Source organism: Hypoxylon trugodes (genome assembly GCF_022578975.1).
Source record: "Hypoxylon trugodes strain CBS 135444 unplaced genomic scaffold F4822scaffold_2, whole genome shotgun sequence".
NCBI lineage: Eukaryota > Fungi > Ascomycota > Sordariomycetes > Xylariales > Hypoxylaceae > Hypoxylon > Hypoxylon trugodes.
In genome coordinates, this window is record NW_026250017.1 from 1,691,287 (window position 1) to 1,960,445 (window position 269,159).

Below are 269,159 nucleotides of genomic sequence, written 5' to 3' on the forward strand. Positions count from 1 at the left end.
AAGAAATGGAATATGAAGTAGAAGAAAAAATAATATTTTTTATATAAATTAATAATTAAAATATTTTTATGATATTATTATAAGATGAAAATATTATTTTAATATATTTTAATAAAATATAAATATATTAATAAATGATATAAAATTAGTGGGATTTCAATGATGAAGGAAAATAAAATTGGATTTATGAAATAAAACTGACATATCATATATGATTAATTGAATGAATGGATTATTATTGGTATTCTTTTAGTAATCTGGAAGATAATAAATATAATTCCAAATTAATTTAATATTAAATTTGAAAATATAAAAGATAAAATTAAGGAAAAGTTTATAGAATTATTATCAGAATATTTAAAAAAAAGGAATATTAATATCATTTATTATATAAATATTTAAAAAATTTAATTATAAAGGAATAATTAAAAGGGACGGAATTGAAGATTCTTATGTCATTATTATAAGAATATGAATAAAATTATTTATATATTATTTTATAAGGAAAAATAAGGAAAAGTTATCTTAATTAAATATATTTAAAGATATTTAAAATAGGTTATCCAATATTTAAATATTATAATAAATAAATATTATAAATAAATATTATAAATAAATATTATAAATAAATATTATAAATAAATATTATAAATAAATATTATTATAATATAAAAAAATTGATTAATTTTAAATAAAGATATAATATTTAGAAAATAAAATAATAATTTTTTAAAAAAGAATAAAATAATTAACTAATTTATTATAAGGGATAATAAATAAAATTAATAAATAATGAAATATAATAAAAAGGTTATTAAGAATATTATAAATATTATTAAATGATGAAAATAAGGTAATATATTTAGTAAAAATAATTAAAAAAATCTTAATTAATTATAAAATTAATATAAAAAGAATATAGGTTTAATTTAAAATTAATTAATAAATATAAAATATCATATTAAATAAAAAAGATATCTTATTAAGTTAATCATATAGGTATATAATTAATTTTATTAAAATAAATTAAAAAAATTTAGTTTTTAAATATTAGAAAAAAAGTTCATTTAAATAAATTAAAATAGTAATTAAAGGAATTATAAATAGATAATATTACAAAAAAAATATTCTATATTTTTATATCTTATAATATAATAAATAAATATAAAAAGAATTAAATAATTGAAAATAAATTGAAATTAAAAATATATATATATATAAAATGTTTTATAAATTATTCTAGGATAATTTAAATATGAATATAAATATATTAGAATATAATTAATATAATTATAGGATTATATTAAAAAAAAGAAAATATTTAAGATTATATTAGATTTATTAATTAAATTAAAATAAATTAGAAATCTCATATATTATATTTTAAGATAGAAAAATAAAAAGGTTTATATAAAAATTGAAATTATTAATAAGATATTGAATCTTTTTAATATTTAAAAAGAATAAGGATAAAATATTTAAATTAAATAAAAAAGGAACAATAATATAAAAGAATATTTATCATTACCAATATTTAAATAAAATTATAATTAAAGATAAATATTTTTTATTATATATTAAAAACCTAAAAAAATAATAATAATAAATAATTTATGTTATTAGATCTAAAATTTATTTTTAATTTTATATAAATTATTAAAAAACATGAATAGAAAATAATTATTAAAATATTATATAATTATTTTAAATATTTAATAATATTATTTAAATTTATAAATACATTGATTATTTTTTGATAAATAATTTAAAATATTTTATGATACTTTTTTAAAAAAGTATTTTTATATATTTAAATAATATTTTAATTTATTTAAAAATTAGAAAATAATATAAAAAATATTTATATAAAATATTTAAAGCGTTAGAAAAAATTAAGTTTTTTATGAATTTAAATAAGAATCATTTTTTTTATTTAAAAATTTAATTATGTTAAATATATAATTTGTCTAAGAAAAATTAAAATATTTATGATTAAAAAATTATTAATTTTAAAAATTATTAATAAAATATAAATCTTTTATAATTTTTATAATTATAATAAAATCTTAATTAAGAATTTTTTAAAAAAATTATAAAATTAATAATTATAATATATATTAAAAATTTAAGAGATTTTAAATAAATATAAAAAATAAAAAATATTATAATAAAAGATTTAATAATAAGATTATTGTCACAAACCAGCCACGAAGGACCCTTGTTGAGACCACGAAGGGTGGAGCATGGGCAACCTATCACGGCTAAACTCCGGTTTGATGTGCTAAGATGCAACACATCGCAACACATCGCGATAACCTCAGGATGAGAGAGGAGGGAGGAACAACTATATAACCACGGACATTTCCTATGTATCTAGTCACTCTTTCCATAGCACTTTAGTTGACAATCTAAGATTATTCTTTTGAATATAGTCAGAGGACTCCAAGCCTCTTTGACGAACAGAACGTACTTAACCACTTGACCTACTATTGATACTGTTACCTTCAAATCAAGACACCCCGGATTAGCCAATCCAGCAACGACTATACCTCTCTGAGGCATAGGTTCGTCACAATTATTTAATCTAAATAAAAATAAATAATTATATATTAAATATTTTAAATAAAATAATAAGAATAATATTAGAATAATTAAAAAATAATAAAAAATGTTGTTTCATTATTTATTTTTTTAAAATATTTAAAGAATTAGAATTAAAATATAAGATATAAAATTAAAATTTTATAATAATTTATTATATATTAAAAAATAAAAATTATAAATATCAAAAATTATTAAATATTTGAAAATCTATTTAAATCATTATAATTTTAAATCTTTTATAATTATTAAGATTTTTAATAATAAATAATTATATTAAATAAATAATTTTATATATTTTAATTTTAAAATCTATTATATTAAAAAAAAGAATATTTAAACAAATATTTTTAATAAATTAAAAAACCTTGATATTAAAAAAGTTAAAAAAAATAATATTCTAAAAAATATCTAGTAAATGCCTAATATTATTAGTACTTTATATAATTAAGTTATAATATAAATGGGGATAAAAGATTTAAAAAAAAGTTTTATAAATTAAAGATATTTTATTAATATAGAATTTCATTATTAAATATATAATATTATATAATAAGAAAATTTGTATATCATTAATATTATAAAAAAATTTATATAAAAAATATATAAATATCTTTCATAAAAACATTTAAGAATCTTTAAGATTATTATATAATTATAAGAAAAATATAATATTTTCAAAGAATTAAAAGAATAATTAAAGACATTATTTTAAATTATAATATTTATAATAAAATTAAAAAAGTTAAATATAAACTATATAAATTCCTATAATTAATTAAAGTTTCAAATAAATTATGAAATATTATAATATGGGATTTTATTATTAAATTATTTAAATTATAATATCTAATAATTAAAGAAAAATATAATAATATATAAATTATTATTGATAAATTTATAAAATATGGATATTTTATATTATTCAAGGAAATCTATATAATAATTTTTTTAATAAATATCAATTATTAAGGAAAATTATTTTAAATAAAGATAAGTTTTTTATTTTAAAATTCTAGATTAGTTTAATAAAAAGATTAAGAATTAAATAAAAATTTTTTATAATGATTTATCCTTAAATTAATTGGTAAATAAAGTAAATGAATCAAATATTAAAATAATATTTATAAAATTATATTAATTATAAACAAAATAATTAAATAAAATTTTATTATTTATTATATTTTTATATAATATTTTAATAAATAATATTATTAAAATATTATCATAAGAAATATTATATAAATGATAGGTAAATATAGAATATAAACCTTTAAAAAATATAATGACCTTAGAATTAAAAGTAATATTATCTTAAATAAAAACATTTATTATTATAATTTTAATATTATAAACCAAATTTAAATAATATCTTAAATTTTTATAAAAATAAATAATAATATATTATAATAAAAAAAGAATTAAAAGATTAATTTTATAAAAAAAAATTATTTTTTACAAAATAAATAATATTTAGTATTAAAAATACTATAGATTTAAATTAAAAGATTAAATAAGAAATTAAATTTTAAAAAGTTAAAACCTTTCTTAATTAAAAATTTTTTTTAAGATTAAATTATTATCTATAATTATTAATAAATATAAAACTAAGAATTAATATATTTTATATTATTATATTTAAATTAATATCTAAGAATATTAAATTTGAAGAAAATATCAAATTAAAAGAAGATCTAGAAGAATATAATACTAAAGATATTTAGGATTTTAAGATTATTAATAATTAAATTAAATACTTTATTAAATAATTTAATTATTCAAAGAAGAATAATATTTAAAAACCATAAAAATATCTTATAAATAAAAAGGTTTAGAAATTAATTAAGGATTTTTATTAATAAAATCTTAATTGATTAAGTTAATTAAGGTTAATGAAAATAATTAATTAAAATGAAACCTGGATTAACTGAAGATATAAGAAATTTTAGAAATGTTATTAATAGAGAAGGTGATTATTACCTATTATGCCTTTTTTATATATTTAGTTTTTTTTACTTCCTTAATATTGGTAAATGCTTTTTAATTTATTTTCAAATCTTTTTTATATAAAAGATGACACATTTTTTATAGGTGATAAAACCTTGTCATTAATTTTTTCTGTTGTTCTAATATGTCTTAAAGATAAAGTTTTTTAACTTTTTCCTTTAGTTTTAAATAATAATTTTTTTTTCTGATCTATGTTAAGGAATCAATGGGAACCTTTTTATTGTTATAAGATATACATCTAAAACAATAAAAAGTAATCTCAAAAATATAGAAAATAGAATCATAAGAAAGCCTACAAAACCATCATTAAAAGAATATTTAAAGAATAAAGAATATTAATATCATTTATCATAAAAACATTTGAAGATTTAGATTATAAAAGGGTAATTAGAAAAAAATAAAACTAAAAATTTATATAATAGTATTATAAGAACATATATAAGGTTACTTACATATTACTTTACCGGGAAAGGCAAAACATAATCACCCTAATTAAATATATCTGGGGATATCTAAAACAAATTATTTAATATTTGAATACTATTCTGAATAAACATTACAAATAAACATTACTACAATATAAAAAAAAGATTGATTAATCTCAAAAAGAAATACTATATTTGGAAAGTAAGATTATAACTTTCTAAGAAAGAACTAAATAATTAATCGATTTATCATAAAAGATAATAAATACAATCAATAGATAATAAAATATAATAGAAAAATTATTAGGAATCTTATAAACAATATCAAACAAAGTCAAACCAACATATTTAATAAGAACAGTTAAAGAACCCTACTTAATTATAAAAATAATATAAAAAAGATATAAATTTAATATCTTAATTAATTCAAGATATATAATTAATTTAATCCACCTAAGATTAATTAACATATATAGAATATTATATTAGAAGAAAAAAATGCCTTATTAAGTTAGTAATATCGACGAAAGTTTCATTATCTATAATAAAAAAAAAATCAAAAGAGAAACTACAGTTTTCTCTATCTTAATCTAGGGATACTAGGAATTGATATCTTTTAATCTTATTAACACAAACTATAAGCTAATTTTAAAAAGGATATAATTCAGAACTAACAACCCAAAAATCAATTAAATACATAATTAATTTTATTAGAACAAGCCAGAAAACGATTTAATCCCTAAAGATTGAAAAAAGGCTGACTTAAACAAATTAAAATAGTAATTATAAGAATTATAAATAGATAACCTTATAAAGGGATATTTTATATCTCTATGCCTAATGATATAATATATAAATATTAAAGAACCAAATAACCAAAAACAAATCAAAATTAAAGAAAAATATATAAAAATATTTCTTAAATTATTTTAGGATAATCTAAATATGGATATAGATGTATTAGAATATAGCCAATATAACTACAAAATAATATTAAAAAAAAATACCCAAAATTATATCAAATTTATAAATTAAATTAAAATAAATCCAAAACCCTACATATTATATTCCAAAATAAAAAAGTAAAAGGGTTTATATAAAAATCAAAATCATTAATAAGATATTTAATTTTCTTAATACTTAAAAAGAATAAGGATAGGATATCTAAACTAAACAAAAAAAAAAGAAATAATATAGAAGGACATCTATAATTACCAATAATTAAATAAGATTATAGTTAAAGATAAACATCCTTTACCATATATTAAAAACCTAAAAGAAGAAATAAATAATAATAAATAATTTATATTATTAGATTTGAAATTTATCTTTAATCTTATATAAATTATTAAAAAAAATAAATGGAAAATAATTATTAAAACATTATATAATTATTTTAAATATTTAATAATATCATTTAAATTTACAAATATATCAGCTATCTTTTAACAAATAATCCAAGATATTTTATAATAATTTCTTGGAAAAAAAATCTTTATATATTTGGATAATATTTTAATCTATTTAAAAACCAAAAAACAACATAAAAAAAATGTATATAAAATATTTAAGGCCCTAGGAAAAACTAAGTTTTTTATAGACCTAAATAAAAGTAATTTTTTTGTCTAAAAATTTGATTATCTGGGATATATAATCTTTTTAAGAAGAATTAAGATCTAGAAATCTAAGATATTTATAATCAAAAAATAGTTAATCCCAGAAACCATTATAGAAATTTATATAAGTCTTTTATAATTTCTATAATTATAATAAAGCCTTAATTAAAGATTTTAAGAAAATTATAGAATTAATAATGGTTATAATATATATTAAAAATCTAAAAGATTTTAAATAGATATAAGAAATAAAAAAGACATTCTAAGAAATGAAGAAAATTATAATAAAAAATCTAATAATAAGATTGTCCAACCTAAATAAAAAGAAATAATTATATATTGATATTTTGAATGGAATAATTAAAAGATAATAGAAAACAATATTTAATTACCTATTTTTTTAAGATCTTTAAAAGATTAAAGTTAAAATATAAAATATATGATCAGGAATTTATGGCCATTTACCAAATATTAAAGGAATGGAGATCATAAATATCAAGAATTATTAAACCTTTGGAAATTTATTTAGATTATTATAATCTTAAATTCCTTATAATTATTAAGGTTTTTAATAATAAATAATCATAATGGATAGATGATCTTATATATTTTAATTTTAAAATTTATTATATTAAAAAAAAGGGAGAATATTCAGATGGATATTTTTAACAGATTAGAAGGTCTTAATACTAAAGAAGTTAAAGAAGAAAGGGTAATATTCCAAGAAACATCCAACAATACCTTAATATTGTTGGCGGTATATTTGACCAGGCCATAACATGAATAAGAATAAAGGATTAAGGAGGAAACCTTATAAATCAAAGATACTTTACCGGTACAGGACTTTACTATTAAAGATATGATATTATATAATGGGAAAACCTATATATCAGTAATATTATAGGAAGAATTTATATAAGAGATATATAAACATCCCTTATATAGATATTTGGGAATTTTTAAGATTATTATATAACTATAGGAAGTATATGACTTCCTAGGAATTAAGGGAATAATAAAAAAGGTTATCTTAGACTATAACATTTATAACAAGATTAAAAAAATTAAATATAAATTATATAAACTTTTATAACCTATTAAAGTTCCAAACAAACCATAAGATACTATTATATAAGACTTTATTACCAAGCTATCTAAATCATAATATCTAATAATTAAGGAAGAATATAATAACATATAGGTTATTACTAATAAACTTATAAAATATAGATATTTTATACCGTTTAAAAAAACTTATATAGCTAAAAATTTGGTTTTTAAATTTATTAAAAAGGTTTTTAATAAATATAGGTTACTAAAGAAAATTATTTTAAATAAAGATAAACTCTTTATCTCAAAATTTTAAATTGATTTAATAAAAAGGTTGGAAATCAAATAGAAATTCTTTATAATGGCTTATTCTTAAACCAATGGGTAAATAAAATAATTAAATTAGATATTAGAATAATATTTATAAAATTATGTTAATTATAAATAAGATAACTAAATGGAATTCCTACCATTTATAATATCCTCATATAATATTTCAATAAGTGATATTACTGGAATATTATTATAAGAAATATTATATGGATAATAAATAAATATAAAATATAAATTATTGATAAATAAGGTTACCTTAGAATTAAAAATAATATCATCTTAAATAAAGATGTTTATTATTAAAATTCGAATATTGTAAACTAAATTTAAATAATATCTCAAATTCTTATAGTAACAAATGACAACATATTATAATAAGAAAAGAATTAAAGAACCAATTCTATAAAAAAGAGATAAGATTTATCTCTTATAAAATAAATAATATTTGATATTAAAAACATTATAAATTCAGATTAAAAAACCAAATAAAAAGTTGAAATTTTAAGAAGTTAGGATCCTTCTTAATTAAAGAAGTCCTTTCGAAAATAAATTATTACCTATAATTATTAATAAATATGAAATTAAAAATTAATATATTTTATATTATTATATTTGAATTAATATCCAAGAATACCAAACTTGAAAAAAATGTTGAATTAAAAGAGGACCTAAAAGAATATAATGTTGAAACCATTCGGGATTCTAGGATTATTAACGGTTAAGTTAAATATTTCATTAAGTAATTTGATTATTTAAAAGAAAATAATATCTGGGAATCATAAGAATATCTTATAAATAAGAAGATCCAGAAGTTAACTAAAGATTTTCATTACTAGAACCTAGATTAATCAATGATAGTAAATTAAAATTTATATTTTTAAGGGAAAAGTTAGAGAAGGAGTTAATTATGGAGGCTATATTAATTTATGTTTTGATACTGTGTTGTTGCTCCCCTACCAAATGTTACTCCTTTTTTAATTGTTCTTGTTCTTTTAGCTTTTTTAAATTTTAGAGATCATACTGAAATATTTTCAGACCTTTTTCTTTTAATAATTCCTTTTACTACCTAAGCTGTTTAATATAAACCAAGGCTTTAGCCATTTCCATATGAAGATGCTTAAAGGCCTTTTTAATTTGACATTTTTAAAGAGATAATTATTCCTCCTTATTTTAAACTAAGAGAAGGAACCAATAAGGATGCCTGTTCCATTATATTAACAATGATACAGAATATATTCACTATATTTTTTTAAATATCTTAATTATCATTATACATTTAAAATTATAATTAAAATAATATAAATAGGATATAATATCTATATTAAAGCCAATTCTGTTAATTCACTCTGAAAATTTTATATACTCCTATCCTTAATTAATATATTTATACTTTGCAGATAGACTGATAAATATGATAAGGATTATATTGGAGGAATCTATTAGGAAAGAAAATCTTTAAAGACAAAGAAACTGAAGAAGGAAGAAATAATGTCATAAACCATATATACTTATAGAGGTATAAGATTTTAAAGGAAATCTTTTTCTTTATTAAGGTGGGGTAATGGTAGTGGGAATATATAATATGTGACATGGATGAGTATAGATAAAGGTATTTAATCTCATCCAAGGAATGTAACATAGATAAATATAAATAAAGATATCTAATCTCATCTAAGAAATATAATATAAATAAATATAAATAAGGATATCCAATTTTATTTAAGGAATATAATAAAGATAAATATAAATAAAGATATTTAACCTTATTTATAAAGAAAATAATAATAAGGAATATCTATATAATTATTATATTTTCCCATATATCTAATCATTTTTTTAATAACTCTTTAATTGTCAATCTAAGATTATTTTTTTAAATATAATGAAAGGACTCTAGGCCTCTCTAATAAATAAAATATATTTAATTACTTGACCTATTATTAATATTATTATTTTTAAATTAAGACACCCTGGGTTAACCAATCCAGCAACAACTATACCTCTTTAAGGCATAGGTTCGTCACATTATTATTATTTAATAATTTAAAAAATACTAAAAATTAAAGGAAAATTAATTACTAAGGGATTCTTTCAAAGACCTTTCCCTATTTAACTTCCTTTAACTCCAATTCCTTTTCAAATTTCTTAACTTATTTATAAATAATAATAACCTTTATTTATTAATTAAATCAAACTTTTTCTTCCCTTTAATCATCTTTCTTTATCTTAACCCTAATCTCCCCTTAAATCTTTAATTTTAAAACTTATAAATATATTTTAAAAAATATTAATTTATTAATAAATTAAAATATTTCCTCTATAAATAATAAATCTTAAATAATGTAAATAAATATAAATATTTTAAATAATAATAAATTAGACTATTATAAATTACCTAGGTCCATATTTTAAAATTCTTCCTTATTTAATTTTTTTTACTAAATTAATTAATCTAAAATATCTTAATTTAAAAGTAATAATATTAATAATAAATTAGATAATTAAATAAATTCTATTTATTAAAAAAGTTTAAAATCCTTTCATTATATTTAAGAGAATAGTCTTAAATTAATAATTAAAAAATTATAAAAAAATAATTAAATATATAAAAAATTCTAATAATTTATATAAATATCTTTCTTTTCCTTTTTTATATTAGATGTATTAAATATATTACTAATTGATATATCTAAATATTCGAGGTTATGTTGTTATTGGTTATCTTAGGCCCTATTCATCTTTTAAAAGTAGGCATAGGATTCCTGGTTTGTGATAATATATTTAAAAATAATAAAAATTATATTATTTAAATAAATTTAAATTAATTTATTTTATAAAATAAATTATATTTTTTTTAATTATATTTAATTTATATTATATATATTATTTATATATATAATAAAAATTAATAAAATCATAAATAAATATTTATTATATTTATTTTAAAAGTTAAAGAATGGCTGGGTATTTATTAAAACTTAATGATATTCTATTTTAAATAATTAGAAAAATAAAAGTTCATGAAAATAAAAAATATAAGAAATTGGATTATTTTATAATAAAAAAATAAAAAAATATAAATAGGAGTTTTATTTTAAAAAAATCATAATTTTAATAAGGAACTTAATAATATTAAAAGTATTAAAAAATATTTTAATATTAATATAATAAGATTATATTAATCCTTATTTATTTAATAAATAAGTTAAATATTTTTTAATAAAATATAAAAAAATAATTTATAAAAAGGCCTTAAATATGTAATTAAAAAAGGAAATAAAAAAATAAAATGGATAAATATAATTTATTATATTTAATAAATAATTAATATAATATAATATAAAATTATTTTAAAAAATAATATTATATATTTATAAAAAATATGTTATAAGTTATTAAATTAAATATATTAAAGGCTTAACATTTTAATTAATTAAAGGTAAATTATAGACAATCCATAATTATTTTAATTATTTTAATTATCATAATTATAATAATTTTAAATTTAGGAATAAAAAGGGAACAGAATTATATAATTATAATATTTATATAATTAATTATTAATTAAAGATTATTTTTTTGAAATTAAAAAATATAATAAAAAGATTTTAAACCTTTTTAATAAATAAAATTTATTTAAATATTTAATTTATTATTAATATTATTATTTTTAAATTAAGATATATTAGATTAATTAATTTAATAATAGATATATCTTATTAAAATATATATGACAATATATTAAAAGGTCAGATGCATTATATGGTAATGAATCTTTAAATTAAAAGGACTAAAAAACAAATATTAATCTGAGTCCTTAAAGGAATCTTTAAAGCCATATATTCTTTTATAATACTAGCTTACTTAAGGTTATATCTTAAGCTTTTAGCCTCATTAGGCTATAAATCCTTATAATTAGGCCTTTTTTATAAAAAAAAAATTTTTTTATCTCCTAATCATGGTTGCTTGTTTTTGTTAACATATTCATCCTAAACAAAGATATTTTATATATGTTCCATTGGCTTCCATATGGGATCTTCCTATCTTATCCACTTAATTTTAGCCAATCTTTAGACTTTTTTATCTATAGTTATATTTATTATTAATTCAATAAGATATTTACCTTTTATAACTTCAGGGTTGCCATAACATTCTGCCTTTATAACTAATCCAAATTCTTCCTTTAATAATTCTTATAAAGGTAATGGATTTGTTAATGCCCAATATAAGAAACTTACGTGGAAGATTAGGTATATTCTTCTTAATACATTTAATTAAACTATATAACTATCCACTTATTCCAAGACTTTATAAGATTTAATTAATTAATTTAACTTTCTTAAAGATCTTCCAATTTGAAGATTCTTTATCTATAAATAAACCATATTTTCTTCTTTAAAATCTTCTATAGGTTATTTTCTTTTATTAGCTATCCTTTTTTAATTTTTATTAGTTAATATTAAAAAGGCCCTGGCAAATCCTATGGTTTCTTTTAGTTTCTTAAATCACTTCTAAATATCAAATATTAATAACTTTAAAAAAGTTCTTATAATTTTTTTAAAAGATATTATTATATCTTTATAATATCCATGGTTAAGGAAAAATAATGATATTCCAGTGTTTCCCATAGTTCTTCTGTTCAAGATTAATTAAACCTATGGTAATAATTAAGCCTAATTATCTTATACATAAAAATAAAAATTTCTAATATATACTTTAACTTTAATATAAATTCTTTTTTAGGTTTTATTAGTTTTTAAATAATAAATAATTAAGAGATATCATTTAATATTAAATCTTTAATAAACCTCTTCCTAATAGAATTATATAAATTATGGTTCCTTATTTAAAATTATTACCATTAATAATTTGTAATATATAAATATATATATTAATAATTTTTTAATTATTAATGATATAATAAGATCTCCTATTAGGATTAATATTTATATCTTTATCAATTAATTAATAATAGTTAATATATAGTTAAAATTTCTTAATAATGGGAGAAATCTGATGAAATTTATTACAAATTTTATCCATAATCTTTAAGATATTAGCAATGGTTTTAGCAATCCCTTTTTTATTTTTTTCTAAATTTTACCTTTATTATAAATAGGGTAGTTTATTATGAACTTCTTGACATCCTTAATAAATCCAGGTTAGATATAGTTTCTTAAAATTAGGTCCCTGATAATAATTCATCCTAAATATTCTATAAGTTTAGAATTATAAATTCTTTAGATAAATTTAATTTATAAGGGTTTATATTGAAGAATTTATAATTGGTTATGCCAAAGAAATCTTTTTTAATTATTTATAGAATATTCTGAGATTTACTATAGAAAGCCTTAATTATTAAGGAATAAACAAGTTTTTTTAATAATTAGTTTCTTAATTAAATACTAATAATTATTGTTTTTTAAGGTTTGGTCTTATAATAAACTTAATTTGTTATCCTTAAATAATAAAGATAGTTCCTTGGTTGCCATGGTTTTATCCTTTAGGTTATCTTAGTTAAGGTTAGTTTGTTATGTTTCCTTTATAATTATATATATGATTAATGATCCTAATTCTTTATTTAACTTTAGGAAATCTAGGGATATTCCTAAGGTTATTAAAAGGTCCTTTTTTTATAAGAATAGAGTCTTTCTTATTTTATATGTTAGATATTTATCTAAGATAGTAGTAAACATATCTTGACTTTTTTAAAAGAGAGTATCTATTATTATTATTTAAGTTCCTAATTTATATATGATTAAAAATTGATATTTTTTAAGATCTTAAAACTAATTTGTTTGTTTTTAAGAAAGTTTTTGCTTTTTTTGAAAGTATATAAGATTCTAATAATTTAATTAAATTATAAAAAAATATTTTTCTAAGGAAATATCCCCATTTCTTAATTGCCCAGTAAATGATTAACATCTCTTTATTATAGATTGGATAATTAATTTTTTCTTTAAAAAACTTCCTTAATTAAAAGGCCATTAAATGTTATAATCTATTTAATTTCTTTTATGAATATTCTATTTCTAAGGTATAGCTAAAGGAATTATATAATAGTATTATTTTTGTCTTTAGATTAAAGGATGCCAGGGTTAGCAGGTTAACGAAGACTTCTTTGAATTTATTAAAGACTGTTTACACGTTGGTATCCTAAATGAAAAAAACATCTTTCTTTGTTAATACCATTAAGGATATCATTATATTAAAATACCCATTCATAAAGTCCCTATAAAAATTAATAAATCTTAAAAACCTTTATAAATTATATAGATTTATTAAAACCTATTAATTAAAGATGGTTTATATCTTTTTTAGGTTTATCTCTATTTTAATTCTTAGCCCTATTATAAAACCCAGGAATTTAATTTTATTAATTATGAATTAACACTTCTTAAATTCACATTAAAACTTAACATTATTTAAAATCCTTAATACCTTTAATATTAAGGCTTAATGTTCTTTAAGAATATTCCCCTTATAGATCTTAATATTGTTTATATAAATTAATATTTCTTATTTAATTTATTTCTTTAGGGTTTGATTAATATATCTTTAAAATATTATAGGGGTATTAATTAAATTGAATGATATTATAATATATTTAAATATTTTTAATAATTCTGAACCTAATATTAATCTAATCTTATAAAAAATTATAATAATATCTATTTTAAATATATATCTAATTTTTAAGATTCTAATTAAGGCATCTTTAATTAAGGATAGAAGATAAGTATCTCTTTCCATATATTTATTTAATTCCTTATAATTTATATAAAAGTGAAACCTCTTTCTAGGCTTTTTAATAAATAAGATTGGTGATCCTATATCTAATTTGATATCTTAGATGTAACCAATATCTATTAAATTTTTTAATATTTTCTGAAAAATCAATAATTCTCTTTTACTTATATTATAGATTAATTTTATTAATGATTTCTATTTGTTTTTAAATTTTATTTCTAAGTTTATACTTGGTTGATAAGGAGGTAATTCCATGGCTTTCTTAAAGTTAAATATATTAGCTACTAGGCTTAGCTAATTAGGTATTTCTAGGATAACCTTAATCTTCTTTCCTAAGGTTATGATAATATCCTTAAATGTTATTATAAAAACTAAGATTTCTTTATTAAGATCTGTTTAAAAGGTTTTAAAACTTATTTCCTTAAATTTTAAAATAATTTTTTATCTATTAACTTTCTTTAAGGATATATTATGATTGATTAACTACTTCTTTCCAAATATAAGGTTATCATTTTATCTTAAAATTATATAAATCTATGATTTTTCTTTAAATTTTCTATAAATAATGTTAAATTTAATTATTTTATTTATTATAATAAATTTCATTTATTTTATAATTTATTTTAAAAACTTAAAGGTAATGTCTAATATTTAAATAACTAATGTTTTTATATATAAAAAGATTATAACAATGATTAAACATCCTAAATTAACAAAAGCTTGGATTATAATATTCTTTATTAATATTTTTATATATTATCCTTTATTATTCATCTTCTTCCATATAATTTAATTATCCTTTAGTCCCCCTTTACCAAGTCGCAGTTTTCTCCGGCTTATAGAAAACCCTATTTTTCTTAATCTGATTCTTTTATTGGTAATCTGATAGGTTATTAGTTAAGTTAGGTTTTAACAGCCTTAAGTTTAGTTAGTTAGGTTTTAAATAATTTAATTTTATTAATTTATTCTGGCTTTACCTGTTTGATAGTTATATCATTTTATTGGCCACTACAGTCTTTTATTATGTATTCAATTTTGTAATAATAAAAGTAGGCTCTTATATTATATAATTTTTCTCTTTCCTTATTAGTTAACTCAGGTAATCTAACCCTTTAAATAGTTAATATTAACTCTTATTTTATTAAATTTATATTTATTAATTAAATAATGATTAAGGTTATATTTTAGTTTTTATTACAAGTTTTTTATTTATAATAGAATCTTTTAATTATTAAATTAATTATATATAAGTTTCAAATAAAATAGATTAAATTTATTTTATATTAATAATAAATGATAACTCTAGTTAATTCTTTATTAATAACTTTCTTAAAGATTTTGATAATTATTCTTTTATTTATAAATTCCATATCTATATATAAATGTTTAAATTTAGGAATAAATATGGCAAATAATTTTTCTTATCCTTAATAAAAGTCCTATAGTTTTGATAAGGCTTTTTTTATTATATTTAGGTTAATAAATAACCTATTTAGATATTCTATAAATTAATTAGGTATTAAGGTATTATTTTATCTCATATATTAATTAGTAATCATTTATTAAATAATAATTCCTAATTTTCTAAATAAATGGGTGGAAGTTTTATTATTGGATTTTAAAACATCTTTATTTACTTAGATCTTTTCTTTAATTATTAGTCTCTAAATGGGATAATCTATTTATTTCTTATTAAATAATTAGAATTCTATTTTGGAATAAAATCAAGATTTCTCTGGTTATTTTAATATATGTAATTTAATTATAATTAATATCATAATTTTTTATTATTCTATTAATTTTTTAAGTTTAGTTATTTCTTCTTTGCTTATCATATTAACTTTGGTGCTGGTAGATTTAAATATAGCTAATTTTTTCAAAAAAAGATGTTCTAAAAGCTTCTAAGCTTGAGATTCATTTAGTTATCGTGGCGTTCAGGGATCAAAATGGCTTATGATTTGGCTATTAATGATTACATATCCTAAATTATAATGGAATTATTTTCTAAGGGCCTAGATGGATGTTCTTCTTAGAAAGGGGCCAAGTTCGTGGGCCGTCTCAGTTCGGGCAGATTTTTTAAGAAGAGAAAGGTAATATTATCCCTTTTTGACCTATGGTTATTCTTATTGGAGTAATTAAGTGGCTTTTTTGTTAATGGTCTTGGTTATTACCTTAAGGTAATCTATGTTAACCTGGAGGTGATTTATAAATAAATTTTTTATTATAAAGAATGGTTAATGTATATCTGATAATATTTATAACATTTATTTTATATTAATATTTTAGTATAATATTAATAATATATTAGTTTAATAATATTCTTAATAAAAGTCCTAGGTTTACCTATGTTTTTATAAATGATCTTAATCCATTATGTTATAATATTATAAAAATTAATAATATAGATTAAGAATATTGTTAAAGATAACCAAATAAGTTTAAATATAATTATTGGTATTTTTCTTTATATTAATTAAATCTTAATAATGAATATTAGGGTCTTAATAATAATTTTAGTTAATTAATAAAGTTCCTGAATCTTATTATGGTTATAAAATCCTTTTAAAATTATAATAATATACTAGAAGGTTAGATATATTATATAATAATAAATCTTTAAATTAAAAGGATTAAAAAACAAATATTAATTTGAGTCTTTGAGGGAATCCTTGAAGTTATATATTCTTTTATAATGTTAGTTCATTTAAGGCTGTGTCTTGAGCTTTTAGCCTCATTAGGCCACAAGCCCTTACAATATAGGTTTATTATATTTTAATAATCTTTTAATTAACATTAATATTAAGTTTAAAAATGGTATAAATTATTTATAAAATATTCCATTATTATTATTAATTAAATCTTCTTTTATTTTATTAATATTTAAGAATAAAATAAAAAAAAGGAAATTAAAATATTTAATAAAGAAAAATTAAGGATATTTTTAATTAATAAACAAAAACCATAAAAATAAAAAAATACATTTAAGGATTCAAAAAGGAATTAATATAAATAAAAAAAATAATGATCTTAAGATTTTTTAAATTATTTTAATTATTAGATAATAATAAAGATAATAATAAAAAAATGAAGGTAGTAAATTTTAATTCATAAAGGAATAAATAATTATCTTTTTTTATTTATTAAAAGATGTAAATTAATTAATTAATTAATTAATAATAAAATTATAAATATAAAAGATTAATATATATATATATATAAATTTATTATAAAAAGGATAATAAATATTTATTATTATTTAATTTTTAAATAAAATAATTTTAATATAATTTTAATTTATTTTAAAAAATTATTTCAGTATTATGAAACAAGAATTAAAGTAAATTTTAATATATTTTTAAATTATATAAATAATATTTAAAAAATTATTTAAAAAAGATAAAAATCTAAAATCCTATTTAATATTTTAAATAAAAGAAATAGGTTTTACAATTATTAAAAATTAAAAAAAAGAAAAAAAAAATTTAAAACCTTAATGTTATTAATAATAGTAAAAAAATTAAAAAAGATTTAAGTAAAATTAAATATTATAATTATTAAAAGATAGAATATTATAAAAATAATTATAAATTTTGGAAAAAAATTTGATTAATATAATAATAATAATGTTAATATTATTAAAAAAGAATTGAAAATTTCATTATTTGATTATAATAAAATTATTAAATAAATAAAAGAAAAAAGGTATAAAAATTATTTGAATTAATTAAAATAGGGTATAATAAATATAAAAAGATCTAATTCTATTTTAAAAAATAATTTTTAAAAAGAATTAAAAAAAGAAATAAATATTTAATTTATTAAAAAAATAAATTAAGAATAGAAAAATGATGTAAAAAAAATAATATTTTTAATATAAATTAATAATTAAAATTTTAAATCAAAACTAATATATTATACATAGTTAAATAAATAAATAAATAATTATTAATATAATTTTAATAAATAAAATATAATATTAAATAAGATAAATTCATAGTAAAATAAAAAATAAAAAAATTATAAAATTATTATTAAGATATTTATTATAGACCAACCTATGGATAATCTTTATTAAGATTATAAAAATGGAATGTTAATAATCTATCATGGTTAAATTCTAGATTAATATATTATAATAATCTTAAATAAAAGGAGGAAAGAAGGATATTTATATACTTATAATTTTTTTTTATATTTAATTATTTTTTATAGTTTTTTAATTATTAATTTAAAATTATTTTTTAATAAATAAAATTTATTTAAATATTCAACGTAATATTAGAATAATTAAAAGATATATGACAAACCTATGTCTTAAAGAGGTATAATCGTTGTTGGATTGGCTAATCCAGATGTCTTAATTTGAAAGTAATAATATTAATAGTAAATTAAGTAACTAAATAAATTCTGTTTGCTAAAAAGACTTAAAGTTTTTTTATTATATTTAAAAAAATAATTTTAAATTAATAATTAAAAAGTTGTAAAAAAAATGATTAAATACATAGGAGATTCTGGTAGTTTATATAAATATCCTTCCTTATTATTCTTTCTATTAGATATATTAGATATATTCTTTCTACTGGATGTATTGGATATATTCTTTATATTAAATGTATTAGATATATTTTTCATATTAGATATCTTGAATATGTTTTTTATATTGGATATATTATTAATTAATATATTTAAATATCCGGGGTTATATTATTATTAATTGTTTTAGGCCTTATTTATCTTTTAGAAATGGACATAAAATTCCTGGTTTATAACATTATTCCTTTTTTTTTAAAAATCTTTGTCCGAAAAATTCCTTTTTTTTGTAGGTTCTTCCCATTTTCCCTTTTATTTAATTAATATATCTTTTTTTTATTTTGAAATTAATTATGTATTTTTGTTTAAATTAACGTAATAAATGTGAAGTTTATGTCAATTATATAGCAAAATATGGACTTTCCATTCTATTATATAATAATTATGTTAATTATAAAAAAGATAATTATTTTTTTATATTTGATAATATGTATTATAATCATTATATTTATTATTAATATAAATAATATAATATTATTAAAATAAACTCCTTTAAATAAGTTTCTATAACCCAAAAATGTTTAAAAAGGGAATATCAGGATACTAAACATAACCTAGTTTATCTTTAAGAAAAGCTTTATTTGAAAATTTTAGTAAAAATAAATAAATTATGATGGTTATATCGATAAGAAAATCTTTTTAAATATTATAATCCTTAATTATTATAACAAAATATAAAATTAAATAATATCAAAAAAAGGATTATTTGGTAAAAGAGTAAAGATTAATGAAGGAATAGTAACATATTATTGAAATATAAATTAGTATTACTTCCATAAATAACCCCTCTTATGATTTTTCCTTTGAGAATTTAAATTTCAATATATTATTAATAATTGAATTAGATTCTAACAATAAAAATCCTTAATTAATTTTTAAACCTTTTTATTTATAAAATATTTTTATAATTCTTAAATATTATCTTTTTTTAAATAATTAAATTATTTAATAAAATATTTGATTTAACTATTAATAATCTTTGAATCTCAAATAATTTCAATATTGTATTTTTCTAGATCTTTTTTTAATTTAATATTTCTTTTAAGTTTGGCATTTTTAAACATTAATTTGAATATAATAATATAAAATATATTGATTTTTAATTTTATATTTATTAATAATTATAAATAATAGTTTATTTTTAAAAAGATTTTTTTAATTAAAAAAGATCTTAATTTTTTTAAAATTGAACTTTTTATTTAATCTCTTAATTTAAATTTATTATATCTTCAAAATTAAATATTAGTTATCTTATAAAAAATAGATTTTATTTCTTTTTTATAAAATTAATCTTTTAATTCTTTTTTTATTATAATATATTATCATTTATTTCTATAAAAATTTAAAACATTATTTAAATATAATTTATAATTTATATTTATTTATTATCTATATAATATTTTTATAACAGTATTATTTATTAAAATATTATATAAAAATATAATAAATAATAAAAATTTTATTTAATTATTTTATTTATAATTAATATAACTTTATAAATATTATTTTATTTATTCATTAATTGAAAAGTAAACCATTATAAAAAGTTTCTATTTAATTCCTAATCTTTTTATTAGGCTAATCTAGAATTTCAACATAAAAAACTTATCTTTATCTGAAATAATCTTCTTTGGTAATCCATACCTATTAAAAACCTTTTCGACAAGTTTAAAAATCAGATCCTTAATTATATAAATTTCCTTAAATAACATAAAATATCTATATTTTATAAATTTATTAATAATAATCTATATATTATTATATTTTTCTTCAATTATTAAATATTATAATTTAAATAATTTAATAATAAAATCCTGTACAATAATATTTCATAATTTATTTAAAATTTAAATTAATTATAAAAACCTATATAATTTATATCTAATTCCTTTAATCTTATTATAGATATTACAATCTAAAATGACTTTCTTAATTATTCCTTTTATTCCCAGAAAATTATATTTCTTCCATAATTATATAATAGTCTTAAAGATTCTCAAATATTTATAATATATAAATTTTCCCATTATATAATATTATATTCTTAATAATAAAATCCTATATTAATAAAATATCTTTAATTTATAAGGCTTTTTCCTTAATCCTTTATTTCCATTTATATTATAATTTAATTAAATAAATTATCAATAATATTACAGATTTATTAGATATTTTTGAGAATATTATCTTTTTTTTTCTAACCTCTTTAATACTAAAATCTTTTAATCTATTAAAAATATCTATTTAAATATTATCTTTTTTTTAATATAATAAATCTTAAAGTTAAAATATATAAGCTTATTTATCTATTATAATTATTCATTATTAAAAACCGTGATAATTATAAAGAATTTAAGATTCTAATAATCTAAATAAATTTCTAAAAGTTTAATATTTTTTAATATTTAAAATCTTTATTTCTTTAATATCTAATAAATTATTATGAGTTTTTAGTTATATATCTTATATTTCAATTTTAATCTTTTAACTATTTTGAAAAAATAGGTAATTAAATATCATTTTCTATCATCTTCCAGTTATTCCAATATTATTTCCATTGTTCCATTCGAGGCATTAATATATAATTATTTTTTATATTTATTTAAAATCCTTTAGATTTTTATTATATATTATAATTATTATTAATTCCATAATTTTTTTAAAATCCTTAATTAAAACTTTATTATAATTATAAAAACTATAAAAAACTTATATTTTTATAATAATTTCTAAAGTTAATCATTTTTTAATTATAAATATTTTAGATTTCTATATCTTAATTCTTTTTTAAAAAAAATTATATATCTAAAATAATTAAATTTTTTAAAAAAAAATTTATTTTTATTTAGGTTTATAAAAAATTTAACTTTTCTTAAAACCTTAAATATTTTGTATATATATTTTTTTATATTATTTTTTAATTCCTGAATAAATTAAAATATTATTTAAATATATAAAAATATTCTTTTTAAAGAATTATTATAAAATATCCTAAATTATTTATTAAAAAATAATTGATATATTTATAAATTTAAATAATATTACCAAATATTTAAAATAATTATGTAATATTTTAATAATCATTTTCTATTTTTTTTAATAATTTATATAAGATTAGAAATAAATTTTAAATTTAATAATGTAAATCATTTATTATTACTTATTTTTTCTTTTAAATTCTTAATATATAATAATAGATATTTATTTTTAACTATAATCTTATTTAATTATTAATAATTATAAATATTTTTTTATATTATTTTTTTTATTTAGTTTAAATGTCCCATCTTTATTCTTTTTGAATATTAAAAAGATTAAATATTTAATTAATAATTTTATTTTTATATAAATTTTTTTATTTTTTTATTTTAAAATATAATATGTAAAGTTTTTAATTTATCCTAATTTAATTGGTAAATTTAATGCAATCTTAAATATTTTCTTTTTTTTAATATAATATTATAATTATAATAATTATATTCTAATATCTTTATATCTTTATTTAAATTATCTTAAAATAATTTAAGAAATCTTTTTATATTTTTTTTTTAATTTTAATTTATTTTTAATTATTTGATTCTTTTATATCAATTTATTATATTATAAAATATAAAAATATGGAATATTTTTTTATAATATTGTTTATTTATAACTTTTATAATTGTTATTTTAATTTGTTTAAATTAACTTTTTTCCAATATTTAGAAGCTGAATTTTCTTATAACTTATCCTAATAAAATTAATTATATATTTAATTAATTTTTAGATTATTAATTTTAAATCATATTTTTTTCAGAATTATATTATAATTTATGTTAATAATATTGAAAAATTTCTTTTCTTTATATCTTTGAATTGAAATAAAAAAAGCTGTAATTTTTTTTCTAAATTTTTTTTATTATAAATAATAAAATTTCCATCCATATTATTAATTTAGTAAAATATCTTTTTTATTTAATATAATATTTTATATTTGTTAATTAATTTTAGATTAATTAAATTTATTACATGTCCTAAATTGATTAATATATTAAATCTATAATTAATTAAGATTCTTTAATTATCCCCATTAAATATATTACCTTTTCCTTATTATTTAATAAAATTTATACTATTTTTAATAATTTTTTTATTATATTTTATTATTTGTTAATTATATTTATCATTCTTTATGACAAGTTCATTAATTATTCTATTTTTTCTTAAAAAGTTATAATTTTATTTTCTAAATATAATATTTTCTTTTAAAAATAATTAACCTTTTTTAATATTATAATAACATTTATTTATAATATTTATTTGAAATAATATTTAAGTATTAAATAACTTATTTCAAATATCCCCAAACATATTTAATTAAGGTAATTATATCTTATTTTTCTTTATAAAATAATATATAAATAATTCTATTTATTTCTTTATAATAATGTTATATAAATCTTCGATTCTATCCCTTTCTGATCACTCCCTTGCAATCTAGATCCTTAAATATCTTTATAATAAATAATATTAATATTTTTTAAATAGTTTTTTAATGATGGTTTTGCAGACTCATCTTTAATTTTATCTTTTATATTTCTAAATCTATTACTAATTATTTTTAAACATATATCTAAGGTCCCATAAATCATATAAATAATAATAATAATAATTCATTTATTTAATTAACTATATATAATATATCAATTTTGATTTAGAAATCTAATTCTATCTTTTTTTATTATTGAAATTTTGTCGGTTTCATATCACCCATTAATATACCTATATATCATTAAAATATATTAAAATAACATTTTCATCCTATAATAATATAATAAAAATATTTTAATTATTAATCTATACTAAGAATATCATTTTTCCTTCCACTTCACCTTCTAAATCCCAATCTATATCTTATAATAATTCTTATATTTCTAAAAAAAAAATTAAATTCTTTAAAAAAAGTATTTATTTCTTTTTTCTTAAAGTCTCTTATATTTATTATACCAAAATCTTATAACTAATTTATTTAATTTATAAAACTTTCTATTTTTATTTATTAAATAACTTTATTATAATTAAATAATAAATATTATTAGAATTAATAATCCTAATAATATAATTATTATATTAATTAATTTTCTTTTTAAAATTTATAACTATTTCTTAGGTTTTTTATATTAGTTTTTATAGTATTTTATTTCTTAATAATTATATTATTTAATCTTATTTAATTTTTTTTTAGATTTTTTATTGTTATTAATTATATTAAGGTTCTAAATCTTGATAAGTTTTTTTTTTTTAATTCCTTATTACCTTAAAATCTTTTTTTTTATTATATTTTTATATGATCTATTATTATAAAGGAATACTTTAATCATATATTTATTAATAATAATAGATTATTTTTCTTTAAAAATTCATTTTTTATCCAGGTAATTATTCTTTTATAAAGATAATTAAATTACATATTCTTAAATAATTATTTTATAATAATAAATCATTTAAATTTTATTACATAACAGATAACTTTTTTTCTATTAGAAATATTAAATAATCTTCTATATTTTTTCCTTCTTAAATAACTTATTAAATATTATTTTTATTTTATTTTTAAAACATTTATATAATTTAAAAATATATTAAGATTCTTTTAAATTTTTTTTGATAATATTAAAATGATTTTTGAAAATAGATTAAAATTATATAAGGATAATTTTATTTAAAAATTAAATAATAATAAATATTTATTATTCTTTTTATAATATATTTTTCTTATAAAAAATAAATAAAATTTTATATATATAAATTAATCCTTAACATTTAAAATTTTAATATAAATTAATAAATTAATTAATTTATATTTTTTAATAAATAAAAAAAAGATTATTATTTTTTCCTTTCTTAGTTAAAATCTTTTATCTTTTTTTTCTTTCTTATTTTCATTATTCTTATCGTTATTATCGTCCAATGGTTTAAAAGATGCTAAAAATTAAAAGGATATTAATTATTAAAAGATTCTTAATAAAGGCCTTTCAGGAATTTTTCCCTATCTAATCTTCGTCAATATTAATTTCTTTTCAAATTTTTTAACTTCTATAAAGATGATTATAGTCTTTATTTATCAATTAAAAGTTTTTTTTTATTATTTTTTTATCTTAATTTTAATTTCTTTTTAAGTTTTTAATTTTAAAATTTGTAAATATATTTTAAAGGATATTATTTTATTAATAAATTGGAATATTTCCTTTATAAATAACAAATCTTAAATAATATAAATAAATATAGGTATTCTAGATAATGATAGGTTAGGTTATTATAAATTATTTAGGTCTTTATTTTAAAATTCTTTTTTGTTTACTTTTTCTCTGTTTTCTAGGTTAAGATTTATTAGTTTATTCTATATCTAATTACAATATTCTTTAAAAAATAACTTTTAAAAAATATAAAAAAAATTTATTTTATTTTTAAAGATTAATAAAATAAGAAAAGGTTTAATTAATAATAATAATAGAATATTTTATAAATAATTTATGTCATTTTTTAACCTAATATTAATATTAATTAAAAAGTTATTAAAATGTAATAAACCTATATTTTAAAGAGGTATAATTGTTGTTAGATTAATTAATCTAGATGTTTTCATTTAAAGATAATAATATTAATAATAGATTCAATAATTAAATAAATTTTGTTTATTAAAAAGGTTTAAAATCTTTTTATTATATTTAAAAGAATAATTTTAAATTAATTATTAAAAAATTATAAAAAGAATGAATAAATATATAAAAGATTTTAATAATTTATATAGATATTTTTCTTTTTTTTTATGTTAAATATATCTAAATATCCAAGGTTATGCTGTTATTAGTTGTTTTAGGCCCTACTTATCCTTTAGAAGCAGGCGTGGGGTTCCTGGTTTATGACAAATTCCTTAGAAAAAATATTTTTATATATTTAAATAATATCTTAATTTATTTAAAAATTAAAAAATAATATAAAAAATGTATATTAAAATATTTAAAATATTAAAAAAATTAAATTCTTTATAAATTTAAATAAAAATAACTTTTTTATTTAAAATTTAATTATTTTGAATATATAATCTTTAAGAAAAATTAAGATATAAAAATCTAAAATATTTATAATTAAGGAATAATTAATTTTAAAAACTATTATAAGAATATAAATCTTTTATAATTTTTATAATTATAATAAAAGATCTAATAATAAGGTTACCTAATTTAAATAAAAAGAAATAATTATACATTAATATTTTAAATAAAATAATAAAAATAATTAAAAAATAATAGAAAATGATATTTAATTATTTATTTTTTTAAAATATTTAAAAAATTACAATTATAAATATCAAAAATTATTAAACCTTTAAAAATCTATTTAAATTATTAAGATTTTTAATAATAAATAATTTTATATATTTCAACTTTAAGATTTATTATATTAAAAAAAAAGAAAATATTTAGATAAATATTTTTAATAAATTAAAAAATTTTAATATTAAAAAGGTTAAAAAAAAGAAAATAATATTCTAAAAAATATCTAATAAATCTGTAATATTATTAATAATCTATTTAATTAAACCATAATATAAATAAAAATAAAGAATTAAAAAAAAACCTTATAAACCAAAAATCTTTTATTAATATAAAATTTTATTATTAAAAATATAATATTATATAATAACAAAATTTATATAAAAAATATATAAATATCTAAAAATCTTTAAGATTATTATATAATTATAAAAAAAATATAATTTCTTAGAAATTAAAGGAATAATTAAAGAAATTATTTTAAATGATAATATTTATAATAAAATTGAAAAAATTAAATATAAACAATATAGGTTCTTATAATTAATCAAAATCTTAAATAAATTATAAAATATTATTATATAAGATTTTATTATTAAATTATCTAAATCATAATATTTAATAATTAAAGGAAAGAATAATAATATATAGATTATTATTAATAAACTTATAAAATATGGATATTTTATATTATTTAAAGAAATTTATATAGTTAAAAATTTAATTTTTAAATTTATTAAAAAGATTTTTAATAAATATAGATTATTAAAAAAAATCATTTTGAATAAAGATAAGTTTTTTTTACCTTAAAATTCTAAATTAAATTAATAAAAAAATTAAAAATTAAGCAAAAATTCTTTATAATAACTTATTTTTAAATTAATAGATAAATAAAATAATTAAATTAAATATTAGAATAATATTTATAAAATTATATTAATTATAAATAAGATAATTAAATAAAATTCCTATTATTTATCATATCTTTATATAATATTTTAATAAATAATATCATTAAAGTGTCATTATAAAAAACATTATATAAATAATAAATAAATATAATATATAAACTTTTAAGGAATTTAATGGTTTTAAAATTAAAAATAATATTATTTAAAATGGAAATATTTACTATTAGAATCTTAATATTATAAATAGAACTTAAATAATACCTTAAATTTTTATAGAAATAAATAATAAAATATTATAATAAAAAAATTATAAGATTAACTAAGAAATTAAATTTTAAAAAATTAAAACCTTTTTAAATTAAAAAAATCTTTTTAAAAATAAATTATTATCCATAATTATTAATAAATATAAAATTAAGAATTAATATATTTTATTTTATTATATTTAAACCAATATTTAAAAATATTAAACTTAAAGGAAATATTAAATTAAAAAAGGATTTAAAAGAGTATAATATTAAAATTATTTAGGATTTTAAGATTATTAATAATCACATTAAATATTTTATTAAATAACTTAATTATTTAAAAAAAAATAATACTTGGGAACCATAAGAATACCTTATAAATAAAAAAATCTAAAAATTAATTAAAGATTTTTATTATTAAGATCCAGATTAATCATTAATAATATATTAAAATTTAGACTTCTAAAAAAAGTTATAAAAAAGGTTATCTATAGAAACAATATGGATTTATATCTTAATAATATGTTACTATTCTTTTATTAATTTTTATTTTTTTATTAAATGATCATTTTTTTTAACATTATCTAATTTTATATTTTATTATAATAATTAAAGATCATAATATTTAAAGAAATCTTTTTATGAATATAATTATTATAATTTATTTATTTTTATTAAAATCTTCACATAAAGCTTTTCTTAAAAACAAACTAAATCATTTTTAATATCCTAATACTCCTTTTTTAAACATTTTTAAATTATAAAGATCTACTTAAGGGAATTTATTTTAATAATATTATATTATTTATATTGATAATAAATATAATAATTATAATATATGTTATTAAATATAAGAAAATAATTATCTTTTTTTATAATCAATATAATTATTATATAATAAAATAGGAAGTTTATATTTTTTTATATAATTAATATAAATTTTATATTTATTATATTAATTTAGATAAGAATATATAATTAATTTCAAAATAAAAGAGGATAGATTAATTAAAATAAAGAAAAAAAAGAACGTATTAAAAAAAGAAATCTTTAAAACAAAGATTTTAGAAAAAAAAATAATATTATAACCTAGAAACCCTATATCTTTTTTTATAAGATAAGTAAGACTTAAGATAATTAATAATGATATAACCTTAAATATTTAAATATATTAATCATTAATATATCTAATATAAAAAATATAAAAAAGGAAAAGATATTTATATAAATTATTAAAATCTTTTATATATTTAGTTTTTTTTTTATAATTCTTTAATTATTAATTTAAGATTATTTTTTTAAATATAATAAAAAGATTTTAAGCTTTTTTAACAAATAAAATTTATTTAATTATTTAACTTATTTATTAATATTATTATTTTCAAATTAAGACATCCTGGATTAGTTAATTCAATAACAATTATACTTCTTTAAGGCATAAGTTCGTCACATAAATTCTTTTTATAAAAAAATTAATAAAATTTTATATATATAAATTAATAAATTTATTAATTTATATCCTCTAATAAATAAAAAAAGAATTATTTTTTATTTCTTTTTTTTCTTATTTTTCCTATTTTTATTATTATTATCATTTAGTAATTTAAAGCAATTAAAGATTTAAAAAAAATTAATTATTGAAATTTTTTCTTAAAACCCTTTTTTTATTTGGTTTTTTAAATATTAATTCTTTTTTAAATTTTTTAATTTATATATAAATAATAATAATCTTTATTTATTAATTAAGAAAAACTTCTTTTTCTTTTTAAAATTTATAAATATGTTTTAAAAGATATTATTTTATTAATAAATTGGAATATTTTCTTTATAAATAATAAATCTTAAATAATATAAATAAATATAAATATTTTAAATAATATAAATAATGTCACAACCCAATAACTTATGGTTATATCCTTCTAATCAGGTAGGGCATCAGGCACTTAATCATAAAGAAATTATGGTAAGCCAGTTTACTTTATTAGCTAACAGAACATAATGTTTTATCCTATTTTAGAACAGAATAGAGTAAAGGAGGTATTACTCTATTTTATTCTAGAATAGAAAAGAATAAAAAAGATGTTACTCTGTTTTATTCTAGAGTAAAAGAGAGTAAAACAGGATGGAAAGAAAGATATTAAATTATATAATTATAAGTATTTCTTTTATATTTAGTTATTTTTTCTATAATTTTTTAATTATTAATCTAAGATTATTTTTTTAAATATAATAAGAAGATTTTAAGCCTTTTTAATAAATAAAATATATTTAATTATTTAATTTATTATTAATATTATTATCTTTAAATTAAGAAAACCTTAGATTAATTAATTTAGTAATAATTATATCTCTTTAAGACATAGGTTTATCATATTTTGATAATTCTTTAATTAATATTAGTATTAGATTAAGAAATGATATGAACCATCTATAAAATATTCCTTTACCATTATTAATCAAATCTTTTTTTATTTTATTAATTTTTAAAAATAAAATAGAAAACCTCTATATCTTTTAAGAATTATCTTTTAAAGGATATCATAATTAAATATAGGATAAATTAATGGATCCTAATCTGAAAAATAAAGAAGAATTAAATAAAAAAGAATTTCAAAATAAAGATTTAAATGATTTATAATAATCTAATCTATTACTACCTAGAATACTTATATTTATTTATATTATTCAGGATTTATTATTAATAAAAAAGATATTTTAATTCATTGATAAAATGGTGCCTCTTAAGACATACTTATAAGTCCTAAAATCAGAAATATAAAAAGAAATTAATATCAGAACAGAAAGGGATAATTAAGAGGAGGAAAAGGCCCCTAATTAACAAATCAAAATGATAATTGCCCTTAAAAAGATTAAAAGGCTTGAAAAGGAATTGGTTTTAAAAGAAGCTAAATTAAAAAAGGCTTTTAAAAGATCCCCATTAAGAACTTTTTAATAATTAACATCCCCTAAACCTCCAGATAATAATAATAATAATAATAAAAAAGATAAAAAAGAAAAGGGAAATAAAAATCCTTAATCAAGGAAAGAAAGAATAATAATCCTTTTTTTATTTATTAAAAGATATAAATTAATAGATTTATTAATTTATAATAAAATTTTAAATATAAAAGATTAACTTATATATATAAAACTTTATTTATTTTTTTATAAAGAAAATCTATTATAAAAGAAATAATAAATATTTATTATTACCTAATTCTTAAATAGAACTATATTTATATAATTTTAATTTATTCTAGAAAATTATTTTAATATTATTAAAAAAGAATCAAAAAAATCTTAATATATTTTTAAATTATATGAATATTTTGAAAATAAAATATAAATAATATTTGATAAATCATTTAAGAAAGAAGAAACATAGAAAACCATCTATTATCTTAGATAAAAGAGATAAACTATATTTTATATAATAAAATTTAAATAATTTATAATTATAAGGTAATTATCCAAAAATACATAATTTAATTATTTTTATAAAGAAATAATTATCTAAATAAAAGATAAATTTTCTAAAGAAGAACAATTTACTACCATTAATGAATATATAACTAAGATAATTCTTTATAATAATAGGTTATATAAAAGATATAATAAAAAAAAAAAAAACTCCAAAATAACAAAGAATCAGGGAAAAAGGGAACCAATCAAGACTTAAAACCTAAACATAATCAATAATAATAAAAAATCCAAAAAGGATTTAAATAAAATTAAATATTATAATTATTAAGAAATGGGATACTATAAGAATCAATATAAGAAATCTAAGAAATAATTATAAATCCTAGAAAGAAAATTAGTTAATATAATAATAACAACATTGGGATCTTTAATCTTAAGAATACTCAATATTGTCAAAAAAGAAGAAAAATAGGAAAACCCATCACCAGATTATAATAAAATCACCTAATAAATAGAAATAAAGAATTTTATAAATCAAATAAATTAATTATAGAATCTTAGTACGATAGGTATAAGGGATTCCAAAAAGGAAAAAACAAGTATCTTTTCAGAGGAATCCAATTCTTTTTTAGATAAATAAAGGCCATTATAGAATATAGATTGGAATATAGAAAAAGAAATAAAAAGAAAAGTAATATTTTTAATATAGATTAATAATCAAAACATCTTTATCATATTATTATTAAATGAAAGTATTATTCTAATATATTTCAATGGAATATAACTATATTAATAAGTAATATAGGACTAATGGGATTCTAATAATAAAAGAAGATAGAATTAAACCCCTAAACCAGAATTGATATATCATATATGGCTAATTAAATAAATAAATTATTATTATTATAATTTTAATAATCTAATAAACCTAAGATATATATCTAAAAATGATAAAATATGGATCTAAAAATGTAGGAAATGGAATTATAAAAGAGTCCATAAAAATATTATTAAAAGAATATTTAAAAGATAAGGAATATTAGAATTATTTATCCTAAATATACTTAAAGATTTAGATTATAAAAGGATAATCAAAAATAGATGGAACCAAGAATTTATATAATGATATTATAGAAATATATATAAGATTTCCTATGTAATATTCTATAAAGAAAAACAAAGCAAAATTACCTTAATTAAGCCTATTTATAAATATTTAAAATAAATGATCTAATATTTAAATACTATCCTGGATAGATATTATGAATAGATATTACTATAATATAAAGAAATAATCAACCAGTCTTAAAAAGAAATACAACATTTAGAAAGCAAAATTATGATTTTCTAAAGAAGAACCAAATAATTAATAAACCTATTATAAAAAATAATCAATATAATTAATAAATAATAAGATATGATAGAAAATTAACTAAAAATCTTATAAATAATATTAAATAAAGTTAAACCAATATATTCAATAAGAATAACCAAGGGATCCTATTTAATCATAAAGATAATATAAAAAGAATATAAATTTAATGCCCTGATTAATTTAAGATATATAATTAATTTAATCCATCTAAGATTAATTAATACATATGGAATACCATATTAAAAAAAGAAGATACCTTATTAAGTTAATAACATTAATAAAAGCTTTATTGCTTATAATAGAGGAAAAGTTAAGAGAGAAATTATAGTTTTCTTTATTTTAATCTAAGGATATTAAGAGTTAATATCTTTTGATCTTATTAATATAAATTATAAATTAGTTTTAGGAAAGATATGGCTTAAAATTAGTAACCTAAAAATTAATTAGGTATAAGATTGATTTTATTAGGATAAATTAAAAAAAGATTTAATCCTTAAATATTAGAAAAAAGCTAATTTAAATAAATTAAAATAATAATTATAATAAATATAAATAAATAACCTTATAAAGGAATATTTTATACCTCTATATCTTATAATATAACATATAAATACCAAAAAATCAAATAATTAAAAATAAATCAAAATTAAAAAAAAATATATAAAAATGTTTCTAAAATTATTCTAGGATAATCTAGATATAAATATAGATATATTAGAATATAATTAATATAACCATAAAATTATATTAAAGGAAAGAGAATATCCAAAATTATATCAAGTTTATAGATTAAGTTAGAACAAATCCAAAACCTTATATATTATACTTCAAGATAAGGAAATAAAAGGGTTTATATAAAAATCAAAATTATTAATAGGATATTTAATTTTTTTAATATTTAAAAAGAATAAAGATGGAATATTTAAATTAAATAAGAAAGGAGAAATAATATAGAGGAATGTTTATGATTATTGATAATTAAATGAGATTATGGTTAAAGATGGATATCCTTTATTATATATTAAAAGTTTAAAAGAAAAAATAGATAATAATAAATGGTTTATATTATTAAATCTGAAATTTATTTTCAACTTTATATAAATTATTAAAAAAGATAAGTAGAAGATAGTTATTAGAATATTATATAGTTATTTCAAATATTTGGTGATATTATTTAGATTTATAAATACATTAGCCACCTTTTAATAAATAATCTAGGATATTCTATAATAATTCTTTGGAAAGAATATTTTTATATATTTAGATGATATTTTAATCTATTTAAAAATTAGAAAATAATATAAAAAAGATATATATAAAATATTTAAGGCCCTAAGAGAAGCTAAGTTTTTTATGGATTTAGATAAAAATAACTTTTTTATTTAAAAATTTGATTATTTTGGATATATAATTTTTCTAAAAAAAATTAAAATTTAGAAATCTAAAATATCTATAATAAGGAAATAATTAACTTTAGAAACCATTATGGAAATATAAATCTTCTATAATTTTTATAATTATAATAAAGTTTTAATTAAGGATTTTAAGAAAATTATAGAACTAATAATAATTATAATATATATCAAAAATCTAAAAGATTTTAAATGGATATAAAAGGTAGAAAAAGTATTCTAAAAAATGAAAAAGATTATAATAAAAGATCTAGTAATAAGGTTACCTAATTTAAATAAAAGAAAATAATTATATATTAATATTTTAAATGGAATAATAAGGGTAATATTAGAGTAATTAAAAGATAATAGAAATTAATATTTAATCATTTATTTTTTTAAAATCTTTAAAAGATTAGAAATAAAATATAAAATATATAATTAAGAATTTATAATTATTTATTAAATATTAAAAGAATGGAAATCATAGGTATTAAGAATTATTGAACCTTTAGAGATCTATTTAGATCATTATAATCTTAAGTTTCTTATAATTATTAAGGTTTTTAATAGTAGATAATCATAATAGATAAATAATCTTACATATTTTAATTTTAAAATCCATTATATTAAGGGAAAAGAAAATATTTAGGTAAATATTTTTAATAGATTAAAGGATCTTAATATTAAAAAAATTAAAGAAAAAAGGATAATATTCTAGGAAATATTTAATAATATCCTAATATTATTAATAATATATTTAATTAAATTATAATATAAATAAGAATAAAAGATCAAGGAAAAAACCTTATAAATTAAAGATATTTTATTAATATAAGATTTTATTATTAAGGATATAATATTATATAATAGGAAAATTTATATATTATTAATATTATAAGAAGAATTTATATAAGAGGTATATGAATATTCTTTATATGGATATTTGGGAATCTTTAAGATAATTATATAATTATAGGAGATATATGATTTTTTAGGAATTAAGGGAATAATTAGAAAGATTATCTTAAATTATAATATCTATAATAAGGTTAAGAAAGCCAAACATAAATCATATAGATTTTTATAATTTATTGAAATTCTAGATAAACCATGGGATATTATTATATAGGATTTTATTATTAAATTATCCAAATTATAATATCTAGTAATCAAAAAAAAATATAATAACATATAGGTTATCATTAATAAACTTATAAAATATAGGTATTTTATGTTATTTAAAGAAACTTATATAGTTAAAGATTTGGTTTTCAAATTTATTAAAAAAGTTTTTAATAGATATGGATTATTAAAGAAAATTATTTTAGATAAAGATAAATTCTTTACTTTAAAATTTTGGATTAACCTAATAAAAAGGCTAAGGGTTAAACAGAAACTTTTTATAATAACTTATTTTTAAATTAATAACCAAATAAAGTAATTAAATTAAATATTAGAGTAATACCTATAAAATTATATTAATTATGAACAAAATAACTAGGTAGAATTCCTATTATTTACTATATCCTTATATAATATTTTAATAAATAATATCATTAAGATATTATTATAAGAAATATTATATGGATAATAAATAAATATAGAATATAAACCATTAATAAATAAAATTACCCTAGAATTAAAAACAATACTACTTAGAATAAAAATATTTGTTATTAAAACCTTAATATTATAAATTAAATTTAGACAACATCTTAAATTTCTATAATATAAAATAATAATATATTATAATAAAAAAAGAATTAAAAAACCAATTTTATAAAGGGGAGATAAGGTTTATTTCTTATAAGATAAATAATACTTTATATTAAAAATATCTTAGATTTAAATTAAAAAACCAAATAAAAAACTAGATTTTAGGAAGCTAAGATCTTTTTTAATTAAAGAAATCTTTTTAAAAATAAATTATTAATTATAATTATTAATAAATATAAAATTAAGAATTAATATATTTTATATTATTATATTTGAACTAGTACCTAAAGATACTAAAATTAAAGGAAATGTTAAATTAGAAGAAGATCTAGAAGAATATAATATTAAAGCTATTTATAATTCTAGAATTATTAATGATTAAATTAAGTATTTTATTAAATAATTTAATTATTCTAAAGAAAATAATATCTGAGAATTATAAAAATATCTTATAAATAATAGGATTTAGAAATTAATTAAAGATTTCTATTATCAGAACCTTAATCAACCAAGGTTAGAAAGGCCTTAATCAATAATAATATTAGGTTAAGACCAAGATTTACCTCAAATTAGTTAAAGGTAGGAAAAATCTCAGAAGTTTTGATAAAGGGAATAGTAATTGTTTATTAAATTACCTCTATATATTTAATATTTTCTAATTCCTCAATATTAATAAACTTCTTCTGAATCATCTTTATACCCTTTTTATTTAATAAATAATATATTTTTTGGAAATGCTGTAGATAAGATAATGATTCTTAAAGATAAAGTTCTTTAGCTTCTTCTTCTAATTCTAAATGACATTTTTCTTTCCTAATCTAAATTATGGAGTTTATAGGAATCTTTTTTCTATTATATAGGATGTTGATAATCTGATATTTATAATATCTATGGATATTGGAAATGCTTTTATAGATTAAATCTTTATTAAAATAATAAAAATATAATATTATTTTAAAACTAGTCTTCTTAATTTTAAGGATTAGGTATTTATGGTAATCAATAAAGGAAAATTTGGGAGAACTATTATGTTTTTTTTTATTAATAGATGACATCTTGATAAAGTAATAAAGGGAAGAATTTATCAGAGAACTTTTAGGATAAAAGGTTTAGGAAGGAAAGGAATAATATTATAATCTAATAACTTATAATTGCATCTTTTTAATTGGATAAGGTATTAGGTATCTAATCATGGAGAAATTATGGTAAGCCAGTCTATTCTATTAGCTAACAAAATATAATGCTTTATTTTATTCTAGAATAGAATAGAGTAAAAGAGATGTTATTCTATTTTATTCCAAAGTAAAAAAGAGTAAAGAAAGTATTACTTTGCCTTATTTTAGAATAGAAAAGAGCAAAACAGGATGGAAAGAAGGATATTAAATTATATAATCATAAGTATTTCTTTTATATCTAATTATTTTTTTTATAATTCTTTAATTATTAATTTAAGATTATTTTTTTAAATATAATAAGAAGATTTTAAGCTTCTTTAATAAATAGAATATACTTAATTACTTAACTTATTATTGATATTGTTATTTTTAAATTAAGAAAACCCTGGATTAGCCAATCCAGCAATAATTATACCTCTCTGAGGCATAGGTTCATCACAAATAAATATAAATATTTTAAATAATAATAAATTAAGTTATTATAAATTATTTAGATTTTTATTTTAAAATTCCTTTTTATTTAATTCTTTTTTGTTTTTTAAGTTAAGGTTTATTAATTTATTTTACATCTAATTTTAATATTTTTTAAATAATAATTTTTAAAAAATATAAAACTTTTTTATTTTATTTTTAAAAATTAATAAAATAAGAAAAGATTTAATTAATAATAATAATAAAATATTTTTTAATTTAATATTAATATTAATTTAAAAAATTATTAATATATAATAAATTTATATGTTAAAAAGATATAATTATTATTAAATTAATTAATTTAAGGTATCTTAATTTAAAAATCATAATATTAACAATAGGTTAAATAATTAAATAAATTTTATTTATTAAAGAAACTTAAAATTCTTTTATTATATTTAAAAAAATAATTTTAAATTAATAATTAAAAAATTATAAAAAAATCATTAAATATGTAAAAGATTTTAATAATTTATATAAATTTTTTTTCTTTTATATTAAATATATTAGATATATTTTTTATTTTAAATATATTATTAATTAATATATTTAAATATTTAAGGTTATATTATTATTAATTATTTTAAATTTTATTCGTCTTTTAAAAGCAGGCATAAGTTCCTAGGTTATGATAATTATTTTCTTTACTTTATTTTTACCTTATTTTTTTTAAAAATGAATAATATCCCGAAAGGTTATACCCTTATGAAAAGGTTTAATATATATTATAAAATTATCTTTTTAAAAATAAAATATATTTAATTATTTAATTTATTATTAATATTATTATTTTTAAATTAATTAATTTAATAATTATTATATTTATTTAAAATATAAATACTATAATATTTATTTATCATTTAAATTAAATATAAACCTTTTATAAACATAATTTAATTTAAAACCATATATTTTTCATATCTTTATTAGGTTTACGCTAGTTCGCGATTTGTTCTTTCCGCGTATCTTTCTTCCAGGACCATGTTGTTCTTGATTGTCAACTCCGACCTACGTCGCCACGCCACCAGTTGTGCTGATGATGTACCCACCAATGGGGATATCCGACGTCGGCATTCTTGAGCTCCTCGATTCTGATCCTCGCCCGTCCTTTGTCGTTTCTCTCGCCTCGACCCAAATTCCTCCGTCCATATATGCGAACCCCGCCCTCCGGCAAGACGTCGTCCTATGTAACCGAATCGTTGACCTATTGCAGTCGAGCCATGGTCCCGTATGGGATTGGATCAATGGTTTATGCGTACCTGGTCCTTCGACCTCGATCGATACCTCCGTCTTTGAGAACACTTGTTGGACAAGGTCCGTAGTACGGAATGAGTGGGTTATCATTAGCAGCAACCGGCAGTTACTCTCCGGAGACTCCCTACGCGCACCATCCTCTCATCGTCGGGTCAATAGTAATACCTTTCTGCATGAGCCTGTCGCGTCTAGAACTTCGACCGATGGCGATCACCATTGGTTACCCCCCGACTTCATGCCCGATCAGGGGTCTTTTGTCCATGTAATCAATAATGTCGATTGGGCGGCCACACCTCTTGGCCAATTACATCATTGGCCAGCCCTTCTCCAACAAACCTTCAACCAGGTTCTCGCTGACTCGAGACCCATTGTTATATATTGGGGCGAGCAGTTGACAACTCTTTACAACGAAGCCTTCAGTAAGCTGTGTGGTTCGAAGCACCCTGCTCTATTAGGGAAATCAGTGGAAAATGCCTGGCCCGATTTCTGTGAGAAGATTAAATTGGCGATGTCAACTGCCAACTCGAAGCACCGCGCGAGTGATGAGGAGGAATGGCGTTTCTTCGTTGAAAAGGCTGATGGGAGCCCTGAAGAGAAGTATCTAAAGTGGTCCATGATCCCCATAACAGAGAGGAACAGGTGCCTTGGCTTTATCCAACCCATCCAGGATACTACTTCCATGCGCCTTTGGGAGAGGCGCACCAAGATGCTCATCGATCTAGGTGACATGTTAGTGACCGCGCGTGATGTCAGGTCGTATTGGGCTTTGCTTATTCAAGAACTTGACGCGTGTCAACCGACGTACGATATCCCACTCGCAATTCTATACTCGGTCGAGGAAGACCTTCAAACTTCGGCGGCCGGAAAAGCTTGTCGTCTTGAGGGTTGCTTGGGTGTCCCTGATGGCCACCTAATCGCTCCATCAGAGCTGAGACTCCACGGGAATGACCAAGGTTTGTCCTCGTCCTTCAGGGAAGCGCTCGAGTCCCAAAATCCCCTGCTCCTCCAAATTAAAGATGGGACACTGCCCGAATCGCTGCTCGATGGTCTCGACTGGCGCGGCTTCAAGGATCCTTGTCGAGAAGCTGTTATCTGTCCCATACGCCCAACGAAGGATGAGAACGTACTAGGATTGCTATTGTTGGGCCTTAATCCACGTCGGCCTTATGATAACGACTACAGACAGTACATCTCCTTACTTGGACAGAAACTGACTACGACCTTGGCCTCAACCGTTCTTCTCGAAGAAGAAGCAAGAAGGGGCCGCAACATTGCTGAGCAGGCCGCTTATGATCAGGCGATGTTGAAAGAAAAACTCGCAATGCAGACAAGAGAAGCCACAGAATCCGTACAAAAGTTCCAGCAGATTGCTGAATTCATCCCAGTCGGCATGTGTTTTGGTAATCATCGCGGAAATGTCACATTTGCAAACGATGCCTGGCACCGCATTACGGGCGCCCCCCATACACAGGATACAATTGACAACCTTAATAAGGTAAACCCTCTTACCTCGGAGGGATTTCTATCCTGCGTCATCGAAGAGGATAAGCCGAATGTACGGCGTGCCTACGAGGAGCTCGAGAGGGTGCTTACTGTTACTATTGAGTTCCGGGTTCGACGGCCACCGGAGGATACCTATCACCTTCAGTATCCAATTGGGAGTTCTCCTAGTTTCGAGAAAGCTGGGCTAGACTTAGATGCGGATGATGGAGGTGTGCGACACGTGTTGGCCTCCCTGAAGGCTGAGCGGGGACCAGATGGTGGCATCAACCAAGTTCTGGCATGCTTAACGGACGTGACTCTGCATAAAAAGGCTGCCGAGGAGGCAATCCGGAAAGCCCAGCAAGCGGAGAACCTCAAACGGTACGTCGAGTAGCTTGTGGCCCTTATTTCCTTTCAGGAATCTAACGGGGATATTCATGGTGAGCCCGGTGAATCGGGCAAGAAACGCAGACTAACTTGAAGCATTGCAGGATGGCGGAGCTTGCGACGGTGGGTATGTACGATATGACTCTGGACGGCCGTTTACTCGGCGCCAACAACGTGTTCTACGAAATGTGTGGCTTAGAGAGGGCGGATCTCTCCCAGGTTGCGGTCAAGCCTTTCGAGTTCTGCGTTGTCGACGAGGATCTACCGGTTCTAAAGAAGACGTTGTCTACACTGGTCAAAGAAGGCAAATCCCAAACTGCGGAACTCCGACTGAAAACTCAGTGGACCGAAACGGATACTACCGGAGAGCAAATCGTTGCGCCCCGCTGGGTTCTTGCTACCTTCATGCCTGTAAATAATTCCGAAGGGACCATCCAGACCTTCACAGGTTGCCTCAGCGATGTCTCGCTACAAAAGTGGCAGTTCGAAAAGGAACGACAACGGAAAGATGAGGCTATCGAATCCAAGCGCCAGCAAGAAAATTTTATCGATATGACTTCTCACGAAATGCGAAATCCTCTAAGTGCTATTATCCAATGCGCCGATGCGGTTATTGGATGCCTCACTAAAGCGCAAGAATTGGTGGATGGGCAGTTCGCGGGACCTAGCAGCAACGGCCTTTCAAGTTCCCCAACTGCTGATACTGCGAGGACGTTCTACCAGGAAGCTGTCCAGCTTTGTAAAGACAGCATAGACAACGCGGAGACGATTATAGCATGTGCTCAGCACCAAAAGCGTATTGTTGACGACATCTTGACAATGTCTAAATTGGATTCTAGTCTCCTATCTATCACCCCGATTACGGTCAATCCTATTCATATCGCACAAGAGGCGTTTAAGATGTTCGAAGTGGAAGCTCGCAGAGTTGATATCGATCTAACCATGGTGGTCGATCGATCTTACACTGAACTGAATATCGAGTTCCTCGATTTGGATCCCTCGCGGCTGAAACAAGTCCTTATCAACCTCTTAACCAACGCCTTGAAGTTCACAAAGAATGGGCCTACAAGGAATGTGTCAATTACCATGAGCGCTTCGAAAACTCGCCCCGAAGATCATATTTCTCCTGTTCAGTTTATCCCACGATCTACTGACCTAGTGTGGCAAGGCGATAGACCATCTCTGCCGGTACCTGAAGAGAATAGGATCTACCTCATGTTTGAAGTAAAAGACACGGGCCAAGGCCTCACCGAGGAGGAAAAGTCATCTCTTTTCCAACGCTTTGTTCAAGCTAATTCCAAAACCCATGTGAAATACGGGGGATCGGGTCTCGGGCTGTTCATCAGCCGCAGGTTGACAGAAATGCAGAATGGCGCCATTGGAGTAGCGTCCAGCCCCGGCCAGGGCTCGACTTTTGCATTCTACATCGAGGCGGGGGTGCCGAGCGAGGAGGCGTTTCAGGAGGCTCGTGCGGCTGCCGAGGCCGTCGGCCATATCCTGAAAACACCGAGCAAGGCCAGCAGAGGCTCTTTTACCATGGTGAAGCCCACTAATAAGATACTCGGGCCGCATATTGAAGGGGTACTCCTAGTCGAAGATAATCTGATCAACCAGCAGATCACGCGCCGTGATCTGCTTACCAGTGGCTGCGCCGTCGAGGTAGCCAATCATGGATTGGAAGCACTAGAAAAGCTTCAGCATACCAATCGCGCCGGTGGGCAATTCCCACTCAGTTTAATTCTGATGGATATTGAGATGCCAGTACAGGATGGCCTCACTTGTACGCGCAAGATTAGGGAGTTGGAACAGTCTGGCCATTTCAAGGGGCCGCGAATACCAATTATCGCGGTCAGCGCTAACGCGCGCATGGAGCAGATCATGGAAGCCAAGTCTGCGGGCTGTGACGACGTACTAGTGAAGCCATTTAGGATTCCCGAGTTGATCGAGAAGATGATGACTGTCACAAAATTACTCGAGAGAGTTGGGTGACAGCAAACAAGACATAGTACGTTGATGTTGCTTCCATGTCCCTTTCCTCAAACATACCTCCCTTTCTTCGTTCTTCCCGGAGTTACGAATGTTTCTTCCTTCCCTTATACTGTTTTGTGTTGATTTGTTTGCATTTGCCATTGTACGGGTAGCGTTAGCATGATACCACAGGAGTAATAGCGATTTTTGAAAAGGGCATAGGTTCGGAGTTATTTTTAGAGCTACTTTGTCCAAGGGCATATAGTATTTGCGGCTACTAGTTATCCTGTACTATAGATAATTGCTGCTCATCGTATATTGTTCGATTTATTCCAAACAACCCTGATTTCCAGCCCGGAACTGTTGTGACGGCTCGTGGACAGTGCAGCGGTAGGCAATGGTGGCCCTGAGTGACGAGCTCTTCATTCCATAGTAGAGAATAATGTACACCAGGCGCCACATTAGCATGATTAAGTCGTTGTCCTCACACTTGTGAAATAACCCACGTCAAACCACCATAGAAGAGCTATTATATATATACCCAAGTAACGCAGCCACCACCCATCCATTATATGCTGTATATACGTGTGTACTGTGCAATATATTGACTCTTCGTGTGCATTTAACGTAGCTAGTCGTCGCGTTATGCAGGATAACACAATCATTCACATCAAATTTAACACTTTTACCACCCTTTCAAATTGTATCGACGTCGGAATCTAGGCAGGATTAAACGTAGAGAAGATAATTAGTAAAGTAGAGAAGCATAAAACCATTGCCCATGTATAGCTATAGGGCCCGACTTTGCCTTCCCAGATGTGAAGCTCATTCTTCACACTGCGCCGCGATACGGTGATGCAACATGGTTCCAATGGCATGACTAAAAGAAAAAGATTACATGAGCTCATTATCTGGAAACAGTTCAAGCTGCAACAGCCCAAACTACGCTGTCATAAGACAAGATCCGTACCCACACATTAAGAGTTTACATTATCATGGGTGGTTGACTAACCTTAGCTCCGTGTCGCTCTGCCCATCAATCCCCAGGACTTCCTTGGTCTGCTGGACAGTGGACATCGCGGGTGGGCGTCGCTGGTAGGTGAATGCGCTGGCGATGAGACCAGCAGCCGCGATGCCAATCATGACGTTGACATCATATGTGAATGCCGACGCATACCTGAGACGCCTAAAGGTTAGCCATGGCGGGGCATAAAGGACGATATTCGAGGAATATTTACTTACACCGATCTAACAAGGGATTTGATATCCTCTGGAAGCCAGGGAGCAATTGTAGGACTATGGTGCAGAGCTGCCAGGTCGGCAGGATCCATTTTGCTTCCCAGTTCGGTGGTCACCTTTCTGTTAAATATTATGCTGCAAACTGCTATCCCGATAGCACCACCGAATACCCGAGCTTGTGCGATTGTGCCTTGAGCCACAGCTAAGTCTTGGCTATACGATTGCACCGAAGCCATGATTGTCCCCGCACCAAGAGACAGTCCGAACCCGAGGCCGAGAAGTGCCTGGAACCCATATTGCGCTTTAGTCTCGGCAGTGGCCTCTCGAAGCATAGACATAAGGCCAATGCCTAGGAGTTGAAAGGCATGAGCTATCATCATTGTCCATGATGTGTTGTTTCGTTTGCGTGAGATAGCTCCGGCTGAGAAAGCCCCGAAAGAAGTTGCTCCTAACATTGGTAACAGGTGGATTCCTGCGTAAAGAGCGGTTTCGCCGTTGACTATTTGGAAGCGCTCGGGCAAAATGATTAAAATCGATAGGTAGACATATCCTGTGCAAAACGTACATCTATGATCCAAGAGTCAGCTCCATTTTCACGGACGAGGTCGCGGAGCCCGCTTACATCACACAGCTGGTATATACCCGTCGGAGGAAGAGTCTCAAAGGTAGGATCGGTTCTATGTGCGTGGCACGTTTAAACCCCAGATAGATCTCCCAGGTAAAGAATATTATCCAGCTTAAAGAGGCAATAGACAGTGATACGACAACGACAGGATTATCCCAGGCGTACGTGTACGCACCGGCCTCCTGGAGGGCAAATACCAACAATGTACATGCAGATATGACTGAAACATTCCCTACGAAATCAATCTTTCGAATCGAAGCCCAGCCTCTCTGGCGAGTCACAGTTTCAGGCGGCGATGCCAAGAGTATAGCAAGGACGACGATAAAACCAGCCGGGACACTGTCGCACATTTCAGTAAGAATTACAGTTTTCGAGGTTGATATATACTCACTTGATCCAAAATATTATGGGCCATTTGGTGGTAGACGAGATGACAGCACCTAGAATTGGCCCAAGGACATATGAAACGGCAAGTGTAACGCCAACTAGACCACCCATCAGGCTTGGCCTACTCTTGGGTCCTGCTTCGAAAAGTACGATTTGGCTTAAGCTATATAGACCAGCACCGCCCATGCCCTGGAACACTCGGCAGACAATTCTATCTTCGATGTCAACGAACATCCGGGGACATACGAGGCTTACGGTTAGGTCCCGGGGGGGGTTTAGAATCATGCCACGGCGAAATATAACTTACAACTGGGCCATGGTCGTGGCACAGGCGCATCCGATCGAAAAACCAACGAAGAGTACCCATGAGCAGCATACCATGTCGCGTCTGCCGTAGATATCGCTTAATTTGGCAAAACCTATAGCGAATCCAAAGTAGGCCAAAAGGTAAGCGAGAACGACCCATGGGGCATCGAGAAAATCTTGAAGGCTGATAGATATGGTAACGAGTGAAGTCGAGACGATGGACGCGTCAATAGCCGAGAAAAGAAGGCCAACTAGTTGGCTGCCAAATGTGTTAGCTTTTCTCATGAGGGACAAACCTGTCTTATGAGCAGTAACTTCTTACGTTGTGATTAATGTCGTCTGGCGCCAGCCGTGAACAGGATTTCGGTATGGCATTGTTATGATGGAGAGGGAACCGGTTTATAGTACCGAATCTGGACTGGGTAAATTGAGCTTTGGGCTAAGAGGGCGGATGATGGAATCTTGAAAATCTGGGTTTATGTTGTACCCTAAGGTAGAAAGGGGGGGGGGATAGTGTAGGAGTTGGAGATGGCACCTCTCTTGACACGGCTTTACCTCCCCTCTCCTTTTGTCGTGGTGTCGTTGCGTTGTATTTGAAGTACTTAGGTAGTAGAGGTAATAACGTACATACAATATGTATGCAGATGATAGGGTTGGCGTCGAAGATGGTAGGCGAAGCAGACGGACGGCGGATTCAAGGTTTTCTGCGAGGGGGGAAGGAAGGCGGAATGTGGAAAGCAGAGAGCATTTATCCAATTATTTCGTGGAGGGCGTAAGGGGCCCAGTAGCAAGTACTATGAACCTTTAGTAGTGAAAAGCTTATAATGTATGTATTTAAAATAGGTATAGAAGGCACACATGTACCTAGGTAGCTGTGAAAATACGTGACTACTTTACCTACATGTAGGTAGATAGCTTCATATAACTTCGGCCTCTCCATAGATCTCTAAAGGACATGCATGTGTCAATACGGTCCAATATATACCTACATACACATATGAGAGTGCATGCTGCACGCCTGATTTAAGCCAGCAGCTAGCCCCTCTCCACACGGGTAACGACTTGTCCTTTTTTACCCTTCATAATCCTCCACTTATATCAGCACGCTCGTCCATTTGCTACATCACTGTGTGACTTGGTGTCCCAAGGAGACTGAGATCGAGAGACAAGATACAACATCGGTAAGACTCAAGTAAGGTGTGACATTAATAAACCAATAGCATTGTCCCAGATCGGCACGACGACGCACTGTCGCATCGTTGGATGGAGCTCAACCGAACTAGCTTAACGTGTAGCTACTACATAGGCGAGTAGATACTTATGGGACTTCACAACTGTCAATATTACTATAGCTCAATGCCTTCTGGGGAAGATGGTGGATGACGAATAGTGGATAGCGGGTGATGGGTAATAAACTGGTATTGTGCAACTGTGGGACAGAAAAAAAGGGGGGGTACGGCTGCAACATATACCGTACCCCAGCATCTCCCCTTTAAAATTATAATGTTACCACTTATCTACTAAGAAACCCGGGGTATCCTCGGATGCTACCCGTCAGCTCCATGGCTATTAACCATCTTACCCATGGGTCCATGAATGAGACATTATAATCAGCGTCATAAACTCATCATCTCAAGTTTGCTTCTTGTGTCAGGTGTATTTCCTTCCACGTAGTACTTAGCATGTTTGACTCTACTATTTAGGACCATATACTAATACACTTCATCCTACATGCGTAGGAACGTGGGAGGCCCAGGTTATCTAACTGACTACCTAGTGTTGGCAGATGAGATTGTAGGGCTTCTTGTTGACCGAATGTACGAAAGGGGACAGAGTATCTTGCCTTGTGGTTATGGTTAATAAAAAGATATTGGGAAACGAAAAGATACAAACATCCCTCGGTGTGGACCGGTTATCTACCTAGGTACCTAGGTAGGTAGGTAGGTCGTCCATCTATTGACAATATATGTCAAGTCCCGCTTGTGCAACTGCTCCACATTTGTGCGTACCGGCGCGTCTAGCCACCAGAAACATTGAAACGGAGGTCCCACGGGAGGGGAAGGGGGTGCTATGGATATTCCTGTCCTGCTTGCGTTAACATTTCAATGATAAAGACAAGGATGGCTGCCTTTTCTGCTTGGACGGATGTACGAAGACCGAATAGTCTTGAAGGCGCTTAAAGAGGCTTACAAGAGTGTAGTATTATCCATAAAAACCGCTCTATCATGGAAACTTCTAGTAGCCTTTAGAGCATCTGAGTCTAGATAAATGCCCTTGTTCTCTCACGTACAGATAGGGAATATAACAACAGAAGTGCTATTTTCGGGGGGGGATTAATTAGAATCTACCTATCTGGGTAGGTATAGAGCCTGGGAATAAGAGGTATACTAATGCCATACTCAGGCACCTTGGACTACTACTGGGTAGCCAATTATATTGGATCTATACCCGAGTTTACGATGGTTCAAAATAGGCGACTAGGTCAATTACTAAATCAAGCAAGTTGCTCAAATGAACTCGGGCTCTTTTGGCAACCTGAAAGGATACACTACCATTTTAAATGTTCCCCAGGGCTTTGTTCTGATTCTGCTTCAGGGGTTGGCAATATTTTATGGGTAGGTGATTTATAAAGCTTCCACCAAAACGTATACTCCCATATGTAGCAACCGCATACCTCGGCTCGGTGGGTAAGGCTCTAAACCACGCGGGATTATTGGCTGGTACATCTTTGAAAGAAGATAAAGGATGTCAAGTATAGCGTTAGAGTTACCTATGTGTACACATAATGATAATTTGAGGCTCAGGGTACAATCACATTATATATAGATATATTTGAGCTGACCGAGGCCCCGCAGTACACATGCGTGGAGATCTGGGCACACTTGCCTTGGTAAACCCAATGGAATATCTCACAATTTGCTGTATCTCTGCCGCCTAGTTCAAGTGCGGCTTTGTTTGCCTGTTTGCCGCATGTCAACATTAGGTGCCTCGGCCTTACGGAGATTCATACGTATAGGTAAGCAACTAAATGTCCATGGCTCCAGGGCTGTTTCATATCTGTGTTGGGAGTTCATATCGCGTAGTATAGCCTAGAGGCATGTTGTTTATTGTTTACGAAGATTCGGTGTATATTCCATCAGACTGGCGTTCGAATTGTCGAGGCGTTCCCTAGACATGCCTGGAATTTATGTCTATGTGATGAACTCTTACTATCCTAATCGTTATTCCAGTGGCTTTCCTACTACGCACATAGGTAGCCTTGTGGGGTTGCTTTCCGAATTAGGAATGCTTCTACATATTCGAGTGGCTCATAGTGCATGTGGCCCAAGGCTTGGTCCTATCCTAAACTAACTACCTAGGTACTTAACCACGAAAATGGTAGCTTCGGGATCTGGATTGAGAGCCCCCGGTTACTACGGGGGCCCCTGTATTATGAGAGGCAGATATGGAGCATAAAGCACCGATGTCATGAATTCGGGATTAGCCCAAGACCAACAGCAAACACAAATCGGAGCGGCCTTCACGGTTTTCCAAGGGTGGAATACCTCCAAAATGGAAAAAGTAAAATTTACACTCGCACCTAGACGTTCCATTGCGATTATTTAAGCTGTAATCCATCGCACAATGATTCCCCTAAGCCATGGACTCCTTATACACAAATAAACAACGAGGCTTCGATGAAAAGGGGTTGGTAAAAACACACTGACCTTACACAGCTGGGACAAAGAATCTTGCGTGTAGTGTAAGGTAGGTAAAGGGACAACGCAGATCCGTGCCGGGGCCATTATCTAACATCATCCATGGATGCTTCATCATTCCCCGGATCACCACTAAGGTAGTGGATATTATACAGGAATAAGGGTTAGCTTGGTATCTTGAAGCTATGGATACCCTGGGTACCTAGGTAGGTAATGGTACTTTAAAGATAAGGGTACTACGATTGCGATGTAAGTCATCTTGGTAACCTTCTCTCCTCTCTTAAGCTACCTTGGCAGAATGATTATATAGAGAGGAAGAAGCGTGGCCTACAATCGCTTAGCCCTGTCATCACCTGACGTTTAATTCGCCTTTTGGGGCAGTTGGTAATTTGTGGCTTCTGATGAAAGTTAATCGGTTGTCGCTGTTGCTTGCTAGTTTTATCTCATGGCGAGAGGCAATAACCTTAGGAAGCACCTACCTGTGTAGGCAGATAAGCAGGTGGTTAACTTACTGTACGACCACTTATTTTGAGCAAGTTTTTAGCGCGTACCTAGGTATGCTTTACTTGAAGAAGGAAAAGGAGAAAACTGAGGGAAGGAGCTCTGCGTACTTAGCTGGGCAAGAGATATATACCCTGGTAACGCGCGCAGTTGCCTTACTTGCCTCCCCAGGCAACATCGCAACTCTAAAGTTCGGATTGAAAATGTTCGAAAATTCCCTACCGTGGCAACAACGCGCGACCTGAGTCACTTCCGTCACCGACCCGGCCAAATCAGACCCTCTTTTTACTGTCTACTTAATTCAGTAAACGCTCTTGGCCCAAACCGACAAAATATCACTGCCTTCTCTACATCCTTTCAGAGGCCGAACCTATCGACGTCTATCTTTATCGCCTCTTTATCCTTTTGTTCGTCCTCTTGCGAAGATATTTCAATAATAATACCTCGATATCTTCTCCTTTTCGTATAAAATCCGTTATATTCACACGGGCCAGTGCCCATCTCCGTCGACACGTGCTGTGGCACTTCCCCTTGTTGACTACCTAGGTACCATTCCTCTGTTGGTCGGGGACCTGGGTGCCTATCATGGATAACCCAATCCCCGATGCAGTGGAACCCATTGCTGTCGTCGGGATGGGCTGTCGGTTCCCCGGCAGCGGCACCTCGCCTTCAGAACTATGGCGAATGCTCTGTCGTGGCGAGAGCGCCTGGTCTGAGATTCCTCAGAGTCGCATGAATGTTTCGAGCTATTTCCACCCGAGCGGAAATCGCCAGGGCACCGTATGTATCTTTCTTAAATCCTATTCTTGAGTGATAATTGACGATTTGGACTAGGTCCCCTTCCAGGCCGCTCATTTTCTGAATGAAGATATCGCTGCATTTGACAGCTCGGTGAGTTCTGATTGACGTTATCCAAAGAAGCGCGTTGCTAATAACCTGCGCAGTTCTTCTCTATCCCGGCTGACGAAGCCAGAGCTATAGATCCGCAGCAGCGTATTCTCCTCGAGGTTGCAGTGGAAGCTCTCGACAGCGGTAAGACCTTGCCCACCATTCACTCGGTACGATGGCGAACTGACCTGTGTGCTTAGCTGGCATTGACCGCGAAGCTATCAAAAAGAGCGATACGGGTGTTTGGATTGGCTCCTTCGTAAAGGGTATGCAAGATTTGTCTCAGTTCATTTCACCGGCTAACAAGTTGAAGACTATGAGCAGATTGTCTTGCGAGACCCTGATGACTCGCCCAAGTATGGAGCGACAGGGAATGGGATTGCAATCTTGTCGAATCGTATCTCGTTCTTCTTGGACATTAGTGGCCCAAGTATGACAATCGACACTGGATGCAGCGCCAGTCTGGTTTGCGTGCACAATGCTTGCCAAAGCCTACGTAACCGCGAAATTGATATGGTAGGTTAACGTGACTATTGAATGTCTACGGGTATCCTCTGCGTGTGATGAAGGTTTGAATACTAAGTGGACCAGGGCCTTGCTGGCGGTGTAGGATTAATCCTGACGCCCAACACTATGATGCCAATGACCGCTCTCAACTTCTTGAGTCCAGATGGCAAATGTTACACGTTTGATGCGCGTGCTAATGGCTATGGCCGTGGCGAAGGGATCGGCGTTGTGGTCCTGAAACGTCTCCAAGATGCTATTCGAGATAACGATTGTATTCGTGCAGTGATTCGTGGCTCAAGCGTGAACCAAGACGGCCGTACGCCTGGTAGGTATCTCATTCAGAATGTTAGCGAGGATATCTCTAATTTTGTTTTAAGGTATTACTCTACCTAGTGCGGAGGCTCAGCTTCGCAATATCCGGTCCGTGTACAAGCGCGCTGGCCTCCCTGTGAGCGACACCGCCTACGTTGAATGCCACGGCACCGGAACACAGGCAGGTGACTGGAGAGAGTTGAAGGCAGTTTCGGATGCATTCTGCGCAGAAAATGTCCCCGATCACCCGATTTACGTTGGATCAATTAAAACCAACATTGGCCACCTTGAAGGGTGTGCTGGAATCGCTGGACTAATCAAGGGAGTTCTGACCATCGAAAATGGTATGATTCCGAAGCACCTTAACTTCGAACCGCCTGGCAATCCTGCTATTGATTTTGATAGTTGGAAGATTAAGGTGAGGACATCGTGCATATGACGACTGTTGAATTCTCTGTTAACGATACTTTTTGATAGATCCCAATCGCAAATACCCCTTGGCCGGTTGAGGGACTCAGGCGCGCGAGTGTCAACTGCTTCGGTTTTGGCGGAACGTAAGTACCCTTGAAACCACGGTTTACAATCCACCCTGTCCTGGAATTTCTGATTTAGTACTATGGGCCTACTTGTGTTTCATAGAAATATTACTCATCCATTTCCCTGAGCGTTGATATCTGAAATAACTCGGGTGATGTACTGACTTATGCATTTCTATAGCAATGCCCACGTTATTATGGACGATGCCGCTTCTTATTTGGCTCGGAGAGGACTTCCGGCATATCACAATACCACAATCCTGGAGAATGCTCCAGACTCTTCGGCGCTACAGTCGTCTAAGGATATGCCTCTCTTTAACAGTGCGCTGCATCGGCTTACAGAGGCAGACAAGAAGATAAAAAGTGGATCGCGGACTCATCTGTTCGTCTTCTCTGCACATGAGCAGAAGGTGTTGTCTAGGATGCTCAAGGGTTACGCGTCCTATATTGGGGAAAAAGTCGACCATATGCCTCTGAATTTTATGGAGGATCTTGCGTACACGCTCGGTTGCCGTCGCACAAAACTGCAATGGAGGACCTCAATCGTTGCACGGTCTCCCGAGGAGCTAGTTATGAAGCTGGGCGATATGCAGCCTAGAGATTTCACTAGAGCATCCAAAGATGAAACTATCAAAGTGGCACTCATATTTGGTGGCCAAGGAGCACAGTGGTTTGCTATGGGAAGGGAGCTGTTGGGTTTCGGGATATTCTTCCAATCGATCGCTGACGCCACTTCATATCTCAAAAACGATATGAAGTGTTCTTTTGATATTCTCGAAGAACTCATCAGGGATGAGGAGTCCTCTCGAGTTAATCGACCTGATATATCCCAACCAGCAACCACAGCGATACAGGTAGCACTCGTTGACCTACTCACTTCATATTTTGGGGTCAGTCCAAGCTCTGTCTGCGGCCATTCATCTGGCGAAATTGCTGCTGCATACGCGCTGGGGGCGCTCTCGCGAGAAGATGCCTGGGAGTTGGCCTTTCACAGGGGGCGATGCGCTGAAGCCTTGCAGCATTCAAAAGATGAAAATATCATGGAGGGTAGCATGCTTGCTGTTGGCCTCTCGGCTTCCGAGGTGCAGGCTTATATGCATGTTGATGACAACCGGAGAGTTGTAGTGGCATGTATCAACAGCCCGAATTCGGTGACGCTGTCTGGTGATAAGGATATAATCCTTCAAGTTCAGGCAAATCTCCAAGCCGCCGGTATTTTCAACCGAATACTCCTCGTAGGGGTCGCATATCACTCACACCATATGAAGTACTGCGAGGATAGCTACCTTGGGTCCATTGCGCATATTAAGCCGGAGCGCCCAGGTCGCAGGGTAGTCCGATATCCTCACAGCCAATATGGAATGGCTAGAACCAATGGACTCCATCAAGGAGCAGAACTAAAAGATTCGTCTTCTGAAAGTCTGCCACCTACTATGTACTCGTCTGTGACAGGGCACGCCATTAGTTGGGAGCAGCTCCACCCGGAGTATTGGGTGAGAAATATGGTCTCCCCGGTTCGCTTTTCAGACGCCATGCATCAAATGGTGAGCGCAGAAGGTGATGGGAAGCCGAACATAATTATTGAATGCAGTCCACATTCTTCACTCCAGGGTCCGATCAGACAGATTCTTGACGCCGAGGAGAAGCTTACACAGCAGCCATCTTACTCATCCGCGCTTCACAGGGGTAAAGATGCTGCTGTATCCGTGCTCGAAATGGCTGGAAAGCTCTGGAGTCTTGGCTGTGATGTAGCCATGCCCTGGGTAGTTATGAGGGATATACGACCATCGTTACCTAGACTGCTCATAGATCTCCCCAAGTACCCTTGGAACCACGACAATACATATTGGTACGAGTCTCATCTATCACGAGCTAATCGTTTCCAAGTTCATGGGAGATATGACCTGATTGGCCGGCCGACGATGGATTCGATTCCTTCCCATCCTCGATGGCGTGGCTTCTTCCGCATCTCGGAGAACCCCTGGATTCAAGATCATCAAGTACAAAAGACGATTATCTATCCCGCCGGCGGTATGATAACCATGGTGCTTGAAGCAGCTAAGCAGGTGGCCTCAGAAAATGTATCCGGCATTGAGATCACGCAGTTTAGCATACAGAAAGCCATGATTATTCCTGGGACTCTACATGGGTTAGAGTATGTCCTAAATCTGAATAAGCGCGCCGATCAAACTGCCGTAACTTCTGCCTGGAGTGCTGGATCCTCGCTTGCGCCCGTTACGCCTGCGACTTTCGAGTTTTCTATATGCTCGAAACAGCTGGACGGACCGTGGGAGGAACATGGCAAGGGGTTTGTCACGATCCACTACCGCCAACCCGCCGGAGGAGCAAGAGTTGAGCACCAGAACCTTCGAGATAGACTTCTCCAAACTGATCGTTATTACCAAGCATACCTTGACGCTAAGAATAATTGCGACGAGTTAGTCGCCCCAAGGCAATTATACGAGACCCTCGATGTCATTGGAATGAACTATGGCCCGCTATTTCGGAATATCAGTTCTCTTTTCAGGAGGGAGAACTTCTGCGTTAGCACTATTCGTATCCCAGACACTAAGTCCGTCATGCCTGCGAACTTCGAGTATCCTCACATAATTCACCCGGCGACTCTCGATGCCATTTTCCAGACGGCTTTCGCCATTGACAGCGAGCCCATGGTCCCTTCCTTAGTCGGCAGTTTGTATATATCGGCTGAATCCCATGCCCTCTCGGAGATTGGCAAGGATCTCGTTGTCCATACTCAGGCTGTCCGCCAGGGGCTACGTGGTGCATCTGCGTCACTCACTGTATCAGACAGTTCATGGTCGGACGAATTCGCGCCAAGGAGCCCTCCACTCATCATAATTAAAGACCTGAATTTCACAGCGTTGATCCCCAACCCCGCGAGTATTGAAAATGTCTTTCTTTCGAACCATCGCAATCTTTGTTCTGAGATTGCATGGGAGACACTAGATCCCTTATTAGACTCAGAAAGAATAAACGACCTTGTTGAAGATGACAAATGGCTTACTGAGTATAAGAACAGTATCCTTGTCCTGGTTCCTGAGATTACCGGACACGGAATTGAGGAGCTCTGCACACGACTTGCGTTGGAATTGAACTGTGATTTACGAACATTAACCAGCATCAAAGAGGGTGAAGCCTTGCCAGAATTCTGCATCTCTCTCGTGGAGGCTGATGGCCACTCGTTGATTTGGAGTTGGGAAGAACGGGACTTCCTCGCATTTCACAGAGTCGTTACTGCTACAAAAGGGATACTTTGGGTCACTCGTGCATCACAATTAGAGGCCGAGAACCCTCAATCCTGCCTCGTTCAGGCCTTGGGCCGAACCATACAATCGGAATACCCTAGGAAAAAACTAGTCTCGTTTGATATCGAAGCTAGCATGAATATCTTCCACGGGTCGGTATCTTCATCGTTGTCTCGGACGATCATCAATTTGTTCAAGAGATCCTTCATTAAGCCACAGTTAACAAGGCCAATGGAGACAGAATATATCGAGCGAAAGGGGCAGATCATGGTGCCGAGGCTAGTTCCGGTGAGCTCCCTCAATTCGATGATCGAGCGTGGCGCTGCACCGGCTGCACCGGCCCTGCAACTCATGCCTGCCCCGCACGTAAGACCCATGAAGCTTGAGATTGGAGAAATAGGTGACGTGGGAAGCTTATACTGGTGTGACGACCCCGATGCCCACCTTCCCGTCGGTTTCGACGAAGTAAGGGTCAGAGTCATATCAACTATGCTCAGTGACCTGGATAATGATATATTGCGGGGGCGGGCGCGTAATCGGCCTCTGGGAACTGACGTGCGAGGTGTGGTTGAAGAAGTCGGTAGTGATGTTAAATCCGTCGCGCCCGGCGACCACGTCTTAGGAATTGCCCGTGGATCTTTGCGAGATTACATCAAGTGTCATCATCGACTCGTGCATAAAATACCAGACGACGAATCCCAGCCTGGCTGTCCCTATTTGCCAACATGCTTTTCTGTTGCTAGATACGCGCTTGGTAAACTCAAGACTGGGGATACTGTCCTGATCCATGCTGGTGCGGGACTGTTAGGCCAAGCTGCGATCCAGGTCGCCAAGGCTGCTGCGGCGGTGATATTTGCTACTGCAGAAACTAATTATCAGCGTGGCATACTCAACCATTTTTGCGAACTTCCAGAGGATCACATCCTCGAGGCGAAAGCGGACGCCCTAGTGGACGTTATATTGCACCTAACGGATAATGAGGGTGTGGATTTCGTCTATGATCCAGTCGCACGCAGTCGAGATTCGAATCTCGTATGTATCAAAGAAGGTAAGCGGCTTTAGATTGGGAGTAGTGAATATGGCTATAAGCTGATGTATCGTTAAGGGGGGCAGGTTTTCGGTTTTGCCCATAAGCCTGATAGAAAGGACCTGGCGATAAGTCAACCGGAGGTCAACGGTAAAACGTTCAGCTGCACTGTGCTGAACATACCACATCTTGTGGAGAACGAACCGCATCGGCTTGGTGAAGCATTAGAATTTGCTTGCCGGAAACTCTTATCTGGACACTTTCAGATCTGGGATCCCCATCCTCAACGCGCATACGACTACTCCAGCCTGACGGATGCGTTCATGATTTTGGACTCGGACGAAAATGGCGCCCAGATATGTTGCCGGCGAGCTACATCGAAGCCCGTTCCAATTCTGGTTCGGTCGCCTCGTCCTACGAGCGATTATCTACACGGAGATGCCACTTATATCCTCTCTGGTGGCCTCGGTGGCCTCGGTGTCGAGATTGCTAAGCTGCTAGCAATTAATGGAGTAAAATATGTTGCTTTCTTGTCACGGTCTGGCGCGACAGGTGATTTGGCCAAGTCTTGCCTCGACTTCCTTCGTAATAGAGGGGTTAAGGCCCAAGCTTACAAAGTGGACATTTGTGATAGCGAAGCTCTCAAGGAGACATATGACAAGATCCAGCAGTCTATGCCCCCTGTGAAAGGAATCTTTCAATGCGCTGCTGTCCTACGCGACTCGGTCTTTGACAATATGACGTATGAAGACTGGCAGACAGCTACGAGACCCAAGACGCTTGGCTCCTGGAACATTTATCAAATCTTCGGTAATGGCTTGGATTTCTTCGTCTTCCTATCCAGTTCAGCAGGCGTCATTGGGAACCGTGGCCAAGCCAACTACGCCGCGGGCAATGCATTCCAGGACTCGTTGGCCAGACACATAAATACGAGAAGCGATGGCAAGATGCATTCCGTGTCTATTGATCTGGGTCCGGTCCTCGAAGCGGGTATGCTTGCTGACGACCCCCGAACATTGGACATACTCAAGGCCAGTGGCTTCTTCGGAATAAGGCTTCAGGACTTCAAGCGTATAGTTGAGTGCGCAATTAGGGGCCGCATGGAAGATGGCAAGGAAATGCCCGCGCAGGTGGTCACGGGGGTAGGAACTGGCGGCTTGACGAGACAAAATAAACCGGCAGACCCATATTGGACGCGAACAGCTCTGTTCACTCATCTCAACCAGGTAGACATGCCGGTAGGTTCGGATCCAGATTCGGTGGAGGCAGACTTGCAAGAGACGATGCGTAGACGGCTGGCGCAGGCGGTGGACGTGGAGCAGGCGAAAGAAATCGTTAGCAAAGGGCTAAGAGTGATGCTCTCAAAGAGCATGAACATGGATTCGTCGGACGTGGATGAATCAAAGCCGCCTAGTACGTATGGTGTGGACTCGCTGGTGGCGGTGGGGGTACGCAACTGGGTTTCTAGGGAGTGCGAGGCGGATGTGAGCATCTTCGAGGTGCTCAGTGAGACGAGCATCAGAGAGCTCAGCGCTATGATAGTGGAGAGAAGAGGAGAGGCGTAGTGGTTCATATTGGCGGATTTTCATGATACCATCCATCGCACAGGAAATGTTTCGTACTAAGGCCGCTTGCTGATGCGATATTTAGAGCATAAGGAAGGAGAATGATCTGTGCACTGAAGCTACTATTGTAGAATGCGAGATATTACGTTGCTTTAAATAAAATTGATAAAAACCATTGTTTTATTTGTATCGAATTGTTAAAACTGTTTTAGAGATGATAAATGGAGTTTTTCGGGGTTCAGTTCCTTCATTTGAGTGGTTGTGGGTTTGGTACAGAATGGCGGCCAGTTTTGCCTTGGGCGTGCCGTACCAACAACTTCCCCCTTCCCTTTCCCTTTCCCTTTTTCCTTTTCCTTTCTCTTTGTTCTTTTCTTTTTCTTTCGTATACTTCTCTTTAAGTTACTTGCATATGTACCTAGGTATGTATTTAATCTAAGACATTTGATAGTAGTAGTAGAGTACAACAGCAAGCAATTATAAGACAAGATGAGATATCTAACTTAATAGGGGAATAGGAGGGGTACTGATAATGATGATGATGATGATGACGATGACGACGACGACAGTTAGCACGATGATGATTGATAATGATGATGGGAAGTGGCTTGCTGGGGGAGGTTGGCTTATAGATTTGATAGGATGTAAGCACCAATACATATATGATATATGTAGGGTTTGAGGAGATGACGAAGTGGGCTTCTGACGCTAATACGTAATCGGACTAGGATACGCCAAGACACGTAATCTCCCCTTAGTTTGCAGCACCTACCTGTTTTGGGATATTGTGATACGTGCCTAGGCCTATTTCTATTGAATACCTAGGTACGTATTGTATGTATACATGGGATATTGAATTATGAATTGTGAAAACGTACATATTATCATCTATCATCTATCATCCCGGAATTGTGCCCCTTCCCAACTTGGCAACCCCTGACGCGCAAGTCCTTGACATTTAATCAATTTAATCAATATTGATGCTATTGATGCTATTTGATGCTATACTGCCACCACAGCCGAATAACATGCAACCGTGTATATCTCAATTGGCCCAGACAAAATATTGTAATTGGTGCTGGTGCTGATACTTTCTTCAAAGCTGAAGATTTGTATTCTTCCTGAGTCCTTGGCCCAGCGTTTGTTGGATGTTGGTGAGCGAAGGTTGACAAGAAGAGTCGCGCGCGCGAGCGAGAGAGGTAACATGGCAACATGCACCCTTGATACCCTGGCGCGGCTTTATCCGTATGAGGCTGTCGTCTATCATCTATTATGGTATAGTACCTATAGGTATGTACATCCCGCTTGATGGATGGGTGATGATAACCCCTGGAAATCTTTCAAATACATACCTATAGGTATATACGCGTATGTATAGTCATGTATAGTCATGTAGGTACTGGAGGTACGCAACATATACCTGTACCGGCGTATCGGACATCCAAATCCCCCCCTCCTCTTTGACCTATCTGATCGAGCCTCTATTTGCTCATCTGTTGCAGCCAATCGACCATATCTTGCACTTGTGGCGACGAGTTATAAAATTAGTCGGATTTAGTTCCTGGGCGAACGTCTAGGACCGCGCCTAAGGACTAAGGGCCAAGGACCCAAGGCAAGCAATTTTCCCCGGCCTTGCCTACCTAGTCCGCCCGTCCGCCCGTCCGCCTACCTGCCTGCCTACCTGGGATAATACTTGAACCCGTCTCCCCAGCTCTGGGTATTCACGATCCTCTCTTGTTACTCGAACCACCGCGCTTCCTCTTGCCTCGAGTAACCTCGTCGCTGCCCCTCCCTCCGTGATGTGGCTCCTTTCAACCATCGCTACCGCGTCTATCGCTCTCGGTGTCGGCGCCAACGCCGCGACCACCCAGAAAGTCATTCCCGTTCCTTTCAGCAAACCGACGTCGAGGCTCCCAGCGCTTCGCGGCCGCGCCGGCACGTATTCACAAGAGTTAAACAACAACCTGACTGGAGGGGGATATTATGCCCAAGTCACTTTAGGGACGCCGCCTCAGACGGTCGACCTCGTGGTCGATACGGGGAGCAGCGATGTCTGGGTGCTTGCATCAAGTGCGAACCTCTGCCAGTCTAAATCGATGCAATCGTACTACGGATATTGCTTGTCAACTTATGATCCGTCCAAGAGCTCGACATATTCCGTCGTGTCGCAAGATAGCTTCAGCATCCGTTATGTGGATGGCTCGGGCGCCCAGGGCGATTATATTCGGGATAACTTTAGTATCGGAGGCGCTGATATTGAGGCTTTACAGATGGGCCTTGCCGAAAATTCCACCATCAATTCTGGTCTTCTGGGTATAGGTTTTGCCGCCAATGTTGCCGCGCGCACTCCCTATCCCAACATTATGAGTTTGTTCCAGAGCCAAGATTTAATCGCCGTTCAAGCTTATAGCTTGTACCTGGTACGTATTCGTCTACATTCCAGCCTCCTAACTGGGCCGGGCTGCTTCTGTCTTAGTTACCCTGAGCCCTGTGAGAAATAAGTATGTGCTGACACCTTCCCCTTTGCCATCATAGGATGATCTATATGCCGAGACCGGAACTATACTGTTCGGTGGTTTAGACACGGAAAAGTTCATCGGCGAGCTCAAAATCGTCCCAATACAACCCGATCGCTATGGCAATTATTCGTCTTTCACCGTCTCTCTTTCGTCCGTGGCCACAACCGACGACAATGGCACGGTGACCAACTACACTCAGACTGCCGTCCCTGTTATCCTCGATTCGGGCACGACGTTGACCTACCTCCCGTCTAGCACGGCGAACCGCATCTTCCGTGCTTTTGACGCGGTAGACGATACTTCTGGAACTGGGCTGGTCTTTGTCAGCTGTGACTACTTGAGCAACGATAAGAACCTTACATTTGACTTCCGTTTTGGTGGTAGCAATGGCCCTATCGTGCGGGTTCCTATCGATGAGATGGTTCTAGATAACGTGCAGGGCTATATAGAGCTAGGCCTAGACGTACCGTCGCTACCTTTCGATAATGTTTGTAGCTTCGGTCTACAACCAAATTCGGACTACTACCTTCTAGGAGATACATTTCTCCGTTCTGCCTACGTGGTTTACGACCTCACAAACAAGCAGATTGGATTAGCCCAGGCCAACCTGAATAGCACCGAGAGCAACATCGTCGAGGTCACCGAGTCCGGCATCCCCAAAGCCAGTGGTGTCGCCTCTCAGATTCCAGCGCAGCAGACGACTACGAGCGCCGGGAACGCCGGGACCGCCACCTCCACAAGCTCGCCAACGGGTCAGAGCGGCAGCAATGTTGGTACCAGGGCAGTACCAGAACCTGGTTGGAAAGCTCTGATCATAACCGCTGTGGCGGGTATGGGTGGGTTATTAGTCGGCGCTGGTCTTGTTATCTCATAGATCTTCCAGGTATGCCGACCCAAAACCTAAACATATTCTCTCATTTTTTTTCGTCACCATATTTCTACTAGAGAGCTATTTTCCTCGATATTGGAGGTATATAGAGGGACCTGGTATCTAAATACCCTAGGACGATACGGCACAATTTATACATTGGCTTGGTGGGTTCGGGATAAAAATTCAACCAGCACAGATTCCTGGGCGTAGCTGTTGGATACATTCTTTGTGTAAATACTGTAGTTTGGAGCCGTCATGGCAATATGGCATGTATATAGGATTAACGAAGTATTGTCTTAGATATAAAATACTACCTACCTAGTTATCCAAGGTATACGCCACTGGCAATCTAGGCCTCTTTTTTCTTCCGTTCACGGCACTGACCTATTCATAGGGGCTATTTAATTCGACCATGATAAACTTGGATATACACTATTAATTAACCCAGCCCCAGTTAAGCATAATAATCCTTAATGCGGATGAGAAATTCATGTGCCCTATCTAAAACCTATCCACCATACATCGGTATTGATATCATACACATCCAAGGGCCCCGAGACTGAGCCCTCTTTATGGAAACGTGGGAGGATGAAACCTTACTAGTCCATCCGTTCGTATCGTTCCCTAGCTTTGTCCTTTGCCTTCGAAACAAAGTCGGAGTAATCATTCTTCGTGGCCCGAGCAGCCTCTTCAGCGGCGTCACCAATCTTACCACCTTCTGCCCCGAGACCAACCCCGGGAGTATATGCCATCGTTTCAATGATGTCGGTCCTCCCACCGCTTTCAGCCCCGAGGCCTTCACCGGTACTCCACCCCATTTTGGCCAATAAACCAGCGCCCTTTGATATTGCGGGTTTCGTTGGCGCCACTTCTGTGGCCGGCTCGGGATTCTTGGCTGGTTGAGACTGTTTTCTGGGTAGGTGAGGCTTCGGTTTGCTGGGCTGGTTGTGCGCTATTCGACGTTCCTTGGCTCGATCCCGGTAGTTCGAGATAGGTTCCTTGCCAAGGGCCCTTAGGTCCTTGGTTGCTTTCACGATGAGAGTTCCATCTTTAAGATTGGCTTTGTGCATATCGCTAAGCTGCTCGTGTCGCCGGAGCGAGGGCTCGTTTTTAAACTTCCGTCTACACAAAAGGCAGCACACCCGATCAAGGTCAGCGTACGATGCTGTGTGGGCTGGCGTTGGTTTCGGTACCGGAGTGTCTGTGTTCGTCGAACCTATGGCGTTAGATCCAGTCAAGGGTGCCTTCTTATCGGCAATACTCCTGCCATTGCTTGATTCCTTCGGCCCATGAAGTTCAGCATGCTTATTCGCCCACATCTGCAGTTGGGGGGCCATTGCAATAACCTTCTTCCCACTAGGCGCCGCAAGGTCCTTTTCCGCCTTGCGTTTTTTGGAATCCCTCGCTGTAGGCTGGTCGATATCATTTTTTAGCTGTTCTTCATTGGATGGCTTATCTTCATATAGGCTTTCGTTGAAAACCGTGAGTTCGCTAGCGTAGACCGACGGGTTCCAGTAGACCAGCCTTAGAGATTGATTATGAGTCGCTGAGAATGTAAACCTACTATCCTCGTCTTGGACAGGATGTGGACAAGGTATGAAAACGCCAGAGTGAATAAACGCCAAAGCAGCAGGTTTTGCGGCGATGGTAAACTGTGGTGAGGCGTTATATTTTGCCATAGCAGCTCGAGCATCGTCCAAAGTCGAGAATTCAGCAAAGCCATAGTTGCAACTGATATCCGACAACTTGTCACGAATCATGAAGACGCGCACCAACGAGCTAGGTTTGGCTCCGAGTCCAGTAGTGTTACCAATCGGAGCTGTACTCTTAAGTTTGTTTGGGGCGCTGGTGGACTGTTTTGGCTCGTCTTCTTTAGTTACGTAGAGTTTCTTGATCTCGGCAGCTAGGACGGACTCGGTGACAGAAGATGCCAGATCGCGGATCACGAGAAATTGGGACGGTGTTTGTTGTGGACATTCGTCGCTTTTACCGTCTAATCTTATATCCGCAGTATTCTCGGCTAATGCTGATCAGTTAATAATCCTCTTGCAGGTGACGATCTAGAGATATATATATAATCACCACTTACAGGATCTCGGTGCTTTGCACTGCTTACAAGTTGCTCGGCGAGAAAAGTTCTCGAAATGACACTAACAACTCAAGTTAGATAAGCCAAATCGAGGCCTAAGCATAGATATCCATCACTCACCATGGCACACTTCCAATCATCTGGGTTCGCCACGTAGCGGCGTTCCCGACTATATTCTATAGGTATACGGACAAACGAGCTATTCCCGACGGCGAGGTCGAGGGCGGGGTAGTGTTTCTCGAGGAAATCGACGGCATCATCCTCGGATCGGAACTCAGCAAAAGCATACCATCGGCGAGTACCTAATTTATGGTCAGTGATGGATTGTTGCGGGGGACACGATGATAGCAATGATGCTATGATGATGCTACGGCAACTTACCACCCCTGTCATCCGATTTGATACGGACTTCGACGAGGCCAACAGCTCCCATGTCCCGCATAATCGCATCGATCTATTGATATGTTAAGCCGGTTGTCGGCATGGAGATGGGATATAAATGAGGTAGAAGATGGATACCTCTTGTGTGCTCATCCTATCAGGTATATCATCTAGCTTCAAAGTATGGTAAGGCCGTCCAAGTCTTGACCGGCGACTAGAATCGTGGTAATACCCATCATCGGCTGAGTCGAATGGCGAGGAGACACCTGAGTTGGCGCGGCGTGGACTTCGGTTATAACGTCCTCGAGGATCGTCGTGATCCGCGTAGTGTCGAGCTCGAGCACGGCCAGGAGAGCGAGCGGTACGATCATACGGAGGTGAGTAGTCGGATTCGCGATCATGGGGATCGCCAGCAGCTTTTATGGTGCGATCGGAGTGGGCGTGGTGGTATTCAGGGGAAGGATCCCGTCGGTAGGGTGAGATGTGTCTTCGGGAACGGTAAGGATCCTCTCCTCGAGAGGTCCTTGGAGGTGTCCTTCTAGGGGACCTAGAGGATTCTTTTCCTCGCAAGGAAGTTAGCTCAAGCTCAACATTGATCTCGACGAGCGATCCTCCAGGCTATATCATTTTTACCATGCCGCGAACGATAGTGGTGGTCCCTTGGAGCGGGTGATCTACGTCTATAGTAGTCGCGCTCATCGCGAGGTCTATGGTCGTAATCGTCGTACATAATGATGCCGTTTATAGCACCATCAAATTTGGGTAATACCCGCGAGAAGACTCGTATAACCCGAGGATTAGTATTACCTGTAGGTAATTTCCATTCAGCTGGGGACTAAGGGGGGTAAAAAAGACAAAAAGGAAGAGGAAAAAGGCCGAAGAATGTAAAATGTAGATAACTAGATAAAGGTACCTAGGTACATATCTAGAAGTTACCATTCGTCATTCGTCGCGCGACTAGATGCAATAATAATGAAAGGCTACATAAATATCTTAATTATGTGCATAATTAGGTATGCATGTGGTGGGTCTATTGTTCGATTAAGTGGGGTACTAGGCATTCTGGCATTCAGACTTATAGGCCTTGAGCAACTTCTTATTCCTACTACTCTGCCACTGCCTCTAATCGATAAATTTCTTATCATTAGGTATATACAGTATAACCACAAACCACGTTCGCAGACTCTAAAACCACCTTTTTCATTTTCCGATAGTCATACCGACGTCGAAGAGATGAACCCTGAAACAGCTGAGACAATAGAGACAATAGAGACAGCCAATGTCGAGGAGGATGACTGCTACGTTGGGCTGACCCGGAACTGTCTCAACCCCAACGACGCGATAGACAGAGTCCGTAGTCCCCATGCCGGCGCGATAGTCATGTTTGCAGGTTAGTTAATCAAATATCATGTCATATTATATCATATATCACATCCCGTCTGAATATCAACCCGGCAACTCCACGGTTCGGTATCCTTACTCATATCCTAATCTTCCCTTCCCGTAGGCACGACCCGGGATAACTTTGGGGGTAAACCTGTAAAAGAGCTACAATACTCGGCTTATAGCCCTCTAGCATTGCGGACTATGCTGTCCATCTGCAAAAACGTCCGCGCCGAGCATGGTCTTATAGCAATAGCTATGGTCCACCGTCTCGGCATCGTGCCTATAGGAGAAGAGAGCATCCTGATAGCTGTGTCCGCGCCGCACAGGCAAGCCGCCTGGCGAGCCGGCGAACAGGCTCTTGAGGATTGCAAAGAACGTGTCGAAGTTTGGAAAAGAGAGGAGTTTGAGGGTGAAGACGGCGTTTGGAAGGCTAATAGAGACGGCGCAGCAGGTCATAAAATCTTGCATGCAAATAAAACACCAAGCTCTTAATAAGCCCTTAAGGCCAGCATACCCCGTCTATCTACAAGGATGTCCGCTTCGATCATACATCAGCGAGGTCGATCACGCGCATGACACAAGTATCCATCAGCCCAGTCCTCACAGACCAGTGCTCGTTTACTAATAATCGAACCAGCAGGATTCAATGCGCACAAGAACCCGACTCACCCATTGCGATACAGGCCAACGCAGTATGATGATATTTATTAACATCAAGTTATGATTTTAAAACATTGGATAGTTTGAGGCCAAATAATGTCGCTGCATGTACCATGCCACGATTGTCGGACTTCAAGATAAACATGTCTTGGTAGGTACATACACACGTGCCTACGAATGGATTGCCCCGTCCACATACCCGGCTAAATCGGCTATTCTTCAGATGAGGCCCAGTGTGCAAATGATACTACAATGAAAAATAAGCCCGGCCACACGAGCCTGGCTGCCTGGATGATGTATTTCCAGAAACGGCAACGGAATGGGAAACATCTCATATCTGGACTGGGTCGGTCCGAATTCGCCAAGCCATGGAAAATGGGTCGGGACCAATAATTGGCCAATGCGGCTTGCACTGTGTCCGCGCTTGGCCACCAAAGTACTAGCTTGGTACTCTGATATCTGACGATTTATGTAAGGTTGCTGTTTTTCTTCTTCCTTTTCATTTTTTTTTTCCCTTTTTCTTTTTACTTGCCTCTTACAGTATATGCTTATCTCCTTCTAGCCATGGTAGTATTCTGATTGGCTCGCCCTTTACATTACCTATGTATTTTGTACACGCAATATGGAGTTCGGTGTATGTACATATGTACATAAGAAGCAGGAATCCGGCAGCTAGGTAACAGCACATACAAGCGCATCGCATCAATAGCTGAGGAGCACGGCGATTTGCCACGCTATCTATTTACTCTACCTAATTATTGTTACCTAGGTATGCTACACAACATGAAAAGCGCGGTAACAAGGAAGAGAGATTGCTGAGCAAACTGGATTTGGGCTCTGCAAATGGTAATGCATAGGAATCGTAGCAGTACCATTTGAAAATAGCCTCGCATTTTTCAGCTCCCTTTCCTCTTTTTTTTTCTGGGGTTAGCCTTGGCATCCCCGCGAGCTACGATCTGACCACTTGATGTGACGATAAGTCTTAAACTCTTGCATACTTATGTACATACTATTCCCGGGTTTCCACACCGTCGGGTACCTAGGTAGAGTTTCTAAAGTTTCCAAATGTCAAGGAAATCAGTTGCTCGGTATGGAAGTTCGCGCGGCTAACTACGTATTAGCAGCTTCATTCAACATGAACCAATTTCCCCTCCGGACCCAGACCCTAGGCCTTAACAACAGCCAGGCTCTCAGGTCCAATAAGAGGGAACAACATATTAGATCAGGAGAGAGGCATGAGGCATTGAAGATAAGAACCCTGAACGCACAGTCTCCAAATCAGCAATCTACTCGCTCTAATTGGGCAGGAATCCCACCCCTTGTTTGCTTCCTTGGTTAATCGTTGGCTATCATGAAGTTCGATGTGGCAGACTGATGATAGCACTTTTCGTATTCATTCCTTCTTCCCTTCCCGACGTATTTCCCAACGAAGTTAGGTATCCCTAACCTGCGGTTCGGTTTCAAACAGCACTGATACTGGAAAAAACGGCCGAATCCAGTTACTTCTCACTAAGATAGACAGGTTGATCTTGTGGTCCCCTGTTTTGCACACCTGCCCCACCCGGAATAATTAATATATTCGGTGGCTAATAAGTATATCGCTTGTGGTGAGGTTTGCTACGTCGCCGTTATCCGCCCAGTTGGTGGCCCAATTTAGGCAGGTCGACTTTTCCTAGGGTCTCTACAGATTGTCCAATCTTGAAGAAAAGAAGAAAGACAAGTGTCGGGTTTCCTCGTGCTCCCCTAGGCCAGATGCCACACCTAATGCTCCCATCCCTGGCTCATACCCCCAAATGGTAAATACAATCAACTCTCTTATCGGTTCCACTTCGAGTTTCATTGTATCTGAACGTAATCTGAGATGGAGCAGAGTTCTTTATTCATCCAGATACGGCGGTATAAGAATAACGTACTACCCCAATGGGCTATCTTAGGGTTCAGCTCTGACGCCCACCCCCCCTTCTCGTCTTTTTTTTTGGCGCTTTTCTTGTAGTAAAATAGATATGAATACCATTTTCTAGTAGTATTTGTTCTCCCCCCTCTCTCCCGGACCATTATCATGGGTTTCAGCTTTCGCAAACGTGCCGCGGTAGAGGAGGTTGCTCCGGCGAGCATCTCCTCTACCGAAGCAGCAGAGGCCACCGGCGCCGAAGCTTTGAACACACTCAAACAGTTCGAAGAACAACACAAGCTCGACCCTAACCTACCCGTTGAAGAGCTGAATACTGTCGACGCGGTCCTTTCCACGGGCAATGCGGAGAAGGGTGTCGAAGTCGAGACGGCGTTGGTAGAAGAAAACAGCCCTTACCCCGAGGTAGGTTACTATTCGCGAAGTATACTATCTATATAGATATCTAAACGTGTGAAAAGGTGTGCGCTGCAGTTAGGAACTACGATGTCGACCTACCGGCTAACACGATCCGCGCCTGGGTAATCGGCTTGATCTTGTGTACTGTGGGATCGGCCGTCAACATGCTCTTCTCTCTAAAGAACCCTACTATTCAAATCACGACCTACGTGATCCAGTTGGTTTCATATCCGATCGGACTGGGATGGGATTTGGTCTTCCCCGATCGTCAGTTTTCTATCTTCGGGGTCAAGTTCAATTTCAAACCCGGCAAGTTCAACTTCAAGGAGCATGTTATTATTGTGGTCATGTCGAATGTGAGTTTGCCTCATATGTGCCGAAGTCTACTTTCTTAATCCATTACGCTAAAGCAGAGTATAGGCAGCTTATGGAGGTGGATTCTTATATGCCACAGATGTGTTGATTGCTCAACAAGTATTCTGTGAGTTTCCCTGCCAAACTACGGGTGTTATCAATTCGATTAACAAATGGTCAAAGACAAGCAGAATTTTGGTTGGGGATTTCAGCTCCTTTTCGGCATAACTACGTTATGTACGGGTTACGGTCTAGCTGGTATCGGTAGACGTTTTTTGGTTTGGCCAGCCGCCATGATATGGCCTTCCGATCTTGTGAATGCTTCGTTATTCTATGCTCTGCATGATCATTCGCCATCCGACCCCACCAAGGCAAACGGCTGGGCTATTAGCAGGTACCGGTGGTTCTTATACGTCATGGGAGGGGCGTTCGTCTGGTATTGGTTCCCTGGTTGGATCTTTCAGGGCCTGTCCTATTTCACCTTCATCTGCTGGGCTGCCCCTAAAAGCGTCGTCGTCAACAAACTCTTTGGGGGCTATTCCTATGGCCTCCTACCGACAACCTTAGACTGGACCGTGATTTCTGGCTACGCTCTATCTCCGCTCATCCCGCCCTTCCATGCCGTCGCCAATACCGTGGCAGGTGTCATAATCTTCTTCATCTTCGTCTCGATGGGCCTACATTTCTCTGGCACGTGGTACGCCGACTACTTCGTCGTCCAGTCGTCCAGCGCTTTCGATAATACGGGTGCTGTCTACGACGTATCGAGGATACTAAACGAGGACTTGGTCTTTGACGAGCAGAAATATCACGAATATTCTCCTTTATACCTCTCTACCCAGTTTGCTATAGCTTATGGACTCTCTTTCGCTGCCGTGGCCGCCGTCGTTGTCCACGTCGCTTTATACCACGGGCAGCAGATCGTCACGCAATTCAAGCTTGCTCGTAGGCAAACCGACGATATCCACATGAAGCTCATGAAAAAGTACAAGGACGCAGACGATTGGTGGTACCTTGCACTCTTCATCATCATGGTTGGCTTGTCCTTCGCTGTCTGCTGTGCTTGGCCGACTGGCTTCCCAGCTTGGGCTTATGTTGTCTGTATACTGATACCACTAGTATGGACGATACCGATAGGGATTGTTCAAGCCATTACGAATATTCAACTTGGTCTTAATACGCTTACCGAATTCATTATCTCATATTTATATCCATCACGTAAGGCTTTATTTTTCACCTATAACGCAAACAACTTGAAACTTATTTCGTTGATACAGACCCCCTTGCTATGATGATGTTCAAAAACTACGGCTACATTTGCATGTCACAAGCGCTCTACTTTTCGCAGGATCTCGTACGTAATCTTCGGTCATTCTTTAACCCCTTTCAACTAGTTTCGGGAGTGAAATCCGCCTATGTTGGTTAGGTGTATAAGTTTTCATTCCCGCGACACAGTTCCCAGAACCTGAAGGTTATCTAACGTAACGAATACTGACACCTAATGTTGTAGAAGTTAGGACACTACATGAAAGTCCCGCCGAGAACCATGTTTTGGTCACAACTTGTCGCATCAGTATGGTCTGCTATCGTCCAGATTGTTGTTATGAACTGGGCTTTGGGCCACATCCCTGATGTGTGTAGGTATGTCTATATCTCAAGTCCCGAACCTCCAAATTTATTCTGTGGAAAGCCCCTAATTACTGATTCCCGTCATAGTGACGATCAGCCTGATAACTATACATGTCCAAATGGCAGGGTTTTCTATACCGCGTCAGTCATATGGGGCGCGATCGGTGCCAAGCGGAGTGAGTATATCATAAGAGCTATACCCCCTTAATGCGACGAATCTTCCCATGCAAATGTATTTCCTAACGGGCGTGTCTTATAGTGTTCAGTAGCGACGCTCTTTATTCGTCGTTACAGTGGTTCTGGCTCGTTGGTGCTGTCGCCCCGGTCATCACCTGGTTCTTAGCCCGTCGTGCTCCTAAATCGATGTTCCCGTTCTTCCGTTCCATCAACATGCCCCTCTTCTTTGGCGGCTCGGGCATGATCCCGCCTGCTACTTCGTATACCTATCTCTGTTGGGGGGCGGTAGGCCTGACCTTCAACTACTTCATCAAACGAAGGTGGAATGGATGGTGGCTGCAGTACAACTACATCACCTCGGCGGCCCTTGACTGCGGATTGGCAATCTCGACGATTATAATATTCTTCACCCTCTACCTCACCTCCGCCCAATTGCCAAAGTGGTATGGGAATTACGATGTCTTCGATACGTTAGACCAAACTGGGATGGCTATTAAAAGCTTTGTTGCCGAAGGAGAGACATTTGGGCCTACGACTTGGCCATGATTCGTGCAGATTCCATGCATTGTACTAGTATGTTACTATGAGAGGAGCGCCCAGAAAGCCCATTGTGGCCTTATTTTAGGTATTGTGGATGTCATGTATGAAGTGTAGGGGCGTGGGATGGGTGAGAAAAGCAGGATTGCTATATGAGAAGATCGAAGATAACGCGGCATGACACCTATGATTGGGCCATATCGTAACGAGTTGCAAAAAAGAAATCAGCGTGTATACTGTCGTAACATGCTACCATCCGTCTCCATTCAGACGTTCCGTCCTAGACGCACATGGCATAACCACGAAGATAACGTGTATGCCTAAGTATGTATAGATTTTTACCCTATGTCCTCAGCATTCCATCAACACCCACGACACTACCGTTCATATACCTTGCCTCGTTACTCATGAGAAACGCTACGACCTTGAGGGATTTTTATTAGCTTGTGCATCGTTACAAACACCCGGACATTCTAATCAACGGAATATTACGCGACGGACAACACTCAAGGGGTATGGCTTGAGATGGACACAAGGAGGCGATCGACCCACGGGGAGATTCGAAGCGTGACAACACATAACGTAGAGGATTTCACTTACCCCAGCAATATCTTTCGGGGTACCCATCCTGCCCAATGCGTTCCCCTGTTCCATGGCAGTTCTTGCTGCAGCTGTCCCCTTGGCGATCCCCGCATTGGTTGGCGTATCAACGTAGCCCGGGCACACGATGTTCACTCTTATACCTTTGGGTCCCAGCTCAAGAGCCATACACTTGCTAAACCCGATTACACCGAATTTAGTAGCGCAGTAGATCGCTGTTCCCATGGTAGGGTTCCACCCGGAAATACTGCTAACGTTAACGTAGCTACCTCCCGGCGCCGTCATGTGCGGCATAGTAGCCTTGGTTATGTTATATGTGCCCTTCAGATTTACTCCGACTAGCTTATCAAAATACGCCTCGCTAGTCTCCGTCAAAGGCATGGACGTTGGGTTGATGCCGGCACAATTAAACACATGGTCAATATGTCCATGCTTGGCTACGACCTCTGCCACGCACTGTTCTGCGTCGGCTGCTTTAGACACATCTAGAATAAGGCCCGTATGACGCCCTGCATCGTTTCTGCCGCAGAGTTGAAGAGTATCGGCGATACCAGCTTCGTTGATATCCGTGATGACGAGTATGGCCCCTAGACTATGAAGTTTGATCGCCGTGCCTCGTCTATGAGTGAAATGAGTATAGAGTAAGTCAACAAGCTAAAAGGGGTTGTGATCGTGCTTTCATATTGACTAACTAGGGATAGAATTTGCTTCACTTACCCAATACCGCTTGCTGCGCCGGTGAGAAAGACCACTTTACCAGCAAGATCCGAAGGCATTCTCAATATATTTCATATGCTAAGGCTGAACTACATCTATCCCTACGTATTTCTTGCTTGCTTTTTCAGGGTCTATTACGCTGTGGCGGACGGCGAACCCCCACTTATGAGCTCCCCGCCCCCGAGCTCGGACGTACACAATCTACGAAATCCCATTTTCTATATACTCGATGCGGATAGGTACCTAGGTAGGTACTTAATATCTCATCTGTTGTAGAACACCATACGCCTAGTGCTAAGAGTGGGATATGGGAAGTACCCAGAGTGAAGTAAGCCACCTACGTATGTGTCCAATACATAGTGAGATTAAGGGGAAGGACAGCGGCACTAGGAAGTCCACTATCTATCACCGAAGACCTTTCATAGAGTAAAAACATCTGTTACGATATACGCATAGTTCCCTCCGTTTCTTCCCCCCTTCCCCCCCCCCCCCCCCCCTCCCTCTCTTTTTTTCGTTTTTGTATTTGCCGCGGAGAAAAACAATTTTGTGAAACCCACTACCTAAGGCAATGATTTATTGTCGCCGACCCTGGAATCTTCTGAACTCCATACATAACGAAAATACAGCAGATAAAAAGGAATTCAATATGCCAGGGTATCTTAGACGCGCCATAAACCATGCCGAATGCAAACGCCGAACCACTATACATTTGCCTTATCCCACTTTCTTCATTCGTAGAACCTCTCGTCCCATTCATACTCCAGGTATTTTACTGGAGTCGGCCACCAGGACACTTTTGGAGCAACGAGTTAGTAGAAACTTCTCGGGGCGACGCCGACTCCAGAGGAAAAAGAAAGACGCCACTTACTTAAAGGTCCTTCGATTCTTGAGACATGTTGTTCTACCGGCATCGCTTTAGGTTCTTCACTTTTGACGATCTTCTCTTCGGCCCACTGGTGCTCCATTAACTCCGGTGGCTCAGGCCACCATGACATCAATGGTCCAGAGATGTCCGACACATGATTGACTTTCGGTGCTGCTGCTTGATCATGTTTACGCTGGTACCCGAGGCCCGGGCTTAGCTTGGATACCGGGTCCGATCGCACGATAGGCGGCGATGGTTCTTCTGCTTGTCTGCCGAGGAAGACGGGAAATTCGAAACCATCTTCAAATCCCAGAGGACTGCCCCGGGAATAGGTGCTCGATAGCGATGGTAAGTACACACCTTCATCGAAGTCGGACTCGCAGTCGCTTAGGATTGGAGTTTCGTTGGTCTCTGACACAGGGGTCTGCGTGCCTGTCGGCAGCGACTCTAACGGCGTAGAGTACCCATCACGATAGACATGATTGATGAAAACCTTACCACCATGGTGGTTGTGGTGCAAGTGGTTGACGTAGAGGAGGTGTGAAAGATCGTCTTCATTATAAATAGCGACCTGAGGGTTTGTATTGCTGTCAGAGACAGGGATGGGTTCCAAATGAGGGGCCTGAATTTGGGTGTTCATTCGTTCCATCTGAAAGATATCACCCTGCATTATCTTTGTATTTGTGTGTGTTTGATATAAAAAAATCTTGATTGAATTTGGTGATATTGTATCTTAATAGTAGGTATCTAGCTAGCTAACTTCTCACTCACCACCAGATTCAAGTGCATCTTATATACAGGAATAAAACCCTGTGTACTATGCTGAATCAAGTAAGAAAGAAAGAGAGAGAAAAAAAACCCCCCATTCCTGCTGAGCTGGTATGGTAGGGCCATGCTCGAACTATTAGACCCGAACTATTCTCGTCTCGTCTGACTAAATTGACGATTTCGATATTCTGTCTTACGCCTCCCAAGACGAAAAAGAAAATAAGAGGGAGAAAAAAGCGGGCTATTAGTGGCATGTCATTGAATCACCAACCCATTGACAATCGTATGATTATTATGAGGCGGTCGAGCCCAGTTAGCGCTTGAAAATATTACGGGACGGAGCTGGAATCAGTAATCCGGATTCACCCGAAAGAGATCTAGTCTTCTAATTCGCGACGAATTAGTCAAGTCTAGAGTGTCCACATGTTCAGTGGCCATGTTTGTGAGACTTCATCGGAATTATTCATTGCGTAGTTGCCATTAGAATTATCGCCGTGTGCCGCTCTATTTTCATGGGCGGATTCCAATGTAATACCTCATACACGTTTCGAACGCTTCATCATCCCCTATTATTTCATTAGTCTGACTTATGTCTAGATGCCTACTACCTGCTAGTTATGTACAAGTCAACTTGCTCAAATGAAAGCTTACCCGGATGTGATCGACGACTTCTTCCTTAACGATATTGAGATCCCTATCCGTATCCACTCTGATTATCGGCACGCCCGACTGTTCAAGGGCATCAAGCATTGGGCCGCTCTCAGCATTGTTGCGCTGGACTCTCTCCTGTATTGATTTCGGATCCTTGTCTTCGGGTCGCCCTGATGTTCCTGCCCGTCCAAGTAGGCGTTCACATGAAACTTCAGGCGAACAGAATAGATACAGAGCGCAATCTGGCCGTGGCATCTGAGCCATCCACTCCGCAACGTGCTGTTCGTCGCGTGGAAAGCCATCAATCAGCCAAACCATTTGACCATATTGCTTCACTCCTGTTTCGATCGTGTCCCGGACCAGTTTAACAGCATCGCGGGCTGGGAGGAGTGGTCGGTCAGTTGTCTCGCGACGTGGAAAACTGCTAACCCAAGATCCTGGGATCTTGTCCTGGTACCGTATCAGGCCGCCAAAAGAGAGATGGGTCAGGCCGGGAAACGCAGCTTTGATAAATTCCGAGTGAGTGCCCTTACCCACCCCAGGTACCCCGATGATGAAAATAATGAGAGGCTGAAGCGAGGTACCTATAAATGCTTTGCACTTAGCATTTAGCCAGACATTATGATTAATTAGAATTACCTGTTCCTTTTTCACCAAGCTGGCTAAAGAGAGGAGAAGCTAAGATAGTTCGGAAGTTGAGCTTTGGAAGACGGCGTAGGATTAACAAAGGGAAAAGTTTTATGAAACTCATCGTCGCTTACAGTTCGTAATAAACGGGTGAGATAATAACGGTTCGATTATTTTGGAATTACAAGGGGTTGTTGTTGGTGGGTTATCGTGCTAATGACATGGGATGAAATCCCTCCGTGAGCCTCTTATACTTCTATATTTCTCACTTAAGGCTGGTCTAACTTATAGGCGGAATATCTAGGTGCTTCTTAGGTCGGGAATCCTCTATGAGACAATACTAAGACCTCAAAGGTTGGCTCCCGACCTCGCTTGAACATACCATCGCGACCCATTAGGCATGACCCGTCGTATTTCCTCAAAGGTCCTTGCTTTTTATTATTATAGAAAGCCGAGTCTATGAAGGAAGCTCGTTCATAGGGTGTTTCGATTCTTGGTCTGTTGCTGTGGAAGAGGTGTAGATGGGGCTACTGCCTGCATCGTATACATATGCTTGTGTAGTGGTTGTTTACGAGCTTTCCGCGCGGTGCTTCGTTGCTATCTCTACGATGTTCATATTCGCAACGAAAACGTTCGCGGAAAGGTAACATAAACTTTCTAACACGCGCGAAGCACACACCCAGCTATTCGCCGCTACGAACCTTTCCCGAACTTTTCCTACTACCTACATCGTTGAATCTTTGCTATTACCTTCTGCCTCAAAAATTGGACCAAATCGAGCATGTCGGAGTGCCCCGAGCTTCCTTGGCAGCGCTCAGAATCCGATGAACGTTCCTGCATCTCTAGGAATTGGGCGAGAAGTTGTACCGTGCGCGTTGGATTGAACAGAGCGGGATTTATCAAGAGTATATACGGTTCGTCTGTAGATACGCTTATTGATAACTTCTAGGCTCGTCCTCGAAAAATTCATGGTTCGGCCGGAATCCGTTAGAAACTGATGGGTTTGTTTTAAATTTTGAGCCAAGTTATTCAAGTAGGTGGCTAGAATAACTTTTATGAATATAATACTATTGTTTCGTGTGCCCCCTACCTCCATCTGAACCAATTTTTCGCTCGAAGAAAGCATCACTCGCTTGCCCCCTCTTCCCGGGACACCCAGGGTTTGATGTGACCCGTCTTCATACGTCAAAGTAATGCCAGCCACCTCGTTAGTCATTTGCTTAAATATAACTTCGATAGCTATAGCTGGGTTTGGCCGGCCGCCATCGTGAGTTTCCGTCATAAACACTCTTTGCGGGACGGTCCACGAATATTGAACACTAGCAGAGTCCGCGAGCAAAGGCACCCTAAGCTTATTTCTCTTCATCGTATAGAAGACCCGCACATGATCCCACTGTCAATCCTAGGGCATTAGCTTCCACGATTTGCGAAGAATAGGAAGGGAAAAGCGACCTAGCTTAGGTGGATTCGATTGCGATGAGCTCTATGTATCGAGCTCATGGAATCTAAGCGTATCGAGTATGTATGGCGTTGGACCTTAAAACGAAAGGGAGTAGGGGAAATATATATTCCTGAGAACTGAAAGTGCTCACCTCGTGATTATAGCCCCAGAGGATCCCGCCCTTCGTTGCTATGTTAGTAGGTAAACATCGGATATTTATAAAGGGTAGCTTATATAGCGTAACCAACTAATTTTTCGTATGGATTTTCTCGATATTCCAGTCGTATTTTCCCGAAAATATCAGGGTCAAGGAACTCTTTGACAATTCCGCGGCTGGTGCTTAACTTGAACTTTTTGATGGATCCATATTTCACCCGCGTATCTCGGTTTGTGTAATCGTGCCACGTTACCAGCTCCGTTACTCTATCTTCTGGCGATATATCCAAGGTATCGAGTTCCTTTATCCACTGTCCCACGATAACAGGTCTGGTTGAATCGTAGTAATCGAGCCAGAGACCTGAGATATGATCCTGAAGGGCGGCATGCGTTCCATCGTTAACCGAAACGCGGATTCTGCATACATTTGAAAGATCTGCAGTCGTGAAAGCAACCCCCCGAGACTATGCGAACATATCCTGGGCTGAACTTAGGACATTTAGGTCGATGGGAATGCGATGCTCAGTTTTCGGTGGTTCGAAAACAACGTCGACTTGAGAGTTCTCGTTTATAGTCTGAGAATGGGCGGATAAGTCTCTGAAATGCCCGAGAGGAGACTAACACAGGTATTAGTTTACTATATGTCCTGGTGATGATTTTCGGTGTCTCATCTAACCTGGATTTTGGCATAGAACGAGGTAAACTGCATTCCGCGCTTGGCTTGTCGGACTCGAACTGTCTCCTGGTCTACTCCTCTAGAATCTTTACCATAGAGTCGGAATTGTTTCCTTCTTCCCAAGTTTGTGATGATCTAAAACGGGACAAGCTTGTTAGTAGGTCTACCACTGCGTTTTACGCAAAGTATCGCTATGTATCTCTATATCGAGCGTATAAGCAGGGGTTGCAAAATAAGTCGCCCTTACCGTAATTTCTTGGACTGTATCCATTTCTTTGGACCAAGAAGTGATTATTTCAGTCATGGCTTCCCCACCTGGACCATCGATTGGGAAGCACTGGCAAATGGCTGGCGTGGAGGCCATATCACCGAGCCCATTCCTGAAGCTTCTGCGACCATAGAAGCGCTCACTTCTATCACTGTACACAAATGAGATCCCTAGAAACATTGACGGAAAGCCTCCCACGAATATGCCAACGCTAACTAATGACCGTAGTAACTGTCCATCAGGTCCGCCAAAATCCATGTTAAGGCATAGGTTGAAGTATTGCGTAGGTGAAGGCTGGGGAAATTGCTACGCCGGACGGATTTGGGGTATTTCTGGATTTCATAATTCGCGAGGGCCTGAGCTTTGGGGCCACCTTGGACCCACGAAACTATCAGTAGACCCAAGCAGTTCTTGTGTCTGTCGTTCAGCAAGTGAAATGGATATTATCTTGCAAACCTATTGTAGTTGTTAACAACGCAATTCAATGCGGCTGCGATACCCCCTTCATCTTACATCAATACCGATATGAAAACCAACACACCGCATGCCGTAACTTGGGACAAGTCGAGAGATGCCACTTGCTGGATCTGAGAGGTTCATATCTCCTACCGAAAAGGAGTATGACTTTTCTTGGTCTTGGATATAAAAACGCAACCCAATTACACCTTTTGCACTCATGGCAACTTCAAGGCGCTCGATGGAGCTACGAGGCTCTATGGTGATCTCGCGTTCTTTGTGTGGGTTGGTAAACCCAGCCTTTAGCGACATGGCATCGCTTTCATCACCAGTGAAGAGAAACTGAAAACCACTGATGTACGTCTTACCATCTAAAAAACACGGACGAAATCCGTATTTTCTTGTATGCGGCGTTCAGAGATTGTGGCCAAGAGATACTTTGCCATCCAATGAGTCGACAGCTCAAAAGCAGCGGTTGGCCCATAGAAGAGTGGCCTGAACCAAAAGCCGCTTCAGCAGATACAGCTTCCAGGGGTGGAGGTTGCGAATGAGATTGTAGGGACGAGTTGGGTGTCCATTGTTCATTTTCTAATATTACATATAGAGCGTCGGAAATGTGTCGCAATATATTCCAGACGCGACTTCGGTTTCTAAGGCCACAAAACAACTCGGATTTCAGAGCTGCTTTCTGTGTACGAATCCAAGTTTAGCAAAATGTTCTTACACAGATGACAGGGGGGCGGAAGGGCAAGAGGATTAGCCCAAGCAACAGGAAATCACAGCGACCCAAGGGGCCCAAGGAGAAATGAGAAAATATGGCCCTCGATATGAAATTATCCCGTACATACAGCTTTAAAATATAGCGAGCGCCAATCTGCCGGCTCTATCGGTCTCGGGTTGGAAGGGCCAGTAAAGACAAACCCCATTTCTGCATCCGGATCAAATCGGGTAGACCAGAATCGCTGGTCGAACAAGTTCGGCGGGGAGAGATCTGCTATATATCGAGAGGCGAGCCGTACATTGCAGACGTCTCTACTTGGTAGACACGCGAGTATGATCATGATAAGTTCGCTTGGGAGAAGACGAAAGCGGTCCAGCTCGTCGTAGTTTCTATAGTGCATATCGGAATGGGCGAGGTAAGCATAAGATGATACTTCGTCCTCGAGGCTTTCCTCATCGGGATCAAACTTCTCAGCCAAGTCGCCGGTGATGAAAAAGCAGTCGGATGCATTTACATGAGTGAAATAAGCGAAATGGCCAGCATTTGCCTCTAACCTACGTGGATGAAATCGAGTGGCAAGGTTGGATTCGCGGCCAGAGACTAGAACACCATTAGTAGCATTCACGGGGGTATAATATAGCAGAGCGAACAGATGGTGAGCCAAACTGTTGACGGGGAAATTGTGACTAGGATCGATCCGATCTCTCAGGAGCTCCCAACAGGCGTTGTGGACGACGTAACACTAGTATTCCGGGGTAGCAGCAGCGGCAGTGACACCAGCAATATTGGTAGTGGTACCATGGGGTGGATACCCCGTTTTATGTATGGTGAAATGGTCATCTAGTTGCTGCTGAAGCTCGTGGTCGTGATAATGAGCTTCGTATTGAATAGGAGCAATGACATCTTCGCCCTGATCGAGCCATCCGACACCTGTTATGGAAGGTTGATGGAGGTCCTGGCTGGTTCGTACTGGAAATGAGACGGAGTGTTTAGTAGAGTGCTGAGTGCGAGTAGCTGGAGTTGACGCCGACTGCGTTTGGCCAAGAACACATACTGGTTCAAACTTCCTGTAACCAACTGAGACGATAATCGAGATTAACTGAATCAAACTCCACGCTTATCCATGGGTCAATCAAAACATCGCAGATGGGACAAAACGAGGCAAACATGGTTGATGACCTAAATGGTGATATAGGTATGTATCTTATGTAGGTGGGTGGGTGCTATGATTGTTGGAAGTATTTATTTCGTACCTAAAGAATGCCCGGATACCTAGATACATAATATAAGGAGCTGAAATTAGTGCCTAGGTATGTACATATATGTAGGTACAGATATATAATGCGTAGCCCAATTAGGTGATATACCTAGGTTACATACAGGTGCTATGTGGGTACCTATTACATTGTATATATGGGCTTATATCCTTCGACAAACCTCGAAAGTATCACGATACCCATAAACATAAAAGGATATGGTATAATATAAGTGAAACAATCTGTAAGAACTTGAAGAACGTTATAAACCCGTTAGTAACAAAATACAAATATGCCCGCCCTCGACCACCAACCCGATGCCCATGAAAACCCTCTTGTCATTCATTATCTTAGAGCGGAACCCCCTTGTTCACACCTTCTACCTCATGGAGAATAGCACCGCTAACATGTACTAATGGATACAACGCCCTATGGCTCGACTGAGCTTAGAAAATACCGTTAACTATCTTTCCGCCGAGTGTAGCACCCGCGCCAAAGATGGCAGCATTGCCCAATTTCTTGCCAAACTTCTTGCCGCCCTCTTCAAATTTGCTCGGGGCTGCGCTCTGCCCGCTCTGCCCGCTACCCTCTTGCGCCACGGCCATGGGAGGAACGTGCGCGTTGTAAGGATTCTGCGTCTGCGGCGGCGGCGGCGGGTATCCTCCATTGCCCCCTGGCGCCGGGCCGGGCGTGGCATATACCGGCTGTGCCAGAGCGTAAAACCCCGCCTTCTCGCTGTTGTCTATCTCGACGTAGTTCTTGGGGAAGATGCCTTCGGCGTTCGTTCGCTTGTTGCGTCCCATCCACCAATCATCATTCATGTACTCGTACACGGCGATCTTATCGTCTCGTTCGAAGGACAAGTCTCGGTCATCGGCTGCTTGGTATTTGTAGAGCGCCCTTGCATGGGCGATGATCGGCTTCGTTGGCGGCGGAGGCGGAGGACCTGTGCGCGCAGGGAGGGAAGGTGGACCAGTCGTACTGTAAGCCGGCGGTGCGGGATTGGGTGCTGGGTTTTGGTTGATTGCCAAATTTGCCATCGAGTTTACAGGCGGTGACTGGGGTGGTGGCGGCGAGGCGATTGCGGATGTCCGCGTTGCAGGTGTCGGCGCGCCGGAGAGGGAGGTCTCCGCGGGAAGCATTCGATGAATCGAGTCGAATACATTGTCGGTCAGGACGCCTTTCTCGAGGAGATGTTCAAGCTCCTAATCCCGGAAAGGCAGGTTAGCAATCACAGAATTAACCCATCTACTGTACATAGAAGCGCTGCAAAAGAGAACATTGGCGTAGCCGGCATACATTCTTGATAAGCCGAAGCGACTTGTTTGTCGCGATGATTTCTTGACGCTCTAAGGTGACCATTTTGTTGAGGACCTACGTCCAACTACCGCGTATTGAATCGAAAGTGCGGTCGATTTTAATTTGTCGAATGATTAAATAGATGTATGGGGAGGCCTTTTCAACTACAACCTTGAGGGTATATATGATTAGGGTGGACGATACGGGAGGCGAATGTTATTGGGGGGGCAACTGTCGGGACGTTATATCAATAAGAGATGGGAGATTGTTGATGGAATGATGGAACTACTTGAGGTGGGCTGCTTCGTTTTAGGGATGATTGATTGACTGATTCGTGATTTTAGTGGAGTACTAGGTACATTTTAGTGGAATAAAGTGCCTTTCAGTTGAATAAACGGTGGCTGTGCTATTACCTCCAGGGATACATTATTTGGAGGTACTTAGATACATATATAGGTACATACCATGAATGGATTATGTACATGTAGGTATAATGATTTGCACGTGTATGCCCCTGAGTGTGGTGTACCCTACATAATATATTTAATGTATGTGCAACTTACATAATTATAGGTATGTACACATGTAGACATCGGGAAGTAAGAACATATCTGTAAGTAGATATATATATATGTATGGTACACGTAGGCATGCAAATAGCTTCCAACGCCATCTTAATCTACATACATAAATTGCAAATCTATTTAGATAAAAGGACTGTTCTTCACCACATACTTGTCAACGTACTCGTCGACCGCCGTAGCCTCTAGCTTTTTACCGTCCATACCCAACTCCACCAATTCCTTAACTTGCGACTCAGAGAAGTGTGGTTCCAAGTGTCGCTTGTACTTGGCCAATATATGTGGTTTGGCCTCGTCTCTCCTTAGACGATGTCCCAACGGGGCTTCCACAACTACTTCGTCTAGGACGGTACCGTCGTTTAATTCCACCGTCAGCGCATTGGAGATGGTTCGCAATTCCGGGTCATGGTAATCCTTGGTGAATTGCGGGTCCTCGACACACTTAATCTTCTTGCGGAGGGACTCAACTAAGGGCGACGTCGCCGCCTCGCCGCCGTCTGTATAGTCAGTCGCTTCAAGACGTCCAAACACAAGCATCACCGAGCACATGTACTGGATACAGTGGTCGCGGTCCGCAAAGTTGTCCATAGGCTTAAATTGCTTATCAATGATTCGAATGCACGCCTCATGCGTTCTGCACGTAATGCCCTTAATATCAGCTGCCGACTTGCCCAATTCTTTCAGCTTGTTGTGAATCTTCTGGGAAGCCTCCACGGCTGTCTGCGAATGGAATTCGGCTGGATACGAGACTTTAAAAAGAACATTCTCCATCACGTAGCTGCCGTAGGGACGCTGGAATTCAAATTTGTTGCCCTTGAATAAAACATCATAGAAACCCCACACAGGCGCAGACAAAACGGTGGGAATACCAGGTTCGCCTTTCATAACCTTCAAGGCGAGGTTCACAGCTCTCTGGCAGGCGTCGCCGGCGGCCCATGACTTTCGGGACATGGTGTTTGGGGAGTGCCGATACGTCCGTAGACTTTGGCCGTCCACCCAGGCCTGAGTAACAGCATCGGCAATCTGTTTCTCGCTCAACCCAAGCATATGAGACACGACTGCTGCGCTGGCAACCTTAACCAATACAACGTGGTCTAGTCCAACCTTGTTGTAGGAATTAAGTAGCGCCAGACAGCCCTGGATCTCGTGTGCTTTAATCATACCCTCGAGAACATCCTTGATGTTAAAGGTCTTGCCTCCGGCGAGGTTACCCCCCGCCTTATTGGTGCGATTGACCCAGTCAGCGACGGCCAGGATAGCTCCCAAGTTGTCGGACGGGTGGCCCCATTCGGCAGCTAACCAACAGTCGTTGTAATCGAGCCATCGGATCATAGCACCGATATTGAAGGCACCGTTTACGGGGTCGAGGATAAAGTCGGTACCGGGCACCTTGGTGCCATTAGGAACGATAGTACCCGGGACAACGGGACCGAGCAGCTTAGCACACTCCTTGAAACGGAGACCCTCGAGTCCGCATCCTAAGGTATCGAGGAAAACCCATCGCGCAGTGTCAAACTGTAGTGGGAGGCCGTGCAGTTAGCGGGGCACTTGTCAGGAATTCTTCCAACTGGGGTTCCAGGATATAAACATAAGGGAAGCCTACAGCTAATTCGGACCGGATCGGTTTGGTGACATAACTAGCGATATCCCTAATCTCAGTGTCGTATTCTCTTGCTTCTTGAGGCATTGCAGGAGCAGACTGGCGCGTGGCGGTGGTAGAGAAGGAGGAGGAAAGGGAGTGGACGGTGTAGGCGGGGCGTGATAGTAACGTAGAAGCTCCGAGTTTCGCAGACGCTGCCCGTGAAGAAAGGCTTAGAGGAGCGGTTTTTTGCAAGGTGGTTCCTGGATGTAAGCGCAGTGATCGGGAGGCAGATCGAAGACCACGATGAACAGAAGACATCTTTTTCTCGATCGCAGGCTGTCTATAAGAGGACGGTGGGGTCTATGGCGGGGGAAGGTCAAAAGCTATCGAATAAAAACATGGGGTATATATATATCTACATACCTAGGTAGCTAAGATAGAGAAGTTGTTAAGAACATTTGAAATTGGAGAGCTATCGACTTAGGTAATAAAGAAGGATAGCCTAGCATTTAGTAGTTTAGTAGGTACATATTGTTGCAGGTTCAATTAGTGATTTGCATGTATTTCCTCGGTACGGTAGACTGGAGCAAAGAATTGTCCCGGCTACATGCGGCCAATGGTGGGGCAATGAACGCTAAGCTCTTACCGAAACTTGAGTACCTAGGTATCTGGGGGGTGGGTGCTTACTCAGACGGGAATACGTATTCCCTCACAACCTCAGTATTGTGAGTATTAAACTACCAGGTCCGGTATGGATGTGAACTCCTTCGAATTGGATCCTCGGTAAGGGGATAAGCGTGTTGCTCCTTAGGTACCCATTCCTAAGCAGGTACCAAAAGTTTACGAAGCAATAATGAGATTTAAAAAAAATAGAATGGGGTTGTCGATGAATACTTCCAATCTTCAAAATAAGGTACCTAGGTATGTACAACAATCCACCGTTATCGGCGCACAGTGCTAAGTATTTAAACCTGTACTCCTAAAAAATACAACATCCTTCACCCCCAGCTTTTTCTAGCGCTGGAGGTAAGTACCTATGTACCTAAGTTACCGAAGTCTAGCAGGGTTAAGTCACAAGTCCCAACCCAATAAATTCCATGATTTCCCTTAAGTTTACCACTATATTATTTATTATCACACTTAAACTAGCATAACACACTCTAGGGGTAACGTTCAACCTGTTCGATATAGTGATAGCTACCAAGCAGCACCACCCCTAACATAACCATGATCAACAAGCTCCCTAAAGTTCCTTTCTAAGCACTGCAGCTTATACATGTCTAGATGCTTCCCGCTGCCAAGTAACTCGACGATATGATTGAAGTCAAACTCCTCAGATATCCGGGAGCACTTCTCCAGTATCCTCCTCAAGATAGCAGTCCTACATCTCGGATCCCTGGCCGCGGTGTCTAAGTTGAGTGCTAATAACGATTGTCTCGTCACATCCACGCCCACATCTATGTCTAACCTTCTCCTTCTCTTTTTCCTTCGGAGCGTATTCGCATACTCGCTCCTGAGTTCCCTCTGTACCCATGGCGCATCCTCGAAGCGGTTTTCTTCGGGCACCTCGTATTCACCCCCTTTCCTCCAGAGCTCAATAGCCGGCCGCCAGCGCCACACGAACGGGTTGAAGTCCCTAGTGAGCCAGCGGGGAAGTGCCTCGTTGCCGATGGATTTTGGCGCGATACGCGTACCATCCCATCCAAGTATAGCCTCAATGTGCCCTTCTTCGGAGACGATGATGTTACGCAAGCTAAAGTCTGGGTGTGTTAGCACAAATCCCTTTTCCTTCTTTTTGTTTGCTCTTTTCTTCTCTTCGCTGGGAGGCCTCGTCTTCGAGGGCTCACGGACGAAACTTATAAGAAGCCGGAGTAGCTTGTCGACTCCTATGTTTGCTTCGTCATCACTAGGATACAAATCTAAGAGTGCCTCGTACATCTCTGCCGCGTCATGAAAGGGGCCTACTCCGGCGTATAATGGTGCCTTCTCGCAATCCTCGTCGCCAAACCATCGCTGCACCATAGCTTGGACGTCAAGTTCCCTTACAGTTCCTACACCAATGATTACACCATCCTCGTCAAATATGGGCGCCCCACCAGTCTCAAATTCGTACCTCCCAAGCTGTAACATAATTCGTGCTAGGCCCCGAAGAATCTTGGCCCTCGTCTCCCTAATTTTGCTCTCGTCGCCATCTTCCCCGAACCAGACGCGGTCCAGTGTTCGGCCCTCCATGTATTCCATGATGAGATACGGCGCGTGTATTTCGTTATACGGGGACGGGTCGGCATCGATAATCGCAGGCACAGGAACAGTAGTATTCATCCGTAGCACTCAAAAAGACAAATGTTAGCAATTACTTCTAGATGTAAGGGGCCTTGGACAGTATTAGGCATGTCTCGGAAGCAGCACATCCATTCACTAGCTTGAGGAAGGATTCCTGGCGTCTGGAACCGAAAAAAAAAGGGGGGGGGGGCAAAGGAATAGTTCTAAGTGTCACATACTGTATAGCACAAGAGCCTCGGTCCGTAGTGTCTCAGCGCACAGCCTATCCCATATGTCTGGCGTGCCGTTGATTGGTATCTTGATAATCCACTTGATGGCCTTGCGGGTTTGTGGATGGTAGAACTCGATCATATAGAAGACATGTGCTGAGCCGAAGAACTGACCTCTGACGAGAGGTAGCTGCAACGGTGATGGCTTGCGTTTCTTGTCCTCTGCGAGATGGCGCTGCATGATGCTGAGAGATAAGGCGGCGATGGCTTCCGTGTCAACGTGAGACAGTATACCAGCGAAGTCGCGGTGTTGCCTCTGGCCTCCCCTTCTTTGCTCCATGGTGATCTCCTGGTGCAAATCCACCGGCGCGGCATCGAGAAGTGCATCCCTAAGCGAAGGTAAGATCTTCTCCGGTGTATCCTTAGTATCCCCAATGTCCTTTTGCACATTATTGAACCTGATATCCCATCGCGCTGGTCTCGCTAGTTTAGCCAAGCCTGCCCATATTTTGTTAGTATCTAGACGACCAACGTAATCGACATGCAATTGGAGCCGATTGATCTGCGACGAAAGTCCTAGTACAAGGCCTAGATTGGCATGGAGATCTCGGGATAGTTCTGTCCGTCTATCGGCACGAGACTTCTCCACGAAATGTTGTGTTGTGGGCTCAGACATGTTAGCTTCAAGAGAGAGTTGGCATGAATGATAACGGTATACAATGCCATTGACCAGTTACTCAAAGACTAAGTGTATATAAAGGCTTTTAGAATGTTCGAAGTTTGTATGGCGTCTATCTAGGCAATTATGTAACAAAGACTTGCCTCATGACGAGTGACGTCGACTTCCGTATCCGGATATCAGCCAATGCCAATATTCCGAGTTCATGATTGACATAATTCTAGCAATTTCTCATGTCTAGGACAAATGGGGATGGCTCTCAGTACCTTCATTTCCTCCCTACTTCTAGCGTAACGAATATGTGTTAAAGCCAAAAAAAAGGTAAAAAAACAAAACGCCATTCTCACGCATAAGGGTATAATCGCCGCCTACAATCAATAACCTCAGGATAACCACTTTTACCCAACCAATACTAGAGCCTCCCTCCCTTGTAAATCAACGCTATGACCCTGATAGAAGGAGGAGGATATAAAGGGCCAAAAAGGATGATGAATTCTATAAACCACCCCCAAGAAAACACCAATGCTAAAGTATCTCGCAAAATCGTTGTCGGGCGACTACGGTTCTAGCCAGATCATGAATAACGAATGCCAATACGCAAACGTTCAACCACTTCTGGGCTGCGCCCAACCCATCCGCGACCAACCCTTCAGCCAACCAATCGACCATTCTGAGATTTGTAGCAGGGCCGCGCCCTATCGCGACCGATACCACCATGTACCAAGACCGATCAAGAACACCGTGACCAGTACCATGATGCCCTGCTTTGACTGCGAGATCAGCATTGACCACCCAATAGTGGACTCCCATTTTTTGACATGGGATCTGTGTTCCCAGGACTGAAAATCGATAGGAAATGGCAATTGAATGCGTGGGTCCACGGGCTCGTGCCAGTCGGCGCTCAACTCCCTCTCGTACGCAGACTCAGTCGGTAGAAGGCTGTCAGGCTCAAGCATAGGAACCTCTAATCGTAAAAATACTGCTCTATGGTCACTCGATCTGACAGCAGGAATCGCGTCATAGGCCGTGACTCTCATCTTTGTGCCGCCGGCGGATTCTCGAGCCCACCAAGGTATATCGAGAAACAAGACGCGATCACACCATCCGGGCCACCGGTGTAAAGCCCACGACCATTCCACATCATCCATATCGTTCTCTTCGCTCTCGTCGTCTCCGATACGGCCAAGTTGCGCCTGTGGCTTTGCTTTGGGCGATAGCACAAGCTTGTAGGTTGGTGGGAAGTTGATGGATGCCTCGCTCAGCCCGTGCAATGTACGTCCGGCATTTTTCTCCGCGGTGAGTTGATCGCGGGCGAGGAAGCGAGCAAAATGATTCGGACTCTCGGGGTCGACATCGGGGAACGTAGAGTCCGAGGCCGGCGAGATTTTAGACAGGCGATAATTAAGATCGCCGCAAACAAAGAGATGAGAACTTGGCTTATATATAGAAATTTCGTGCAGCGCTTTTTCGTTCGAGTCTTGCTCAAGGAGAGCTACTTCGGCTTCTGAATCTTCATTCGCTGGGAGTGTCGATGTCTGCATTGAGGAGCGTTCGGTAAATTTTTTAGGGTCCTCGAATACGAGGCCTGAGACTATACTCTCCCAATTCTTGTTTCTCTTATCAAGATTCCACTCCATAGCAGCGAGGTGAGCACTGACAAAAGTCAATTCAGTTGATGTCGACAAGGTGCCATCTGCGTTTTCCTTCCTGTACAACATTCGGAGGCCCGCAGCACCCTTATTGGCCATATCCCCGGCGCCGAACCCGACTTCGGCGACTTGAAGGTTGTGAACGGCAGCGGATTCGCGGGCGAAGAGCATAATGCCTGTCATACCAACATTGCGCGTGGTCACCAGCTTGTACGGGCGGCCCTTTGGGCGGTGTTGACGTTCTTCTTCTGCGGCAAACTTGGCGGCCGCAAGATTGATGGCCGATTCGTACCGTTGGAAATATGGGTTAAGGATATAAGACCCTATGAAAGCTTGGGCTAACGGGGCCATCTCCTGAAGCGAGCTGAATTTGGTAAGTAGGCAACTTCGGACATTATTAGGGAATTATGGTATTTACATGACGACTAGTTCGGGCAGTGTTGAGGCATTCTGTCCAAACGCATTGTATATGTGTCTAGCAAAGACGGGAATATTAATTTGGCGCTTTGCGGCGTTGAACGTGAGTATAAAGACGTCCAGCGTCGGAACTGGCTCCATGTCTGTGAGCTTAGACCAAAGGTTTAGGTATCTCTTGAGCGGTAGTATAGGAGTAGCAGTAAAAAAGATTCCTATAATAAGGAATAGACAAATTTAGAGGTTTTTCCTTTTTCTTTTCGTTTTTTCTCTCCCTTTTCTTTTCAATTCTAAATTGTTGTTACAGTCGCGGTTGTGATCTTACTTGTAGTCTTCGTCGTAGTCGTAGTTGTCGAGTTCTGTGATTGTGTATGGTATGCGATAGCTTGTCGGTAGCTAAAAGAAGATTCAATGTTCAAAGTTAATGAAACGGGTACAATAGAGAATGGAAACCTTCGACTCGGGAATCAAGCTTCCTTCGTAGTTCCCACTTTCCACTTCCTACCTTGGTAATCAAAGACTACCTAGCTATGCCTAGGTAGGTACCTAATGTCTGATTAGTGGGGCACTTTGCCGTCAAAAGGGAAAGAGAGCAAGGGAGTACCCAGGATAGTGAACTGTATTTGAGGTATCCCTTCCTTGCACAATAGGTATTATGTCATCGATATGAACTCGCGGGTATTATCCGATGTTCAGGGTCCTCCTAAATATGGTAGCAGGGATGGGTTTGGCTAGTCCCGCAATGAATTTTAGAACACCCAACATAGAAAGTTGCCATTTGCGAGGTTCTGGCCGCCTCTTATATTTGTTTTCCTGTTTCGACTACCTAGGTACTAGGAACTTGTCGTGACAAGACACCTGAACAACGTCTCATCCTATCTTTTAGGGCGCCCTCCGCGTCAGCTGGCCCAGAGCCTTGTACTTGGCTCGCCCATGTGACTGCAACTTCCCAGTACCTAGGTAGGCACAGCCTCTCTACACCGACTACCGACGTGGGTATGCTAATAGGGCGTAGTGCGTCTCACCGTGCCTTGGGAATACTATGCTCATCTCATAGCCACTCTCAAATGTATCTAGTCATGAAGCTACGAGTCACCCAAATTCGAGACGATTGGTGACATACCGTTGTTTCACCTATTCCCACAAGCGAAGTATGATAATGCAAATGGAATTCATTCTGTGTAACTACCTAGCGTGTATTGGTTGCCTACTGCCATCGCCGCGGAGAACCTCCTCTTCGTCCTAGCTTCCACAAGCCAGCTCTACCGATACTACCATTAATCGATGACCTAAGAGACATGTTTCGTATCGTACGCGCCGAGCCATCGTGCAAATGTCGTGCTTAGAGGTCTTGGTGAGTAAGTTAAGATGTTCGTACCCGTAGATGCCGCTGCCGCCAAACTAGTAAAAAGCATGCCACTCGCCGTTTTCATTCCAAGAGTGACCACCAGGGGATATCAGACCACCGTTCGATCGCAACATTAGAAAATCCACCATTGCCTAGGGCAACAATGATGTCGTGTTAGGACGATCTGCCAGTCGATAGTTGTACCCTGTAAGCAAGGTGACTTTCCGGCCAAGTCACGACCTATGTGATCACCCCGTGAAAATGAGCCAGAAGGCATTGTTGAGCTAGTCCATTCCTGGCGGCTTCTGAAGACGACCCCTCCGCTTCATTATAACATCCCCGGGAGGAGGTTGGCGTGAACAGTCCAATATCCGAACGAGAACATGAAAAGAAAGAAACTGTCAAACAAGCAAAAAGAAATACGAAGGATTTGGTTATACCGAAAGGCTGATGTATCGCATCGAAGGAGCATCAACGACCCAGGACGAACCTGGCATTAATTCCAGGCGCGTTGGTGCTCAATCTCAAGTTCGGCGTTCCCTCAAGTCGACGTGTTGAATTAAAGTGCGAGAGCTGAGGTGAACATGCCTTGATAGACTAAAATCCCGTAAGCGACACCCCGAGCAGATCAGGATGCCGGAAGTGCCGTTCAAACAGACCTAGATTACTCAACAAGAACGTCGAATGCGTCTGGCAGACACAAATCTACGCCTTCTAGAGCTACCCAGGCCGTCCGAGCCAGTGAATTTAGTCGTAAACCGAGAGTCATCGAAGAACGGAAACAATAGCAATCCATACGATATGAAAGGGATCGTGCGCGGTCCTCTGTCCAACGATACTTGGCGTAGATCCACTGACGGATATTTCAGAGCCAATACAAAGGGAGTGAACGAGGCTACCACGGTTTCGAGTTGCTTTCCATTGCGCGGGTCGCACGAATCGTTGCGCCCGTCGCAGCACAACAGATGGTACCAACGTGAAAATACCAATCAATCATTTCGGTCGGTAAGAACCAGATGCATATCCGGAGCCAGCACCCTGGCCCTTGGAAGCTGATCGCAGCCTGTTACCGCAAACTGAAGTGTCAGCAATCATGTCAGCAATTTCCTCCGGCCAGCGCTGTAAATCACACTAAACTCGAAGGAAATATGATTCCTTACTAGGAATTCTTGGGCTGGGCTGGGCTGGCGAGACACTCACATCCTGTCGCTTCCTCCAACGGCACGGCTGGTTTCTGGAGTGTCAACGCCGGGAGCACCGCGCTCGATTACCTTGCGACGAGAGCTAGGGATTGCGTTAGGCTTGACGGCGCCGGACTGCGCAGTCTGGCCGGCGGTCGCAGCAGTAGTACGTCGTGCCTTGTCATCCTCGTTGTCGTTTTGACCGGCGGCCTGAGCAATAGCCTGGGCATTCTTCTGGTATTTGTAGACTGTCCAATCGAATACGTAATCGTACTGGAACCCCTCACGAACGAAAAGATCACGGAATATCTTTCGGAGGTAACTGTAATCGGGTTTGTCGTCAAATCGCAGGGATCGCGTGTAGTTCAAGTAAATAGCAAACTCATTAGGGAAGCCCCGGCAGAGAACCTCAGTTGGCGTAGTCATCTTCTTCTCCATGATGCGGTCATACTTCTGCTTCTTAGTGGCGGCCTTAAGACCTTGCCAAGGAAGGGAACCCCGGCAGAAGTAGAGCATAACATAGCCCAGGGACTCCATGTCATCACGACGAGATTGCTCTGCCATCTTGTTAGTAATCCTTTGCTATCACGTGATGGGGCTACGCAGACTCACCAACGCCAAGATGCGTGTTGATAGAAGCATATCGGGCAGTACCAGTCAAGTTCTTGTTCTCACGGTACGGAATGTGGAAGTGAGTCTTGGGGTCTCGGTATTTTTTCGCTAAACCAAAGTCAATGACGTTAACCTGGTTGCCTCGCTTTCCGATGCCCATCAAGAAGTTGTCCGGCTTGATATCACGGTGGATGAAGGACTTGGCATGGATGTACTCGATACGGGAGATCAGCTGGTCGGCCAGAAGAAGTACCGTCTTCAGGGAGAACTTTCTGTTGCAAAAGTTGAAAAGATCTTCCAGACTGGGGCCTAGAAGATCAAGCACCATGGCGTTGTAATCACATTCGGTTCCGAACCAACGGACGAACGGGATACCGACGCCACCAGCGAGCGACTTATAAACTCGAGCCTCATATTCAAGTTGGGGGTGCTTCGCTTTCACAGATTCCAGCTTGATGGCAATCTCTTCACCGGAGATAATATTGGTGCCTAGGTAGATATCACCGAACGAGCCGGATCCGATTTTTCGACCGATGCGGTACTTATTACCGACGCGAAGATCCTAAATTAAGTCAGTACGCCATAGTTCAGCTACCAATAATGCCCGCCAAAACAAAACTATAAGGTGCTGTCCCATCGACACACACCGACATTCAGTCCCCACCACGCCAAACAACAGAGGCAATCCACCTTGCGCTCCACCATCCAGTATGATGACGAGAGTTGAAAAGGCAACGTACCATAGTGGTCATGCTGACTGCTGAGGGTGAGCTACCGTGCTCGACGAATGTAGTAAAATACAGGCTTCGGTTTCCTGTTCGGATCGGTTGGATTGATTCAGGTCGGCCTGTTCCAATCCAAGTTAGCAAGAATAGATCAAAGGCGGTGGGCAACGACAGGTATCATTGTAGGATACACCAAAAGCAAGAGAATAAACCAAGGCTGCCTTCGGACAAACAAAAGAGTGGCCAGGTTTGCGTAGGGATAAGTGTAGTAAGATGATTACGAATAGAATAATACAACTAAGGGGAGATTGAATGGCGACCAGGGAAACAATAAAGCAAGGGAAAGCTTTGTCTGTCAACCTCAGGCAAGTGGCAGAGAATTTGAGGCTGGTGGTAGACAGGAATAACCAGATAGGGCGGAGGGATGCCGAACGAGAACAGAAAAGAGAAGTAATCTTACCCGACTGTTTAGAGTGACTATACCCAGTAGCCTTTACTGGAGTCTAAGGGGGAAATGGTTGAAAATAGAATGAGAACGGGGAGGAAAGAAAGTAGAAAAAAAACAAAAGTATGTAAAAAAAGACGTGGCCGTCGAATATTGAATTATTCGCCGGTGGATTAACACGTCTCAGTTCGAGTCGACGGTGGGTGGAAGTATGGAAGTGTGGAAGGATTACGTTTGACGAGTGAAGAATGGAAAGTTAGCGGTTAGGTAGGGGGGGAGGGAGGAAAGAGAGGAGGAAGAGACGGCGGTGGACCGGATTTTGGGCAAGTGGAGTAGGTTATGGATGGGCTGGAATGGGGTTGGGCGCGCCTCATCAAAAGCTGGGCAGGACCAACCATAGGTGGATTGATTGATTGATTGGGGTTCTTTTTTTTTTTTCTTTTTTTTTTTTTTTGCCTTTAAATGCTCACCCTCGTTAGTGGGTGCGGGCGTGCATCTTGCCTATTTGTAAGGTTGCTTAGGGCGAACGCATTGAGGCAACTGTGGCTGACAGAAATACAGCAGTATGGACCTACCTAGGTTATGTATGTAGGTAAGTTTAACGGCCGTTGCTTTTATAACTGTCGCATACCTTATGTACATACCTAGGTAGGCACATTGATTCAATGTACCTCTATTAGATACCTGCATCGAATTAGAAATATCTATATTCTACCAAAAGGTACGCATAATTGATATCTACCTACTTAGGTATACACTTACATGAATATGTATATATGTATGTACATAACATTCGTACGAAGGCAGATAGTAGCGGAAGTGGCGGACAGACACTGTAGGTGCTTACCTAGGTAGGTACCTAATTAAGGTCTTCAATGTGGTCAAGGAACACTCATGCGTCCCCTACTACATAGGTAGGTACCTACCTAGGTACATGTACCATAAGCTAGGTACTTAGGTACGTTAATAGCCCTTTTTTAGTGGCCATCAGCGGCCTTCAGCGACCGGTCGCCAGTTTCAGAACTTCAGAACCGGCAATTATCTTCCCACCTTAATCAATTCTTCTTGCAACGATTGCTACGAACGACGTAATAATCACCAGATAATCAAGCATAGAAAAGCGTAAAGGACAAGAAAGGCCGATTTAGGAATCGTATGTTTTGGGAGTCCGAGGTAATAAGTGTATTTTTTTATCGCCTTTTACAAAGTCCTAGGTACAGGTATTAAACCCATTGATCCCCTATTTAGGTAGGTACCTAGGTAACTATCCCTTGCGTACATGTAGGTACTGTATGTACCTAAGTATGCTACATAAGGTAGTAGGTCTTACTTTTCCAGGGGCTAAGATACAAAAATCCAAGCGCTTAAAGCATTAATTATATGTAACCGTTAATCATAACTGTCAGGCTACCTACACGGTATGCAATTTCGGTACCTAGGTAACAAGACATATTCCCCTATATTCCCTATTCTAATCCAATTACAAAAGGGAGCACGAATCAGACATTAATTACATATGTACTGGCGAGTCGGAGGACGACAAAGAGACACGCCGTACCCAGACAGCTACTTATATGTCATATCTCCAGCCTACCTACATATGTAAGTCTGTATGTAGGTACCTAGGCAGGCATATATATATATACCTAGGTATATATATGTACGTCCATACGAAACACGAGGCTCGCGCACCAGTAATACAATTTCCATGCAAACCACGCAAACAGGAAGAAAGCTCCCTCAAATTCGCAAGCGGCATTTTAAAATGCCAAATTCCGTACCTCCTCCAAGTTCGGCTAAGTCTTGGGAAGTATCAATTATACAATGACACACGCATTGAACGACTTAATAAGTATATATGGATTTGTTGGTTATGCTACCTGGTTGAAATTCGTATACAAGCCTGCTAAGAGCACATTCGCAGGTACCGAGCTCAGTATCTACAAGCCTAAATAGGCCTAGGTGTACAGGTATAATACAGATATGAATAGCAAGTACAAGCGTGTAAAAGGGCCTCAATTTCCATCGCGAGGTCATACCTTATGCGGGAAAAAAAAAAAATAAGGAAAAAAAAAAATCTTTAAACGCCTACTAGTATGACACGCCATACAGATCGGCAGAGATCTTCCCCCCTTCTGTTGGCAAGCAGTGATTCGTGAACCACTATGTGTTTTCAGGTCTCGGCGTTATTGTCAGCATATTCACTACCAATAATACCTACATATTTCTAGGATATCAAATAAGAAGAAAAATGGAAGAAAGAAATAAGGAAATAAATATATATGATTACCAAATTACACATATAAAAAGTAGGGAGTCATAACATATTCCTATTACTTTCTCTGACACAGCAATAGGTGGTCTAACAAGACGACCTGACATCACAAGTGCCACGCACAGACATATCCATGAAGAAGATAGTATTTCTTATCTTGTCACGGACAATTGCTCTGGTTTCCCATAATGGCCTTTCCTTTCCTTTCTTTCCTCCTTGTCTCCTTGTTCAGTGTTACTACAGTACAGTAGTATTACTTGCAGCAGCACGTCAGCGTTTGGTCATCTGTAAATATGTAAGGCGCCCAAACGAGTACTGGGAGGGGCTCATATCTTTACCGAAATTCATTCGTCCCTCTGCATATGAACGTCGCCTATCCATTTGTGCCCGCTTCCATTTCGTAACTTAAGGCCGCAAGATCCTCCAACATATCAGACGATTGAATCTTGAGACAACCATTTTTATACCCGAGTTACGCAAGTTAATAAGCTGTTAAATGATGACCCAGAAACGTATTTTATCATGAGAGGTAAGCTATAGATACACATATAGAAGATACAGCAGTACATCAACGATTATGCAAAAGTACAAAAATAGAAAAACGGATCAGGTTTATTAGCGACGTATTGTTATTATATAATCAAGATTTTCCTTGTTTGTACTATCAAGACACGCCAGGAAAGGCTGCCTACCTAGGTATATAGAAACAAGTGCATTGTTAAGTACCTACATAAATTAGGTACCTAAGTATGTGACTACATCGTCAACTCAGTGTTACTAAGAAGAAGGATATACAGCCTAGTCGAGACGAGTTTCTATACGTTATGCCATTTCTTGTACAATTGCTAAGTGATGGTCTCGCCTACCTAGGTAGCTACCTACTAGGTATTTATCCAAATCTCCATAGGTACTGTTCGATTACTCAGCTACTTGAGGCAGTAGTTCTAGGTCAGTCGAGGCTCTGCCGATCACAGCAGTCTAGACTGCCCAAATCATACTGTCACCGTAAATCGGGAGGTCGGGACCCAGAATAAAATACTGACGACTGCACTGAACTTGTTCATGTGCTCCCGAGAGAGCATGAATCAAGTTTTGGGTTTACTCTGCTTCATACAAGGCTACGGTGCACGTATATTGCATAATAACTTGGAAAATACTTCAAAGTTATATCCAGGAGTTCAGTTTCTTACCAGATCATGAATGGAGCAGCGTCATTCTCATAGGTCCCCACCATTGATGATGATTTAACTGTATGTGATGCACATAATTCAGAGTAACCAAGTGGATATATTGACTTCTTAAGTTTGCCACAATTTGCACCAAAATAACAGAAGGTCCAATAGCTACCAGAGTCCCCCGACTCCCAAAGTGCAGCAGGTTGATTGCTTACCACCGAAGGGAACAGGGCCCCAATTGCCAAGTAACAAATGAAGGATTTAGAATAATACAGCTTAGCTTTGGCAGAATTAGCAGCTGTTGAGCTGATAGCCGTAGAGAATAAAAGAAAAGAAAAAAGGGCGAGAGAGAGAGACTGGGCTTTTAGGATATCCCTTTGATCCAATTTCTACTTTCTAGAAATTTCGCTATGAGTAGAAGGCCGGAAACACCATTCTAGCTAGCCGGTATTGTCACAATATTCGGGCCCAGGCAATACACTTGTACATGGAAGCTGTGTCTGAATAATAGCCGTAATCGGTGTATTGTATTGTCTAGGCTGCGTCGATATAATATTTTCTTTGTCGTCCATCATCCGGGAGCAGGGACTGGAACACTCAATGATGGAATGTTAGGGGAACACGAACACAAAGAAGAACATGCCACCTTTCTAATCATCATGATCAAACGTGGCTCAAAGCCCACGAGAATCGAAACTCGCGGCCCGATACCGTCGCTCACATCACAAGTCTCAGAGTTCGACCCTAAGTCTCACATCAGTAGAGTAAACCGAATCAAACACAGGGGAATATTTCGAAGAAAATTTTAGAGCTACGACCTCAGGTAGCTGAAAGTCTCACACGAACTACGAAATTCAAACAAATCGAGGCGTTAAAGGGCCTGAACTTTTAATCGTTTGTCGCGTCTACCTCGCCGTATCAAAGCGAAGCCCAAATACAATAAGAACGACCACTTGAACTTAATAACCATCCAAGCTATCAACTATAGATACCATGATTTTAGGCAACGGAGTTGAGGAATGCGAATTGGCGACACGCAAAATTCTGCGACGAGGGTTCCTGATTGATTCATTGCCTAGGCACTCAAGTATCGTGCTCGGAAAAGAACAAGAAACTAGTGTGGTCCTAACCATATCTACTGGAGATCATCCGGTATATAGTGTTGCGCACACTGAGCCTGGAATCAAGGAAGGCCTCTACAACATGGCAAAGGAGGGCCTGCGGGGGAGAATGGTTCTGTATGGGCTAGACTTTCAATTCAAGGAAAAGGATAGGCCGTGATCTTATATTTCCAGGGTGGGATTCGCTATTATGCCTTAAGAGTCATCCTTGTATGGCCAGTTTGAGGGAGGAACAGGATGGAATAAGGGTTGGGGGGGATTCCGTAACGCGAAGCCAGCGTTGAATACAATGTTATGAATCATATTCTCGGCCTTGACATGTTGCAAATTGAAACCTTGCGTGTGACGGGGTTGGAAGTTTTGTCGCCATTCGAATATATTTGACTTGAGGACGCACCTTTGAAGCGTTCGTTACAATGCCCGTCAAATACTTACGGGCTGGGAAGGTTATTAGTGAGGTTGACGGAAATTTTAAACGGAGCGGGTCCTCTATTTCTATAAGGGGGACATCTGATGTGCGCAGATGACGAGCTAGACGCACGTACGGGCGTCATCGTTATTGTCCCTGTCACTCTTGCCGAGCAGTGATGAGGCTCATATAAACCCCCCAGCCCACACCAGCGAGACTCCCAACAAGGTTGCGGCCTTGTATGCTCTTGATGAATGCGAAATTGATCAAGCTCACAATTGGCCACACCTTCCAGCCAGCGACAAGAATGGAGTAGAACTCGGCACGGCTACGCGCTACCACATCTGACCAGTTAACCTTACCGTAGCCAATGGGGCTCAGGGGGAACGCGTATTGAGTACTGCTGTCTGAGCCGCTAAAAGATGCGCCTGGAGGCTCGACCATAGCCGACTGGATCGAATGCATAAAAATGCTGAATAAAAGGGTATTGACAGCGGCGCCAATGGTTTGGTCTAACATCATTTTGATGGCTGTGTTGGTGATATTTAACCTGGGTTCTACTAGTTTCCCTTTCTTGGCTTCTCGCTCAAGCGCCTTCTCATCATTCGCGGCAGCCGATGTAGGGGTTGTGTGATATGCTGGAAATGTAGATTCTAGGAACTCTTGCCTAGGAATTGGTTGGCGTTAGCATAAATAGGGAGTTTGTAGAATATATAGGGGCGGACGAATGGGAGTAAAGACTCTACCCTCACGTTCGAACGTCTCAAACATACCACAAGAAATTGGGCGGTACATTGACAAGTGAGTATACGACAAACTGGAAGACGGGGACCCAGTCTATGACAAGACGTGCCTGTAAAATTTATGAGTATAGTGTATGGTTATAGAATATTTCTACTATGTACGATGCGAGACTACGTAGTATTTATCTTGTATCTGTGTATATATATATATATATAAAGGCTCTTACCTCATTCTGATATGCAGTCAGACTCTGCGCTAGAAGATTGGATGTAGCTGCGAGAACCGCGGACTGTATGGTAGCGGTGATGATTGGGGGCAAAGCCATACTGGCAGTGGTGGGGGTTGGGCAATAGAGATGACAGAAGATGGAATTTTGCGTATGTTAAGCAGTAATTAGGGAAGAAAATGAAGACGAGGTCAAGGATACTAGGTATATATGCACACGTATTGGATATTGTGTTGCTTTTTTCTTCCAGTTTACGTTGGGTTGCATGTCCGATATTTGTATTATTGGTCAGTCTCAAGAGTCCAGGGTACCGAATTAGCAAAGACCACATTTACCAAAATATCCATCTTCCTGCTAGGCAGAAGCACCCAATAAAGCACCCGACTGATTATATGCAAAACCCACCTTGCCTTGGATTCGCAGTGAGCTACTACTGCACACACAAAAGCAAAGCGACATCGAGGATTTTTGAATGATGGACTTTATTATAGTTTCTTTTGCTTCTTCGCATTAGATTGTCGCATATATCTCTTCTAGGTACCCACTTAGAGATTCCATGGTTGGGGGGGGGGTGGCATTATTCGGTTGGAGCGAGTCTACTAATTCCGAGACTTTCCCTCTTTCCGAGGGTAAATCTGAATAGAATGGAAGCTTAGAATCGCTCTGCCTACCTAATTGAGGAGCGAAATAGCTTGGATGGGCCCGAGAAGTAATTGACTCAGCCTGGCTGACATGCCTAACCCCTACTAAGAATCCACATGAATAAAAGTTGTATGAGGTAAGAATACGCGAATAAGAATTGTGTCCGCTGGTTTCGTTTTGTCCTGGTGTCGGTTTGCATTGGGCCCCGGGCCTCCCCTCCGGTACTTTCTGGTAGGAGAACGTATCTTAATGATCGCATCTAGATGGTAGTTAAAATATTAGTATCGCGCATCTGCATGCTCTATGGATCTATATATACTTACCAGAAATAGGGAATTGGCAAGGAATGTGTATAAGAAGACGCCCCATCCAATCCAGCCGCCTGTTCCTTTGCCTCCGTTCACCAACTCGGCGACAGCGACCGTTACGATGATACCAACGAACTTATACCCCGAATAGGCCACCAAGTCGAGGAGCTGGGATTCGTTTGATATGCTTAGGAAATAACAGCCCAGCTTCAAAAGTAGAATTTCGAGTATCACAACGACTCCTGCTGTCGAGGCCGTATATCCTAGTAATTCTGGTTGGAACTGACCCCGTAGACCGGCTATCAAGGTTGACAGTAGGATGTACGTAACGAGTGCCATGACTGGAATGTACATATCGGGGCTGTTAATGTCGTCGCGAGGGGGGAGATACCATCCCTCCTGTCCGTTGGGTCCTACGGTCTGCCGCCGCGACCATGGCTTGTGTCGCCACGGGAACAGGACTAGGAAGAGTTTGTTGATGACATATTTGTTGGATACGTTGAAATAATGTTTAAGGGCTGAGAAGTTCACCCATCGATTCATCTGTCGGTACATGTAAGCTCCGCTTTCCAGACCGATGGCATTTGCGACTAGACCAAACGCACATTCTGTTCGACGTGTTTGAAGGCATTCTGACCAACCTGTCCTACGAACTGTGCCGCCATAGGATCATTCATAAAGTTGCCATATGCGCCGAATACATTGGCGCCGCTCGCAGGAGTGCTCTGTTGGTATGGATTACCGTAGCCGCCTTGCTGCGGTTGCGACGACGTTGGTGGTGGAGGGGATCGCAGTTGGGGGACAGTCGAGACATGTTGTGGTACGGGATGATGAAGCGGTGGAGAATGACCGTAATTTGGATGTTGTTGCATCTTGGGCCAAAAGTATAGGCCGAGCAGTTCGTCGCTGTGTTTATACCGTAGGAATATGCGTATAGATGTGTGTAGTTATAAAGTGGCTGGGGGGAAAAAGCGAGCTTGAAGCTTTCGTCGACGTCTCGGTTTCTGGAAATGTGTTTTTTATTTTATTTCGACGGCCTAGGAATGAATGAATGGGGCTCCAGCTTGTTCGACGGAGTGATACTACTAATCTATGTACCTACATGTACGTACCTTCAAAGGTACATACATATGTATATATACGGGACTACGTACATATGGCTTCCCCCTGCTTCCGAGATTCTACCATTTAAATGAAACTGCATCTGACGTTACTTCGAGGTACATATGTAAGTTGATGTACCCACCTCAGCAATGACGTATCGGAGCCGCGATAAATTTTAAATCCGAGCTTGCCTGGTCTCCGCAATCGGGAGTTGATTGGCTCAACAGATTAAATGTACATCTGTGCAATGCGAAATGGGGCTTAGGGATACATCGATCGATATCTAAAGTGTCCACACCGTAGCGGTATATGTGGTATGTACCTAAATACCTAGATACCTAGATACCTAGATACCTAGATACCTAGTTACCTAGTTACCTAGTTACCTAGTTATCTAGGTACATACGGAACTTTGTATTCCTTGTCACCCCATTATGTATGCATCGAGAACTTCCAATAAGGAGATGATGCTTCATTTTTAATATTTTGATAATTTAATAAATAGACCAACTTCAAATACTCTATTCTCCTTTACATACTTCCCAACGTCGCCTCACCTTTTGCATCTCGCAGAAGCAAGATGTTGGATACATTTGAGATTCTAACCACCTCTGGTGTGGTGCTCTGGTCACGAACATATGCGCCCATCAATCCGTCAGTCATTAACAACTTCATCGCCGATGTATTTATCGAAGAAAAAGGCACCGCCCCCGGCGCAAAAGACACGCAGTCCTCAGCAAGCAACCCACCTTACAAAGCCGATCAGCACACTTTGAAATGGACATTTGTGAAAGAGTTAGGTGTCATCTTTGTTGTACGAAGCATTCCCAGCCCAAGTATAGATTGATAATGTCTAACTTGCTCGTCGCAGGCCGTCTACCGATCCTTACTGCACCTCACTTGGATTGATAAGCTAGTCGATAACCTGAAAACTATCTTTATCGACTTATACGCCGACCAGCTCAAAAAGCCAAACACCACCATCGTAGAATGCCGCAAATTTGACGAGTATTTCAACCAGCAGTATCGAGAACTTGAGGCGAGCAGCACCGCCAACGGCTCACGACCTACAGATGCTTCCTCTCTCTTAAGGGGAGATGGCGTATCAAGAAGCCTCGAGGATGAGCCACCGCTTCCGCCGGGCCTTAAGCATAGGGGTATAACCCAAAACACTTCCCAAGAACCGCCCTCGACGGCCGAATCCACCCCAATCGCGACTCCAAATAACTCAAGGCCTTCCACCCCTAGCGGTAATCACTTGGTTGTGGGAAAAGGAGGGCCAATGTCAAAAATGTCACGGAGGGCCAAAAAGTTGCGGAACAGCTCTGCCCCTGTATCTTCTGGCGACGAGGCGCCGTCAAGGAAAGGTAAAAAGGCGCCCAAGAGAGGCCGTAAATGGGACGCAGATGGCTTTGCCGACGAGGAGGACGATAGTCTGCAGCTAGATTACTCGGTGGGCCAGACTACGTTAACCAGCGATAGCGAAGTCGAAGTTACTGCGAAGTCGACGGCGGTAGATGGAGTAGACTCTTCTTCATGGGGAACCACAACTGCCAAAGGCCAGTTTGTGTTGAAAGACCTGGACGATGAGGTGCACTCGATCTTAAAGTCGGCTGAGGCGAGGAAGAGCGCTTCGAAGGCCGAGGCGAAAGGTGGCCTCGTAGGATCCGGTTTAAACACAATTAGCGGTCTCTTCCGTAGTGTTGTGGGTGGCAAGACGTTAACGAAGGAAGATCTCGATACAGCTATGAAAGGCATGGAAGATCATCTTCTACGGAAGAACGTCGCCCGCGAAGCAGCTATACGTCTCTGCGAAGGCGTTGAAAAGGAGCTTGTTGGAATGAAGACGGGAAGTTTCGAGAGCATCGACGCGCGCATTGCTAAGGCCATGGAGGCCTCTCTTACCAAGATGCTCACACCTACGTCATCGTTAGATCTCCTACGCGAGATTGATTCTGTTGTCAAACCATCCGTGACATCCATGCGGAAGCCGAGGCCTTATGTCATCTCTATTGTCGGAGTTAATGGGGTTGGCAAGTCGACGAACCTATCCAAGATCTGCTACTTTCTATTGCAGAACAAGTATAAAGTACTGATAGCCGCGGGAGACACCTTTAGGTCGGGAGCGGTAGAACAGCTGAAGGTCCATGTACGGAACTTGAAGGAGCTAACTGAGCGAGAAGGCGGGCAGGTGGAGATCTTTGAAAAGGGGTACGGGGGTGATGCAGCAACCGTGGCCAAGGACGCCGTGAGAGAAGCTGCAAATGATGGCTTCGATGTTGTTCTCATTGATACGGCAGGACGGCGCCACAACGACCAGCGATTGATGTCGTCTCTTGAGAAATTTGCCAAGTTTGCCCAGCCGGATAAGATTCTCATGGTTGGCGAGGTAAGATATATCAATAGTTCACTATTAGCTAGACATTTGGCTAACCTCAGTAAAATAGGCACTCGTAGGGACAGATTCAGTCGCCCAAGCCAGGAATTTCAACTCGTCCTTCGGCCCAGGCAGGACATTGGATGGGTTCATTATTTCCAAATGCGACACAGTTGGTGATATGGTGGGAACTCTGGTCAGCATCGTGCATGCTACAAATGTGCCAGTCCTATTTGTTGGTGTTGGCCAACACTATTCAGATATCAGAAATTTCTCTGTCAGATGGGCAGTTGAAAAGTTGTTGAGCAATAGTTGATTCACCCCTAGACTAATAATAAGGCCTTGGCCTGGTATCTGCCTAGGTAGCCATTCTGGCGAATGGCCTGTCAGAGGAGTCATCATCTATAATCTTAGTGAGCACCAAAAAATATTCTCAGCACTGGTGAATATCAGGGACTTGATCGTCCATTCATCAATGAGCAGATACAACACAGAGCACCTAGGTAGTCTTTGGTGGATGATCTTCGTCGGGTGGAATCCACATTCTCCCCTCCGGCGAATAAACCACGAAGCTTTTCTGGCCCGTCCCCTCTGGTATAGCAACTTGTCTGCCTGAATCGGTCATATTCCAATAATCCCCGGTCCCCGTGCTAAAGTCGAAAGCCTTGCCATGGCGATCTATAGCTCCAACGCCGACGAATGTGACATTGTTGAATACCGGTACGTCTGCCCTATCGTTTGCGATTGTCCATTCTTGAAAGAATTGACCGGTGCCTTTTCCGAGGCAAATCTGATACTGTGGGTCATCGGGTGAGTCTGCCGTCACATTCGTCTCGTACTCCTGGCCAGTGCGGATGTTCTTCATGTGCCTTTCAGAAGAAGTTAGATACTTATTAGATCGCAAAGTTTCATAGCACCAGCAGGAAAAGGGATGCTATTAACTTACACATGGCCGGTGGTGCGAGTGTATACATCAATTGTTGTAAGAATCTGGTCACCGGGGTTGATGGTCATGTTCTCGTTTGGAATTGTATGAGCTCCCGCCGGAAACCACTCAACCCAAGCGTTTGCTTCCGTCACTCCTTTTTCATCCATCTATGTCGACGAATTAGCCCGCCTTTTCACAAGAAAAAAAAGTATCCTCTACACGAAGCGGGAAATCCCCGAAAGCATCTTACTTACATCAATTGCTGTCCCTGCCTGAAGGAATGGGAACCAGCCAGGCTCATCGCAATTGCCCCCGAGTATACCCACCCATTGCGCCAGAGAGTGTCGATTGTTAGGATCGCTGAGGTTCAAACCAGACGGCACTTTCAGCCACGGCACGTTCCATTCCGCAAATACAGTACGTACGGCTGGCAACTTAGCCACCGTTCCCGTATCATTGACCTGTTCGACGTTTATGACTGCACCTCCGAGATAGGTACAGACGTATTTGTCGACGCCGAGACCAAAAGGTCTTGCCTCTCCGGACGAGGCCCCGGAGAAGGCAGCGAATACCCAGATGCATAAGAGAATAAGGCTTGAGGAGTCCATAGCTAGAGGTTTGACACTTGGTTTTTCCTAAAAGCTTGCGGAATATTGTCGAAGAAGAGGAAGGAGAATGAAGTTTGAAGTCTGGAGAGAACCGCGAGATATACAGGCTAAGAGCAAACACCAAGAGAAGGGAGGAGCGAGATGCAATAAGTAGAATATCTCATGACCAAATTCCCTTGCAAGCGTAATAAAACTCTTCATCCAATTATCCAGGCATCTACCTTGGTTTGCTACCCAGGTCAACAGTTACCTAGGCAAGTAGCGTCCATGCCGCCTGACTTTCTAGCACTCATTGCTACGGTCAACTACATCTACTAGGTATCGTGAGCAGCGCAGGTACTTGCTTTCACTCTCCCTTCTTATCCATGAACCTGGTTTCCAGGCGGTGTTTGAGGCAGGCCTAATACGTTTAGGAGGTAGGTGAATGCTAGGAGAGAACGGCTGTATAAAACGCTACTTGAACATGAGCTGGCATATGATCACTACGCAAGTCGACATTAAAGAAATCCAACATGCTATTATTTTACCTTATTTCTTAGAGAATACACGGGACGGGCCTACTAATAGAGGATTCATACGTGACGATGCTCTGCTCAACATGCGATGAAAAAGTAGGTATGCTTGGTTTGTTCTCTACTATTTCCCTATAAGGACATATTATTCTATCCTCGCCAAAAATCCATGGTCCAATCATCCTACAGCAGGATAAGGGAGATGCTATTTAGCCAAGTTAACCTTCTACTTCCTCATTTTTATTGGCCACCTACTTGTTTTTTTCGAGCACCTAGGTATATATAATAGCGACTAGACAATTTGATAATGTAAGAGGAATATCTAAAGTTTGGTAAATGTTGCCTGGTTTCACCAAGTTCTGCATAGTCATAACATATTATATATATGCCTAGGGATATACGTGGTAGCCTTTCTAATATTGTATTTATTATATATTTCAAATATAAGGTTCGGATTTAGTACCTAGCCTTATAATAATCAGAATCATATTTATTGTCATTTATATGTGTGTTGTTTACATAAATATGTTTCAGGTCTTATTATGTATAATATATATATATATATAATTGACTTCCAGGTATATAAATAGATATCTTATAACTATATACTTAAGTATAATATAATTGTAAATCAATATTAACATTTATTTTTATACAATAATTAGATTTAGAAGGAGGGGATATTCTCATGATTTCCTACTTTTTCGTGACTTATGATATGATGCATCGGTCAGAACTAACGAAAAATGACCTTAAAGTTTATTCATACCTAGGTACTAAGTACTAAGCACTATAAGCGTTCATCGGCAACCCCCACATACCTACCTACTTAGGTAGGTACCAAACTTGTATGATGTAAAATGTCTTCCGACTGTTTGTTACCTTTCAATGTTATTTACTTGTAAGTACTTATATAATCATAAAAGATATACCATACGATACATTAATCGAATGGCCATAAGCGTAATTAAGAACACAAGCACCCACCTAGATACCTATAATAGCCTTGAAAGTCTACCTTAGGTACCATAATCAGTGGGGGCTTAAGCAGAGTGTTGCTAAAGTCAAAGCATCAAAAGGGAATACCTTTTCATAGTACACTAATTTTAATTTTTAAAGTTTTAGTCTTAACCAAATGTAGCATCAGGATTGACAGATCTGCCAGGTTTAGGTTTCAATCGATCATAGATCGTGCGAATTATAGGCCATGTACTTCTCCGTTCCCGATACCACCAAAGACCAGTAATGCCATTATGGACCCTTGACCCTCTGCGTTTTTGACAACCCGTCACTTTTCACATTCATGCTTTAAAAACCGTCGATCGAATCTCGGTCTTAGCCTGACTCCCCCCTCTCGTTTGCGCGTTTACATTTCACCACCCTTTTTAGGAAAATGGTCGAGGGGTTATATGACTAGGTATTCAGTACATATGCAGCTTCAGTATTAGGTATGTAGCCAGATACTTACACTTATGTATAGTACTGTTGAGTCCACCACATGCAGGCGAAGGTCATACATCATTCTACGATATGCAGAGAGTTATACAACGGTTTTTTTTTTTTTTTTTTTTTTTTTTTTTCTTTTCTTGAAAGTCTAAGAAGTCTAATTTCTTCTCGTCTACATTTAATCATATCTTGGCCATCACCTCTTATCTACATACCTACGTAGGTGATCTAGGAGGTAATCTGTCATATTGGCGTCTTTGCATCATCAATGAAAAGCATAACTGTATAACACATATACCCCCTTGATGTTGTATCCATTTCGAATAGGATCCCGGCTCTGACATTATCATCAACGACATCGGATTCACGCCGCTGCACCACAGAGAAAAAGAGAGGAGTGGGGGAGCGAGTCATCTTCATCAAATCCAACAAGTCCACCAAAGTCAACCTATATACGGCTACATCACTCCTCGCCCAGCAAAAACAAAAACAATAACAATCCATCTAAATATGCACGTAGTTCAATATAAGCAGTGACCGCGGCTGCGCGAACCCGATCATCTGACTATTGCTTGCTACCCTGGCTGCCTAGCTAATAGCCCTACTTTCTTTTTTCTTTCCTTCACTCTCCGCCCTCTGCCCTCTGCCCTCTCTTTCGCTGGGGATTATTTCTTAGCCAATCCACATCTTCTGTTTCCCCTCTAAACCCTAGCGACCTTATCTCTGGCCCAATCGCAGCGTCACGTCACTTTTTTTTTTTTTTTTATAACTAGCTAGCAGAGCTGACGGTTGGCTGCGGGAGTCGAATAAATCAAATAAATCAAGCCTTGTCCTAGCGAGCCTGTCCTCCCTCCAACATCTGATCACTTCTCCCCTCTACCCTGACCGCATGTCCGGTTAGCCTACCTCATCTACCAAGCTACTTAACTGCAGCCACAACGTCCGCGCCTGGCGACCACTGCTACATTATTCCAACGCTTCCCGAGCAGTGCCGCTGCACTCCCTGTTTCCTGTGGATACTGCGATATTACCGCCGCCACCTATAAAGGCGACAAGTCTTTCGTTGGCCCGAACCCGGCGTTTGTTGTTAGGTGACCAGCTCATTGGAACTTACGTTATATTACATTGCATCATTCGGTGACTGCACTGCGATACGCATACCCATCAAGAATTCTTATCACGATATCACAACCTAGTTACCTACCAATCTGCGGCCGAGATCACGTATCCCTATACCTAGTCGAACATCCTAGCCAGCTTGTTGTGGTATTCCCCACAATCTGCCCACTTAGGCGTCGCCGTCTGGCCGCATTCCAAGGGTCAGTAGTCAGCGTTGCCGGGGGTCGTGCTAGGATACCGTCACAAAGTCCGATCCTGCCCCCCCCCCCCGCTGTCGTCTATTGATATCCCCATCTTCTAGTGTATCGACCCGCCGATAGTCAAACGATGAATTCAGTCAATTGACTGAATTCCGCACCTTGGGCTTCCGTTCGAATGATTTCCTCTAGTATACTCGTTGCCCCTAATGGCCACATCTGTCCAGAAACCTTCGTCTCTGGACTTAACCTGTGGTCCGGACGACACTCCCCCCGAACTTAGAGACATCGATTATACAACCCAAGTCTTGCTGTTCTCTCCCGAGAATACCGAGTCCTATTTCCGCGACCTGATTGCGAAGGCGACAAAGCTGGGTATTGTCGTTTCCCGACCTTCGAGTGTGGTCTCGATAGATGATAAACGGAATACGTCGGGCGCTGAATCGAGCATCACTATGGATACAAGCCACGCGCGCACCACATCGACGGGGTCGGGTGGTTCCGCAAGCACCAAGCTTACAATCCACTCTTTGAACAACAGACCTCCCGAACCCTTGGCACGAATCGGTGCAAGGAAACGGCCGAGAGCTCTTACATTTGCTCAATACGAGAATTATCTCGCCCAAGTCGAACCAGACCTCAATCAACCGAGGTTCATGTCGCCTTCATCTGCGGAAACCGAAGCTGCCCCGAGTATATTTAGTATTAGTACGAATAGAAGCTATCTCAGTATTAGGAGGGGACTCTCTAAACTACGGCATAGGCGGAAAATCCCACCTTGTCCTGGAAATGTGGTCATGTTTGTATAGCCTCTCTGCCGGTTGTGATGATATGTACTGACAACTTCTGGCTCCTTTTTAGCTCGTGTAGTGCATGCAGAGAAGATATCCAGCCAGGTCAAACTCTCCAGAAGCTCCCGTGCGGACATAGCTACTGTCCGAGATGCTTGAAGATCATGATTAACCAGGCCACTACGGACGAATCGAAAATGCCGCCGCGTTGCTGCACCCAACCCATACCGGCCTCAATCATTAAATCTGTACTGGCACGCGATGAGCAACATAAGTTCCTCAAGGCTGTCGCACAGTTTAGCACGCCTTGGGAGTCACGAGTATTCTGCTGCAACCCGGGTTGCGGAGAATTCATTCCGCCCCGGTCCCGGATCGATCCCAAGTACCCATTCCAAGTTGCCTGCCATAAGTGCAAGACTAGAGTTTGCGTCATGTGCAAGAGAGATGCTCACCCAGTAGACCAAGATTGCCCTGATGATTGGGAACTCAAGGCCGTTTTGAAGATGGGCGAGAAGTCGGGTTGGAGAAGGTGTTATAAATGCCGAACCCTCGTTGAGCTCACGCAGGGATGTACACATATGACTTGCCGTTGTCGAGCCCAGTTTTGCTATATTTGTGGCGCTGTGTGGGATCCAATGGTAGGTTGTCCGAATTTCTGCAATGGCGAAGCCGAAATGGAGCGTCGACGTCAAGAGGAAGAGAACCGGGTAGCAGCACTCGCAGCCGCCGAGGCAGAGAAGATGGAGGCGGCTGCGAGAGAAACGGCCGAAAGACACGAGGCGGAAGAACGTACTAAGAATTGCCAAGAATTCAAATCCCTGCGGGAAAAGCAGGAAAGAGAGATGGAGCGGTTCCAAACCTTTGAAAGAAAATCTAAATGGCTCATGTGGACGAGACATGCGCATCAGAAGCTCGCTCTCGTGGAGAAGCAGGCATCATCGATTGAGAGAATGAAGGAACGACACGCGAAGACGTCAGCTAACCTCGAAGACCGCCAGGTGGCTGCGGAGATGGAATTACGCTCAAGCCTGGAACAGAGCGAAAAGAACGTGAGGATTCGCCTTAAGCACATGGAAGCGTATTGCGATGGTCTCGGCAAGAATCCGGATGCGAGTGTGCCTTCTCGAATAGTAACGGAACGAGACCTGCGAGAACTTGGACAGCAATACAATGTGGCAAAGAATATGAGACAGCTTCATCAAGCCAAGATCAACGTGATGCGCGATCGGCAAGCCAAAGCTCTTGAAGAGCTTCTTGAAAGACAAGAGCTAGAGATGAACAAACTGGTCGAAAAGAATAGGAAAGAAATGGAGAACCTTGAGTCCGACTTTGCAGATGAAGAGGATGCTTTAACGACGACTTTCGCCGAGCGCAAATCAGCACTCGAAAGAAAATGGAAACTCGAAATGGAAGTGAAACGTAGAGAATTAGAGGACCAGAAAGGATTAAAGTTCGCAATTGTGTACCCTCTTCAATGGCCCCGTGAGGAGGATACGCTTGAGGACGGTCTCTCATCCGTGGACGAATGAATTACGCTGACAAGATCAACGGTTATCTTTGACGGAGCTATTCGATTTGAATTTTTTTTTTTTTTTTTTTGTTATCGCTATACATGGTGTGGCATTTTTGGCCTGTCAATATTTTTCTTGTCCTCTCTTCTCGGATCACCTTACATGCATACACAGCTATCATTTCTACCCGGTTTCCCTTTGTGAGCATTTAGGGGCTTGGGTGTTAGGACCCCCAAGGAATGGGGGTGTTTATAGGCATGCGATCTCGATGGTTTCAACACGGGTTTGCATGAAGCAGGGGCGTTATACTCGGCATTAATTCGTTACGTTAGGAAATACCCGGTGATCCCTGGTAGGAGTGGATATTTGGTTGAGAATGAACTAATGGGTATCCAAATGACGAAGAATTTCTGATAAGCGTATTGGGATTATGCTACGGGTTCATTGAGATACCAGTACTTGACATATCAATGTACCTATCATAATTCAGTTTTACTTCACTTATCAAATGCGTAAGACAACAATCGCGCCCTAGTAATGAAGTTGGCAAACACTTCCGCATACCCATGAGTAACTACATATAACGAGTAGAAGAAATCTCAAGATCTCGTCTACCATATGACGAATTGATGCTAGCTAATCATGTATGCATACTCGGAGTAATACACTAGTGATTTTTGGGACAGGCAGAATGAACGCCCCGTCGAATGTTAAATACGAGTTAATTAATTTGAGAAAAATATGATAGGACTGCTAGGATGCCGGGGACGTATATATTGTTGCAATAATTGTGATATACGACAAACTATGCACAAGTTTCTGAAAGTATATCTGTGAATTGAGTTAGCTCGTGGACACCCAATTGTATTATTCTTGATAGCAAGAGTAGAACAAGACGTTCAGAATATGTAAGAATTAAATGTCACCTTTCCACTCGATATAGCAGCTCCGGCGAGAGCGCCATCGAAATGAAATCAATCGCAAATTACCTCATCATAACAACAAAGTAGGTTATAATAGAGAACTGAAATGAGGAAAGATGATTCCTTACCTGAAGAGTTGGTACTGTAGATGTGATGATTAATTTCTGCTGCTTCGCGTTGGAAAAAAAGAAAAAGAAATAGGAAGGAAGTAAAGGTGAAAATATTGAAATGAGGTACAATACGGAAAGAAAGTTCTGCAAGTAGGAATCCACTTTTCTAAAGTGGATTAGTGGGTTCGGATGTGCGGGTTGCTAGAAATTCCGGCTTAACCCTAACCGCCCACACAAGATTCTCCCAAACTTCCCACCTTATCCAAAGTGCGCGCTGACTCCAGAAAAAGCTCAAGCCCAGGACAATTCAAGGTAGGAGGATTTGACTCAACACCACGACATCATCAAATAGTAAGTCTTCTTCCTCGCAATTCAATTCATTTTCCACTCACCTAAAACTCGCCACTTATTCCCTTCCAATTCACTCTCCATCTCCTCTATCATTCCTTTTCTAGTATCCATCTCTAACGCCAAGCCTATTCAGCATACCTTCACAATGGGTGACGCATCCATCGAATCCCCCGAATGGCGCAAGGTCGAGGTCGGCCGCATCGTCCTCATCCAGGGAAACAACCCTTTCGCCGGCAGACTCGCCGCTATCGTTGAGATCATCGACCATAAGCGTGTACGTGTAACCCGAAATCGGCAAGAGAAAAATAATTGAAGATTGTTCGCGAAATGTTATATATATATATATTGACGCGGGATTTCATATCTAGGCTTTGGTTGATGGACCTTCTGCAGACCCTAAGTTGGTCGTTCCCCGACAAGCCATCTCTTTCTCCGACGTGCTTCTGTCCGACCTAAAGATCGAGAAGCTACCGCGCGCCGTCCGAACAGGAACCCTGAAGACAGCATGGGAAAAGTCAGAGATTGACGCCAAGTGGAAGGAGAGCAAGTGGGCCAAGCGAAAGGACCAGACAGAACGAAGAAGGGCACTTACCGACTTCGACCGATTCAAGGTCCTACGACTTAAGAAGCAACGACGATTCGAGGAACGAAAGGCTCTGGCCAACGTCAAGGCATCTGCGTAAGCAGGGAAACGGGGGAGGATGGTTGATTCTAGTAAAACGGTCTCTCTCAGCTAGGGCGGAAGCAGGAGTAGTCTACGGATCTGGTCTGCATGGAATGACACATTGGCATGGGGTTGCTGGTTTCTTCTGCTTCGTCTGGCAAGACCTGTATGTCACCCATAAAATCTCGATAGGTGACCGGCGTCAATGATAACGGAAATTTGCAACTAAAAACAAAAACCGAACTCGATTAATTAATTTGGTTTGCTTAATCATAACCCACACGCGCGGGGATTGTGTTTTGGTAGAGTGAAGCGAGTATTCGTTATTTATTATCTCTATCATGTGTAGATTCCACGAAGTATGCAAGACTTCCGAATTCCCGAGATTAAAGAATCTAGGTAGGTAGTTATATTCCTCGCAAACGCTGATGAATTCCTTCGTAGAAAGTGGAAAAATAAAACATGAAGTACTAATACATATGTACCTATGTATGTAAGTAATTGTGAAGATATACATATGTATGTTTATGCCATAATATTGATGGCTCAATATGTACTCAACTGTCCATGTACATATGTAATGGTATATATATAAATTTGTACCCAGGTACATAGGTAACGTAAAGGAGGGGGATTACTAATGATCTCCATTCGGATTAGCGGCGGGGCACTCGCAAAAGAAGAAAAGGAAAGGAAAAAAAGCTAGCAAAACCCTAGGCCGAACAATTGACACCAAAAAGTTCAACCAGCTGTAACTTTTCTCTTCACAACCGAACCACCCACGCACCCACCCCCCAGTTACAACCAATCACCCCGCTACCTAACTTCGCCGACACACTTCTAGCTGTGCACCTTTGGTAAGTCATTGATATTTCCTTGTCTATTTGTATCAACCTTATATCTATTCTATTCTTCTCTTTTTTCCCCCGCTTTATTGAGGCAAGGAAGAACTCGTACGGTAAATCTACTCAACAAGCTCTTCTGAGTTATTCGTCGTCTTAGGCCGCTACTCGCATGCGCACATTCGCAATAGAAAATAACTAATTTATAGTTTTATCAGTCTCTCCGCATCCACCTCTACCTTCAACATGGCCAACCCTAGAGTCGAAGAGCTTCCCGATGACGAGCCCAAGAAGGTCTCCGTTGAGGAGCATGATGACGATGACAGCTCCGACTCCGAGATCGAGGTTGGCGAGGGTGGTGCTGGAGGTTCCACTGCTGTTGTCCATTCCCGCAACGAAAAGAAGGCACGAAAGGCCATTGAGAAGCTTCACCTTACCCGCGTCACCGGTATCACTCGAGTAACACTCCGACGACCTAAGAACGTAAGTAATCCGAAAAAAGAAAAAGAAAAAAAATAAGGAGTGAGGAACATAAAATTTATCTTGGTGGGGGAATTGGAAATTGTTATCATTTCGATTGCGCCCAGTGATATATTGCTTTCTATTAGCTAACTCCCAAGCCCTTGATTCACTCACCAAGAGCTAACGTACTATTCGTAGATCTTGTTTGTTATCAACAATCCTGAAGTGTACAAGTCGCCGAACAGCAACACCTACATGTAAGAATTAACGACCCTAGCAGATTTAGCAGATCTCGGGTATAGCTGATAGTTTTACTGCAGTGTGTTTGGAGAGGCTAAGATTGAGGACCTCAACTCAGCAGCTCAGCAAGCTGCCGCCCAATCCCTTGCCGCTCCCGGTGGTGATCACGACCATGCTGGCCACGACCACAGCCACGGAGAGCCTAGCAAGGCGGTAGAGGGTGCAGATGACAAGAAGGATGACGATGACGACGACGAAGAGGTCGACGCTGATGGCCTCGAAGATAAGGATATTGAGCTTGTTATGACCCAAGCCAACGTTAAACGAAACAAGGCCATCAAGGCTTTGAAAGAGAACGACAACGACATAGTCAATTCGATTATGGCGCTGAGTGTTTGATGATTTGACCTGGGATTGATGAGAGTTCCGTTAGGGAGATGAGGTCTGGGCTATGGGTGGTTCGGCTAGATGCATTGCGACTACGGAAAAGTTTGCATTGAGGGAAACAAGGGAAGTCGGTCGGCTGTGAATTAACAAGCTACGATACCTTACAATGGATTCCTGCAACGCTGTGAATACCACTATTTTGAATTTCGACCCGTAATTGGGTGTGTTTTGTTTTTTTATCCCGGTGACTAGAGTATCTTGTGAGATATGAATATGAATATGAATATGAGTTGTGCGTAGTGTATAGTAGGGGAGATGCTATAACATCGATTAAGGTTTATGGAAAAGAATACACTGTTGAACTTGGGAATGGGATGCCTACCTCTTCAAGCTAATAACGGTATATTATACGAGGTGGGAATATATGATACCATTACACGTATTGCCATATATACATATGTATAATGTACCCAGGTACCTATAAGTCATACAATCACGTGACTAGCTGGTCACGGGACTTGGTCTAAACCATGGTTGTAACCTAAGTGGATTGCTCCTGCAAAAGACCGGAGTTGTTCGGCTGGGAAAGAGAGAGTTGCTAGCAACAACCTCCAGGGCTACAATTGAATTGGCATCACAATCCAATCTCCACTCTTCTTCCAACCTTTCCTTCATCATACCTATCGCAAAAATGGCCACAGTAAGTGCACCACATCCCATTAATCGATGCTGAGGCGAACAACTTGGGCTCTCACTTTGTCAATTGAGCTATTAGTGATGCACATTCTACAAGATACCATCCAGGAATAGAACTAGACAATGAGCTAATTTCTAATTTTCTCTTTCTCCTTCTAGCGAAGCGCAGCCCTCAAGCTCGACTGGACCAAGGTCACTTCCTCTCTAGGCCTGCGCGGCCAGACCGTCGCCAGCCTTCAAGCCTTCAAGCAGCGAAACGAGAATGCCCGCCGAAAGGTCCAAGCTCTATCCGAACTCCCCACCACAGTCGACTTCGCGCATTACCGATCCGTCTTGAAGAACCAGGCCGTTGTCGATGAGATCGAGAAGCGCTTCAGTGCTTTCCAACCCGCCAAGTATGACGTCGCCCGCCAGCTCAAGGCTATCGAGGCCTTCGAGGTTGAGGCCGTTAAGAACGCCGAGGACGCCAAGAAGAAGGTCGACCTCGAGCTGAAGGACCTCGAGGCTACCCTGAAGAACATTGAGACCGCCAGACCATTCGAGGAGCTCACTGTGGTATGTTGACGCGTCTATGTGATAGTTCTTGATGCGATGGTTATTGTGACTATCGCTGGAGAAGAGAATGTATCAGAAAAGCGAGGGATTGATGCTAATTCACATGTGTATTCGCATAGGACGAAGTTGCCTCGGCGGAACCTTCTATCGACGAGAAGACGTCCAAACTGGTTTCCAAGGGACGATGGTCCGTTCCAGGATACAAGGTATGGAACAACCTCTACATTGCGTACTGTCACTTGGTGTACATATCTAACCTCATTTTAGGAGAAATTCGGCGACCTTTCCGTACTATAGACAGCGCGCGAGTAGTAACCACAATTACTTCCACTGCTACTACTCTCTTTCCCTTGTGTACTCTAGCATTGTAGATAGAAAGCCGGGAAGAGGCGAAAGAAGTGAAATTAAAGGCATTTTTAATCCAGTCCATCTAATTAAGTCGAACGGACGTATGTGATCTATGTTTACACTTTTACACCAACCTGACACCCTGTCACGAGGGACCTGAGGAAGATCGATTTACCTCGTAGAAACAACTATTTAAGATTACGGTCATCTTACATTGAAGTTTGACCCACGTGCATCGAATTCAATGCTGAAATGGTAGACTCAGTTTGAATAGAGTCTGGTCGTTATGGGCTAATCATATTCGAGAAATTCTTCAGTGGCCGTCACTTACTGGGTATTAGTACCTAGGTATTTACAGGCACTTACTCTTCTAGCAGGGGCGGACAAACTGCTGAGAAAATTGGTAGTTATGAATGAATACCTACCTGGGTACATATGTAGGTAATCTATCGACGGAAGAAGAGAAATGGGGTCTTTTCCCACACAACATGTGAAATCGATGCATGTCAAATGAGACCAGACCAGACCAGATGAAAACCCAGAGCCCAGAAGCTCCAGTTTGTAACATTGTTCTATATATTTTCTTTATTGCTGTTGGAATATTAAAGAAGATGTGACAAGTAGGTACAATTATAATGTACATAAATAGCCCTGGGGATCAGGTACGCTATCCTATTAAGTTTAGCACCTAGGTAGAGCCCTGGAGGGTGCATAGTGCGGGTACTAAGATATCTAAAATAGTGCCAATTGTCTTACGTAAAAAAAGAGATCAGCAGCCTTCGTTTCGCAGTAAAGTTCAAGTAAGTTCAATGCTCCTAGGTAGGTAGGTACCTGTAGCCCGCCTAGACTGCTAGAGCGCCTTGCACGCGTTCAGCCCTTCCGCCTTGTTACTGCCAACTCTGCTGCTTGTACTTTACCTTCCCTTTGATTCTATGATACAATTCTGCAATCCAATCTCTACATCCTTCAACCTACAACCTACCATTTCACGTTTGGTATTCCATTTAACAATATTACCTTTAAAATACCAACCAATTCTACATAACATATTTGCGATACAACGTCGCCGACTCTTTGGAAATATTCAAATCACTACACTGCATACCTAGCCTTTCTCCCACGCCTCGACGCAATTACATCTAACCCCCACCAGTTGAACTTGAAAGAATAGACATCGCAAGAATTCCAAGAATTTCCACCCAATATGACGTCCCTTGCGGCGGGGATAGTCGATCCTACCAAAGCCGGCAAATATCCAGTCGTGCTTAGCGATGCTCTACTCGGCAAAGATCCAAAGGATATCTTTACTGGCGTGAGATGTAAGTCGTCCCCATCGTCCCCATCGCCCCCAGCTAATCATATATACCATACCCGGTTTACTAAGAAATAACAAACTGTAGATAATCACAAGCCTTCCTTGTCAAACCCCACGGCGCCCGCTCAAGCACGAATAAAACAGGCGTCTACATCTTCCAAGAAAACCCCATCTACGTACGATCTATCATTTCAAGACGACGGTGGTCGCTATCAATACAAAGGTACACGCGGCGTCGAAGACAGTCAGTATGTGCTGATCTTCGACGCCACACGCGAGGTCTTTGTTCTGCACAAAGTGGACTCGATGTTCAACATGAATCTAGTGCAGACACCCACCAACGACAACGCCCAGAGCCTGCGGCAAGAGTATCCCCAGCTCGACAGCCATAGCATCAGCAGCAGCGCCAGGGCTGCCGGCCCTGCGACCGGCGGTAAGAAGTCTGCCAAGGTCGCCGGTGAGGAGAAGAAAACGACCGCTAAACCGCGAAAACCCGCCTCGAAAGCCAAAGAAGATAAGCCAGCCTTGGTCATGCCCGAGAAGAAACCGCCGCCGAAACCCACAGCCACAGCCACCAAGAAGCCGGGAAAGGCGTCCGCAGACGAGGACGAAGATAGTTCTGACGACGATCTGGGCCTTACAATCGAAAACCCGGGAGGCGGGTCTTCGGGTCCTGCACGGGATTTCTCTCCCGGCTTTTTAGAGATTCGTCGATTCTCCGATATCATGCATGAGGACGAGGATGCCGACGGCGAGGAAGACGACGATGATAATTTTGAGCATTTTAAACTCCCCAGCCCTATAAACCGACAGATGCAGGAGACAAGTGTGAATCAACAGCCAACACGAGCCGACGAAGACGAGGAGGAGGAAGACGACGAGATGGAAGATGTCCAACAGGAGCAGCCAGTTGAAATCGAGGAGCCTGTTCTGGACGACGAGTCGGAGCTTGAAGCTGCCTTGATGGCCGAACTAGCAGAGGCTGACCAAGCGGAAAGCGACGTTAGTGAAGAAGAGTAGTTTTTCATTAAGAATGATTATGATTCGTCGTTATGGGCAAATTTGGTGATATTATCTATCCAGGTAATTAGGGATGACATCGCTGAATTCACGAACGGGATATCGGGTTAATGTGGCGTCTGGTGTATCGGATACCACTTGTGCAATTCTTGATTTACGAAATAGGAGTGAGGTATACATCTCTGGCGAAAATCTTCTAGGGAAAGGGGGGACCTGGGAAAATTTCTTCTATTATGGAAGATGTTCTTCGATGGGGATGGTTGAAGCGAATATAGTAGTACATACCTAGGTAGTTACTCAACGTCAACGTTAGATGTCTACAAATGACTGCGATTTTTTTTTTTTTTTTGTTTAATTAAGTCCAGATAGAGCATATCTAACGTAGCTACCTAGGTAGCGAATTATATTACATCTAATGAAGACTGCCCCAGATATTTAAGTACCTAAGTACCAAAAGATAGGCAGCGAATTCCACAATTACAAAAAGCAGGGGGCACATGTACACAATGGCATATAACAAGAACACCGGGAGCCATATCTTACAGCTGGACCTTTTTCTGTTCTCGTCTAGCATAAGAGTTTACTTTTATACAAAATCCCTATATCGCCCTTTCTCCATCATCTCTCCTTTTCTACGATGCGCCCGAGAAGACCAAATCCTCGTTCCCAACAACGGGATTTAGGACATTTACATTTGTTCCGGCGAGGACACCATCGCCGCCCTGGACGACAGCCGAGAACGAATCGGCCATGAGTTGAACACCGGATACGAAGTCCTTCTCGTCGAACTCGCAGTGACCGCCGTTGGGCGAGTTGTCCACCGTCTGTAGTGCGCCGACCGCATCGGCGGCTAGTCCTTGCCCCGTCACGATTTGTTCGTACGCCTGGATCGCGGCGGGAATGGCGGGCTGTAGTAGCGAGAGCTCCTGCTGCGTACTTTGGAAATGGACGCGCGTGGCGGCGAGCGCTGCCGCGTTGTCCGCTGAGACATCGACTTGGGGTTCGAGACCGCCGCAGTTGAGTAGGACTTGCGACTCCTGGCCCGCGGCGCCCGCGAATTGGGCCATGTGTGCCGGCATGAAAAAGCCGGAGAGCAGAAGCGAACCGCCGGACACACCGGTGAAACTGACCTTGTTGGCGTCGAAAGCTACCATGCTGGGTAGCACGTTGGCGATGAGGTCGGCGACGGCTTGCGAGTGTGCGACACCGTCGGTTCGGTCGAGACCGGAACCGCCACCCCAGAAGAGGTTTGGATCTGGGGCGAGAACGGCAACGCCGGCTAGGCCGTCTTGTACAGCTTGGTTGGGGAAGTCAAAGAAGGACTGCCCGCCGTCGCCGTGCAAGAGCACGTTCAAACCTAAGTTACCAGCCGCTCCGGCAGCTTGTGTAGCGCCTGCCACGCCTGAGTCCGTTGTGAATTGATCCGCGGGCGCGGAGACTTTGAAGCGTAGAGGGAGGCCACTATGATGTGATTGTTAGTTTTGATAAAATATAATTCTGCGCAAGTACACGACATGTTTATTTATGGGAAAACGGATAAGCATACTTCACTGTAGCATTGGTGTCCAATATAGTACTTCCATCTGTCGCGGTTGAGACGCCTTGTGGTATCTGTTGTGCCTGAGCAAAAGCGGTTGTAGCTTGTTGTTGGCCCTTGCTAATCTGACCTCCCTTCTTCCTACCGGTCCTCCCTCTGCTCTGAGGAGCCGCTTCCACAGCGGAGAGCAGGCCGAGGGCTAAGAACAAGGACAACGAACGGACGGTCAACATCCTGATTACTTGAAGGTAAAAAGTACTACGGACAGAAATATTATCGAGAAGAGAAAGTAGAAGAGAAAGGGGAATGAAGCGGGCAGATCCGGGCCCGGGTGAAGAAGAGAAGTGTAAGTAAAAATGATACCCGTCAAGAGCTGAAGGAAAGAGAAATGAAAATAAGGAAGGAAACAGAATAGAAAAGGCTCATTAACGCTTCGAGAAGTTCAAGAGAATTAACATTCAGCCCAATTCATTATGTCGCTTCCTCCTAGGATCGCGAAGATCAAACAAGCTATCATGGTCTATATGAGGATCGTATGTGAATTGCCAAGCCAAACCACTTACCGTACAGTAGAATAGAAGCATCGATTCGCGATGCCAAGCAAATATGGAAAAACGCCAAGAAGGGGTAGTAGTACGACGAAACCGATATCTTTTACGGCGTCATTTGCGATGAAGCATCAGCGTCGATAATAGGTATTGCTAGCGAAGCGGGCTACCCTACTTAGGATGCTGGCTATTGAATTTAAGACCGTCTTTGTGAGAGAATTGGCAATCTTGAGACCGAATTGGCGGATATTTGGGCTTCTCCGTGTTTCGCAGCAAGGATCACGACCGTTTGGAGCCGCCATCGACCCTTGTTCAAACCCCACAATCGCTAGGACGTATCGTCACATCTCTGGGCGCGTACTCTTGACTGAAGCTTAGCTGTTGCTTGGCGTTGACAATTGTCTACTTATTTGTGAAAACACAAAAGTTTAGTCGGGATACTTAAGAAAGAGAAACTCATACGATTTGGTCCACGAACGATACGAACGAACTCGAATTTATCGGATTTGAAATTGATAGTTGGCATTGCCAACAAGCTCAGAAATGATTTGTATTGTAGATTGCTTGGGAACTTCTATCCAACCCATTTGACCATTGGATATCATAGCTAGATTCGCGGGAATGAAGCTTGTATCGCAAATGAAGAAGTCCATGTCTCTTTTTTTGTAGAGAAATCCCTAGCGCCATTGCTTTATTACAATAACCAGCCCAAAGAAGGTCCCGACTTCGCTTGCTCCTGTATGCCCAAAATGCTATTATCAAGTATATAACCTCGTATAAGTGCGAAAAGAGTGTACCGAATATAAAAATGAAAAGGGTGCTGGTATATGATAACGAAGGTTTGCATTTGCAAGTCGAAAACCTCGAACGCATCCTATTCGGTGCGACGATGATGCCCACAGGTTCATGAGCGTACCCCGTAAACCGAGGAGACCTGATGGACGGCTTATAAATAGAGTTGTATGGAGGTACACGACGTGGATCACCGTGGCGATTCTACCGTAAATAACCCGCAAGAGAGGGCATCGCACAGGCACTTCTTTCCCATCAACTCACGAATCAACGTGAAGCGACAATAGCTTAATCCCAGTCTCGATGATGGTATTATGATATCGCTTATAGCACTGCGCGCTCCATATATCTAGATAGATAATAGGTGTAGAGGCGATGCTACAACGAGCCGGTATCTATGAACCTGACGTATCCGTCGACACCTACCCAACCGATTCGTCCATTCCCTCCAAGTCGTTCGGGGTGGCGCCATGTTTCTTGACCATATGTCGCCTCCAATTATCTTTCCTTGGGAACGCTTTACCACCCTTGAAGTAAGGGCATGTTGGCTCTATACAATGGTAGGCCTTCGACTTGACGTGCTTGTCGTTGATGTGACGGTCGAGATGTGTCTTCGTACCAAACCTCTTGTCACAACCTTGGTAGGGACACTCGTGTTTGCGATCGTGATACCGCTTATGGTGGTTGAGTTTGTGAATCTGGTCGAAATATCGTCCACATTCTTCGCATATATAACCGGACGATTGTGGAGACAGTTTTGAGACCTCCGGCGACGAGCTCGACTCCGGTTCTGTTTTGACATGCTCATGAGGTATTGGGTATGGAGACGGCGAGACGGTAATACGGGTATCCGGTGTCCTCCCCATAGAAGGATCTGTAGAACTTTGTCCCGGCGTTGTAGTGTAATCGTACGAGTCGCCGGACAGGCGAGGTTCATCCTCGTCACTAGGTATGTCGAGAAAACTATCGGCATCAAAGTCGTCTTGGTGGGCTTGAGTGAGGTCGTCAAGGCGTTCTTGCGACGGCTCATCCGTAATGATGGCCGGCGGCGACGTGGGGAACGTGGGGGGAGACAATGAGTTCTCCATTTGGTAGTGCGTATAAGCAGCTTTCTCAACGGGGTTGGATGGTTGCATGATGGACATAGGCGACACGAAGGATTCTGGCTGAAGAGGAGGAGAGTGAGAGCCCTGGAGGACAGAAGGTCTATGTACATCATCAAGAGTCTCATCCAGCTCCATAGGCTCCGGGATGGCCGGGCTCATAAGTCGTTCTTGGACCCGAGTCTCGGATTGTGGCTGAGCTGAGTGAGGTAACCCGTGAGTGGAGTCCGGACCAACTAAGACAGCTGAAGGCAGCTCGGGGTCTTTCTCCGTGGTTTCTCGTATTATTGTTGAACTGGTTCGGAGAGGAAATTCGTCATACCGCGAATCACCTCGCTTTTGTCTCTTGTGTTGCTGCTGATCCTTTTCCAGCCGGTTCCCAGTACCTAATGTAGTCGCATCTTCGGACATTTCGCCAGGTTCTTCAAAATAGCGATCTGCGGTGTGTTTTTCTTGCGTAGTAATTTCTCCCTTGCTTTCAAAGCCCGATACTGGCTTGATACTCGCAGGACTCTCAACTGGCGAGGCAGGGAAATACTGTTGTGAAGTCGAATACTGAGGACTGCTAGCACCTTGAGCCGAAGAGTGTGTAGACCGCTTCCTCTTAATGCTGCTCCAAATTCGACTAGTCAGGGAGCCACTCCTTCTTCGGTGTTCTCGTGAATCTCTAAGCTGGGCTTCATAAAGCTCGGTCATCTGCCTAGATGGAGGTATCGGTGCTTGTTCAGGATCCGAATCCATCGAGATCCTGGTATCATAATAACTAGAATTGGCGGCTTCATGTGCTGGGGAAGCATTGTCCGAAGGCTGATTTGCTCCAGGTTCGTTGGTAGTCGAAAAGGCTGTCGGCTGAGGAGGTAAAGAGAAGTCAATGCCTGGGGGTAGAGGTGGCTGTCCAAAGTTCTGATGGGCATAATAGATATCATGATCTCTTATCAAGTCATCCTCGTAACCAGAAGTCTGCGGCTGGAATTCCGAGCCGTCACTAAAGCCAGGGACGTTCCTATCGATGTCATCCTTCGTGGAAGGGGGGCGACTTGTGTGCGAAACAGGGGCATGCCTAGGCAGGAAGCCTGGGAGAGGGAAAAAGGTCCTACGTTGGGCAGCGGTAGCCTTCTCAGTTGGTACTATCTCTGCTTCTTTGGCCTCCCTGGACTTCCGTTTGAATCGGAAGTAAAGGAAGCCTAAAACTATGAGTAATAGGCTGCCTCCGATAACACAGCCGATGACAGTTCCCGCAATTCCACCGGGGGAGAGCTCAGCTCCCCGCGCCTCCAGGCCGGGCTTGGTGAATTCAATAGGCGCCATGCTGGATTTGGCGTGAGCCGAAGCTCACAGCGAGGTTGAATGAATAGGCTCGTAGGAGCTCAAAATAGTACGTTGTCGAAACAGTCTCACTAGGTCGTGTGAGAAAGTTATGCGTGATGAGTGAGGTGAAATGGATTATTTCCACCGAAGATTGAGAGATTCCAGTGTCTTGGTGGCGAGTGGACAGTACATGTGAGACCCAAACGTTAAGCGACGATTAGAATAGTTAATGTGGCCTATAATGGTCGGAATAAGAAGGTCGAATGACAGATGGATGGTATGTCTCTCTTCGCAAGGTCGGTTGGCTGGTTAGTCGCTCATTCATTCACTCAATCAATCAATCACTGGGATGATGAGAGGTTCGGCCAATGTAGGCGGCCCGATGGCAGCCTGACAGGTGCTGCGCAATGCAGGTAGCGATTATGCCGAGGACGTATTCAGGAAGAGTTCGTAGATCGTTAAGCCCATGTTGATTAATTGATTGATTGATTGTTTGTTTGTTTGTTTTTCTTCTCAGATGGATTATGGGCTTACGAAAGAATTGACGTTGGAAAAACAAGGATTTGCTGATTAGCTGATTTAATCAGATTGATTCAGCCTCATCAGAAATGTTGGAGGCGCAACCCTTAACAAACACCCCCCTTCCCCCCCTCCACCCTTGACCCTTAACCTTTACGACCCTTGGAAGGCGGGAACTGGGACCCGGGAAGCGCCCTAAAGATGCAGGAGAGCTGCATTGTGATCCCGTGCGTTGCCAGTCTTGTCCAATAACTTAGGTGGTAACCCCCCTGCCAATTGGAGTCCTCAGTTGACGTTTCCCTCTTTATTGCTCTAGGGTTTCAACTTATCTGTTATCATCAAATCTCCGACCTCCTCTAAATCCCCCTATACTCCTAGTAAAATCTCCAATTATATAATAGTACACTAACAAAGTGACATGTCTGCCAATACCTACCTCGGTATCTACCTAAGTACCTACAGTACCGTACCTACCGTACCTATATAGGGTACTATGCTGCGCCACAAGCTATGGCCTAAAGTAGGATAGGGGGTTAATCGATAGTGGAAACCAACCGAAATAACGTGCGAATCCCATTTTTTTCCTTCTTCCTTCTCCAAACTACAGTAACCCATACCCCATACCAAGGCATATACACAGCCCGAATAACAAATCGGAGACCTCTCGGTGAACGCGATGAATTACGTCTAATATGTCGAACAGAATCATCAACGCGATACTCACATTGAATAACCACCGGAAATACCGTCTGTATCAGCCTCAATATCATAATGCATTGTAACCTCAGACGTCACCATGGTGTGCTAATGCAATGCTTTCTTTCGTTATGCTTCTCAATCCGATAGATCACGTCACCGCAAGATATTGTAGGCAATTTGTAATTGAACTCGACCATACCGTCACAAATACTTGATATCTTACTCTTTTTATTTTACTATTCGACCCTAATCTCCGAGACGACACAAGATGCCACCGTCTTGAGAGGATGGTTAGCAAGGCCAAAAGAATTTCGACCCACTCGCACAGTATACTGGGGATAACAGCAGTAACAACCATCCTAACACACATCATAGCACGGCCGACTTCCGAGTGACTATAACGTGTATTAATTACATACTTACAAGCTAAATGTAGGTGAAAGCCTCACTAACTCGCTTAAGTCTCGGAGCACTTTTGAGGCTTTTGAGAGAGCCTACGGCCGATACTTCCAATTGTCCCGTCTCACCAAGGGTCAACCATGTTAGAAACATTCGGGAAATTTTCTTGTTCGTCAGTTGAGACAATATGATTCACTTTCCCTCAAGCCAGGCCCTTTACTTTGTCCAGTAGGCCAAGGAATATCTAGAAAGTTCTAACTTGACATCCTAACTTTCCGATGAGGCATCTAATGGTGTTGTTATCCGCGACGAAAATGAGATCGCTTTCGATTCCCGGTGCCCCAAATTCGATCTCCATCAAGTTGCGCATATCTCATTCCAGCCACCAATAACCAGGATCTCCCCAATATTATAACGAGCATATCTATTTTTTTTATTAGTAAGCACCTTCAAGCCAGATAACGCAGAGGTAGCAACCTAGAAGCCACCCAAACTTGAACTTACGTTTCCCACCGTACACCAGGATCTAAAGTCCACGGCATTCCTTCCTAGGGCATCATGGATATCTAGTGTATTGAGAAATTTGCTTCTTCCGGACCAGATACCCAGTCAAGAATGCGGGTCCTGCCGTTATAAGATCTGAGCTTAAATACACAGAAGTCGAGATCTTGACCGCATTACCTCAGTACTTGTGACAATCCTACTCGAGGCCTTCCAACCCTTGTTCCTCTCATCAATATCCCGGATACGACCTATCGACAGACTTCAGCCTAATGATCTAAAAGCTGCGCGCGAACGAAAACTGACAGTGCGTGATTGGGCAGTATTTGCTAATGGTGTATATTATCGTCTAATGCTAAACGTTTACGCAGTCCATCCATTTACAAGTGACACATCCCTCTTAGATGTATGATATAGTTCACGACATGAATCGTTAACAGGTCCCCTGGCGGAAAATGGGTTTAAATTCCCGTTGTTTCTCGTGTTGTGTTACGGATCCGTTGCATTGCCGCGGTGTGCATACAGTTTTCCTAATAGCTAAACTAGGCTTTATGTGGCTCGATTGCAAAACCCGACACTGGACTCGAGATCGTAAACCAACGTGCATATAACTCATGCATAAAGCTACAGGTTGCATACGGTCGACTGGGGCAAGAGCTAGCTGTATCTGTACTGTCCCCCAATCCTACATCGTATCAACATACGCGAATAGCCAGTTTTCGAAGAGGTGAATAGACTAAACACTGAGTTGGGTTATCCTAGGGTGCAAATTCATGGATGGATTGGCATTTTAGAGATGGGCTGCGTGATAGACCTCGTAGCAAGTATAGTAGACATGGGACCGAGAAGTTGGATTAAAATGTTCATTTAAACCTTGGTATAATGAAATATTGAGTATACATCGAGATTATCGATTCAATATCAGGTATCTAGCGGGATCTATGCTACGTGTATGCACCTAGTGAGGCTATTCTTCGGACTAATACAACCTGGGAGAGGTTGTGGGTGCGAAGTCATAGGAGACAAAATTACCGGTATAGAACCAGAAATATTTAGTAGGCAATAATCGAACTGCCATGTCATCACGCATCTATCCGCCATGCTTTTACAAACCACATTGTCGGTTATTGGAACTAATCTTCTCCTGGGGGTTATCGAAATGCCACATGGCATTCGAAATATCCATGGACGAATGTTTATGGCGGAAGACATAGCACATATCGAGTCATCGCCCGTCATGAGATTGTATAAGCTGCTTGAAACCGGATCTGAGTGAACGATGATCATCAAAAGTACCTAAGTAGTACCTAGAAGATGTACCTGAATATGCAGAGCTTGTGAAACTTCAAATAACGGGCATCATGTTGCCGTAGAATTTTAGTAGCACAAATACCTTGCTCATTGCCTAAAAATGCTTATTTAAAATGATTCCCATATACACAACATCCTGTCGATGCACGCCTTCGGCTATTAATGACCAAGCGGAACCATACGATTTAAGTGATAGGAGTTATTTACATCGATCGAGGTCCTACAGCTGAGAAGAGTGGGTAGACGAGGGGGGAGGAAAGTACTAATCTACTACAAGATATAATGCTCACAACATATAAGCATACGCGGAAAATGTATAGAAAAGTAATTCGATGTTTTTATGAAGCAATAAGCAGGTCCTAATATGGGTTTGATATAAATTAATTGTACAAAGTTATTGAAGATGATTGGAGAATTTGCTTTAAGAAATGAGGGAATAGAAAAGAGATGATGTCAATTACTAGTTACATCCGGCATGCTAGATTAGTATATGCGTGCCAGGTATGCAAGGAGGGCAGTCTGTCATATATCATTTTTTTTTCTCTCTATGGTTCTCTGAGGTAGATATCCGATGACAGCTGTGCTTCTCCGAGGGCCAGAACAAGTCCTAATTTCCGTGGACTGCCGGATATGCCTATAGCAAAGAAGAGGTCTAGAAATTTTTTTTTTCCTCATACAGATACGACGGTAACATTTGCATCACCATTCTGAGGTTGATGTAACTATCGTGTAGGTTTCATTCTCCACGTGTAATTGATGGTAAGTCGAACTAATATGTACAACCCGCGGGCACGGGCTTTACTTTGAACATAGCAGAAATATGTAGATCTTCATGCGGCTAACAATGTAGTCGATTACACTAAAATATCTATAGGGTTCAATTAACATGTCAAACTGCTTTAGTCTCTTACTTGGGGGATTGGATGCATTTAGAGAATGACGTGTGAGATGAAGGAACTCGAAATCGAGTACTACTCCGTTTACCTACATAAGGTAGGATGTAAATACTTGGGTGTTTATAAGTTGCAATTGCATTTACGTGTATGCTGTGCTTTGATGTTAGTTAGATGGGTACATCACACGTACAAAGGAGATACTGGAGGTACATGTATATGTATATCTTCAATACATGTAGACATGAGGGTAGTAACTTCGGTATGTATAGGCACCTAAACTCTAAGGGTAACTTAGGTAAGTTTAGGTAGGGTCTAGGGGGCTGGAGAGAGAGTTGGGAGGTCGCTCTTCCCGAACGGCAAAGTATCAGCCAGACCTATCTAGACCAACCAATGCGAACCAGGGATAGGGGATCCGCAAATGCACATAAGGCTTCTTAGTGGTTCCCAATGGCCCCTAGTGGTCCCGGAAGATTCCCCCTGGCTTCTTGGTCTCCAAAAAAATCTTATTTTACGGGTTCCCGATCTCTACCCCCCGGACCCAAATCTGAGCATCATGGCAACCAGCGCGTGCACTCTTTCCAATTCCGATGCCTCGACACACCACAATCCCTCATATTCCCCCCCCCCATAGCATTTCTAAATGGCCAGATCGTCAGACACATACCTGGCCGGCACCATGACTCCTCATGCAAGAGACAAATTTTATCTCCTTCCTCGGAAGCTTCTCCGGGTTCCAGCTGAGTCTGAATTGGACATTTACGCCCCTGTTTGCCATGCTGGTCCCATAAGAGGTAGAGAGATAAAGAGACAGAGAATACCAGGTCCAGGGTGAAATATCCGGATCCCAAAAGAATTCGTTCCTGGTCATCGCCATATACCTTTATATTACGAGTGGACCTGATCTCTCGTTCTAGTCTTGATCTTGGCCGGATGTGTCTCTCTTTGGGGGGAATCTTACTACTTTACATCGTCTGCCTCACTCTTTGTGTCTACTTGCGGCTCTTTGCCACGTACTACTTCCATGCGGATCATAGTCACTACTTGAATGCTTTCTTACTCATAAAACGCCCGATTCGGTTGAACTACATTTTAGTATCGTGGGGTTAATATCGCTGCTCCTTAAGGCAGAATTATCGGCGTCTTCCCCATTAGACTGATGAGCCCCGTTCCGTACATTAGCGTGGCCGCGGAACCTAACAACCAAACACCTTGATCTGGGACCGCTTTTGCCCTTTTTAGACAAGCCGGTTTGCCTCTAGTTAAGACTCCAAGAACCGGTACCCTGGTTTGTCCTAGTTGAGGATAAGTGGGCTAGCCTTGCTCTATTGTTCGTACATCGGCCGGCAAGACGAACCACGAGGCATCTGATTCACCTTCAGCCTCCTTGGCCCAGATTCTGATCTGTAGGGTCTAGACTTCCCTCCCTTCATCATTCACTCGCTCCCCTATACGATATAACCATGCTATATCACTAGCGTCGATCTCAGCCTTCATTTACATATATACTCTTGCCAAACTGAGGGTCACTAGCCTAAGCAAACTATCAAAGACGTCAACCCTCTTTCTATGAGCTGTATTTCATCTGGCCTCTGCCGACTCCACCCAGCCTACGTCCTTTTCTCAAGGTGAAGTACTTCATCACCCTGACTCGTCAATCTTTGTGTCGGTCACTCCCGTCTCATCCAACTCATACGGCACATACCGGGGTTATAGCTCTAGAGCTCAATTCGAATCAACTACTTGGCACATTCTCCACCTTGTTCCCGATCAAGTCACCATGTCGAAGAGTAACGTTCTCATCTATATCATACGCCACGACTTGCGAGTCTCTGATAACCCTATTCTACACCACCTTGCTTCTAAGTCCGACCATGGGTTCACACATGTCCTTCCCCTTCTCGTATTACTCCCGCACAACATCGAGGTTTCAGGATTCTTAAAGGAGGGGAGCCGGTCTCCTTTTCCTGAAGCTAAAAGCGAAATCGGACGCTATTGGAGATGTGGGCCGCATCGAGCTAAGTTTATCGCCCAATCGATTTGGAACATGAAAGAAAACCTCGAAGGCCTAGGAAGCAACCTGACGATTAGAATTGGTAAATATGATCAAGTACTAAAAATATTAGTTGAGGGTTTACGGCAGAATGAACTCGATGTTGGTGGAGTATGGACAATAGGAGAAGAAGGTTACGAGGAGAAATTAGATGAAAAGCTTATCTCAAAGACTTGCTCGGGTCTAGGTATAGATTTTCAAACATGGGTTGACGAAAAGTACTTCATTGATGAGTGAGTTATAGCCATGGCCTGGAAGGAACTTTACTGACTGATCTTTGCCTTCAGCCGGGATCTTAAGCTTGAATCACCCCAAGACCTTCCGGACGTATTCACTACATACAGGAAGATGATGGAACCCCTTCGTGAAAAGCCTAGAGCAACTCTACCTAGCCCGTCAAAAGATACGTTACCGAAACCAATTGAAGAATCCAAAACTCCTAGTCAAGAAGTGCCCTTCGGAGTTCCGTCGTCGTTTGAGGATTTCGAGGAGGCTCTATTGCGCCCTATCAATGGAGTCCTGTCTGGAGCCCCACCGTTCCCCGAAGGAGCGAAGTCGGCACACCCCTTCCGCGGTGGGGAAGACAACGCTCATAACAGATTAATCTATTTAATCAAGTCAGGAAATGCCTACTCATATAAGAGCTCACGAAATGGGCTACTAGGCAGTGATTTTAGCACCAAACTCTCCGCCTACCTTGCGCAAGGATGCATTACCGCTCGGCAAGTTCACAGTCGACTAGTTGCGTATGAGGATGGGATAGACGAATCACTAGCCGAGTCGCAAGGTTATGGCGATGGCGAAAATGAAGGGACGAAGGCAATACGATTTGAGTTATTATGGCGTGACTACATGAGGCTGTGTACTAGAAAGTTCAAAGCGAAACTCTTCCTACGGTCCGGGTTCCGCAATGACGATTCCGATAAATGGAAATCGGCCAAGCAAGAGGATATTGCGGATAGCCAACAACAGCCAGCGGAGGAGATATCGAAGACAGTGCAAAGGATATTTGACGGTACTACTGGGATGGGACTAATCGATGCTTCCCAACGAGAATTGTTGCATACCGGGTATACATCGAACCGTGCCCGACAGAATGTCGCGAGTTTCCTTGCCAAACATCTCAGCATCGATTGGCGATACGGGGCTGAATGGTATGAAATGTTGTTGGTTGACTATGATGTTTCATCAAATTGGGCGAATTGGCAGTATGTAGCTGGAGTCGGAAATGACCCACGTGGTGAAGCGCGTATATTCAACCCGGTCAAGCAAGCTTTCGACTATGATAAAAATGGTGAATACGTACGGGCTTGGGTACCGGAGGTGCGGAGGATTGAGAAGTTAGAACATGTCTTCCAAGCTTGGACGACCCCCAAAGAAGATTGGGATCGACTTGGTCTGACAGGACTCCCAATGGCCGAGGACCCGGTAAAGAAAATTGATTTTTCTGTCGAAGGCAAACCCAAGAATCCCAGGAGACCGTTCATCCGGCGACGCGGCCCTGGGCGCGGGGGAAGTAGCCGGACGCATCAATCACTTCCGGACGCACAACTACAGGATACCACTAATACTCCTCCCACCAACAGACCCAACGAGAATGAAAAGCCGGTTGACGGGCCGCGAAATACGTATAACCAACAAAATATACCTGAAAACCCTCGTGGCAATTTCCGCGGCGGTTACCGCGGTGGGCGTGGATATGGCGGAGGCTATCGGAATCGGGGTTATCGTGGTTCAAGAGGATATCGTGGAGGTCGTGGAGGTCGTGGAGGTCGAGGCTCGTCGTCTAACTACGGCCAACCGGTTCCAATACAACAGATGGCTCCAGCCGAGCAAGCGCAATAGGATTCGTTGTATCGTGCGCCGAGCTATCTATACTCCGGTCCACCGATTATGTTGTACTCTCCTGTCGAATATTTCCCCCAACCATCCTACTTAGAGGTACGGCGTACAAACAGCAATTCACAAAACGCAAGTTTCGAATATTTCCAAAACGCGGCGTTGACCATACGATCGCGTTCCTTATGAAATAGGCGGGTAGGTGTTATAAGAAAATGGTTTTCCATGGATTAAAACTGTTAGATTCAATCATCTAACAACGACACATAGCTTTCCTTAATTTCGATGTTGTAACCAGAAAAAAAAAAAAAAAAAAAGTCGCCAATAAGGCTTAGCGTTTGCTAGCACTATAGATTAGTTAGTCTCTTAGCGAATGTTATTTTGATTGCTCTATTATTTGATATCATCTTCTACGACCTGATTGTGATAAACGCCTACCCATGCTACGTGAAGCTTCAATACATTCCGGGTGGAGATTCTTCGAGTAGATATCTTTACAGGGTTGTTTGTGTGAATAGGTATGTATATCTGCTCAAAGGTGACGCCCCTTAATATGTCCTACTTAGAACTTTTCGACAAGCGGCTTGAGTTTGACATCTCTAGGTACTACAAACAACGCTTTGGCCTCAACGCAAACTCGCCCCTTGAGAGTTTCTAATGTGCCGTCTACCCACATCTTACGATCGCTCTTAGCCGGATCCTCGCCCTCCCTCACCGCAGGCTTAGCGCGCACGACATAGAAACCAGCTGTCATGGTAGGGAAGCGATACGCGAGCTCGAGACGGGCAGTGACTCCCGTGCGCGCAGGGAATTTCAAGATGGCGCATCGTCCTAGACTCTCATCCAATATCGTGGCTAGTGCGCCGCCGTGTACAATACCTGGCCAGCCCGCTAACCCCGGTCCGAAATACACGACGCTTACGACCTCGCCTGTTGCTGCGTTCCGAAATATACGCTGAAAGGCGAGACCACGTGCCCCGGCGAGAGGACCGGAGGTTATGCGCGATTTTATTAGGTTGAGGGGCTGCGAGGCGGTGGGTTGTAGCCCGGAGTAGGCGTCCCAGCTTGTCCAGGCGGGATCGGAGGATAGCGTGCGCACGATTGGGAGGGAGGCGCCCTGTTCGTGGATTTTGGCTGTTAGGTATAGGTCTTCGGGCGAGTCGGGGAGGGGTAAGGAGGGCGGTTGGAGGGTTAGGCGGAGGGCGGTGCCGAGGAGTAGGCCTATGGCTAGGAAGAAGGCGGCTTGTTTAATAGCGCGACGACGTCGGCGGCGTAGTTCTATTTTGTCGGAGTCATTAGTGGTAGGGTTGGTGTTAGGAGGTTCGACGGGAGGAATTGACGTCGTTCCGGTAGCGGCGGCGGGAATGATTGGATCTGGTGTTTTGGAGGGGCCGACGAAGAGCGGTCGTGATATTGTGAAAGGTCTGGAGTTGCGCAATGGGAGAGAGTATTGCGATGAGGGTGTTGGGGTGATTCTTCGTATCGTGGGACTGGTTTGGGAGAGTCTCGGGCGGGTCACAACAGCATGCCGTAGACATAGCCGTGCGGCTCGAGGACCACCAATCAACATTATATGTTTCCCTCCCAGTTCCCAATGACACAGGAATTGTTGAATTGGGGTTATGATTCAAATTGAGGCTCTTTGGATGGTAAGTGAGACAGATCTTGGTTGAATGTAACCATAATTAATCCAAACAATTAATTCAAGCGATTAATTCAAACCGAGGCACAAAAGATTGATTGAGTGGGTGAGTGAGGGAGAAGGTCTTGCTTCTAGTTACATATTTGAGTTAAGACTTACGGGGTATCGATGTATTGCATTGGCGTGGTAAACGGGGTCAGCTTGATAAGCCTGGTAAGGTCCACTAAGATCTTGCATGAAATTAGCGCCATCTTGAACCATCCACCCCTCCCCTTGGCATTCTTCCCCATTCTTCCCATTCTCACCATTTTTAGTATCTTTTCTTCTTGTTATTATTATTCCTTCGTCGGAATTCCATGTACAACACTCCATCATTTCACCGTTACAAAGCAATATAAACAATACAAGTATATCATATAAAGGTCTATGATCTCATACATCTATATAAGTTGTGCTAGCTATATAGATTACCATGGCAAGTATCTTCCTTGTTACTGCAAGCCACGATGGTGATATAAGTTCGGAACTCCGAGATCGACATGGAAGGCCACATGTTCATCTTTGATCGCAGATAAACCGACATTACGATACCCAGCCAGCCAGCCAGCCTGCTGCCTGCTTCATTAGTTCGCCAACCTTCGTCCCTCGTTGCTCCCATCTAGTAAACCTTATAATTGCGTGGTATGTTGGTATGTTATGTCAGTTGATGATAATCTAAGTTGTGTATGCCTGCCAGTAGAAACTTACCGCGTGAGGTCTACCGTCCACTATGGCCTTTGACTATGCTCTTGTGTAAGCTCTATAAAATATCCCCAGAGATCCTTCGGTTTATTAAGTACCCTATATACTATGGAGGTGCGTTGAGGCTAACTCACCGTCTAGACATGTCAAGTATACTATACCACCAGCTATTCTCCTCACATTCGTTCTAAAGCCACTCCTTACAAAACTTGACCTATATAAGTCATTTACGTTGATACTCGTCGCTTTCTTCTCGACACTGCCTTGGGATTCGTATCTAATACGTCATGGCGTCTGGACATATCCCCCTGACGCTATTGCCGGTCCCCGTCTCCTCGGTGTGCCCGCCGAAGAGTTATTTTTCTTCGTAATCCAGACTTACATCACGTCGATGCTTTATATCTTGCTCAACAAACCCATCCTTCACGCTCAGTTCCTTACGAACCAACATAACCTCTCGCCAACGCTGAGATGGATAAGAACTATAGGGCAGGCTTTCTTGATTGGATGTTTCGCCGCCAGCGTGTCTCTCGTAAGAAAAGGGGGCGAAGGGACATATCTTGGCCTTATTCTCATTTGGGCTTGTCCGTTTGCTCTTCTTACATGGTCATTCTCGGGTTACTTCCTGATCAGGCTTCCCCTGTTCTGTGTTGCAACCCCGATAATCGTTCCGACGGTGTATCTATGGGTTGTGGACGAGTTCGCCCTTGGTCGTGGAACATGGGCCATCGAGCCGGGGACCAAGCTTGGCTGGTGCGTATGGGGTAGTCTCGAGATCGAGGAGGCCTTGTTCTTCCTTGCGACCAATACATTGATTGTCTTTGGTATGGTTGCAATAGACAGGGGGCTAACAGTTCTTTACACCTTTCCCAATTCGTTTCCAGTCGTACCAAAACTCCCTTCACCAAGTCTCCTCGTAAAAGCTGCTTTCCTCGACCCAAAGCGATATGATATGGCACGAGTGAAGGGTATCAGAGAATCTGTAAACATACTAAAGCGAAAAAGCCGGAGCTTCTACTTGGCCAGTTCAGTCTTTCCCGGATCTCTTCGTATTGATCTAGTACTCTTGTGAGTAACCTAAAGGCTCTCTTGCATTTATCGACTAACACACTCGAGATATTCTTTTTGCAGAGTCGCAGATGATCTAATAGACAATTCGCACACGGAAAGCGAGGCATTGGCATGGATTAAGAAGTTAGCCAGTTACCTCGACCTCGTCTACAGCCCAGATAGCCAATACCCACCGTCTACGTCTACCATCCGCGACTTTGTAAGAGAAAACTTTCCAGATACGGCGAGATCAGCGTTACAACTATTACCAGCTAAACTTCTCCCAAGCGGTCCGCTCTACGAATTACTAGAGGGGTTCAAAATGGACCTTTCATACATTGACCCCAAGGCACGAGATAATCGATTTCCAATTAAGGATGAGGCGGCCCTTAAGCTATATGCCCACCGCGTAGCGGCGACCGTGGGGGAACTATGCTTGAGGCTTGTTTTTTGCCATAGCGCAACTAAACTCTCAAGCGATACAGAATCCGTTCTTGTGGTCGCTGCCCACACAATGGGACATGCGCTTCAGTACGTCAACATTGCCCGTGACATTCAAGTAGACGCGGAAATGGGCCGTGTTTATCTACCAACTAATTGGCTCAAGAAAGAGGGGCTCATGCCTCAAGACGTTATCAATAATCCAAATCAGCCCAAAGTGGAAGGACTGAGGCAAAGACTACTCGATCGGGCATTCGGGGAATACGAGCTGTCACGAAGCGCTATGTCCACACTTCCTAAGGAAGTTCGTGGCCCGCTAATTGTAGCTATTGAGAGTTACATGGAAATAGGAAGAGTGCTGAGAGAGAGGGTCGGTAACACCCGGCGTATGCGTAAGGGACGAGCAACAGTTCCTCGATTGAGGCGGATTTGGGTTGCATGGAAATATCTCTTGGCTGAATGAAAACGTCTCTTCTCCATCATCGTTGGTTCAAGGCCCTTGGTGGGTTCGATAAGCGGTGCTCTCTTAGTGTAGTTATTCTTGGTGGTAAAGAGCATGGCGATGTTGTATCAGGTAGCTGGTTTCTGCATAGACGTGTCTTAAGACTCCATGATCATATTAATTTATTGTACGCCAATGAAGAATTACACAATTCATAAATATTAATGAATCACAGTGTATAATTCTAAGACATTTCAATCTTCATACCTAGGTACCTAGGTAGTGAAAGTATCGCACTAAGTTCTTTGACTTTCGCTCGCTTGAGACAATACATCCACCATCAGCCAACAATTATATACCTAGGTACATGTATAACTCAACTCTAGCTTATCTATGCAAATGCTATATTCAGGGGATACATCGCGTAACTCATAAACCCGAACTCCGAAATTGCAATGATGAATCATGGTATTGAATCCGGAATTGATAAATAAGTTCTACTCAGTGCTTTTTTTACATTAGCGCAGAAAACATAATGAAGTTCTAGATATGATGAATCAGTACCACATGTCTAGATTATTATGCCATCCGTTCTTGTTAGGAAGGACACGATGCTGTTGTATCTTTACTCTTCGGAAGATAGTCACTTTTTCTATTTGAGGTCCTTGACACGGCCAATTGCACCAAATCACGAAATTAAAGACAATTATCAGTTTATTTATGACATGATGTATACCATCGTATAAGTAAGTTCTCGCTAGATAATCTAGGTTTCCCATATGTATGCATCAAACTTAATTATCCAAGACTAAGACCATCTCATCTAGATTATCAGCCGATTATGCTGCCGCCAGAAGTTAATCGGAAACTATCATCCCAGCAATTAAATCATGCATGGTCAATCTTCAGACGTAGCTTCTTGCTTCACCTTCTCGATTCGCTCCCGCGTCTGCAGCCAACCGCGTAGGTACTTAGCCTACGTACCTAGGTAGCTTTCCTCCATAATTTAATTGCCCATTACTTCTCACTGCGCTGTGTATGTGAGTGAGGTAAAGAATGTCTAAGTCCGACCAGAAGAAAGCAATCATCGTCGGTAAGGGCATCCTAATACCTCACACAAACAAATTCTAATATCATATTAGGAGCCGGTGCTGGCGGCATCGCTACAGCAGCACGCTTAGCGAAATGTGGATTCTCCGTCACTGTACTCGAGAAGAATTCGTTCACAGGAGGTCGGTGTAGCTTGATACATCATGAAGGCTATCGCTTCGACCAAGGCCCCTCTTTACTCCTGCTGCCCAAGCTGTTTAAAGAAACCTTTCATGACCTAGATACCTCACTTGAAGATGAGGATATTCAGCTATTGCGTTGCCCTACCAATTATGCAGTGTGGTTCGCCGACGGTGAACGCTTCGAACTCTCAACTGACCTTACTAGTATGAAAGCCCAAGTTGAGCGTTGGGAAGGCAAAGATGGGTTTCGCAGTTATCTCGCTTGGCTGCGTGAGGCACATCAACATTACGAGTTAAGTGTCTCAGAGGTTCTACATAGGAACTTTATTAGTATTTGGCAATTGGCCGCTCCGCGCTTCATTCTCGCAGGCCTCAAGATGCACCCTTTAAACACCATATGGGGTCGCGCGAGTAAATATTTCCGGACCGAACGACTGAGGCGTGTATTCACGTTTGCGACTATGTATATGGGCATGTCACCTTTCGATGCGCCGGCTACATACTCCCTGCTACAGTACACCGAACTCACGGAGGGGATATGGTATCCACGAGGCGGATTTCATGCCGTGCTCGCCGCTCTGGTGAAGGTTGGCGAGAGGTTAGGCGTCGAGTACCGACTAAATGCGCCCGTCGAAAATGTTATTACACACCCCGATGGAAAGTTTGCAAGAGGAGTACGGCTAGAATCGGGGGAGGCGTTGGAAGCAGACGTTGTGATTATTAACGCGGACCTCGTGTACGCCTATTCCAACTTAATCCCCCAAACACCCAGCATACAAGACTACAGCAAGTCATTAAGACAAAAGGATGGCTCTTGTAGTTCGATATCATTTTACTGGAGTCTGAACCGGAAAGTGCCCGAGCTTCAGACGCATAATATCTTCCTTTCGGACGAGTATCGCGAATCGTTTGACGCTATCTTCGACAGAAAATCACTACCAGAGGAACCCAGCTTTTACATCAACGTGCCTAGTCGAATTGATCCAACCGCTGCCCCTGACGGCTGCGACTCGATTATTGCGCTCGTACCTACTGGTCACCTATCACAGTCGAGAGGGGTTTTGGAATCAGATATTGGACTACCAAGGGACCAAGATTGGCCAGCACTCATAGAACGAGCGCGCCAATGCGTATTGTCTACGATCGAAGCACGTACGGGATGCGAGCCACTAGAGAAGCATATAACTCATGAGATCGTCAATAACCCACAGACGTGGGAAGATAAGTTCAACCTAGATAAGGGGTCGATTCTCGGTTTAAGTCACAGCTTCTTCAACGTGCTCGCGTTCCGCCCCGGCACACGGGCGCGAGGCGGCCTTGCAAACGTTCACTTTGTTGGCGCTAGTACCCATCCGGGTACCGGGGTGCCAATAGTACTTGCCGGAGCCCGGCTCACGGCCTCGCAAGTTCTTAATGACTTCGGGATGCGGGTGCCTTGGCAGGAGAAACCACCCGTAGTAGCGGACCAAGGGATACCACAGACGGAGATGACTGGGAAACTGGATAGGATACAGAACCCATCATCTCTGGGTGCTATCATGTGGCTACTACTAGGCGTGTGGGTGATATATGTACTTCGCCATTGGTATCCAGGTATATTTTAGTTGGAAATTATATGTGTCTGATATCTTAATAGGTAGACAAGGACTACTATTTAGACTAATATTTAGCTAGACCGATTTGACGACGTAGTGAGGTAGGCGACGGAGAAGTATTCGCATTTACTATGTAATTGTAATCAATAAATATTTCAACAAGGACAATAATACTTTAAAAACGACATGTATAGGGGATGCTGCCCCTTTCTGGGCTTGGTCTCCTCCAAAGAGAGACATACATGTCTTAAACAATCACTGGCAAGCAGTCTCATTTCAAATCGCGAATTCTCTAAACTCGAAAAGTCTTCTTAATTATCTTACCGCAAGTATCACCAAGTAAAAGTAATACAATCTCACTCGCACAACATACGCGAAACGCGAGAAGGAATACCTTCCATACCTATCGTTCGCAGGATAACCGATGCTTCGAGTATGATGTGGCGATCACTTGCCGAAACCAAACGGACGTCGAACGTGGTGCCTCATCCGGCAGAAGATCAACCCAGAGAGATTCGTATCCGATTGGAGATTCGTGCTTCGCTTCCATTGGCTGTTATTTTTCTCTTTTTATTTGCTATGCTTTGAGAGAGAAAAAAAAAAGCTGTCCGGCACCGGTTGGGTTGGGTTGGGTCAGCCCCTCCTTCTTATGACGAACCCTAGAAAAGCAACTTCATCTACCCGCCTAGGGCAAGATAGATATTTACATATATCTACTTCCGTCCTATGCCAGCTCGTAATATTCTCCTCACCTGCGGGAAATTTCCCGTATTTCAAATGAACACATTGGCTACGCTATCATGGTAATGTGAAAATGTTATCAAATTACCTATTACGTATATAGAGGTTCCTGAATATCGTCTCGTTCTTCTCCAGCCGACCCTCATAAATATTTTCGCTTCAGCATAGCTCAATCCTCATCACATTGCGCGATTCCAATTATCCAACGCTTCAAAAGTAACTGGTAGGTAGCCAACTTGCTCTCGAAAAAAAAGAAAAAAAAAGAAGAAAAAGGCTTACTCCCTCCTCCGGCTCCTACTCCTCTCTCGGTTATGGCTCCTATCCTTGCTCTTGTGGTCCTTCACCACAAGCAACCCCTCGCTTCTCCCCTTCTCCTTCTCCCGCTCTCTTTCTTTTTCTTTCCTTCTTTCCTTTTCCTCTCGCCTTCTGTGCCTCTCTTCCCGCTCACGCTCCTTGTCGCTCTCACGGTCCATCTCGCGTTCTCTTTCGCGAATTCTCTCCTCCCTCTCTTGGTCGGAGCGTCTGATCTCTTTTGTAGCTTCGACTTTCTCAAAGCTCTTGACGTCGTCAGGCATGCGAGTGACCACTAGTTGCTCGCAGAACATGCCCCATTCGCCACTCGTCCCCTCTTTCACTGCTTCCGCGAGATCTACTCCGTAGCGCTCACGGTAGGCCCGCTTGACGGCGGCCATGTGGTGACGGTCCCAGTGGAAGCGGACGAGACGGGAAATGAGGAGTTCTCGGCGCAAGTGGTCTTTCCTAGATGCGGTGAGAGCATGGTGTAGCAAGAGTGCATCACGAACGGGCTTGTTGATGATGCCATTGAGGATATGAGCCAAGACCTCGCCCTATTAATTTGGTTAGCTGTCTATTTCGTTCCTATACTAGGGTATGGAGGTTTAGTACTTACCACAAGGTTTCCACTCTTCTTGAGCGCGTCCCGAGCGAAGTTGGTTCCGACCACTTTCTCATATAGTCGAAGTACTTCTTTGAGATGCTTGTCACTTCTCGTAATAACGATCTGAAGCATAGCAGTCTCACCTCCCTTTTCGCTCTTGACGGCCTTGTATAGCGCCTCGACATCATCCTGCACGAGCTCGCGATCAATCGGAACCAAACGACCGTACTCGTCCACGTCCTCCATTCGATGCCCTTCGAGCACCATAAGCACCGCGCGTTTGAATTTGTCCTCCTTAAGCTCCGTCTTCATGCACAGCGTTATGGAGTCTTTGTACTTTTTGTCGTTGAAGGCGTCTTTGATTTGCGCGATTTCGGAGTTGGTGCGGCCCATCAAACTCTCGATCAGCAACTCACGACGGGTCTTATCGCCGTGGTACCAGAAGTTGGCCCAGTACGCCTCCGATTCCCACTTACCGAGCGCGACGGTGTAACACGCCTTCATGAGAGTGGGGTCTTCGTCCTTTAGACGGGCACGGATGTGCTTGGCTACGTTCACACCCTTCCGCTCGGCGCCGGTCTTGACGAGCCGCTTATACTCGACGCGCAACTCCATGATTTGGTCATGAGTCATTCCAGGTAAAATTTCAATTAGAGGCTCAGTGTCAGGAGGCAAGTGCTCTCCTTTGAGAGCCTTAGCCAGGCGCGCCGCATCATCGACAGGGTCGTGGAAGCGGGCGCGACGTCGCTTCTTCTCGCCGTTACTTTCGCCGTCGGAAAGGCTAGGTGAAAGCGGCTCGATGTAGTCCGAGGTTCTAGGGCTATCCGAAGCGAGGAGTAACGGCGATGGCATCGGTGACATGGATTGGTAGGTACCGTGGTAAGATTCTAAGAGCGGAGATGGCGGTGCACTGGATAGAGAAAGCGAGGCTGAGTGATGTCCTGTGCTGACGGTCAGCGAAGACATCCGCCCGGTAGGCGGCAGAGGAGAGCGATCTCTGCGACCAGTCGAGTTAGGGTCGATAGTGAGAACCTTTGCGCCCGAAGACCTGGGATCTCGTCCGTACGAATCACGTTGGCGGCGTCCATCAGGCCGGTCTGGGAGTGGTGGCGCATAGGATGCATCCACACGTGGGTATCTCAATATATCGCCTGGACCATCGTCTGCCCACTGACCAGGCATAGAATAGTTGGCCCTGCCGGCATGCGTCGGAGACTGGACGCTCGAGTATTGACTCGTCGCCAAAGGAGAAACAACACTACCATAAGCCAGGTCTTCGTCCAACTTGTCCTTTTTCTGTTCTTTCTTTCTTTCTTTATCGTTGTCCGACTCGCGGAATTTGTTCGCATATTTCGCAGGGAGAATAGCATCGGCACCTCGTCGCAGCGCGTCTTGTGCGACTTCTACCATATCCTTGTCGCTCTTCGATATCCGTTCGGCGCTGTGCCTTGGATACCGTGGATCATCCGAGGCGAAAGAGTCATGGCTAGCACGATAATAGGAAGACTCGTCCGTAGGCGAACCCTGGCGATACGATACACGAGAACCATTGTTGCGATCATAGGTAGAGCGGCGGCTTGCGGGGTCGTTGTAGCTGAAGCCAGCAGGCGGTGAGGGCATTCGCACAGCGTCTAAAATAGAAGGAGATTCTCCGCGGCCACGATGTCGATCACGACCTTCGCTAGTACGTGCCGGGGATGGTGATCGACCGCGCCGAGAGGTGTCGCCGACGTGTAGAGACATTTCAAAGTTTTAGAGATTAATGGGGGATCGGTTGGTGTACGCGTGCGACTCGATTAAGCGGAGTTGCCCCCCAATATTGGGTCTGTCGGTGCTGGGTAGCGAGTTTGACCGCCGGAAATAAGTGGCAGGGTGGTTGAAATGGGCGAAAATGAGGGAATGATAGGTACCGACTGCGGGGTATCTATCACCGACTATCGTTATGGAATAGTTACACTATAGTGAATATAGCTAAGCTTAGTCTTGACTCAAGAAGTAAACAAATAAATAAAAATTAATAAATAGCAATATTATTAAGTTTTAGTGATAGGTCTAAGAGGTAAGTAAATAAATAAGTAAGGATCCTGTCCGAAGAGTTGATTTTTGTTTTGATTTAATTTTGGGTTGGTATTAGATTAGGAGGAGTAGAGGATGAGGAGGGAAAAGGTTTCAGGAACAGGGACAAGCTGAGACAAGAACCTATTCTTTAATGTGACTAGCAAGAGAGAAAAATAATAATAATCTTAAAAGTAAAAATAAAATTGAAAAGGTACCTCTTTTTGTGTGCTGTGCAAAATATGTGCAGGTATGTGTGAATATTAAAGTTACCTACTATGTAGCTACCTTCCTACATACCTTCCCACCTTCCCACCTTCCTGCCTTCCTAGTAAACAGGCGACATACCAAGTCGTGCCTGGCCTCGAACGGCATTTCCTCACTCTTCAGTCTCTTTAGTGCATAGTACTCGGCGCGTACACATGCAGACTAATACTAGCCACATGATACTTTTTCGGTACCTAACTCAAAGCAGATAGGAAAGAGAAACATTTATCCCCGTGAATGGCTTCTTAGTGTTTCTCAACCCGGCTGCCCTGGGCCACTTCTTGGAGGGGTTCCTGTAGTTTGAACTTAGCGGTTCTCAAGTCCTCCAATACGGACAGTACGGGTAGAAGTGCAGCCCTAGCTAGCCCGGATTAGCGCCTCCTCCAACGGTTAGCTGCTTCGTCTACTTGTCAACTAATAAGACGGCGGGTTTATTCCCAATATTGATTACTAGGTACAACATTATACATAATCTGTGCATTGGGGGCCAAAATTCTCGAGATGCAAAGTCCAATCACCGGCAGGTGGTGGCCAACAGAGATGCATGGTCTTAGTAAAGCGGTCTACATTTGTAGCACGTAGGTGTGTACCTAGGTAAATAGGTCTGCAAGTATTTACTTATATGTATTCCCATTAAAACCTGACCGAAGTTGCTATACCTATGGATATATCGTATAGGAATATGTAGGTAGGTATAAATGACTATCATGCGACTCACGTCCTAGCTCCATGTTGATGCGTCGCTGTTGCATCGCTGCAGCTTCATATGTACCATTATCCATGGATCTAGGCATGAATGTGTATGTACGCACGTTCTTCGCCCTTGTACAATTCAACTATGAATGTACAACAAAGCAGCAGGTTTGTTTTTTCCTCTACTGGGTCTTTACGGAGTTGGGCGATGCTCTCTCGTTCAATCAAGGGTATCGAAGTGGCGGTTCGTCTCAGCTCTTCATTTACCTGCCCAATGAGGTGTAATCTTCGTTTGAAAGTAATGTGTCGCGTGGCATTTTTGAATCATTTTTCTGACCTCAGCTTCTGCCTGTTAGGAAGGCAAGAAAGGCCGTATGTGTCATACCTATAGTCTAGTGTTACAGAGGAAGCGTCACGGAGGCAAAAGAAGAATAAAAAGAATTATTCACCTTGAACTGCTTGACGTTAGATGCGTTAGCTGTGTGCCGTGGATCATCGCAAATTGGATCCTCGTTGTGTTAATGCATTAGGGCAATAGGTGTTCCCTCCAATAAAAAATTCTCCCTTTCTAATGGTTGGGGGTTCTCGTCCCTACAGCTCCACTGATGGGCTTGTTCGAGATCATGTTATTTCTATAGTCATGGCATATACCGTACAGCGTACAGCATAGACTCCCCCGGGCATGCCAATTGGGCAGCCTCAAGCTTGCGTGCAGGTATCCGCAGGAACCATTCCAACGCCCAATATGGAGCCAGAATCCATAGTATGCGTTTTCTCTTGCAGAAATAGATCCATCGGAGCTATGCATGCGTACAAATCGGTAGGTAAACAGGCAAGATGAATCGGATGTCCACTGGAGTCCACCAGAGTCCACCGGAGTCGACTGGAGATTGCCTGTCGAGTTTACCTATTCAGTAGCCTTACACATGTTATTTGATGGGTCTTGTTAGAATTGATGATTGACAACGTGTATCGGCAGAATTTTCCTTATTACTGTTTGGGTATGTGTCCATGCTCTCGAAGAAACTGGCACTTATTTTGGATTCGGCCACGACATGCAGATTTAGCACGGGCACTTCGTAAACGGAAAATAGCAAGGGAAATTGAAAAATTTTGTGCATGTCTTTCGATTCACAGTCTGATAAGGTGCACTGTGTATGCTCTCATCTTAATTGGTGAATTCGTTCTATCTATATCGAGCTTTGATCGACTGGCCGACCGACCGGCTGACTTTACAGCAGGTCTTGCCGGTGTCTACCCAGGTAGGCCTGCTAGGTACCTGGGTAGTTAGGTAGAAAATGTAAGAGTCCCCAAATCCTGGAAAAGGGGTTCTCTCAATCCTCGCCATCGGATTGCGTGGCCAGGTTCGTGGGATGCACTTCCAAGCTACTCAAATCTTAGCTAGCTTGTATTCATTCGTGTTTGGCGTCACTCAATTGACGCGGCATGTCGTAACGATAACACCATTCTCTTTCCTCAGTGAAACACATTTTCATGCCCCAGATCGTCATCCAGGGCATATTCCTAAACGCCAAGACCGAACGCCAAGCCCTCTCGTGGTATCATAACAAAAGAAATAATGCTTCAACCCCTGGTCCTCATATTTCTTGGCTTTTCTCATTGACAGTGCTTTGGCTCGAATCCACGCTCGGAGAAGGTCTGAGGACATACGGTTGGTATACAGCTCGTGAATGGGTGGAAATGGCGATTTCTTCATCTTGTAAGCATATGGCTCCTTTTCTAATAGAACTGGAAGCACAGAAACTACAAACCATGTTAGCTTTGCAATTGAGGAAACCCATAATTAAATTGTTTGGGGGGATAGTCGTACGTAAATCGGATTACACTCCAAAGAACCGTTATGAGAAGAATAGCGGAGAGGGCCAGTGGAATGGCGAGCATCACTGTATCTGCGGCTTTGCGCACACAACGGAAATGCAATACATTGTCCTGAGACATGTAGGGAAGATAGGCCCATGACTCGCGTTCTGCCTTGGTCTCCAACTCCACAATGGTTTCTTGCGGTTCGGTCTCCGCCATGTTCGCGCGAGTCTCCTCCCTCATGATGCTTGACTCGGGGAACGGTAGTAACTTCTTGGGGCGCGTTAACGAGTTCAAGAAGCGGAGAACGTTAGGTGTTTCCCAAGACTTGGCTCCGGCAAGATTGTCCGGCATCTGGATGCGTCGGCCATCGTCTGCGACGAAAACGTTGGGGTGCTTCTCGGTTGAGACTCGCGACGGGGAAAGAAAAGAGAGTAGGAAGAGTTTGGTCTTGGGTGAGGCGGTAGTTGGTTGTGCTTGTTGTCGTGCATGTGCCGATATATCGTGTGCTTGGTTCGGAAGGTTGACGGGCGTGGCGACCGGAGCTGCAGGAGCCAAGACGGCCAAGACGGAGACGCACAGGATAGCTGATAATCCCTTCATGATGGATCGTTTGATTTTCTTAGATTTGGATATGTGATCTACCGTAGGGACGGAAAAAATTGGACGCGAAGTAGGTGTAAACGAGGGATTGACAAGAAATAGAAGGCAATATGTATTCCGGAGAAGATGGAGAGAAAAAAACAAGTCAAACGCCGACCGTGACAATGCTCAAGGGTGACTGATATATCTCCACGTCCGAGCGAATTCTGTAACGGGGCAGCTACTACGGCAGTGATGATGTTGCAGTCGATCGACGGAGTTGTTGTAGGGATCAGTAGTACCAGTAGGTAACTAATGAGGTGGGCGGGTTTGATGTCGAGTAAGAGGAAGGTTTAGTCGGGCCTTGGCGATCGATTCAATTTATCCCTTTTGGAAAGGTAGTCTAGCAAGCCAGGTACGTACGTCAGGAACGGCAGGCTAGAGTAAGAAATCGTGTTCGGGCAACGTTTTAAAAATGGTGGTAGAGTGGTAACGGGTGATGGTGGGGGTGATCCAAATGATGCGAATGATGAAATTGGTCTAATTGATTAAGAAGGCAAGAGAGGAGGAGTATGGAGTCGGCAAGGCAAGAACAAATTCTCGGCAAGTTTGGTCTAACTTAAATTTCGAATTAGGTTTCGATAAACGACGCGACGGGGGGCACTTTGTTCAAATGCACGGAGCAGTAACAAGGTGACTACTCGGAAGGCGGAAGGCGGAAGGCGGAGGGTAAGCTAAATAGAGCAACGAAATAATAGCATCCGATCGTTTGGAATGACTCGACCGTTCTTTTTCTTTTCAAGTGACGCAGTTGTGTGAGCAGTGTCAGATATTCCTATTAGAGCTTTACATATGTATGTAAAACTTGGGGTCGATTGACTAAAAGAGACTAAAAAGAAAGCTGATCGGTTTATTAATATGCGGTTAAAATGGGGGGGAGGGACAAAACAAAAATGCCATCCATACATACTTCGTCTTTTGCTATTATTCTATTATTCCGGAGAGGAGACTTTCTTTTCCCCCCTCTAATACTTCCACTATAATTTTTAATGCCTTCCGATGCACCCACAATTTATGAATTATAAATCGAGAAAAGGAAGGGAAAAAAAGATTATTATAGAATAAATATGTTGTCGTTGTGTGGCAATGAAATCCTGTCGCGAAATTATACTTGTAAATAGTAAACGAGTCGGGATCTTCTCTTTAAGATCAACATTTGGTTATCCTAGGATGATGCTGAAGGAGAGAATATGACGCTAGGAAAAAAAGAGCTGCGCCTCACTAAAACCGTTCAAAACTCGCAACTTCGCATAAACGCAGGATTTATCTTGCATCATAGCAAAAAATAACGAAAGTAGATATTGTAAATCATTTGTTCCCAACTGGCGTACCCCGTTCACTATATAACCTCTCTGTAAAGAAGAGTTGGAGAGGGATTGCCGGTAATTGATCAACGTTAAAGCAAACGTTAGTCGGTCGGCTTCTGCATTCTGCATTCCGCATTCCCTATTCCCCTGCGAGGGAGCAGTGGAGGAGCTTAAGCTGTACATAATGCCCCTGGTGACATGGGATTGAGTTTACACTAAGTCATCCGTCGTCCAATGATCATCAAGCGGTGGCCGAATCTGGTAAACGCATGTAGTACTTGTACTCAAGTATCTACTCAATTGTGGTGCTGAGAGAGGCTGCTTTTCCATTTTTAGCCACGTCTAGATCTTCGGCTTCCCGGCTTTAGGTATTAGGTAAAAGGCTTCTGTCTCTGTGCCTGACTGAATCATCGATAATTTAACAAGCTCTCTCCATCTACCTTCCAACAATGGCTAGGTAGGTAGAACATCTATAGAATACGAACAATTGTTCCTAGATCCATAGATGTTCTTGCATCGTGTTGCATTGCGTTACATTGTTGAAGTTTGGTATAGTATCGAAATGTCTTAATAGTACCTCACGTGTCATAGGGGGAACCAAAGCTGGCAAACAAGGCAAACAATAGATGTAGCTGAACTTGATATACAAATTTCTCAAACTAAGACCCAATCCAACACGTGAATATCTCCTGAGCACAACATATAATTAGTTAACGACAGTGGCCGAGATAGTGTGTAGTAGTAGCGAATAGGAGTGATTCATAGAAGCCATGCCGTTGTCTCACAGCACTAGTAAACAGGTTTTGGTGGATGCCATACAGTTTTGTGTTCGTATAGTTGAAATGAGTGTTACTCCTAGTATCACCGCTATATCAGCGTGCTAATTAATTATTCTTACTTTGGGAACACGCGGGTAGCATTTTGATATATGTATGTTGGTTTAACAAGCTTGATATGTAATTCTAGCTTTGTCCAATTCGGATGTTTCTATTCGTCAATTTGCGTAATGACGGTCCTGCCAAAGTTCCTTCCCGCTGTAAAGTCCAGGGATCGTACCTAGGTTGTGGATCCATTGAGGTAGTTAGCAGGTTAGTGGCTGAGGCTAGCTCCCGAAAAAGGCTCGTGCGTGAATGCTCCACCCACTACCCATTCCGCCATTCTGCCATTTAGCTTCAGCTTGCAAGGGGTCAGGGGCACTTGATTCATTACTATTATTTTTTTTTATAACATCCATCCATCCATGTATAACATTTACAGATAGGCTATTACATGTAGGTGCCTAATCTACATACTCCACGCAAGATGTATTCTATTGTACGGCTGTAAAACAGCCCACTCACTCTCTGGCCTCGGTTGTTTGTTTGTTATCCTATCTTAAACCAACAATCACTAGACGAAGCCATAGATGTCCTCTTCGAATCCCAGCTCGGCGACTACCGCCTTGCCAGGTCCCGCACGAGATCCTCCACCGCCACCACAACCCGGTTTAACGCGCGCTGCGACTCTACCCATCGATTTGGCATCACCGCGGTCTGCTCGTTCTCACTTAGCTCCAGAAGATGCTTTCAATACCGCGCTCCCCACCCGACGGCCAACGGGGTTCGATACTAATGGCCTCGGCGAGGTCCGCGCTGAGTCGCGGCCTCGGAAGATGGGCTCGAAGCTCGGGAGTAGGAGTAGGAGTCGACGTCGGAGACGTAATTGGAAGAAGCTACTTTGGGTAAAACAGTCCTGTACGGCATTGCACTCTGACCTGAAAACGCTACGGCGGTATTAACAACCGACTCTCAGACCCAGATAACTACACCGACCAGGCCACCTTTCTCGAGAACCTTCAGCGTAATCCGAGACTTCAGCCATATGAATTCTGGCCCCTCGTAGCCGACTCGACCGTTATCCTTCAACAAGTATGCTCCGTTATTATATTCGTTGTCAGCTTCGTCGGAATATTCCAAGAGCGCGTTTCCCCTGTTGCTGTGGTGGGCTGGGGCAGTTTTGCGACCTTTGTGGGATGGCTATTATGGGACTGGTGGGTGGGCCAGGAAGATGAGGACGAAGACCTTCAGAGACGCCATAGTAACCGTAGCCGTTCAATAAGAGAGCCGAAGAGAAGGGATCGTTCCAATGTTGCGGGAGGAGGTCCTCCATCTGCTACAAGTTCCATGGCGAATCTATCAGCAACGGAGCGATCCTACCCGCAGGGGAATCTAGTAGCCATACGACAATCACACTCTACTTCCGCTACCTCTCTCCAATCTAGTACTTCGCAGGCTAGCAACATGGATCGAAGGTCTTCCGAATCCCTCGAAGTGCCGAGCCACCGCCCGTCGTCCCCTCTACGTCATGGACGAACTAAACTTCGTCTTAGTACGATTAAATCTGCCGTTCTCATCTATTTCACCCTTCTCGGGTTGTCACCTATTCTAAAATCTCTAACCCGCTCTACCTCGTCCGACAGTATTTGGGCTATGTCTTTTTGGTTACTGGCGATGAATATTTTCTTTCACGATTATTCTACCGGTCCCGTCAAGTTCCCAGCCTCGCTCTCGACGAATGCGGCGTTAATGGCGTCCACGGTGCTGGCCTCTCGCCTTCCTTCTACAGGGCAAGTTTTCAGCCTCACACTATTCAGTATCGAGGTCTTTGGTTTATTTCCCGTTTTCAGACGGTACGCCAGACATAGAAGTTGGAAGTACCACGTCGCGTTGTCCGTATTGCTTGTGACGGGCGCCGGTGGCGGTGTTGGCCTGATTCTCGGTGGGGAAGAGGACGGCGTCTGGCCCTGGAGAAGTGGACTCTTAGGCGTATTAGTAGCAGTCATTATCGCTGTCATCGCCATGGGCGGTTGCAGTTGGTGGCTTATCGGGCTTCAGAAGTACAAAAATGCAATTAACGGACCCTGGGATCAAGCAAGGCCAATCATTATTAGCCGCAGGCTTTGGGATGATGAATAGAAATATAACAAAATTCAAGACTAACAATAACGCGATCTCACCAGTGTTCTATTCTATCTCCTTGAGGTTATGGCGAATTTCACAACTCATATATACCGTTTAAAAGCGCAAGCCGTGGCCCCAGTACTTCGAAGTATCTACCCATCATCTGCTTGAGTACGTAACTTTACTCATTCTTCGAATCTTAGTCTTGGCATTATGCTACAGCCATGGGGATACTGACCTCGGGACCCCTAGGCTACAATTTGCTTACCATAGGAGATCTTGCCTTGATCGATGTTCACATCCGACAATGGGTATGACGAGTGACCACCCAAACACCTATTCTTTAGAACATGCTGTGGCAGGTTACACCACTCGGTTAGCAAGTAATCATCATTCATTCACGGATGGTCCCATATAAACCCCGCCATTATTGCCACCCCCTCCGTTCAAGGTACTAAATATTTGAAAATATCCAGGTGTTTATTAACGTCGGATATATTTCTCATTCTCGCACGCCTACTCATTTTCAACTGAATATTTAAATGGTTTTGTATTAGCCCAGAGGGGCGAGTAAGATCAAATTTAATGCAAGTCGTCGATACCCAACCCTCCTAATAGCCATTAGACCGCACACGATGTCAATGAAATCGAATCTTCGTCCCCTATAATTATTTCCTCCCCACATGACACACATTTCTTATCTTTACGCTATCTTTGTGCTGATGTTGACTCCTTGCCTGCACTTGCTGCCTGCCAAATCTTCTCCCAACGCTGCAACTTTTCCTGGATTGGTGGTTTTCCAGAGGGTTCGCCAAGGGCCATTTTTTCGTATGCCTGATTCTCAATCACGTATCTCATAAGAGCCGTCTGTCCGGGTTGGTTCGACTCGTTGTGGTTTGTCTGGTGGGCCTTTTTAGCCTTCTTGGAAGGACCGCTGGACGATTTGATGCTATGAGTACTGGTGAGATTCCGTATCAAATACATATGTAGCCTCTTGGCTAGTTCATAACTTACCCATGTTTCCCCATGGTGGCTTTTATTCTGTCTCTAGATTGCGGGGGGGGTTGACGATATACTTAAGCTGCCGCTCGCTAGAGGTTCCAATCAACTTTCGTTCAAGTTCGTTGTTGATTCACTGGGTCTCGTGTCCAAGAGACTCCGGGAAGGACCCCCTTTATAGAATCGTTCGACGGTTAGCTGTACAGACATGATTTCCCCTAAAAATTCGGATGTTGATCTCTCGAAGGGCATATTCGCACTACATTCCGCAACAATTCTGAAAGTTGTGTCCCTTCCCACGCCCTCAGGGTATTGCAGCCTAAGGAAGCCCTGATTCCCTTGCAGCAGGGTGGATTACGCGGCGGGGGGCCCAGTTTACCAGGATCATCAAGAGCCGCATCCAGCTGTGTTTTTATTGAATCACGCCTTTACTCTAGAAGAGCCTCCTGGGAAAAACGGCTCCTGTTCTGCCTTAGAAGGGAAAAGGAAGGAAGAGTAGCCGGTCCTGCGCTTCCCGCCGGCATCTCACGCCTATCCAGGTGCTTATCTAGGCGGAAAGATAAGTAGGACATGAGGCATGAATCACAGGATAACATTTCAGCCAAAGGCCTACTTTGGGGCTCAGAAGCTGGTCCGACCAGAGGACTAGTGCACGAAGGGCTCACTACGTGGTAGAGCATTGAAAGGGGGCACAACTTAAGGCAAGCGTAACTCCATGACTCTGCCCTTGTATTTTCAGTTCCACGATAGTAACCAAAACGTACGAATGTGCATCTGTCCTGATAGATCGGTCCTCAAATAGCAATATTAGATTTGGATTATCAAAGCTCGTGGTGGCTCACCTAATTCGTAGAGCCCACGGTAATCATGTAGCTAGACTGCTACATCATATTTCTCTACCGGAATCACGTATATTTTACCGTGTAATGATGCGCTAGAATGTAGCCAAAGTAGGTCAATCGGAATATTGCAGCATGACATCTATAAAGTTGATTGAACGATACTAGGTTATAAATAGTAGCTTACGAGTCTGGCGAGTGCCTCTGGAAGGCGGGATGGAACTGAGAGACATCTTCGACTAATACAGGAAGAGAAACCGACAAATTCCCATCAAAAGCGGCCAAGTGTCCCTTAACACACCCCACCTCTGTATGAAATTCTTTTACCCTCCCGTTCATCAGGTGCTGCGTCATCCCAACTTTCTTGACGCCTTTTGTTAGCATGAGCTTTGCGGACATGGACATCTCGGTTATCTGGTCGAGTGTAAGTATTATCGCAATAGGGGCATTTGGACACCCGGTCCCTGGTGTGTGTCGATGTGTGCTTCTTCAAGTACGACCCCCGGTTTTCTCTCTTCCCCTTAGGCACATAGTCACAACCCGCGTAATGGCATCGAAAGTCTTGTTCTATTGGTTCCGGGCCGGGAGGACGGGCAGGGGTCATTGGTAACGCTGAAGCCGGAGGCGTAGAAATATTGTGATTTATTATGTTTTGGGATCCTATGTCAAAATGATCCAGACCAGAACCCATGTACATTTCAGGATTTGTCGCAGGTAACGTTCGCATGATACCAGTGGCTGGCAACTCCGGTAGGCATGAGGTGCCACCCGCTGGGAGAGGTATGTTCCATTCCAGACTATCCGAATCAGACTTCGTATTATTCCCCGAAATGGTCATTAAAAGTTTTTTCCTGTCCCTGAGACCTTGTTGGTTGCAATAACCTTGGTTCACACCGCAACATGTAGGCGATGCATTATGAGGTTGTGATAGAGGTTGTTGCCAATCAAATGCCGTCCCGTCCAAATGGCTAGCGTCCTGTGCGCTTTCCATAGGACCCTCGGCGTGTTGGTCATGGTTTGCCAGTGGGCTTGCCAGAACGCGGCTCATAGAAGATGCAGACGACACAGTTTTGGAAGTCCCAATAGCCATTTCGTGCGACAGTTCCAACGGCATATCTGTGCCTTGTAGCTCATATAATTCTAGCGGCCCATTTGTGCCTTGTAGCTCACATAATCCCAACGGCCCGTCTGTGCCTTGTAACTCATATAATTCCGACAGCCCGTTCGTGCCTTGTAGCTCACATAATTCCAACGGTTTTTTTGTGTCTTGTAGCTCATATAATGGTGTACCTTGAACTTCTTGCGCTGTCACCGGCGTAGACAATCCCCAGTAGTCTGGGGTACTTGGGGTTTTGGCGTTAATTGAGAATGGTGTAGGATTGACTAGCGAACTGCTTGGAGAATAATAATCAGGCGTTTCAGGCCACCGTGGACTAGATTCTCGGCGGGTACAGCTGAGGTTTTTGATGGTATCTACTGTGTTCCTGACTTTATTTTGGAGCCTCTGGGTTAGCGTTGGCCTGAACCAGCAGCACTTCTTCTTGGAGGTTCTTCTGAAACGTTCAATGCGGTTACAGATTGGGCACTTGATCAAACCCTCATCGAAGCTGCTACAATTCTTGAAATGTAGTAGCATTTTCTTACCATTCTCAAAATCTCTATTGCAATTTGGCATAGGACAGCGGACGCGCGCAGACGGGTCGTAGACTTCGTCGATAAAGTAGTGCTGGAGCATTCTAGCGTACAAGCGGCTCCTGGAGCAATCGTCGACCGCTCCCTGGAACAGCCTGTGCCTTGGTGTTAGTCTAGTGCAATGGTAGATTTGAGGAGGGGGGGTAGGGGCTTACTGGCATTCCTTGGTGCTGTTACTAAGGGGTTGGCCACAGGTATCAGACGGCTGCGTGCAATGCCTCTTCTTCTGATGCCCGAGGCTTTCTCTGATTGGGGCTATTTCGCTAAAACTACTTCCCATGAACTTGGAAGTAGAAAAAGGATTATCAGAAGTCAAAGTGCTACGTGAATCCATATCGAAAAGCGGACCAAAGGTTTGCACCGAGGAAAGGGATCAAAGACTAAATTAGGACCAGCCTAGTTTTGAAAAAAATAGATATCCTGCAGATATATGGGAGTTTGTGGAGTGCCTGTCTCCCCGTTGTCCATTGCCCATACTCCCCCCTCCCCGTCTCTTCGAGGGAATTCGGAGGTCGCACGCGTACCAATATCAGGGGCAGCAGGGTCAAGTTACGCGTCTAGCGGTGAAAACTCTGCACATCGGTAGGTGTGCATGCCTTTCCCTTCACCCTTATGCGCCTTGGCCGTAGTGTTACTGGTCTTCGCTGCTCAGGGAACTATCGTTGATGCATTGTCGGAAGCATCGCGTGGTTCCTTCGTCCCGTTCGGTGGTCTTTGAGCCGGAGCGGCACAGGAGATGTGCATGTTTTGGTCGTACTAGTGGTAGAAAGTGTATAAAAGGCAAACAGAAGGGAGCAGGGAGATCAGGGCAACTGGTTGCCTACCTGTATGCAGTATTGATTTTTGCAGCGCCATTGTCCTAAGGGGGGTCGGGGATCAGGTCTTCAGGGACCTCCAATTTCTCAGAGATTAGGCCAATATTTCGATGAATAACGTGTGTAAAGCTAATTGGTTCTCCTTGACCTAAGTCGAAGCTGGTCCAGGAGAGAAACCTCACTGCAGAATTCACTGCAGTATGATTGCTTGCCTTGTTTCAAGGCGAGGATCTCGTATGGTGTTGATGACAAAGAGGACCCCAGATGCGGATATGGGATATGGTCGGAAAATTTACTGTCGGTGCTAAGAAGTACTAGAAACAGGAGAAATAGGTCCAGCGGTGATCTCGGCAAACGAGCTATAGGAGTAGAGACGACAGACTTGGGGATGACAGTATTAGGAGATGTATACTAGATATATACCTACTTACAGCCCCCAGCTGACTTCGAGAGCACTACCTAGGTAGATATTTTAAGCTACGTCTTTTGGGGGCTAAGGGGGCTAAAAGGGCTGGGGGCTGGTTATGAGTTATTTGCCCGGTATACCTACATACTCCTCAGGCCAGTAATCCTTGAATACTACTAGTAAGAGGGGAAGAATCATCTATACGCCATGATTCCTATATGTGGTAGTGCTTAAGTACCTGACACGGGGTTTTTGTTCCGACCTAGGTAGGTCCTTTCTCCCGGCTTCGGTAACCCGCAATTATTTCTCGTGCATGAATTGACTGCATGGCTACCAAAGCAGAAGGGGTGATGACGCCGTATGGGTGTAACAGGCGCTTCAGGCGGCCAAGGTTGCGGCTTAATACAACGTACACCGAAAAAATGCTACTGAATGCGGCCCGGTCAATAACCCTTTTTCATTACCCCAACCATACGAGGCAATGAGCTTTCCTTGATGACTTACCACCCTCTATGATGGAATATTCTAGCCTTGAGTATATCACATCAGTAAAGGGCCTCGATCTGAAACATGAGAACAAAATGGCGAAGGAGACATTGATATATGTATCTTTCATTGGGACAACAATTAGGCCTTATGATTGGCCTTCTGACTCGCCATAATATAATCGTAAACCATGAATTGCGACATTCGACGTTCACTGATACCTACAAGGTGTAAATCATCCACGAGGCGAAACATCATCCTACCTAGGTATTTTAAATGCTTAACCGTCTACTCAGGTGTCCAACCCAAGTCCCCGAGTCCTATTTATTATTCAACCATCCCTTAGATGTGCCAATTCCTGGTTAGCTTTTAGGGCTATGAGATACTACGCCATAGGTTATACGCAACGAATCGAATGTATTATTACGAGGCGGGTTCTGTCGCCAGCATATTACTGTATGGGAGGCCTGAAAAGCCGTCTCGCTAGAGACAGGGATAACGCCCATACGATATATTTAATAGTTTTCATTATAGTGACTTCCCCGTTGTGCACACAGTAACACCTGCGGGATATCTTCATGGTTGTCAATAATCTAGCCCCAAGGAAAGGTTATATCATCGAAGGTATTAGGCCATTATCACCTTTCTATTTCTCTATAATAAATACATGAGGCCAAGAGTCTACCGATTTGCAGAGAATTAACAGTTGATAATAGTGACCTATAATACCGCCCCCAATTACAATAAGGTATATTAATGCTTTCCCTTGTCATTCATGACCTCGCCGCCAGGCGCAAAGGAGGCATGTAAGGGTGCATTAAGGTAAAGTAGTTCCCATAAATAGTAGGGAGGTATCTTCCTTCTCGCCTTCTCGCATAAGAAGATTTATCCTTGTTTGCGTGTGGTTGGTCCTTGGTACCTTCCATTGTGTACCTAGGTAGCCTTTCATAAACTAAGACTACCGACGGCCTGATTCGTGGCCAGCTAAAAGATGAGCCTTCTGAACGTGGAAATTGAGATTATCTGGAATATTAATATCGAGTGACCCCGTTCGGCTTGAGGCTTTACTCTACTGTTAGGCATTAGATTCACAGGATTGCATGCTCATAGCGCATCGTATGATTGTGACGGACATTGCCCCCCCGCGCGAGTAAAGTCGTTGAAGCCTGTATAGATGGAGCAGGGAAGCGACTAACGGCCGGTAGCTTGGCGATAGTCTGAAGGTATGTCTCGTGGAGGATTTGGTTGGTGGAAGTTATTAAGGGATGTTGGCGACGCTAGGCACCAGAAGATATACCATAAGAGTATTGATAGAGTCGTTTTATCAGTCTCCAATAGCGCCAACTCGCTGCAACACTCGCAGCATCTTATAGTGAATGATACTTGCAATTCTGGGTGATGCTAAATAAAGCTTTCAAAATACTTGATTTACCACAGCTCCAGTTCCGCTCCAAACTCTTCGTATAATATGTAACGCTAGTTCTGCGAGCGTTTTTTGTCGAAAGCTGTTCTGATTTGGGCAAAATATTTGCGGGTAGGGCACTTTAATATAGAAGACTTAATATCATTTCTCTAGGATTTGCGAAGCTATATGTGCAATTCACCATAAGGCAGTAGATCTGTTTAATTGCCTTAGGTTCCTTCTCAAGGAGATAGAATTCCAGCATCTTGTATTGAAGCACCCCTTGCACAAATCGTGTGTCGCGCTTTATGATAGCCTATACTCATGGATTAATTTATTAGGGATATGAGTTTAGAGAGGCCTTACAAGTGAGATTCACTCATCCTGTTCTGCATTAGCGATTTTACCCGGAAAATACCAAAGTAGGTAGCTTTGTTATCTTAAATTTCTTAATATGCAGAGCCAGGCTCCCAGGATTATACGTCGCTAAAATAGGAATATAGACGTGTATTCTTTCCAAGTCATGTATGTGTAAGAGCTCCTCACTAGGACGCTGGTTATAACACATATACGTGGTCTTTGTGTAACATCAGGGTTAACCTATTAAACTAGGATGGAATATCGCCTTTTGTGGTGCAATCGCATGTACTAACGAGAGATGATAGCGTTGTCCCTTATCTCAAGCGGCCAAGATTAGTGAGTTCACCGAAAGTCCATCCTGCATGGATGTCGGATTGACATAGTACGCCAATCATGTGGGACTACAAGTTTCAGTATCTAGACCAGCATAAATTTGACAGAGAAGAAGTACCATATCCCCACGAATAATCAGAAAAAACTTGCTATCAAAGCCGAACGTGTTTAGACAAGGACATTAGAGCCCGAGGGGACCGCGATGGGATATGTCATGTCCGCTACTGACAAGATAATTGTTATGGCTGGCGATCATGTAAGGGATAGCAGTGCTAGTGTTTTGAGCTGAGCCTACCTAGGTATATTGAGCTTTGACAGGTATTCCACCTTGGGTGAAGGCGTCCCGGGACTTTGAGTTCCTATGCTGAACTGTCTTACTAACGTGTCAAAGGAGAACCGTATACGCCCCTTAGGGGCGTCCTGACCTAAGTAGACTGCCATAGCAATAACATCGAAGTCTATGTTTGAAGTCATTAGGGTAAACAACTCTTAGAGAGGATTTCTATAAGAGAACTACGCCGATGTCTATCAATGATAAAATTCGGTACGTTCGTTTTGAGCACTCCGTGTCAAGTAGAACGTATCCATAAGAAATTGAATAAATATGAAGTTAATGCATAGGGGAATACGTGAGGTCCGTTTGCCTAATGTGCCTTGGCTCCGCCTCGGGTTCTGGGACGAGTTGTTCCGCAGCCTTACAGGTGTTAAAAGTGTTAGTTCTGACGCGTTATAGCGAGTAGAGAGAAAGATGTCATATTACGGGAACGGTACATCTATTCGATCCTAAGTACAGCACGGAGTTCGGAAATCCCTAAGGTGTTTGGCTGGTATGGTGCTACTTGTCAATCGAGTCTGTCCCGATTGGCCACTATATGTACTTTCGCGAATTGCTGCGCTACTACTTCTTACAAGAGGTCAATATCTAGCCTAAGTACCTAGGTACTTAAATAACTATATAGTTACCTCAAAGTGTCTCCAAGAGGGACGATAATGTGATTCGGGAGTCAGAAGGACTACAGGCCTGTTATATTACACGAATCAGAACCTGAGCTTCTCAAAAACAAAGATTATATGCATGTCCTATATCTGCGACCTACTTAGGTATCTATGGGTGGCTAGGTATCAACAGTTTTGATGAAGCTTATGCTTTTGGGGGTATGAAAAATAAGCCAAGGAGCTGGTGGCGCTTAAGATCGATCCTAGGTTCTGAGGAGAATCTAGGTGCCCGATAGTGGATTGACAAGCTGTCTTCATGCAAGCCTCTGTCGAGAATGTTTAGACAAGGTGGAGATCCCGAAGCCCCTGACCACCTTCAGGCACTTTCTTCAACAAATCAAACCTCATCAGGGCATTATGTCTTATCGGTCAGCTAATGGAGCACCAAAAAACGCCTCGCGTACATTCTCCTCCTATTACAAAACAGCAGGAAGTCTCCTTATGATCGGCGTTCGGTCATGTCTCTGCCCCCTACCCCCATCTTACCCCTTTTCAACGTCGTGATCAGCTGTCGATCTAGATTGAGTCTGTGTCTCTTGCATTGAACCGGATCAACGGAAGCTCGTTATTCGACCTGTATCTTCAATGGCGTTCTCTTAGCATGCCAATACGAATACTTCTGCAGATGCGTATCTACGTAACCTATCAGCTGACCGTTGCATATTCGCTCCTATGATAGTCACATCCGCCCCTACCTAAGTACTACACCATAGCGACACTCACGCCGAAAATGGGTATAAGGATGATCCTCGCGAGAAAGGACCACAGAAGTTTCCTAAAAATAAACGTAGCCTTGGATCTCTCCAGAGGATTGCGGTAAACTCGCGGCGCCGTAAGTTTAATCAGATTTAGTAGACTTGGGACTGGATACGTAGTTACGTTGTCTACTTGGGTAATACCTTGGGACCTACCTAGACGCGCAAAAACTGTCACTATCACTCGCTTGACCATTGGTTTTTGTAACGTTGATTAAGGCCTCTAGGTGGTAGTGGGCTCGTCCTTGCATAGGAACTCTTGTATAACTAATCGAGATCTTAGAATAGCTTAGCCCATCCCATGAGAACCATCTGTATTGTCTGTATTAAGCTAGGGGCATCGCTACATCTCCTGCATGCTATAGATAGATACATGCTTTTTTCCATTGCTCCTTAGTTACCTAGGTAGGTTCTACGCCACTATAGTTATCATTTAATTATAAGCACTGGTGGTAGGGGGTGCTGCTGCTGTGTAGAAAATGCGTAGCAACCTTCCTCTTCTCAGTAGAATATTGTTTTGACATGCGTAGCAAGTTTGGGTCGTTATATCAGTATGGATTTCCTTGTTGTTTTTGATCAATGTGAGATCCTTGGATGTTGCCGTTTCGTTTCCCATTGCACCCCCCACGATATGAAAAAAATGATTGAAGTATCGAATTATATTTCCTTCATAGACAAATACGATTATGTCATTTTATTCTAGGTATACGTTCAAAGTTCGTTCGAGTACCATAATAGAAGCACCGACTACAGTACAGTATATTTATGTATCATTTCAGGTCTAACGATCTATAAGAAGCTGCCCACAAACTAGGTAGTGAGAATGAATGAGAGTACATTTTCATGCACACACCTTAGGGGACAATACTGGTTTACCAAGGTGTGCGGTATTATACTTGACTCCGCGCAAGTCAGGGGTTCGCGCAAAGCCACTAAATGTTGTTGATATATTATTAAATAGTGGTTGAGTTTCGGTATTTGATTGGCGCATCATTTTGCACCCTGGAGTTGATATCATTGATACTTCTACCATTTTAGGATGATAACAAATCGTAGTTAGAATGTAGTACCGGAAACTTGTGGCTTTAGGATTATGGTAGGGATTTGGAATTATGTGTATTCGAATATTTGAGGTATTCATTTTGTAACAACATTTTAATTTGCGACTGTTGCAATTTGAAAAAAAAAAAAGAAAAGAAAAGAAAAAAAAGTACAATGCGATGGTAATCCTTGCGAGCTGAAAAAGAAGAGGATGCGAGGTATTGGCAACTTGCATATAGGACTGGTGGAATATGCTACTATTTGACCTATAGGTCAACCATTAAATTGACATATGCGATAGAAGATTACCATTCAAACCTATTTCTCCTTCGAGACTCTAGACTCCATCTAGATACTTAGGTAGGTATGGTAAGTGAACTGATGGGTGGGTAGAGGTGGAGAAGACTACCTAGATCTTGAACTCGTCGGAACCCTGCCGAAGCCATAAGCAGCCCAGCCGTTTTGATGGATTGGAGGGAATTATTCCCATAAATCATAAATGAGGCTCATTCTATCTTCGGGAGGAGCCTTTGTGGCGGCTCTAGGGCTCATGCGGTGTGCCAACCGAACTGACCCAGAACCGTGGATACGATACACGGGTGCTCCCCCTGTCTTCGGTAGCAGTGAACTCGCCAAAGGGCTAAAGAATGCGCATTACCGCTCGTTCAGTAGGTATTCTAGATGTGGCGTGCGGGTTCCCCATTTACAAGGCTTCTTCCTCCTGGTCCGTGCGATTGTGATTAGCCATGGCTACAACCCAGGTGACCACCCAAGATACAGACAATATAAGAGAAGAGTAAAGACGGGGTTTTTCTGTGACATGACCAAATTGTTCTTGCCCTCTTTCCGAACGGAGGCAAGATTTGGTATCCGGAAGCAGCTGAAAAGGCTACAAAAGGAGAGGGATGTGACAACCCCGGTAAATTCGTAATTTCGAGGAATACTGTATGGGGCGAATGATCGAAGCCCGACAGCAGCCAGGGGGTGATCGAACCTATCAGCGCCGATACATGTAGCTACAATGGGTCCCTGGCACGCTGCATCTATCACCACAAAAGAACGAAATTTGGTGAGACGGGGCTATCGTGGATTCCGCCTTGATCCGCTCGTAACATTGCCATAGCGGGCTTTTACCAGTCAATTGATTTCATTACTGGTTGTGTCTTGACAATAGATCAGGACTTACAAGTCTTTTCTCGGTTGAAGATCCGAATTTGGAAACCGGCCGGTTCGGGCAAACAATTGCATGGGACTATTTCACGGTAGCACATTTCAAGCTGTCGGGATTGGGCCTGTCCTGATAGTTGCCGTGTTGTGTTCCCGCGTAACGTGCGTCTTGTGACTACGGGCATAACTGCTCCTGTGTGCTAGGTACTTGGTAGTAGACCAGTAGATAGGTTCCTCTATAACCGGAGCCGGAGGAGTAGAAGTTGGCCGGGTCCGGGCGATGCATAATATAAGGCCAAGTATCCCAATGTTGGGATGGGAATTATAGGTGAAGCTACGTTATACACAATGAGAAGTGGGAGAATGTGATTGCGATGATGATGATGATGATGATGATAATGGCGGCACTAATGCGGACAAAATACATGTCTGTAGCTGAGTAACCGGGAAACCCGCGACGATTTTTAACGGGTGAAGATGGACACATGTATAAGAGTATAAATCAGAGCCGAGGTGAGAGTCTAGACTCATCTAACCTTAGGTACCCAGTCCGGAAGTAAACCGCGTAATTATGAACGAAATGGATAACGGACGTCTTGATAAAGCTTCGGGGGCTTTTTACACATTACCAAGGTAGTCCTCACTTGATTTATGATAATATTGTATAGTGCTTGGTTGCGAAAATTGAATAAGTCGAGCGAACATTTGCTGTTGTATATAAATGGAGAGATAATTTTATTTTATTTTGTTTTATTTCGCCCTTTAAATAAAAAAGGGGGTTCATATTCCCGATATCTCCACCGATATATGCCCACAACGTATTAAGTACATATATTATGCACCTATACGTCGTATAAAGAAAACGTATCGATTTCTTCAACCGAATATCCCCCAATAAAATAACAAATTCGCCTCCGAATATTCGGAATATTCGACTGTAGCGCATTTACCTACCTACATAGGTACCTATACGCCTCTTGTTCTTATCATTGTGAACGTTTTATGGTGTCACTGCATGCTACTTGTCGTGTCATTCAGAGACTTCTACTCGCTACCTAGGTATCTGTATTGTTTTGTCCCGTCCCGTCTTGTCCTGGCCTAGATCATATTACAGCTGATCGGCATCCCGAAAGGATACCTTACGATGGCTATTAAGAAGCTCGCAATGCATAACCTAAGTCTTAATAAATATATCAAGTGAGAAGAGGTTACACGCTGTAGACGCTCTTTCATTTTGCCCTATATGCCCCCCCGGGGAACTTGGTTTGGAATCCAACTAAGCGGATCCCGGATTCATTCATCCACCCACTCTTCTCTGCAGGCTATCGTAGGTAACACCAAAGACGCTGGGGATGCTGTCATGCAGTGGATGCCTTTTTGAGTATTCGAAAACAAGTGGTGGAGATGAATGAGATGTAGGCATATCCACTCTCCATCGCCACCTACCTCAATCTTGTTTACGCCACACATCAACAGCGGCGGCGACGGTAGTAGTGGAAGCCACTGTAAAGAAATCTTGTTTCTGGGTTTCGCAGTCTTACGTGTGTGTATGTTAGGTTTTCGATTGGGAAATTCTGGGGGTTCTACCACGTAAGATTGTAAGTGACGAGGGTATGAGAATAGGTTATAGATATACATACTTAAGTACCTATCTATTCCTTAACCATGCCCTCGAAGCTTAGAGCCGAGTAGTTTCGGCGTTAGTATCGGTCCCGACTCGTACCGATTTAGCTGGTAGACAGGGTCATCCCGAAGAATACCAACCAATTAGATACTATATGCTATTTCAGCTTCAACAATTCTCGCGCAGCGATGTCAGATTCTCAACGAATATGATGGTGGTACTCAGTCTCAATAACGAGAAGGCCGTTGATTACTCTCTGGCAAAGAGAATGAGTGCAGGGTTACTAAAAAAAAAAAAAGGAATACACGGCAGGTATTACAATGTCATTCAGATCATGCACACGCACAAACCCCCCGAAATCACGCCCTTAAGGAACACTGACTATTGGGTAACGTCCATACCTGGGAAGCGTATCTACCTAGGTAGGTATGTGTAAGTGTGTCAGATGCCTAAGATACTGCATGGAGTATAGTAACGTGAGCCTTGTCGACCTCGTCGGCTAGTATGGCAAGCTCCGAAAGGGATGGTTAATACGAAGCGGAACTATGAAAATAATGATAATAATTATTTAATAATTCAAGAAATCAAGAAATCAAGGAAGACGATGCAACATAATTCTCGTTAAAAATTCCCAGAACCAGACAAAGCTCTACGAGGTACCTACCGATTCTTCATCCTCCCATCACCCCATCTATCTACCATTACATCCATTGAACATCCTGTAACGTGTTAGGGGGTAGAATCCCAGCTCGGGACGCAGGGTAAGCAAGTAACTGACCCCCTCGAGACACGGGAGGGGGGAAGAAATGAAAGAAAAAGCAAAAGTTGCAAGACCCTCGTAAGTCATGTAAAATATTTCATAGGTTGCGACCAATAAGATTGGAGATGCTTTACCGCAGCACAACAGAATTCCGAAGTGGGTAATATAATATTGTGCAATGAGAAGGTCGCGAAGATGCATCGCTTCAGACCTTTTTAAGACCATCGATATGTATGTACTCGGTTGATACTTGGTACATATGTAATGCTCAATGATACTATACTGTAGTTGCGGGGTTTTCATTCAATTGAAGACCTAGGTAGCTAAGCTAAAGCTAAAGCTAAGCTCTATGCGACCTTTTTTATGTAACCCTGAAGCCGTCAGCAGCAAAATATGGTCGGTGGCGTTGGTTCCCGCGTCGCCCATGCCTTGTAAGCCGGTACATATAATAGGTGCATATTTAGATACCTAGGTACCTAATAGGCAGTCGACAAGGTTCATACGCACATACGCAGCATGTGGGTACCTGGATATGTATCTTTATGTGTATGCCTAGCTAAAAATCACACGCACGGTACAGGCACTAGACTCCAACAACGGGGTGCAACCTCAATGCTGAGAACCTTCAGGGAATGCCCCTGCAGAACCGGCATACGCAAGCATTTTATTAGGACCAAATGATCGAACTAAAGCAGATCCCTCCGATGACAATGACTAGGAAGCGCTCAGGTAATGTATTCAAATAATAATCTTTTTTTTTTTCCCTTTCCATTGTCATTTTAACTTTTTTTATTTTTTGAATCTTATGATCTCGGGTGGTTTGACCCATCCAAGATAGCTTACTACTATTTTTAAAACATTTATTCATCTTATTCTAAACAGACAAAGAATAATTCTACCTTCTTACATATAATCTATGTGTTGCCGATGAGGCTCTTTCGGCACCCCAATCCTACCTTATGCTAGAAATACTGAAATACGTACTTGTTATATTAAGAAGCATATAAGCTTACTTACATGCCCATGCCTATGTATTATCTTCATGAGACCATCTGGGAAGCAGAGAGGAGGTGGCTTGCATTGACACCATCCAAGCCGCGTCCACTTGGAATGCCACGCAGTCTGCAGTGACGCCAAAACGGAGCACGTTGCATGGCCAAGTGGATTTGCTGCCGTCCGATCAAGATGCCGGGGGAGAGCAGAGCCAGATCTACATGGTTTAATCGTATTCTAATCTTTTAATATTCTATTACGTACCTACCTAGGTAGGTAGTATAACTGTAGGTTGGGAGATATCTCTCCCCGTTCGATTCACAGTAGGCACCTAAATAATCAACGAGCGAGTAGTACAAGTCAATAGCATCGAATTGGGATCATACCTACCTAAGTACCTAGGTAGTTATCCCATACACCCATGTGTGATGGATGGATATATGTAGCCCGGAATAACGGGATGACGAGATCAGCTTTATTTCCGCCTCGAAATCCTACAGTAAAGGTAGCATTCTCGAATTCGACGCGACGACAGCCTCAGAACTTTATTCCTGCCCACGCGTACACGAAAATCCATTATCGAACAAGCTGAAGAATAAAAGTCGCCCACCGCGCATGTACCTACATAGATATTGTATTAGACAGCCCCAACTTGGGCAGTATGCCAAGACAATAACCTAGAAGCGAGCTGAAAGATTCGCCAAAAGACCAAGAAAAACGAAATAGAAGAAAGCAAGGTATCCCGCGCTTGAGAGTGATAGCATACATTATAGGATGTAGCTATTACCCATTGCCTACTTACATACCTAGCTTAATATTCATATCGATGATAGTATTGTTGTTTTTATTTGCTTACCTAGGTACTTATTCCTAATAACCCAGGTTATCTATGGAACTCTCGAGAAACTCTTTAGAAAGCCGACGCTCGCAATGCGACATCATGTTTTTTCGCCGATAAAAGTAATGATGAGCAAGAAAAAGAAAGTAAAGGAATACTTTTCTCATAATCCCGATAATAATTCCCCCCTATTTTTGGTTCCCAAGCTGTTCCTAGGTTTGGGTCCCGCAAGGGTTGACGAGATTCAATCAATGATCAACCAACTTCAGACTATGCCCGGTGCGAATAAAGAAAACGCACGCGAGGCCTACCTACGTAAAGTAGGTACATTACCATGCTACCACGCATCTTGATGGGTCCCAGTCGCGGGCACACGCCCGAGCGATCAGATCCCTTGTCAGATGCATTAGTGCCAAAACGAACAGGGGGGAAATCGGGGGGTGTGGCATTCGTGTGGGCGTCCACGGATGGGTTACTATGCCTATCACCACACCTCTTTTTCTTCCCCCCCCCCCCTGCCAATCATTCTGAACCCCAAATTCCCATCCATTCAACTATCCATCTTCGTTCATCCATCCCCCCATCCATAATCTCATCACCGGTGGACCGGGGAAAGCTGAGTTCTTTCAGGTTTGTTAGTGTTCAGCTGCACTCCCCGTAAGCATAATTGTTTCCTATTTGCTCAGTTAAGAAGGTACAAGTTTAAATAAGACAGCCGATGAAGGCCATGCCCCATCTTTTATTTTATTTTATTTTTTCATAATCAATAAAACATCATTCCGTGTCTGTAGGAAAGCTAAGCCGGAGAAGACGAAAGGGGGCCCCACGACCTGACCGGCTTAGGTCTATCCGTTACGTTCGACGTTGCGTTATGTACATATAGCTACATACATAATATACAGTATGTAAACGATCCAATAGATACTAGATCAATAGATAGATCGTAATATAGGTAGTAGTGATGGCCTAGGCGTTTAGGGTAACCCGGGATCTTGGGTGCATGGAGTTTCTTAGGGGGGGCGAAGGGCGGGTAGTTCTGGATATTGTAGTTCAGAGTCGAGCAGGGTTCTAGGCTTTGACTCGCCTATCACGCTTCTTACTCTCTTGCTTACCATTCATCTACTTAGCACTTACACGGCTTAACTTCTTCCCCTGGCCTTGGCCCTGTCTCTTTAATAAACTTAACTCGCTACCGTACCCAGGTAGGTAGGTATTACTGCACTCCGTGCTTGGTAAAGGGATACCTCGGATGATGAAATTTAAGAGACATGGTGCAATCCTTCTTATTCCAATTGTTCACTTCTATCCCGCGTGTCTTTCTCTCACTTCAAAGTCGTCCTGGTTACCTAGCCTATCGTCTCTCCCTCCCTACACGTAACTAATTCCTTACCTCCCGATCTATCCCCACTACTTCCCGATCAGAGCTCAAACCCCTTCCAAAGGGGGCCATGGGCCATGTTCTTTTGTATCAAGAGGTCCTAGTCAAGATCCCAGTGATTTCGGCATTGATATCGTGCATATGCATCTATACTATGCGCCTATGTCAATTTTCAGTAGGGTTATCACTTCTCTCCATCCACGTGCCGCTCTCCTCCCCTACTTTAAATCTAACGGATAACGGACCATAAACCACGAGAGCAACGGTTGGATTTGTCGTACGAATTCTTTAGTGGCTGGATTTACCGTTTAACAACTGAGCTTGATAATTTTTGGGCCGATTACTTTACCAAGATAGTTCGGCAAGAATAAAGTTGCATCTAATTAACTTTATAGACAGGAGAGCTTAAAGTCACAATAAGTTAAAATTAGACAGAAAAGCTTATGTACATATACTGGCTCGATTTACAGTCTTCTAGCCCCTTTACAGCCTTACACTATTAAACTGCATGCATACCTACATTCCTAGGTACATACACTCATAGACGGTACAGCGGTTCAGCCCATCGAAATTACCTACCTAAGTACCCTACCTCCTTCCTCCCTCCTACATCGAGGTACGCATACGTACCTAGGTAGGTATGCGGGTACCTAAGTACTTACCTAGGTATCTACCTACGGTACGTGGGTATGTATGTAGCTGGTTTCTTGGGAGGTTGTTCAACGCGGACTAGCCCTGGTCCTTACCTCTTCTTCTTTCTCAACTTACTACAACCAGATCCCCCCTACTCCAGGAATAAATAAATAAATACCTACCTAATTAATAGAGAGATACAATCAATGTATTTTTTAGTTCTACTAGGATCGAGTGGAAGAGTCTTATTAAGTCAGCCTAAGAAAAAAATAAAATAAAAAATAAAAAAATAAAAGTCGACAAAACCATTCCCTCCAAGCCCCAAGAACGACCTACCACGGCCATCTCTATTCTCCCCAAAGCCCAAAGCAAGGATTTCATTCATTATCCAATCGAGTATATAGTTCGATAGGCGCATCCACGGCAGCTAATTTCTATATGATCGACATCTCCACCTACCTTTTGAGCTTGGTTCTAACTTACCTACCTAGGTATCAAAAGGAACCTCTCATCACACCTCACCTTATCACATACATACATATATACCACATGCCTACCTACATATAAACTTACACACGGATTTACGCGCATAGATTCTCATCTAGAAATAGCCAACGAAGGTATACGACCAACAACCGTTTAGGATAACCAGTTCCCCAGCTATAAATTATAAATATCGGCAGCCTCGCCTTGCCTTGTAAGTTGCGACAGCTGCTCTGGTAGGTACCCAAAGTCGAAGTTGGTCAGCCAGCAGTTTGGGGTGCGAACCAACTAAATAACACCACTGCCAACGAGTATCGGGACGACTATTATTCTTTGCTCTCTCTTTGCTTACCTTCCCGGGAACGAATTTTTGGGTTACGAACTTCACTAAGGACCTACTCTATTTCGCGATTCCTCTTGCGATCGGGTACCGCTGGCCAAAGGTCATATTCGACAACCGACAGTCGTGGGGAAAGAAGAGGCTGTTGACTTCCCACCTGTCAACTGGAAGAGGCGGAAATTTGGACGGCTGGCGTCTTTCCGCATCAATTCCTTAGAATGGAAGCCGCCACTACCAGCTTTGCTTTACGTAGACCAGCGGCTGACACGCTCCCTCCTTTTCAGCTACCGATTCGAGGACTAGATGTCCAGGTCCCTAGTATGGCGGATTTTCCTTATAATCCAGTTCACACTCCACCCTCCCGCACATCCTCTCCCATTGCTCTCGGATACAATTCCAACAAGGCACCATGTACACAGTATGATCAACGAAGACAAAGCTACAACAGTCTGACATCCTCCACAGGAGTGACTGGAAGTCAAAGTATCAGCCCACTCTCGTCGAGCGTCAACAGCGGTAGCTCGCGGACTTCACAACCAGGACAGCAAGCGGTGACCGCATATACTCAGGACTCCTGGTATACTCCACCCGTGTCTGTGGCTTCGCCCTATTCCTCCAGTCCGGTGAACCAGGGACTTATGCAACCCAATTACAACCGCACGAGCTACCCTCCCGTCGGCTCCACATACCCTCGAAGTTCGCAACCTTCGACGACGGCAGAGGGACTGACAGCTACCTCCGCATACGATAGTGGCTCTTCGTCTTTTCCTCTTCCCGTATCAGGGGGCGGCGTTGGCCCTCCTACCATCCTTTCGCCGCCCTCACACCAACATCAACCTCCTTTACGAACCTCGATAATGAGCAGCAGCCATGGGCAAGGATCGCAACCACATACTCCTTCCACAACAGGCCCCTCAGATCCCTACGCGCGGTCTCAGACAAGTTCTAGTTATTACCACCAACCGCCTCCGCCATCGACGCAATCTTCCTTCTCTTCCTTTACATCTACCCACAACTCGCCTCCACTAACATCACCGACAACAGGAGGAGGGCTATCGAGAGGGATCTCGTCGCTGAGTCCGCACCACCACCAGCATTCTCCGATACAGGCGCCGCATTACTCACATCCACCATACCCCTACCGCCCACATCCTCCAGCACTGGCAGGGGCAGTTTTGACGAACATGCAAAACCCAGGAGGCCAGGTTGCTCTTGTAGGCGGTATGAACCATATACCCCCCCAATATCACCATTCCGGATCACTTCTTGGTTCTATGTACCATCCCCATGGGGCAGCGAATTCCCAGCAGGATCGCCCCTTCAAATGCGATGAATGTCCCATATCTTTTAATCGGAATCACGATCTAAAGAGACACAAGCGAATTCACCTTGCAATTAAACCTTTCCCCTGCACTTTTTGCGACAAAAGCTTTTCCAGAAAGGATGCTCTAAAGGTAGGGTTATTTTTTTACTTCAAGTTCCAGGGTTTATACGAATTGCTAACCTCCAGTAGCGGCATAGACTTGTCAAAGGCTGCGGGACAGGGAAAAGTTCACCGAATGGTGGAAATCGAAATACGCCTCCGGAGGACTCAAGACGCGGCTCTGATGGACCTTCAAGCTCTGCACTAGGAATCAAGGAAGAGCCAATGTAAAATTTAAAGCGTAGTTTCATACTACAGCATCCTATTGAGTGAGGCTTTGCTCCGGGAGCACGATCGTCGGGCGAGGGTTACGTTAAGATCAGACCGGTACGGCCAAGAATCGCGAGTATTCATTACGTATTGATATTGCATACACGGCGGAATTATTATATTGTGTTTTATGATGCACGAAAAGGACGGGTTACGGAAAAGACTAGGTTTCGGAGTCTATGGTTACGGGGTTTACAGATGGGCATGATTTATGCTCAACGAGATACCAATGCCCCAGTACGGTTCTATTAGCGTATACGAAAGGAAATTATTCTCGCTGTTGGGAATTTCTCTTATAGAAACGGCCTCATTAAGCGTCGAGTTGGGCACATTGTCAATCGGTCATAACACCTTCGGTTTATCGAGCGATAATAAGGGAGGAGCCCAATAGATTTGATTTTCGGCATTCCTTTTTCTTTCCATTTCTTGACTGTATATTCAGCCGTGTAAATTTATGTTTCGTCGGTTCAGCGGTCAAAGAACAGGATCGCATTGATGGGATTAGAATTGATGGCAACAGGTTACGAATGCTATTGCATCCAGAAAATAGGCGTTAGAATCGATGACGACCCAAGCTGATTTGGCTGAAACGCGGATTATACAAGGGCTACCAAGTGTGTATATTCAGTTTCAAAAGGTTGTGTGATAGTTTAGGGGTTGGCGGGTCACTGCTTTCAAGTGGTTTTTCTTGTATAGGGAGAAGGAGAATAGTACACTTCATATTCCTTGCTAATCTTGATACCCTTACTTTATTTATACGATGTATGTAGCTCGTCCGTTTGCGTATCTAGGTAGGTAGACAACTCAAAGCATATAAACAGTACTCATAAGAGGCGAACGGGTATCACGAGCCAGTTTCTCGGTTTGATATCATACAATCGACTTTCACAGAACCACCACGTGGCAGATTCGACATTATTTGCCGAATCGCGGGTGAGGGGTCCAGCTTGCTTTTACTTAAGCCGCATTAAATGAAGCGTTTATTAATTCCGAGAGGAAAATTCAGTTTTGGCAATATCAATAAACACAGTGAAGAACCCAGGTATCATCTAGGATAATAGTAGGTACTAGCTAAGCTTGTTGCAGGTAAACCAAATGTTAGTAGTTCATCTCCATCAAGCCAACTTGTATACCCCTAGTGGCACTGCTCTCGTGGCTTAGGGGGTCATCTGAGAGATCATAACCCGGATTTGTAGAAGGTGCTCCGTTTAATCAGGTACTTTAGATACATATAACTAGATAGAAGGAATAGCTCACTAGATAACAAGGCTCGGATAGGGGCAAGGTGTACTTAGTTGTACGGCTATGCCGATCCTTTGCTTTTCAGGACTCTCACTACATGGTCCTATTAGATTTCCACCTAATTATCAAGGCCAAACTACTTAATTGCATCTACGCATAGCTCCCATTGCGGGAAAATGGTTAAAGGGGTTGTGATCAAGTGATCTTGGGACAACACATACCTACACGAAGACACGAAAACTAGAAGCTTGACATATCAGGCAATATGGGCCCGGCTCGGGACACCCCGGGCCTAGGTGTTGGAATCTCGATCCCCACCTCGGCCAAGGAATATGTTGCATCTCAGCTACTGTAGGTAGTTTCAACCAAGATAAGCATTCCGTCGTACCGTAGGCACATGCAGACAGAAACACACTAACATCCCGTGTCTCTCAAGCTTCGCCTTCTCGTGACTCTGGCTGGCTCAACAGGCTAGCCTACGAACCCACATGCCCACAAGCCAGTCAGCCATTCCCGCCCTCGCACTGATAAATTGGGGGCAGGGTTGATCTAGACACCCTGAGAGGCTAGGCGTAGACAACCCGCCTCACTGACAGAGACATCCAGACGCATCCAAGTGGCATAAGAAAATACGCACGTAAGAAGTCTCAAGGTTAGGAGGTAATTCTAAACCCTGACTAGCCCACACACCGTCGCCGGCTCGAACTCGCACCCGCACTAAAATCTATATCCGTAGAGGGATCTTTGAAGATATTGATGGTGTATGATGGCCACATGGTGAGGCTGAAGATGCTAGTCCTTGTCTCTTACAAGCAGGAGCTCACCCCCCTACACTTTTCTACCACTTACACACAATGTGCATCATAAAACCGTGTACAGAATACACTATGCACACACCCATAGCATGGATCTTTCCACTATTTAAGATCATTATATAGCATCTGCTATTGTCAACTTTACATAAGTCCACGTCACATCAATATAACTAGCATTCATCTAACATAATAAAGGAATACAGGTATACTATGACGATTGCCATCCCAATGGCTGCGCCGCTCCACTATTCATCACTACTGCAGAAAAACATTACAGAGTCTTCCTCTGCTTGTCTTAGTTATGATTTCTCTACTCAGTTCGCGAGACACAAAAGGAAGTCCGACGCTAAAGGGGGGGGAGAAAAAAGCAACTCCTAATAGATCTAAGAGGTCGATTGTGGGCAAGATTGGGTGGGTAGTTCCGCATTTTAGATCCTATCAAATTAGAGAAACAGGAACTAACCAGCTAGCTACCTAAGCTTCATTTCCTGTGACGCCCAATGGCGCAGCTTGAAGGGGGGAATAGACACGGCAATATTTGTAACTTGTCACTTTTTTTCAACGTATCGCACGTGCATAACACCATCTGCAATAGGATATCTCGGAAATGTGAGCTCGCTCCTCGGTCGTAATGCCTGTATCTCCGCTCCTATATTATCTCTCGGTGTGTTTCTTTTGGTCATGAACTCTTGAATTTGTATCTTTTCTAACAGGATCTACGATTATGTACTACAGTCCTCGACTAATATCCCCACTAACCCGGGCATGTTTTGTAAGCTTATGGAGGGACATTGTGCCTCGTTTTTTCCCGTTTCTCTGCAGATCCGTCTCGCGTCGCGACGAACTGAAAACCGGTACGTCTTTTGGCCAACATCGGCGACCCAGTACCAAGTACCTTTTGCTTTTTCAGACGCCCCCTATTTTTATATGATCGCTCAGGATTTTCTTGCCTGAACTAAGAAAGGATAAACATTAAGAAATATCTATATAATCTACATTAATATGTGATGTATCGATTTTTATTTGCATGAACCATATAACTAAGTACCTAGATATTGAAATACCAAACCCACCCATCGTCGACCTCCAGTACCTCGACCCCGGCTTTGTAAGTTATTTCGGTGACTTGAAGAACAATACACCTGCAAATATGTGACCCCCACGATGATCATGACATGTACCTAAGTACCAAGCATAAATGGAGATGGATATTCTTAGCGCCCGAGACTATCGACGAACCTTACAGGGATTGGGCATGCTCGCTTAATGCCGCCCGCGCGCTAAGTACGGTTAGAGTTAAGCTTGTTCAGGGTCCTGGCAGCTTTGGCTTAAGCCCCTACTATGTAATTAGATGTCTCCTATTCCTCCTATGCAATTACGTACCTACTTTGGTGGGCAAATCCTGGGTTTCTGTAAGATATTACTGCAGAAAACGGCCGATTGCATTTTCCTCTTTCTTTTTTTCCTTGATGAACATTCTTTCCCGCCTTGGAATGGGTAGGTTGGGCAGAGACAAGTGGCTTTCCGCCGGGGCGGCGTGGCATTTCCCATTCAGGGAGCCATCTCCATAAGGACTACGAATCGCGGGGACTCTTCTACATCACATTGTGTAGCGGGGCGGCCTCGAAGCACGCGGTGGCCGACCGGGTCGGATGCTTTTACCATCGGATTCCCTGAGCCAGATTTGGATCGGCTGACAAGCAATATTTCGGGCCCTGTGTTCATGAAGAGGCTCTTGCCTCTCTTGATACGGAGAAATTCCTCACTGGGCAAACCGCGCTTTACGTAAGACGAGAACATCCCCCCCATACTATTAGCTATCGGTTGCAGCCCAACCAGAGTAGACAATTATCCCAAGCTGTCGTTAAATTAGACTCGGGTGTCCCGTTCTCGTCAGGCGACATCCCGGCTCTCGGCTCGCTCGGGTGCGCGACGTGGCCTCTTGCAGTTGCTGTCACTCAGTTCTCAAAGCATGTACATTGCCGTGCGCCGAACAGTATGGGGTTGTAAAGTGGCCAACGCGTACATGGATAGAATTAGATGAAGTGGATCAAGGAATGGTATGCGTGCTTCCGTCTTCCCGTACAGGGGCGAACCAAGCAAGACAGCAAGCTTAGACATCACATCCGGGGAATCTGAACGAAATGCCGATAAGTCAAGTACCCGTCGTAACACATATATCAAGAGAAAGCTACCTTAGCGCCCATGTCCTTGACCTTTACCCTTATTGTCTTGCCTCGAAGCGGGATCTTGCAGTGGGGGATCGTTAGACAGGACTGTGAAATATCAAAGAAAAGATATCACCGAGAGACAATCACATCAGAGACGGCACGGATGGGAAGCACGTCTTATCCGTCCAACCTAATGGCCAGAGATGTGGAAACACAGGACTCGAGGCCGCAGGGGCTACCGGTTGATCGCTGCTTTCCTAGGCCGCCACTCCATCGCAAGTTGAGGGAGGGAGGGGAGAGATTGGTAGCAAGAAGGGCGGACGGGTACTTGCAGTTCGGCAAATTTTCTGCAGACCCTCGCCCGAATCAGTGTCCGTGCGACGTAAATAATCACATCAAGATACCCCCAACCCCATATACCTCTTCCGTCTACGAAAGGTGACGCCGGTGCTGACGTAGTGCCCCCCGCCTATGGTTTTAGATGCCGTGCGCGCATATGGGTACAATTCCCTCTAGAACCCAACATCTTGATGCACATAGGGTGGCTCCGTGTTACCCAATTATGGGGGTGGGGATTGTCATTGCTTCCGAGGGTCGATATTTCTTCCAGGAACCATTGCTTTCAGTATCTGTAGACAATGTACACCGAGGCTCAGCAGTGTAGCGACTAGTATCACAACAGTAAGTTAGGATAACATCCACGCAATCTCAGGGTCCGTCTAAGATTCTCGGTGTTGTTTGCTCGGAGCACGGCTTAAGGGGAAGGATCGTATGATAGACTGATGATTTGTAACGATTACTATGGTCACAACATCTCCTAGTTAGCAAGCTTCTAGCTTCGTATCCTTATTATTAATCCTTCGAATTCCTAAAAGGGAGTCTATCCCCGGCACGTATTGTCGTATTAGCTAATGAGTAAGGGATACAATGTATGACTTAATACAGTACAACCCGAGATCACCGTGACACCAATCAACGTAATTATCGGACATAAGACCTACTCCTTGCATTATATCCATGGTATCAACCCATCGCGATAATGAACTTTGTCTTTGAATTGCAATTCATTTGATTGTTGGCTATTTAGCTTGGCTCGGGATCATAGCTTTCATAGCTATTAACCACTTGAACATAGGTAGGCAACGATATGTAGTCAACAACCTCAGCAGCCTACGGTCCTAAAGCAATTTCACCATAAGTCAACATAGCAACTGTTTTGTACAACCTAACTACAACATAATCTCGACGATAGTAGCCCCTTAGATTCACGAAGATATTGAGCCCCCTCACCCCGATTTCAAGCACAACAAGTGAAAAATCTCGTTGCTACAATTTACCAATCGAATATCATAAGGACAAGCTGACTTCCTTTCTTCGTATTATCATCCGGTCTTAAATGGTGGACTGCGAATTCCCATGATGTACACACCAACTCTTCTCCCATCTATATATTGTTGTTATGTAGCCGTTTACTAGTACCAATCCATTACTAGCAGTGCGCGTGGCCTTCTCTGGGTGATATATTCCAGATCTAAGTTACGAGAAACTAGGTAACGTTTCCCAACTTACTTAATAGTCATATGCGCATTAAGCAGGCAGGCCATCAGACATATAGGGGTCTGTACCCATCGAGTTGATTGTCTTAGTAGGGTAGAGGTATCATGAAACTACTCGTATCAAATCAAATCAACTTATTCCTATCTCGTGATACAGCTAGAATGATAGATTATACACCTAGGCCAACATCTATTATTTAGACCAAAGGGCCACAAATAGGTTCCCGATATTAAATCCTCATATATATAGATATACAACTTGCCGTTAGGCCATATTTCCCTTAACGGAGTGTTTAATATTATTGGTGAGCCAATGCTTGACACAGGCTGTCTATTATCAGGTGCGTAAAGGGGTTTCTTAAGGGTTTCAATTTGCCAGACTGACAGCATCTTAAAGAAGCCTCCTCAGTAAACGGAGTCATCAAATTCTTTCCTATAACGCCAGCATTTTGGTATAGCCGGAAATAGCAAGGGCTAACATTGCTCATAGGGTATTCTATCTTGATATTGTCGGCGCATTTACCCTACTGTTTGACGATCAAATATAGGCGGTCATCAGAGCGCAAAAAGCTTGGGGGTTACCTTCTTAGAAGCAGAGCTTGAGTGTTATGATACGTATTAGCTCGCAACGTTACAATGTTAATTCTAGCCGCGTAACTACCTATATAGGTCGTCAATGAAAGCATGTTTTAAGTCCTTATCCAATTTGTTGAGGTGGAGCCCCTTTGTTGAAATATCCCTTTAATGAGTCAACCCTATGATGCGTAGTAGAGCTAGAAGTAACGGTAAATTATATTCTCCAGATGAGTTATATATGGTAGAAATACGCGAGGGAAGTCTTCTCGAGCAGTAGCATAACACTACATTTAATATAACATATCTCTAACTATGGGTTGACCCACGATGATAGGTGTTATTTCACGACATCTAGGTCATGACGTTTAGGCGAGTTCAATACTCTTAATACGGGTCATGTCTATTTCAAATTTCTCCAGTTTTCATAAATAGAGCCAATTTCTTTGTAAGGTATGGCCACTATTGGATACGGAAGCGCAGACTCTCTACCAGAGTACACAAATATACTATTTTTCTTCCTTTATTTACCACTGAAAGATCCAAACACATAAAATTCAAGCTCCAGCGGAAGCCTCTGCTACTACTGAAAAATATGGATATCTCTCTAGGTGGCTACTTAAATTTGTCTATATGCCGAACGAGGTTAGTAAAATAGGCATGGCGTCGGGCTAGAATAGACTCGAAGTCATGAAGCCATTATATACTACAACAGCTGGAGGCTTAATCGCCAAAACTCATAAAACTCTCGTGGTGTTCTAATGGAATATGCCCAACATAGCCGTTATAAGGTATATATTCTCAAGCAGGATAGGAGGCAATAATGTCGACATACAATAGGACCATTCTCGGTTAACAAAACTATCAGTTCATGAGGCAAAGAGATGAATGTATATCCGCTGTCAATAGGTAATCCAGGGCTGTAATATGAATACCCGATATGAAGTGGCCGTAGCTGGCATCCCTTCAGCTTCGACGATTGATATCATACCAAGAAGCGATCGTGCGTCACTACGAAACACCACTTGCCGACGACCAAGGTTAATGCGCGAATGAGCCCATCTTTGAAAATATGAATGGCGAGAACCTGTTTCGATATAATACCTTATATTATGCTTCAGGGTGTTAGAAAAAGTGTGAAAGCATCGTGAACATACTTGATATTTGCCTCATATCGTTCAGATGAGGTGTATTGTACGTATAGGTACATGTTGAATAAGAGCGCGATGTAACTATGGGGCCAAGATCTAAACCAATCAACATGCGTAGATCAGACTCGCCTCTACTTAATCCGGCTTGGCACCAAAGCGGTTAGACGGGGGAACTACAATGAGGGCATTTGAGCATTAATAGAAACAGTTCATGGGAAAGAGCGAAGTATCTGTTTATCGCATTGTCCTGTAGAATTTTGGACAATGATTGCTAAATTCGATACGTCTTTGTTTAGGAGGTACTTACGTCACTAATGTGGCATCCCACTATTTTAATTGATGGATGGTAGGTGCTAACCGTTCTTAAGAGCCGTAATGCAGGTACCTTTTTGGTAGGCCATGTGTTACGCAGTGAGACTAGTAGTAGCAGGAGTAGCAGGTAATTGGGAAACCTTGTGACGGGTACTTGCTCATCTATCGCTCTATCGTTCTATCCCTCTCGGCCAAAGAAAAGCAACTTAATCCCGCCGCAAACTTTCTTGATAATTCCTGCTTTCTTCCTTTTCTCATCCCATTCATTTACGAATCAAAGGTTGGTTGATCATAGCAGGAACTTTGGTTGCCGCGCATTGGTCGATTCCACAAACAACCAAGCCAGTCTTATCCTCCAGTCCTTACCTTCCCGCTCGACGATCTCTACGAACATCACGCGTGGATTCTAACACTCCATCGCCTAGAACTAGTCGGATTGAAATAATCCCAAGAAAACCCGCCTTTTCAAACCGATCTCGATGTCACAGGACTTATCACGCCCACTTGTCTATGATTGCGCATAATCGTAGCCGAGTGCACCGTTCCACGAAAGAATCGCAAACACTCCTCGGCCAACGTACAAGATCAGCTGTCTAGTACAGAGTCACTGACTTTTCACGCTTTTCAACCCATTTTACCTGCCACCGGACTCCACCTACTTTCATCCAACAAAAACATTACAACTTCTCAACTACACGGTAAAAGGTTAATTCCGACCCATATTCCTACAATATCGCGAAGAAGAGGCCATGAGTATGGACATGGATATGGGAGATATGGGCGACATGCACATGTCGCACGAATCTGAAATGCACATGGTCTTCCAAAACAGTATCACCACATCACTCTATTCAGACTCCTGGACACCTAATTCGCCGGGCGCCTACGCTGGAACCATCATCTTCTTACTCATCCTTGGTATCGCATTTCGACTACTACTAGCAGGCAAGGCACTAGCGGAGGAGCGATGGCTAGATGCTGAGATGAAGCGAAGATACGTTGTCGTCCAAGGAAAGATCCCGGTCGCGGAGCAGGTATCCACGGATAGCCTTGGTAAGAAGATGACACTTACCGAGAATGGTGTCGAGGAGGATGTTGTCGTGGTCCAGAAGAAAAGAAACCATCTCCGTCCTTGGCGAATGTCCGTGGACCCCATCCGTGCGGTACTAGATACGTGCATCGTAGGTGTCAGTTACCTTCTGTAAGTCAATGACAACATCATTACGGCTAGAAATTACTGCAATAGTTAACGGAATAATAGCATGTTGGCAGTCATGACGATGAACGTGGGATATTTTATCGCGGTCCTCGGCGGTACTTTCCTAGGCAGCTTGCTCGTCGGCCGATTCTATAACTCAGAACACTAAAGGCGCACGACGATCGCGGAGGGAGGATTGATTTGCCGATATTCCACTTGCCAAGGCGAGATACATTAAAATTTCAATCTACAAGATGACCGGCACGAGCATGAACCTAGCAGGTTTTTCAAGTTATAGAGATGACTTGCGTTCGATTCGGTTCTAGGCTGTTGATATCAGCCTGTAAGGAAGGACAGGGGGGAGGAGACACCCACATACCATTGTTGTGATTTCGAGCATGGCGTTACGGAAGGCGGTCGAGAAAACTCTTTGGCATTTGCTATTTATTTTACAAGGTATGCGGGTGGGATGACATGAATAAACAACCAAATATTGCATCAACTATACGAGGTTTCCGTCGCGATGCCTCATCGCCGAGAGACAAGAACATTAAGTGTTGAGTATTATGTTTAAGAGCGAAGTTTGCATAGTCATAAGTACCAGTACTTCAATTGGAGTTATCCGTAGTATCGTGCAGAAACCTTCTCAAATCAGCTCATCCGGTAGGCGATACCCCCTCCTTGTCCACCCCACGCATCCTCCCCGAGACGGTCCGATACGCTTAACCCATTTCAGGATCCTTGTCCGGTCGAGTCAGTTCCGCATCCGAAGATCTGGGTCGGAGATTCGGTCGAGAACTTCTGGGGGGTTCCGCTTCACGTGCATCGACTAGAAGGCACGTTACTTACGTTTCATCGTCGTCGTCATATTTGTTGTTTTTACTTTTCTACTTGTAATTTAGTGACGTCGACATCAGGACGATATCATTATAAACATTTACGTCTTGCGCCACCATTAAGAGTTGGGTAAGTAGGGGAATAACTCTAAGATATGATTTTCTAAGCTTCAGTACTAATAAATATTTATTCGAGTTGTTGGGAATAAAATATTAGGAAGCGGGATGCGCATCATCTGCAGGGACCAATTGTGGCGGCCTGGAAATGCACGATGCAATCATGTGGAACAGCATAGGTGATTTCCTAAGTTGGTTATCATTGCGAATGATCATAGCCCCCTTTTATTTCCGTGTTTACAGAGGGGTGCTCCCCTCTAACGCTTATATATATGGGCTTATTCCCTGCATCGTAATTTCTACCATGTTATATATCTCTAAGGAAATGTATGAACTTAGCAGTAGATCGACTCGTTTTGCCTGTCCCCTCTAGCCTAAAGCATTATGGCCCTGCTAGCAAAAGTAGGGCGAAAAGCCAATCTGTCACCTTCTTTTTGTGGTGAAATAGGAGAGTAGCAGCTTGAATCGAGCATACAAGTGTCAAATATTCGGACTACTTACAATACGACAAGCCTCACGCGAAGGATGAAAAGAAGCCGGGGTGGCCAGGGGCTCAGAGCCGCCCCCTATAATACCCTCGAGGATTAGCATGATGATTCTAATATATAGAGAAGACACCGGTTCAACCCATAGGTGAATAAGATCTCACCTGCTAAACTGCCAGGCTTGGTGACGGAGATACCAGAAGACGATATGACTTACACACGCCATACTACGGCAAATACTGAAGCTGCTAAAGAATATTTAGCATCCGAGCATTGATTCGCAACCCTCTCTTACCCTAGGTAGGTAATCCACCGTCATCACGTTTAATCTCCCTATATAACTCGAGCGTTTTCCACTGACAGGCAGAAGCCAAACGCCTCCCCGCAATCACGGAATACCAATCGGTCCCTTCCGGGCATAACTGGCAGTCTGGTAAGGGTAACATGTCTAGAAATGCACGAGAAACGAGCCACAAACTTGAATACCTAGGTAGCTCGGAATGCCTCTTAGGAATAGACCAAAGCTGTGCTTGCCTAGACAATGCGTCTTTCTTCCTCCTTACCTACACTTATACGATCTATCTCATTGACTAGCGATCACTAAGCAGATACAGGAACACAGGAGCAAATGATCTCGAAATAACGTAATTCAACAATCATTGTTGATCACTAGAAGTTCATTCTAAATTGTCTAGACCATTGGTGCGGGTGTAAATCGAGCACTGCACTATATCTACTCTGGCAAGCACATGCAGAACAACCTTAAGTGCGTATGTATATGTATAAGCTACCTCGCCATACACGTGTACAAGCCATAGACACAAGTACAAAAGGGGTATGGAATTAGACCCAATTGCTTCCGAGGTTAATATCCCTGGAGCGGGATATGCACGGTCAGTACGGTTGTACGCGGTGTTGTGGTAGCTCTTTAGCCAAGTCTGTATTTCAAAAACGCGTACTGATAGCTATGCCCTACCTTCTGAACTTCTATAACCGCGTACAACATCATACGGCTTTCTTGCCAAGCGAGCACGTCGACTAAACGAATTGGAACGGGGACACTTATGGGAACTGTAGGGAACGAGATTGCAGTATGGAAGCAGCTCTCAACTGAAGAATCAATTGCCAGGTGCTAAGATCTTTTGAGGATACGGTAGGATGACTCCTATCGAAGGGGGGGGGGGGTGGTTTGATGCCTATCATACAAATGCGCCTCTACGTCAGTGTAAAACGTCTCACCATTCGCCCAACCTATCGCAGCCTAATGCCTCGAGGGAATGACTTTAGATGGAGAGAAACGATTGGATTGAAGGTCGAAAGGCACGTGCCCAAAATCATACGGGTATAGTAGGAGAGCCAGAACAGCCTTGATCAATCGCTCCAGATGAAAAGGGCGAATTGATAATCGCATCTGACGCACAAAATGCCCCCCTGCCCTAAGAGCTGCTTGATCACGTAGTCGAGTTCAATCCATTGGTTTCATTCATGTATTCGTCACCCATGACTCGTAAAATCATTGTTACCGTCTCCTTTGTCAAACTTGGGAATAATTCGATCCGGCGTTCGAGAATTAGTCGTGGCAACGTAGACTTGGAAGATGAGGTGTCCATCTAGATTCTTTCGACCACTTGCAGCTTTCCTGACCATCCTTGGGGGTCATCGACACCCCCTTTCCCGTCGTGCTTAGGAATAAATAGGGGCAAAGCTCAATGAGTGTTTTCTAGTCGCGTGGGTGGCTACCAGGGTCAATGTAAAATTAACTGCCATGAGATCATCTTTCCAGTAACAAAAAGACCAGTGTCGAAGGTATGTGCTGACTGTTGTATGAAGAGGTTTGATATAGATTTCCGAATGGCCAGTGAGGAACCGCGAAGGTAGTCTTCTCAGTCGCGAGTGAAATTGCCATTTGGATGCCTAAATATCGATCGAGATGGAAAATCAAATTCCTTGCCTGGCGAAGCGAGGCCTCGGATTCGTTCTGGAGAATATGAGACGGGGGGAATCGGGGGCAATTAATGGGTACTGAAAGTCGAGTCCGGCCACCAAATCGCCGGGTCACCAATTTGACCAGCGATGCGCTATAACATGGAAGACGGACGGAAAAAAAAGTGGAAGGAATATGGTCGCATTGTACGGAGTAAAGGAAAAAAAAGGAACAGAAGTCACGATGACCCAACAACGCCGGACCACCGAAGCCTTGCAATTATAGCTGGTTCAGAATGCCTCGAATGAAAAGAGAACCTCATGAATGCATTAAATTCGGGGTATCAGACGCAAGGCAATGTCGTCGCCGACATGGCGGCATTCATGATTGGTGAGAGGTGTGCTGGGGCATGCCGGACTGCGGAGGTAGTCCAAATTGCCCGCGTTGCTGATGCTGCATATAGCTTTGGTAGGCCATGGCCGATTGAGGATCCATGCCGCCTACGGCAGGGACGTAACTGGGAGGCATGTGAGAGGGCATTCCCGGCCGGCTCGTTTGAGGAGGGAGGTGGGAATTGGTCGGCTCTTCGGGTGACTCGACCTGATTGGAATCGTCGACACCATTCTCGTTGCCTTGAGTAGGTTCGGGCGCGTTTAGGCAAGCCTAGTCATGAAGGGTTAGTCTTCTGTCAGACGCGTGATGGAAACTTTAGTCGCGAGACAACACACGAACCTGAATGAGATTCTTGCCCTCGGCCTTGGTAACCAGAGGCTGTAACTTGGGAGTGGTAAATGTATACACAAGTCCAGTTTCCGACACGACCAACAGCAGTACTTGCGTGCCAGTCAGAACGGATAATTCGTAAGCCTAAATAGTAGAACAGAACGTCAGTATCGATTCATCATAGACGGAAGCCCCAATTTCAAAATAAAGCAACGCGTTTTACGCGACCGTTAATAATCTAAAAGCGACAGAACGGGTTTCGTGGCGGAAATCGGGAGGCGTCGGCGTACCTTCTTCATTATACCAGCTTTGCGCTTGGAGAAGGTGATATGGCGACGCGACTTATCACTAATAAATTTGATCTCAATCTTGCGTCGCTCGCGACCACCCTTCTCGTCATCATCGTCGTCGTCATCTGCGATGCTAGCGCGTTGGCGCTTGATGCCTCGATTCTCTGCAGCGCCGGCGTTGCCATTGCCGACGTGAGAATCGTCGAGCTCGGTGGGTGAGGTTTGGTCGTGTTGGTCTGTGATGTCGGCCATTTTTTTCGAGGTACGACGATTGTATCACGAACGAAAAAGGCAAAAATGGTGGAGATACTGTTTTGGTCGTGGTGCCGACGACCTATACTTGATCTGGAGTTTGAGCGGAGAGGCTCTGGGTTGTAGTAGGCTGTAAATTCTGTCGCAGAAACCTGGTTGGGGCGCCTGCTGTATCGAGTCTGGTGCGGCGGCCACTGGGGCGGAATAAAGTGGGAGGCGAGGGCCGAAGAATTTGTGAGAGTTGGACTGTGTGTAGATTTGGGGAGAGAACTGTATGGATTGGGATTGGGATGGAATTCCAGATGTGGGAATTATTATTATTATTAATTTTTATTTTCCCTTTTTTTATTTATTTTTCTTCTCACTTTTATTCTTATTCTTTTTATTTTCTTTCCTTTCGTCAAGAAAAAAAAAATAACAATAAAATAATAAAAGGAAGAGAAATTGAGTGAAAAGGGAAAATAAGGTTTGGCGACAACCAACCGAATCAATAGCAATAATAATTAGGGGGGGAATAATAATAAAATCCACGGGTACTGCTGGCTGCTGCTTGCTTTGTTTGGCCTCGGGTTGGCGTCTAGGCTTGTCTTCTCTCGGTGCACCGGTCGGGTGGTAGCTTAGAGAGATTCGTCACTAAGTAGATCGGTCAACTTTTGGTGTGTTTGCCTTTGCCTGGTAGGGTAGGTGGGAAAAATGTCAGTCAATTGCCCAAAACAATTTACTAGCATGTACATAAAATAATAATAATAATAGTACTGAAAAATAAAATAAAATACAAATCGTATGTACATACAAGACCCGTTACAAATAATAATAACAATAAAAAACGATAAACTCAATTAAAGCAAGATAAAATCAGATAAAATAAAAAAGGGCACGAACCTTGAATAGAATAAAATAAAACCGTTGTTGTCGTTATGGTCGTCAAGTCCTTACTTGGTTTGGATTGATTGCTTTGCTTTGGCTTGCTTGCTTGCTTCAAATGCAAATAAGGTCAAGGGGATTCTCAAAAGGGAGTCTCGGCGATTGTCAGACGGTACGTTTTGGGAGCATAGACTTCCCCTGTGAGAAAAGATCAAAACGTTGTCAGTATCAAACTCGGTCTGATTGATTGATCAGGAAAGGTGAATGCGGGATGGTTGAAAAGAGGATAGCGAGGTGGTAGCACACGGGCTTTTGCGCGGTCACGGCCACACTGTTTTTAAAAAGAAAAATGGAAGGCAGAGACACAGCGGGTCTGCGCCAGGACCAGGAAGCCTGCGGGGGCGTGGGTGCAAGGTGCAGGTGCAGGTGCAGCACCATTAGGCAAGTGGACACATACAATACCTGGGTACACACTAAAGTGGCGGGTCATGACTTCCCACTTTTTTTTTCTCCCCCTTCGCTTTTTTCAATGTTCTTATGGTTCTTATGAATTGCTGCAGTACAAGGAGCAGGAGCCGTTGGTACTCCCCTCCTTCCCCTGCTCCCACCCCCAGCTCCGTTGCTAACAGGCCCTGCTAGCTCTATCTAATCGTGGAGGTAGTCTACCAATCAGGCCAATCACATCCCTGGCTTGCGAACGAAACTAGCTACCTCTCTGCTTTAGTGCAGAGCTAGTACTAGTAATCCCACTTTCAACGGACCTCGCTAGCAACAGCAACAGCAACCTTCGGTGGGCTATGTCCACCAGGTACCTAGTAGCAAGTACCTAAGCCCTTAGCACCGACTCGAGATACTCCTCGATGTCTGATCCTTTTACTTATTTGCAGGCTTCAGCTCCTGATGTTCTCGGTACCTGGTATGCGAGAACATCAATTGAAAGAAGCGCCAAGGTCCGCAGCTACATTTACTTACCTAGGTAGATATACATGCACATGCGCACATACATACAAAGTTACCTAATTCATAATATAGAATACATACATATCCATTTAGTGCAACCTGGTACCAGGTGCTAGGCAATCAGATTACAGCCGTCGAGTACATTGCATAACACGTCCACGGGTATGATTGGATGAAAGGTGGAGACCGAGCAATTCGTAAGTTTGGGAAGAAGTATTTTACTGAGGTAAAGGATGATATGCTCGACCAATGATAACCTCTAAAAAGTGACATGGCTTACCGAAGGGGGGAACGCATGCAGACAGGCTAGCAGATAGCTCCTAAAATAACGGTGCAGAAATTTCCGCAAAACGTTCGGGTCCACTAGGTACCAGCTATTGAATTTGTATGGGGGGTGGATAGCGCTTTTTGCACAACTACTTCGCTACTCCAGGGTTGTACGTACCTAAAATGCTCCCGTGCGGTTTTTTGTAGTTCGTACCTAGGTACCTAACTCACTTCGCAAAATGCGCGGCTTATTCTAGCGATGCCCCACACCGATCATAGCTGCCACCTGCCTACTGCCATCTGCCAGAGCCGAGCTGGGGGGGGAGCCCTGCAGCACCAAATTAGGTACTTTCCCAATTCGGCACTGTGCTCGATGTCTTATTCGACCTTGAGAAAACTTGAGAAAATGCCTCCTCCATCCATTCTCCATTCTTATTATTTTCTTCATAGAATTCTCCAATAGCTTTAGTCGATACTATTCAAGAACAATGCCACCGATGATTATATAATTCCACTTCATTGTAGCTTTGTAAGATTCTTAGCACTTAATATTTATATGATATTGGTTTGCCCGCAATGGTTCTGGATACTATTGTTGAGATAAAGGTGCATGGGTTATTACGAATAGTTGATTGTATCATGCTGCCGAACAAAAGGAACCGCCGCTAATTCTCGGACTGTCAGCAGTACGGAATCGGACCGGAGTGCATATGGTATAGAAAACTTCCCAGAATCCAATACATGCTATTAAGTAGGGACAACTTGTTACAAATCAAGAGGTGTAAGACAATTCAAACATGCTACAGAAGAATTGTATGAAGATGCTTACATGTATTCTGATTCTTACATACAGCACCAACTTGTTACATTGATATATGTGTAACTCTAAACAGCAGTGCTATGGTAAGCTGCCAAGGGATATTCCTGAAAGAAATTGCATCTACGATCATCATATCAGAGAGTAGCGAACGATATATTTTGCCTGCTTGACAGCAACTCCGAGGTTTCTTTTGCATTAAGGGATGGTAGAAAGGCGATGTGTAGCACAGTATAGTCGGCAACCTGGAATTCCTTTGTCTTCTCGGCACCTTCTCCTATGAAAATGATGGTTCATATCAGAAGCTTATTAGGTATTCGGTATCATTAAACACATTCCTCGGGATGACGTAGACATCGTTCGAAGCGAAATAGACATTGCGGGGTATCAGAATCGATATAACCACGCAATACGTCAGGTAGGATGTCGATGAGGTAGATGCAAGATAGTTTAATATTTCAATTCTTGGAAACCAGCAAGTTTAATGGTCACGAGGGATTATAGAGCATAGTTCAAGGTTCGTGACGGGAGTTAATCATCACCAATAACGGAATCTATTCAGGTTAGAATGCTTGGATTATCATAACTAGAATCTTGTCTAATATATTCCCAATGCTAACAATGTTGAACTGGTTGAGTCGTTAGAACAATGAATGTTGATCTACCTCCCCTCCCCTAAAGCGTGTGAATTTGGAAAATTCGGCATCAAATTGCTAAGCATTGTCTTAAATAATTGTAGATTTATGGTAATGAAGCTCGATCTCGGGGGCATCGCACATTACGGAGTTATGTATTGAGTAATGAACTGACAATATTAAACGCTGTTTGCCTTGAAGGTAGGTATAAGAGACTTCGGTGTCTGTGTACCATCCCTTTCTCATTTGCTGAGCTAAGTATCGTCGGGTCGAGCCGCTATCAGAGAACACAAGATGCAACTGTTATTTGAGACGGCCAGGTACTTACATCATAGTAGACTCTCCGGTTGTTCTTGTACAACCGACAATATGCATTATTATCGATAATAATAGCAAGCATTGGGGATCAAGTCGTACATTGCTAGTCGCTGTAGATCTTCTTTCATTTGCATGAGGCGTTTTGATCATTGGAATGGTGGCCACGGTCCGTTGGAGTTCGTGCCGTTGGTGTCTCAAGATTTAGTTATCTGTTCAAGACAATTTGCTGCATATTGGAAGCTAGTAATCGCCGATCGCTGGTTACTCATTAACATGTCACTTATTAGCACGGCCCGGTTATGATCTCTCCTTTAGTAAGCGAATCTACATGAAATACCGAAATCGAGCGTCCCCCCCTTTAAGTCACGTTCTCGGGATTTGGAAAAGAACATATAAGTGAAAAATAAGCTTTTAAAGATGTCCTGCGATAGGTAAGTCAATTCCCGGATGTGGTGGCAGAATATGCAAAGGCGACAGAAACATTATGAGGGTTCAGTCCAACTCGTCGGTTCTCAACAGTGCGAGTTCGCTCACTAGCAGTAGCGAGGTACATATCTCTTAGGGAGGTACAGGACCTGACTCGAATAGATGTTGCACTGCATCACCATAGCCTGCCGGCGTTCCATTGACGCTAGACACGCCATGTGCAGGTCATCCCAATATCCTCGATACCCCTGGAGGAAGCCGGGTGCTAATATTCCATGTATATATATGTGAGTATATATTGTCTATGTGGGTGTCAATCCGTTGACGAGAGCCGGACCCCCCAATAGTTTGCACGAGTTTGTTGTCTTATTACCTGCGTCAGCGGCACAGCAATCGGTGGGAGAAGGGAAAACGCGGTGATTCCCACTACCTAGGTACTGTACCATTGCTGCATTACATGTACAATACGTACAGTAAAGATAGCCTTACAATTAAATCTAAGTGGCGAAGATAGTCAGCAAGCTGGAGCCCGCTGACCCATTCAAGGGAACCCTGACAGCAACTTGACAAGCAGCCCTGGAGCATTGACAAGCTCTTAGTGCTTACGGGGGTGAAAAAGCAGCACCACAAGTAGTCGTAGCACGTGTAGTTTACCTCTAGAAGCTAAGGAGAGAAAATACCTAGGTAATGAGCCTTGAATTGCTTTTTTTTTCCTTGCTATACTTTGATCGCGATTTAAATTGTAACCGGAGATACGTTACGCCTCAAATTTGATAAGTGTCGGTACAAAGTTGGGTATTTCTAGTATCCGAAAGCAAACGAAACCCCCTAAGTGCCCTATAATTATAACCGTAGGATTCAAACATAGACATTCATCATCACTAATAAAAGAAAGCGTGGAATGGGTGCATGTCTCGGTACGCTCAGTAGTATTAAACGATCCATCAAAAAGGAGAGCTTAAGAATAGAACATCTTATGAAGGTACAAGCGATATTGTACCTGTTCGCCATTGCCACCTGGCAGGAATCTCCCCCCCCATCTATATGGGGCTCGCACAGTGCGTAGTCTCACGCGTTTGTTCTTATGGGACGGTCCTTTCGTCGAAGCAATGCGGGCACACTCCTCCATGCATGAGGGGGTGAGCAGGGATGGTTGAAATCACCTTTGCCTCCGTTCCAATGAGACGAAGGCCTTTCGACCATTTTGGAGTTGACCATATCGGGAATCAATCCAGTACGCTGGTAGTGGGTGGTCTCGACGTTTTCATCTTTATTACGGTAGCAACACGTTTAGGTATGTTGACTTAGACAGAGGGTCATAATATTTTGGGCAAGACTTATCTTTAGTATCAAATGACATCCTTCAAAATGCCCCGAGGCTGAGACCGGGCAAAATGTCATATTAGAGATGCCCTCTAGGGAGGATCACCATTAAGACCGAAGCAAAAGACCGACTTCGCGCTGATTGGTCTGTCCCCCACAGTGTACCAGCAAGAGTTTCGGCACCCTCCCTCCCTACCTTAGTACATACTGAGGTAATGCTCACAAGATACCTATAGAAAGACTTTCAAGGATGAAATTCTCATTTATCCATCCTGAGGTAAAAACCTAGCTCCCCTCTTAGGTAGCAGTCCATCGAAGACCTCGGCGGCGCGATATACAGGCTAGTTCACTCCTCATGTGTATCGAGAAGGCTATCTCGCAAAAGGTACGCCGAGAACGCGACCAACCTTGCTAGCCTCTAACATAATTGCACCATCTGCCCCGTATGGAGCTATACCACTAGGGCCGTAACGCTGAGGTGGGAAAAGCGGGGGGTTGATGGTACCGTCTTATTAAATCGCTCTACCCATCGAATCGGCGAGGACGATGAAGAGCAGCAGACCCTGAAGCGCGAAGGAGGGAAACGATACACAGGAGCATGGAAGCTTCGGAGGAAAATGTATTACTTGTGGGATACGGACCAGTCAGGGTCGGGCGTTTAATTCGGGTTTATCGAGACAAGAGATTCGGAAGTACAATACATAGCCAATTACTGGGACACTTACACACTTGTTGATAATACTTACATGATATACCTACAGAAAAATATGCATAAACTAGAATAGATCAATGCCTTCTAGTTCTATCAATCCACACACGTACATAGCGTATTTCTAACTCCAGTACACACACATCAGATGAAAGGAGGAACTGAGATGAGATGTCGTTAGTTTAGACAATCGCTGATTGCTGCCGATCAAGAAGGGGAAAAGCGCCAATCTCTTCTCCCACGAGGCATATCCAGATTGCAAAAAGGCGGCCCGCGGGCTGACGGGTAAGAAATGCTCTATACCTCTTTCTGTGCTGCTCGGCACGATCTATCATTTTTTTCTTCTGCCCACGTTTAGTCCACGGTGCTTGGGTGCTTAGAAAATTACCAAGGCTACGTACCAGGGACCCAAGCAAATCATCGTTCCACTTAAGTCACTCCATATTCTCGAGAGGTTGGGGACCCAAACTTCCTTGCACGCAGCATGGCTTCGTAGGATTGACGAGAAATTGGAGAAGAGTGATCTGCATATCCCACCCTTGCTTGCTTAAATTCCTACGTTGTAGGGAACGCGACTTTACAGTATCAGCTGTTCACATTGTATCGTGATACTGGCTGATTGCAACTCTGGACTCTCACTTGAAAAGGTGTCCTAAAAAGGAAAGTAGCCATATTTCAATAGCGTTCCAATAAAAAGCGGGCCGCAACGCGACAAGATAACTAGCATCAAGCGATAATTCTATTGTATGTATTGAGGTGAGTGTTGGCCGAAATGATCATGATTAGTAGTGTAGTATTGAGTGAGGGTCTCCCGGGTTAATATTGTTAGGAACTTTTGAAATTCATAGCTGGCTAAGCTTGGCGGTGACTTGAAGAAGCCTCAAGTTACCTCCTATTGGGTTTAGTTATCGCATTGCTTTGAGTTTGGACATAACTATTAAGAGACAGTATCATGTTCGGAGAGTACAGTAACCAAATCTAAGCTAAAAGAGGGTCGAGGCAAACTCGCTTTGGTTATGGCCATAGCTCCAGTGCCCTGATCGATGAGTGCTATGGTAACCCAAGAAGCACTACCCCTCTACGCCACCAAGGCAACTCATTGGTAGACCTTAAGACCACCTGTCTCGTTTACATAGTCGAGGCATTGAGCCACGGCGCCGGGAGAAGTCGAAACCGCAGATGCTAGGTAGCTTTTCTCGGACGGCGCCGTTGCGGGAGTCGCGGCAATAATATGACACAACGCTACCTGAGTGACATCAGAATATCGCCATGATGCCACGGCATGGCTGTAATTACCCGCGCGGCCTTGTTACTCGATCAGAGACACAGCGCGGAGTAGAGGCGAGTTCGACGTCTTAATCGGCTGCATACTTCAAAAAGGTTTCACGCCTAATGCAGTACTCGCCATACGAGGTACCGAGTTCTCGGGATGGGGTTGCATTAGGGCCATCTTCCGAGCGCCATCTATTACTTCCGCTGATCGCTGATGGCAGTTTCTCTTCTACCTCCCCTCCGGCATGCCAGTTGCCGTCGCAACCGTTTGGGTGACCAATCTCCGCTCCGCTCGTCTTTTTCCCCTCCTGCGCTTGCGATCCCGTGCTGGCAGCACGCGCACAATTCTTGACTGACGGTAATAATGCAAGAAGTAAATCGAGAATCCGGCGGCTTACTTTCCGAGCGGCACTGGTCAGACCAAGACACGAATGGTACAACAACTAACGCTTCTACTTTCGAGTCGATGTATTATACTCCAGGCTGGATCCAATCTGTGTAGGAGTTCGGCGTCTCTCGCGAGTCGCAGCTTCGTGTGACCATCTACCATTTCCGTCAATCTCACAGGTAATTCCCGTACTTCACACGAGAGAGGTGGGAATAGCAGCTAGAAAGGAGGTCATAAGGGGGTATTTGAATCGAGGAGGATTACAATGCGTTTCCTCTGACGCGAGAAACTAATTAAACCGAATGTGATTACGTTTGTCACCCACTTGAGATCGTCCGGCAAACAGCGTAACTATCTCTCTAGAAGCCCCCCGAACACGTTGTCTAGATGCTTCTATTTTAACCTATTGAATCGTGACTGGTTTGTGCGTGACGATCCCTTAAAATCTAAATCGAAAATTTTGTGGGTTACATGGGGATGATGTGTCGCAGGGTGTGCAGCATAGCCGCATCGACTTGAGACGCATAGATCACTTAAGGACCTTCGAATTCATGACATTTTACCAATATTCAAATATACCCAGCCAACGGCTACGTAAGCCGTAAGATTCAAGTGGGAGGCCGGCGAAATATGGCCACTGAATCTTTCGACGGCTCACCTAAAGGCCAATATTACCTAGGTACTTTCACGTTGAGGCTCTTCTAAATATTTCGCCAAAGAGCATGTACACTTAATCAACTTGAAGAGATCTGATCATAGATATTGGGTAGTATTTAGCTACCCTATATCAACCTCTATAATCACCATGGGTGTTGTTAGAGCCTCAGACCGATATCATTCGATTCTCTTTCTTGGTCGGTTTGGCGTTGACAAATTCTCTCTTCTGATTGGACGAGAGTCGATTTCATCCTCTTACACGATGTACGTAATTCGACGCAGTGCTCAGTTTCTGGTACGTGCCCTATTCTGCTACGCGCCCACACCCATGCTCGCCTCCTACCCCTTTCAAGACCTGAAACACCAAGCGTGCGAGGACGGGCACCGTCTCGTTGCTTCAAGCCTCCCAGCTTCATCTGTTTCTGCTCTAGACTCATGGTAGGTGGAGTCTCAGATTCGTAGCGTTTTCATTGCGTTTCCGCTGGTTCGGTCAGGCCATTCTTCATTTTCGCCCTATCTCATTCGTAATTCTATTCTTCGTGTTCTGCGCTTGGCTTCGCACTTTTCTCCCATTTCGGCATCGTCCGACTAAAGCGATAGTTTCTCTTCTAAGTAGTCTTTTGATAGCCTGGCGCTTGCGTCTATTCTTCCAATTCTCCTTGTGCTATGCATATTATTCACTCTTAGAACTTTTTTCTTAATTCGTACTTTCGTTTCTCCTTTTACTTTATTCAATTCTTTCGACTTCAGGTCGAGGCGTAGGTGCTGTCGCGCTGCCCAAAGTCGATTGAACTTTCGACATTCCGTTCTTTTGCTAGTCTTCGCCGCCCACGACAGCCTTTACTTTACGAAAGACGCCGGCCGTCGATAACTATTTAAACAACGATTTAACGTACCGGAGGAGTAGAAGGAGAAGAAGAAAAAACAACCTACCGATTAAGAGGCAGGAAGATTTGCCGTGTGCTTTACGATCAGCAATCTCGAGAATAATCGCCGACTTAATATATCAAAATGGTGAACAAAGTGCTTGGGGCTTTCATAGCCACAGATGGGCTATTCGTCTCGATGGGTGCTATTATGCTGGGTTTCTCTATCATCGTCCAACAAACGTGTTTCGATCCGCCGAACGATGGAAACGAAGCGGCTCGCGATCTTCTATACCAACGATTCCCCTTCACAGGTGAGTTACCTACATCCAAACGAACGAGGTGAGGGGACAAGAGTTAGTAAGGTGACTAACATGTTACCAGCGGGAATTGTCAACGCCGTTTTCATATTCGCTACCTTCTTAGCTACGATTCCAGCGCTAGCGACGAATAACAGGAGCTGGTTAAAACTAGCCGGATACATGGTTGTGGTGGATGCCATCTTCACCATGGCTATCGGTGTGGACTTATGGATTATCACTTTAACGATGAAGAACGAATTCTTGCAAATTTGGACTTCGCAACCGCCTCATGTCCAAGACTTAATGCAGACGGCCGTGAGTATTCATACTGTTATCTCTATACCCAGATGAATCTAACCCCATGATAGTTCAGCTGCTGTGGCTACTTCAATAGCAGCTCCCCTGCTTTCGTCACCGATTCGACCTGTCCCAGTCCCGCCGCTGCCGCCCTCATGCGAGGTTGTTCCGCGCCTTTGACGTCGTTCGGAAACACATTTGTAGACAACATCTTTACGGCCGTGTTTGGTATGGTTGGCATCGACGCCGTCTTGATTATGGCTATTGCCTGTGTGCTTAAGGACCGAAAGGAGCGCGAACGATACCGTCACATCGATGAAAAGACTGGTGCTCGAAGCACCTTCTAGATCAGCAGGACGGTCCCTATCTTCCGCTACGCCGTGTCCCGCGCCATGGATTGGTTAATGTGTATACTACACCACGGTCACATAGCAATTTAATCTATCAAAGATGGAGATGCGGTCAACTGATTCGTTGACATACATCCACGAGATCATGCCGAATAGGAAAAAAACTTCAGATTCTAGTAATCCATCCTAAACTTGGATTTAACCGAAAAAAAAAAAACAACCCAAATCAACACCTATGACGATCTGCTGGATTAATTAGGCACTCCCTCACTGTGATGTAGGATGACTGTTAATGTGGTGTTGTACACGAGGATTCCTTCGTTTTTATTTGATTTTAAGCGTTTTCTGCATTTTTATATATATGTTCATGATAGAGTTGTTATATTTGGGTCAAGAAAACACAATATCCATTCTTCTTACCTAGGCGTATGTACAATTCTGGTGAATGTGGTATTCCTGCGCCGATAGGTAGAGTGCGCATCGTAGAACGCCGGAAATGAAACAGATTATTTCGCCACAACTAGGTTAGCAAGAACGTAAAATTGTAGTTGCCGTAGATAATACCATTCACCTCAAGGCGTGACGAGGGATTGGACACTTTTACGGCTGTCCCATTGAAAATTATGACTGGAGAAAGGATGTATTGTCCACTCTTCTATATAAATATTGACAGTGAAATACGACGACGCTCCTGAGGAACCTTCACAGCCACTGGCACTGTGACATTTTCCATTCGTGCCCTCCACTGAGTCGAATGATGGAGTAGCTTGGCGTGAAGAAATCTTAGACGGCCGCCAAATAAAACTTGGATCCAACGTCGACACAATGGGCACCCTTCACTCGTGAACCGATATGGCAATCTGGCTCTTCCTCATAAGCGAGAACACCCATGATAATTGGCATGATCGAAATGGGTCTCGGGAGAGGCGCAGTAATACAAACCGTCTCCCGTAGCGGTCCGCATGATCGGAACAAGACTCTGGTATTGTGTCGCCATCCTCCACAGGAAAAGAGCAGAATCCACCCAAAACCAGGAACACTTCGTCCAACCTTTTCTCAAACCTATCCACGCGACGTCGTCACATCGGGACAACAAGAAGCATCTCCAAGAGATAGCAGAAAAATAGTCTCCATTGAAGAAGGGGGCCGGCAGCGCAACAACAACGGACGTCATCACGGTAAGCGAGTCTGGGGGGAAAGTCGATCAACAGCAAGATCTACTACCGAGAACCGGAGGGTTCGAATCGGGAAACCATGTGGACGGAATTCCGCGCACGCGGACTCGAGCTTTCGACATAAATGGAATCGCGTCGTCGTCGGCAGCAACAGCACGCAACACAGCTGCAAGAGACTGTCTTCATCGCTTGTCTCGATCGGAGGAGTCGTTGTACAACCAAGGACAGAGTATCGTCAAGCGCGGACCGGCGAGGTAAAGGGGTCGAGGCGTTAGGGTATCCCATGCGAGTGAGCAGAGGACGCCGAGAGTACGATTAAATATTCGACGGTATCGAGCCCGTTCACATCAAGTAATCGGAATATGCGGCAAGCGATCTACCTCGAGACAATGACTTGTCGATCAAGGGGCGCATCGCTACAAATATGGTTGGCCAATGACCGCGACCGACGGGATGCGATTCACACTCTGGCATGAAAAGAGGAGACATTAATGAAAAATATCTACAACCCAATCCATCCCACCAGGGGGGGAAACCTCGCCTAGCGGGAGGCAGCAACTTGCCCGATCTCACCGAGAGATAGGGGGTGAAGCCGCGTGCCCGGGGAAACACATGAGGAAGAAGAAAACGAGAGGAAAGTTATTGAATTGGGTCCCTTCGAGTTTATGTATTGTCTTAGTGTATTGTAGCGCAATTTTACATTAAACTAAGGCAGCAAGGGGGGCATCGGGGCATCGTGTACTACAGGATCAAGCCTGTTTTCTATCACTTTTAACTCCATCCTATAGGTTACCTAGGTTAGGTAGACATATGTTAACGATGAGGCTTGTGCGCCGCGTCCACGTACTTGGTACCTTTTATGAACGCGCTGGAATCGGTATACCCCCTTGTCAAGTTTGCATTATCATTGGGTGTTGTGATGATGATGGTGATAGGGTAGTTGGATTCGGGTGCGCCAACACGAGGGAAATCCATTCGTATCCAGCTGATGAAATATCGGGAATCTTCTCGCTCATTGGGCAAAACTAGGAAAAGAAATGCAAGCAAGGGGTTCAAGGTCACATTAGCCGCATCTCACCTATCGTACGTCATCCCGCGCATCGAGTCGCCGAGCCATTCCATTCTAAGTAGAATTAAACAGGTTTTCGGCATCATACAAAGATACCCGCGATTCGAGTACCTCAAGCCTCATTAATGACACCTAGCCCCGCTCGCTGTGGCGCTTTATTTTCCTATTTAGGAAGGATACTAAGACGAAAAGAATAAAGCCACACATCTATGACAGCATCATCTTTTCCTATCTATCTACTTTTCTAAATCTTGAGTTAAGCCCTACCGGAGCTTTTACACCGGTCCAATTCATCAGACGCCCAATTACAGCATGGTCGAATTAGGAAATCTGATTCTACCTAGAAATGCAGATTCGAGGGATTGCCTTTCTAACTTTTAGATCACGATGACGGAAATAAATCGAGTGGGGCCCTCCCTGCGACGCCGTTGTGACGTCAATTCCTTTTGATTCATAACCATCCACGGGGGGCAACTGAGCTATCAGAGACAGATCTTCCATGCACGTAATCATTATCTGGGATTGGCAGAAAACCAACTAGTATTTTCGTGTCTATATGTCGTAGGTAGGTCAGTTATCGTGCCGTGACCCGAGAAATTGTCCATGTTACTTTAAGGTATAATATCGCTGATATTGTACTGGCGGGTTATAAGTCGCCGTAAGAGGGCGCGCTTCGAACAATGATCTCATTGGGCCCTGCTTGTAACTCTATGACCTAACTATTCTGTATTTTCTTCTCGGGTTTCGAAATGCAGATTTCCTTGGCTGAAAGGTCTAAGTCATAGCTTGCCATCCTCTATCAATATCCATACAACATGCATGACTCAGCCTGTATAAAAGCACCGTCGCTTCCGCTGTGACTAGATTAACACTAAAACTTCAGAACAATATCTCTAATATCCAACCAAAAGCAGGTACAAACTCTAACCAGCTACTACTATCACAACTATCCAACATCCACAAACAAACAGTATACCTTAACAACACACCTATCAACCTACCTCAACCACCAAAATGGGTGCTGTAGTATCTTGCGTAAGTCCAAATCCCCTTCTCCTACCTCACCATGCAAGCGAATAGTTGAAACTAACCAACCTCAAACAATAGATCGAGTCCATCTTCCGAACCATCGGGAACGTCATCATGGCCATCGTGACTGGCATAGGCAGCATCCTGCAAGCCATCATCAGCGGCATCGTCACATTCTTCGGCATCATTGTATCCTTCCTAACTTGCGGATACTGCGGCCGACATCGCTCAACGCGTACGACGGGTACGACGACGGGAACACGGCGCGGTTGGGGTCGGCGCCGCCATGGAGTCACCACGAGTCGTATCTAGGTGATCTAGTCTCTGACTCGTCGGTGGGATGAGAGGAGGAAGAAGAGAGGAGATATGGGACAAACGATGATACTTGGTTAGCCGATGTGATTAGTTGGAGCGTTGGTTTGGTTGCGTTGAAGATGATGCCGGGCTTTCGAGAGTCATCACGAAACGAACATTACGATACCCCCTTTTTCGAAGTATTTATTTTAATACTTCACACATCTGTTTTCCCGGACATGATACGTATGATATGGAACGATGGAATGGCTATGGTACCTTTGCAGATAGAGGAATAATACCTTTCAATTATTCCACACCACCGTGTTATACCTGATATTTCCAATGTTATTGTGATTGTAATCCCTTCCGCTCACATGCATATTTAATCATCTATATCTATTAGATTTCGATTAAAAAATCCATGTACCTGCCTGGTTGCTTCTTTTCCGATAAGAGGCTCTAATTCCTCCTGGCTCATATTCGCTACCTCTCGAATATTTTCCGTCGCTAGTGTCAGATTCTTCAAGTTCTTTGGCGTAATACCTGGCACAACTCCCAACATTTCGTGGGGTTCCTGATTAAATACTTGGTCCTCGGCCTTCATATCCTTGTCTAGGCCTGCTCGAACCGCGACAACGGGATCCGGCTCCTCTTGCTGTGTTTTTAGCCCTTCGAAAATCTCAGCTGTCTGGTAAGGGCTACTGCTCCAAATAATTCTTAGCTTTGGGAATGCGAGCGTGAGAAGTACAATTTTAGACTGTAGATCCGAAGGCACCTCATTGGGATTGACCGACTTGAGGTTGCCCGATAGGTCTGCGAATGGTTCAAGTGTGAATGACTTGTTCTGATCGAATTCGATTAGCAGCACTGGGTTCTTGTAGTGCTGGAACATCGTTTCGGCTTGGGTGTAAAGTCTGCCATCCTTAAATGAGCTGATCAGATCGCTAATAGATTTACGCTCGATACAAATATTGGGTGATAGAACGTAGTCCCCAACTGTTAACATGCACGGTATGACGATCATGTTGCGTCCGTGAAGGAGAGATGGGAGTGATGAACGGAATTCTCGAACATCAACTACAACCCTTGGAGGTTGTGCCGTAGCCGCCAACCGGCCGCCACCGGCTATTCGAGTGTTAACTGTCCTCAAGAAGGCTTCTTGGGGGTCTTCAACCCCATGGGAATCGACCGTCATAACGACGGACATACTAGCGCGCTCTTTTATGAGCTTAGTGAACGCGTCTTTCTCTCGTCGGACGGTAGCAAGATATCGTTGCTCCTCCACCGACCCACCATAAAACATAAAATATACACGGACATTTCTATCGTTATGCGAAGACCGATAGACTTCTATTCGGCGTATAAATGCGGCGTCTGGCTCGTACATGATGATATAACGAGGTTTAACCTCCTCGAGAACATGTTCGTCTTGATCGCCCTCGTAGGCATGTACCACAACTAAATCCTGCATTTCATAGAGCTCATAGTAATCATCCATATCTTCTAGAGGATCAGCTATGATGTCCACTTTCTGATTTGCTTCCTCTTCTGTGATTTGCATTTCGTCCATGAGCTCGGCAACTTCGTTAGGTTTCTCAAAATATTGCGCCACGCTTCCGTTGGCTGTCCTTCCGGGTGCTGTACCGACGGTGCCGCCTCCGCGTACTCGCCGTCTTTTATTTGCTGGCGCCTTTCCTTTGTAGCCGCCTTGAGCTAGTCGCGGATCGACTGCCCCTTCAAGGGCTTTCTGGTTTTCGGCGAGAAGGGCGTTACTAACTTGCGCAAATTCCCTTTTCCAATTGAGATAATTCCGGAGTCTCCTTCTCATCATGAATGAACCAGAGGGTTTATGCTCTTCCTTACCCTGCTTCGCGTCACTATCGACCTTTGGTTCAACGTGCATTGTTTGCAGGTAATCTCGAAGTTGGCGGGTCGTCGCAGTATCAGAACACATGATGAGGATAGTTCCATTAGAATCATCTCTCATCGGGGGTTCGAAATAAAGATCCCTGTCAATCTCTTCTAGAATTTCCGCAAGAAGAGCCCACTTGGGTTGTTCTTCTAGCACTGGACGGAGTGACTCTATTGAAGATTTCGCAGTAGCCTTGGCGTTGCTGGCGTATACCCTCCGCTTGGCGGTATCAAATATTGTATGGGCGGCGTCGAGGAATAGCCATGGAGACTGAGATTGCCTCGTAGATCCCGGTTGTGGAGAATGAGCAGCATGAATGGTATCTAGATGCTGCAAGAAAGACACGCAATCTAGGGCGAGTACTGAATGTAGAAGACTGCGGAGAACTGTCAAATCGCTGACAATTTGTTTGGTTTTCCAGCTGACTCTGTGCCAATTTGGATCTAATTGTCGCCGAACCATCACATCGAAATTCTTCAATAACGCGCTGTCAAGATTCCAATCGTCCATCTCTAACCCCGTATTAGCCTTTTTCAATTCGTGGATGCTGACCTCAACGCATTCCATGATGGCCGTCTGAATTTCTCTCATAGCATCTGTCATAGGGACTTCTAACTCTATAACCTCTGCTTTCTTCTTGCCCTCGAGCGAGCTGGCAACCGTCATATGGAATCGAGGCCACAAAGAAGCTTTTCGGAGGAATAAGTTCCTCATCATTGTAGCTAGTGGAGAAAAACCAATAGTGAAGGGATCCGGATTATCGGAGAATGCTTTGAGAAACCCAGTTTTATTCTTCTGGCGGTATACTCGGAGAATGAAAGCCTCAAGAGAAGTCGCTATTACTTTGTCCGCGTGCAAAACAATTAAACCGGTGATAGTCTCTGGGTTCAGAAGGCTTGTCAATAGATCGACAACCAGAATCCGGGAAGTAATGCTGTATATTCCGCCTTTTGTATACATCTTCTCCCTAGCTCCGACACTGGTGAAGTCCGTGTTTACTACTGTCAGACCCCTCGCCTTGGGAGCCATGCTGATAGCAGCGGACTCGGCAAGAGCTTCTCCAATCCAAGCATTTTCCCTCTCTTCAGCGCCTACCACTATTACCAAATTATTTCCGGCGGCATCGTAGCTATGTAGTAAGTTGGTGATAAGACGCATGAGGCCGAGGCCCTTGGCAATAACGACGAGTTCATCTTCGGCACGGAGTTCTTGGAAGAGGTGTTGTTGGTATTCCTGGTGAGTTGAAGTTAGTAAGTTATAAACCTTTACTACAAAGTCAAGAAGTAGTCATACAAGAGGTAGTGATAGCTTCACCGGTTGGGGAGCATTGTTTGTAGACATGCGGGGCACGTCTTTCGGTAGAGGGAGAGACGCGACGAGAGGGCTTCATGGGTTATCGTGCATATTCGTTTAGGGAAGCATCGTATTCGTTCCAGGGATGAACGTTGTGCGTAGGTACTGGTACTGTACAATCAATCAATCTCATGTAAGGTGGTGGATTAGGTAAATACGTAGTACATAATTGTGTACGCGTTGTTGGTGAATGAGTGAAAGAATTGGGAGGAAGATCGAATAGGCATCAACTAATTCGAAGCTAAATATGACTTAAGGCATGCGACACATTACAATCGCGCCTGCAGATCCGGGGTTCCAAGGTTCTAAAGTTCTTAAGGTTCCAGGCAAAATCAAATCGCCCACTTGCCGCCACTGCGACGCCGGGTCATGGGCAATAGCGGATCACCGATTTAAGGTACTGTACCTAGTAGTAGTTCTAGAAGGTCTAGTCTTTTAGATACGTCATCACTTATTGGAAAACGTGACACCACTTAGAATCTGGGAATGCTGAATGTATTTCTTAATTTGTATATAAAAGCGGCATTGAAGGTCTTATCAAAAAGATAGCCTTCTCCCTTCTTCGACCTTATAACTAAAAAAGTACTTTGAGATACATCATACCATCAAAATAAGCAAAACTCCAGAATTATCAACATCAAACCGCCCAAAATGCCCGAGACCTTCCCCTCTGCTCAGGTATGACCTATCTATATATTAAGTACTCCCTTGCAGACAATGAATACGTTTAGCTGATTTATTTGTCACTTATAGACCGGCTCCATTGATGCCAACTCCCAGCCAAAGTCTGCGAGCGAGGCAGCTCAGCCTCAAGGAGCAAAGCAGTTCGCATTCGCAGCTCATCAGGCACACCCGGGTCCCGCCGTTCCTCAAAGCATGCCAGAGCAAGAAGGCACCAAAGAAGAACGACAGGCCAAGGCCAAGGAGTTAAACAAATAGATTTGTTGAAGATGCGCGCCGAGTGTTGGATTATGGCTTAGTACAGTCTTACTACATACAAGCAGGATGGGATAATCCTGCAACGAAATCAAAGTTTTGAGACTCACTGGATAGATGCACCTCGAAATGTAATGATAGGCATGATGATAATAAATAAGGAATATGTTATCTGATACTTCAAATAACTTGACTGCCTGACAATAGGTAGCGAATTAATGAATTGAAGTTGCCTAAGAATGAAACAAGCCATCAAGTCTCAGCGGCAACATACGGATGCATGTACATCAATCGATTCTTGTATGATGTGTGTGTAGGATGACGTACGTACCGTTGTGGCGTAGCCTTAGTACCTAGTATTCATCGCTACATGGTACCGACATTATACTATATGTACGTGTATGTGGGCAATTTAGGCATGACATACTACATCAGGGTCTTTGATGTTACATTTGTTTAAGTGAAATAGGAATGAATTAGGAATATTCTCGGCTTATTGCAGGATACCGACTCACCGAGTATTTCAAAAATTGGGTTGACCGCTTTCCCGAGGAAGGTGATTGTTTAATGAAATTGAGATGAGCATTATGGACAACCCGAATGTTCTTTTTGGGGGGGCGGGGCGTCCCGAATACTTTCAAATCCTAGGTACCGTGGGCAGTTATCCAGGTATAGTGGGGTTTGTCCAAGTTTAGAATAGAACATTGAACCTTAAACCCACATGTACATTGTCCTATGTAAATTACGAATGAAATACATTGAAGCTTAAAGATGGCGGTGCAAAGTGTGGTTAGAAAAGAGTATCCATTTGATTCCATTGGTTGGAGGGTCTGGGGGGTTTTCTCTTGTCAGCGATGATGTCGGGCGGGTTTTTCGCAGCGTATCAAGAAGGATACATCCTTCATAACTTACGAAACAAGTCTCCGAAATTACTACAACAAACAGTAGCTTTGGTGTAAAAGAGAACAACGTATGAATGTTCCTTACCAAACAGAGGAAAAAAAAGATTATACGAAACGAATAAATCTTTTTTTCCCTACTACTCATTCTCTAAATTTTTCTCTTCCCAGGCTGCAATATTGTAACCGATATTTCTCTTCCTATAATAGGATCAGCTGGATCTGCCTCTTGAATTTTTGGCTGCCTCTTAGTCAACCTCTTTTCGACCTCCCAACCAACCAACTAGCCAACCAGCCGCCCGCTAATTTCGACATAACCGCCAATCGACCGCAACTCTACAATCTATTCGGCTGCAATACTGCGAACAACCGCGTACGCTACAACCGCACATTCGTTCGGCGTAGACATACATTTTCGAATCAATACGACAGAATAGTACCGATAAATCACGATCGTATTCTTTAATTCAATGGTCACCTAGTAGTATCTACGTGTAGGCAATTTAGGTGCATCAGGCTGGAGATAGCGACCGACTCCCTATACTTCCCTCCCTCTCCGTACCTCCCCTTAATACATCACACGACCTCATTCGAACCGTCACCATGCCGTCCATTCTCAGCGAAGAGGACAAGGAAACCGTTAGACGAGTGGTGCCCAAACAAACGAACAAAATCCATGCTGTAGCTGTTGCGAAATTATACGTCGCATATCCAAACCCTGCGAAATGGACCTACACCGGCTTGCAAGGAGCTATCGTGCTCTCCAACGATCTAGTAGGAAACACATATTGGTTGAAATTAGTTGATGTATCTGTAAGTTGACCTGCTCGGCTAGCATGCTAACGTATGCGTATGTTTTTGTATAACAAGTTCTAACAATATGTAGCCTGCTGGTCGAGCTGTTATATGGGACCAGGAAATATTCGAAAACTGGTCTTACAACCAGGACCGAACCTTCTTCCATACCTTCGAGCTCGAGGACTGCTTAGCGGGCTTATCCTTCGTCGACGAAAAGGAAGCTAAACAATTTAAGAAGAAGATGGACGAGCGAGAGAAAAATGCTTCTAAGGCCACAAGAAATACACCCTTTGGCGGAGCTACGCAACAGCCTGTTAAGACTGGATTCTTTGGGAGCATTTTTGGAGGACATAGACATTCCTCAGCTCCTACACCACCCGAATCACCTCGAAACGGCCTCCCACATTCCCACTCGCACGAGAGAACACCTTCAGGAAACGGCAATGGTTTCCACAAACCACCATCCAGGTTTGCCAAGCTAGAGGCATATGATCCAAACTGGCGAGAAAACTTCGGAAATTTCCTTTCGGAACAAGGGCTCACAGACGAGTTCATAAGAGAGAACCAGGACTTCATCGTCGAATTTTTGAAAGAACAAGGCGGCGCGATACCTAGTAACGGAAGTACAGCTACTGCGCCAACTCCGGCACCGCCGCCGCCGCCGCCGCCTCCGTCTAATACCTCAGTGACTAACGGACTTAGTAGCCACAGTCATAGTCATGGGCGAGCACCTCCCCCCCCTCCTCCTCCACCCGTTGGAGGGATGCGCTCAACATCGGAAAGCGTGTCAACATCAGGCTCCCGACGTGGTGCTCCTCCACCTCCGCCCGCGCCTCGCAGATCTGGCAAAACAGAACTTGTACATAGAGAGCCAACACCGCCGCAAGAACCGGTTCCGCCACGACCACGATTCAACGCTCCACCACCACTACCCGACGCTGGCAGATATGCTAATGCCGAATCCGCACCTCGAGCTCCGCCCGGACCGGCGCCTCCTCCGAGACCACCGAAGACCCCTATGGAAGAGCAACAGGAAGAGAAACCTGCTGGGCATAAATTCGGCGTACCTCCCGCTTTTACTGGTCAAAGGCTAAATAACGCACCTCCGCCAACACCGGCTAGAGGCCCGGTACCTCCTCCGCCGCCAAGGGAACAGCCTCAGGCAATACCTCCGGCTCCTCCAGCTCCGCCAGCACCCCCGGGTCTGCCACCCAAACTGCCTGGTACGAGTGCACCGCCGCCGCCTCCCGCAGCTTCTCGACCTATTCCAGCACCTCCCCCAAGGGGTATGCCCCCGCCACCACTACCTGCGTCGAGCGCACCGACAGCACCGACCATACCGGCGCCACCCCCGTTACCTCAATCTTCTGCGCCGCCGCCGCCTCCACCTCTACCTGGTACTGGAGCTGGCGCACCTCCACCCCCTCCACCACCACCGCCACCTCCTGGCGGTGCAGGAATCCCGCCTCCGCCTCCCCCACCTCCTCCACCTGGTGCCGGAATACCAGCACCGCCGCCCCCTCCGCCTCCCAACCGCGACTCGGGTTATTCTTCCGGGGTACCAGCCCCAGCTGCGCCATCTGGAGATCCCGGACGTTCCGCGATGTTGGACGGTATCCGGGGAGCTGGAGGAATTGGGTCCCTCAAGAAGGTGGATAGGAGTCAAATTAGAGATAGGAGCGCGGCCACAGTTGGTGGAGGATCGGATACGGGACCGCATGGTAGTGGATTGCCGCCCGCAGGAGTTGCCCCTGGAGGAGCTGGTGGTAACATGGCTGATGCGCTTGCTGCTGCTCTGCGGAGACGGAAGGAGAGAGTTCGTGATAGCGGTAAGTTTTTAATCACCCTAACACTCATATTGATGATTTCAATACTAACATCTCGGAAGATGATGAGAAGAGTGATGACGAGTGGTAGAACCGCATCCACAAAATTCATTCAATAAGATGAGGGCCAAGTTGGGCCGATATTAGGATACGTTTAAGCATGAGTACCTACTCAATATGGACTCTCAAATGGGGTTCTATTGGAAGAGAAGAACGCTACGAGACACCGCGGGACAATTCACGACAAACTCAACGGATTATGAATGTATTCGATTCGGAACGAAACTCCCACAGGCAATTGCCTCGATTTTTCTTCACAACGATCGCATCCGCCTACCTACCTACCTAATTATTAGTCTGCTATACTCCAAAAAGACGGGCTCCCACAAGATATATACATATATCTACGTTATGTAATACTCTATTAAGTGCGCAAATCGGTTAGCGGGTAATTATGCTCCTATTAGCTATACCCATGCCACCAGAACCGACTATTGCGCCTATATGATCGAAGGGCCAGATCCGTCGCATTACCGAGAAAGAGAAAGGGAGGTGAATGAATACTATGTGGGGCAGAGATTAAGTGTAGGACCTGTCATCATCACCATCGTCCGGTGTGCCGATGTCCCGGGGAGCCGGAAACGAACAAAACGACAGAATGAAGGATTTATATATAGAATATGGCTTGCTCGAGCAACACATCGGACGGACAGATGGGGGTCTGGCTATTAGGAACCTAAATAGCATGATCGCTAGGGTCACTTGAGTTGGGAAACCTAGGCTTGGAGTAGTTTTGGAATAGAAGAGTTAGAATTGGTAAATTCAATCAATTATAAATTTTCAAGAGTACGTGTTGTGAATCATTCGTGGAAGCATTATTAATTCGAAATTCACGCGTGAAAATATTGCTGAGAAAAGAGGCATGTTTGTATTGAAAACCAGTAGCAACATGATTACCACCTATAAGATAGTTGCCATGCCCATGAAAGCATCATTACGAATTATCATGCCGTTGTTCCCCAGGAGTATTTTTCTCCCATATCCCTTCGTCTTGAGCATCATGCTAAAAACCAACGAGACCCGGGCTAACTGCGAAAAAGAAAAAAAGAAAAAAGGAAGTAGAAATGAATCAGATCGTCTAAGTTGTCGATGCTGCTAAACAGCAATGGGTTACGGCGTCTCTCCCACCGTATACCCTGCCGCTTGCTTGCCGAAAACGCACCGCCCAGCTGTCGTGGAACCCAGACCTCAAAAGAGATAATGTTCAAGATATGGGTTTGAGAGAGAAGACAGGCATTTTACCCTGGTCCTAGGGCCACCACAAGGAAAGATTGATGTACGGAGTGATGAAACGAAAAGACCAGGTGAGCGATGTTTTTCCCAATTGTCCCCCGAAAGATAGAGGGAAGATGTTGGGGTAGATCAAATGTCGTCGATGTCGACTTCCTTGCCACCGGCACCACCAGCCTCGTCAGACTCGGAGTCGCGGTCTTCGTCGAATTCGAAGCCACATTCTCCCTCGTCGCCAGGGCCGTATGTGTCGGTCTCGTTGATCTTGGCGCTTTCGGGCAGCTCGCCGTAAGCCTTGAGGGAGCGAGCCTCGTCGGCTGAGTACTTCAGGATGACATCACCCTTTTCGTCTTGATAATCTCGAAGACTGAGTAGAATAATGTCGCCGTTGTTGATCCACACCTTCTTGCGCAGCTTGCCACGGATGTGGGCTAGACGTTTTGCGCCGTCGAAGCACTGTGCCTCGAGGCGACCGTTGCCGAGCATCTTGACTACCTGGGCATATTCTATTGGATATATTTATCAGCTTATTTGTTGTGCGATTTCTTCTTTTCTATGTATACAGGGATGTATTCGGTTCGATTCGAACGAATTTTGGCGACGAAGGGGGAGATTGTGGGGGGCTTGAGGACGTACCTTGTCCTTCTTCCTTGAAGGTCAACTCGCGCTTTTCGTTGTCGTTCTCGTTCTTTCCACGACGACGATTCTTACCTCCCTATTTACCACGATGTTAGTCACTGCTTAGAATGATAGATGCGACAACGTAAAACATAATCGGCTCGTGAGATGGACCCAATCCATAGATGCCCCTCAAGGGCGCGGTATACATCTTACGCCACGAGAACATTCTGATGATACCCATTAAATCCCCCCAAAATCCGGGTTACATGAAATCATCGCATTGCCCCAGAGCCGGAGTCCATACACTGATTATACACGAAGGGGGAAAGGCTGAGTGAAAAAAAAAAAAAAAAAAGGAAAATAGGACCTGTGGAGGGGTAAATTTCGAAACACCGCGCACATACCTTTCCCTTATTCTTAGGCATATTGATAGAAAACTAGATTCTTTTCTAGCGATAAAATGGTTTCCGGGATTCGGTTTATTTAGAAATCGGCGATTATAGCCGTAAAAAGGGGGTTGATAAGTGTTTTGTAGTTTGTTGACTTATTGTCGTTGTTGTTGTTTAGGAGAGGAAAATTGGTAGTGACGAGGGGCACTTAAATACCATGACAGAAAATCGTCAGATCAGCGAGTGAGTAATGGCGGGGGGCGGCTTTGGGCTCTGGCTTTGTGGCTGTCTGTCCCACTTAGCGTTCTTTTTCGGAGATGGTGGGGCTAGCTGCTTCAATGTTTCTATTGAAAAGTATCGTACGGCAGTTTTGATTGGCCGCTGTACAGCAAAATAAGCGTATCTCAGCTTAAGTACCCACTAGGATTAAGCTACTCTGATTCTTGATGAAATCATTTCTTAGGCCAAAGTACCTCAAGACTAGGGAGTACTTTTAGAGTCATCCTTCAATATTCCATGGTATCAATCGGTTTCACTCGAAATTTTCACAAGGTTTAATAAACGAAACGACATAAAGTTCAGGGACCAAACTAAAATAATCAAATAGTTTATGTATATTTTCTACTCAATTTCTCACATACAACCAACAGCACTTTGTCCTCGTTTCTACACCAATCAAAACTATGAGTTATTTGATAGCTCATCATCAATCCAACGGTGTCCAGTCGAGGTAATATCATGTCAAGCTTAATCCTCGGCCGGCACCTAGGATTGCTACGATTTAAGTACCATATCCCTCCTACATATATCCTTCGGCGGTGCATAAGTACGCAGTACGCGTCACGGAATGGAGGGGCCGTTGGATTCATTGGAGGTCTAAACGAATATCAGATACATCCAGGCCCTCATATCGATGCTTTTTGTAAAAAACACAATATCCTACTGCCTTTTTCTACGACCCCCCTGAAAGGATGGAAGCAAGGAGAAAATATATGCAAGCTGCGCGTTCACGCATCGGAGTATCATTGTATGGATGGCTTCTCAATGAAGTATCTCGACAAGGAAGAGCACCCGTTCACCAAATCCGTCTTGAACATGTACCTTAACAAGGCTAAAGAACCTCTTTGGTTTAAAGCAGTGTCTTTTCCCAACGCCTCACCTTTTCCATGCAGAGCTGCGGCCATGAGGATCAAACATGCATTCTATGATGCATTAGCTGATCGTGGATACGATAAGCAGGGCCGGAAAATCCAGTCGGATGATTTTAATGTCATCGCATATTTATATGGCACGGTGAGAATTACTTGCGCGGACCCGAAGGCTGCTTGCAACATCAAGTTTGCTGAGCTCGTAGAGCAGGTGAAGCCGATAGTATCCACGGTTGTACAAGGACTCGGAAGAGACGAGAAGGGTTCGCTTATCGTCCAAAAGCCACGAACAGCAAAGAAATTTAGCAACAAGAACCCTAAGAACCCACAGTCGAGGCCACCAAGGAACCCATCAGGGAAGTCACCAAGCCGTCAGGAGAACAGAATAAGGCCTCCAGCTAGAAAATTTACTCGATGAATTATATCCATATGTTTTGAACTCATATTCCATCGTATGGCGATGTAAGTAAAACCAATCTAGGTGCACAGACCCACCATCGGATAGAGTCCTATGTTTTTGCTGGTTCTTATATAACGCAACATAAAAGAATGAATAGTAGGCAGTCTAATTCATATTTTGATAGTGACAACTAGATATGAGGTCATATAGACTCGTATCCATGTCAAATCTACATATATGTAGGTATTAGGAAGTAACCTTGGAAGTATGATACTGTAAATTTGCGGGGCATTAAATGTGATAACACGTCCAGTGGGAATAATTTCCTGAGACGCGAAATCGCCGCCCCAAATTTAGTTAAATTAGTGGAGGTACATAGGTACATACTTCATAATTGTACAGATTTAACTTCACTACAACTTTCTCGTCGCCGACCAAAAATAAACAACAATTCCCTAGAACTTATACGTACACATATACTGCTCAATTCGTTTCGGCAAGCGGGCGTCTCTCTATTTACAATGCTAGTTTCTCTCACCGTCGGCAAGGTCGACGCCGGCGTTACTGTTCTATTGACCCCTGATAAACGATTGGTATGTCTTCGAAAAGTTGCTCCAAGCTTGATATCTATCTGCCCAACTGTCGCAACCTCTCCCACAACTTCTCTCCACGACGAACAGTAGTCGCTTAGCATGAATCTCATACCAATACATCTAACAAGCGAATATAGATCGAATTTCCTTCTATTCTTCTACCCCCAAACATCGTCTCGGGTTCTATAGTCGATATCACCGTCGCGCGGAATAACGAGTCCGAAGCAAAAGCAGAAGCCCGCTTCTCAGCCCTCCAAGATCAGATTTTCTCCTCCTTCGGTGCTTCTCAACCTAGCACTCCCGTCCTCCGTTGCCGAAATGCCACTCAAACCTCCGTAGTCCTCGAGTGGGACCCTATCGAGCTTGCTACTGCCAACCTTATCTCCCTATCCCTTTATCGCAATGGCCAAAAGGCCGGTAACATCCCTCGACCTTTACAAATGCATAGTACCAAGATCAGTGGTCTCGCCGTCGACAACGAGTACACGTTCCACTTAGTTCTGCGCACCACCGCTGGCACCTTTGCTAGCAAACAGGTCGTTGTCCGCACTCACAAGATGACTGATTTAAGTGGTGTTACTATTACAACCGGTATTCTGCCTCCGGCCATGCGCGATGAGCTAACCAGTGCTGTCGAGCGCATCGGCGCTAAGATCGTCGATAGCGTACGTATCGACACCACGCATTTCGTCACTACTGAGGGTCGCGGCGTACCCTGGGAGAAGGCCGTCGAGATGAATATTCCTGTCGTCCGACCAGAATGGGTAGAAGCCTGTGAAAAGAACGGTCGCATTCTAGGTGTTACCAAATTTTATCTAGATGCTCTACGACCTGGTGCGCCAGGCAGCGAAGAAACGTCAAGGAATGTAGCATCTCCTAATTCAGCAACGCCACAGGCGCAAAAGGATCTTCCACAGGCACCAGCCCAACCCCAAGAGAATAAGGAAGCAGAGGCAAAGAAGGAAGAGAGTAAAGAGGAAAGCAGTGAAGAGGAAGACGATGACGAAGAGAAAGCAGGCGATGAGGAAAAAGCAAAGGCCACAGATGAACAGAAAGTAAGGCTCGACGATAGAGATGCCCAAAAAGTCGTTTTGAGGCCCGCCGAGCAACCAGAAAAGACCAGTAGCGAGGAAGAGGGTAATTCAGACGAGAAGGCACCCGAGCCTTCTCCCGGTGATGGGGCGTCTTTCCAGGATGTAGCGCTATAGACATAGTCAGGCTAGGAGGATCCATTAGCATGGTGTTTTTTCAGGGGTGCCCAAAAGAAACAAAAATACCCGGCCCGGTGATGAAATTGGTTGTTCTCCGTCTTGAGCTATGATTGATATACCTGTGTACAGTAGGAAGAAGGCCGGCGCTTCGCCGTCTCGATGTTATGTCCGTTCTAATAGATTTGGTAATTTACGATTAACTTAATGAGGATTTTATCGATTTGGCTCTTGGGAATATGAGAGGTTTTATCAAATATGAAGGCAACGGCTAATAGGATCTGCAGTATCTCAAGTCCGCAATCCAACGCTATTCAAAATACAACGTTCTCTTCGCTCAACGCAAGCCAACACCTCAGACCAACACGAACCAAATTCAAGGCAGCACTTCCTCACCTTTCCAATCCCAAAATTTCCCTCTATGCTCCGCAACCTTCCTACTCCGCACCACGTCCACCATTCTCCTTGCTGCGTACTCAGGAGTAAACAACCGATCCTCGCGTACCCGATCCCAATAGTCTTTACTCAACCCCGTACGAACTGTACCCGGATGATATGCGATAGATATAGCGCTATCCCTACAACGCATTTGTAAGTGCAGATCAAATGTCTTCGTCAAACTCGTCACTGCTGCTTTCGACGCCCGATACGTGTACCACCCGCCGAGCCTATTATCGGAGGTAGAGCCTACCCGCGCGGAGGTCGTGAGCCATGTTGCGTGAGCTGGCTCTTCGTTCCCGGAGTTAGTGAAGAGAGGTTCTAATGAAATATCGGTATTCCTTCGTGGTAGGAATTCTCCGAACCATTTCATTAACAGTAGCGGGCCAAGTACGTTGATACGCAAGGTTTCCAGGGCGTCATGATAGTTAACATCCCGCGGGCTCTTCTCGGGATGTAATAGGACGCCGGGTAATGTGAGGGCGAAGTGTAAGTGGTGTGTGAACTGTGGGAATAGCGAAGATGCCTCAGCTGCCGCGGACTCGAGAGTGGGTTCTTGTGTCACATCTAAGCGGGTGATATGGAGTCTACTAGATGCCGAGTCCAGTCTATCCCCATCACTCCCATTTGAGTCTAAGATCGACTTACGAACACCCGAGAGATCGGACCGTGCCGTCGCGAGTATCGGTGCAGTGGTTGTCCGCAGTAGGTGCCGTGTCAAAGCATGGCCAATACCACGGCTTGCCGGGGAAACTAGGATCCAGGGCTTGGACATTGACTGGTTCCAATATTGATTTAATGTTCCCCGCTTATGGCGTCCCTTGGTGTCTCGCTCGAGGCTTGAGATCGTTGATGCGGGGAAGCTATCGAAGGGATGATACCGGTTGCTTCTGACACATGAACTAGATGCGCTATCATATAAGCAGTATCTTACTATACTAATGACTAATTCAAGTAGTAGATTAGAGGAACTAGACTGGCAAATGAGTATAATTGATGTTGAGGTAGAACTAGAAAATGATTGTTGGAAATTTCAGAATGATCGTTGACTTTGATGATTCATCATTTCCAGCTTGGCCAAGCCCGCATAGAAATGTTTCAGGCCTATAGACATAGCGGTATCTTAGGCGTAATTGTTCGTGAAGACACGGCAGTTATTTACGCAAGTAAATATTAAGGTATATTCAAACCCTTAAAGAATTTTCGGGTCGCTCACGATAGACCTTACTATGGTGGCTCAGGTAAGCTGCCTCGGATTACATGATGAAAAGCTGTGAAGTGGGAGACAAGGTCCGTATTGGGAAACATTAAGGGCGTAATCTACCACTCATGCGAGTTATCTCACAGCTATATCTTCACAATTCGGACTCGAAGAGACGATTAGGAATACTAATGAGTACAATTAGAAAATTTTTGGGGATGAAACCAGGTAACCTCGGGGACTTCATAATGGCGACGTGAGACTTCGGGGATCCGAATGTTGTGCTCTCGGGTAAGATTGACAAATAGACAGCTCAGCCCATTGCTATGCTATGGTTAGACAAGGGCCAGTCCTCCTGGTCCAAGCGATTTAGAAGGCACCGAATTTTATGATAACCTTGGGAGGCGACGTATTCGGAATGTTTCCTCCAAGCCAGCAAATAATATCGCAGGTAATGTCATGACCCTCATCTAAGCTTGCCCTGTATCCCTTCCAACCATGGGGTCTGGTTCCGTAGGATCTGTAGACACTTACTATGAAAATAGCAAATATGACATACCCGACTTATTCTATATATGATATCTTGAGAAACGAACCTCAATTTGTTCGCTAGTAAAGCTAAAAAGATGTAACTGGGGACTAAAAAACAATCCCCGAGATTGGGGAATGGTTTATGTAGCAAGGGAGACTTGGGAGCGTGTAGGATCGCGAGAGAAATTTCCCACATCGCGGATTCGGGACTCTCCGGTATATGAGATACACCCAAGTAAGATGAAAACAAATAAAATACCTACCTTGGTATCTATCCCTGTGAACAACATGGGTATTATCAAAACTCTAAATCGAAGTCTTTCCGGACTGACCTGATAATGACTCGTCTGTTCACCGTGAGCAGGGAACTCGACATCTCGAAGCAACCCTTGACATTTATTCGATCAATAATTGGCATCACCTTCCTAGAGGGAGCTCTTTCGTCCTTTTAAGGTAAATTCTTGATCATATTTACTAACATGGTTGGTGAGACATTCCTGGAAATAGTCTTACCCTTGACCCAGATAGTCTTAACGGAAAAAGAAAAAGCAAATAGGATACTGTAGCAAACTACTTTCTGGTATTCGAGAATGTATCCCAAAGAATTCTCGAGTTTCTTGACATGAGGAATATGCACAAGCTGCATTGCATTTCACTAACAAGCTGTACCCCAGGTGCTCGTGTTTAAGACCACACATGGTTCGAACTTACCTACATCCTGCCGAGTCCCAGTGTCTGAACAAGGTGAATTGGATTGTCTAGCATATCCCACTTGGGCTAGCTAGTAACTCATATGCGCCGATCATAAGTTTCTCTGCCGTTATCCGCCATGCCTAACTAAGATGGCAGACGATATTGAGTTTCTCGGCTACTTGCTGAATTCTTCCTCCGTTCCTTGTTCGGCTCGTCATTTAACTGGAGCTTTTCCTCCTGTTCGTCATTCTGTCGTGTTAGCTGCTTCTACCTACCTGCTGGGTCCTGAGTTGTTCTTTTTTTACGAAGCCCTGCAAGGGGGGGTTATACAACGTGCGAAAATGTGTTGATATTTTATGGTATTTGTTACCCCTTTATGAAATCCATTTATTAAATTCTTTCGATACAATCCCATTCTACATTATTACCTTCAGACTAGAAGCCTTTACAGACGTAAATATTACCTTACATTAACGCTCTTGGTCATGTTAAGAATAGTTGAGATGGAAGATGTTAAAGCGAATGTGGGATACGTACACTGTCATCATTTCGCACATGGCAAATAGCGCCGTCGTCTTCTCGAAATAGAGTTTCTACTTTCCTGCTGTCCCCGTTTAGAAAAAGACAGAAAAATGGAGAGCGTCATGTTGGAGTCGCTCAATGTGGGCATCTTGGTGGAAAAGGAGATTGTGGTACACACAAATAGCAAGGACAGTGGAGACTTCACAGCATCTCATCCACCATCCGTCGTGTCAGTCGTTCACTCCACGTCCGACCTAAGACGTGAAACTAGAACGTCTGAACTACGGAAGACGGCCTCAACTGCATCGTCCGGGAAGATGCTTCCTCGTACTGACGTCAGTGAAAATCATCTTGACGACCTTGCCGATTTCTTTCGCTCTGCTCCTCCGCCGGGGAATCTCATGTCAATACCCGACGACGTGAGCATATCTTCGGCCGATGGGAAATGGGGTGTCTTCAAAGTCTTCCGTAAAAAGCGGAAACGCCGAAAACGCCAACCACCACTTGTCAGACTTCCAGACTCGACCGTCTCTGCTAGAACTGCTGGTGGCCACCGGTACATCGCTATATCGATCCCCGCTGATGTTTCTTTACCATACCCGGAATCTGGGTTAATGGATCCCGGACTTCATCAAGCCATCAGCGCAATATCCAACCAGACATCCAGTCATGGTGTAAAGACTTCGGGACCAGCAACTGAAGACCATGAATCGCTATCCTCGGCGTCCCTCGCGCAAAGGTCGGTGGCGCGTTCAGAAGAGGCCACCCGCTTAGCACCTCCACCAAGAAAGGTGTCTATGCTTTCAACAGTGCCATCGCAGGAAGAGTCCCCTTCCAGCAAAGGGAAAGAGCCAGATAGTAGGGGTAGGCCGGAGAGTGGTATTAGGAGCAAAGCGCCAATGAGTCCTTTGGGGTCTGTGAGGACGGCACGTGCTACCGAGCGAGGAGGCCTGGTCACTCGGACTGAGCAACAGGATATGCCATCAGAAACTGGAGATCAAGGGTCTGAAAATACCCCCCAAATCATTGAAATTCCGTCGAGGAAACGATCGGGGAAGAAACCTCAGCAGAAACAACTATCTCAAGCTAGCAATGAGCCGACTAGTGATAGCTCTGCGGCGAAGAACCGCCCAAGGTCTGCTGATAGGTCTCCCGGAACCCCGCACATTCTCTCGGCCAACCCGTTGAATGCACCGACACCACCAGTTCGAACTTCTAGTAAAAAGGCAAAAACCAGCGTATCAGTACTCAGTGAGGGTGAGAATTTCGGCAACCGATCAGTGCCGATGAGCAGAGGAGCTAGCTCTAAACGTAGCGGGAATAAGAGCGGAAATGGTCAAGGACCGCGCGGTTCATTTGCTGAAAGCCTCATGACAGAGTCCTCGCCGAAATTGTTCAAAGCTCAGACTGCTACGGCATACCAATCCGTGCCAATAGTTGTAAGACCCCCTTCACAATTGGAAGTTGAATCGCCTTTAAACCTCAACTTCCCCACGCCACCATCAAACCGAACTAGCCGCTCAGTTCAGGCAGATCTTTTGTCGCCCCCAGAAGCAGCGGAGAGGAGCAGAACTCGGAAGGACCGAGTGAAGGAGCGGAAGCAAAGAGATATGGAGAAGCTCAAGGCGCAGTTGCGTCAGATCCAGTCCCCGGCTTCACACCTCAAGCCAGAGATTCCAACCGAGCATCTTTTACCAGAGTCCCCAGTCTTAGGCAGATTCCATGAAGGACTAGGTTCAGCATCCACATCGAGACCATATCTGACAGCGAAAATGTCGGATATCGGCCCTAGCAGACCCAGCTTGCATTTAAAATCTTCATATTTGTCACCCGAAACCGTCCTAAAAAACCGCCGGGGAAGAAGTATAAGTGCGCCAGCCATGACTAGTTCCTCATCTCCCTCCCCACTAGAATCCCCATTGGCCTGGGAAGACACCACAGCATATTTCCGACGAAAAGAGCGACAAGCGGAGCGGGAAGAGAGCGAAGCAAGGAGACTGCGACACGCAGCGAAAGTGTTGGCGGAGGAGAAAGAGACCCGTGATCGGATCGCGCATCAGAAACTTATACGGCGGTATGAGAGGTTGAAGGAAAGTCGGACGAGGGATATGGAGAGGCGATTGCATCGATTGGAGAGGAATAGCGAGATGTTGATGCAGTCGATGGTGTCCCTAATGGAAACCCTTAATAAACTCTTACAGGATCGCCAGTCTCTACAGCGAAGCGCCTCGGCTTATCCGGTTACGACTTCTGCCCCGCGATCGCATGGAAAACGTCGACAGGGCTCTGGTCAAGGTCGTACTCAGTCTCTTAGATCCGCACGTAGCGATGACCGCCCGCTTCAAGCCCCCGATTCACAATCGGAGAGAGAAGAGCGTCATTATCGAGGGGATCGTCCGGCGGGGCTTCGTCTGAGTGGTGGTAGTCGACGGGGTGAATTCGAGCGAGAGCGTAATCTTAGCCAACCCGCACTCGAGGCTTTACAAGAACACTTGCAGGCTCAATCCTACCAGAGTGGTCGAGTCCCCGGCGTTTCGGGGTATGCTAGCATGAGCAACAGCAGCGATAATAATAGTGACGCTGGTAGCCTGGAGATTATGGAGCCGTTGATGCGGGAATTGCAGGGAGCGGCGAGGTTGGATGAGGAGCAAAGAACGCCTTTGACTGAGAGTGAGGTCTTTAATCTCTTCTAAGTTGGCAGTGTGGCCAATTAATACCCTCCTTTATGTTTCTTATGTTTTATTCGTCGTCGGGTTCGTGGTTGGCTGTCTTGAGTGCCCTCGTGCGTTGGGGATGGTGGACTATCGGCAGGATTGGTAATAGCATCGGGCGGGCGGTCATGGTAATACCCGGAAGAGCTAACCTGTTGGGTCGGTTGGTTTTCTTGACTGCACAGCTATCTAGGTATTAATTAGTAGAACCTTGTAATATATACACGCCTCGCGGCGTTTAAGGATAGGTAATGAAGCATCTTCCGCACTTGTACGATAAAAAAATTGGCAACGTAAATCCTTCTCAGTGACTTATAGTTGATGGTAATGGTTATTAGAGGGAGATATAGGGAAGAACAATAAATGTTGGGGGATATAGCAGAGATAAAACCACTGTGGCGTCGGGCGTTAGGATGCCTAACAGCTGTCGCATACGGTGGTCCGGTGGAACCAAATAAACAGTCAATATACTCCTACAGCGCTTGGAGACCTATGGGGATATGGTAAGTCCGGGCTGAGGCCAGGCGGTACACGATAGCGAGGTAGTTTAGCTGCTTAGGTGCCTTACCCTGAGAATTTAGGGGCTAGGTAGGCGTTAACATGAGCCAGCATAGCGGTAGCCTAGTTGCGCTGGCATTAACAGGCGTGAACGCTGGAATATTTTAGGATTATAGCGCTGTGTACGTCGTATGGGCTCGGTAGATACACACTAAAGGGTACGAGATAGTGGCCCTAGGTATGATGTTATAGCGCAATAAAGGACACGGTTAGGCACCTAGGCAGGTATCGTATGGTGTAATACGCACTGATTCTCCAGGAGGCTTGGGCGTCCCGTGTAGGGCGTAAGCTGAAGTAAACCCTACTAGAGAAATAGCGCAATAGTGATCACTGATCAGCTAAGGGCTCCGGTCGGGGTACTTGTCCAGGGGGGATGAGGTTACACGAATACCAGCTGTAGGTAACTAGCAACAGGCTATATCTACAGCGCTTGAAGTTGCACCCGTAGACACAGCGGGAGGTTTTTATCACGAACCTCAGTTCATATACGCGTGTCACAAGTTACACGGTCTACTTACCTGGGCTGGTCGGCCCCAGTCAACTTCAAAAATTAAGGTCATTATGGTGGTTATTTGACTGGCGACTCAAGGAATGTCCAGCCCTATGGGTGCCGACATCTACGAGGTCAAAGCCAACTATCTAGTCTAATCTCTCCTTTTTAGTTCCGTCCTACCCTATTTGATTCCCTTAGGATGCGAGACCTGGGTATCAACCACTAGAAAAAAATGCCCTCTGAGAGCAAGGGAAAAAAAGGAGAGAAAAGAACAAATCTATGGGTACAAATGCACTATAATCCCTACGCCGGAAAATGCAAAATGGAAATGACCACTATAACTTAGACGCCCCCAGAATGGTGCAGGATGTAGTGAACCTACTGAAACGCAATGAGGAACCATAATCGTACGCTGGGAAATTTAACGGGGTTTGTTGGGCTTGCGTTTGATGAAAGGATCAGTAGGAGGGGGTCTCCTTCTTTGAGGAGGTGGTGGTCTAGGTGCTGTAGAACCACTAGATGAACTGGATGGGCCCTAATCATAATTAGCGGGAGGACATTCATGATTCCCAGGCGTAGCCAGTACAAACCTTGGGCGCATTCGGGGGTCCAGAAGGACCTTTGCCTGCAGAGGACTTGGGTTGAAGGCCTAAAACAGACATTGCCGAAGGATCTTGTGGTTGTGGCATAGCTCGGGGCGCACTTGGCGGTATCTTTGGTGCATGGTTGCTAGCAATCTATGTCATAGTATTTTAGTCATTTTGCGCATGGTCTACTATTTCGTTTGAAACACTAACCCTCTTCGATGTTTTGCCATCGTCGATGCTATCCCTAGGTCGTTTTTGACCTGATTGGTGTATGATGGGGCGCTCGGACGAACGATTGATGGTGGCACTCTCTCCACGTTCGTTGATTCCACCGTATCCTGTCGAGCTTGAATGATTTACAGGAGGTCCGGGTCGTTCAAGAAGCGTGTATGTTTGTGGTAATTGAGGAGTTTGATGTTTCTTTTTCGGCGGCTGATAAGGTGCTACATCTTCCATGACCACGTCCTCCATATCATTTGTTTGGACGGGCTTTGGAGTAGCGCTCGAACCCGCCGCGGCCTCCTTTGCGGGGTTGCGTACTTCGGGTTGAGGGGTTTGGGGTGATGGGGCGTCGAAATTGGGAGGTGGTAATCGAGATCCAGGCTTCCTCAGCAAAGAGAGGACATCACCTGCTGTATAACGATCTCGAGCTCGGGCATCCTCAATAAGCTTATTCCAAAATTCACCCTGTACTAGAGCCCTCGAGTCTCCAAGAATGAAGAGCGAGGATTTCGCACGCGTGAGACCCACGTTCATACGTCGAATATCCGTCATGAAACCAATACCACCAGTGGGGCTGGCTCGGACACAGGAGAAGATGATAATTTCACACTCTCGTCCTTGGAAAGCGTCGGTAGTGTTGAATTCGATATGCTCCTTGATCTTCTCTCCATAACGACGCGAGAACTGGTCGCGGAGTTCGTATAGTTGAGCTTTATAGGGGGTAATAATACCGATTTTGCCTTTGAAATCAGTTTCCCGATAATCAGTCATCAACCTATCGTAGAGTTGCATGGCAACCTTCAACTCTTCCAAGTTAACCAATGATTGGCCTTTGCGACCTTTCTCCTGGATACCCTTTACGTCGAAGAATCGGTAAGGACCCAACAGCGAACTCTGATGCCACGGCTGGTGGCGGAGCTTTCTCATATCATCACCATCCACAAGACGTCGCTCGTAGAATTCTTGGCTTGGGAACAAGCTAATTTCTGGGTGCATACGGTATTGGGTATCAAGTAGATGAACGTCATCGGGGTGATTGCGCTGCATACGAACGAAAAGACTTTGGTCGTATCCATAACGAGCAGCGGATTGCGACAATACTGTTGGCGGCAACTGCTTTGGATCACCGACGAGAATGCATTTGGAACAGCCATATTTTAATGGGATCAATGCACTCAGCTCAACACACTGAGCTGCTTCGTCGATAATTACCGTCTCAAATTCAACTTGTAGATTCTTGAACATCTCATGTCCACTACCACTTAGTGTGGCGCAGAGGACTTGAGCAGAGTCAAGAATTTCTTGTTGGATTTGTCGTCGTCGAATCTCGTTTTCTCTTGCGACAGTATTTCCACTGTCTTTATCGGCGTCTATTTTCGCGCCAATTTGGGCTTGACGACGTTTTAATTCGTCGAATTTTCGCTGTAGTTGGTTGATCTGTGCTCGGTCTTCCCCATGAGCTCTTGCGGCCTCTAGCGCTGGTCGTAATTCGGATAATTCCATTTTGATCTGACCTGCTTCTTTATGCATAAGCTCTCGTGAGCTAGGGCCGGTATTCTGATTCGCGGCGCCCTCTACGCGAGCCTTGACCATTTCGTCTAAAGTGACGTCTTTGACTGCAGCATTTATTGCATCTGTGCGACCAAGACGTAAGACATTAATCTTATGAAATGATCCGGTAGTAGATTTGACCCCATCTTTGAGTCGTAGAACCAATTCATCGACGGCTGCGTTACTTGGGGCGCAGACCAGCAATTTCTTAGCGTTCGTTTTACTGCCCGTTGTACCAACGCCTCCAGGTCGTTTAATAGCTGTGCCTGCGGTTATAGAGAAGCTACCAGTTAGAAGGGCACCAACCATTGCTACAATGGTCTTCGTTTTTCCTGTACCAGGAGGACTGCAATTAATTAGCTAAATTCGGAATAAGTCTCACCCATGCTGTATTTACTCACCCTTGGACTAGCGTAAACGCATCATTCTCCTTTGCATTCAAAATTGCTTTTGCCTGACCAGGATTTAGTTGGTAATTTTGCATAATATTGTCAACAGCTTCTTGACTAAATTTAAGCATGGGAGATGGCTTGGCTTCCAGGACCTCTGGCATTAAATCATAGTATTGCAAACTTTCGAGAGAGGCGTATTCACGCTCAATCGTGGTCATGTTAGTAATTTTAACAGCGTAGAGTTCGGCCTGCGGCATCATCGTGGATATGATAGCACCAGCTCGGCCACTTAAGCGAAATTGTATTTCCAAATTGCCGTTTTTAAACTGAACACGCCAGATACGGGCAAGGCAGTGCAGTTCGTCTGTCGCTTCTAACGGATTTGATGCATGCGAAAATAGAATAATGTCTCCTTCCGCCAGAAATCTATCCTTGGTTTCGGCTATAGGTATAGCCGTACTAACCTCGACGAATTTGTCAACGTTCATTCGGTTGACAATCTTGATGCCGAAGGGTTTGGATGTTACTTCATCTTTAGCTGTTACAAAGGATCTCCAAGCTTCATTGATTAGAAGTGGTAGGAAAGTTTCCTTGTACTCCCGCGGATCATTGTAGGAATTAGATACTTGAGAGCACTTGATGCCGTTAGGGGGATCATTTCCTTGATGGAAGATATCCCATTCGAGAATAGCTTGGTGAAGCACATCCATCGGAGGGATGAGTCGTGCTCTCATATCTTTGGAAGAGCGTTGAATCTTCATCTTCTTTACCGGGAGACGTGCATTAACCTTCATTGGCCCACCCTTTGACGCCTTGTTTCCTGCGGCAGATCGAGCTAAAAACTCAGCATCATCGTCCGAGTCGTCCTCATCTTCCGACGATGAGTTGACCATAATCTCGCTTTTCTGCGGGGCATGATCTTTACCATGAACGCCAGACAGCCCCTGAAGACCCGATCCCTCGCCGCTGACAAGGGGCTTGGGAGCTCGTAGGGCTTTTGCTCTGGCAATGGCTTCGGCGTCTCTCTTTCGCTTTTCCTCGGCCTCCTTCTGACGCTTTTCGCGAATAGACGTTACATCAGCGAGGGGTGGTTTCTCCGGTTTGCGAGCCTTTATTCTCTCCAAGGTAGCCTTGCTTTTCTCCGAGGAAGAGTACTTGAGCAGCTCGCGCATATCATCTTTGCTCGTCCTTACTGGAATCTTCTCCTTTCGTGGGGCGCTTGACACACTAGAAGTGTCGTCGGTTGACTTCGACCAAGCATCAAGTCTCGTCTGTCGTTTAAGAGGTTCGGATTTCTTGACCGAGATAATTTGGAGATCGTCCTCCTGAGTGTCCTCACCTAACGCTCGCAACAGCTCGGCACGCTGACGATCATTCATATTCGTCTGGGTGTTATATCGTCCAGTCTTATTCTTAATACAAGTGTTTTTAACAAATGTCAACGCCGGTGAGGGCAGTTCGACGTCAAATTCGACTAGACGCCTAAGAAGTTTACCTAGAACATTCACAATCACGGTAACGAGGTACAGGTCCTTTAGTCGCAGCATTTTGCATAGGCCTAGGCAGTGCTTTCGTGGTTGTTCGAGGATATCTCTCATAGCTTGCTTTTCAGGTTGTTCGATATTATCCATCGAGGCAGAATGCGCAGACTCGGGGCCCAATGCAGAGGCTAGAAGACCATCCTGAGCTAATAGAGCTTCTGCGAGTTCCATGGCTTCTCGACAGAAGTTCTTCATTGTCTCCATGTCGATCAAGCGACTCCAATCTTCTGTTTGAGTGAAGGCGTTGTCGAGGAAAATCCACAGTGAGTTCCACCAAGCGCTGAGAACTTCGCGTTCCGCATTGTTTAAATCTCTTGAACGCAGTATACCCGAGGATGGGTCGCAGAGACTACTGAGAATATCTCTCGAATATCGGATAATATTGAACTGTGGTGACCAAAGCGACATTTTCCCATTGACTTCGTTGACAACGGCCGTATAAGAAGACAAAGCACGACCGAAAAAGCTTTGCAGTAGTTTCAATACAGCGTCTGTTCTTCTCATCTCACCAGTGACCGCCTTGATAAATGAAGCGCCGGCTTGACTAATAGTTTCCTCGCCGTGGACAAGAGCCGCAACAATAGGAAAGATCGTCGAAGACTCTGAGCAGAATTGTCGAAGTGTGGATTCGTTGAAGTCACCCAGCCTGTCAAGCATTCGGCCTACGACCTCAGCTGTCTTTTGGAACTCGGTATTGAATCCCGTCTTGACTGGCGATAAAGATTGCCTTTTTAGTGGTCGGAAAATCTCCACGGCGACTAGAGGACCAGCTGCAACCAGCATTATTTTCGCGAGATCGTCCGCACCCGGTTGGAGGATCTCCAAGAAGGCCTCCCAGTGACCCGAAGAATTACGCTTGACCTCTCGTTGGACTCGGTTATCACTATTTTGGAGGGCATTAAATTCCTCGACAGTAATACGGGAATCCAGAACTAAAGCGAATTTTATCACAGACAGCCCGGCACGCGACATTACAATATTTTGCGGGTCGTTTGGCGAAAGCTGGGCGAGCTGGAGAATCAAATCTTTGTATTTCAAAGTGAGATTTAGCGTCGCATTAGTATGGATTGTTGAAGAATCTGCATGTAACTTGTAACTTGGGGATGCGAATGCCTCAAGCGTAGAGGAGAGCACCTCGACGGCAGCAAGGGTACAGGCAAGTTTACCTCCTGATCCCATGCTGGAGTCTTGGGCGTACCTCTCTAGAAAGTGGTGTAGAAGTGAATCACAGACATCACTCCTGTGATGGACTGGAACCGAGTTTATAAAAGGCTTGACCCAAGAAATGGCTGCGGGTGATTCCGAAATTGAATATTCTTCCCCAGATTGGGCGAGAAGTGACTTGAAGGCAGAGCTAGCCAATATCTGCTCGGCAACGGTTGTATGAGAATAGTGACTGAAAGCGTCCCAAAACGCCTTAGGGGACTTCTGTATTAGTGCGCAAAATGACTTGAGTAACAGTTTTAGAACTGGAACCGAGTCAATCCGGGGCAATTGCGCGAGCATCAGTTCATATATGCTTGGCTGAACAGTCATGGCTCGCAAAGAATGAACGACAAGTCTCTCGTCAAGTACATTCAAGATGTGAAGAAATGCCTGCCAGAAACGAAGGAGAAATTGGGGCGACGCATTCATGTCGTTGGCCTTCAGGATCGCATCTGCGAGGTTGTCGTTGATTGCCCATTCGAAATCTTCTGTAGTGACAGTGGGCTGTCGGGAAAATGTGTGAACCGCGAATCGATTGCGGGTTTCGTTCTCGTCAAAAAGGAAGAAAGTCATGGTCGGGAGGACTTCATCTAACTTAAGAACCTTGCGCCTCTGGATTGCCTCGAAGACATAGTTAAATTGCTTGCGGTTCTCCGGTAGGCTTAGATATGGCATGCAGCATATAGCCTCGTAGAGAGCAATCAACAATTCCTCCTTATCCTCCTTAAGAAATGTGCTTTGACCGGCTACGCCATTGTGAGAGTCGATGAACTCGGCCGCACCTTGAAGGCCTTCGCTAATTCGGCTGAAATCAAACTGATTCAATCGATCCTCCATTTGAGTTACGACGGAGTCATCATATACCCTACTCGATGCATTAGTATTGACCAGAGAAAATGGGATAAATGATCTTACTGGGCAATATCCTTAAGAAAAGCCCTACGTCCCTTGTGCCAATTCCGCACGCAAGTCGCGCAACACTTAAGGAAGACGGTAACCCGATATCCAAACTCATAAGCCAATTTCCCAGCTGTTTCTTTTTCGAGGCCCAATACTAAGGAACAGAGGTATGTCTGAGTTAATCTATCTTTGCCTTGTTGGATCCTCTCTTCTTTTTGGGCGAGGGTGATTTTGCTAGGGGCATCCGGATCGTCGTAGAGTTCGTCATCGTCTTCGGAGATTCTTGGGCAACATAAATGTGTTTCATTAGGGAATTCGCTGAGCTGAGCGAAGGCGCCCTCGAGTATTTGCTGGACTTCCATGATGGTTGGAATTGGGCATGTCGTGATTAAGGAACGAAGGGTTGGTCGTGAATTCTCGATTACTCGTATGTAAGGACTTGTTATCGATAATCAGGCGTGAAAGATTCGGTGCACACTGTCTAATCGGCAGGACTATATGTAGGTTAGAATAGGAGGGAAGAAGGATCACAGATTACGTTTGTGAAGATGATTAAGGGAAGAATAGAAAGAGGCGCTGAAGATGGTAGATGCTCGGCCGTGCAGATAGCCATAGACACGCGCAAACATGAGTTGAAGCAAATAACATGAATAGGAAGATGATAAGTGTTAAATGACAGCGTTAAAAGTCTCACGTCGTGAAGGACGTGGAAGGGAGATATACTCAAGTCGGAAGGAAAGTCGAAAGTGAACTCGGCGCGTTAACTTTCGCTGGAGACGTGCCAGAGGATGATCTGTCTTATCGATAAGCACAATAGCTTTAATTGTTGCCGTAATAGGATAAGATTGATGACAAGGAGCCTGCTCTCACCCCTAGGAAAGTAACCTAACGCCCTAGAACGAGCTTTAAAAAAAGCTCTAAGTAGAGCGCCAGATATCCCTAGGAATCAGCCCTAGGGGTCGAGTACAGGGTGGATAGAGGGGTAGAAATAAATGATTAGGAGGTGCGGGTAGGAGGAATAGAAGAACTCAACCACAACATCATTTGGTTGGAATACGGAATTGGATGGGAGAAAGAAGATTTTATTTCCTCTCTAAAAAAATGATGTACAAGGGTAAAAGTAGAAGGTCAGAGGTCAATGCATCTTCCTAGGCAGCTAGGTAGAAGGTACCTCACGCGCGCATCGCCAATGTAGGGAAGTAGATTGCCAGTTTCGCGATACTCACCCGCCTCTTTAGATTAGGGTACCTACCTAGGCATACACGCATACAGGCGAGTACATGTACCGACCCAATCTGCGGAAGGGGCACGCAGGTACGGAATAGCAATTGAAGGAACACCTATAAAGACGACGTGATCACTTTGGCATTAGTTAAACATCATAACTCGAGGTGAGAAGAACAATGAATAAAGTGTGCAAATGCTAATGAATTAAAGCAAAACATAGAGCCCTAGAGGTATCATTTACCTAAACAGTCGGGGATACATCAGAGTATTAGTTACATTAAGCTGTGATCAATCCGGTTTGGTCAACATTCTGCTCTAGACATTGCTCTTGATCTTGCTCCTCCTTCACATCCTTCGACTTCGGCGATGCCTTTGACTGTTTCTTGTCGAAGCGGTGAAGAAGCTTCTCTAAAGGACACTCCGAGAATTTTGCCCAGTCGCTGGTACCTTCACTGGTGTTTGCCGCGCACTTCTTACACGTTTGCCCATGACGAATAAAAAGTTGATGGAGCCCATACTTAAAGCGATCTGGACATCGAACTTCGAGATGGTGGAAAACATTGTCCGCGCTTGCTTTCTGCGGAGCCCATCCTAGCCATCGAGAGAATCGGTGGACATGCGTATCGACAGCAAAACAAGGCTTCTGCAAGCAAAAGAGAGTGACACAGGCTGATGTTTTGATGCCAATCCCAGGATACTTCGTGAATTGTGTCATAGCTTCATCTTTTGATAAGCCGTGGAGGTGGTCGAGCGAAAGGATATTCTGTTCCGTCTTCTGTATTTCGAAATCTTTCTGGCCTTGCGTCTTCTCCGCTGCGCCGACAACGTTCGCCACCCTGCCAGTTTTTCTCTCTTCAAGGTAAGCTTCACGCCTTTCAAGGTTTTCTTGGTACACCATATCGAGGATACCCTTGATATACTTGGCCTTGATATTTGCCAAACCACCTTGGTGGATTGTGGCAACCACATCTTCCAGAGGGGCTAACCTAACGTTGTTCCAATTCACGCTCCCCTGTCCCACACCCTCATCCAGGGTACCATACTTCGCAACCAAGCTATTCAACATCCTATTTGCGCCCTCAAAGGTCACCGCACCACTTAGAAGTGTCCTCATCAACGCATCGAGGACAGAAGGAACTTCTCCACATCCTGTAACCTCAAGTGACGGGGCAGGGATAACATCAGGTGCCTGAGCTTGCACGTCACCATGCATCTCACTGAGCAAGTTGAATACTTCCTCACACTGCTTAGCGCTTGGTGCTAGAAATTCTGGAAAGGGAGTTACGCCTGGCATTAAGCCCTTTTTGTGAGTCTTCTTCGTTTTCTTTGGGCTGGGCTCAGGAGTTTGATCATCGTGAGTTTGATCATCTTCTTGAAAAGTGGCATTTGTTTGGCGCTTTCGCTTCGTTGGTGAAGCTTTGTCGCTTAGCACATCGATACTCTGTGCCTCCACCAAAATAGGCGTTGTCGGATTTAACTTGGGCTTTCGCGGGCGCAATTGCCGGCCACTATTCTGCACAATGTCTATTTCAATGTTGGTTGGCTTAGATTGCTCTTGAGTAGCCTCGACTTTAAATTGGAGGTCTGCATTGGTTTCCGAGGCCCTATCCGAACGAACCGAGTTAGGAACTTTGATTTTGATAATTGTCTTGGATCTGGTTCTTTGCGCTGGAACATCCTCAGCGACATTGAGATGTACTGCCTGGATCCCAGCTAGGATATTCTGGGCAGGCTTGGTGATTTCTCCTTGGCCGTCATGAGTAGGTGCGAGGCCGGCGATTGCGGAAGGTTCGACAATGGGGACGGCATCGACGACGAACGGCGATTCCACGGCAGGAAGTGCTTGGTTTGCTGTAGACCTTTTAAGAACACCCATATTATGTGGTAATGCATCCCAACCGCCTTTCACAGGCACGGCCCGTGTCTTGCGCTTACTTTTACCCATTTCTTGATTGTGGCTAAGGATCTAGTTTGGGACATGATATTTCAAAGAGTCTTAAATTAACTCAATTCAAGAAGATGTGCAGGGGTTGGCTAAAGAAGTAGCAGAAAGGGAATTGAGACGTTGTATAGAAGTGAGTGAAATACAGGAACGTTGATTATAGTGAGGAATTTGTGGGCGTAGTAACTTGAACGTAGATAGACTGTAGAATAGACCGTTAGGGCGTTACGCATGAACCTTATTCGACTATGTTGGTGACTTCGATCTGATTAGAAGACTGAGAGATTGGATTGATTGAGGTTGGCTAGAACAACATCAAATTGACAAATTTTGGAGTGAACATATGTGTAGATGGGATGTTGAAGATTTAAACAGGGGAGAGAATAGAAATTGGCTGGATGAGAAGTTCCAATCACATTGGGAGACAACGACTTTTTGAAGAAAGTCGTACTTGCTCATTCAAGATGGTCATGTCCGGTTGAAGGAAACGACGACCATAAAGTTATGGGGAATCACGATTGAGTGAGGGAAGTAGCAATCTGGGAAAGGAAACAACGACTAGCTCAGGGAATGGCTAACAAGATAAACTTCAATGACGACAGTTCGTTCCTATTCGGGTACTTGACGTAATTAGAATAAATAATTGGTTCGAACCTATATAAAGTAGCAATAAAATCATTGATTCATCTTGGATATTGAGAGGCTTGCCTCACATAATAACCTAGAGGTAAATAGATATATCTCAATACGATATATAGGAATATTATATGGTTACAGCTGCATTTAATTTAAGAGTGTATTAACTAAGCAAAGTCACTTCAATTAAATATAGGAAGAAGTAGAGTATTAGTAGCATATATATATACCTAAGTAGTCTTATTACGTTAAAGTAGTTTCGTAGTTTCGATACTAAGTTAGCGATGTAGAAATAGAAAATCATTCAAATGCGCTGTATGCGGAATTGGCAGAAGATGCGGCATGTTGATAATGCATAGATGGATTTGTGTTGAGTTGGCCCGAACGGTAGTTGGGTATACTTACGAATGACTTCATGTTAGCAAACATATTTAAGCGACTACTTGCATCTGCCTGGGGTGCCACCCATATAAGATGTATCAGGTACCCACCTGGGCAGTCAGTGCAATACTATCTGAACTTGAAGAGTCGGGTAACGTCTTTTGAAATATCGATTTGACCTTGAACTCTAGGCGCCAAGGAGGCTTCGAAACTCCAAATCTCTTCCTTTACCCGTTCTTAAGACGCATTCTCATTGCGCTCAAGTCTACGTCCGTGTTGTCCGTCATAGAATGTTGTCGGGGATAAATCATCTCCAAATCAAGCGGGACGATGTTTGAAATAGTCGTTAATTACTATCTCAAATTTGCTGCAGTATCTGCTCTAACGCCTGTGGTGGAGCAAAAATGTAGCAGCGTGTTTCTCCAAGGGAGATAGCATATATAGTGCTTGGCCATGGAGCACTGTATATAGATATATGGGAGGTAGTTAATGATTCATAGCTCTTTCATCCACCTAGGCCGTCTATATTGAGCTGTTTAACGTATCTCCATTCGGAGGGTGGGGCGTTAACGTCGTTCCGGTTCGGTAGCCATGTTATGAAGGCTGATATCATCCCGAACCAAAGGAGAAATAGCACCATTTCTCATCATTCCCGATGAAGCCTTTTCGGCTTCAAGTGCTGTGCCATTTGATGCGGATCCGTTTGCCCCGGTCTGACCACCACCCACAACTATGGTTGGGCCACTACTGGAGACTGTTGCGTGTGTAGCATGTTTCCGCTTTGTACCACGTAGTTGGTTTAGGTGGTCGAAATACCCCTCCGGGACTGGCGTGACGTACTTGCCACAGAACACACCTACTTCAAACTGGGTCGGACCGTCAGGCGGCGCAAGTTCTGCGCATGCTGCCTTGAGATCGTCAAGATCTTGGTAGATCACCTCCTCTGCATCAATGCCTGTAAAGTCTAGGTCAGATACTGTTTATGGATAGGCGCATGGTTTCCATTTCATTAATTCGAAATCAAGGTAGGGCGTAAAGCAGGGCAACTCACTCTTGGCAATTGCAAAACGATCTTTGCCGGATGCGATTAATTCCGTTGGACTAGCTAAGTCAACTGTAGAAAACTTAGTCAGCAAATTTTTCGTAGATGGGCAATCTTATTCAAATGAACAAGCCATGTGCTTTGATTAATAGATAAAATTGACACAAGCTGGGAAAATGCGGGCGCCACTTACTGCCGTAAATGTGTGGTGCGGTAATAGGCGGAGCACAGCTAGCGAATATCACCTTTCGCGCGCCGGCCTCACGCGCCATGGCTACTATTTCTTTGGAGGTGGTACCCCTCACGATAGAGTCATCGACGAGTAGGACACACCTTCCTTCGAATTCAGTCTGAATGGCACTGAGCTTTCTCCTAACACCCTTTTGCCGAGCCCCTTGCTGTGGCATACTGCGAAATGTCAAATTAGTAACCACCTTCACAAAAACTCATCGGAGTCACGGAAATTGAGAGGTAACGAACATGAAGGTCCTAAACACGTATCTGTTCTTGACAAATCCTTGGCAGTATGGAAGACCCAATCTTTCAGAAACGCTCGCAGCTGACGTGTTCGAGGTCTCGGGGATGGGAATAACGGCGTCGATATCCTTGATTGCTTCATCTCCGAGCAGTTCTCGTATTTTATCGGCTAATTTGTAGCCCATCCTTTGTCGAGAGGCATGGACACTAATGCCATCGATGACTATCAATCTCATATTAGAAACTGTTGAATGCGGGCGGAGGATGGTGAAGCACTTACCGGTATCAGGCCTAGCAAAGTATACCTAGAACGTCGGTGATTAGCAAAATTCCAAATAGCAGAACCTATAATATTTTCTTAGTGCGTCACAATGACGCCCCAAGCATTGGCTTACATATTCGAATATGTCAGGCGAGTAAGTCTTTGCCTTTTGAACCTGGCGGAAAACGGGTGCGCGACCCTTCTGAATGAAGACAGCCTGGCCGGGTAGGATATCCCTAATATTTCGGAAGCCTAGCTGCCGTAGGGCAATAGATTCAGACGCAAGCATGTAATCTTTCGTGCCAGGGAGGGTATCCGAATCTCTCTCCCCAAGCACTAGAGGCCGAATTCCGTAGGAATCTCTGAACCCCAAAACACCGAAACCAGCAATCATTGCAGTGCAAGCCCATCCGCCCTAATTTATGCCGTTAGCAAGAATTGCATCATCACCTAAGTAGGTAGAACAAACCGAACAACGCTCGTACATACGGCCCAACGCATCTGCGATATATCAGTTTCTCGATCAATGATCACGGACTGGTTATCTTCTTGAAACCCGAAGGTAGTGGGCACGAAGATGAAGGGGGCTTACTGAATATATCATCGGTGTTAACTCTAGCCTTCCCAGTTTCGTTGAGTTCGTTCGCGAATATGTTTAGCATACTAAGTAACACTTAGCTAAATTATCCCTCCTGTTGCACGTGGAAATCATCTCAACTTACAGTTCGCTATCACTGTCTGTATTTATATGTCTGTGGGCGACTGTGTCGAGATGCTCGCGTAACTCAGGAGCGTTGATGAGATTGCCGTTATGAGCGAACTGCAGCATTTGTGATTAGTAATCAATTTCCTTTAAGATACTAATCGTTGAGGATACACAAGCAAAATTAATAGAAACTCCAGAGGAGCGCACGTTCGCCGGACATATCTGCTAGAGCGTGTGCAATACTGAACATTATCCATGAGGTAAATATTGCTCAACATGCCCTCAGTCAAAAAGGGTATACTCTAGGGCGATAGAGAACGAGGATAGAAACAACTTACACAGATACCATAGGGACTGTTTACGTAAAACCTGTTGTGTATCAACACCCGCAAAGCAGTGTAACGTTATGAGAATACCCTATTGGGAAGGAATATATGAGTAATGGAATAAAGAGCGCCATAACGTACTACTAACACGTTAGCTATTATAGGATCCCAATTGCTTATGAAGTTATAAGAAGGAGTGGAGAATCCTATCTAGGATGTTTTAAACTTACCGGTTGTGATTCAGCATTCGACGATGTACCCGCAGTCGGGTATCGAAGATCTGGCATATCGTATATTAGCAGGCAAGAAAGAGGGGTGTCAAGGCGCAATGAACTGAATATTGAAGAACCTACGCCCAATTCCCATTGATCCTGGTAGATCTTGAACCCTCATGCCATCCATAAATACCTTGGCAGCCATTCCATTGCCCTGAAGATGAGGTTAGAAGCAGGCTTGATTTTAAAGTGGATGTATAAGCTTACTTTGCATTGGTAGATGCGCCCACCAGCGGCACAAGTTGCAATACCGCAAGCTAGTGGATGTTAGCTTATTTTGGTCTAATATTTCCTCCTCAATCGTATTGTAATGTAAGGCCGGTAATATATATGGCTGTTTTCAAGAGTATGCGCACTTTAGGGCCGTGCTGAGGGGTGTGTGTGCGAAAGTCACTAACCATCTTGTCCTCTGTGTTGAAGGAAGTATAGGGCTTCGTGGAGCGCGACGGCGGCTTTACAAGGAGCCTCGGGATCGTCACCAACATGGCCTAGAATTAGGCCAATTACACCGCACATATTGAACTAGTCAGTCGGGTCCGTAATCCTTATATCTCGTTAGCAGGACTGGAACAATAACGACACTTTTTAATATCTCGCAGGGGACAGCACAACGGTTGTTAAAGGGAAGAGGAGGGCGCACAACCACCTAGGTATGTTGCACATGAACCACATCCAAGTTTCAAGAATCGATAACGGATAGAACGTTGTTGTGCTGTCCTCCAAAAGATACGTATGATAATCAGAGAAGAAGAGATATTGGGATATTATTCAGAGTGGATGTATCCGCAGCATTTTGCTAGGCAGTCGAACATTTATAAAAAGAAAGAACTCATCACAACAATAAGAACCGCGGCGATTTCCAGGCACGATGGTTTGCCTTATTAGGTCGACGTTGCTTCCACACTTATTCCCTTTTCTTCTGCAGCTAAGTAGAACCTTGAAGTGGGATATAAGCGGGAAGCAACTTTTGTCAAGCCTTCCTGGCAGATCATCGTCCCTTTTGCGCCAATCATAATGACGATAGAACCAATCCCAACGTACCTTTTATAGCAGCTTTGGATTCGTGGAGTAAGGGAGCTAGGTAATGGGATGCAGTCGAGTCGGATCGAGTTCGATCGATCGCGGGGCAATGGAACGTAGTTAATGAAATCTGGTACTCGTTCCTCGAATTTGCGCGATTACTAGTAGGCAAGTAATACGGGAAGTAGTCTGAGTGGGAGTTTGGACGGAATACGACGTAATGATCAGGCGGTTGGATAAGATCAGGAACTAGATCGTCTATGGGAACATTCGTTCTTGGAAATGAGTGCAGAAGCACTGGCGCTACATGAAGAAGCGCGCGCAATCGGCATCGTGATCAAAATCTATTAATTTTTTTTTTCTTTCCTATGGAGAGAAATCGAAATATTTTGCGACCAATTGTTGGAGTAAAGTGGAGGAGGGACTTAGCGCCCTTGAATTTGATTGGACGAGACGGTTCTTGGTTTTTTCCGTTTGTGCTGCAAAGTGCTGCAAGTCCTGTAAAAGTGCAGGTCCGGGCTACTGGGATCCCGGATAACCCCCGCCGCAACTTTGGATCTTGGCCGGGGCTGCCGAGTGGATATCTGGATGCATTGACCCTATTGTGCCACAATGCCATAATCTGCACGCAATGCGGTTACACGCACCAACACGTGGCTACCATTTTTAATCATGAACGAGGTAGTAGAATACCATGTATCTAAAGTGGTAGATCTTCATTCAAAAAGGCATATACTTGTATACATATACGTAAATAGAATATTAATAAGTACCTAAGTACTGTCAATGGTGGGGTAAGATGGATTTCTATTTTCGTACTAGCGCAGGGTCCTACTTTAATAGAGTACATAGATACGTACCCCCTTAGGTAATGAAGCGAATAAGCATGAGCTAATGTGTGGTAAGCAGTTTTCGAAAGTTCAAATCTTGAAAATCCCCATTTCATGAGAAAGAGATGGCAAATTTAAGCCTCCAGTCTGATGCAAGTACTAATCTTAGTCGGCCGAAATTAGGTGGTCTTTCTAAATAGTTTAGAACTATTACCCCTGGAAATTCTTATAAGTCAGATTCTTTGCAACCATCACCAAATGCTTTGTAATTCAAATTCCAGGCCAATTTGCCTGCTTCGTTTCATTCTAGAAATATGTTTGAAGTAGTATAACTGCCCAAGTATAAAATATTTCATTTCGATTATGATTTCAACTTCAAATTCAACATTAATCCATTGCACTTAACTTCATCAACTAAGAAATCATACTGAAATCATACTGAAATCGACACATCTTGAAAAATACATACTAGATTTGACATTCCAGGATTATCAGTCCATGAACACTTTTAAAAGCGCCACGACCAAAATGCTCTCTCACGCCAAAATCACACTTCATCGTTCGGCCGCGCGCGGACACTCAGATCATGGATGGCTCAACACTTACCACAGTTTTTCGTTCGCTGACTGGTATGACCCGAGTTTTACACATTTCGGTTCGTTGAGGGTCTTGAACGAAGATCGGGTCAAGGCCAATTCTGGGTTTCCAACACACCCTCATCGCGATTTTGAGATATTTAGTTATATCATTTCCGGGGAGCTGACCCACCGAGATAGCATGCTTCGCAAGGGTGCTGAGGGTGAGCAGTCGGATAAGTTTTATCGGATGCGCCGAGGGGGTGTCCAGTTCACCACCGGCGGTACGGGCATTGCGCATTCCGAGCAAAATGAACACGCAAGGGATACGGTTCATTTTCTCCAGATTTGGGCCATCCCGTGGAAGCGTGGACTCACTCCGAGATACCACACCCGTCACTTTGATGATGAGGAGAAACGCAAGGGTTTTGTGCCGATTCTAAGCCCGCTTAAGGGCGGCCCAGACGCCACATTTGAGCAGGAAAAAATCGCTGAGCCGACAATTGAAGGATCTATACCGATACATGCCGATTTTGTCATGGGAGCCGGTATAATCCCTCCGCAAGGAAAATTCGATTGGGCTGTTGGGGCTAAGGTGACAGAAAATAGTAAAAGAAAGGTGTACGTTCATCTTCCGATGACGAAGCAGGGACAAGCCAAGATTCGGATAGATGGCCGAGATGAGGTATTGAATGAGGGTGACGGCGTATTTGTGGATAATGTTAACAGCGGCGATAAATTAGCAGTGGAGAATGTTGGTGAGGCCGAAGCGGAGGTTGTGGTTCTTGATACAGCATAGTCAACATACGTCTCTTATATAACTGTTAAATCAATCGTACACCCTTATTCCGATGGAAGCAAAGGAGCGGATTCATCATCGGTTGTATGTCCCACCGATTTCAACTTTCTCGATTCCCAACATAAGATTCCCTGTACGAGAGCAAAGATCAAGTTATCAACGGCAGCCCAGCCAACAACCTGATACCATGCGGTAAAGCGAACACCCCAAGGCAAAGGGATGCGCACGATCCAAAGGAAAGCCACTATCGTAAATATGGTGGTTTGAGCGACAAGTCCGGTGGGGCTCAATGCGCCAATCTCCTGGTATAACAGCAACTCCTTCCGTTGAGGAAATAGGGAGGCGATGGCGAGAGCAGTAATTACGGGGTTTATAAAGACGCTATGGATGTAGAAAAACACGACAGAGTACCACCAACTCTCATTAAAAGAGGATCCAGATGAGGGAGGTATTAGGGTAGACTCGATTATGACTGGTACTCCCGAGATAAGGAAGTAGGCGATATAGACAACTATCATCCAGTATTTGTTGGTGCGCGTCAACGATGAGTAGCGGAGGTAAAGTCCAAACCTTGCAGAAGAATACCTAATCAGCAGTAGACTACTTCTCTTGAGAACGTATATTCACTTACAGTATCAATTGACAGACCCAGACAGTGCTAAACTGAGCTAAGTTGAGCCAATCACCAGCCACCGGAGGAGTGTGCACGATATTGTCCATGATGGCATCATTAACTATGATAAAATGCAAGCTAATGGTAAGCTGCTCCGTAGCCACGATGAAGTTGAAAAGCACATAGTAAGGCGAAATTCTAGAGCAGTCGCCGCGGGATAAGATTCGACTATATTGAGGGATGAAAGAGGCTACGCTCAAGAATAGTAAGATACTACAATGTTGTTAGTAGTAGACGATCATATCGAGAGATGGGAACGCGAACCTTGAGATAACCAACAACAGTATACCCATAATTAGCTTCGAATCTATCTATTCCTAATAAAATGGTATAAAATAAAATAAGATGATCAAGATATCATCAAGTGTAATCGCGGGAATTTCAAATGTAAATGGGCTTTAAGTAGGTACTATGTAGGTAGTCAGCTACTTCATATATGATTTGTTAGGTTGTTGTAAGGATTAGCGGTTGCCTAACTACCCCGCTCATTCCTTAGGCGACTCTTCAAGCCATCACCATCTTAGAATATTACAACCTAGCTAGGTAGTCGGTGAGGTATATTTTTAGGGGTTGTCCATCCATATGCCCGTATTCAGTATGGACTGATGACCGTTCAATATATAGGCACATCAAATAAAGTCATGAGATACACAGTTGGATGCTATGCAAGCCAGTGAGTTTGTTGCACATTTCCGTCATTGGTGTGCCGCCACTGCTTTTTGCGCCTTGAAGGATCCCGCACTTGGGGGCAGAGCCAACTATGGCTGCGCGCCTGAGGTCTTGCGCACGGGCAACAATTGTTTCCTGGGATCAATCCGACTCTAAATCCCCAGAATAAAACCCCTCGTTTACGCTCTTTTCTTTTTATAAAAATCCTGTTTATTTTTATTATTGGCTATTTCCCACGAGTCCAGTATATAATCGACGAAAATGAACCATTGGCCTTTGTTTCGGGACGAAAGTGCTCAACGATGGCCAGCAGCATTTGACCCCGCTCCAACAATGGGATCTGGACATTGGAAACCCGCTACACGGACGGCGTCAGGAACCAAAAGAACCCACTAGATTTGGATCCTTTAGCTATAATGGTTAGAGATACAGCCTACAGTGAGTTTACTCAAAGCCCCGTGGCGATGAACTCTAGCTCCAATATTCTCAAATGACTTTAATATCATCAATATTTAATTGTGAGGGAAAAGTTGATAGATCGTTGTAGGTTTAGTAAAATTCTGCCGCAATCGTCTGTACACGAGCAAATTGATACCCTCCTACCAAAAGCGGACCATTAGTTTTCCATTTGAAATAAACTATGCAAAAGTATCCCAACCAGTACCTCCTTATATTCCCTGGAAGCAACATATGGAAGAGAAACGAGCCTATCCCCTGGATTCGGATATACCATGGAACTTGCCCTAACGAATCTTGTCTAATAACGATCAAGCCCTATCCGTGGATAAATCGAGCATTCCATTTCAGCAGCCCTCAGCAAGAAGCGCCTTAATTGCTAGCACCGGTACAACATACCCGCAGGGCGAGTCCGAAGTCCTTATTGGTCCGATTAACAGTAGCGGCGACGAAATTCGTAACGAGGAAAGAAAAACTTCCATGCGATACGCCTCAAGAAACCGCCCTAGGCGCCAGGTCATCGCCATTCCACAAAGCGAAGGCTGCTATCGTCACGGTTTCCTTTCGGTGCACCGAATGAAGTACGCCCTCGTCGGATATGCGCTACTCGCGGAAAATCTTTAAATGCTGACTATAGAGTAGGGAGCATCTTTTCAGGGCACATAAGATACCACCATGTTGCCCTCGTTGCGATATGGAATTAGGTCCCAATATGTCCTTAGAGTCGCATACGAGGCAAGATCCACCGTACGGGATCAGAGCAAAAAAGCAAAGGGAGGGTATTAGTCCCGCTATCGAGGAATTGCTTCGAGGTCGGAAGGAGTTTACGAGGAAGACCGAGGAAGAGAAGTGGAGACATATATACGGCGTACTGTTTCTAGCCGATAGTCCTATGAACATACCTTCTCCGTGTGAGTCCAATTCATAAATGTGTGAATGTATAGTCTAAACGGAAAGTAGATCTTGTAGAGCCGAGCCTCATCGAGGAATCTCCAGGTCCTATATTTACAGAAGCGACTTACGAGAATTTTCTGCAGATGGAACTCTTCCCCCGATTCTATCGGGCACTAGAAGGCAAAATCGATGAGGCATTGGATCTACCGAAGGGAAAATTTGGAGATATTTTGAAGGGACAATTGCAGAGTTCCTTCCATAACACCCCAGCTAGGCTCTATCTATACCGAGTTTAAGGCTTCTATAGGGGAAGATAGCGGGCAGCAGCGCAACGAGCCAAGATAGAGAGGATGTTTCGAGAACCCAATTCCCTGAACCGGAGTTATTTATGCCGGACTTTTTGTCTTTATCACCCTTTCCGGAGCCTTGGTCGACCTTAGGAATATATTATTGCGCGAGGGGGTTGAGTTCTCCGGCACCGCAAATCCACGGCGAAATAGCCGACCATAAACTTTAGTAGACGGACTTGTGGTTAGAGCTTACGACCGTTAATCCCCCAACGGCCATCGCCAATTGGTGCAAAGATCCTATTCATCATCTGATATTCATGCCTAGGTACCTGGGTGGGTATACCACAAAGTAAGACTATCACACTCGCTATGGATTTCGCTTTAGCACATAGGATAGGAGCTAACAAGTTATACTTCATACCTAGGCATACAGCGGAACTGGCCGAGTTGGGGTGCAGTTTGCGATCCGATATATGGATGGATTACCGGGGTACCCATATACCTATATTGTCGTCGCATTAAGACAAAATGATGTAACGTATCTTCGAGTCGGACTTATTACATAATTAGCGACGCGCGACGTCAATTTTGGGCGCTGGTTGCCTAAATACAGTGGTGAGGGCTTCCTATTAGGCGATATGACGACCGTCCAATTCTATACCCCTTTCGCGGGGGTTATGATGGCTCCAGAATCCGATACAATAAATCGGCTCTATACCTCCTAAAACCCGAGATCTAGTCTGGAAAACCGCTCACTTTCGTCAATCATGAATCTAGCCCAGCCAAATACACTAGGCGTCTAGGTGATTTGCGGAGGAAACGTCATCCCAGAGTGATCAACAATTTAGAAAATTGAACTTTTCTTACTATACAGATTAGCATCGCGAGCAGACTATTAAATATGCCGCGTCACTGTTGATCTGTTGTGTAGGACCTTTCCATTTCCATGATTTTGGCCGACATCTGTGGAGATTTTGGGCGCTTCCAGCTAGCGAAGTGCGAGCTAGAGAGATCCGGTCCTACTTAGCACACGCCCTACGGCGACGGTCTATTCAGGGGAAATGAAAAGCGCTTCGCCGGGTGATGATCTACTTCGAAAGCGAAGGGACACATTACAATGATGGTATCGAGGGTATTTATAAGGGTGTTGAGTACCAAACCAGCCCAGATACTTCATCTTCCTAGTTGGACTATATTGTATCGCTGACAGCCCTATGCATCATATGTTGTTGTTGTTGTTGTTGTTGACGATGATGATCTTTTCCTCTTCGCAAATTTTCTCCATTAAACAAACTCTTTCTAAGCGAGCCTCAGATGGTCCGACGGAAAGGTGACCCCCTTGCTCTAGATCTTAATCAATCATCGCCTAGCGTCTTTCGTGCAGCCTATGAGAATCTCGCTGTGCCGTATGAATGGCATCAATAGCTCGGCCCTCGTAGCCGACCAATCGCTACCCCTTGTCGGCGCCCCTCTACTATGCCTTAGGGCTGGTTCTAGGCCGAACGCTATACTTGTTCCTGAATGTCAGCTACCTTCCCAAATTCGATGGCACATGTTCTTTGTGCGTCCCGCATAATGGGCGTTAGTTTGGCGATGACTCTTCGGCCTACCACGATAGACTGCTTCGGCACGCAGTCCCGTTTGGGATGGCCCAGCCTCAATTTGACCGACTTAGGAAATTAGGTAAGGAGTAGTTGGTGCTGTGGACGTAGGCATTTTCCGATCGTCGAATTATAGTCCCGCAATCTAGGACTTCACCTGCTTTAGCGTACGGCTGTCACTATGAAGGACGGTTAACCCCTAACCAGGGCGGGAATGGCTGTTGGTGTGAGTGTTTTTCTACTCATACTCGGGTTTCCCTCTTTTCTTTCTTTCTTCTTCCCTCTCTCATCACCTGTTGAGTCGACAATAATCGGCGTACTAGCCAGCCGTTGCAGACATCTTGTTTGCGTCCTTTCGTTGAGTATCTTGACGATCACGTTCATTACGGCCTAGGCCACTTTACGATCTTTACGTATCACATAATCCCCTAATAGGCTAGCAAAGATGCAGCTGAAGCACTCAGTTTTGGTGGCTGCTGCCGTCTCGGCGTCTACCGTTGCTGCTACAACTTACACAAAAGACTACAAGCTTAACGCTTACTGGGTATGACAATTCATTAGAAGTTGTTTTATCATGTGCTAACTTACGTGTATAGGGACAATCAGGCCCTGACACTGACTTCCTCGGTGACCACTGTGAAAATGATAACATTGACTATGTTACTGTTGGCTTCGTGAACAATTCCCCTGAGAATGGAAACGGCACAGGTTATCCGGGTACAAACTTCGCTGCCCATTGCGCAGCAGAGGTCTACTCAAACAACAACCGTAAATCTAAGCTCCTCAGCTCGTGCTCTTACATCAAGGACGACATCCAAAAGTGCCAGAGGCTGGGTAAGAAGGTGTTGTTGTCCGTCGGAGGAGAATTCTCGGCCACTAGCAACTACACACTTTCCACTGTCCAGGCTGGTATCGATTTCGCCGAATTCCTCTACCAGGCCTTTGGTCCCTACAAGAGCAGCTACCACGGTCCCCGACCTTTCGACCCTAGTTCCACGAGCCACACAACCATCGATGGTTTCGACTTTGATATCGAAACGAAGTTTGGTAAGGTTTACCTCTTCATATCATCTTATTCCAGACCATGCATTGCTAACTCAAGCCTGAAGCTAACCAACAGCCATACGTCAACATGGTCAACCATCTTCGCACACTCATCCAGAATGACCGCAAGAGCATCATTCTTACCGCCGCTCCCCAATGCCCGCAGTCTGACCAGTACTTCCAAATGAAGACTATCCTCCAACAGGCTAAGTTCGATAAGGTAATTTTAAATTTTATTTGAGTCCCATCGTTAGCTGTATAGCGATGCCAACCCCTATATGTGGATTGAGAATGGTTTAACTAATCATGGGTGAACTTTAGATCTGGGTTCAATTCTACAACAACCCATCTTGCGAAGCTGCCGGTACCGGATTCAACTACAACGATTGGTCGGACTTTATCGATGGTGGCGTCAACAGCGCTGCCGAGTTGTACATCGGACTTCCCGGCAGCCTCGAGGCCGTCGGTCTGCTCGGAAGCGGTTACATTTCTCCCAGTGCAGCCAAGTCTCTCATCTGCTCGTACAAGAACAAGAAGCATTTCGGTGGTGCTATGCTGTGGGACGCTTACTATGCTTCCGAGAACCAGAACCTGGCAGGAAAGAAGTACTCCGACTCAATTGCCGAGGCCCTGAAATGTGGTGGCTGCTCTGGCGATGTCTGCGCTCCTCCTACCTCGACCAGCTCGGTTGTGACCTCGACAAGCACGACCTCGTCTTCCACCAGCAGCACTATTAGCACCACATCCACCAGCTCCTCCACTTCTTCAACTGTCAGCACCACGTCAACTTCAAGCTCTGCCTCAAGCACTGTCACGAGCACTAGCAGCAGCGCTTCGACTTCCAGCTACGTTGCTACTACTTCAAGCAGCACCTCTAGCTCCAGCTCCAGCTCTGCTGCCACCTCAAGCAGCGCCTCGACTTCAAGCTCCGCTGACCCTTCGAACAGCAGCAACACTGTGACTTCAGCTTCGTCTTCTTACATTGCTACCTCCTCCAGCAGCTCTTTCGACCCCAACGAGACCTGCACTGACAGCACCACGAGCTCTGTTGCTACTTCGACCTCCAGCGCTTCTGCGACCACCACGCAATCTTCTTCCAGCTCGGTGTCCACCAGCAGCAGCACTATCTCGTCTCTCACCACCACCAGCTCTTCTTACAGCGCCTCGACCACTGCCTCAAGCACCTCTTCGGAAGAGGACGACTGCCCTCCCGATGAGACCTCCAGCTCATCCACCCAGTCGGCTACCCTAAGCGTCTCTGCCACGACCACTGCGTCGCAGAGCAACTACCCGACCATCACTGGCACCAGCAGCAGCTACCCCACCGCCAGTGTTTCATCAAGCAGTTCTTCCGCCAGCGTCACTTCGCTATCGTACCCCGTCAACAACTCTTCTACGACGTCGTACACGACCAGCACCGTGTACACCACAAGCGTATACACCGTAACATCCTGCGCCGCCAGCGTAACCGACTGCCCGGCCCGCGGCTCCGTGGTCACCAAGACCATCGCTCTGTACACCACCGTGTGCCCCGTCACCGCGACGCAAACCGGTGTCCAGACCCAGGCTTACCAGACCCAGTCTCCTAAGCCAACTGGTGGTGCTGGTGTAACCACTACCAGCACTGTGTACAGCACTCGCGTCAGCACAATCACCAAGTGCCCAGCCAGCGTAACCAACTGCCCCGTCGGTTCCGTAACCAGCGAGACCGTGCCCGTTACCACCGTCGTCATCACCCACCCCGCAGTCTTCGAGAGCAACACATACCCCGCTGCTTCGCCAGTCCCAACCACCGCCACTTACCCGGCCGGCAGCAACGAGAACGGTTCTTCGCCGTCGAAGCCTGTCCAAATCGTCGCTGTATCCAGCTACCCCGTTGCTGGCGCCAGCAGCGCGTACATCGCGACTACGCTCACAACCGCTGCCATTTACCCCACAGGTGGCTACAGCAGCGGTGGTAACACCAACAGCACCGTGCCTACATACAGTGCCGGCACCGGCTACCCGGTCGCGCCCACCACCACATTGCCTGGCTACAGCGCCGTCGCTTGCAACGGAAACGACTGCACTGCCGCGTACCCCACGGCGTCCATCGTTACCGCTGGATCCGCTAAGACCGCTTCCCTCAGCCTTGGTCTCTTGGCTGTTGTTGCTTTCCTTTTGTAGATGGTGGAGTTGGGATAGATGGAGTGTTGCATTGAGATAGATGTGGTGAATGGGAGGAATAGGAGATTTTGATATATATAATGTATACATAACTGTTGAATTAGAGAGAATCGAGAGTTGATATATACCTTACTTAAAAAGTCTTGCCTTGTTATGGGTATGTGACAGTTGATGATGCTTTTGGCAAACGGATCCAATAGTCAGACTTAAGATAAAATAGACCTAGGAACAAACGTGCGTAATGGACGTCAACGACGCTGTATCTACTCAGATATCTATGCACACGAGGACTATCTGAGTGTGCGAAAAGGCTATCACGACCACGGGAGTTGGGTATTGGTATATTAAAAACGAACAGCAAAAAAGAAACATTGTAATTAAACCGAGTTATAACCTGAGAATGGGTGAAAAAAGCAAAAGATTAAATGCATCAGCCGCGAATCGAACGCGGGGCCCATCGATGGCAACGATGGATTTTACCACTAAACCACTGATGCCACACCAGCCTGTTGTAGGCGTTGTAGGCATTGAAGATGTCAGAAATATACGCAACATAGTATATATCGCTTAATCCATTGGCTTGTCCGCAGTCAACCGGCATTTTCCCGGCTTGGCGATTTCCCCATCATCTCCGGCGCGTCCTACCCCAGCCATCTTCATGTTCGTCTCATAACCACATCATCAATTGCTCATCAAGTATTCATCTAACTTCTCATCCGTGTTCCTACTACTTTTCTGCTATTGGTGTTCATTCATGCCACTGAATGTTTCGCTTACTCTAGGAGACAACCATGGCAAGAATCAATTGATTAGCACTCGATTGATCATATGCCTGACTGCAACTAATTCCTCGACTTGGTATCCTACTCTACATCCTTACACCCTCCTCACTACTCCTAGCCCACTTGACACCTCTCTGCTTGCCAACTAGACCATCAGTAACTCCCTTAATCTCGTTCTCGCACCACACGTTGTTTCCAGAGGCGTTCGCAAGCGCAAATCCGAACTTGGACAGAAACTCAGGATCCACACCTCCTACGGCGAGCGCAATGTCTTGACGCGATTCATCCCTCCAGTACAAGAAACTCCCACAATCAGTGCAAAACCCGCGTTGAAAACCAGGGGTTGCGTAGAAATTCTTTAGTGTCGTGGTCGACGTTAGGAATGTGAACCCACTGAGTGGTGCGGTATGCGCCACGAAAATCAAGGCTCCGGTGTTGCGCCTACATTGAGTGCATTGACAACTACCACTCTACGATTCGGGTTGTTAGTTGATGCAAGACGATATGCCATAAACCCTAACGGAATAGAATATCAACTATTCACTTACTGATTTTAAGAAATCATGGTCCTCTGGAAAGTTAGCCTGGTACCTGATCGCGCCGCAGAGACAACCGCCCGTGACAGTCTTCGGCTTCGGGAAGTCGGTGATAGAGGTTAATTCAGACATTTTATGTGGCTAATTCTTCAATCTCCCAGGAAGTAATACTGTTGATTTCTTTCTTGAATAATTATTTTAATAGTTATGTTTTGTTCCAACCAGTTCAATATTCAAATTGATAAGAGAAGCCTCTTATACCAAACCCCCGCTTGTCAAACGCGCCTTACGGTCCGCTCTGCCATGTTCAATGACGTAGGTGCGTACAGATATCCAAGGGAACCTATCTATCAATGATAAGGTCGAATCGAATATACGATTAAATATCCTTGAGCTATCTAATCTTTCATTCGCATCAAACATTCCCCAAGAATCGTTTGCGAGGAAGAGTGTTAACCCTTTGCCAAGACGAATGATTATGGAATACCGTACCATCAATCATATGGCGAGCGGGAAGTATAACCTCCCCTACACAGTGTGTAGCCATTTATCTTTTTATCACATTTTCAATAAATACAACATCATTAATACAGTCAGCCCAAGAATAGAGTCAGCTGAGTTAATAGGTTCATTTCGGTCATATGGCAGCTTTCAGCACTTCTCACCGAAATATTCTACGTAACCAACAAACTTCATACCGATCTACCGTAACACAAAGATGCTTACACTCTTCTTCAGTTCTGGGCGAAAACTGCCAACTCACCAGAAGTTCAAACGTGGTTATACAACCACGCAAAGCTGTGAAATGACGAGGCATTTCTATCAATCGCAATTAAACTACATAGCTACTACATATATACCTAGGTAGGTAGTTGTTATGAAATTCATAGTCAACGTGCTGATAAACTCTCAATATAGGAGCTGACAAACCGCCCATAAAACATAGTGACACTTTCAAGAAGTGATTATACAACAATTTACCTAATAGTATGACCCTATTGCGCGAGTTGCTATTCCATCGTGTGAGCTTACAGATGCTCCTCGTACATTATGCTCTTTGAGCTTCCGTGGAAATGTCCGTGGGGATTGCTCCGCTTTTCCATCTCGCTTTCGTCAGAGGTTGTGGCACAGCTACTAGGAGCACTCATATGACAACGATGGGAAATCAAGAAACTAACGAGATGGTAAGGGATTACTGAGTGTGTGTATAGATATCTAAGCAAATTGTGGTAATGACTCGTTTTTAGTGGATGCGTCTGGGAGTATAAAACCATGTACTCCTTTCTCTAATCCGTATATACAATACCAGCAGGTTCTTAAGGCAGTTCGCCGGCTAGAGTTACTTTGAAGCATATTAGCAATTATGCCTTCCCCTTTACAGTCCTTCCTGCTGTTCGCTCTCTCCTTAACGGCGCGGGCTGTTACTGCTCAAGCACCACCTGTAACTGAGCAGTCAACAGGTTTTAATTCCACTTTCACTCTATCATCATCCCAAATCGAGTCGGCGAACTTGTCAACAACATTGGCTTCTAGCATTAATACCGTTGTTAGGTTCGACCGTTCCCAACTCGCCAATGGCGGTCCCGCAGAGGATACCTTCTATAATCTTCCCCCGCTCTCGAACACATCCGCGTTGCGCCCTGGGACTCTCCTGAAAGTTCAGGACTTCACTAACACATCATCCTTCGTCATCCCGCCTAACACGGCGCTCTCCCGCATTCTTTACACAACTACCGACTATAATGGAACGGTAATCCCGGCCTCAGCCTTCATTCTCTGGCCATTCTTGCCTAAGAAATTCCAACAAAGCTCGTCGGGATACGTCCACAATAAGACTACCAAGGCGCCCGCGGTTATTTGGGCCCATGGGACATCTGGATTTTTTGCCCCCCAAGCTCCATCAACCCATCGTGCTCTGTGGTATGGGGATTCTGCGCCTTTCACCTTGGCCCTAGCGGGTTATGCGGTTGTCGGCCCTGATTACGCTGGCCTTGGCATATCTAAATCTTGGGATGGTAGCGATATCCCACACCAGTACTCCCTGTCGCAAACCACGGCGCGCGACTCTTTATACGCACTCCAGGCATCCCTAGCTGCATTTCCTAATCGCCTTGATGACCATTTCGTATCCTTCGGTCACAGCCAAGGTGGAGGAGTGGCCTGGGGTGTTGCAGAAGTTATCGCGGCAGAGAAAGATAACGAATTCAAGCACTTAGCCAAGGGATACCTCGGTTCGATCGCAGGAAGCCCGACAACAGACCTATTCAACCGCTTAGTACCGCAATTTATTCCCTCGTGGGTCGGCTTGGCACTCAGCAGCATTTTCCCTGACTTCGAGCTCAGCGCATGGCTAACACCTCTTGGTGTCGCACGCACACAACTATTCAAAGAAATATCTGGCGGTGTCTCAGTTTCAGCCCAACTCTTTCTCTCGAGTGATAATTTAATCCGCGACGACTATAAGAGCACCTGGTATGTTGACGCATATGCTAGGATCGCCAATGCGGGGCGTAAGCCCTTTGCAGGCCCGCTGCTCGTGCTTCAAGGGACTGCGGATCCGTATATCCTGTACAACATCACGTCCACCACCATCCAGGAAACGCGCGACGTTTATCCTGGTGGCGATTTAGAGTACGTTGTCGTCAATGGTACGAGCCACGTACCAACACTTGATGCTACGAGACAGATCTGGCTTAGGTGGATTGAAGAAAGATTTGAAGGGCGACCGCTAGAGAAGACCGGGTATGCTAGGACGGATTATGAGAGTTGGCTGCCCTTGGAGCGCTACCAAAGTACTGGAAACTCGTTCCCCCAATTTGCTGGGTTGACCGAATACAGCTATGAAGCTCCGCTGGGAGCTTAAGGAGCGAGCGAATATTCCACCTGTCCTTATATTCCATTTCATATTCTCCTAAGTGTTCATAAATTCATTTCTTATACGATTGTATATATTAATTCGTGGTTCAGTTATAGTGTCAATAACTCACGGAACCTCGAACCGCCCCTTTGTGCCTTTGTGCATTATCTTTAGACGATTCATTACCACTTCTGCCATATATTCATATAATCTGCAGCTTTCAAGATAGGCTTACATATGTACTCACGAGTTATTCCTACTGACGCACTAGCCTACTATATAAATTTTATACATGCATGTATCTGCTATCCTTTGACGCACGATATACCTAGAACGAGTGAGAAGATGGTTACGAAGAATGTAGAGCGGTTGGTAAAGGTTCACCGATTGCTTTCAGTTTGGCTGACCGGACCTTCTGAAGTTTGCCATCAATAAGGTACGCACATAACAATATCGAGAACATAGGAAGTCGTCTCCCCCCGAGTTCTGGGTCGTAATGTGTGCATAGGTTATCGCTCCTGTGTTCATACTGCATATCTTCAGGCAAACGTCCCTTCCTATACCAACACCCTTACATCGATGTGGTCGACGTTTCTCATCGTCTTGTTCGCCCTTACCTTAATGATCCCATTTGCCTTGAAAGTGCCCATCCATGGGTTCATACAAGTATTGTTTCAGTTAATACTGCCTGTTTCGAAACTGCGCAGCTTTTCAGTACATCATCCTCCCCCTTTATTACCTACTTAAATAGTTCAACGCCATGGAAATGAGGCGGATTACGACTGCCTAGGTTGGCTTTATTCAATAGTGCCTAGGTACGCAGTAAATCCTTGGATAGACGACGGTTTTTTGAGGGGTATGACCCCTCGTTAACTTTGTGACCGGGGGATGGGGGTCGACAGCATTGTTGACGATAGAGGCCCCGCTTAGTCGTTTCAGCTCGCAGGTGCCTCCGGGGCTTTCTAGGTACGACTAGCCCTAGAGAGCCCCCTCTACGCCCCGTATAAACAACTAAGAACCCCGTAAACTCGAGAACGAGTCGTTTCTATGGCGTCAGGGCTATCTTAGGGTTTCGTTGCCTGTGCCCTATGGATGATTCTGGACTACCACACGTCCGGCAGCCAAGTATTTAATCTTCTCTCCCCTCTAGAAAATCCTTTCACCTTTCCTTTCATCTTTTCTTCCCATCCTCACAACCCACTCCAGGAATTTACTTCCTCTCCAACTCACTACCTACAACCACCTAGAGCATTCAACTCTTGTTCTTTTCCTCCAAACCATCTTATTCTACCTAGGTAGATTGAATTCCTTGGTAAGTTTATTTATTACTTTATTTTCTCTGCTTGTATTAAACTCCATTGACGGCAGATGGCCTACTTGCTAAGCCATCAAGTGGTGGTAGTATCCATCTACCATCGCATCTTCATCCCTCTACTCTCTTTGCTTGATTATTTCCATTCCATTCTCCGATCACTTCTACGCTATGAAGCATTTCCTGTGGCTACAAAATTCATGTACGAAAATTCCCATTGCTGTTGGCTATTTTGAATTGACAAAATATTATTATCACCCTGTCGACCCTTCGCGCCCAGCACCTATGCCATCGCGCTTAGGACCCGAGTCATATCTAACCTTGTCATCATCGATTTATTTTCGCAACAATTCTTTTTCATTTCCCTACCTGTCAAAATCCATCTCTTACTCATTATTTACGCAGCTTCACCTTCGAGTTGTATCACTACTCCTAGACTATGGGTGGACTCGCGGTATACTCCCACCCTGCCACTTCCTTCTAGCGCCACCCCAGTAAGAGCAAAGAGTCTACTATTGAACCACGGCCAAAGGATGGCCTCGATAATTCACCCCAACACGTATTGGGATTTATTTCGGCTCGGTCGGATAAAGTAAGTAGATGCTCATCGAAATAATAGGGATGGAGATGAAAACTAATATCACAATTAGTGAATCCTGGCGGAAAGCAAAGAGGTCTCAATTCCTCATACATTGTTCAAGCACCACGACCTTTCCCTTGGACTTCAAAGCCATAGGGCCGCCCATGAACTTGGCTCACATGGCTCTGAAAGATCCCAGTGAGGCGCCGCCCGGCCGGCAGGCTGAAACTTCTTCATCGCTTGAGTATGCTCGTCCGGGGGACACCGGCACACTAGCTTCAAATCGTTGAAGTTAGCACAACTATAGTAAGACCACATCATATACTTTGCATTCTGAGATCTAACATAGAGCAGGGCCCAATCAACAGATCGTCACAGACTTGGGTAAATAACACCTTTGTCTATCTTTCATTCGGTCAAGGACTCCGTCACTTATCGCATGCCACCGCAATAAGTTCCGACCCACGGTTCCCATTATAAGTATATTGGGAGACCGTTTCATCCATCCCGCTCCTAAAAGTACCTACATACAGTACGTATACCTCCAATCCGCTACAGACCAGTAAATAAGGGAACGGATCAACAAGTACCGATTCGACACCACGTACCTTTATGGCAGACGTGTTACCCTCAGAAGTGGGTACCTCGCTTCCACCATAGAGTACCAAATGGAGGGTGTTAATTGGCTGCTCTATAGGCCGCGTCCTAACAGCCGTTTGCATACCTAAGGGCCTGGCATAAGAGCTCTCTGAGGCTCGTTACACTGTCCCGCGCTCACCCGCCCTTCTTTCCTTCCATAAGAAAAAAAAATTATAGAATAAAAGAAAACAAATAGAAAAAAATGGAGAAAAGGAAGGGAAGAAGGGAAGGTGAGTGCGGGACATGGGGCACGAGCGGGTGGCAAGTATCGTCAGGGGTAGCCGGCACCATCGTAAGTCGTTGAGTTCCTAGTATACATGAATCCGTCTAACACAACTAACAGGATAGCAGCCGGGCAGGCGTTTGGTGATGTGTCGGTCACCGTCGCTTCCCACACTTGTGGCAGCGGTAAGATTGGAAGCAGCTAAGGAGTCGGCGACTCGATTTCCCAGTTGTTGCACCCCAGCCGCCATTAACAATCCCCGACACTTTAGACATCACCAACAATCGCTCTATCACCAAAACTCACGAGGAGTCGAGAAGAAGACAATCGCCGATAGGGCGATTGTTGGTGATGTCTGAGGTGTCGCCGGTTGCCCGCTCGTCGATTCTCCGATGGTCAGCGACTAGCGATATGGGAAACAACCATCACCAAAGAGTTGCTGACGACGAAGGGACCAGAGACCGGTGATGACTGGACAATCGGCGACTCGATTTTAGTTGCTGCACCCAGGTACTAGCCCTCCCCCATCTCACAAGGCTGACCCCTCTTCGCCCGGCGTAAAGGTAAGTTCTTTATATCCATATAGTGCGACTGTTGCTAAGTATCGCAGACAAATCTGATCGTCGCGCCCAATGCGCTCTTGAAGCAATGGGCAGAAGAGATCAAGAAAAAGATTACGCCGGAGCATAGTATGAGCGTATTCGAGCATCATACTCACTACCGGCGCGAGCTCACATAGACACCAAGTATTCCCCAGACCTTTCCTAGAGACTCCCTGAGGGAGGACCCCACTGAAGGCTCCTCACCACGGCGTATTCACGATGAACCACGTTCATGACGGCGTATCGAGACTCTAGCACGAAGCGCCATTGATTGGTGGGCTCCAGTTACCAGTTATCAGACTCAGGAACCTAGATCGACATTAAAGTCAAGCCCGCCGCGGCCACCCCAGCCTTAATGTCAAACTAAGGGCATCCGCGGCGCGTATCGCCCAGAAGAAAGCGAAGGAGACAGCACCAGCCGCGTCGAATGGCGACAACCCTCTCCACCAAGTGTTGGCGCGCCCGCTGTTGTAGGGTCAGCACCCACTCACGCACGCACACACACGCATAGTGTGGAGTGGATCCGCCCCGCTGCAACGGTTGCCGTACTTGAGGCGGGGGGTTGCGAAGGAAAGTGTGATGAGAAGCGCTGCGGGAGCGAATGGCTCGGACCCAGAGCCCGTGGTAAGGCATCCGGGCGACGAAGCACCACGGTACAGGGCTACCATGGGCTCTGGGTCGGGCCCCGCCTTCTAGTGTCGGCATCAACGACCCGGCCCTTGCGATACCCGCGGCGCTTCCTCAGGAGGACAGCAGCCTCCGCCCTGCGACTTTGATAATGAGCTCCATAAATGGATGGATGGCCGATGCCATTGATATAGAAATGTCAACGTCCGCCCCGGTAGCTGATTCCATGGGAGTCGGTGCATACGAGTTCTTTAACGTTGGAAATAGGTTGCTGAATCTCCTCATTGTACTGTACGAATCCTGTTGGTCCCCGGGTTGGCTGCAATTTCGTTCTTGGGGTATATCACATAATCTCGGTCGGGGCGCCAAACAGATATTGTTTGATGTGAACGGCACCCCGACCGAAGAGCATCGTCCAAGAACGGCTCGCAGCCGACCCGGTCGTTCACCTCGAGACAACGATCATCGCGGACTGCGCCATTTTGATGTATGAGTTGTACATCATGTTGGGGGAAGGTCTGGTCTACCTTATTAGATAGTCGGTTTGGAAAGCAGAATTGTAGCGCAGGGATTGGTACTATTGTTAGCGATAATAAACTATAAACATTTCAAAAGAATTCACGTAAGAGTAGAATGGCCCCAAATGTATGGTCATGACCCGCGAGTAAATGCCCATGCAAGTAAAAGCCATGACGTATACAGTTTAAATGAAATGGTTGGTAACAACGACGTACAGATTTTTGCGTATGTTACAGGTTCATTAGCCATAAAAATCATGTCGTGGTTTTCAAACTACGTACCTTTGAAGTGTGCATAGGATTTTCGCCCAGCTGTTAGACGGATTACAAAAACAACTCATTTGAAATGTATTAAAATCCCAACGCACAACAATAGGACGAGTGATAGGTGGTATAGACAGCAGAAGCGCTCCAATTAGTCACCACTCAAGATTGAGTCGAGATCCCTCAAAATCGACAGTATCAGTAAGCTCCTTGTCGCCTCGTCCACGCCGGACTCTCTACTAACACAACAGGATCGCGCCCTGTCAAAACTGGCACGCCAGCCTCAAGGCGGAAGTCTAAAACTGGCGCATCATCGCTCCCCTCCATGCGCCATATCGCTAGTCCTATCCAATTCTCACCATTATAATTCAGAATCCCTTCGGGAACTGGGAAGGTTGTCTGCGGCCCAATATGGCCCACAAACTTGCCAAATTGCCATCCATTCACGTACAATTGAATGCGCGCAGCCCCGCCCGCAATGTTGCGGAATGAGAAAGAGAGCGGGATGTCATACTCATTAGATGGAAGGTCGAGTGAAAGTGGCGCCGTGTAGAAGGATATACCGGGCTCGGATGATGCCGAAAATGGCGAACCTGGGGTGAATTTCTCGGTAGGTGGTTGTGGGAGGTGGTATCCCTGCCTCTCCGCGTAGAGCCCACCTTCATTCAAAGGGCCACGCGCACGATCTATATAATCCTCACCGCCAAAATTTCCAGTGATTTTCCAGGTTATGGGAGTCATATCGATTATGGAACTTGTAAGACGATAGCTCAGAATCCCGCGAGGAGCCTTACCGGTGTCGATGCCAGGTATGTAGTTTCCATCCAACCCCATATGATCAATTACAATCGTGAAGATGTACAATCCTCCTTGGGCAAGTCCTGGAAGCTGATAGGTTGCGTCGTAGCTTGAAGTGCCGGCGCTTCCAATCCATGACCCCAGAAAAGTGCCGTTCAACCAGAGCGAGTGACCGTATGCTGTGCCACCTTGGGTTTTAATTTTAAAAGTCTTCTCCGTGCCCTTAGCGATAAAATGACCTCGGAATAAGAGTACTCCAGCATTAAACCCATAATCGCCGGCGAAAAGGGAAGTTGGGGTTTGTAAGCTCTGGTATGAATTGTTGGTAGATCGGTGATCTGCTACCACCCATGCAGTGTCATCGTAATCCACTCGAATCTCCTGAAGCGAATCGACATAAGTCCACGATAATTCAGACAACGAGGGTAAATTCAGCTTTGGCGCCGAATACGAAATGTTCACAACCAATATTCCATCCTCAAAAGTAAAGCCGGTCTTCTCACCGTTGATTTTAAAACTTGTCGTGTTATGGGCGGCTCCGATAACTTCGACAGTCGTTGATCTGTTGAAGTCTGCGACAACCGAAATCACACCATTATCAATTGAAATATTTCGTACGAGATAAGGCCCATTAACGATTAGCGACGAAGACTTATCAATCTCGGGCACCCAGTAGTTGTAAGCGGAATTCCGATCTGCCACACTGTTAGCTTAAACCGTCGGGGGTAGAAGTCAGCTAACCCAGAATATAAATATGGAAGTCATCTATTCGAACAACCCTTCTTGTTGTAACGGTGGCCCAGGCCAATGTGACAAGGCCATTGGTTTGATTCACTTTAATAGACTCGTCCGCGGTTATGGGAAGGATTGGTGTAGCTTGTACTGCGAGTTCATTGGATCCATTTGGTCCGCTATACACAATCAAAACTGTCGCATTTTCAAATCTCTGATGCGTTAAAATTTCGGCGCTTGAATATAAGAGTTTCGTCCCTCGGACGTCGTAATCCGTAACTACAATTTTAGAATCTCTTCCATGAAGAGTGAGCTCATCGAAAAGCGTGGGGATAGATATATCCCCCTCTAACGTGGGGAGTTTCAGCCTGTAATTATCTGAAGAGGTACTAGTATAATCGCTATGGCGGACAACGAAGAACGATCCGCTCCCCAAGGTGTTGTTGCCAGCAAGCCGAGTCACCGTAATGGCTGCATTGTTAGCGTAAGTCCAAACCAGAGCAGGCCCCGGTTCAGCGACCAAGTATTCTGGCGATACTCTCAACCATTCAGCTTGCAACTTAAGTTCTGAATATTTCTCTCGTGTAAGTGAACGGTCTTCAGATATCGCCTATAAAATCGTTAATATCTCCCCTTACGACGATGGGCTTTAGATATACCGACCGCGCCGTAATCATAGGATGTATAGCCACCCGGATGTCCGATATTACCCCAATTAGTTCCACCAAAAATCTAGCACGTATTAGCGACAAGTACGGCGATAATCGCGTCGTTCCTAACCATGTAAATATTATGAATAGTTGCACCGGCAGCAAAGTTATTCTTGAAGAAAACTCGTTCGAATTCTTGATTGATAAAAGCAGCACAATTGTTAAAACCTGGGCCGCCCCAAGGATCATAGGCACCACCCTGGAACTAAAGTTACTTAACATGAATAGTGCTAGTCACAGCTGCGGATAATTCCGGCTTACCTCAACAAGAGAAAAAGGTGTTGAAGGGCTTTGTAACTCATGTATTTGATGATACGTTCCCGACAGAGCTAAAGGTGGCCATGTGGTAGGATTGCCCTACATCTGTCAATACTAATATCCGCAGGAGTTATCTAGGTGTGGTGCTACTAACACAATCAAATTGAACTGGATAGGCGTCATGTCCCTAATATTAGTTAGAATAGAGGAAACGTTTCTTTGGGCGCCACCTACATAGATATCTACTTCACCTAACCCCGTACCCGGAGCATTAGTTCCCAGCGGGGCTGCATCATTACTGATTAATGGCACAACAATGCCCGCTCTACGTGCTTGGTCTTCGACATACTGCATGTATTTCCCACTGGGGAAAGGAATAGAAACTCCGACGGTGTATTCATTCTCCGGCTGATACAATATGATGGGGCCACCATTGGTAATCTGTGCTTGGGCAATAATCGCGCCGATCTGAGCAACGTAGCTATCCAAGGTCAGCTAGAAGTGCATGTCTCGAATGATATCATGGCTTACTTGTCGGTAGCTGCCAAGTAGTCTTCATCCGATGTCCTCAAATGTCCCTTGGTGCGTTGAAGCCAGCCTGGGAACCCACCAAAGCTAACTTCAGCATTAATATAAGGGCCAGGTCGCTTTCTCAGTTCAGCAAGCATCTCTGGGAGCTACGAAAAAGAAAAAAAAGCTTACCGCGATGAGGTAGACACCAGTCTTAGTCGCAGCTTCGAAAAATTGATCATAAGAAAATATACCATCTGCCGAGAAATTCCCAGGTTTTCCTTCCAATAGGGCCCAATTGGTATAAAAAGAGACGCAATTGAAACCGGCGGCTTTGATTTTCTGGAAGATATCAAGCCATAGCGACGGAACAGGTAGCCTCCAAGGATGGAACTCACCACTCATAATCATAATTCTTTCACCGTTTACATAAAGTGAATGTTTATCCCAAGTAACGATATCCTGGAGTGATCTTTGATCATTTCCGATGACCGTTTTGGGGGGTTTCCCCGTAACACCAACATAATTTCGAACTGTCCAAGATAGTATAACTAAAGCGACGAGCAATTGCACAAAATTGGCCACCGTTCCGATTGGCTTTGGTGAGGGTGGTATCTTGGTGGGAGGTACAAAACCCATTTCGGTGATTGGCTAGGAACAGACCACTTGGAATTCCGCGGTCACGACGTAGAAATACCAGAAATACCTAATAGAAGATGTTTCGGCGAACCGGATTAAACCAAGCACCATCGGCTAGTGCTCAGATATTATCATTGTGAATTTATAAATATCGGGAATGCTACATCTTCAATATGGAGAGCATCAAAATATTGAATGATATGGATTTCTCTTGGAAATGGTAGTACTAGTTGAAGTATGAATTGGAAAGACGAATGAAAGGAGGAACGAAAGCGAACGAAAAGAAGCGCGGATAATAGAGCGGAGCCCCGCGTTTCGACCGCGCAATGGTGGGGGGTTCGTGGGGGGCTAATATTTAGGCACAGACCATCTTTAGCGATTGTATATTAAAGCTCACTAGGTTCCTTCAACGTTAGGAAACTCCCCAACAACGACAATTGATATTCCACGTATCTACCTCCTACCCAATTACGTCTCTTTAAGAACAAGTTACATGTTTCATCCCGAATAATCCCAGGTACCTTTGCTAATGAGTTGAGAGTTATTAATTTTCTTGAGGAAAAATTGACATATTAAGTTTTTTATGTACTTACCTGCCAGTCTTCAATGTTGGTCCTCAAATATATCCTCAAATATGAATGCATCCAATGCGGTATCAAATTACAGCCTTACTAGCTACCTAGGTCTATATGAATTTATCACTCGGGCGCAGCTCTAGTTCTTTCCCTATCATTGAGAAAATGGTGTTTTTTATGAGTAAAACAAGGAAAGTGTGCTCTTCCACTCTTGTTACAGTGCAAATCCGTGGTTTCCATCTGATTTATTACTCGCTAAAATCTAGGAAAGAACTCACGGATGCTTATTGCCCCAAACCTTGCTACGAACAGATAAGAAATCATTCCCAAGGAAGGATTCAATGTTTTAATGGCAAGTCCGAGCTAATTGCCTAAAAATCATGTCCCAGTGGTTTCCTCGTAATTCAGATACTACCACCCGCCAATGACGAAGCAAACCAGGCAACCAGGGCATCCAAACTCTCTAGTCCACCACATCCATTGATTGCCATGTACTAGGACTACATGCAAATTTTGCATTGCATTCCCTACTGCTACATGCGTGTGGCCTAGAATTCTTTTCCCTTTTTATTTTCTCTTTCCCTACTAACGACTAGTCACCAACCTTGAACCCACGCCGTCAACACTGAATACACTCATCAAATGCATGCATAAAATACAACACTGATAAAATCGTCACCTAGCAAGCATTCTTTCCTTCATTATCGATTTCTTCAACACATACGAGATCATTACAAGTGACATCGCCGTCTCCTTAAGATGTAAGTCTTCGCCAAGCATTTCCATCCTCATCAACTAAGATGCTAATGCCTATTTTAATTTAGGGATTCTACCATTTCCCATAAACTCTCCGCTAAGAGAGAAAGGAAGGGTGAGGATTGCGACGAGGGTCAGAAGCGCCAAAAGCTTCAACATGATGACAAGCCTATCGTCACAGACAACACCATCGCTCAGTTGTCCTTTAGGTCATTTCCGGCTTCCCTTAAAGATAAGGTAGTAAACCAGTCGCCCTTATTCCCTCAGTTCAGAAAACTCCCGGCGGAATTGCGTCTCAAGATCTGGCGAGAGAGTTGGGAGCCCCGAGATGTAGTCGCCTTACGACACTTGGACGGTATGAATGGTCCAAGTAACAAGCACCTAGAACCCTCGGGTATGCTTCGGGGCGGTGATGCCCTCTTCCGACAACACTTAAGCGCTACTCTACGCACATGGGGTGTGTCGCGAGGTGCTCAACTAAGCGCCGGCCCATTGGATTTGTTTATGCTTAACAACTTCGAGACATCTACATGGTCTACTAGCAAGCCTCCTATGTCTTTGTGGGTCAACAAGGAGTCCCGCGAAGAGACATTGACACACTATGAGCTTGCTCTAGCCTTGCCTGATGGTGAATCGTTGGTTCCGGGCGGTCATTCTAAGTTATACTTCAATTTCAACCTCGATGCACTAGTGTACCCCCTCCACAGATCTCTGTCGCTTGCCTTCTCTCAATACGACTTAAGCCGAGTGATAAGGATCTCCGTTCCGGAGCTGGTTCCCGCCCTTCCGATTTTTGCTAAATGGAATGGTCCCCAAGGCAAGAATCGATCACGAACCCTCCCAAAGGTGGATGACGAAGACGTGGCCATCTGGCACCCGGATTTCAGGTTTGCTTGGCGAGCCCTACGACAATGGTTTCCCTCCCTACGCGAGATACGCCTCTTGCCATTCTACACCTGCAAGTACTACCACTCCAATGAACCTACGCCAACTCACGCAAATTGCGCATCATGCAATGGTCTCCACGCCGAAATTGCTAGGCGATTCCCACACCTAAGCGAAGACCCCCAAACCCCACAGTACGACTTAGACCGTATACTCGATCGCATTGATATCATGCAACCTGTGTTCAAGGACGAGACCTTGGTGATTGGTAGAGTCGCGGGTAAGCGTCAGGGCGAGTACGAGGCTGTAACGGTTACGTTTCGGGCAATATACGAAGGAGACGAGCGCCCAAACATCCTTAGACTTCCGAACCCAGGACTGAATTGGGATGATGTGAAACGCAGATGTGTCGTGAAGACACTAGAACATGTATTCGCGCCGCAATTGGGCCATTTCATGGTCTACAACATTCAGCAGTAACACCCGCGCGGAAGATATTCTGAGAGGGTGCTTCGCATTTCAGCCAACAAGGAAAGGAGAGGGAGGAATCAAGTTGGCCGTTAGGCATGCGGAATCGACATACCGGACGGCGTTCAGGGTGATATTCTAGGGAGATTTCATAATGCGGTTTGATATACTTTCGCTGAAAAGTATTTAGGATGTCTAAAAGTCGCACTGATGGATTGGTATCTACCAATAAGAGCAAGGCAGAAAAGGGATATATACGAATGGCTCTGATAGTCGGTACTTTGAGCCAGATCCTGCATTATATGTGTGAGGGCCATGCTCTGCCTAATTTCGGGGATTCTGATACCCTGAGATTTCTCTATGTTATGATTATTAGGTAAGGGGGGAGAGGGTTACCAGAAGAAGAGCTACAGTCAGTCAGGCCGATGCGGTGCCCATCCTAAGGAACAAGAGTCCTGATCTGTTCCTTCTCGCCTGTAAATACCTAGACATGAATTTAATGGTTTTGCCACACATATCAAAGCTGTCCTTGGAATGGCGTTCACGTGAGCTTAGCGTCTATTGCCATGTAATATGAAAGGTTAATTTGACATTCCGTTTAATACCAATGTGACTATCTCCACGCCGCTTTGTCTGTTTTAAACCATATCGGCGTATGTCTTTGGTATAAGCCTCTAGATATAGTGTAGCCATCCCCATTATAAATCAACCGGTAGTAACGGAACATCCGTGAAAGTAGTGGCCCGAGATACTTGAGTTTATCGTGATAGAATGAAGTGGTAAGGATAGACGCAATGATATCACCTACTATATATGTTCAAAGTCCAGCGCACGAAGTAGTGAGTTTATGATATGGGTTAATGAAGCCAGAGAAGCACTTGGTGATAACAAATACTTCGTATAAAATCTTTATAAAATGCCTCGCATCCTCACGATAGTCATTGGAGTATCTTTGCGGTCTTTCCCTTATTGAGGTATGTACGCCTCAGCACACGTTAATATGTGTATTTGATGCTATTCTCGTGAACCTCGTCGTCGTTACTTAATAATGCATGTGCCTTACCTTCCTGGGTAAGTAATGTATGTCTATCTGTGGTACCTACCTCACTAGGGGTTATCTGAAGGAGGAGGGCAAAGGCTGGGGCGAGGGTTAGCCCTGGAAGGAAAGGAGAGCCTATCGCCCCCGGAAACATCTCATCTTCGGGGCCTAAACTCTTAAGTAGCCACTTATCACGTACGATTCTACCTGCAACAAAAGGATAAACGTACCCAGCACAGGAAGGTAAACGTGACTAAGTAGATGTGTACCTACTTCGTCGGTGACACACGAAAGATCCACGCTTTCGAAACTTTCCTGACTCCTACATTTCTACAAAACACCCTTCCTCCTCCTCTTCTCCTCGTTCTTTACCTTCAATCATCTCTTGACATACAAACACAGGGACGACACGACACTCTCCTTCTAGACTGGCAATTTGATGCCTAGTTATTTCGAACATAGTAAGTTATCATCATATCCTTCTTATTAAATATCACCCATTCTGCTGCCTTGCTGCATTTGCAACCCTCTCGAGTGACAAAGTCACAATGGCCTCGTAATGAAGCCTCTCTCACGATTATTCCCCATACGATCCCTCGAGTAGCATATAATCACCCTTTCCAGCCTATATCATCTTGCCTGAATTCCGCTTGCCATCAGGGGAAAGATCCTATGCTTTTTTATTTTATTTTATTTTATTTCATTGCCTGACACTCACTTCGACTAACTCCCTCTAGTCCTGCCTCGAATTCCCGCTATTTCCTCCTGTTACGTCACGGCTGGTAGCTAGGCTCGTACCTGCCTCTCTACCCTCTACCCTAAAGCACCTTCCAAAGCTAATATTCATCGTTCCTTTTTATTTTAGTTCCCTCTCGTTTCGGTAGCCCCTAGGCCATCAAACTTCCCATTCCCATCACCAAAAGCCGAATCATGGCTCTACGTCCTAGTGACATCATGGGTGGTTCACCTGCCAGTAAGGAAGTACTTGACGCCACATTTGTCACTCACGTCTTGCCAGACATCTCACCCGCTGCTGGTGTCATTGGTATCTGCACTGTTCCCAGCGATCGAGCGGGCGCAGACGACCTCGGCTGGAACATCGCCGACTTCCTGGCCTTCAAGGCCCTTCTTCGTGGCGAGGGTCACCCTAAATCGCAGGTATGGCTAGCACAGTGCGATGTTGTTGGCATTGTCAATGCCCATCCTGAGCAGTATGCTCATGGCATGGACCGTCGTTTAGTAAGTAGCGCAGCAGCTGCTTCCTCTTTCACCGACCGTCACGGCGGTACTCAGCAGCGCGAGGGCAGCATCAAAGTCGACTCCTCCGCAACTGGTCTAAAGGCACTGTTCCTTTCAACACTTATCAGAATGTCCGATGGTGCTAGAAAGATGAAATGTCCCCTTGTCATCATCGTTTGTGGTCCTACCACACTCGAGCAGGACGTTTACTTCGGCAACATCAACGTCGAAGACCGTGTCACTAGTGTCCTTATGCGTAAACTGCTCGGCGAGGACATCAATGTGACGATGGTAACTCCCGCCCTGTTCTCTGCTGGTTGGTTGGTCAACCCGTCTTTCTGCCGATCACCGGTCGCAGGTGTTCGAGCCGATCGAACAGACTTCCTCGCGAAGCAATTTGCCGGAATGTTTGCGAGAGACACAGTCGACCACTTCATTGGCTGGGACTCGCCTCTCCTATCTAGGTCAGGTTATAAAGAAAGCCAGAAATCGCGTCGCGCATTTCCTGGTCCTGTGGAGCCTTCTAAGCAGCAGAGTGAGGCAAGCGACGAGTTAAAATCGGCGATTTACAAGATTCTCATCGGCCAAGTCTCTATCGGATATGACGACCACTCCTATCGATTTGAGACTCATAACGATGACTGGGAGAAATTGATCGGCGCCCGCGAACATAAGCCGTTGGCTTACTACAAGAAGAAGTGGGAAAGTCTCGAGACCTGCGCAGCTGACACGAACAACCAGCCATTCGACTTCCTTGGAAACGCATTCGGCGGCAACCAAGCTTCACAAGCGAAGCACATTAAGCAGCTTGTAAAGATGGCTCTGCAGGGTTGGCCTGGTCACTGGAAAAGCTTTTACGGTCGAGCAGCAAAACTCGCACTTGAGAATTTCCTCGAGGAACCATCGCCCCCATCCATAGATTGCCACGAGGTATTTGTTTTTATGGAGCATCATGCGACCTCAGCGACATTGGCCGATATGATTGTCAAGTACTTCAACCTGACGCTTCCATACAAGGAACGTTCCAAGGATTGGGACGCCCCGAAGTGGGACGAAGAGATATCCGATTACGTTGGTTTCATCGGCTCTGGCCCGTTTAGAAAGATTGGTTTGCATATCCCTGCTACCAACCTTCCACCGGGAGTCAACCGAAACCCCCTCAGTCTAATCCAAACCGACCTCCAATCAGCGGAGCACTATGTCTCGGCGTCTTTGTGCCTTCAATACGTTGGCCGAACGCGCGAGCTCGAAAAGGATATGAGAACGGCCACCAAGCATATTTGCAACTGTGAGTAAACCAATAAAACCTATTGTCGTCCTTTTTCTACCACTAACACAAGATTCAATGCAGTCCTCGAAGCGATCCGAGACCGTCAGATCAAACTTCTTATCGAGAATCTCGAAGTCGAGAGCAAGGGCGCTGCGTGGCTTTCTTCTATCGGCGCACCGGTTCGCCCCCTGAGCGGCGCTACTACGGAAGTGGCTTCACACGAAGACGAGGCCCATACTATCGGCAATCTTGTGATACGCTTGGCAGCAGATGTACCGGGTCGCGGAGAGGGTACCATTGTTGAGGAGTCGGACGAATCGTCTCCTGAGCATTCGGACAAGCCGCTTGACCCAGAACCAGTCGAGGCCGAGGCGACACCAGCTGATGATGGGAGGACTACCGTCTCCGCAGACTTATTAGAGATGATTCCTCACATTGACCACAAGGTAGTCATGGAGCATCTACGAGAGGTGGAGCGCCAGCTTGCTTCCTCACCTGATGGCTCGCAGTCTGCGCTTAAGCTCAATGAGATTAAGCAGATCAAGCTGCTGCTGGAACAGGAGATGGGCAATCGCCGCTCAACGGAAAGCAACGCGAGTCAGGAAGCTCCTCAGGCTAGCCCGCCTGCGAGTGACCAGAACTCTTCGGGTGGTGAGCCGAGCAAGCCGAAGGCGCAGTATATCCCACCGCACTTACGTCGCCCTAGTCAGTGAGCCTTAATAGGTGCTCTTATGGTCACGGCACTCTCTTCTGCAGTTTGATTTGAGAAAAAAATTCGGTGTGGCTCAGGTTAAGGGATTCGCAACGGTCTAGCAGGCTATTTGTTTTAGTGATTTCGGGCGTGAAGGTGTGGAGGTGTTCTGGCTGTTCTTTTCATGGCATAGGGCGGCGATATCGTTGCATTTAATGGTGGTGTGGTTCAATGATCGGCGCGTCTACCTCTAATTCATCCAGATAGCTCGCTATTGCGTGTTTTGCTGGAAAGGTCCGGGTGTAGCATAGGCAGAAACAGATAGCATTAATGATCCCCTCTTGATGATACGATGTGCTTTTTCCTATTTCCTACTAATTGGTCACTAATCGGTCGTCGTGGTTCTTGTGAATGAACTTAATACAAGATGGAATTACCTGTCCGCATCGGAATGAGAGGCACTCACAATGACACATATTCACCTCCATGAAGCTATCCGAATGAAGTGGCGCTTACGTATCGTCTCTATTTTTACGATTACTACCATCCTTATTATCATCTACTTCACCACCTGCGCCGGTATCTTTAGATGGTGCCCTCGCTCCTCGCTGGAAGACGAATAAGGCCTCATCTTTACCAGGGAAGCTCGGCAGCGCAACCTGCACTACCTTAACCCAGCCCTCGTGGCTTCGCTCCCGCTCGACGTATTTGTCCATACTAAGACCGCGAAATCCGGTATACCCATTACGATTCTGCGTCCCGACAACCGCTAACGTGTCGCCGCAATACGCGTCCATCATCGTTTTGGTAAACCCACCTTCAGCGCCGCCCGCGACAGATCCGCCGACGACAGGGTATACAAGCAGCAGAACCGGTTCATTGGGGTCTATCGCACTATTACCGCCTCCGGAGGTTATATTCCGATTCTGCTTCCGTCTCTTCCTCAACCAAGCCCCACCCTCAGCAATAACCGTATGCTTAACCCAAGTGACCCTCCAAGCGCTCTGCGCGCTATCAACCGGGATAACGGGGTCGATGCCATAGGCTCGTAGCATGTAGCTCCAATACCCACCGCCAGATCCCATGTCCAGAACCCCGCGGCCCCGCGCGAGGATGCGGAGGATGGAGAGGGCTTCGTGGGTTGGACAGGCGCAGCCGAAGTGGTGCATTAGGATTGGGAGGATATGGTGTGATTTCGTGCCTGCGAGGGAGGAGGAGGGGCTTGGGCCGGCCCATTCGAGGACTCGCGCGGAAAAGGCTAGGTATGGGAGGTAGGGGTTGAAGGGGATGTTGTTGGAACTAGGGCCAGTATTGTTTGTGGGAGGAGTGGTATTGTCGGCGTCCGCGGTGTTTTTGTTTTGGCTCTTTTTCTTTTTCTTGGCCGCGCGCTTTGGGATTGTGAGTTCGGCCTCGAGGGTTGGGTGTAGGTATCGCTTCGATAGGAGGTATGTCGCGATCTCGGCGCGTAGACTGCCCTTTTTGGCGTTCGAAAGGAAGGTTTTGAGGGCGGCGGGTGTTGAAGTGTTTGGGTCGAAGATGGATAGGTAGGCGTCGATGTCTGGACGCGTGGGTGGCGGGAGAGCGGTTAGAGAGGATTTGGGTTGTGTCGGGGCATCCTCATCGTTCTTGGCGGACGCGGGCGCGAAATACCAGTCATGTAAACCGTTTTGACGACCGAGTGAAACGACATGTTGGACTTCGGGTAGGGTCACACTGACGATAGCGTGGTAAACGTAAGGATCGCGCCGGGGCGGCGTCGGAAGGCCAAATGAGGCGATGATGGCGGACTGTAAATCATCAGCGGCGAGGAACGCTTCGACGCGCTCGTGTAGCGCTGTGTCCGCCACATAGGTGGCAGGATCCCATGACGGTGCACCCTCGCAGTATATGAAGGGTTTGCTACTAGGCGCCATTCGGACCGCAAGACTTCGCTCGCTCCCCTGGTTCACGATCTGGTGATGGGGATACGCCCGCGATCGATCGGATAAAGGAGGGGAAAGCCGAAGATGGCGGGGTTTATTCGAAGCTGATCACGCCCCGCATTAAATAAAGGGGTCAAGGCGATTTTTACAGGGGAATCTCAACGATCCCCCTGACCCTATTCCAACTCAAGCTTTCCAGACGACGTAAAGATGACGATACATACCTAGGTACAGATCGGTTTATTCAGAGGCCACGTGCAAACAATATATACGATTCAAAATATTATTTTATTTTTATCTATTAACAATATCGTAACTGGAAAGTTGTACTTGTGAACTTGTAGCCGGACTTAGATTTTTGCCAAGAAACACTGCAATAAGTTGTTGGTGAGTCTTATTTTTCATTTAATTTTATTACTGATACTTATTTATTTAGGAGGAAAGAAAGAAAGAAAATATACATAGCATAACGTATAAAATTGCAATCTCTCCTGACAGCATATAGTTAGACGGGAAATCGTATCGGTCCGTACAGGTTGAATACTTCCAGAATTGTGTAATTATAACCAACAAATTTTCTCGCCTCGTTCCTCCAGATCTCTCGGATATTTCTCATCCACGGCGATCGCGAAAGTAATGGCTATACTAGGCAAAGCCATTAGTCAGAATTTCCGTGGCCTTACTTCGTTCCCACGACTCCGTACACCTTTGAATGCTTAACGTTGCAGGCCCGGCTGTCCAATTGGGGTTTTTGTCAAACACGCTTGAGGTTACCCGAATTTCCAACAAGCGGATTCCAGGATGCTACGTTGTGCCATATCTCATTCTCCCTTCGAGAGTAATCCGTAGGACTGGGAATTGCTTGGACGGTTGGAAAGTGGTCAGCCTATCGAATTTCTCCCTTTACATCTGCAAAGAGGATTGTTTGGAATGTTGTCATATCGGAAAAAATATCTGCAGTTGCCCATCTCCATGGAAGGTCCCAGTAGCAATCAGATCAATTTTTGACGTCAGCTCCGACTAACCATCAGTCCCATTGATCGGGCCCCTACTTGTTTGCCGGCTGTTACATGGTCCAATTCGGCCTGTAGCAAACTTCTAGTCCGTATCTTATTACAAATCCGAATTAGGTACCTAGGAAACACGAAGCGTAATTGCAAGTCGCTATCGGAGTCGAACCCGTACAATTAATTCTTACCTACCTAAGGTAACTTCAACTCGTGACTACTACCTACCTGGGTACCTAAGTACTTAGGTAGGGAACCAACCCTCATGTAGCCTCACAGGTGTGGTCCACGGGTTTACTAACGTCTATGACCTCCCATACGTACCCTGTAAATGAGTAGATCGCCTCCGAAGGCGAACTGCACGCGTGAAGTTCGATTAGAAAGCTGCAGTGTGGCCTTGGGAAGAAAAAGTGGGGATAATTAAGTCGTCTATCCGAACCCCTGACCCCTGACTAACATCAAGAAGCACTATAACGGGCAAAAAAAAAATAGTGAGGATACAAGACCTGTACCTGGATGTACACAGGCAGGTAATCGCTAGGGACTATCGCTTAAATATACCTAAAATTAGTGATTGAAAATAAGAGTCCAATCTTACCTTCAGTTCTAAAAGGGTAGGCAATTCTTCATAGAAGAACACTGTATACTTAATAATAGGATAGGGGTGGTAGTAGAATACCTTCAAACGTTGCTCTTCTTTAAAAGCCTTTGTTTATCCTGATTGCGTGTTCTCATTCGCAGATTGGCCCCTCCAGGCGAGCTGCCGTGTATCGGTGTTGCAACCCTCATTACGCGGGTATTTCAGTCATTCAGGATTCTTCACCACTGCTGGTGTCCATGCGGGCTTCCGAGCTTGATACTACCAGTCTTTTTGATAGCCACATCCAAAAGATTGTAACCAATTTAGTACTCTTCCCGTGAAACCAAAGCCGTGGCGTAAACAGCGGGAGTGCAAGCCCTGCTAAAATTCAATGGGAAATTTAGGGCGTTCTCAATCCTCATTCTACAATGTTGATCAAACCAACCCGACTACTTCAGGAACCAGATGCATATATACGCATGGCTGCTTGAATGTCTCATTATCACCTGACTTATATCACATATAACAGCGAATCTTTTATCTAATTATCCTTTGATCTTTATACGCTCCTTTGTTAGCCATGGCCGACTTTAGTGGCGGCTCGACCGTTGTTGTCTCTCCAAGGCTACAGAATCGAGTCCACGCTCATCTCCCCCGGGATATCTCACATTATAACTCACGTCCCCTGATACCAGCACAAGCTCGAGAGGGTAATATCTCTGGTTTACCGATCGCCCTACCACGACTCAGAATCGACACTATCACAGGAGTAGCGTATTTCAACACTACAAATAGCGCGCCCCGCCTTACTGATTTCCCTGGTCCATCTACGAGCTACTCCCACGCTAATGGACTACCAGTAAGGCCTAATCGAAACTTACAATTTGCTTTATCGGAGGCTCGCGACGTAAACAACCGTCCAGTGCAGCATATAGCGAACGTGAATTATAACACGAATGCCTCCATGACAGGTGGAAATGGGGATAGCACATATGGAGTCACTTCTGAGGTACTCCATAGTGTCGAACAGGCAGAAGAGCATACCGAAGCAATCGAACAAGTCGAGGCTGGAACCATCGAAGTAGACAGTCCATCTACCGCCGATGCTGGTTACGAGTCGGACTCAGCAGCTACTGCGTCCACGTCGATGTCGTCAAGCGTCTGGGACTTCTCTTTCGAGAATGGCAGAAGATACCACAAGTTCAGGGAGGGCCGATATAACTTTCCGAACGATGACGTCGAACAAGAGCGTGAGGACATGAAGCATGCCATGGTGAAACTTCTCTGCCAGAAATTGCACTTTGCCCCTATTGGAGATGATCCGCAAGAGATAATGGATGTGGGAACAGGTACTGGAATTTGGGCAATCGAAAGTAATGCGCTTCCCCCCCCCCCCCCCCCTTTTCACGGTGCTCTCTTTTTTGACCTATATAGTGGGCGACGAGTATCCCAGCGCGAACATTCTCGGCGTAGACTTAAGCCCCATTCAACCCGAATGGGTGCCACCAAACGTCCGGTTCATGGTCGACGATGTCGAAAGCGAGTGGCTGTACCCGAAGAACCACTTTGACTACATACACTCGCGCCACACCATCATGGCTATAAAGGATTGGGAGAAATTGATGAGAACATCGTATGAGTAAGTCGTGCGCCGTACTGCTGCTCAGATAATAAAAATTAGTGGACCTATGCTAAATCCTGACTCAAAATAGGCATTTGAAACCTGGTGGCTGGATCGAGCTGCAAGAAATGTACCATTTTCCCATGAGCAGCAACAACAGCCTACCAGAAGATCACCCGGTGGCTCAGTACTGGAGATACGTGGATGAGGGGCTTGAAAACCTCGGCATAAACTTCAGGTTGTCGAATGAAGGCCGGATAGCCGCGTTGATGCGACAGTGCGGATATATCAATGTAACCGAACGCGTCTTCCACGTACCAATTGGAACTTGGCCAAAAAACAAGACTTTAAAGAGTGTTGGGCTGTACTGGAAGACTATCCTGCTTGATGGCATTCAGGCCATAGCGCTCGGACCGATGACCAGGGGACTTCACTGGGGAAGGGAACAAGTAGAAACATTTCTGGTTTCGGTAAGAAAGGGATATCATGACAACTCGATGCTCTTGTATATGCCATTTATCTGCGTTTATGGCCAGAAGCCCGAAATCTAGTGATAGCGAGCCCAGTCCTTTCGAATTGGAGAGGTAATAAAGATAAGTCACAAAATAAAACCTCATGTAAATTATGGTCATCAGAAAGGAACGCTCGAATGGAACAACAGTATAAAATAGGACTAGCTCAACTAATTTTAGACCCCTTTAGCTACCCTTGCTCGCAGGAGCTATTATCATTGGAGAATAACGATATTTTATAACCAGAATAGGAAACCTCCTTTTCGTAGTGTTCTCCACCATGACGTTTTCTTTTCTTGTAGCTATTGAAATACAATCCATGGGTGCCCAGGTGCCTAGGAAGGAAACCAAATACATCTATAGTACCATATAAAGATTGGTGGCTTGTCTAAAGAAGAGTATACATTTAGGGATCTTCTAATCACATGCGACAAAAATTACATATGAACATCCATCTATTTGTTAAGGGTAACACCCGACGGTGTCGGAAACATGTTAAACCACCTCTCGACATTTACACGCGCAGCACGCTCATAAGCACAGAGCAATCCCATCTCAAGATTTTCTCGTGGCTGAATAACGTCTTACTTCGATAGGTTACTTATTTACATGATCCGCATCCCGATCCGCTCGATGTGAAATAAATGACCCCCAAGGCGGCGTCCTCCGGCCTTCAATTAGGAGTGACGGGTGGCATGTAAGTACCCCAAAATCCGTGAGATTCCCTTGGCCAGATTCCAACCACCGACGCCATCACCACTTCATACACAAGCGCATTGTGTGTTTTCTTACTCCAAAATGAGCGCCATGCAGCGGTGGCTGCTGTCACGTCAGGTATCTAGCCGTACGCACGGCCATCGCTTCGAGCAAATGATAGGATGTGCAGATGTGATGAGAGTTGGTCAACAGAGAAAAGGGAGCCTAGCAAACGTGTCCTTCCGTTCTACATCATAGTTGATGGAGTGAATTGATGCAATTAAGTCCAGAGAAGCAAGAAACTCAAGAGTAGATATCTACTCGGGTGAGCATTCTAAGGCAATGTGAAGTTCATCGTTTGCAAATAAGACCTATCCGATGATTTCATCTATTGCCTTTGGTATCAGGTTTCGAGTCGTTTTTCTAGGGCATATTGAGATGGTATCGTCCTGTTGTGCGACTCCCTTAAGGACAGGAGAACAGGGGAATGGGTGATTATTGGGCGTGCCAAGGTTCTAC

General features: G+C 42.3%; 69 protein-coding genes and 1 non-coding gene across 70 annotated transcripts; 34 read left to right on the top strand and 36 right to left on the bottom strand.

Moving 5' to 3' along the window:
- The first annotated feature begins 38,282 nt into the window (after window positions 1-38,282).
- On the top strand, window positions 38,283-43,049 carry F4822DRAFT_390172 (uncharacterized protein). The gene is made up of 2 exons (XM_051457037.1): window positions 38,283-40,521; window positions 40,632-43,049. The coding sequence occupies exons 1-2, from the start codon at window positions 38,441-38,443 to the stop codon at window positions 42,514-42,516; spliced, it is 3,966 nt and encodes a 1,321-aa protein (XP_051318017.1). The 5' UTR covers window positions 38,283-38,440; the 3' UTR covers window positions 42,517-43,049.
- A 439-nt stretch (window positions 43,050-43,488) lies between these two features.
- Window positions 43,489-45,427, bottom strand: F4822DRAFT_441290 (MFS general substrate transporter; the record flags this gene model as incomplete). The annotated part of the gene is made up of 6 exons (XM_051462844.1): window positions 43,489-43,672; window positions 43,738-44,301; window positions 44,357-44,698; window positions 44,751-44,957; window positions 45,054-45,311; window positions 45,375-45,427. The coding sequence occupies 6 exons, from the start codon at window positions 45,425-45,427 to the stop codon at window positions 43,489-43,491; spliced, it is 1,608 nt and encodes a 535-aa protein (XP_051318018.1).
- A 4,409-nt stretch (window positions 45,428-49,836) lies between these two features.
- On the top strand, window positions 49,837-57,352 carry F4822DRAFT_425458 (ketoacyl-synt-domain-containing protein; the record flags this gene model as incomplete). The annotated part of the gene is made up of 10 exons (XM_051460331.1): window positions 49,837-50,031; window positions 50,086-50,142; window positions 50,196-50,283; window positions 50,340-50,405; window positions 50,453-50,655; window positions 50,731-50,971; window positions 51,024-51,376; window positions 51,436-51,512; window positions 51,676-55,808; window positions 55,866-57,352. The coding sequence occupies 10 exons, from the start codon at window positions 49,837-49,839 to the stop codon at window positions 57,350-57,352; spliced, it is 6,900 nt and encodes a 2,299-aa protein (XP_051318019.1).
- Window positions 57,353-59,148: 1,796 nt separating this feature from the next.
- F4822DRAFT_425459 (aspartic peptidase domain-containing protein) lies at window positions 59,149-60,742 on the top strand (the record flags this gene model as incomplete). Its single annotated transcript, XM_051460332.1, has 2 exons — window positions 59,149-59,769; window positions 59,885-60,742. 2 exons carry the CDS (start codon window positions 59,149-59,151, stop codon window positions 60,740-60,742), a joined length of 1,479 nt encoding a protein of 492 aa, XP_051318020.1.
- A 284-nt stretch (window positions 60,743-61,026) lies between these two features.
- On the bottom strand, window positions 61,027-63,939 carry F4822DRAFT_441293 (uncharacterized protein; the record flags this gene model as incomplete). The annotated part of the gene is made up of 6 exons (XM_051462845.1): window positions 61,027-62,759; window positions 62,829-62,889; window positions 62,949-63,130; window positions 63,210-63,282; window positions 63,348-63,772; window positions 63,843-63,939. 6 exons carry the CDS (start codon window positions 63,937-63,939, stop codon window positions 61,339-61,341), a joined length of 2,259 nt encoding a protein of 752 aa, XP_051318021.1. The 3' UTR covers window positions 61,027-61,338.
- A 27-nt stretch (window positions 63,940-63,966) lies between these two features.
- Window positions 63,967-65,237, top strand: F4822DRAFT_121589 (Molybdopterin biosynthesis MoaE). Its single transcript, XM_051452598.1, has 2 exons — window positions 63,967-64,599; window positions 64,717-65,237. The coding sequence occupies exons 1-2, from the start codon at window positions 64,182-64,184 to the stop codon at window positions 65,085-65,087; spliced, it is 789 nt and encodes a 262-aa protein (XP_051318022.1). The 5' UTR covers window positions 63,967-64,181; the 3' UTR covers window positions 65,088-65,237.
- Window positions 65,238-67,314: 2,077 nt separating this feature from the next.
- On the top strand, window positions 67,315-70,269 carry F4822DRAFT_436199 (small oligopeptide transporter; the record flags this gene model as incomplete). The annotated part of the gene is made up of 8 exons (XM_051462286.1): window positions 67,315-67,569; window positions 67,626-67,919; window positions 67,984-68,044; window positions 68,101-69,135; window positions 69,195-69,271; window positions 69,428-69,558; window positions 69,634-69,722; window positions 69,806-70,269. 8 exons carry the CDS (start codon window positions 67,315-67,317, stop codon window positions 70,267-70,269), a joined length of 2,406 nt encoding a protein of 801 aa, XP_051318023.1.
- Window positions 70,270-70,436: 167 nt separating this feature from the next.
- On the bottom strand, window positions 70,437-71,636 carry F4822DRAFT_441305 (3-oxoacyl-reductase; the record flags this gene model as incomplete). The annotated part of the gene is made up of 3 exons (XM_051462846.1): window positions 70,437-70,684; window positions 70,861-71,479; window positions 71,578-71,636. The coding sequence occupies 3 exons, from the start codon at window positions 71,634-71,636 to the stop codon at window positions 70,604-70,606; spliced, it is 759 nt and encodes a 252-aa protein (XP_051318024.1). The 3' UTR covers window positions 70,437-70,603.
- Window positions 71,637-72,073: 437 nt separating this feature from the next.
- On the bottom strand, window positions 72,074-73,549 carry F4822DRAFT_390218 (uncharacterized protein). The gene is made up of 2 exons (XM_051457038.1): window positions 72,446-73,549; window positions 72,074-72,370 (listed from the first exon to the last, which is right to left on the bottom strand). The coding sequence occupies exons 1-2, from the start codon at window positions 73,110-73,112 to the stop codon at window positions 72,306-72,308; spliced, it is 732 nt and encodes a 243-aa protein (XP_051318025.1). The 5' UTR covers window positions 73,113-73,549; the 3' UTR covers window positions 72,074-72,305.
- Window positions 73,550-73,746: 197 nt separating this feature from the next.
- On the bottom strand, window positions 73,747-74,612 carry F4822DRAFT_425465 (P-loop containing nucleoside triphosphate hydrolase protein; the record flags this gene model as incomplete). The annotated part of the gene is made up of 3 exons (XM_051460333.1): window positions 73,747-73,776; window positions 73,862-74,445; window positions 74,501-74,612. 3 exons carry the CDS (start codon window positions 74,610-74,612, stop codon window positions 73,747-73,749), a joined length of 726 nt encoding a protein of 241 aa, XP_051318026.1.
- Window positions 74,613-74,775: 163 nt separating this feature from the next.
- On the bottom strand, window positions 74,776-77,287 carry F4822DRAFT_441307 (uncharacterized protein; the record flags this gene model as incomplete). Its single annotated transcript, XM_051462847.1, has 6 exons — window positions 74,776-75,881; window positions 76,081-76,110; window positions 76,178-76,502; window positions 76,560-76,702; window positions 76,762-76,896; window positions 77,009-77,287. The coding sequence occupies 6 exons, from the start codon at window positions 77,285-77,287 to the stop codon at window positions 75,303-75,305; spliced, it is 1,491 nt and encodes a 496-aa protein (XP_051318027.1). The 3' UTR covers window positions 74,776-75,302.
- Window positions 77,288-77,568: 281 nt separating this feature from the next.
- F4822DRAFT_122153 (uncharacterized protein) lies at window positions 77,569-78,732 on the bottom strand. Its single transcript, XM_051452601.1, has 2 exons — window positions 78,334-78,732; window positions 77,569-78,173 (listed from the first exon to the last, which is right to left on the bottom strand). Exons 1-2 carry the CDS (start codon window positions 78,604-78,606, stop codon window positions 77,850-77,852), a joined length of 597 nt encoding a protein of 198 aa, XP_051318028.1. The 5' UTR covers window positions 78,607-78,732; the 3' UTR covers window positions 77,569-77,849.
- A 705-nt stretch (window positions 78,733-79,437) lies between these two features.
- On the bottom strand, window positions 79,438-80,946 carry F4822DRAFT_390267 (SH3-domain-containing protein). Its single transcript, XM_051457039.1, has 2 exons — window positions 80,762-80,946; window positions 79,438-80,667 (listed from the first exon to the last, which is right to left on the bottom strand). The coding sequence occupies exons 1-2, from the start codon at window positions 80,822-80,824 to the stop codon at window positions 79,909-79,911; spliced, it is 822 nt and encodes a 273-aa protein (XP_051318029.1). The 5' UTR covers window positions 80,825-80,946; the 3' UTR covers window positions 79,438-79,908.
- A 344-nt stretch (window positions 80,947-81,290) lies between these two features.
- F4822DRAFT_390269 (2-methylcitrate dehydratase) lies at window positions 81,291-83,794 on the bottom strand. Its single transcript, XM_051457040.1, has 2 exons — window positions 82,946-83,794; window positions 81,291-82,857 (listed from the first exon to the last, which is right to left on the bottom strand). The coding sequence occupies exons 1-2, from the start codon at window positions 83,240-83,242 to the stop codon at window positions 81,466-81,468; spliced, it is 1,689 nt and encodes a 562-aa protein (XP_051318030.1). The 5' UTR covers window positions 83,243-83,794; the 3' UTR covers window positions 81,291-81,465.
- A 182-nt stretch (window positions 83,795-83,976) lies between these two features.
- Window positions 83,977-85,802, bottom strand: F4822DRAFT_390273 (uncharacterized protein). The gene has a single exon (XM_051457041.1). The coding sequence runs from the start codon at window positions 85,244-85,246 to the stop codon at window positions 84,122-84,124; it is 1,125 nt and encodes a 374-aa protein (XP_051318031.1). The 5' UTR covers window positions 85,247-85,802; the 3' UTR covers window positions 83,977-84,121.
- Window positions 85,147-85,804, bottom strand: F4822DRAFT_122452 (uncharacterized protein). The gene has a single exon (XM_051452602.1). The coding sequence runs from the start codon at window positions 85,754-85,756 to the stop codon at window positions 85,418-85,420; it is 339 nt and encodes a 112-aa protein (XP_051318032.1). The 5' UTR covers window positions 85,757-85,804; the 3' UTR covers window positions 85,147-85,417.
- A 299-nt stretch (window positions 85,805-86,103) lies between these two features.
- On the bottom strand, window positions 86,104-88,987 carry F4822DRAFT_390275 (DNase I-like protein). Its single transcript, XM_051457042.1, has 2 exons — window positions 88,163-88,987; window positions 86,104-88,108 (listed from the first exon to the last, which is right to left on the bottom strand). The coding sequence occupies exons 1-2, from the start codon at window positions 88,300-88,302 to the stop codon at window positions 86,791-86,793; spliced, it is 1,458 nt and encodes a 485-aa protein (XP_051318033.1). The 5' UTR covers window positions 88,303-88,987; the 3' UTR covers window positions 86,104-86,790.
- A 1,675-nt stretch (window positions 88,988-90,662) lies between these two features.
- Window positions 90,663-92,471, bottom strand: F4822DRAFT_122511 (casein kinase I). Its single transcript, XM_051452603.1, has 4 exons — window positions 92,197-92,471; window positions 92,040-92,146; window positions 91,300-91,861; window positions 90,663-91,244 (listed from the first exon to the last, which is right to left on the bottom strand). The coding sequence occupies exons 2-4, from the start codon at window positions 92,049-92,051 to the stop codon at window positions 90,703-90,705; spliced, it is 1,116 nt and encodes a 371-aa protein (XP_051318034.1). The 5' UTR covers window positions 92,052-92,146; window positions 92,197-92,471; the 3' UTR covers window positions 90,663-90,702.
- A 4,933-nt stretch (window positions 92,472-97,404) lies between these two features.
- On the bottom strand, window positions 97,405-98,597 carry F4822DRAFT_122590 (uncharacterized protein). Its single transcript, XM_051452605.1, has 3 exons — window positions 98,420-98,597; window positions 98,223-98,302; window positions 97,405-98,116 (listed from the first exon to the last, which is right to left on the bottom strand). Exons 1-3 carry the CDS (start codon window positions 98,516-98,518, stop codon window positions 97,609-97,611), a joined length of 687 nt encoding a protein of 228 aa, XP_051318035.1. The 5' UTR covers window positions 98,519-98,597; the 3' UTR covers window positions 97,405-97,608.
- A 1-nt stretch (window position 98,598) lies between these two features.
- F4822DRAFT_122589 (YIF1-domain-containing protein) lies at window positions 98,599-100,473 on the bottom strand. Its single transcript, XM_051452604.1, has 3 exons — window positions 99,975-100,473; window positions 99,385-99,912; window positions 98,599-99,320 (listed from the first exon to the last, which is right to left on the bottom strand). The coding sequence occupies exons 1-3, from the start codon at window positions 100,239-100,241 to the stop codon at window positions 99,156-99,158; spliced, it is 960 nt and encodes a 319-aa protein (XP_051318036.1). The 5' UTR covers window positions 100,242-100,473; the 3' UTR covers window positions 98,599-99,155.
- Window positions 100,474-101,053: 580 nt separating this feature from the next.
- On the top strand, window positions 101,054-103,166 carry F4822DRAFT_425474 (SRP54-domain-containing protein; the record flags this gene model as incomplete). Its single annotated transcript, XM_051460334.1, has 3 exons — window positions 101,054-101,287; window positions 101,345-102,862; window positions 102,921-103,166. 3 exons carry the CDS (start codon window positions 101,054-101,056, stop codon window positions 103,164-103,166), a joined length of 1,998 nt encoding a protein of 665 aa, XP_051318037.1.
- A 183-nt stretch (window positions 103,167-103,349) lies between these two features.
- Window positions 103,350-104,386, bottom strand: F4822DRAFT_425475 (concanavalin A-like lectin/glucanase; the record flags this gene model as incomplete). Its single annotated transcript, XM_051460335.1, has 3 exons — window positions 103,350-103,719; window positions 103,797-103,945; window positions 104,033-104,386. 3 exons carry the CDS (start codon window positions 104,384-104,386, stop codon window positions 103,350-103,352), a joined length of 873 nt encoding a protein of 290 aa, XP_051318038.1.
- A 3,483-nt stretch (window positions 104,387-107,869) lies between these two features.
- On the top strand, window positions 107,870-109,980 carry F4822DRAFT_425476 (uncharacterized protein; the record flags this gene model as incomplete). Its single annotated transcript, XM_051460336.1, has 2 exons — window positions 107,870-108,459; window positions 108,531-109,980. The coding sequence occupies 2 exons, from the start codon at window positions 107,870-107,872 to the stop codon at window positions 109,978-109,980; spliced, it is 2,040 nt and encodes a 679-aa protein (XP_051318039.1).
- A 1,191-nt stretch (window positions 109,981-111,171) lies between these two features.
- Window positions 111,172-112,547, top strand: F4822DRAFT_390304 (60S ribosomal protein L14-B). The gene is made up of 2 exons (XM_051457043.1): window positions 111,172-111,620; window positions 111,715-112,547. Exons 1-2 carry the CDS (start codon window positions 111,492-111,494, stop codon window positions 112,027-112,029), a joined length of 444 nt encoding a protein of 147 aa, XP_051318040.1. The 5' UTR covers window positions 111,172-111,491; the 3' UTR covers window positions 112,030-112,547.
- Window positions 112,548-112,844: 297 nt separating this feature from the next.
- Window positions 112,845-114,456, top strand: F4822DRAFT_390310 (nascent polypeptide-associated complex, alpha subunit). Its single transcript, XM_051457044.1, has 4 exons — window positions 112,845-112,968; window positions 113,071-113,335; window positions 113,513-113,571; window positions 113,635-114,456. Exons 2-4 carry the CDS (start codon window positions 113,099-113,101, stop codon window positions 113,951-113,953), a joined length of 615 nt encoding a protein of 204 aa, XP_051318041.1. The 5' UTR covers window positions 112,845-112,968; window positions 113,071-113,098; the 3' UTR covers window positions 113,954-114,456.
- A 25-nt stretch (window positions 114,457-114,481) lies between these two features.
- F4822DRAFT_390312 (ATP synthase subunit D) lies at window positions 114,482-115,941 on the top strand. The gene is made up of 4 exons (XM_051457045.1): window positions 114,482-114,641; window positions 114,797-115,192; window positions 115,312-115,398; window positions 115,460-115,941. Exons 1-4 carry the CDS (start codon window positions 114,633-114,635, stop codon window positions 115,487-115,489), a joined length of 522 nt encoding a protein of 173 aa, XP_051318042.1. The 5' UTR covers window positions 114,482-114,632; the 3' UTR covers window positions 115,490-115,941.
- Window positions 115,942-116,426: 485 nt separating this feature from the next.
- On the top strand, window positions 116,427-118,291 carry F4822DRAFT_390314 (RNA polymerase II transcription elongation factor-domain-containing protein). Its single transcript, XM_051457046.1, has 2 exons — window positions 116,427-116,859; window positions 116,941-118,291. The coding sequence occupies exons 1-2, from the start codon at window positions 116,745-116,747 to the stop codon at window positions 117,873-117,875; spliced, it is 1,050 nt and encodes a 349-aa protein (XP_051318043.1). The 5' UTR covers window positions 116,427-116,744; the 3' UTR covers window positions 117,876-118,291.
- A 9-nt stretch (window positions 118,292-118,300) lies between these two features.
- Window positions 118,301-120,021, bottom strand: F4822DRAFT_122830 (uncharacterized protein). Its single transcript, XM_051452607.1, has 2 exons — window positions 119,422-120,021; window positions 118,301-119,336 (listed from the first exon to the last, which is right to left on the bottom strand). Exons 1-2 carry the CDS (start codon window positions 119,643-119,645, stop codon window positions 118,508-118,510), a joined length of 1,053 nt encoding a protein of 350 aa, XP_051318044.1. The 5' UTR covers window positions 119,646-120,021; the 3' UTR covers window positions 118,301-118,507.
- Window positions 120,022-121,004: 983 nt separating this feature from the next.
- F4822DRAFT_122798 (uncharacterized protein) lies at window positions 121,005-123,496 on the bottom strand. Its single transcript, XM_051452606.1, has one exon. The coding sequence runs from the start codon at window positions 123,161-123,163 to the stop codon at window positions 121,175-121,177; it is 1,989 nt and encodes a 662-aa protein (XP_051318045.1). The 5' UTR covers window positions 123,164-123,496; the 3' UTR covers window positions 121,005-121,174.
- Window positions 123,497-124,286: 790 nt separating this feature from the next.
- Window positions 124,287-125,326, bottom strand: F4822DRAFT_390319 (uncharacterized protein; the record flags this gene model as incomplete). The annotated part of the gene is made up of 2 exons (XM_051457047.1): window positions 125,304-125,326; window positions 124,287-125,219 (listed from the first exon to the last, which is right to left on the bottom strand). A coding segment is annotated over exon 2 (220 nt), but the record flags the coding sequence as incomplete, so codon positions are not given.
- A 3,421-nt stretch (window positions 125,327-128,747) lies between these two features.
- F4822DRAFT_122901 (cryptochrome) lies at window positions 128,748-131,661 on the top strand. Its single transcript, XM_051452608.1, has 2 exons — window positions 128,748-129,771; window positions 129,826-131,661. Exons 1-2 carry the CDS (start codon window positions 129,266-129,268, stop codon window positions 131,381-131,383), a joined length of 2,064 nt encoding a protein of 687 aa, XP_051318047.1. The 5' UTR covers window positions 128,748-129,265; the 3' UTR covers window positions 131,384-131,661.
- A 14-nt stretch (window positions 131,662-131,675) lies between these two features.
- F4822DRAFT_390330 (HotDog domain-containing protein) lies at window positions 131,676-133,145 on the bottom strand. The gene has a single exon (XM_051457048.1). The coding sequence runs from the start codon at window positions 132,945-132,947 to the stop codon at window positions 131,940-131,942; it is 1,008 nt and encodes a 335-aa protein (XP_051318048.1). The 5' UTR covers window positions 132,948-133,145; the 3' UTR covers window positions 131,676-131,939.
- Window positions 133,146-133,291: 146 nt separating this feature from the next.
- On the top strand, window positions 133,292-135,941 carry F4822DRAFT_390333 (Squalene/phytoene synthase-domain-containing protein). Its single transcript, XM_051457049.1, has 5 exons — window positions 133,292-133,537; window positions 133,591-133,700; window positions 133,756-133,811; window positions 133,902-134,828; window positions 134,877-135,941. Exons 3-5 carry the CDS (start codon window positions 133,789-133,791, stop codon window positions 135,712-135,714), a joined length of 1,788 nt encoding a protein of 595 aa, XP_051318049.1. The 5' UTR covers window positions 133,292-133,537; window positions 133,591-133,700; window positions 133,756-133,788; the 3' UTR covers window positions 135,715-135,941.
- A 219-nt stretch (window positions 135,942-136,160) lies between these two features.
- Window positions 136,161-138,686, top strand: F4822DRAFT_390337 (phytoene desaturase). Its single transcript, XM_051457050.1, has 3 exons — window positions 136,161-136,439; window positions 136,521-136,786; window positions 136,836-138,686. Exons 2-3 carry the CDS (start codon window positions 136,750-136,752, stop codon window positions 138,527-138,529), a joined length of 1,731 nt encoding a protein of 576 aa, XP_051318050.1. The 5' UTR covers window positions 136,161-136,439; window positions 136,521-136,749; the 3' UTR covers window positions 138,530-138,686.
- A 389-nt stretch (window positions 138,687-139,075) lies between these two features.
- On the bottom strand, window positions 139,076-142,439 carry F4822DRAFT_390341 (Annexin). The gene is made up of 2 exons (XM_051457051.1): window positions 140,172-142,439; window positions 139,076-140,109 (listed from the first exon to the last, which is right to left on the bottom strand). The coding sequence occupies exons 1-2, from the start codon at window positions 141,900-141,902 to the stop codon at window positions 139,537-139,539; spliced, it is 2,304 nt and encodes a 767-aa protein (XP_051318051.1). The 5' UTR covers window positions 141,903-142,439; the 3' UTR covers window positions 139,076-139,536.
- A 2,179-nt stretch (window positions 142,440-144,618) lies between these two features.
- Window positions 144,619-146,181, bottom strand: F4822DRAFT_123082 (uncharacterized protein). Its single transcript, XM_051452609.1, has 2 exons — window positions 145,006-146,181; window positions 144,619-144,938 (listed from the first exon to the last, which is right to left on the bottom strand). The coding sequence occupies exons 1-2, from the start codon at window positions 145,596-145,598 to the stop codon at window positions 144,773-144,775; spliced, it is 759 nt and encodes a 252-aa protein (XP_051318052.1). The 5' UTR covers window positions 145,599-146,181; the 3' UTR covers window positions 144,619-144,772.
- Window positions 146,182-148,114: 1,933 nt separating this feature from the next.
- On the top strand, window positions 148,115-150,285 carry F4822DRAFT_123134 (GPI2-domain-containing protein). The gene is made up of 3 exons (XM_051452610.1): window positions 148,115-148,677; window positions 148,736-150,054; window positions 150,136-150,285. Exons 1-2 carry the CDS (start codon window positions 148,350-148,352, stop codon window positions 149,896-149,898), a joined length of 1,491 nt encoding a protein of 496 aa, XP_051318053.1. The 5' UTR covers window positions 148,115-148,349; the 3' UTR covers window positions 149,899-150,054; window positions 150,136-150,285.
- A 306-nt stretch (window positions 150,286-150,591) lies between these two features.
- F4822DRAFT_425490 (uncharacterized protein) lies at window positions 150,592-150,911 on the bottom strand (the record flags this gene model as incomplete). Its single annotated transcript, XM_051460337.1, has 2 exons — window positions 150,592-150,832; window positions 150,898-150,911. 2 exons carry the CDS (start codon window positions 150,909-150,911, stop codon window positions 150,592-150,594), a joined length of 255 nt encoding a protein of 84 aa, XP_051318054.1.
- An 877-nt stretch (window positions 150,912-151,788) lies between these two features.
- On the bottom strand, window positions 151,789-153,912 carry F4822DRAFT_123176 (uncharacterized protein). The gene is made up of 2 exons (XM_051452611.1): window positions 153,569-153,912; window positions 151,789-153,508 (listed from the first exon to the last, which is right to left on the bottom strand). Exons 1-2 carry the CDS (start codon window positions 153,745-153,747, stop codon window positions 152,014-152,016), a joined length of 1,674 nt encoding a protein of 557 aa, XP_051318055.1. The 5' UTR covers window positions 153,748-153,912; the 3' UTR covers window positions 151,789-152,013.
- A 6,594-nt stretch (window positions 153,913-160,506) lies between these two features.
- Window positions 160,507-160,938, top strand: F4822DRAFT_425492 (uncharacterized protein; the record flags this gene model as incomplete). The annotated part of the gene is made up of 1 exon (XM_051460338.1): window positions 160,507-160,938. One exon carries the CDS (start codon window positions 160,507-160,509, stop codon window positions 160,936-160,938), a length of 432 nt encoding a protein of 143 aa, XP_051318056.1.
- A 7,192-nt stretch (window positions 160,939-168,130) lies between these two features.
- Window positions 168,131-170,002, top strand: F4822DRAFT_123268 (uncharacterized protein). Its single transcript, XM_051452613.1, has 2 exons — window positions 168,131-169,677; window positions 169,737-170,002. The coding sequence occupies exons 1-2, from the start codon at window positions 168,442-168,444 to the stop codon at window positions 169,875-169,877; spliced, it is 1,377 nt and encodes a 458-aa protein (XP_051318057.1). The 5' UTR covers window positions 168,131-168,441; the 3' UTR covers window positions 169,878-170,002.
- An 8,483-nt stretch (window positions 170,003-178,485) lies between these two features.
- On the top strand, window positions 178,486-179,103 carry F4822DRAFT_425494 (Ctr copper transporter; the record flags this gene model as incomplete). The annotated part of the gene is made up of 2 exons (XM_051460339.1): window positions 178,486-178,937; window positions 178,998-179,103. 2 exons carry the CDS (start codon window positions 178,486-178,488, stop codon window positions 179,101-179,103), a joined length of 558 nt encoding a protein of 185 aa, XP_051318058.1.
- Window positions 179,104-179,763: 660 nt separating this feature from the next.
- Window positions 179,764-180,425, top strand: F4822DRAFT_390384 (uncharacterized protein). The gene has a single exon (XM_051457052.1). The coding sequence runs from the start codon at window positions 180,036-180,038 to the stop codon at window positions 180,258-180,260; it is 225 nt and encodes a 74-aa protein (XP_051318059.1). The 5' UTR covers window positions 179,764-180,035; the 3' UTR covers window positions 180,261-180,425.
- A 1,904-nt stretch (window positions 180,426-182,329) lies between these two features.
- F4822DRAFT_123414 (MADS box protein) lies at window positions 182,330-183,706 on the bottom strand. Its single transcript, XM_051452614.1, has 3 exons — window positions 183,310-183,706; window positions 183,029-183,163; window positions 182,330-182,959 (listed from the first exon to the last, which is right to left on the bottom strand). Exons 1-3 carry the CDS (start codon window positions 183,559-183,561, stop codon window positions 182,678-182,680), a joined length of 669 nt encoding a protein of 222 aa, XP_051318060.1. The 5' UTR covers window positions 183,562-183,706; the 3' UTR covers window positions 182,330-182,677.
- An 8,813-nt stretch (window positions 183,707-192,519) lies between these two features.
- F4822DRAFT_390399 (uncharacterized protein) lies at window positions 192,520-194,431 on the top strand. The gene is made up of 3 exons (XM_051457053.1): window positions 192,520-193,377; window positions 193,448-193,680; window positions 193,734-194,431. Exons 1-3 carry the CDS (start codon window positions 193,209-193,211, stop codon window positions 194,007-194,009), a joined length of 678 nt encoding a protein of 225 aa, XP_051318061.1. The 5' UTR covers window positions 192,520-193,208; the 3' UTR covers window positions 194,010-194,431.
- Window positions 194,432-197,270: 2,839 nt separating this feature from the next.
- Window positions 197,271-197,597, top strand: F4822DRAFT_425497 (uncharacterized protein; the record flags this gene model as incomplete). Its single annotated transcript, XM_051460340.1, has 2 exons — window positions 197,271-197,291; window positions 197,364-197,597. 2 exons carry the CDS (start codon window positions 197,271-197,273, stop codon window positions 197,595-197,597), a joined length of 255 nt encoding a protein of 84 aa, XP_051318062.1.
- Window positions 197,598-197,964: 367 nt separating this feature from the next.
- F4822DRAFT_436205 (DNA repair protein) lies at window positions 197,965-200,835 on the bottom strand (the record flags this gene model as incomplete). The annotated part of the gene is made up of 2 exons (XM_051462287.1): window positions 197,965-200,727; window positions 200,788-200,835. The coding sequence occupies 2 exons, from the start codon at window positions 200,833-200,835 to the stop codon at window positions 197,965-197,967; spliced, it is 2,811 nt and encodes a 936-aa protein (XP_051318063.1).
- A 557-nt stretch (window positions 200,836-201,392) lies between these two features.
- On the top strand, window positions 201,393-202,211 carry F4822DRAFT_123668 (uncharacterized protein). The gene is made up of 3 exons (XM_051452616.1): window positions 201,393-201,525; window positions 201,601-201,799; window positions 201,888-202,211. Exons 1-2 carry the CDS (start codon window positions 201,499-201,501, stop codon window positions 201,784-201,786), a joined length of 213 nt encoding a protein of 70 aa, XP_051318064.1. The 5' UTR covers window positions 201,393-201,498; the 3' UTR covers window positions 201,787-201,799; window positions 201,888-202,211.
- An 847-nt stretch (window positions 202,212-203,058) lies between these two features.
- On the top strand, window positions 203,059-205,921 carry F4822DRAFT_123566 (uncharacterized protein). The gene is made up of 3 exons (XM_051452615.1): window positions 203,059-203,495; window positions 203,569-205,309; window positions 205,369-205,921. The coding sequence occupies exons 1-3, from the start codon at window positions 203,286-203,288 to the stop codon at window positions 205,395-205,397; spliced, it is 1,980 nt and encodes a 659-aa protein (XP_051318065.1). The 5' UTR covers window positions 203,059-203,285; the 3' UTR covers window positions 205,398-205,921.
- Window positions 205,922-206,728: 807 nt separating this feature from the next.
- Window positions 206,729-207,642, bottom strand: F4822DRAFT_425501 (uncharacterized protein; the record flags this gene model as incomplete). The annotated part of the gene is made up of 3 exons (XM_051460341.1): window positions 206,729-207,102; window positions 207,233-207,311; window positions 207,622-207,642. The coding sequence occupies 3 exons, from the start codon at window positions 207,640-207,642 to the stop codon at window positions 206,729-206,731; spliced, it is 474 nt and encodes a 157-aa protein (XP_051318066.1).
- A 155-nt stretch (window positions 207,643-207,797) lies between these two features.
- Window positions 207,798-209,521, top strand: F4822DRAFT_390411 (uncharacterized protein). Its single transcript, XM_051457055.1, has 2 exons — window positions 207,798-209,216; window positions 209,339-209,521. Exon 1 carries the CDS (start codon window positions 208,345-208,347, stop codon window positions 209,170-209,172), a length of 828 nt encoding a protein of 275 aa, XP_051318067.1. The 5' UTR covers window positions 207,798-208,344; the 3' UTR covers window positions 209,173-209,216; window positions 209,339-209,521.
- F4822DRAFT_390415 (uncharacterized protein) lies at window positions 209,522-211,199 on the top strand. Its single transcript, XM_051457056.1, has 2 exons — window positions 209,522-209,747; window positions 209,885-211,199. Exons 1-2 carry the CDS (start codon window positions 209,676-209,678, stop codon window positions 210,953-210,955), a joined length of 1,143 nt encoding a protein of 380 aa, XP_051318068.1. The 5' UTR covers window positions 209,522-209,675; the 3' UTR covers window positions 210,956-211,199.
- F4822DRAFT_390417 (NAD(P)-binding protein) lies at window positions 211,189-212,411 on the bottom strand. Its single transcript, XM_051457057.1, has one exon. The coding sequence runs from the start codon at window positions 212,166-212,168 to the stop codon at window positions 211,332-211,334; it is 837 nt and encodes a 278-aa protein (XP_051318069.1). The 5' UTR covers window positions 212,169-212,411; the 3' UTR covers window positions 211,189-211,331.
- A 1,862-nt stretch (window positions 212,412-214,273) lies between these two features.
- F4822DRAFT_390425 (uncharacterized protein) lies at window positions 214,274-217,389 on the top strand. Its single transcript, XM_051457058.1, has 2 exons — window positions 214,274-214,296; window positions 214,356-217,389. The coding sequence occupies exon 2, from the start codon at window positions 214,451-214,453 to the stop codon at window positions 217,031-217,033; it is 2,583 nt and encodes an 860-aa protein (XP_051318070.1). The 5' UTR covers window positions 214,274-214,296; window positions 214,356-214,450; the 3' UTR covers window positions 217,034-217,389.
- Window positions 217,390-217,847: 458 nt separating this feature from the next.
- F4822DRAFT_390426 (SEN1 N terminal-domain-containing protein) lies at window positions 217,848-225,225 on the bottom strand. The gene is made up of 5 exons (XM_051457059.1): window positions 224,517-225,225; window positions 220,864-224,466; window positions 218,900-220,808; window positions 218,693-218,839; window positions 217,848-218,637 (listed from the first exon to the last, which is right to left on the bottom strand). Exons 1-5 carry the CDS (start codon window positions 224,861-224,863, stop codon window positions 218,524-218,526), a joined length of 6,120 nt encoding a protein of 2,039 aa, XP_051318071.1. The 5' UTR covers window positions 224,864-225,225; the 3' UTR covers window positions 217,848-218,523.
- A 225-nt stretch (window positions 225,226-225,450) lies between these two features.
- F4822DRAFT_390427 (DNA glycosylase) lies at window positions 225,451-228,199 on the bottom strand. The gene is made up of 2 exons (XM_051457060.1): window positions 225,939-228,199; window positions 225,451-225,892 (listed from the first exon to the last, which is right to left on the bottom strand). Exon 1 carries the CDS (start codon window positions 227,671-227,673, stop codon window positions 226,006-226,008), a length of 1,668 nt encoding a protein of 555 aa, XP_051318072.1. The 5' UTR covers window positions 227,674-228,199; the 3' UTR covers window positions 225,451-225,892; window positions 225,939-226,005.
- A 1,054-nt stretch (window positions 228,200-229,253) lies between these two features.
- On the bottom strand, window positions 229,254-232,291 carry F4822DRAFT_425508 (amidophosphoribosyltransferase; the record flags this gene model as incomplete). Its single annotated transcript, XM_051460342.1, has 13 exons — window positions 229,254-229,642; window positions 229,739-229,801; window positions 229,923-230,137; window positions 230,210-230,429; window positions 230,487-230,511; window positions 230,602-230,883; window positions 230,938-230,969; window positions 231,061-231,131; window positions 231,191-231,288; window positions 231,731-231,780; window positions 231,854-231,929; window positions 231,983-232,032; window positions 232,174-232,291. 13 exons carry the CDS (start codon window positions 232,289-232,291, stop codon window positions 229,254-229,256), a joined length of 1,689 nt encoding a protein of 562 aa, XP_051318073.1.
- Window positions 232,292-233,525: 1,234 nt separating this feature from the next.
- Window positions 233,526-235,021, top strand: F4822DRAFT_123975 (RmlC-like cupin). The gene has a single exon (XM_051452618.1). The coding sequence runs from the start codon at window positions 234,124-234,126 to the stop codon at window positions 234,997-234,999; it is 876 nt and encodes a 291-aa protein (XP_051318074.1). The 5' UTR covers window positions 233,526-234,123; the 3' UTR covers window positions 235,000-235,021.
- F4822DRAFT_123948 (uncharacterized protein) lies at window positions 234,763-236,150 on the bottom strand. The gene is made up of 4 exons (XM_051452617.1): window positions 235,937-236,150; window positions 235,631-235,885; window positions 235,040-235,569; window positions 234,763-234,984 (listed from the first exon to the last, which is right to left on the bottom strand). Exons 1-3 carry the CDS (start codon window positions 235,963-235,965, stop codon window positions 235,044-235,046), a joined length of 810 nt encoding a protein of 269 aa, XP_051318075.1. The 5' UTR covers window positions 235,966-236,150; the 3' UTR covers window positions 234,763-234,984; window positions 235,040-235,043.
- Window positions 236,151-236,757: 607 nt separating this feature from the next.
- On the top strand, window positions 236,758-238,105 carry F4822DRAFT_441327 (uncharacterized protein; the record flags this gene model as incomplete). Its single annotated transcript, XM_051462848.1, has 4 exons — window positions 236,758-236,779; window positions 237,114-237,378; window positions 237,440-237,708; window positions 237,758-238,105. 4 exons carry the CDS (start codon window positions 236,758-236,760, stop codon window positions 237,985-237,987), a joined length of 786 nt encoding a protein of 261 aa, XP_051318076.1. The 3' UTR covers window positions 237,988-238,105.
- Window positions 238,106-239,666: 1,561 nt separating this feature from the next.
- Window positions 239,667-242,792, top strand: F4822DRAFT_441329 (glycoside hydrolase superfamily; the record flags this gene model as incomplete). The annotated part of the gene is made up of 4 exons (XM_051462849.1): window positions 239,667-240,126; window positions 240,179-240,629; window positions 240,692-240,846; window positions 240,948-242,792. The coding sequence occupies exons 1-4, from the start codon at window positions 240,028-240,030 to the stop codon at window positions 242,790-242,792; spliced, it is 2,550 nt and encodes an 849-aa protein (XP_051318077.1). The 5' UTR covers window positions 239,667-240,027.
- Window positions 242,793-243,218: 426 nt separating this feature from the next.
- On the bottom strand, window positions 243,219-243,289 carry F4822DRAFT_t41. Its single transcript has one exon. It is a non-coding gene; the product is annotated as a tRNA-Gly (tRNA).
- Window positions 243,290-243,526: 237 nt separating this feature from the next.
- On the bottom strand, window positions 243,527-244,412 carry F4822DRAFT_124075 (glutathione-dependent formaldehyde-activating GFA). Its single transcript, XM_051452620.1, has 2 exons — window positions 244,123-244,412; window positions 243,527-244,044 (listed from the first exon to the last, which is right to left on the bottom strand). Exons 1-2 carry the CDS (start codon window positions 244,240-244,242, stop codon window positions 243,661-243,663), a joined length of 504 nt encoding a protein of 167 aa, XP_051318078.1. The 5' UTR covers window positions 244,243-244,412; the 3' UTR covers window positions 243,527-243,660.
- Window positions 244,413-245,007: 595 nt separating this feature from the next.
- Window positions 245,008-247,263, top strand: F4822DRAFT_124071 (putative secretory lipase). Its single transcript, XM_051452619.1, has one exon. The coding sequence runs from the start codon at window positions 245,474-245,476 to the stop codon at window positions 246,971-246,973; it is 1,500 nt and encodes a 499-aa protein (XP_051318079.1). The 5' UTR covers window positions 245,008-245,473; the 3' UTR covers window positions 246,974-247,263.
- Window positions 247,264-248,812: 1,549 nt separating this feature from the next.
- On the top strand, window positions 248,813-251,848 carry F4822DRAFT_441331 (uncharacterized protein; the record flags this gene model as incomplete). The annotated part of the gene is made up of 7 exons (XM_051462850.1): window positions 248,813-248,871; window positions 248,930-249,103; window positions 249,842-249,906; window positions 249,993-250,185; window positions 250,239-250,284; window positions 250,332-250,410; window positions 250,983-251,848. 7 exons carry the CDS (start codon window positions 248,813-248,815, stop codon window positions 251,441-251,443), a joined length of 1,077 nt encoding a protein of 358 aa, XP_051318080.1. The 3' UTR covers window positions 251,444-251,848.
- On the bottom strand, window positions 251,480-255,379 carry F4822DRAFT_441337 (glycoside hydrolase family 35 protein; the record flags this gene model as incomplete). Its single annotated transcript, XM_051462851.1, has 9 exons — window positions 251,480-253,225; window positions 253,272-253,872; window positions 253,926-253,994; window positions 254,043-254,177; window positions 254,234-254,329; window positions 254,385-254,417; window positions 254,465-254,711; window positions 254,762-254,877; window positions 254,933-255,379. The coding sequence occupies 9 exons, from the start codon at window positions 255,377-255,379 to the stop codon at window positions 251,931-251,933; spliced, it is 3,039 nt and encodes a 1,012-aa protein (XP_051318081.1). The 3' UTR covers window positions 251,480-251,930.
- A 1,142-nt stretch (window positions 255,380-256,521) lies between these two features.
- Window positions 256,522-258,165, top strand: F4822DRAFT_124280 (uncharacterized protein). The gene is made up of 2 exons (XM_051452621.1): window positions 256,522-256,715; window positions 256,779-258,165. Coding segments are annotated over exons 1-2 (1,299 nt in total). The 5' UTR covers window positions 256,522-256,713; the 3' UTR covers window positions 258,076-258,165.
- A 1,867-nt stretch (window positions 258,166-260,032) lies between these two features.
- On the top strand, window positions 260,033-262,674 carry F4822DRAFT_441343 (uncharacterized protein; the record flags this gene model as incomplete). Its single annotated transcript, XM_051462852.1, has 2 exons — window positions 260,033-261,629; window positions 261,693-262,674. The coding sequence occupies 2 exons, from the start codon at window positions 260,033-260,035 to the stop codon at window positions 262,322-262,324; spliced, it is 2,229 nt and encodes a 742-aa protein (XP_051318083.1). The 3' UTR covers window positions 262,325-262,674.
- Window positions 262,570-264,517, bottom strand: F4822DRAFT_124578 (uncharacterized protein). The gene has a single exon (XM_051452623.1). It carries the CDS (start codon window positions 264,213-264,215, stop codon window positions 262,815-262,817), a length of 1,401 nt encoding a protein of 466 aa, XP_051318084.1. The 5' UTR covers window positions 264,216-264,517; the 3' UTR covers window positions 262,570-262,814.
- Window positions 264,518-265,958: 1,441 nt separating this feature from the next.
- On the top strand, window positions 265,959-268,052 carry F4822DRAFT_124561 (S-adenosyl-L-methionine-dependent methyltransferase). The gene is made up of 3 exons (XM_051452622.1): window positions 265,959-267,184; window positions 267,246-267,450; window positions 267,524-268,052. Exons 1-3 carry the CDS (start codon window positions 266,392-266,394, stop codon window positions 267,981-267,983), a joined length of 1,458 nt encoding a protein of 485 aa, XP_051318085.1. The 5' UTR covers window positions 265,959-266,391; the 3' UTR covers window positions 267,984-268,052.
- Window positions 268,053-269,159: the final 1,107 nt, after the last annotated feature.

What these genes read in the sequence shown, in the direction of transcription:
- F4822DRAFT_390384 (XM_051457052.1), top strand. Translation starts at nt 180,036, where the DNA reads ATGCACGATGCAATCATGTGGAACAGCATAGGTGATTTCCTAAGTTGG.
- F4822DRAFT_390425 (XM_051457058.1), top strand. Translation starts at nt 214,451, where the DNA reads ATGGAGAGCGTCATGTTGGAGTCGCTCAATGTGGGCATCTTGGTGGAA.
- F4822DRAFT_122830 (XM_051452607.1), bottom strand. Translation starts at nt 119,645, where the DNA reads ATGTTGACCGTCCGTTCGTTGTCCTTGTTCTTAGCCCTCGGCCTGCTC. An exon ending in GACACCAATGCTACAGTGAA is followed by an intron (nt 119,337 to 119,421) that starts GTATGCTTATCC and finishes ATCACATCATAG; the next exon opens with TGGCCTCCCTCTACGCTTCA.
- F4822DRAFT_124071 (XM_051452619.1), top strand. Translation starts at nt 245,474, where the DNA reads ATGCCTTCCCCTTTACAGTCCTTCCTGCTGTTCGCTCTCTCCTTAACG.
- F4822DRAFT_122590 (XM_051452605.1), bottom strand. Translation starts at nt 98,518, where the DNA reads ATGGCTTTGCCCCCAATCATCACCGCTACCATACAGTCCGCGGTTCTC. An exon ending in TGACTGCATATCAGAATGAG is followed by an intron (nt 98,303 to 98,419) that starts GTAAGAGCCTTT and finishes TAAATTTTACAG; the next exon opens with GCACGTCTTGTCATAGACTG. An exon ending in GTACCGCCCAATTTCTTGTG is followed by an intron (nt 98,117 to 98,222) that starts GTATGTTTGAGA and finishes ACCAATTCCTAG; the next exon opens with GCAAGAGTTCCTAGAATCTA.
- F4822DRAFT_124561 (XM_051452622.1), top strand. Translation starts at nt 266,392, where the DNA reads ATGGCCGACTTTAGTGGCGGCTCGACCGTTGTTGTCTCTCCAAGGCTA. An exon ending in TGGAATTTGGGCAATCGAAA is followed by an intron (nt 267,185 to 267,245) that starts GTAATGCGCTTC and finishes TGACCTATATAG; the next exon opens with TGGGCGACGAGTATCCCAGC. An exon ending in TTGATGAGAACATCGTATGA is followed by an intron (nt 267,451 to 267,523) that starts GTAAGTCGTGCG and finishes GACTCAAAATAG; the next exon opens with GCATTTGAAACCTGGTGGCT.
- F4822DRAFT_122511 (XM_051452603.1), bottom strand. An exon ending in CAACACGCATCTTGGCGTTG is followed by an intron (nt 91,245 to 91,299) that starts GTGAGTCTGCGT and finishes ACAAGATGGCAG; the next exon opens with AGCAATCTCGTCGTGATGAC.
- F4822DRAFT_390273 (XM_051457041.1), bottom strand. Translation starts at nt 85,246, where the DNA reads ATGAATACTACTGTTCCTGTGCCTGCGATTATCGATGCCGACCCGTCC.
- F4822DRAFT_390399 (XM_051457053.1), top strand. Translation starts at nt 193,209, where the DNA reads ATGGTGAACAAAGTGCTTGGGGCTTTCATAGCCACAGATGGGCTATTC. An exon ending in CCAACGATTCCCCTTCACAG is followed by an intron (nt 193,378 to 193,447) that starts GTGAGTTACCTA and finishes ACATGTTACCAG; the next exon opens with CGGGAATTGTCAACGCCGTT. An exon ending in AAGACTTAATGCAGACGGCC is followed by an intron (nt 193,681 to 193,733) that starts GTGAGTATTCAT and finishes ACCCCATGATAG; the next exon opens with TTCAGCTGCTGTGGCTACTT.
- F4822DRAFT_123668 (XM_051452616.1), top strand. Translation starts at nt 201,499, where the DNA reads ATGCCCGAGACCTTCCCCTCTGCTCAG. An exon ending in AGACCTTCCCCTCTGCTCAG is followed by an intron (nt 201,526 to 201,600) that starts GTATGACCTATC and finishes TGTCACTTATAG; the next exon opens with ACCGGCTCCATTGATGCCAA.
- F4822DRAFT_390333 (XM_051457049.1), top strand. Translation starts at nt 133,789, where the DNA reads ATGGCCTTTGACTATGCTCTTGT. An exon ending in GCCTTTGACTATGCTCTTGT is followed by an intron (nt 133,812 to 133,901) that starts GTAAGCTCTATA and finishes CTCACCGTCTAG; the next exon opens with ACATGTCAAGTATACTATAC. An exon ending in CGTATTGATCTAGTACTCTT is followed by an intron (nt 134,829 to 134,876) that starts GTGAGTAACCTA and finishes AACACACTCGAG; the next exon opens with ATATTCTTTTTGCAGAGTCG.
- F4822DRAFT_123566 (XM_051452615.1), top strand. Translation starts at nt 203,286, where the DNA reads ATGCCGTCCATTCTCAGCGAAGAGGACAAGGAAACCGTTAGACGAGTG. An exon ending in TGAAATTAGTTGATGTATCT is followed by an intron (nt 203,496 to 203,568) that starts GTAAGTTGACCT and finishes AACAATATGTAG; the next exon opens with CCTGCTGGTCGAGCTGTTAT. An exon ending in GGAGAGAGTTCGTGATAGCG is followed by an intron (nt 205,310 to 205,368) that starts GTAAGTTTTTAA and finishes ACATCTCGGAAG; the next exon opens with ATGATGAGAAGAGTGATGAC.
- F4822DRAFT_390304 (XM_051457043.1), top strand. Translation starts at nt 111,492, where the DNA reads ATGGGTGACGCATCCATCGAATCCCCCGAATGGCGCAAGGTCGAGGTC. An exon ending in AGATCATCGACCATAAGCGT is followed by an intron (nt 111,621 to 111,714) that starts GTACGTGTAACC and finishes TTTCATATCTAG; the next exon opens with GCTTTGGTTGATGGACCTTC.
- F4822DRAFT_390314 (XM_051457046.1), top strand. Translation starts at nt 116,745, where the DNA reads ATGACGTCCCTTGCGGCGGGGATAGTCGATCCTACCAAAGCCGGCAAA. An exon ending in TATCTTTACTGGCGTGAGAT is followed by an intron (nt 116,860 to 116,940) that starts GTAAGTCGTCCC and finishes AACAAACTGTAG; the next exon opens with ATAATCACAAGCCTTCCTTG.
- F4822DRAFT_123268 (XM_051452613.1), top strand. Translation starts at nt 168,442, where the DNA reads ATGGAAGCCGCCACTACCAGCTTTGCTTTACGTAGACCAGCGGCTGAC. An exon ending in CCAGAAAGGATGCTCTAAAG is followed by an intron (nt 169,678 to 169,736) that starts GTAGGGTTATTT and finishes AACCTCCAGTAG; the next exon opens with CGGCATAGACTTGTCAAAGG.
- F4822DRAFT_123134 (XM_051452610.1), top strand. Translation starts at nt 148,350, where the DNA reads ATGTCCTCTTCGAATCCCAGCTCGGCGACTACCGCCTTGCCAGGTCCC. An exon ending in ACTTTGGGTAAAACAGTCCT is followed by an intron (nt 148,678 to 148,735) that starts GTACGGCATTGC and finishes ACCGACTCTCAG; the next exon opens with ACCCAGATAACTACACCGAC.
- F4822DRAFT_390337 (XM_051457050.1), top strand. Translation starts at nt 136,750, where the DNA reads ATGTCTAAGTCCGACCAGAAGAAAGCAATCATCGTCG. An exon ending in GAAGAAAGCAATCATCGTCG is followed by an intron (nt 136,787 to 136,835) that starts GTAAGGGCATCC and finishes ATATCATATTAG; the next exon opens with GAGCCGGTGCTGGCGGCATC.
- F4822DRAFT_390417 (XM_051457057.1), bottom strand. Translation starts at nt 212,168, where the DNA reads ATGTCCAAGCCCTGGATCCTAGTTTCCCCGGCAAGCCGTGGTATTGGC.
- F4822DRAFT_123176 (XM_051452611.1), bottom strand. Translation starts at nt 153,747, where the DNA reads ATGGATTCACGTAGCACTTTGACTTCTGATAATCCTTTTTCTACTTCC. An exon ending in AACAGCACCAAGGAATGCCA is followed by an intron (nt 153,509 to 153,568) that starts GTAAGCCCCTAC and finishes ACCAAGGCACAG; the next exon opens with GCTGTTCCAGGGAGCGGTCG.
- F4822DRAFT_123975 (XM_051452618.1), top strand. Translation starts at nt 234,124, where the DNA reads ATGAACACTTTTAAAAGCGCCACGACCAAAATGCTCTCTCACGCCAAA.
- F4822DRAFT_390310 (XM_051457044.1), top strand. Translation starts at nt 113,099, where the DNA reads ATGGCCAACCCTAGAGTCGAAGAGCTTCCCGATGACGAGCCCAAGAAG. An exon ending in CACTCCGACGACCTAAGAAC is followed by an intron (nt 113,336 to 113,512) that starts GTAAGTAATCCG and finishes TACTATTCGTAG; the next exon opens with ATCTTGTTTGTTATCAACAA. An exon ending in CCGAACAGCAACACCTACAT is followed by an intron (nt 113,572 to 113,634) that starts GTAAGAATTAAC and finishes GTTTTACTGCAG; the next exon opens with TGTGTTTGGAGAGGCTAAGA.
- F4822DRAFT_123414 (XM_051452614.1), bottom strand. Translation starts at nt 183,561, where the DNA reads ATGGCCGACATCACAGACCAACACGACCAAACCTCACCCACCGAGCTC. An exon ending in AAGCTGGTATAATGAAGAAG is followed by an intron (nt 183,164 to 183,309) that starts GTACGCCGACGC and finishes TCTACTATTTAG; the next exon opens with GCTTACGAATTATCCGTTCT. An exon ending in AGGGCAAGAATCTCATTCAG is followed by an intron (nt 182,960 to 183,028) that starts GTTCGTGTGTTG and finishes CTTCATGACTAG; the next exon opens with GCTTGCCTAAACGCGCCCGA.
- F4822DRAFT_390427 (XM_051457060.1), bottom strand. Translation starts at nt 227,673, where the DNA reads ATGGGTAAAAGTAAGCGCAAGACACGGGCCGTGCCTGTGAAAGGCGGT.
- F4822DRAFT_390267 (XM_051457039.1), bottom strand. Translation starts at nt 80,824, where the DNA reads ATGGTCACCTTAGAGCGTCAAGAAATCATCGCGACAAACAAGTCGCTT. An exon ending in CGCTTCGGCTTATCAAGAAT is followed by an intron (nt 80,668 to 80,761) that starts GTATGCCGGCTA and finishes TTCCGGGATTAG; the next exon opens with GAGCTTGAACATCTCCTCGA.
- F4822DRAFT_390411 (XM_051457055.1), top strand. Translation starts at nt 208,345, where the DNA reads ATGTCAAGCTTAATCCTCGGCCGGCACCTAGGATTGCTACGATTTAAG.
- F4822DRAFT_121589 (XM_051452598.1), top strand. Translation starts at nt 64,182, where the DNA reads ATGAAAGGCTACATAAATATCTTAATTATGTGCATAATTAGGTATGCA. An exon ending in CGCGATAGTCATGTTTGCAG is followed by an intron (nt 64,600 to 64,716) that starts GTTAGTTAATCA and finishes CCCTTCCCGTAG; the next exon opens with GCACGACCCGGGATAACTTT.
- F4822DRAFT_124578 (XM_051452623.1), bottom strand. Translation starts at nt 264,215, where the DNA reads ATGGCGCCTAGTAGCAAACCCTTCATATACTGCGAGGGTGCACCGTCA.
- F4822DRAFT_122901 (XM_051452608.1), top strand. Translation starts at nt 129,266, where the DNA reads ATGTCGAAGAGTAACGTTCTCATCTATATCATACGCCACGACTTGCGA. An exon ending in GAAAAGTACTTCATTGATGA is followed by an intron (nt 129,772 to 129,825) that starts GTGAGTTATAGC and finishes CTTTGCCTTCAG; the next exon opens with CCGGGATCTTAAGCTTGAAT.
- F4822DRAFT_122798 (XM_051452606.1), bottom strand. Translation starts at nt 123,163, where the DNA reads ATGGCGCCTATTGAATTCACCAAGCCCGGCCTGGAGGCGCGGGGAGCT.
- F4822DRAFT_123082 (XM_051452609.1), bottom strand. Translation starts at nt 145,598, where the DNA reads ATGAAGGGATTATCAGCTATCCTGTGCGTCTCCGTCTTGGCCGTCTTG. An exon ending in TGGAGTGTAATCCGATTTAC is followed by an intron (nt 144,939 to 145,005) that starts GTACGACTATCC and finishes CATGGTTTGTAG; the next exon opens with TTTCTGTGCTTCCAGTTCTA.
- F4822DRAFT_123948 (XM_051452617.1), bottom strand. Translation starts at nt 235,965, where the DNA reads ATGGGTATACTGTTGTTGGTTATCTCAAG. An exon ending in CTGTTGTTGGTTATCTCAAG is followed by an intron (nt 235,886 to 235,936) that starts GTTCGCGTTCCC and finishes ACAACATTGTAG; the next exon opens with TATCTTACTATTCTTGAGCG. An exon ending in TGGGTCTGTCAATTGATACT is followed by an intron (nt 235,570 to 235,630) that starts GTAAGTGAATAT and finishes TTCTTCTGCAAG; the next exon opens with GTTTGGACTTTACCTCCGCT.
- F4822DRAFT_390426 (XM_051457059.1), bottom strand. Translation starts at nt 224,863, where the DNA reads ATGGAAGTCCAGCAAATACTCGAGGGCGCCTTCGCTCAGCTCAGCGAA. An exon ending in TTTCTTAAGGATATTGCCCA is followed by an intron (nt 224,467 to 224,516) that starts GTAAGATCATTT and finishes TGCATCGAGTAG; the next exon opens with GGTATATGATGACTCCGTCG. An exon ending in GCGTTTACGCTAGTCCAAGG is followed by an intron (nt 220,809 to 220,863) that starts GTGAGTAAATAC and finishes AATTAATTGCAG; the next exon opens with TCCTCCTGGTACAGGAAAAA.
- F4822DRAFT_124075 (XM_051452620.1), bottom strand. Translation starts at nt 244,242, where the DNA reads ATGTCTGAATTAACCTCTATCACCGACTTCCCGAAGCCGAAGACTGTC. An exon ending in ACCATGATTTCTTAAAATCA is followed by an intron (nt 244,045 to 244,122) that starts GTAAGTGAATAG and finishes CCCGAATCGTAG; the next exon opens with AGTGGTAGTTGTCAATGCAC.
- F4822DRAFT_390312 (XM_051457045.1), top strand. An exon ending in CATTCGAGGAGCTCACTGTG is followed by an intron (nt 115,193 to 115,311) that starts GTATGTTGACGC and finishes GTATTCGCATAG; the next exon opens with GACGAAGTTGCCTCGGCGGA. An exon ending in GGTCCGTTCCAGGATACAAG is followed by an intron (nt 115,399 to 115,459) that starts GTATGGAACAAC and finishes ACCTCATTTTAG; the next exon opens with GAGAAATTCGGCGACCTTTC.
- F4822DRAFT_122452 (XM_051452602.1), bottom strand. Translation starts at nt 85,756, where the DNA reads ATGGAGCAAAGAAGGGGAGGCCAGAGGCAACACCGCGACTTCGCTGGT.
- F4822DRAFT_390269 (XM_051457040.1), bottom strand. Translation starts at nt 83,242, where the DNA reads ATGTCTTCTGTTCATCGTGGTCTTCGATCTGCCTCCCGATCACTGCGC. An exon ending in CGATCCGGTCCGAATTAGCT is followed by an intron (nt 82,858 to 82,945) that starts GTAGGCTTCCCT and finishes CTCCCACTACAG; the next exon opens with TTTGACACTGCGCGATGGGT.
- F4822DRAFT_390275 (XM_051457042.1), bottom strand. Translation starts at nt 88,302, where the DNA reads ATGGAGCCAGTTCCGACGCTGGACGTCTTTATACTCACGTTCAACGCC. An exon ending in CTGCCCGAACTAGTCGTCAT is followed by an intron (nt 88,109 to 88,162) that starts GTAAATACCATA and finishes TACCAAATTCAG; the next exon opens with CTCGCTTCAGGAGATGGCCC.
- F4822DRAFT_390341 (XM_051457051.1), bottom strand. Translation starts at nt 141,902, where the DNA reads ATGTCTCTACACGTCGGCGACACCTCTCGGCGCGGTCGATCACCATCC. An exon ending in AGAAGAGTGGAAACCTTGTG is followed by an intron (nt 140,110 to 140,171) that starts GTAAGTACTAAA and finishes CCAAATTAATAG; the next exon opens with GGCGAGGTCTTGGCTCATAT.
- F4822DRAFT_122589 (XM_051452604.1), bottom strand. Translation starts at nt 100,241, where the DNA reads ATGCAACAACATCCAAATTACGGTCATTCTCCACCGCTTCATCATCCC. An exon ending in TCAAACACGTCGAACAGAAT is followed by an intron (nt 99,913 to 99,974) that starts GTGCGTTTGGTC and finishes ATGTACCGACAG; the next exon opens with ATGAATCGATGGGTGAACTT. An exon ending in TTGCCAATTCCCTATTTCTG is followed by an intron (nt 99,321 to 99,384) that starts GTAAGTATATAT and finishes ACTACCATCTAG; the next exon opens with ATGCGATCATTAAGATACGT.
- F4822DRAFT_390330 (XM_051457048.1), bottom strand. Translation starts at nt 132,947, where the DNA reads ATGTTGATTGGTGGTCCTCGAGCCGCACGGCTATGTCTACGGCATGCT.
- F4822DRAFT_390218 (XM_051457038.1), bottom strand. Translation starts at nt 73,112, where the DNA reads ATGCAGGGTGATATCTTTCAGATGGAACGAATGAACACCCAAATTCAG. An exon ending in AAGAATCGAAGGACCTTTAA is followed by an intron (nt 72,371 to 72,445) that starts GTAAGTGGCGTC and finishes TTGCTCCAAAAG; the next exon opens with TGTCCTGGTGGCCGACTCCA.
- F4822DRAFT_122153 (XM_051452601.1), bottom strand. Translation starts at nt 78,606, where the DNA reads ATGCACTATAGAAACTACGACGAGCTGGACCGCTTTCGTCTTCTCCCA. An exon ending in GCTCGCTATATTTTAAAGCT is followed by an intron (nt 78,174 to 78,333) that starts GTATGTACGGGA and finishes ATTCGTACACAG; the next exon opens with AAAGCAGCTCTGAAATCCGA.
- F4822DRAFT_390415 (XM_051457056.1), top strand. Translation starts at nt 209,676, where the DNA reads ATGCTAGTTTCTCTCACCGTCGGCAAGGTCGACGCCGGCGTTACTGTT. An exon ending in TGACCCCTGATAAACGATTG is followed by an intron (nt 209,748 to 209,884) that starts GTATGTCTTCGA and finishes AAGCGAATATAG; the next exon opens with ATCGAATTTCCTTCTATTCT.
- F4822DRAFT_390172 (XM_051457037.1), top strand. Translation starts at nt 38,441, where the DNA reads ATGATGTACCCACCAATGGGGATATCCGACGTCGGCATTCTTGAGCTC. An exon ending in CAAGCGGAGAACCTCAAACG is followed by an intron (nt 40,522 to 40,631) that starts GTACGTCGAGTA and finishes GAAGCATTGCAG; the next exon opens with GATGGCGGAGCTTGCGACGG.